This window comes from Furipterus horrens, unplaced genomic scaffold (assembly GCF_987537825.1).
Source record: "Furipterus horrens unplaced genomic scaffold, mFurHor1.1.pri manual_scaffold_8, whole genome shotgun sequence".
Classification (NCBI taxonomy): Eukaryota; Metazoa; Chordata; class Mammalia; order Chiroptera; family Furipteridae; genus Furipterus; species Furipterus horrens.
Window position 1 is genome coordinate 45,391,842 of NW_028327178.1, and position 288,358 is coordinate 45,680,199.

A 288,358-nucleotide genomic window follows, 5' to 3' on the forward strand; every position below is an offset into this window, starting at 1 on the left:
GTAGTAATATTTATTATAAATCACTACTAAGTGGATTCATGTGTATGGCACTGTTCTAGGCATTATTATAGATTAATCGTCAGAAGAGTATACTCTTAGTCTAATTTTCAGATGAGCAAACTGAAGCACACAGAGTTAAAAAACTTGGCCAAGTTCACCTACGTAGTAAGAAATAGACCCAAAATTTGAACCTACATAGTCTAGCATCAACTTTTGTGGTTCTAATGATTATTATATACTCCCTCATTTCTATGCCCTATTACTGTGAAAGGCATCCTTTTAAATATCATCCTATATATTTTTCATAGAAAAGGTTTGAGAGATAAAGATACTGCAGCTAAGAGTATTAAATACCTTTCCCAAGGTTATAAATGATAGATATAGGTGTGTAACCTAAGTTTTCACTTTTGTTTCTGCTATAATCTAGAAACAACATATATTTAGATATACAATTTAATATGCTATTGACAAACAAAGCAAAACTATTTTAAATCCTTGGGTATTAACTTATGCTGGGGGATGGAAAGAAGAACCAAACTTTAGTGATTTTTATCAAAGTCACCTTCAAGTGGCAGTTTTAGACACCACAACCTTGGCTCCCTGGCCCTTCACTCAGGAGCCCTGACCACAGGCCCCCCGCTCTCTGCCTGCATGCCTGGCCTAGGTGCTTATACAGCTGCATTAATTAGATTAGTGAGAAAAAAAGAAAACCTGAAGAAATTAGCATCAATGTTGACTTTAAAACTCAAAAAGGAAACAATTAACAATGACCTTCACAGTGAAATGAAGAACGTTAACACAGGAGCCCTGAACCTATTTTCAGTTCCATAAGGATACTTACTCACTTGAGTCAGCAACATTTGTGAATGTTTCACTGCAGAAGGATTTATATTATCCTGAAGTAAACTTTCTTTTCTCTAATTAATTGTCTTTCATATCATTTTCTTATAGAGGCTGCTGAATGTTTAATTATTCAAGGGGAGAAAGGGGAGACATTTAGATACATTCCATGAATATAGAAAAAGGAGAGCTAGAAATATCAGTGGAGAGCTCTCCTGAACTCCAGACTCACACATACATCAAGCTGCCCCTCGTCCTCTCCACTTGGATATCCATTATACTGCTCAAGCTTACAAATGACCTCATTTCTCCCTTTTAGTGTATTCTCAACACAGCAGCCAGAGTCATCCGCTCAGAAAGCCAGTAAATTACACCTCAAACGAATATAATCATATATGCCAATTATATCTCAGAAAAAAGTCATCCTGTTACTCCTTGCTCAAGATCTATTAAGTGGCTTCCTTCCTCTTTCAGAGAAAGCTGAAGCCATCAGAGTGGACTCCTGGAGCTGCATGATATTTTCACCTGTCTGCCCTCACCTTCTCCATCACCCCTGCTGCATCCACTCAATGGTCTGTACATAGTTCATCAAATTTCCCAGACATTACCCTCCCCCAGAACCCTGTGCATGCAACCTGTCTGGACAACCCAGATGTCCACATTGCACTTGTCTACTTCCCACCTTTATGCAACTGTGACCTGCTCAGGGAGGCTTTCTTTCCTTCACTCCCCTATTTAAAATTGTAACTTTGTCCCCAGCCACTCCAGCCATCTCCGTCCTATATTATTCTACATTGTACCTAGCCCCCTGTCATATACTGTGTATATTACCGTACTTTATTCATTGCTGCACACTCCCTCTACAATGTGCACTGTGGGAGGACAAATATTGGACTATTTTGTTCCTGCTCTATTACCAATGCAAAGAACACTGCTTAGCACATAGTCAAATGCCCAATGCATATTTCTCGAAATAATGAGTAAAGGAATAAATGAATGACAAGTGGAAGTTTATTTTGTAAAATAAGGAAAAGAGACTAGATGCAAAAGGACCACCTGTGTACCTGGCTACTAGGGAGTACTAAAGAGCCTATTAAGTTAATGACCTGATGTGGTCAGATGTTGGGCAAAGGTAATAAATAACAGTGAATATTGGTTCTAGATATGCTCACCAGTGGAGTCAGGCAACACATTTACTCTGTAAGTACAGTAGCCATCCAGTATTTGTTTCTCAACTTGCAATCACCCCATAACCACAGGCCATTTTAAAACTTTCCTTATCCCTGTCCTTCTAGTCCACCGCCCAAAGGTACATCTCTAAACACATATCCTTCAGCCAGGGGCAGGTAACTTAACCTCCTGGTGCCTCTTTATAGAGAAAAGGCTTTAGGTTCCAGCAAGCATATGACACTTTCAAATCTAGCAGAGGTTTCTCTGGGACTTCGCTGGAGGCAGGGCAGTGTGCAGATGTATAGGGGAAAATGCTCTTCTCCCTTCTACTGCAAGTTGCGGATTTTTTTAGCTTTGGCCCACAGCAGTTGCAAAGAGAAGTTCCCCACAGAAGAAACAGAAGGCCTTATTATCTGAGAGGGCAAGTATTTAGGTGGGAAACGTTATCTGACATTTACCTTGGTGAGCTCACTTCTACCAGCAGATACAACACTCATAGCTGTCACCTCCCTGAGCAGTCAACAGAAACAAAAAATAAACTTGTCATCTGTGTTTTATCTGTTGCTCTGTACCTGAGAACAGATATTGATGCCAACAATTTTTAAGATTACCATTTAAAATAATTTTCCTTCTGTTATATATTTTATGTTTAATTAAGTTACTGAGATGCTAATTTATTTTTCAGCTCCAAGAATCTTGTTCTTGTAATTTTATGTTCATATTTAGTAGCATTTCACCTCCTCATGCTTGTCACCATCATTCTTAAGCAGGATTTCTACTGAAAAACTTCACTTTAAAGAAGGAGAAAAGCTGAGTCTTTGTACCTGCCAAGGTACCTTCCCACTATGAAATGGGGTGACAACATGTCACTTCCATCACATAGATTCTCCATGTGAAACTTGGTTTAAACATTTGATTTTAAGTTGAGTCAGCTACTGTATCCATTATATTCAATACTAAAAATAAACACACAAACACAGCCACAAACGGAAAGCAACGACAAAATAACCCCATCTCATATCTGGCTGAAAGAGACCACAAAAGTCCAGACAGAATTTCACAAGTAAAATCCATAATGACCCAGGAAACTGAGTTGAACTGGAATGTTGGAGCATTAAATACTGTCCAAGGCCTCTGGCCTCCAGGAAAATAGACTTGATGCATTGAGAGAGGGCCAAAGGGATGGGTGTTTATCTTTCTCTTTAAAATCCTCACATATATTGGGTTGGCCAGAAGACTTTTTTTCCTTTTTTTCCCATAAGATGTCTCTAGTAGTGCTTAGTTGTCTTTAACTTCATTCGAAATAATTTTATTAGATTGTATTTTGACAGCTGTCCTATCAACATGCATTAAAAAAAAATCAAAATTGGTGAAATTTTGTGTAGCCATTTTAATACTAAAGATGGAAAAATATGCAACATTTTTGGCATATTGCTTTATTTTTTCAAAAAGGTAAAAACACAACTTAAATACAAAAAAATGTATGCAGTTTATGGAGAAGGTGCTGTGATTGATTGAACATGTCAAAAGTGGTTTGCAAAATTTTGTGCTGGAGATTTGTTGCTGGACAGTTCTCCATGGTGAGGTAAACCAGCTGAAGTTGATAGTGATCAATCAGGATGTTAATCAAGAACAATCCATGTTATACCACACAGGAGATAGATGACATACTCAAAATATCCAACTCAATAAACTTATAGGTGAAAATGGAAAATGTGTCTTTCATGTAAAAAGCCATATGAACATTTTGGCCAACCCAATATAAAATCCTACAAATTGTTTATCTTTTAAGAAAGATTTTTTAAAAGATTTTATTTATTTATTTTTAGAGAGAAAGAAAGGGAGGAAGAGAGGGAGAGAAACACCAATGTGTGGTTGCCTCTCTCTCATCTCCAACTGGGGAGCTGGCCTGCAACCCAAGCATGTGCCCTGACTGGGAATCAAAACGGCTACCCTTTGGTTCTCAGGCCAGCGCTGAGTCCACTGAGCCACACCAGCCTGAGCTAAGAAAGTTATCTACACATGGGATTACACAACTTTTAAAATTGGAAGGTCTGTTAACGTAATTTACTCCCAGAACTTGACCTTATGGAACACTGAGCTCCAAGGGAGTGCAGTAAATTGTGGTCAAGCTGGACAACAGAGATCCTAAATTTGACCCCACTGTTTTCCTTAGTGACTAAGTAGGAGACAATCTACTATACTATAGCCTTTTTGGAGAATTACCGAATTTCCTTAGAGTTTAATAAAACGAAGAATTAAATGTCTCACTTGACAAATGAGCAAGCAGATGCCCATAAGTGCTTTGCCTCATTTAAAATCTAGTGAAAATAAAGTACGTTTTCTTGCCATATACTTTTTTCTTTATAAAATTAAAGAGAAATTAAAAGGATTTGGTATCCTTATAAATCCTGGTTCAAATAAAACCATTCACAGAAGTTAATATTAAAAATGATGGAAGCTGAGCTTTTCTAAAGAAAATATAAGTGGGGCTCTTTTGAACCCCACTTGATCTTGAGATTTAGGAGTATCTTGGACACACATTTGAAGCTACAGTTGTAGAAGAAAGAATATTGGTATAAGTTTCAGTTTCTTTGCCTCTGGGACAAAGAACTTGAACCTTTTCAGCTATTTCTAAACCATTCATGAGTTCCATGGCTCATCTTTTCAAGCCCTCATATTTGCTTTGGCAGCATTGACACAGGGGTGGGTAACACACAAGGACTGAGCATTTACTGCATCCCAGGCACCACTCTGATTCTCTGTGAGCTCTGGAGTGGAGCCAACAAAATTCTGGACTAACGCAGTTTAATAAGCATCCAGGCACCTGGGACCCAACAGAGTATGTCCCCATGTGGTGTTATACTGAGTTGTTGCAAGCCATGAGGGACCTTCAGGGAGTCTGCCCAGTGACTTGTGTCACTGGAGAGGCAGTGTCTTCATGGGAAACAGAGCAAGGCATTCTGTAAAATTCTGAGCTGCTCTTGTCTATTTTGCCTCATTTTGGTTATTCTGAGATTGTAAATGTGCAAATGATGTCTATATATTTATAACACTATAAGCTAAATAGGAACCTGACACAAGATCAGTTCAGGAAGAATATATTTTTTTGAAACTAAATAAAACCTCTTTTAGTATTGATAAAAATATTCAAGAAAACTATTTGAAGTTGGGGTTGACAATGGCTTCACTGAAAATAAATTTTGTATTCACTTATATTGAGGAGAGTCAGAAAAGAAAAAAAGGAAAATTTGGCAATATTCCCATGAAACATCATATTATAGACTTCTGTTTTGTACAAAAGAGCACTCATAACTCTTGTAGCAATGGGCTTTTAAAACATGTGTGCTTTCTCTTGAAACTAATATTTACAAAAGGGAAAGCTGAACATTCAAAAAGAAAAAAACAACAACAACAAAAAAAACCAAAGCAGTTAGATTTACCTTCAAATCCAAGAACAGCAGTTTTTGCACAATTCAAAGGCAGCCATTGAAGATAAAACATTTGCTGATGGTGAGACCAGAGAACGTTGCCTCAGATGTCGCTGTTAATTATCACCACAGAGCTGAACATCGGAAACCAATTCACATATCACAATGGCCATGCCAGTAATCATGAGCCACCTTTTTAAAATTTTTAAACAAAGTCACATTTTTCTTTTAAGAATCTTTAAAGCTGAATGCTTTCAAGACACTTTGTGATTATCTTCAGATTCAAAGTGCCATAGCAGTTAGGGATTTAAAAAGTGTTATCAACAAGCCTAGTGCTGGTAGCTTGCACTTGAAGTTCCTAGAGGAGGATAAATGCAGGTAATTGCTGCAGTATGAACTACACATAGTGCTATGTCAGCAGACACACCAACTTGCTCAGCTTCTGGGGAAGTTGCCAAGGACCATTCATGAACCCAGTACTAAGTCACATAAAAAAAATCCTAAGAAAAATATTAATGCAGTAGGATTTTGTGGCTAATCAACTCCATTCATCCAGCCCTAACTAAGCTTTGTCAGGATACTATGAGCAGTTTCAAAAGAATGAGCGATAGGATTATGATTCACCCAAAAGATATGTTTCAGTGAGAAAAGAAAAATGATATTCAGAAATACTTAAACATAACAAACAAAACAGATATTTCTTCGAACTATTATTACTTAAAGACATTATCCCCAATTCTAAGGTGATCACAATTTACGCTCTACACACTAATGACTTTAGACCAAAACAAGCATAAATACCTACCTAATTCTTGGCAAATTTTGCTAACGACAAAACTAAATTCCCATGGAATTCAGTGATTTCCTCCACTTATATTTGTACTTTGCATGTTGTTTCTACCTCCTTTGCTCTCGGGTTCGGCACCCTATCATCTCTGTGTCAGCATCCACTTCTTCCATTCCTTCTTAAAATGTTTATCCTTCAGAGAAGATGAAAATAAGTTTTATTAGATAAAATCTCATATTTTATCCCACCTGCTCTTCTCCTTCACCCTTTTACACACACCATGATGTGGAATAACTTTGAAGGACAACACATTTATTGTTCCCACATTGTAGGGACTGTTGACAGGAGAGAAAGAAGGTTTATTACTGGCTAACATTTCCCAGAAGGTTCCTTTTTCTCAAGATCTGGCATTTGGAATTCTAATTCCTAGAAACAATTGTTCTCTCCTAGTGCCAGGAGCTTTAGGTACCCTATCTTGTATAAAGAAGTGCTTTTATTGATGACCTAATTATCAACCATTAAGTAAAAACTGAAACTTTGAAGATGAAAGATTGATTAATAATAGATAAACTGGTCCAAAATGCCTGAAAATTGAAGATATTCATACCTAGAGGAGGTAAACACTATGTCCATGGTCACCAACTTGTTGTAGAAAATTGATAGGTCAAGATGTTATTTCTGAGCTATCCCACAGCTGGTAATTGAGTCAGGTCTAATATCTAGGTTTTATTAATCTCAATTATTCCTTATCCAAAATATCATTCTTGTCTTTAATGAACGTGTCTTTCACTTGGGAGCATGTCCAGAAGCTAAAATGATGCTTTTAATCACATTATTTCTATTTTTCAGAAGACAAACAATGAGATCATTTTTTGGAGGTCAATAATCAAGAAAATATGCAAATTTAAGCATATTTTTTTACATAATATGCACATCTTGGCCTGTCCCAGTTTATGAAAATTTTGGGAAGATTGAAGTGAAAACATTTCTTCCCATCTGACTTCATTTCCTAGTTCTCACAGAAACACACTGAATCAAGAAATGTTTTGCAGTGGCCTTTGGTGCTTTGACAGCTGCAGAAACACAAATGAGTAAGACATGACCAGAAGTAGCTATGGGCAGAAGAAACACGGGCAGAACAAAAGTGGATTTACAGTTGTAAGAACATGAAACAGAGTTTATTCTTTTATTATTATTTATTAAATACTGTAATTTTATTATACAAACAACTGCAAACCTATTTTTCTCCTCCCTGTTTTAGCATACAAAAGCATAGATAAAGACAGTCTCCAAATAGATGCTAAATTGTGAGAAACAGAATGGAATTCACTAAAACAAAATCTAGAAAGACACGCAGAGTCTTTAAAAGGTGGAAAGACAGAAACTATAATCAAGGTAGAGAATTAGCATGATAGACTCATGAAGAAATAAATCTGGACAAAGCAGAGAAGAGGTGATCCAGCACAGTGGGAAATAATGCAGAAATTAGTTCCAGGGATGCCAGATTAAAACTCCTGCACAAGGATTTAGACTTAATGCATTATGGAACAGTGTTCACATTCAATTTCATCTTTACTTTAGATTTGCCTTTCCTACAATTTACTAAACTTCTTTAAGAAGCAGAGGTGAGCACAAGAAAATTAATAAATGAATATGAAAATTCGTTTACATTAGTCCTAAACTGAAGATTCCCGAGATCTTAATTCATGCCTTTATTTGACAAAATATTGCCTCTCCATCATCTTGCAAAAGAAATTGCATTTCCCTCATCCTTTGCTATTTCTTTCAAACTGGCTTTACTTACTTATCTATATGTTTTTTCTTATTAAAGCTATACTTATCAGTGGTCCCATTGTTTTTCCTATTCAGTGAAGTGCCAATTGCAAGCATGGAAAAAGAATACCACCAGTAAAACTTGGCATCTTTCCACCACAGTGATCTATAGTGAAGTCTGGACCATTTTTCTAAACCATTTCCATATGCTCAGGTCTAAAACCAAGGCTTAGAAGTGTTACTACTACTTAAACCTCAAAGTTTATATAAATTTAGCTTTTCTTCAGGCAAACTAAATATAAATTTAAATTTCTCCACTTTTGAAAAATAAAAGGCAACCATGCTTAATATAAACTACTACAGACTTTTTAATCAAGAAAATGTCAATAAATTTTAACAAAATTTAATATGAGTAAGACTTATTTGGTTTCTTTAACAATAGAATTAAATATTAGATATTTAACTGCCCCACCCAAATATTTATTTTAATATTCATGTGTAAGAACAGGACTGGAGGAAAGCACAGAGTGCTCTGACAATTCAAGGCAACAAATAAGTAAGATGCTAATCCAATATGAACTACTGACTCTCTTCATTACAAGCAAATCATTTGATGTACAGCTCTTTTGTCCAGCTCTGTGGCACACCTAGTCAAAAACAATTAAGTAATGAAGTCATACTTCTGTACACAAGTTCTGCTACTTGAAAAAAAACTCATGTTACTCCAATGCGTTTTGTAAAATTTACTCAGACTTACTCAACTTAGAATACTTAGGGAAAAAAAATGTGTGTGTGTGTGTGTGTGTGTGTGTGTACATGCACAGTATCATGATTAACTAAGGTTTTCATTTTACAATTATATGACTATCTTTATGTTACAAGCTTTGAAAACATAATTTGGATTATACTAATATCCGAGCTTTTACTCACTCCTGAAAGAACTTTAAGTAGTGAAACTATACAAATCATTGAAAATGTAACCTCCTTGAAAAGTAAAAAGTGTTACGAAGGTAATTGGACTGTTCTTGTTCTTTAATGTAAGGCCTCCTCGATAGCCCAAGACACAGGAAATGTGACACGACCAAGTGCAAGGATGAAAGGGAGTAGGAATACAATGCCTGGGTCCTTTCCTTATCAAAGGGCAAATGTGAAGAGCACAAAGCTCCGATAATGTAATACTGGCATTGATTCTGGCTGAGAGAAAGAGCAGACATACACACTGCCAAGGACTTTAATGGTGTATGCATTTATTTCCACTTTCTGTGGGGGAAGGGAAGCCTGCAGAAAACAAAGAGAGAAGGCTTAGTTATGTTTACACTTTGAAAACCTTGAAAGTGCAGAATACTGAACTGTCAGGGTAAGCAGAAAGATGTTATGATTCATGATAAAAAAAAAAATGAAAGAAACATTGACTTGTCAAAACATTATGTAGGTTGCCTAAAGCATCAACATGGCAAGACGGGCCATTATCTGAATCACAAGCTGGAGGAGGGCACTCACATGAAGTCCACTTTAGCTGGGAAAATAGAGCTTAATGTCAACTTGCTAGATTATTAAATCTACAATTTGGGGTTTATAATATACATTAATATGTCTATAATATATATCTTATCTGGCTAAATAGTTGAGGTTTAACATGGAAATTGTTAATTTTAGAATTGTTAACAAGAACTTGTTTTAGAGCCGTATCCATCAAGGAAATTTAATAAATCGTTAACTTCTCTCAATAAACTGTCTCCCAGAATATTTATTAACTGGTTTAAGACCCAAAACTCTGTTATTCTCCCCTAAATAATTGACTTCCAGAACTTTGTGGTACTTGGATACCTGCTGGATTCTGACCCTCCAAAAAATAAAGTAATCCTTCAATGGGTAAACCTTTAAGAATTAATATCATCGGCAACATGAAAGCAAGTTATAGCAAATTATGTACTGGCCACTTCATTTTCTATTTTCTATTTCTTTACTAAGCAGTTGGTATGGATTGTGACAGGAGTTACACATATGTTATTTAAAAAGAAAAAAACACTATGTCAAAATCTGTTAACCAAAAGCAAGTTTTTGAGGGGGACAGGGAAGCTTGAGGAAGCACAAAACTCCATGTTATCACCCAAAATTCAGGGGTAAGGAATAGCCTTGAGAATATTTCCTGGAAGTGCCAAGTATGCATTTATACAAAACAAAAGCCTCTGCTTTCAAGACGATGTTTTGATAAATTACTTTTTCTAAAGTTTCCATTTTTGAACGACAGGCAATATGAGTTGGATTCATATTGTATTTTATATTCCATTTCCCCTTCAGCCAGTAAAACATATCAAGCATCACTTTTAACTTATTCTCTCCAAAGAAAGATATAAATATCAAGGTTAAGTGGAAAACTGAAAATATATGTATTATTAAAATATTATATACATTGCAACAAAATTTAATGACTTGAAAAATAATAAAATTTAATTGATTTTATTACAATAATTTCCCAACTGATAATTCATTATAAACAATACCTCCTCATATATTGAAATAAAAATGATCCCAAAAATGTTTGGAGAATGCAATGATTTCCTGGGCATTTTCTTTTCCCTTGTCTTTGGAACCCTGTGCTATCTTACATCTCATAGTATTAAGAATAATTTCAAGAAATATTGATCTTATAGCTGTCTTTAAAGTTAGGAATACTGCCAAGCAAACTCAGCAATGCCTTTACATGATTTTGTATTTTATTAGTCACTAAAGCAACTACATACATCTGAATACATCACTAGTACACAAGTGGAAGACATCAGTGATTTTCATTTCAGACAATCTTGGCACACAGCTGGATCCAAGGACTCCCAGGAGTCATAATTCTCCTGAAGTTTAGGAGTAAACAACTGCAGTAGGGGTGAGATGGCATTGGAGAGAAGAAAGGGAAACACTAGAGGCATTAGTGAGAGAAGGCTAGGGGACACAGATGTATAATGTGGAACCCAAAAGAAATAATCCTTTACCATTTTCACTTGCAATATCTGTTTTAAAACTCATTTAGGGCAGTAGATCTCAAAAGTCCTCATTAAAAGAATAATTTAGGCCTTCTGTCAAGATGGCAGTGTAGGTAAATGTGATACTTGCAGCTTTCCACAACCACATCAAAAATATAAATGAACTACAGAAAAATCATCATTTGGAATTGCTAGAAATCTACCTGAACAGAAGTTCTACATCTAAGAACATAAAGAAAGAGCCACATCAAGACTGGTAGGAGGGGTAAAGACGAGAAACAGGCTGGTTCCGCACCCATGTGTGGCACATAAAAATTAGGAAGGATAACTCCGCTGCAGAGGTTGCACCTGAGGAGCAAGTGGCCCAAGCTTCATACCAGGCCACCCAGCCCAGGTTTCCCATAAGTGAGACTCTCAAGGGGTATACTCAGCAGGTACTGAACTCCACTGAAGTTAAGTCCTGCTCTGGGGTGGGTCCCTGTATAGCTGATACTCCATGGTGGTTGGCCAACTAGCTCTTGCAGCTGATTGGCCTGGGAGTAAACCTTGCCCACTGACATCCCAATGGCAATCTAGCCCCAATTACAAAACAGTAGGATAGACACAGCCTTTCTGGGGTAAAGGGTGGCATACCTTGAGTTCCCAGCTTGTGTGATTGGGGAAGCCATGCCATTGGGTTCTACAGAACACCTACCAAGACAGAGATACATAGCCGCTCTACCTAATATATAGGAAAAAACACAGGGAGAATACCAAAATAAGGAGATAAAGCTCCAGAAAAAAACTAAACAAAATGGAAACAAGCAATCTACTAAATGCAGAGTTCAAAACATTGGTTGTAAATAAGGATGCTCAGTGAACTTAGGGGAAGTGTAGGTGAACTTAGAACTCCTACAAAGAGATAGGAAACATAAAAATGGAACGAAGAAAAATAAAAATAGTCAGAAATGAAGAATACATTAACTGAAATAAAGGATACATTAAAGGGAATTAGCAGTGGTGTAGATGAGGCAGAGGATCAAATCAGAGATTTGGAAGATAAGGAAGCAGAAAACACCTGATCAGAACAGGAAAAAAAAATCCCCCAAAGAGGATAGTATAAGGAGCCTCTGGAACACCTTCAAGTATACCAACATTTGCATCATGGGAGCGCCAGAAGGAGAAGAGAGAGCAAGAATTGAAAACCTATATGAAAAAACAATGATGAAAAACTTCCCAGGAAGCACAGAGTCCCAAACAAGATAAGCCCAAAGAGGCTCAAATGCAAAAGGTTAAAAACAAAGAGATTCAAAAGCAGGAAGAGAAAAGCAATCACCCGGTAATTATCACAGTGGAGCTTCCATAAGACTGTCAGCTGATTTCTCAAGAGAAACTTTGCAGGCCAGAGGGATTGGCAAGATATATTCAAAGTGATGAAAAACAAGGACCTACAACCAAGATTACTCTATCCAGGAAAGCTATCATTTAGAACCCATGGACATATAAAGAGCTTCCCAGACAAGAAAAGCTAAAGGAGTTCATCAGTACCAAACCAGTATTACATAAATGTTAAAGCATCTTCTTTAAAAAGAAGAAATAAAGATTTTTAAAAATTAACAATAAAATGGCAATAATACATATCTCCCAACAACTGAATCTAAAGAGCAAAATAAAAGATCAGAGCAGAAACAATCTCATAGATACAGAAAACATTTTGATGGTTTCCAGAGGGGACAGGTGTTGGGGAGATGTGTAAAAAAGGTGAAGGAATTAAAAAGCACAATTTTTTTTATTACAGAAAAGTCATGGCGATGTAAAGTACAGCACAGGGAATATAGTCAATGATAATGTAATAACTATGTAGAGTGTCAAATGGGTACTAGATTTATCAGGATGATCACTTAGTAAGTTATATAATGTATAATAATTCAGTAGTATGTACACCTGAAACTAATATAATATTGTATGTCAACTGTAATGAAAAAATTAAAATTATATTTAAAAAAGTAATTTAGAAGACACTAAATTAGACTTGTTCCTAAATTGGATGCACATTGGATACTTTGAGTTACAGAAGAAAGAAACAGAAAAATTATTCATTAATTAGGTCTGTCAACTTTTTCCTTATAAATTCTGGAAAGGAGGTTTTGGTCTGAACATTTTTAATAAAATTACACATTCAGTGGTGGCATAAAGAGATTCAGTTTCTGGACCTACATTACTCTGGAAGAGAAAGAAAGTGATTTCTAGAAAAAAATTAAATTCCAAAGAAACCTAAATATCCCTTGAGATTTACTGGGTTGGGTATGTGACCTATGTGGCATTATATAGTGTAATGCCCAATATCTAGCAGTAAGTTTAATATGCTTTGATATATAATATAAATGACAGTAATAATAATATGAAAAAATTATAGAAACAGTCAACTTTTATTAATGGGCTTATTGTGCCCTTAGAGAGAAAACAGGGGATTAGTGAAAAAGACAATCCCAAATACAAAAATTCTACTGCTCATCAGAACAATCTTTCAATATTACGTCTCTTGGTATCTTTTATTGTTGTATTTTATGGCTTAAATTCTATGTTACTTTCTTTTTTAATTTATTTATGTTTTATTGTTTATGCTATTACAGTTGTTCCCTCTGTTACCTTCTGTTGGTGCCAGACTACAATATTGGTACATATTTTATATGCAACAATTTTATAAAAACAATTTTATATAATAGAGAAGACGTGATCTTGAAAATCAAGGAACTAGTATGTATACACAATTTTAGGATTATTTAGGTTGTAAACGAGGAACATATTTTTGTGGTTAAATATTTAATAATGTCTCTACTTTTGTCTAATATGGAGAAGAAAATAAATTAACACCATCTTCTTTAGGGGCATGTGTTTCCATTTATTTTGTCATCTGTAGACATTTTAAATATAAATGAAGCTCTCCTATGGTTAAATTGCTTTTGTTATTTAATACTCATTCTTCTAGCCAAAGACCAGAAGTGACAATCTTCCTCATGACTACAAAGAATTAGATTCTACGCTGCTTTGCCCCAAGATGTGAAAGCATGCTTATCAGATAAACAGAAAAAAGTTAAATTTGTGATTATACTACAAAGTTTGGATTACCATTATCTCACCAAAAGTAGTGGTAAGGCATGGGGAATTTGGTGAAATTTAATAATGCAAAGAAATGTACATAGGTTAAGTAAAATAAAGACACCAAAAGAGAATTGGAAAGTCCTGGCTACAAAGTAGACCACCTAAAATACACCTAGCAATTTAATTGGCTTCACACTAATACATCAACAGTATGACATGGCTTGCCAAACAGTAACACAAATAGATAGTGTTAATGAAATTAAAACAAACAAGCAAACTAACAAACAAACAAACCACAAATGTCTTTATACCATGATTCTGTCAGGAAACATCTAGAATATTCAGTTCAGGTTTTGAACCCCCATTACAGATTGCACATTGATGTCTAGAAGATATTCAGAGGATGTGCATGATGAAATAAGGACTGAAAATATGTTATCAGTGGTGAGGAATAAAGGGAGTAGCTGCTTGACCTCAAAATAAAACAAATTCAGGAGTACAAGATAACCAACCAACTATGGTTTATCTCAACACAGACTGTCTCAAAAGGAAATTGCTATCAAATTTGATGTTCGTTGTCCATTGTCTTTCATATTCTTTAGAGTTTTAAAAATTATTCTATAGTTAGTGCAGAACATTAAATTATATTTAAAAGACATGACTTATTAAAATTTTCTCTCAAAATGAATACACTACTCATTAAAAATTTTGGTTAATAATAATTGAACTTATCCTGCTATAGATTGAATATTTGTGCCCTCACCCCAAATTCCTGTATTGAAACCTAATCCTCAATATGATGACATTTGGAGTTGGAGCATCTGGGAAGTAATTAGGTCATAAGAGTGGGGCCATCATGCATGGGGTCAGTCTCTCATAAATGAGACCCCACAGAGCTCCCTTACCCCTTACATGGTGTGGTGACACAGAAGATGGCCAACTGTGAACTTGAATGATGACTCACTACAGGGAATCTGCCAGCCCCTTGGTCTTGGACTTCTCAGCTTCCAGAACTGTAATAAATTGGTGTTGTTTATAAATCGTTCTGCCGATGGAAATCTGTTATAGCAGAACTTCCTAGGGCATATTATATGATAATGAAAGCAACTAGTCATTTTATAATCAAAGTTTTTAGCACATACATATATTTTTTCACAATTTCTAATAAATACAAATAGGTCATGTGTGCTTTGTTACATTATATTCTGAGGGTAAGAGGTATGTTAGGCAAAGTCAATTATAAAGTAAAAAATCTATAAAGCCTGTCCAGTAAATTCTGGTCGTTTACTTTTTATTTTTTATTTTTATTTTTTAGTGAAAACGTATTAAGAGTTCCTGGAGCCAGGGAAATCCTACTACATTGAAGTAAAAAATAAAGAAGGAAAAGAAGGGGTTGGGAGTATATACATATGCTATAGTTATTCCAGGGCAATAGTTTGTTTCCTCATCCCCACACTGAGATTCATTCCCCTCAAAGCCATTTAATGTCTGTGCTAGGTTCAGCTCCCACAGTGAGACCCAATCCTTGCTGATCTCCCTATCAGCGGATAGGGTACTCCCCTTGTATCCCCACTGTTTCATAAAATACATCCTCCACCTCCATTTACACTTTAATTGTGCACTCTACCTGAGTCTTGCTCCTGCCTTGATCCCCCAAGTCTAAATTCAGCCCAGGCTGTCTGCCACCGCTTCTCATAATCCCTCTCTGCCTTGAGACAAATCCCCATGCGACTTATTCTTTTTGCTTGCTCTTTTTTTCCTTCAACGTTTAGCAGTGAAGGATGGAAATTATACAAAGACATGCAAGCTAATCTGCTAAATTTAGATGAAAAATATGTTAGTCCTTGGGGACCTTGAACTGAATAGATAGAAACTGAGGTTCTTAGTCTTTCCAACTGGTTCTGGAAGGTCACCTATAGTGGAGGTGAACTTTAAGCTGTGTGGGAAGGGAGCACATGGCAGGGTTTTCTCCATGTGTACCAGTTGCCATCATGCCCTAGGCAAAACCATGAAGAAGGCAGAATTTGCCTGTGGAATCTTTCAGCATCACCTTTGAATTTCCTTTTGTGCTTTTCACTTGCTTGCCAGTGTTCTTCTGGCAATACAATAAATACCCACCTAGAACTTCTCACATTTCCCTTCATTTTCTTTGTGCTTCAGTTAAAACTCTCTCAAAGAATAACAGATTTCTGATAGGTTTCAGTCTGGTTAATACAATTAACACTAACTTGTTCACTATGCAGAACTCTCCTGTGAGATTTTGCTTTTTGAAATGTGATTATTAAACTCAATGATGAATAGAATCAGAAACTTGTAGAATACATGAGAGATCATTCTGACCAGTGAGCCATTTTGATTTTAGCTGATTTTCCAAAATAAATCATATTGAATAAAACTGTCACATTATCACCAACCTCCATCACTTCACCTCTGTAAGTAACTCTATATTCCACTTAACTATAAAACAAAAAAAATTTGGACAAAATGTGAAATTGAGTTTTCCACAGGTAAAGCATAAATAGATTCTACTATTTGTTGCTTGTATGATAAAGGAAACAAGAAAATGGAAGCACAGAAAAGTCAGTGTAATAGCAATTAGGGTACAATGGAAGGACTCTTAGTTGGCTAAACAATTTCTACATGTCTAAGTAGTTAAATGGTCACCACAGAACTCTTTAGGGCTGACTATCACAGGTCCTTGGCTTCTTAATTTGTTTCCTCATTTTATGCTTTATTTCACTGCTCACTGGCATTTACATTAAAGGGATAGGGGAATGGGAGAACAATATGCAAGGATAAGTATCTCAGCTGCTTTTACATTCCTCTGGCAAACTGTGAGGAGAAGGTTAAAACTGAAAACTAAATGATTCGGGTGAATTTCAGGAGATTACATTTACCCATGTCTTATGACAGCAATGATCAAAAATCAACTGCATTCTGTACAACTGCATTCTGTGATGCTTTCAGATGAAGGCTTCTGAAATCAGCATGTGGGTTACATGTACAACTTTTAGTTTATTAGGTAATAAACAAACAGTAGTAATCTTAATATAATTTTGACATTCCAGGCAAGTCTGATATCCATACATTCATCTCAAGCATGTGTTTAATATATGTTCCTCATTCACTGATATCTGAATAAGTTGAATAATCTTTATTTTATTCTATTTCTTCTATTCTCCTTTTCCTTTTGCCTTTTTCTTATGTTTGTATATTGGTTTGGGATATTATATAGATTTTTATAAACACAATTATCCTAATGAGATGGGAGATCAATATTTGTTTCTATCACTATAATGTAAAGTGTGTATATGTATATGTATGTATCTTATGAATCTAATATTTCAGTCAACTGCCATCTTAATACTAATGATTAATGCTACTTACCTGCACATTAGCTCTCCTAATCTTTAGTTCTAATTTGTAGCAGAGATGGATAGGCTACGAGTGGAAAACTATAGAGATTACTTGTTATTTAACTGTCCTTCAGGGAATATTTTATTGCCTATATAATTACTTTGGCCAAACTCTACATTTACCTTGCATGCTTACAATGTTTAAGTATAAACTTCTCCCCAACTACATTTTTTTAATAGACTCTAGCATTGGAGGGCACGTGGGTAAGCATAAAATCTAATATTGCACACAAAGGAAGTATTTCTGTCAGATGGTGAATTATTTATCTATAGCTGCATAACAAATTACTCCAACACTTAGCAACTGAAAAAAAATATTTATTATATCACACAGTTTCTGATGTTCAGAAATCTGGTAGCATCTTAGCTTAGTATTTCCCATGCAGTTGCAATCAAACTGTCATCTGGGGTTGCAGTGATGTGATGGCTACACTAAGGCATGAGGATCCATCTCTATGCTCTCTCAGATGGCTGTGGGCAGGAGACTTCAGTTCCTCACCACACAGGTCTCATTACACTGCTCAATATATGGAAGCTGGCTTCCCTGTAGGCAGTGATCCAAGAGGACAAGAGGGACTGACCAAAGTAGATGATGCAGTGTCTTTTACAGTCTAATTTTGAAGGTGACAAATAATGCTAAGTGAAATAAGCCAGTCAGAGAAATACAAATACCATATAATTTCACTTATATGTGAAATACAATGAGCAAAGTAAACTAACAAACAAAGTAGAGACAGACTCATGCATATAGAGAACAGACCAACAGCTGTGAGAGGGGAGGTGGTTAGGGACTGGGTGAGAAGGGTGAAGGAATTAAACAAACAAAAAAGACTCATGGACACAGGCAACAGTATGGTGATTGCCAGAGGGAAGTGGGGAGATAGAAGAGAGTAAAGGGGGGGATAAATGGTCATGGAAGGAGACTTGACTTGGGATGGTGAATACAAAATACAATATACAGATGATAAATGATAGAATTGTACACCTGAAACGTATGTGCTTTATTGACCAATGTCATCTCAATAAATTCGATAAAATAAAGTGACAAACTATCACTTTTGTCATATTCCATTGGTCACATACAATTACTAAAACTTGGGACAGGAATACACAAAGGTTTTAATACCGAAATGGGAATAGAATGAGGCCATCTTGGAGACTGGCTTCCATAGATGTTTGTTTCACTTCTGACAAGATGATTGCTGCCTCAGATGGTAGTGCACTCTATTTCTGTACAATCAAAACTGTTAGAGTAGCTTTTCAGAGACAAGCCAAAATTTACTTTCATTAGAGTTGAAGGGAAAGAAAAATATAATTCATTTGATTTTGATAGCATGTATATTTTTTAAATTATTGGAATATGAATGTTTCAATTTAATTGTTATTTTTGAAACCCTTAAAAGGAATAAACAATAGCATTTTTAAATAATTTTATTTATAGTATGCCTAAATAGAAAAGACACTAGGGAAAAAAATAGAGAATGAAGGATAAGGAGAGCTATGAATGCAGACAGACAGTAGTAAATGCTTATGCTAGGATAATTGAGCCCACTACTCTTGCCATAGTTCATCTTTCCTGTCTTTTGTCTAGGTACAGGATTAGCATCTTATTTTCTAGTTTTACAAGTAAGGGTTGTGGGTTAGATGTGTTCTAATGTCCTGTGACTACAATTACATTTAGGCCATTGTATCAAAATTACAGCAGTATTGGTAGGTGTCTGTAAGAATTTTTGAGATATTAAACACATAGAGAAGAAATAACTGCTGAGGTTGAAATACCACATAAATATATATTCTAATTTAAAGATAATATGTTTCATATGTCTACTTCTTGCCTGAAAACATATGAAAATTAATGGATGAAAATCAATGTATTTAATACATTTTTAGGTTGTGCCAATGTTAATTTTAAGAAATTATACAATAGAGAGATCAGTGAAAAATGAGATAAATAATACAGATAATAATGACTTTTAAAGAATTCTTTCATCCAGTGACACATTATATATATTTTTTCTCAGTGACTGGCAGTTATTTGAAGATAATTTGAACAAGGTTTTTAGTCATGCTAAAACATATATGTTCGATTGATGAATTATTATAAGTTGACAGATCAGAGTAGTCACAGTAAATATTAATTATATTATACTTTTATAAATGTATAACTATTTATTATATTTCTGTCAAATAGTAGTAATATATCATAGTAACTATATCCAAAAAAATTCAAGCTTGACCTTTTCATATGTCTATTTAATATTCACATAATATTGTATATAAAGTTGACTCTGAAAGTAGAAATAATTTCCCTTTGGGAAACAAAATAACAGATCCATTCATATTTTAATATTATTTTATTTTCACCCAGGAATAAAATACATTGGAAGGGAGCATTGCTCCTTTGTTACAACTGTGAAGGAAAAAATGGCAAATAAGCCTAGTTGTTGAATATCATAATCATTCCACAAATGTTTACATTTATCTAGAAAATTCTTGATCTAACCATGAGGACTAGTTGAAAAACTTAACTTCTGAAATAACTTTATACTGTATTTCTATTTTAAGTTCTGTTTCTAATGTCCTCCTTCTACCTCTTTAGAAATGGCTTCCCTATAGCAGCTGGTTTCATTTAGCAAGCTAATGATTAAATACAAACTCATGATATTCATGATAGAATCTTTCACATTTTGTAGTCATACAATTTTAATTGTTTAGAAGCTCTCTGTTAAAATTTACTTTTAGACAAAATGGTCAAAATTTCGTAGATCTCACTCACTGAGAAAATCAATTCTGCAGGTGGGATACGCTGCTGCATTGTTCAAAGTATTACTGAGTGACTAACAGGAAAAATTCATTTACACATGGCACCTCTCAGGTAGATGCTTTGCAATGTCGTTATTTCATTTTGTCCTCTGCACAGCTGAGGTTTATTTAAAGTAAAATACAAAGCAAAGCCTTATTTTGCTAGTATTCTAGAGGCATCCTACTCTCGGGCAGTGAGCTTTCCCCTTTGAGCTCCTGTGTCAGGGTGTATCCCAGTATCTCACATGACACCATTTTGCAGAATGGAGATGTACAAAATATTTAGTGAGGACAATTGATCTGTTAATTTAAAACGTCAGGAAATCTAGCTTCATGATAATAATTAATTTCACGATAAATTAACAATCCACCCAAATGGAATATTTTGGTAGTTTCATCACACAAAGATAAAACTTTTAAATATTTGAAATATGTTTTTCTTAAGAGGAGCTCTTAATGGAAAATGAAGGACATTAAATATCTATATCTATCTACTTATCTATCTACATACTACAGAAAGGAAATCACTATCTTTCTCTATAATAAAAAATATCTTTTAGATTATTTATTATATTTGGAAAATGAAAACTCCTAATTCTTCCCCGCACCCCCAATGAAGCTCCTAAAACCTCTCACAAGCATTCCATGGCTATTCCTAGAATATGTGGATTTTTAATTCAGTAATTGGATGATTTTTTTTTGTAAGCTTACTTTCCAAAAGTAAAATTCCGAAAACAATTTTCTCTGTAGAACTATAGTCATGCATTCTGTGTGGCCATGTATCAGTTGCTGTTCTCAGATGTTGACTTATACCTTAAACTGTTTTCATGGTGAATAATATTTCTTGTTCACCATGTCCTTGTGATGTTTGATCCAATCACTCTAACTTTTATGAAGTAACAATATCATAAGGAAACTTTCCTTTCCCTGTTACTTTCTAAAGCACAGACACAGGATTTCATAGGCGGCCCTCATTCTGATTTTCCAGAAGGTACGAAGACCAACTCACTCAAAATTCTATCTAGAAACTGGGATATTCCTTATTTAAAAAGTGGCCTGAGATTCTTGGGGTACAGGAACGTTTTTATCTACTTGGAACCAAGTTTTTCCAAACTGGCTGAACATTATAATCATTTGAAAATGTTTTATTGTACAAAAAGCTTGAGCCCAGACTAATGTCTAGAGGTCTGATTTAATTGGTCTAGGGTTCTGCCCAGGGGCCAATATCTCAAAGATTTCCAGGTGTTTCAAATATTCAACTATGGTTGCAAACCTCTACTTAGAACAACATTTGTAAAGACTTTACCAGGGTGATCTTGCCTTTTATAGTACAACACAATTTTACATATATGAATTGACAGGAAATAAGGAAATGTTAGAGAAACACGTTTGCTATCCTTTGGGAGCAATTGCTATGAATAAAATAATTCTCCAGAGAATAGAAGTGTAGCCTATCAATGCTGAAATAGTAAATATTTAGCAATTTTTGTTGAAAATCTGTCCAATATTACATAATCTCCTGCCCTGAAGAATATATACTAAATATACTTTAATCTTTTCTTGACACTTTAATGTCATCATTGTAGACATCTGTGATTGTATTATCTTGTCTTTGTGATATATTAGGCACCTTCAGTAAATGAAATCAAAGTTTTGAAAGTTTTGGGTGTAATGATTCTTAACATCTCTCAGTCACAGTTACTGGGGCTGAGCTGCCTCCAATGCCCCGACTCAATTGGAAACTACTCTTTCCAGCAGAGGTTTCACAATCACAGCAGAACATATTTATCCAGGACACTGTATTTTGTCTGGGGAGAAAAGGAGGTGGCTGTTCCCTCTAGTGGAGAAAAGCGCAAAACCTCCATCCCTCGTGCTTTTTGTTGAGAAGGGTATGCATGGGAGATACAAGGTCAAAATTCATAAATCATCAGTAACTTTTAGGCTCCTGGATTACAATTGAGAGTTAGAGATTATAGATATCAATATAGAGGGCACAATGACCAGTCTGTATTAGGGTCTATTAAACATCTTGATACCACACTGGCATTAGGTGCAAGGTTTCATACATTTCTTGCTAGAGATTGTTTATAGTTAACTAAGAGATAAGAAAAGCAGAGCAAGTTATAAAGCATAATAAGCATTCTTTAAATCCAATTCCCATGGAAACACTCTGAATGGTTTTCTGTTATGTCTCCCATGCAGCCTTCTAGTGTCCTGTTGAGACTGAAAGACAAGCGGGGAGTTGGGGAGCAAGTCAGGCTCATGGCCAGGGTTACAATTCCTGAAACCATAAGGAGCAGTTCCCCACAAGTTACTACTTAGTATTTTTAACTGTCCGATCTAACTCACCCATTTCCTTGGATTTTGCCCTTCTTGCTTCTACTCAGTGGTCCCAAACCTTCTCGGCACTAGGGACTAGTTTTGTGGAAGATAGTTTTTCCATGGACTAGGGGCGGGGGGTGGTTTCGGGATGATTCAAGTGCATTTCATTCAAGCTCACCTCCTACTGTGTAGCCCAGTTCCTAACAGGCCCAGACCAGTACTGGTCCGTGCCACCCCCCTCACCTCTCAGAGGCTGGGTACCCCTGTTCTAATATAATGATGCCAATATTGTTTATGCTAAAATGACAATTAACTTGAGAAGACCTTAAAGCCTGAGAGATCAGGCAATAGTGGTTATTAAACCAAGTCCTTTTGATGGTGCATAAAACTCATGGCCGGTAGGCTCTGTTTTGAGAACATAGGGATATCTGTTCTACAAAGGCAAGTGTGTGAAGACTGTGACTGATGTTCTCCTTGTAATTCTTCAACAGTATTTTTCTTTTCATGACTGTATTCAGGACCATTTATGTTGGCAGAAACTTGACTGCTAGATAAATGGGATATTCTTATATAAAACACGTAGATTATTTAGAAAAAGAGCCTTGATCTGAATGAAAGATGGCTGGATGTTTTTATAGAGTGAAGAGATGTCCTTGACCATGAGCTGAAGCACCACGGTCCTCCCAGAATGCACCCAAATCCTAGCTAAGAATCACTCTGCCTGATGAAGGGGCCAGGAGATTGCCCACAATACAATCCAGCTGATTGCAAATGATTCAAATTAGAAAAATAGAAATGTAAAGACAAAGATTATATTGAGAGGTGGCATTTCATCAAATACAGTAACTCAACAACTCTTCCAAGTAGAGTTCCTATAATTAGTGAGAAAAAAAATACTAGATGCAATTACCAAATTTATAGTCCACATGTACTTCAGCATATTTCACTGATGTTTCCTGTGTTATAATTTCTAATTATGCTTACATAACAAATCAGAGCACCCTAAATTGTAATTTGGAAAAACCTAGAGATAATATATTGGATTGTACTAGCATGTGGTCTAATTCCCAAATACTGGGGTGAATGAGCAATAACTGTACTAGAAAATTTCAAATTGTCTAATGCTGAGAAAAACTATAGGAATTGCTTAAAAATACATGTAACTCATGGTTCCTTGATTTTTCATATGTGGAGTTCATGGTCTTGGCCAAGTGTATTCTAGCTTTATGAAGGTAGAATAATATTAAGATGAATAGTATTTATAGTGTTAAATGATATTGACAGTATTAAAATATTATATAAGAAATATATATTTATCTCATTTATTAGAATTGCATAATTCTTTGCCTACTTCTGTCACTGAAACTGCTTCTGAAAAGCTCTCACCTATAAACTTATATAAAATTTCCTCATCTGTAACCTTTTAGAAGAACCCATCAAAGGATCACAATGTAAAATATGGTGTGATTTCAGTTTATTTTACCTTTTTGTGTTACTTGGGTTAAAGCCAGTAGAGATTTTTACATATGAAAGATACTCATAATATGAGGTGAATATATATCCTCACAAACACTATCCCTGAGGCAAACTCCTTGGAAAACATATGGAGCTACATAGCACCCATGGGCTCTATGTCTCTATCTAGTATCACCATATGATCTGAGAAGTCATTTCAGCTACAAAACACCTAAAAATGTTAATGTTGGCAAATAACAATCCCACTTAGCCCCCAGTTGAGTAATTTAAGGCTAAATTTCTGCTATCAGCAGGCCAAAGTGGGATTACACTGTGTGATACAGTTGGTCCTCTTTGCAACACCAAATGAGATAAAGAGCAAAAGCAATAAAGATTCAATATATATTAAAGGACTCCCTACTTACACTAACTGTCCTCAGAAAAGAACCTTTGTAGTGGGTTGAATTATGTCTTATGTTCCCCTAAAAAGATATGCTCAAATCTTAACCCCTGGTGCCTGTGAATGTGACCTTATTTGCAAATAAGATTTTGTTGGTGTAATTAGTTATGATGAAATCACACTGGATTAGGGTAGTCCCTAAACCTAGTATCTGGTGTCCTTATAAGAAGAGAGGATACCCTGAGATACACACAGAGAAAGCCATGTGAAGACAGAGTCAGATATTGTAACTACAAGGCGGAAATGGTAAGCATTGTTGGGAGTCACCAGAAAGTAGGAAGAGTCAAGAAAGCCTCTAAAGAGACAGTGGTCCTGCCAACACCTTGATTATGGACTTCTAGCCTCCAAACTGTGCAGAAATAAATTTTTGTTGTTTTAAGCTCCCAGTTTGTTGTAAATTGTTATGGTAACCCTAAGAAGCTAATACATCATTGAAACAAAAATTTTCCTATCTACAAGTTTGGGAGCAGAAGGAAAGCAGTAACTTGTTAACCTCCCACCATATTGGGAAGTGACTGCATCTCTTAAATCACCCATCCCCCACTAGCTTTCCCTCTCTGCCTTCCCAGCACCCACAGGCTGTTCTTGATGTTCACTTTCACTTTCCTGGTCTTTGCTGAACCCAGAAATCTTTCCAACGCTTCATCCAGCACCACTAGTTACTACCTGACATATGTTCAAAAGCACAGCATTACAATCATGTTTGCATGTTGTTTTTACAGTTTATGGCATCTTTTTTGCAGAAAAATAAATTTTTTAGTGATAATAAAATTATATGTAAGTCTGACTGCAGCTATTTTAAATATATATAAATAAAGGTGCTTTCAATAACATTTTTTTCTTTTCATAGATTGGCCATCATGCAGAAAAAGATTATTTGCCAGAATTGGACTGACTTCTAATTTGGACAATTGAAATAATCTGAAAATATATAATAAACTTATCTTTATCTGGTATCAAATTATAATCAGTATTATAAATCATGGTTAATAATAATGACACAATATCAAAAATCAAACATATCCCTGGGTGAGAATTTTATGCATTTCAATACTTCCATCCATGTAACTGGTCCCCATTGTTTCTCTAATGTCTTTGACAACTACCATCCACTTTTTCACTCCAATTCAGCCACACAGGCCACTTTGCTACTCCAGGAGCTCTTCCAATTCTGCATTAGGTGTTCCCTCTCCCAGGAAAGCTCGAATACCCACATGGTGAATTTGTTCACGTTCTTCAAGCGTTTTCTCACTGTCACCTTCTCAAAGATGTATATATTATTAAAAAATCCTATTTAAAATTTCAACCATCCCCTATATGTCTCCTTACACCTGGCACTCTTGATCTCCTTACTCATATAAAATTTTCTGTATTGCATAGTATTTAGAATTTTCAAACAGACTGCATGAATGCTTGTTTATTAGGTGCACTTTTGGTCCTTCTCCCTTTGGTAGAATGTGCATTCTAAGGGAGCAGGGAATTTAGCTGTTGTTGTTTTTCTCTCTTGAATACCTTAAGTGCCCAGAATAAACTTTGTTCATTCTCATAAAAAATACATACTGAGTACTTACTATGTGCTAAACATTTTGCTAGCCATATTGTTACATTGTGTGTAAAAATTTAGGTGTTCTCTATTCTCCTGGAGTTTATTTTTGGGTGAGGGAGATGGACATTAACATTCATCCATAACAAAAAGTCAATTGAAGATACATATGCATTTCAAAAGACATAAACAGTCCTATGGAAATATAACAAAGGAACAAATTCTGTATTTGGAGGCAGAGTTCATTGATTCAGAACACTTTTGCTCAAATATCAGAAAATTATTCTTGAACTGAAATATCAAATATGAGTTAACTAGGGAAAGAAAGACTTTCCAAAGAAAGCATGCACAAATGTCCTGTGGCAACAAGAACAAAAAGGGAGAGAGAATGGACTATGTGATCACTTCAGTCATTATCCAAGATAAATGAAAAGTCACTGACATTTGGGTTTTTTTAGGTGGGAAAGTACGGTGTGGGAGGTGTGAGAAATATGATTGTAATTATGCTATGGTGAAGTTACTTAGGCTAGAGTCTGAGGAATTATGAGCTCTTTTGATTACTTAGGATCTTTTCAGAATTTCTGTTTATAGACAGAGGTTATTTTCCAATTTTTAGGAGTATTTCATAATACAATGTGTCTTACAGAATGATTCTACCAATAGGTAATTTTAAAAATCTATTTTTTATTTTATAAAGTCAGAAAAACTCAAGTAATGAATATTTGACACTAAATTCTAATGTCACTTTTCACCAATAAGTAAGGCTTAAAAAATAGCTTCTATGCACCATGGCCAGTTGGCTCAGTTGGTTGGAGTGTTGTCTCATACACCAAAATGTTGAGGGTTTGGTCCTTGGACAGGCCACAAACCTAGGTTGCAGGTTCAATCTCCAGATGGGGTGCATACAGGAGGCAACTGATTGATGTTTCTCTCTCACATCAATATCTGTCTGTCTGTCTGTCTTCCCCTTCCTCTCTCTCTAAAATCAATAAACATACTCCTGGGTGAGAATTTGAAAAATATAGTTTCTAAGTATCTGACTGTAGATATAGATATACATAAATATAAATATTTCTAATATAAAAAATGTATATCTTAAATTATTTATTCAATTACATAAATATTGTTTCTCAACTCATTACATATTTCAGTTCCTTGTTACGCTTTTATGAATATAGTTTCTAAACCATAAATAAATTTTCTTAGTAACTATAGTTCATGCTGATTTTTAAAAAGGAGAAAAAGTTGAAATAAAATGTCACAGAACAGTAGGAGGGTTTTATTTCCCATTCCCAGTATAATGATCTCTTGATTATCTTCCTGTGTATATAGGTCAGATACAGGACTGTGAAAAACAGGTTTGCTCTGACTGGGGATTATGTGCAATGGGGTTCTCATGATCCAATAATATCACAAGTTTCTTTCATCAGAAAGAATCTTAATAAGTTCACGGAATTACACAATTTAATTTAATTTAAAACTTTCTTACAGAATTCTTAAAATTTCATATACAACCCAACTTCACAAATGAGGAATATGTGTATGTCTGTGTGTGTATGCATATTGTGTGTGTGTGTAAGTCAGTCTGCACTGTTTAACTGTAATTCCAATTCTGATAATTTTAAAATGTCTTGAACACCCAAGGTGTGTTCATATTTGGAAAGGAAGAATAGTTTGTGTAGGTTGTATGTGGAAGAAGATATACGTCATACCTTCCATAAAGGATGTCTATTAGATTAGTATATGAACCACAGACTTTTTTGCATCTTAAAGAAAACTTTGGCAGAACCAGCTTTGTATAAAAAAATCAATTTGTTATAACTATCTTTTGAGGGTTATTCAGTGCTAATTATATTTTGTGGATTTTTATCACATATAACTAATTATAACCCAGTTTCCAGATACACTACTGTGATAGAACTCAGCAGAAATAGCACAAAGTTATCCTCTACTCTCACTTTATACATTTTGGTTGTCTGAATATTTATTTGCCCAAATAGCAATAATATTGGCATTAAATTAAATTCTTTATGAAATTTCAGTTGGAAATAGAATGCCTCCTTTCACTCTGTGTCTCCTCCTCTAAAGCATTCCCCCCACCTTCTTTATCTTATAAACTTACTGTTGATTGTCCTTTAGTTAGGGGATCTGATTAATGGGTGAAAGGTTTTGATTTTTTGGACTCCAGGACATATTCAGATTGACTGAGGGGAGAAAAAAGGCCCTCCTTACTTTTGGTTCTTTACTCTTTAGTTGTTGTTTAGTATGTTGTAATAGCATTCTCATTGCAAATTGATAGTTTTTAAAATGTCATGTTATATAGGTTAAATATGTACATGAGAGGGTTATTTGTGCATTGATATAGTGCTTCTATTATCACAATGTCAATCTGAAAGAGTGCTATAGTCCTCTTAAGCAAAGACAACAAGAAAAAGCTTTAATTATTCCAAGCACTGAAGTAGGATATAGCAGACCTGGATTTAAGTACTTAATGGTTTTAGCTGTGTAACTATACTTAGCTCACTTAAATGTTCCACTTTTTTCTTCCATGAAATAGCAATAGTAATGCTTCACAGAGTGACCCTAGGCACATTCAAGAAAATATATTATAAAATGAAAAACCTTAAACACCCATAATATTTTTTTTTAACAGTAGGTTAAGAACAAAAGTAGCACTAGCATTTACTAATTTTTGTTTAGCCCTCATGCCTTGTCTTGGGCATTTTAGACACACCATGTAATATATTTAACAGTGATTCAAGAGCCTGTGAGTACTTGTGTATTTAGTCTTTCTCAGCTTCATTGAGATTTAATTGACATATAACATTAAGAAAATTCCATTCACAATTACTTAAAAATTAATAAAATACCTAGGAATAAATCTAACCCTTGATGTAAAAGACCTGTACTCAGAAAATTATAAGACACTGAAGAAAGAAATTGAAGAAGATAAAAATAAGTGAAAGCACATACCGTGTTCATGGATAAAAACAATTAAAGTCATTAAACTATCCATGCTACCCAAAGCAATCTATAGACTCAGTGCAATTCCTATCAAGATTCCAAAGACATACTTCACAGAATGAGAACAAATATTTTAAAAATGTATAGGGAACCATGAAAGTCCCCACATACCAATAGTGATCCTGAAAAAGAGGAACAAAGTTTGAGGAATCAAACTACCTAATATAATAACAAATTATACTATAAGGTCATAGTAATCAAAACAGCACGGAACTGGCATAAAAACATATATAGAGATCAATGGAATAGAATAGAGAGCCCTGAAATAAACCCACATCTTTATATTCAATTAATAATATTTGACAGAGGAAGCAAGCATGTACAATGGGCTAAAGATAATTTATTCAAAAAGTGGTGTTGGGAAAATTGGACAGGTACATGCAGAAAAATGAAACTAGACCACCTTCTTACACCATACACAAGAATAAATTCAAAATCTTAAACCCCAAATCATAAAAATACTAGAAAACATAGGCAGTAAAATCTCATACATTTCTCCTACGAATATTTTTTCTGATATCTCTCCCCAGGCAAAGGGAACAAAATAAATAAATAATAAATAAATAAATAAATAAACGAATGGAACTACATCAAACTAAAAAGATTTTGTACAAAAGAGACCATCATTAAAATAAAAGACAACCTGGCTGGTGTGGCTCAGTGGATTGAGCGTTGGCCTGCAAACCAAGTGTTGCTGGTTCGATTCCCAGTCAGGGCACATAACTAGGTTGCACATCAGGTCTCCAGTTGGGGGCACATGAGAGGCAACCACACAGTGAAGTTTCTCTCCCTCTCTTTCTCCTTTCCCCTCTCTCTATAAATAAATAATAAATAAATAAATAAAAATTAAAAAATAAAAATAAAAATAAAAAATAAAATAAAAGACAAGCCATGGAATGGGAGAACATGTTCACCATTACATCTCATAAGGGGTTAATATCCAAAATTTATAAAGAACATATACAACTTAACACTGAAAAAACAAACAACACAATTAAAAAATGAGCAAAGGACCTGAATAGACACTTATCCAAAGAAGACATGTAGCTGGCCAATAGACATATGAAAAAATTCTCAATTTCACTGATCATCAAGAAAACACAAATTAAAACCACAATGAGATATCATCTGACACCTGTCAGAATGGCTATTATCAGTAAATCAACAAACAAGTGCTGGAGAGGATGTGGAGAAAAGTGAACCCTTTTACACTGTTGGTGAGAATGCAGACTGCTGCAGTGGCTGTGGAAAGCGGTATGAAGATACCTCAAAAAATTAAAAATGGATTTGCCTTTTGACCCAGTGTTCTGACTTTTGGGAATATATCCAAAGGAAATCAAAACACTAATTCGAAAGAACATAAACACCCTATGCTTATTGTGGCATTATTTACAATCACCAAGATATAGAAGCGGCCCAGGTGTCCATCAGTAGATGAGTGGATAAAACAACTATGCGACATTTACACAATGGAATACTACTTGGCCAATAAAAAGAAGAAAATTTTACCATTTGCAACAGCATGGATGGACCTGGAGAACATTATGCTAAGTGAAATTTGCCACTTGGAGAAAGACAAATGCCATATGATTTCACTTACATGTGGAGTGTAAAAAACAAACTGAACTAACAAACAAAACGTAGACAGACTCATAGATAGAGAACAGGATGATAGCTATTGGTGGGGGGAGGTTAAGGGGTGGAGGGATTGAGCAAAAAAGAAAAAGGGCTCATGGACATGGACAACAGTGTGGTGATTGCAAGGCGAAGGGTAGTATAAAGGGGTTAAATGGTAATGAAAAAATACGAAAATTTAAAAAAAACTCAAAAACATATTTTAAAATATGTGTAAGTCTTGCTATGCCTTCAGAGTAAAAATCAATTAAAGTATAATGATAATCAGTCTTGCTATTCTGACAATTATTCATTCATTCATTCATCTATCCAACAAATGTTTGAGAAAACAATCTTACCAGGAATTGTTTTTAGTTCTTGGAATACATCAATGAATAAAACAGGTACTATCTTTGACTTCATGACTTCACTTAAATGAGGAAACTAAGGCCCAAAATAAATAAATTCCTTTTCAAAATCATATGATTAGTATATTTTTCAGTATTTACTTCCCACCTTTAAATTATCATTTACCTAGTTAATGGTAGTGCTGGGATTAAAATTCTTCCCTCCCCACCCTCAGACTACAGATACTTACACAGTTCCACACCACACCTCCTCTGTTCCCATCCCACCAACACCTCATTCATTTGTAATACATTTAAAAAGTAATCTATCAAATTTTGGCATTAGACTCTTCTACAGTATGATAGAAACAAGACAATTTTTATCATCTACAGTAACACATTCCCTTTTAAATATCTTTCTATGGAAGAGGATCCATATGTCTTATCTTCCCAATTCTGAAGTAAGCAATCATCATACCTTACACTTGTGAGTCTGACAGTGTGAGGCAGAGAGAATTGGCATGAAGTAGTCAATGACTGATTACCTCTGATAAAGAACTATGAAAAAATTTAGGATATTGTTACCAATTCCATTTTCTTTATTCTTCCAAAATGAGCCTTTATTTTTATGTCTTTAGTAGAAATATATTAGGCTGACCAAAAGTCTGTGTAGTTTTTTTTTTCTGTAAAATAAGACACATTTTAAGTTTTCACCAATAACTTTATTGATTTGGATATTTTGAGTATGTTGGCTATCTCCCACTACTGGCTTCTAAAGGGTAGAGGGCTTCTGCTAAACATTTTCCAATGCATAAGACAGCCCCACAGCAAAGAATTAGTTAGCCAAAATGTCAATAGTACCAAGAAACTCTGCAATCCACTCTTGACATGTTCGATCAGTCACAGCACCTACTCCATATACTGCACAAATCTTTTTTTGTGTTTCAAGTTGCTTTTCTTCAGCTTTTCTTGAAATAATAAAGCATAATATGCTGAAAATGTTGCATATTTTCTTCCATCTTCAATATTAAGATGGCTATACAAAATTCACCAGTTTTGATGTTTTTATTTAATGCATGCTGATATGACAGGTATATATGCAATATAACAAAGTTGTTTTGAATGAAGTTAAAGATAACTAAGCACTAGCTACTAGAACCATCATATGGAAAAAAACAAATGAACATTTTGGCCAACCCAATAAATTCTCTTTAACCCTAAAATTGCCTTCGGTTAAAACTTGATATAATCTGCAAAAATATATGCATTTTTCCCACTAATTTTGGAATAAACAATTAACCTAACTTTATTCTAGTTTCATTTCTTACCATTTAAAATTTTTAAAGGTAATACATATTGAGTGCTAATATTATTATCTATATTATGTCAATAATCAGAAGGTCACAGTTTATAAGATAGGTAAATGCTGGAGAAGTGTTAGAGTCACACAGTAGTATTTTGCTTCTTTTCTTTCTAATTTTTTAAATGTGTTCCATCTATAGAGCTTGCATTAATACAGGTTATCTTTACCACAATTAGCTTTCACTCAGTCCTATGTAGCAGTTGCTGTTTTCAACTGTTTTCCATATCAATAAGAGAATATAGCTATTTTTTGTGCAAGGTAAGTATTCAGGGTTTCTTTGGAAAACACAACATTTTAAAAAATATGCTTTATTGTTTATGCTGTTACAGTTGTCCCAATCTCTTTTCCCTTTGTTCCCCTCCACCCAGTGACATCCCTCCCTCCAGTTGTCTCCCCCTTAGTCCATGCCCATTGGTTGTGCATATAATTCTTCTCAACATCTTCCTATCTACTCCACTCCCTATTACTATGCTTCTTAATTCCTGTACCATCTCTCTCCCTTTCCCCCGTCCCCCTCCCCGCTGATCTCACCCCAAAACATTCCCCATACCTATAATTCTCTTCCCACTTTGTTGCCTACTTAGTCTGCCTTTGTTTCAAGTCCCTAGCTTCTGTTGTTGGCTATTGTGATACAGTTTTCATTTTAATGTTCATAGTTTTGATCCTCCTTCTCCTAAACAAGTTCCTTTAACATTTCATATAATAGTGGTTTGGATCTGATGAACTCCTTCAGTTTTACTTTGTTCTGGAAGCACTTTCTCTGCCCTTCTATTCTGAATGACAGATTCGCTGGATAGAGTAATCATGGTTGTAGCTTTTTGCTTTTCATTACTTTGAATATTTCTTGCCAGTCCCTGCTTGCCTGCAGAGTTTCTTTTGAGAAATCAGATGATAGTCTTATTGGGACCCCTTTGTATGTAATTCTCTTCTTCTCTCTCACTGTTTTTAAGATTATCTCTTTATCCTTAATTTTTGACATTTTGATTATAATGTGTCTTGGTGTGGTTCTCCCTGGGTCCAGTTTTTTTGCAACTCTCTGTGCTTCCTGAACCTGCAAGTCTATTTCCTTCCCCAAGTTAGGGAAGTTCTGCTTCATTATTTTTTCACATAATTTTTCAATTTCTAGTTCTTTTTCATCTTCTGGCAGCCCTATGATTTGGATGTTAATCCACTTATAGCTGTCCAATAAGTTTCTGAGCTTCTCCTTATTTTCCTCACTTTTCATTTCTTCTTTCTGCACTGGTTGACTGTTCCTTCCCTATGTTCCATTTTGTTGATTGGATCCCTGGTTTTCTTGTCCTCACCACTAGTTTTGTATGTGTTTTTGTTCATTTCAGCAGGGCTAGCCCTCATTCCTTCCCCATCTTGTTTAAGATCTGCTGTTAGGTCTGTAAGCATTTTTATAACCAAAGCTCTGAACTGAGACTCAGAAAGATTTCCTATCTGCTGAGCCATTATATTAGACATTTACTGTCTGGTCAGCTGCGTCACCGGGATCTCTATCATGATCTGTGCCATCCTGACCATTTTGTGTTTACCTTTGCTTCCTGAGCAGGGCTGTCACACTTCCTATGCTATAGTGGGCAGAGCCCCGTGCACTCATCACAACCAGGCGTCCTGTCTCACCAAGCTGTGGCGTTTTCTGTGGGGGTGGGGGTTCAAGATAGATCCCTGGCATTCACTCTCTGCTGAGAGACCAGGAGCCTCCTCCTCTGTCCCCACCCCCTCCAGACCTCACAGTCCAAGGCAATGGATGTCTGCCTTCCCCAGCTTTGGAATTGCAAGCTGATGGGTGTGGTCTGCAGCTGTGGGTGCTCCCCAGGCAGTTCTCGCCTCTCCCTAAATACGGGTGTCTGTGCTTACCACTGTCCTGCCAGTGTTACTGCTGCTGCCACAAACAGCACAGCTTGAACTCTTCTCCCTAGCTTCGCCCCTCCTACCTGTCCGGACGAGCACCACTTCTTTATAACTTCATACATTGGACTTCCATTTATTTTTTGGAACTTCTGGTTATTTCTGGTTTTGTGGTAGTTGTATTCCTTCTTAGTCGTGAAGGGAGATGGAGTGTGTCAGTCTAGGCCTTCCTCTTGGCTGGAAGTCTCCTGTGTTTGTTTTTTGAAAACACAACATTGAGCTCATCTCTTCATTCCCTTAGGCTTACATATAGAAACACCCACATAACATATAAATATATGATACATATAAATATATATATACACAAATAAATAAATACAATATAAATGTAAATCAATATAATTCCTATTTTTTAATCTGTATATCATTGAGAAGATATTTTCTCAATAAAACTCCTATAAGGAAGGTAGTCTATTTAATAAACTCTAAAAATCATCCTCTTTTGTTATGAGAACTTGTGTCACTAAGAAATGTTGAAGACATTTTATTAATAGTCTACTTGATCAGTATTCTTGATTGCCAGAAATATTTTTGATAATGTTTTTGACAAAAGAGTAAATGTGATGGAATTTTCTAATGGTGGCACAAAATGATTTTGTGAATAGAGTTGATATAGATAAGGTACCTTATAATAACATATATTGTAATAAATTAGTCCTTTGTAAAAATAAAAACTGTGTACAATGCCATAAATTAATTTTAGCTAAACTCATCAATTTTTATTTCAACCTAAGCAAAATAATATGTCTGATGTATGTTCAGCATTGCCAGCATTTCAGAAAATAGTAAACTGCTTTACTCCTATAAAGAGGGGTTTGCCACAGTTAAAGCACTACCAAATCATTATATTTGTTAAGACAAGCCTTGCTGAATTTATGCACGTAAAAGGTAGAAGCAACATTTTTCATGATCATATAACTGGGCCCAGCACTAAAAGAATAGTACACTTTCCATTTATGCCATGGCAGCTTAAAGGTAAATTGTAAAGAATATAAATGTAATTATAGCAAACAACTCCAGGTAATAAATAGTGTCACAAATTATCATGCAGTATAATCAACTGTCTCAACTTTTTTGTCTCAGTCACATAATTTTATAGTACTCAGTTACAAAAACAATAATGAGTTTGTTCACAGTGTGAACCTTAGCCATATAGAATGTGGGAAACTTGTTTTGACATAAATAGGACAATTGATAGGAAGTGGCACTGCAGGCTCTATATCAGTCTATTGTATAAAAGGCTGTCAAAAGAAGTTAATAAAAATTAGGCTGCAGAATTAAAGTGGTAAACATGATGAAAAAAGTGATCATCTCACTGGTCTCCGCAAAAATCAGACCTCATCTGATATAAAATGCTGATTTATAAGAGTCACTTTTCCAAAGGAACTATGATGAGTTCAGGTATTTTCCAAATTAATTAAATGCTCCTGAAACCTTGTAATATGACTGTTAATCAAAGAGAGTGAGGAAGTCAATATGCAGACTGGGATAGTTAGGGAAATATTTGTGTTTTTAAATATTTTAAAAGAGATATTATGTAGCAGAAAGATTAGTTTTATTTTGGCTTCCAGAACCAGTACTACCACTTAAATATATTAGTGGTTAACCCATTAAAGGGCCCTGCAAAATAAATATTAAAATAAAAATAGCAGCTGACTGGGACTGCCAACTCTGGGGGAAATAATTTCATCATGTTTCACTCTGCACACCCTTTTATTCTATAACTTTATGTTCACCTTTAAGTAGCAGAATATGAAAGCATCATCATCAGTAGAGTCTGTAAACTAAGTTCTAAAACAATGAAGTTTGAGTTAAAGAACGTTTTAAAATATACTAAATGTGAGAAGAAATAATTAATAAAGAGTTTACCTATAAGTCTTGCATACTTGCACAAATTTTAGTTAATGATGTTAATGCTAAATAAAAAGTATACTTTTTAATCAAACTGTTTATGAGGTTAATTTTATTCTACCCAAAAGACAAGCTTTATAAATACTAAGACTTGAGTTGCTGTTAGATACCTACTTGCTCTGTTCTTGTAATCAGAACAATGAATGGTGAGCATTTTAAACATTACAAAAATATTTTTATTAGTTAAAAGTTATATACTAGGTCGTCGGCAGCCGTCCGTCTCGAGAGACGATGGTGTAGCTTCTTAAGAGTCTATCTGCACCGCCAAGAATGGCTGTGCAGTCCGACTCGGGAGTGACACGGTATCTGTCTCCTCCCGTGTTGAATCGACATCTTGCGATGTCGCTGGAGTGTCCTCTCCAGTAAAGCTGAAGCTACAGAGCCTGGGCAGGGTGATATGGAGGGTCTGCTGTTGCCCATGCAGCAGACCCCCCCTCTCTTCACAGCTGAAGGGTCCAAGGGAAAGACGGAGTCAATACAGCTTGGCTTCAGGTGCGCCGCAGGAGTTGCCGGTGTTGACTACAACGTCAAACCGCCTTAGGGACTCCGGCTCCGGATTTTCTGTCGGGGTTTACTCCCTTAGCCTTTCCCCTGAAGAGGTATGCTGCAAGGCAGCGGAGGTTTTTTGGAGTCAGAGTTTTCCTTCTCTGATATACTAGGTAGTATTTATATATTAGGTACACACACTTTTCAAAATCAGTAGAGAAATACAGCATTGAAGAAATACTTAAATTGTTAAAAACTAATGAAATAAAAAAGGTATTCTGTGGGTTAGATGTACCATTATATATAAAAAAAAATATTAGTTGATATAATTTAAAAAATCTAACCAATGGCCTTTCTTTCTTAGTCAACTAGAAACAAGAGCTAAGTATTATATTTGTGTAGAATAAAAGAGCATTGGTACCAAATGGCAAAGCCAGAGACTTCTTTAAATGAGGTCATAGAGAGAAGCTGCTAATCACCATTGGAGTGAAGTTCAATCTATCTGGAACCAACTCTTAGAATTCTAAGTTATATTTTTTGGGTTCCCAAAGGTGAAAATATGAAATGCAAATTAAAATACAAGAAAAGTAGAAGATGTGGAGAAAAGAAAGCTATCATGCACTGTTGGTGGGAATTTAAATTGTGTATTCACTATGGAAAACAGCATGGAGATTCCTTCCTCAAATTCCACTTCTGAGTATTTGTCCAAAGAATTTCAAAACACTAATTTGAAAATATGAATGTACCCCTATGTTCATTGCAACATTATTTTTTAATAAGCCAAGGTTTGGAAGCAATCTAAATGTTCTTCGATAGACAAATGGATAAAGAAGATGTGGTACATAAATACAATAAGATATTACTCAGCCATAAAAAGGAATGTCTTGCCATTTGAGACAATGTGGATGGACCTAGAAGATATTATGCTAAGTGAAGTAAGTCAGATGAAAGAAGATAAATATCATATGATTTCACATATAAGTGGAATCTAAAAAATGAAAATAAACAAGCAAACAAACAGAAATAAACTCATAGATACAGGGAACAAATTGATGGTCACCAGATGGGAGGGGAGTTATGAGTCTGTGTGAAAAAGTGAAAGAGATTAAGAAGTACAAATTGCCAGATATCAAAACAGTCTCAAGGATGTAAAGTACAGCAAATGGAATATAATCAATACTATAATAAGTATGTATGGTGCCAAATGGCTACTAGAGTTAGTAGGGAGATCTCTTAGTAAGTCTTATAAATGTCTAATTACTATGTTTTACACCAGAAACTAATATAATATTTAATGTAAACTGTAACTGAAAAATAAATTAAAAAAAAAAGAAAAAAAGAAAATCCAAGAAAAGTGAAACAAACAGAAAGTCAGTTACTTGAGTTGTCAATCAGTGATCACCCAGATTTTGATAGTTAACCTTTATAACCCTATAAACGTTTAACATCAAATAATAATTACTCTAATTTATCGGGGAAAAATATGAGAAGAATAAAAGAACCACATTAGTGGTTTACCTTATTAACTCTTAATGTACAGTGTACTTTTTACAATCTTAACACAAACTGCCCTACAGAGAGTGGTCAAAATGTTTTGACATTTCTTATTTCTTTTAATAACAAAATAAACATTTGAAAACAGAAATGGAAACACAGTTGTATATTATTAGTCTTTTTTAAAAATCAGCAGAGTAAATAGAGGACTAGGAAGACGCAGAAATCTAGGTTTCATTATATATATATATATATATATATATATCTTTGATTATTTTTATTTATTTACTTACTTTCTTTTTTATTGGATTTATAAGGGTAACACTGGCTAACAAAATTAATGTATATTTGAAGTGCACAATTCTACAACACACCATCTGTACACTGTATTGTGTGTTCAACACCCCAAGCCAAGTCTCCTTCCATCACCATTATCCACCATTCACCCTCTTCTACATCCCCCAACTCCTCTTTCACTCTGGCAATCACCATTCTCTTTGTTTGTTTAAAATTTTAATTATATAAGCAATACATAGTTGTTTTGGAAGAGAGAAATTAAAAAGCCTATATAATCATCAGTTGTGAAAATAAACAGTGATTGCCACTACCCTGAAAATTTCCCTGTTTGTATTTTATTTCAGATCACTGGACTTTATTCTATGTAGTAACATGAACATTTCACCTGTTATCAGGTAGTCTCTTATAACATTAGGTTTTCATGACTAATTTTTACCCATACTATCATCTTCATTTCTTATTATTTAAAGAGTTAATTTCTGCTTTTATGTTTATTAACATTTGCTTTATTTACTTTGATGTTCCCATGTGGGTTGTGTAGGTATTTACAGTTGTTATGTCCTCGGATTGACCCCCTTAAAATTAAGTAGTGTTCTTTTTTGTCTCCTTTTACATTCTTTGAGGGTACATAGGCTCTTTTAAATTGGTGTTTCAGGATTCTTAAGGTATAATCCAAGCATTGGAATCGCTGGATCAAAAGGCAATTCCATTTTTAGTTTTTTCAGGAAATTCCATACAGTTTTCCACAGTGTCTGTACCAGTTTGCATTCCCATCAACAGTGCACTAAGATTCCCTTTTCTCTACATCCTTGCCAGTGCTTGTTGTTTGTTAATTTGTTCATGATGGCCATTCTGACTAGTGTGAGGTGGTATCTCATTGTGGTTTTAATCTGCATCTCTCTGATGGTTAGTGATGTTGAGCATCCTTTCATATGTCTATGAGCCTTGTGTATGTCCTCCTTGGAGAAGTGTCTGTTCAGGTCCTTTGCCCATTTTTTAATCGGAGTGTTTGTCTTCCTGGTGTTGAATCATATGAGTTCTTTATATATCAAACCCTTGTCTAAAGTATCATTGGCAAATATATTTTTCCATATACTTGTTTCCCTTTTCATTTTCATGATGTTTTCTTTAGCCATGCAGAAGCTTTTTAATTTGATGTAGTCCCATTTGTTTATTCTTTCCTTTATTCTCTCCTTTAACTTTAAAGGATAAACTTTCTGGGTAAAGTATTTTAGGTTGTAGATTCCTTTCTTCTAGCAATTGAAATATTTCCTGACACTCCCTCTGGCCTGTACAGTTGCTTCTGAGTATGGGGTTTGCTTGATATGAGACTTGTTTTTTAAAATTCTTGCTGACTTCAAGATTGAGTCTTTATCTTTAACTTTTGCCAATTTAATTAGAATATGTCTTGGAAGTCCTAGCCACAGCAATCAGACAAGAAAAATAAGTAAATGAAAGCTATCCATTTGGAAAGGGAGAAGTAAAACTGTCACTCTTTGCAGGTGATATAATACTATATCTAGAAAATCTAAAAGAATCAATAAAAATTAATAGAGTTTATAAAATAATTCAGTGAAATAGCAGTACAGAATATAATCTACAAAAACCTGTCATTCCTATACACTAATAACAAACAATCAGAAGGAGAAATGAAGAAAAGAATCCCATGCGCAACTGCATCAAAAAGAGTAATATACCTGGGAATAAACTTAACCAAGGAGGTGAAAGACCTCGACTATGAAAACTATAAGACATTAAAGAAATAAATTCAAGAGGGCCCAAATAAATGGAAGAATTTACTGTGCTCATAGATAGGGAGAATTAATATTATTAAAATTGTCATAGTACCCAAAGCAATTTAGAGATTCAATAAAATTCCTATCAAAATACCAATGTCATTCTTCTCAGCACTAAAACAAATAATCCTAAAATTTGTATGGAACCACATGAAGCCCCAAATAGCCTAAGAAATCTTGAGGAAAAAAAAAAAGTTGGAGGTATCATGCTCCCTGATCTCAGACTATACTACAAAGCTATAATAATCAAAATAGCATGGCACTGGCACAAAAAGACACATAGATAAATGAAATAATAGAAAGCCCAGAAATAAACCCTAGTTTATAAGGTCAATTAATATATGACAGATGAGGTAGAAATATACATTGGAGTAATGACAGTCTCTTCAACAAGTGGTGTTGGGAAAAGTTAACAGATACATGCAAAAAATAAAAAATAAAACTGGACTATTCACTTATACCACGTATAAAAATAAGTTCAAAATGAACAAAGACTTAAATGTAAGGCCTGTAACTATAAAACTCATAGAAGAAAACATAGGAAGTAAACTATCTGGCATTGGTCTAAGTATTATCTTGAGCAAGCACCACCAAAAGAGAAAAAAAATGGTACTACATTAAACCAAAAAGCTTCTGCACAATGAAGAAAACCCTCAACAAAGTAAAAAGGCAATGTATTGACTGGAAGAATATACTCATAAATGATATATCTGGTAAGGAACTGATATCCAAACCATGTAAGAAACTCATATAACTCAACTGCATAAAAATAAACAATTCCATTGAAAACGGTCAAAGGACACAAAAGATATTTCTCCAAAGAGGACACACAGGTGACTAACAGACATGAAAAGATGCTCAACATTACTAACCACCAGGGAAATGTGAATCAAAACTATAATGAGATACCACCTCATACCAGTCAGAATGGCTATTATCAGAAATTCAACATAAATAGCGCATTGGCAATAATGTGGAGAAAAGGGAATCTTTGTGCACTGTTGGTGGGACTGCAAAGTGGTGCAGCTCCTATGGAAAACAGTATGGATATTCCTCAGAAAACTAAAAGCAGATATACCATACAATCCAGTAATTATAGTTCTGGGTATTTATCTAAAGATAACAAGAACACTAATTTGAAAAAAATATATGCACCCTTATTTCATTGAAGCATTGTTTACAGTAGCTGAGATATAAAAGCAACCTAGGTGGCCATTGACAGATGAATGGATAAAGAAGACGTGATATATATATATATTATGTAGCAATAAAAAATACAATGTTGTCACTTGCAACAACATGGATAGATCTCGAGTGTATTATGCTAACTAAAATAAGTCTAACAGAAAAAAAAATCACATGATTTCACTTATACGTAGAATATGAAAACAAAACAAACAAAAAAGACTCATGAAACAGAGACCAAAAGGATGGTTACAAGGTGGGGTGGTGGTGGTTGTGGAGGGCTGGGTGGAAAGAGGAAGGGGAGTATAGTCAACAGTGTTGTGATAAGTGTACACAGGGACAGATGATTACTAGAATTACTGGAGTAATTGTAAGGTATAAAAATTGTGAATCATTATATTGTACACCTGAAGTCATTATAACCAATATAAGACTGTATACCAACTATACTTAAATAAAAAATGAACTTAAAAAATTACAAGAAAATTATCTATTTTAAATACTGCTCTTTAATTTTGTCTTTAGGATAATTTTTCCCAACACATCTTTTAAATTAATATATTCCAGGATTGAGATCAAATGCACACACACAAACACACACAATTATACATTGCATCTTCTTGCAAGTAAAAATTAGGTCAGATAGAATTTCCAGGAAAATATTTGCCCCTCCTCTAGAAAATATAAGTCACAGAAGAGAGAAACAGGCTAGAAAGATGGTGAGGAATGGTGAGAGAAGGGCCCAAACATTTGTAAAAGAGGCACAGAGTTACTTTTAACACCGGCCAATCCTCATCTTCCTAGGAACTGCCAACAGCACGAGTGAACAGAGAAGATCAACTGTAGCTTACTTATGGGTTTCTATTGAAGGAATAGCTTTGAAAATTTGAATATCATTACTTAATTAAATAAAGCTGTGATTACAATACACACATTCCAAAGAACACAGAAAAAAAGGACAGAGAGTCAAAGTGCTAATTAAGAAGAAAAGTAATTATGATTCTAATGTTTGGAAGCTGCCACAGAAATTTCTTTCTCCTTTGCATAGAGCCAGATGATAAAAGCAAATGGGCAAAGGTAGGAACTGGCTGCAATAATGAAGCATGTGACTATTACACATATGCTATTTGGGAATAAAGAAAACAGTATCTGCAATAACACCTTTGAAATCTGTGATGGAGCCAACTTTAACTCTAAATGAACTCTTCTAATTTCTAGAAGAGACAGATAACATCTGGCCTGTAAGTTACATTCAATAATATTAATAGAGATCATAATTACAATGATTAAAATAAAAACACTGATTCTGGCTAAATAAGATTCAACTACACTCCAAAACTATACTGACTCATTGAAAAGCAGAGTGTCCTTTTGGAGGTTTTCATAAACAAAGACAATTAGGTCACAGAATATCAAATTCCTCAAGCTATATGTCATTACTAAGACTCATTTTTATTCAGATATATATATATATAAGACAATTTGAAATTTGTTAAAGAGGTTATATTTGTGTGTGTTTTCCTTAATACAGAATCAATATCTTTATGACAAAAAGCTTTTAGATCAAAGAAACCCTTGGAGGATTTAAAATCATTAACTATGATGCAGAATGCAGCATTTCAAGTGGTTTTCTGCAGCTCATTTCCTCCCCACTCCACCGCCGCCCCAAAACCTTACCAAAGAGAGTTTATTTATTTATTTATTTATTTATTTATTTATTCATTCATTCATTCATTTATTTTTTTTTTAATTTTATTTTTTGGTTTTTCAATTACAGTTGTCCCACTTTTTCCCCATTGCTCCCTCCCACCCAGCCCACCCCTTCAGAATTTAGACTGACAGTGACCAGGGAAGAGGGGAGAAGGAGGAATGGGGGGAAAGAAGGGGAAGGGTCTAGTCAAGAAACTAGTATAAATGACCCATGGTCATGGACAACAGGGTGGGGATTGGCTGTGGGGGGGGGGCAGGGGGGACAATGAGGGGAAAAGTGGGACAACTGTAATAGAAAAACAATAAATAAAGTTTAAAAAAGGAGAGAATTCAAGGTTCTAAGAATAAGGTGGAACACTTTAATTTGTTCCTAGTTAATTCCCTTAATTTAATCAATGTTTAGGAGACTTTTCTACATTTCCAGGAGAGAGCAGACAGACAGACAAATGGCTTTAAAGACCTCTTACTACCTATTTGACCTAATGCAACTTACATAAACTCTGTAATTTTCTATTTCATTATCTATAAACTCAGGATAAAAAAGGTACCTAGCTCTTAGGACTGTTCATAAAATCAAATAAAGGTATGTAAGATGCTTAGCAAGTACATGAAACTCGTTTATCCTTAAGAACTGTTCCTTATTACCGTCATATAGTTTTCTGAGAGGCCTCCTCCTGTACTCCTTAAGAAAAGCCTTATAAATTGTATTTAAAGGTACTAATGATTGAAGTAATAACAGAGTCAACTGAGACAGTATTTATTGAGTGCTCACTATGGGTCCGACATCTGTCATCGCATTTCATCTTTATTGCATTATATAATTTTAGCAATGAGGAAACAGGCTTACTCGAGTATAACAGGCCTAAGATTAATCGGAAAGAGATTCTTGCTTTGTAACTTAGGTTCTTAAGCCAACTTCTATGAAGATCGAAACACAGTATCTTCTTATCTTGATTTTGCTAGACTTTGCTTTATTATCACTTTATGCATTACCTTCCCACCTGTGAATTCACTGAGGACAGAGATTGTGTCACTCACCTTTATAGCTTTCATGGCTCAAAACTGAGCACACCCTCCACCACACACACAAACACACAAATGTAGAAAAGGAGGCAAGCTAGTTCCATGCTGGTAGAGAGAACATAACAGATGATAGGCCAGCCTCAGAAACATTCTCACCATGAGTAGATAAAAAGAGACCACCCAAATGGAATTCATTCTCATATTTTCAGTTATGTGTTCTCTGATACAACTTGTTGAATTTCTAATATCTGTAATTAAGTTAGTTCATCTCCCTTAAATCTTGAATCATTTTGACTCCAGTTTCCTTCTCTCCTAAATCTTGCAATTAATGCCACTTTTAGCGTGGCTGCATTAACATCTCTGTAATGTCTACATTCTTTGTTGGATGAAACATTTTGTGTTCCCACATAATTCTTTACCACTAGATGTGGGCTGTTTCAGCTACATGAGAATAAATAACTACCTGGCACTGCATTTCAGAGGCCAGGCTATCAACACTGGAAAACATATTTTCCTGTCTTCTCCTGTCACCTGTGAACTAATTGGTGGAATGAGTGGCATCTTCCCAAGCAGCTCTCCTAGGCCTGGTAAAGTAGCCACTTTCTGCTCAGACAATGGATGGAGTTAAACTTTCAATTAATCACCAAATAGCAACTCACCATAAGGTGAATTATCTGGAGTTATTTTCCTCATAATGACACTGGTATTTCACCTAAATTGGGTATGGAATAGGTGTGTGCATTAGTTTGGATTAACAGAGGACTTTGTCTGTGGCATACCTAATAATTATGATTACATTTTTTGAACACTTGTTATGATAGGTGCTATACAAAGCACTAGATCAATATTATTTTCCTCTTCTAAGAATAGAATAAGGAAAGCATGCCAATTTCACAAATGAGAAAATGGAATTAAAGAGGTTAAGTAAGATTTAGCAACAAGGTAGGATATTAACAAGTGGCAAAGGAGGATTCCCATGCAGGTGAATCTGACTGTGAAGATCCCCTCTCTACCTAATTAACCTTATGACCTAAAGGAAATACCCAATAGTGCCTAAGAAGCTCCATGACATGGACAAAAGAATTATTAGAATATAATATACATATGGAAAAATTAACAAATCTTTATTGCAATAATTTATTCATGAATTGAAAATGAAAATAGGTTAACATGTCCTTTGTACCCATTGCTGAAAAACAATGATGCCTGGTTACTTTATATTGGTGTTCTCCTGTGATGTAAACCTACTGTAAGCGCCTGATGATTTTACATAATATACCAATAGAAGACATGAAACCTTAGGTTAGAAACACAGATGGTTTATTACTCATAGCAAAAGAGTAGCCAGAGAGCTATCCTGCTCCAGTTGCAGCTACCCACATGATGGTTGCTATGGGTTAGGAGTACAGTGGAGTGGGAAGTTAGTGTTTAGTGGGTACAGAATTTCAGTTTGGGAAGATAGATGGTGATCATAGTTGCAGAACAATACAAATATACTTTACGCCACAGAACTGTATACTAAAAGAAATGGCAAAAATAGTACATCTTATGTTATACATATTTTACCACAATAGAAAATGCACACCTAGAGTCCTATCCATGAGAAAACAAAACAAAACAAAACAAAAAACAGTAACTAAGATTCATAGCTCAACCCTGGCCAGTGTGGCTCAGTTGTGTGGAGCATCGTCTCGTAAACTGAAAGGTTTGGGTTCAATTGCCTTGTACAGGTGCATATATGGAGGCAACCAATGGCTGTGTCTCTCTTACATTTATGTGTCTCTCTCTCTCTCTCCCTACTTCTCTCTCTCTCTCTAAATGCAATGAAAAAATGTCCTCGGGTGAGGATAAAAGAAAAAGAATCACAGCTCAAATCATTTCTCCAATTATTTATTTCTGATTTTTTATGTTGATGCTTCTGATTGTTATTATCTTACTTACCCATAATACAATTCCACTTGAAAAACAACTGTTGGCTGATTCTGGGGAAATATTTGAGAAAAATGTAATTAGGTAATGACTTCCTATCACTATTGCAGAATGTATAGACTATTAATACTGCAGAAACTTCTTCACGGAAACATATTTTAAAGTTACTATTTTAGTATTTCAAAAAGAACTTACTAAAGTATTAACTTGCTAACATAATTCATCCAAAGTTCTTCCTAACATCAGTACTCTCCTCACCCACTCTTGTCATCCTATTTCTATTAAATTAATGAATTCATTAAATTTATTCAGTAAGTATTTCTGCTCCTATCAGGCCTTGTAGTAAGGATACAGAAAAGGGACAGATCATGAATTCAAGAAGCTCATGATCTGGGTGTGCAAGCAGGGGGTGGGGAGAAGAGAGAAGGGAGACAAGCGAATGTATAACAACAAAAGAAACAATAACATGAAAAACCACAGGTCACACAGAAAGACTATATATATATATATACATATACACATATATATACATATATACAGTATATATATGTGTGTGTGTGTGTGTGTGTGTGTGTGTGTGTGTATATATATATATATATATACTGTCTCCACTGATCCTCCCAACAATTTTCTCAGTGAAGCACTTTTGTTATTCCATCTTTACAAATGATAAAATCATGCTCAGAGAGATTTAATAACATCCTCCATATCTAAGAGTCTGAAAAGTCTGTATTTGGAAGTTTGGAAGTATCCATCTCTAGTCTTTTTTACTCCAAAGCCCGTGTTTTTTTGTTTATTTTTATTTTTATTTTTAATATGCTTTATTGATTATGCTGTTACAGTTGTCCTAATTTCTTTTCCCTTTTTCCCCTCCACCCAGTGACATCCCTCCTTCCAGAAGTACCCCCCTTAATCAATGCCCATTGGTTGTGCATATAGTTCTTCTCAACATCTTCCTGTCTACTCCACACCCTCCTACTATGCTTAATTCTTGTATGATCTCCCTCCCATCACCCCCTTCCTCCTCCCTGCTGACCTCTCCTCCATAATGTTCCCCATACCTGTGATTCTCTTCCCACTTTGTTGTCTACTTAGTTTGCCTTTGTTTCAGTTCCCTAGCTTCTGTTGTTGGTTGTTGTGATACAGTTTTCATTTTAATGTTCATAGTTTTGATCCTCCTTCTCCAAATCAAGTCCCTTTAACATCTCATTTAACAGTGGTTTGGATCTGAAGAACTCCTTCAGTTTTACTTTGTCCTGGAAGCACTTTCTCTGCCCATCTATTCTGAATGACAGATTCGCTGGATAGAGTAATTGTGGTTGTAGCTTTTTGCTTTTCATTACTTTGAATATTTCTTGCCAGTCCCTGCTTGCCTGCAGTTTCTTTTGAGAAATCAGCTGACACTCTTATTGGGACCCCATTGTATGTAATTCTCTTCTTCTCTCTTGCTGCTTTTAAGATTCTCTCTTTATCCTTAATTTTTGACATTTTGATTATAATGTGTCTTGGTGTGGTTCTCCCTGGGTCCAGTTTTTTTGCAACTCTCTGTGCTTCCTAGACCTGTAAGTCTATTTCCTTCATTATTTTTTCACATAATTTTTCAATTTCTAGTTCTTCTTCTTCACCTTCTGGCAACCCTATGATCTGGATGTTGGCCTGCTTATAGCTGTCCAATAAGTTTCTGAGCCTCTCCTCATTTTCCTCAATTTCGTTTTGTCTTTCTGCATTGGTTGACTGTTTGTTCCTTCCCTATGTTCCGATTTGTTGATTGGATCCCTGGTTTTCTTGCCCTCACCACTAGTTTCGCATGTGTTTTTGTTCATTTCAGTAGGGCTAGCCCTCATTCCTTCCCCGTCTTGTTTAAGATCTGCTGTTAGGTCTGTAAGCATTTTTATAACCAAAGCTCTGAACTGAGACTCAGAAAGATTTCCTATCTGCTGAGCCATTATATTAGACATTTGCTGTCTGGTCAGCTGCGTCACCGGGATCTCTATCATGATCTGTGCCATCCTGACCATTTTGTGTTTATCCTTGCTTCCTGGGCAGGGCTGTCACACCTCCTATGCTATAGTGGGTGGAGCCCCATGCACTCATCACAAATGGGCGGCCCGTCTCACCACACTGTGGCATTTTCTGTGGGGATGGGGGTCCAAGATGGATTCCTGCTATTCACTCTCTGCTGAGACCAGGAGCTTCATCCTCCGTCCCCACCCTCTCCGAGTCTCGCAGTCCAAGGCAATGGATGTCTGCCTTCCCGGGCTTTGGAATTGCAAGCTGATGGGTCTGGTCTGCAGCCAGCGGTGCTCCCCAGGCGCTTCTTGCCTCCCCTTAAATACGGGTGTCTGTGCTTACCGCTGTCCTGCCACGGTCGCTGCTGCTGCCGCGGACAGCACAGCAGATTGAACTCTCATCCCCAGCTTCACCCCTCCTACCTGTCCAGACGAACACCACTTCTTTATAATTTCATATGTTGGACTTCCATTTATTTTCTGGAACTTCTGGTTATTTCTGGTTTTGCGGTAGTTGTATTCCTTCTTAGTTGTGGAGGGAGATGGAGTGTGTCCATCTAGGTCTCCATCTTGGCCGGAAGTCTCCTGTGTTTGTTTCCATGTCCCAGGAAGAGCTGTCACTTCTAATACATTGTAAGGGGGCGGAGCCTTAGGGATTCATCAGTAATGGGTGACCTGTTCCACCACGTTGTGTCGCTGTATGCAGGGGAGGGGTCTGAGAAGGAAAAATGCTGCTTGCCCAGCACTTGCCCCTTTTCCAGGCACTTTTCCCACTTCTGCACCTGACTGGTGCCCCTCTAGCTGCTGCCCTGGCCTTCGTTCCCAGAGTGGGCGGGTCTGCGGATGTTTTAGGTCCATGGGGGTCCTTTAAACAGGCTGATTCTGCTGAGAAACCAGCAGCTTCTGCCTCTGTCCCAACCCCCACTGGTCTGCACAGTAAAAAGCAATGAGGCTTGACTTTCCCCAGTGCTGGGACAGTGAGCTGTGCAATCCGGTGTGGAGTTGGGAACTCTCCCCAGGTGTCCCCCCTGACTTTTTAAAACATGTAATTGTGCTTTCCGTCAGCCTGCTGCTGTTGCCGATGCTGCCACCACCACACCGTGTCCTCTCCATCCCGGCTCTGCCCCTCCTACCTGTCCAGATGAGTATTTCTTCTTTATATCTTTCTTTGCTGGATTTTCATGCACTTGAATTTCTGGAACTTCTGGTTGTTTCTAGTTTTGAGGTAGTTGTATTCCTTCTTAGTTGTGAAGGGGGATGCAGCGTGTCTGTCTATGCTTCTATCTTGGCCAGAAGTCCCAAAGCCCATGTTTTTAATCACTTCACAGTTATTACCCATCAATACCATTGTTAAAACAAACAAACAAACAAAACCCTAAAATAGTAATAAGAGAGGGTATGGAAACTGGGAGAAGGGTATAGGGCAACTTGGCATGATTATTTATTTGTCAGACAAATTTTAGGTTTTGTTTTGGGGGAAGTTATTGAGCACAGTGATACGGTTTCATTAATGAGGCCACTTCTAAAACATCACACAGAGAGAATTACAGAAGAGCAATGATGACAACAAATTTTTGACTCTGGAAAATTGTTGATGACTGATAATGGCTTAATCAGAGTGGAGGAAGAGAAATGCCTAGATGTGAGTGAAGAAAGCTCTCTTGTCATATCCCCTGGGTTCCTAGGAGGGTGGGCTATGTAGGGTGGCTGGGAGAAAGAATATAGAAAAGCAGGGAGATCACGATTGGCTTTCTTTGTTAAACAATCAGGCTACTGTCCCTCCAAAATTTTTGATATAGTTTTATTAGAAGGGTATGAGAATTTAAAAAGAAAAGAAAAAATAAAAGGTTGTGTCTGGGTCCCTATGAGAGAGAAAGAGAGAGAGAGAGAGAAGGAAAGAGGAGGGGAGGAGAAAAAAACAGAATTCTTATAAAACTATTTAGCTTTAAATTATTCCTTATACAGCTTTGAAAAGGTAAATATTAAATGTAAAAAGTATTATAACTTATTATTTTTTTGTAATTTCCCAAATAATACAGGAGTTAGGAATTTTAGACTACTTACTTTTAATGGTTAACTTATATTTTCCTTTCAGACTCCTTAGGTATTTAGTATGTTTATTTCAAATTACTTTTCTTATTCTAAAATCTAGGATGTCAATTATTTACGCAAAGGCAATTTGAGTACTTTTCATAAGAATTTATTGTTTGTTAACCTTTAGTCTAAAGAAGTAGATTATTTATGTTCTTATGTTATAGGTAAATAATATAATAACTCTTTAGAAAATAAGTCAGCTTTTTGTGTTTGTTTTGCATTTGCCATAGCATGTTAATATGAACTTTAAAAGGCATGCAATTTGATTTTGTAAATAAATTACAAGAAATGAAAAAACTGAGTGAGCCCTCAGTAGTTTCATGCTAATAAACAAAACTGCCCAAATCAATGTGTTGGAAATTTTGTATTTTATGCAGTGAGCCCTTTTTTGAGCACAAAATACTTTTGGACTATGTTAACATGCTGAATTACAGACGCACTGTTTGTGTTCAGATCCTCCTTGAAAGAATGTACCCTTAAAGATGAACTTAACCATTAGAACTGAGTTTCCATGTTGTGAAGAGATGCATATGTTTGAAACATTCCAGAAAATTTTTTTCCTTCTGCTGGGATATCCATGGCCAGGTAGCAAACTTTTACTCCTCCTTCATGTCACTTCAACAAATGACTTTCCATTCTGTAAAAACTTCTCACATGCCATTTCTGATCTCCACCTTTGAAATGCACCAATGCATTCATTTGGCAAATATTCCTTCATATGCATGTGCACTCACAGAGCCACTATTTAGATCCTGACAAATACTACACAATATTCTAGTTACTTTACATAATTTTTAATTTATGTATAACAATCTTCCAGTAAATTATTATCATCTTGTTATGTAGCAGCTAGGAATGAGCAACCAGAGGGGAAATAAAGGCAGGACCCTTGCCATTACACTAACAAAGAACTTAATACAGAAAGCTAGAAGCAAAGGAAGACATGTATCACTAATTAATTCAGCATTCCTGAGCCCATTTTGATAAGATCGCCAGGTGGCCTGAGCATTAGAAGCAAAATAGTACAGGGGAAGTGGAGTCCTGGAGACTGTGCTGAGAAAGAGGGGCTTCTGTAACTATCTCACTAAGATTGTCAGGTGTCCTGAACATCACAAGCAGGGATAGCACAGGAGGTGGTGGTGGTGGTGGGGTCCTTGAGATTTGATGCTGGGAAAGGGAGCCTTTGTAACAACTTCACTAACTAGAAAGAAAGCATTTACTAACTAAAAAGAAAGCCTTTGCATTAAACCCAAGGTCCAGAAGGGGAAAAGGAGGCGTACTTCTTAAAGCTAGCTAAGGTATATAACCCTGGAATCCCAACGGTCGGCATACTTAGATTAGCTAAGTACCCACTTGTAGCCTTCGCTCAAGCGTCTAGAACAAATTTACCAACTTAATGAAAATCTTACTAACAACACTATTTCCTCTATATGTGGGACATTTAGATTAGCTGGGTGCCTGCTTGCAGCTTTGTGCTCACGTGTGTTTCATAAAAATCTTGCTCTCATTTCCACTATACATGTTTGTCTCTTGCTTAAATTCATGTCTTATGAGTGAGACAAGAACAGAGGGAGGTGGGGACTCCTGACTTGGGTCTCTCTCTTATTTAACAGAGAAGGAAACTGCAGCTTAGAGAAGTAAAGCACCCAATCACAAAAGTTAGGAATGGCAGAACTAGTCTCCCGAGCCCTCGCCCTGTGCACTCTGGCCCGCTGATTCTCTAGCAGTGAACTTGATAATCTACTTTATGCCAGTCCCTGTATTATACATTAAACATCTGTCATCCTGTTTGAACCTTAACCCAAATTGATGAGCAAGGCACTATTATTACTTTCATAAACATATGAAGAAACTGAGGCTTACTGAGACGAAGTGACTTGAGGAAGATTGTGTCTGACAAATGGCCAAGTGGACATGTGATCTCAAACTGCTCTGTCCTGAGTCTGAGTTCTTCCTTTCTGACCTCTTGTTTTCTTTGCTCCATGTGTAAACTGCTTGTTGACTAAAGATCAGCAGCCATAAAGAGGTAGCTTATAGCTGTGTGCTGATTTCTATCAAGTACTTAATAAATATAAATTTATTTGGAGCCACATAAAACCGAGCTAATATATACACCATGAACATGAAATCGTGATCAAAATTACTGTATCTAATAGCTGCTCTTTACAGTAATTCACATATGATAAACTGTCAGAGTTCCCTTCGGTGACTTTTCCAATTTTATGGAAGATAAATCAAACTAGAAAACCCTAAGTAAAGAGAGAATTCTCTATATTTGTAACATATGTATAATTTTAAACATCCTACTTTGGAGGGGTGTAGAAAAATCATAAAATCTATCAGATTAACAATAAAAATGGATAGACTGTCCTTGCACTGACTGACAAAGAATTACAAAAATAAGATCAGGCTGGGTACACAAACTAAAAGGTTTAAATTTGTACAATAGTAATAGAGCTATAATTGAACCTCAATTAAGAAAAGAAAAACACTGAGGGACAACTTCAATTTCTATGTGAAAAGCTGGCAGCCAACCTATTAACAAATCAAAAAGCCTCAGGCAAAAGAAGTGCTATCACACTCTCTGGAATAAAATGAACTTCACCTTTTAAAAGCTCCAACCAAACTAAACTAAGTTATTAAACAGTAAGACTTGAGAAAGCCAAGCCTTTTAATGATATAGAGGTCAGAAAAAAAGTATAATTGTTTGATTCATTAGAAAGTGATTTGAAAAATAAATATTTTCAGATCATTACAAGGACTTACTCATAGAAATTCACTTAATGCAATGTAAACTGAAATAATGCATATGGAAACATTCCATAAACTATATAGACCTACCTGTACAATGACCAGGTTCAATGCAGGTAGCCAAGATGTGACAACATACAGTACATGATTTCCGTTCCAATTTAAAACTAGATTAGCAGTATACTTTCTGACAGCAGTGATCCCTGAGAACAGTTTGCTCTCAGCATTGTCCTTTGGGGTCTGAAGGAAAAAGTTACATCATAATTCATGCAGTCTGGGCCTTTAAACCTCTTAGGGAAATGAAAATAGTGCACACATAAGTAACATTGAATATATGGGAGAATGTAAGCCAATGCTGATTTTTTTGTGGCTCAGGGGAGAAAAGTTTTAAAAGCTGAGGTAGATTTCAAAAGCAAGAGGGAGTGAAAAAACTTGCATTGAGTTGTGCAGTTTTGTTAAGAATTAAAAAGTTACAAGAGCACTTGTAGATGAGCAGGCCAAGTCTGAAAGGTTAAGAGTCAGAATGAACTCAGTGCATCATTCTCAAAGCTAGTCTCTGCCTTTTCCTAAACTTTACTGATAGAATTAAGACACAAAGATAAATAAAACAATTTCAGTTTGGTTCATTCTTTCTTCCTTAGCCCAATGTCTTCAAGATTAGTGGATAAGGGAAGATAAGTATTTTTTAAAAGATTTTATTTATTTATTTTTAAAGAGGGCAAGGGAGGGAGAAAGAGAAGAAAACATCGATGTGCGGATGTGTGAGAGAAACATCAACCGGTTGCCTCTCACTTGCACTCAAAAGGGGACCTGGTCCACAATCTAGACATATGCCCTGATGGGAATTGAACCAGTACTTTCAGTTTGAGGGATGGCATCTAACCCACTGATCCACACCAGACAGGGTGGGAAGATAAAGTATTAAAGCCAAAGGAGGCACATGATGTGTCAGAAAAATCAACAGCTTTGGTTCCCCAGGAATGATGGAAAATTCTCATTCCAGAACCTTCTTACTCTTGTGACCTAAGGCAAGTTATTTAGCATTTCTAAACCTTGGTTTTCTGATCTATAAGATGGGGCAATATAACAACATTCATGGGTTTTTTGAAAATGAAATTTTTATGATAACGTTTAGCTCCTTTTTCTTCACACCACTTCTCAAAGTCTAGGACCTGAGTATTTGCTCTGAGAAACTATGAGTGGTTTTTAGAATGTGAAATTGTTTTCTTTCCCTTCCAAGCTACACTTAGGGCTAAATATTTGGTGATCTCTGCATCTTTTTTGTAGTGAAGTGGTAGGAGAAATGAGAATGCCTCAGTCAAGGCATTTTGCCATCCTTGTTGGAATCACTAAGTTCTTTTCTCACTCATGAGACACTTTGCTAAAAAAGTATTATATGAGGTTGGTCTGCTGAGAATCATTCCTGTGGGAAATGACAGTGCTCATTCAAAATACCCTCCTCATTTTCTTGACTGCCAGTTTTTATTTTCATTGCTTTCAATCATACACTTTCTTTTCTTTTTTGTTTTCATTCTCTTTTTAACACCTTGTGTGTGTGTGTGTGTGTGTTTGTATGCACATATGAATAGTTAAAGAAGTTGTAATTGTCATCTTACATAGGAAGTTCCCCATCTCATTCTTTATGATTAGTTCATCTATTATTCCTTCAAGAAGGTTTATTAACCATCTCCTTCTTAACAAGATCAGATATCCCTTTTACATGATTTCCTAATACCTTCAACACATTTGTAGTATTGTGCTTCCCATAGCATATGTATTTTTATATTCTTTCCTATACTAGACTGTGAGTTCTTTGAGGGCAGGAATCATCTGATTCCTCTTTGTCTCCTGGGTCTAGTAGCCTGGCATGTAATGAGGCACTCAATAGAAAAAAAACGCAAGATGCTTACCTAGAAGCATCAGAAAGGTCACCCTTTCCTTTATCACTTAAATAGTAAATATTCCATACATCAAAAGGGAAAGGTTTCATTCATTATTTATCCAATGCTTCCCCTATTCTTTATTCATGTAAGCAGTTCTCCAATGCTATGCCTTATGGACCATCTTAGCGCAGTGATGTACCCTGTAATGATGGGAATATAGTCTGAGAAAGGCATTGTTAAATGCACTCACATAAATCTAGATGGTATATCTTACTACATACCCAGGCTATATGGTAGAGCCTACTGATCATACAACACAAGCTTGTACAGCACGTTACTTTACAAAACAACATTAGACTAAATCAAACACAAGAGAAAATTATGCAATCAAGAGAGGTGGTAAACATGAGATGAAGTTGCTACCAGTGTAAAATGGCATAATGATTTACAGCAAACATTTTTTTAAAAATAGAAAGAATACACTCTGAAATAACAATCAAACATATAGTGCAGTAAATGCATAAACAAGTAACATGGTCATCATTATTATTATCGTATGTACTATACATAACTATGTTCTATCCTTTTATACAACTGGCAGCACAGTATGTTTGTTTATATCTGCATCACCACAAACATCAGAGTACTGCATTGGGGCGCTATGATATAATGGCTATGGCATCACTAAGTTGATAAAAGTTTTTCAGCTCCATTATAATCTTTAGGGACCATCACTGTATATGCAGCATGTTGCTGTCCAAAAGATCGTTATGCAGTGCATGACTGTAATTCTCTACTGAGTTCAATTCTTTAAAGTTTTTCTTTACTTAGATCACTACATGCAATTTACTCAGTGCCTGAATGTACACAATGCTGATTTATTTTTCCCTTTTAATTCTAGGTCTAAAGAGAAAACAGCTCAAAAATTTCTGCAGCATTCAACAAAGAAAGCCTAGGTATTAGTCAAAGTACAATTCCAAAGCATTAGGCCCAAGCATCCTATTTGAAAAGGAAGCACTCTCCCTTTGGACAAAATTCATCTGTATTACTGATTCTGGGCACTAAATTTGAGCAAAACTATTAAACACTTGTTTTATTGCATACAGCTAAATTTGATAAAGGTAAAATCTTTTTACCCTATAATTCATAAAAACTCCTAATTTATACATCAGCCTTGCTTTTCTAGAGTGTCCACTGGGATAATTATGCTGGTTGTTTCACTTCTCTCTGCTTTATTTAGATAATAAGCCCAAAGCACTTTCTATCTATAGCACTAAATACAATACATGCATACATTTGTGAAATAATAATACTAGGTTCCTAATATCTTGTTGTAACAAACCTTTTTGAGTAGTTTAGAGGCTATATTAGAGTCTGTTTTCTTTCTTCTTGAGATTTCTATATTGATTCTAACATGAGAAATTATAGGCCATCAGTGTACCATTTTGAAATTTATCTTCTTGAACATTTTAAACAGTGCATTACTGGTGCTTAGTTCTACATGTGAAAACATATAGTTTCCTCTAGGCACAAAGTCAATAATTTCATTAATTTTTTTTCTAATGGATTGCTCAGTAATCAGAGTGTTCTTAGTGATTACACTTCGCCACATGGTGTTTTAAGTGACTTAAATACAAAAAAATTAAAATGTATTTTAAAACTTGTTCAGTGTCTCACAGATAAGAAGATAATTTTTGAACACACTGACTCTGAAATCCATGGTCTTAACTACTATATCCTACATAAAGTTTATACTATAGTGAGGATTTTTTAATTTTGCAAAACTGAGTTAACCATAAAAACTATTAAACTTTATTGCAGTACTTTTAGTCTTAATTTTAGCTCTCAGTTTTATTGGAACATCTTTTATTTCTAATCTCATACTTAATAATTTTTTGATATAATAAGCTCTATACCAAGACTGAATTTTGCCATTATTTCTAATTTTTATTAAAATATAAATGCATTAAGTATAATAATACCTTTGGAAAATTTGTGTAGGGAAAATAAAAATAACTTTTAATTAAATATTTATAGTAATACCTTGGTATTAACTACACAAACATGTATGCTCATTCATGCACACAAAAACTCAATGAAGCTTGACTTTTCCATATTACTTCTTCACTTTTCTTCCTAGATTTCTAAAGACTATTTAAAATGACCCACTTATTCGTCTACTAAATGATTGTAGTGTTTTCTATATATTATATTCAATCATCCAAAGAATATTTATTGATTGCAGTGCTCATGGTGCTTGGCATATACACATGAGTAACCAGAGAAATCATCTGCCACATGGAACATACACACTAGCATCAGAAGACAGACAATAAATAATAGATGTAATAAATAAGTAACTTTATAGGATGTTAAAAGGTGATATGTGCTATGGAAAAACAGAGAAAACAAAGCTGGGGAGGTTAGTGAAAAGTGCTGGGGAATGGGAGTTGAGGTAAGCTGGAATATTTGATAGGGTGGTCTGAGTATGCATTATTGAGAAAGTGCTAAGCAAAAATACCTGAAGGAAGAGAGAGGGCCATGTAGCTTTGTAAGAGAAGCATATCCTGGTCAGGTGAGGATATTTTTGGTACTTAAAACTAATTGTGAACTCTTATTCTTGTGAGTAGGAACACCCAAATATGGTGTTAGAGAAAACTTGAAGTATAAAATACTAGATTGATCATTCAAGAGCCCAGGATGGTTGTCATTTCTCTTCTACAACTGGAATTTGGCTTACAAGAATGTCTGAGATAAGAAATAAATTCACAAGTTATTCTCTGAACAAAAAGAGAACTGGGAACTGGGAATGCAAGAAGACAGCCAACAGGCTGGCTCCTCAAATGATGTTACAAGTATTTACCATTAAAATCAATTTAAAAGAACAGGTGTTAAGTTGAACTTCACCAAAGGTTAGGACCTTAAAAACAGCTAGGAAGCATGCTTCACGAACATTGAGTAATGAAATGGATGACAACAAAATGACTAGAACACTCTTTCAACAAGACTTCCATGATGGGTAAAGTGGGTCTGTTAGAGAAATACAGTTCAGGAGATGAATGTCTGGAGGCCAGATGGAGAACCATCCTCCTCTACCATGGGATCAAGGATAAGGATAATGATAGTAGTTTCAGAAGCCAGATTCAAAATTTGTAATCTCCATAAGAGTAGAGAGAAGAGAAATATTGGTGGGATAGAGAAAGATCTACTTTTTTCATGCAGGTGTAAATTGAGCAAAGCCAATAGTCATGCATATAGAAAATATTTGGGAACTGATATTTCAAATGCCTGAGCTTTACATTCTGAGAATGTTAGCATTAAACTGACTCAGAGTTGGGTAAGCAGATTCTGATGTCTAGAAATTGCATTGAAGACACTACGTACTATATAACAATACACTGGGATCTGAAAAATAACATCTTGGAATATAAACCAAACTCAAACTGCTCTGAGGACTTAAATAGTTTTCATAAAGCCCTGTAATTTCCCAAATTGTAAACTTCTAATTTTTATTATTCTATTTATTTCTCAAGTCAAATGTTACTTCCTCAAAGTTAGTTTCCCAAATCCCCCACTCTGTAACATTTCTTGGCTTTACAGTCTTATAGGGTTTCCATAATTGCAATTAAATTCTTAGTCATATGATAATTTACAGCATTTCTATTCCTCTAAAATATGTTTCATAAGAACAAGGATCAGGATTTTTGGTCTTACTGTCCATTGTTTCCCCAGTGCCTAGCCCAGTGTCTGGATAAAGGAAACCCAATAAATGTTTCTCAGATCAGGAAATGACATATCCAGAAAACAGAGCCTCAGGAGTGATTATGACATAAACTCTTGTCAGTTAATTTAGTGGGGTTGGATAGAAGTGTGGTGAAGAAAGAAAAAAAAAAAGAAGTTAAAATCCACATAAAAAGAATATAATGAAACATCCACAATCTACAGAAATAAATAAAATGTGCTGATTTCAATCATTTTAAACACTTTTATTTCTTTATGGTTTATAAATGGACAATATAAGAAACATTTATCTGAACAATAAATCATTTTTTTCCTATAAGTTAAATTTTGGGCATTAAATTAAAATTTATTCTGCACAATATAGAAACATTATCCATATGGACATTAACTTAATAATTTGAGGGAAGGTTTGAAAGCATAGATTCTGGAATCAAACCACAAGGGTTATCTCCCAGGGCTGACTTTACTGGATGGGCAATTTACTTAACTTCAATTTCCTCATCTGCAAAATTGGGACAGTAACTGTAAACTGAGCTTTAGAGTTGTAAAACAATAATTATATAGTACATGCAATGTGCTTATAATAGTACCTGGTACATGGTAAGTGGGCTACACATATATTATTGTCGTTGTTACAGTTGTCTATATACTTTCTACAAACAGTATGGACTATTCAGGCAACCACATTATTATCTAGATATTACCCAATGAATTAAATGCTTACTTGCAATAACAAACATTCCTAGTACCTAAACATTCTTTCTCCTGTTAATGAGTTTTTGATATGGCTTTTGAACACTCTCTAATTACATTGAGTTTCAGGAGTTTTAAAACAGTAAATGTCCTTAAGTTATAATCCTTTAGGAGTAATGCATTGGTTACTTATTATGCTTATAATAACCAAATTCATTGCAATTATACCAATTAAACTTTAAATTAGGTTGAAGTTCAATTTGCTTTAGAATTAAGTGTTTTTTGAATTTAAAATAATGAAAGTTAATTTGACCTAGGTACCAGAAAGTTAATAAAAATACAAAAACATTTTGAACACACTTCATAAATAGTCCTATTATGTCTCTAATATTTGCATGATGTATCATGATACCACAAGCTCTATTTACTATGCTCAAGTGTACAATAGAGAAAGGAAGTACCTCTTCTATTTACCCTCTTCTTATGATAAAATGCTATTACAGTGTAGATGGGGAAGATGGGAATCAGGTAAGACTAGGGTGGCAAAGTTGTAGGTAGGAACCCTGCTTCAACTGCCAATCTGACAGTCTTATTGAGAGATAACCCAGAAAACCATGCTTCTCTCCCCCTCCTACAATTGTGTCCTGGAGGATGGGGGATGATAGTGGGGTCTCCAAGCACAGAAGACAAGAACAGAGCCCACTGATGAGAAGTGTCAGCCCCACTCCTCTGGCACTGCACACTGTCTACACAGCTGTAGCCACATCCTGGCTATGTAAGGAAGGATTTAAGGCACTTGAGATGAACACTTATACTTTCTGTGACTTTCTGGCACTGTTCAGTGCTCTGGTTATTGAATGATCAGGATCAGCCTTTTCTAAAACCTGTTGTTTACCCTATGCCACAGTTTGGTCACTGGATCCATGACATTTCCCCATGCTCATATCCCTGCTGATGCTCTTTTTTATTTAGGACATGGACGTTGACTTATTGCCACCTCTCCTCCAGGGACTCAGTCAGTTTTGTGGTGGGTTTTTTGGGAGCATCTTTTACCAGCAATCCTTCTCCTACCCCAGCCACTCTCACCACATTGCCTGCATCCAGGCCTCCTGTCTAGGTCCACACTGAGATATATCCGGGGCATAAGATACCCTGAGTGAAGATGTCACTTGTCTATTCTGAAATCTGTCCAGGTTTTACTATTTTCTTACAACATGAGAAAGAGTGTAGGTGATAAAGATAAGTCTATATGCTTTCCTATTTCATACACATGGTCACAGTCTCACTATTGACTTTAGATTCCCTACTTCTCTGTTCTGTACTTGTTGTGGTCAACTCACTGGGTGAGACTTATTACCATGTTTGCTCTGCTCTAATAACATTTGACAGACCATGACAAATCATCACATGACATAGAAAAGAATACATACACAGTAATTGTTTTAAAGTATTTAAATTTAATTTAAAAATTAAAGTATTATAATTTTTAAGTTATCATGACATGGAGTTACCTTAATTTTTTTACCAGAATTTACTTAATGTAGTTTCCTGTATATTCTGACAGTAAAGGAGTATATTTATTGCTCTATTTTCTGCTCCTGGAGTTGGGAATAAAGAATTGAAGGTTAAATATAGTTTACAGGACTCAGAAGTCACTTTTTCATGACTAATTCTCCCCCTGAATTAACTGATATTTAAAAAGTCTGAACATTAACAAGCTTCCCAAAGTGAGTTGCATACTTCCTATTCACTTATGATTTTATTTCTATTTAAGTATCTCTCTTGATGTTCTTCAGAATCTCAAGTTCAAATATGGAATTAAGAAGAAAGGCAAAGAGCTGAGGAAATAATTAGAATTTCATCCCCCAAATGATAAAACAGAAACCTGTTAAGGTGTTACAGTTGCAAGCATGTAGAACCGTGACTAATATATGTAAAAAGAACTAAAATTTGCCTTTTTAAAAGAAATATTTTTCTGCTTATGAGGTGACACTAAAAAGGAAAGACCTAGTTGAAAAGAAAGACATATAGCACCAAGATATAGCAAATGACTCAAATATCTCCTAGGATTCTTTTTATTTCAAACGTTATTAAAAAAATAACACTTTTCCTCATGGTTTTATACTTTTTAATTTGAAGGAAAATTTAGTGCATTTCTACTGCTTGACATAGTATAACTTACAAAGTTTTAAAAATTACTAAGATGTAAACTGTTGAAGTATAAAACTGCACTGTGTGAAAGATAGTAGGAAATCTAAAAGTTGTAAGATAATATTAAAATCAAAGCCCAATTCAAGTGCAAGTGAAATCTAAAACAATGCATTAAGCCAATTCTCCGTTGTGAGTCTTTGCTTACACAATGTGGAATTGCTTTCGATGTTGCAGAGAACAGGTCAGGGGCAGAGTGACAGGAGGGTATGCTCACAAAGGCTTTCTGGGAGAAGACACTGGAGTTCCACCTTAAGGCAAGGAAAACTCTTAAGAGCCAGGTTTCTTAGTGTGATAAATGGTGATGGGAAAAAGATACAATAAAAAATAAACTATTAAAAATATTATTTTCTATTTGCAAGGTCATTAAGACTAGCCATCTTAAGCTACCATATATCAATAAAAAATAATCGGTGTATTTGCCTGTTTAAATAAGTACATTATACTGAAGACAATCTTTAAAAAAAATAATTTACTTATTTATTTGTTTGTTTATTTTATTTTTAGAGAGGGGAAAGGAGAAAGAGAGGGAGAGAAACATCACTGTGTGTTTGCCTCTCACTCGCGCCCCAAGTGGGAACCTGACATGCGACCTAGTCATGTGCTCTGACTGGGAATCAAACCAGTGACACGGCTCGCAGGCCAACCCTCAATCCATGGAGCCACAGCAGCCAAGTGAAGACAATCTTTTATATTTAGTTCATGAATTGTCTTATGTATACAGTAGTCCCTCCCTATATCACGGTTCACTTATCGTGGCCTCACTGTATTGCAGGATTTTAAAAAATATTATATTTAATTATTTATTGCGGGTTTTTCGCTATATCATGGGATTTTCAGGTACTGTATACGTATGTTGTTAAAGTTACATAGGTTTAAGAGTGTAGAATATGTTTAAGAACACAAGTAGTGTTTATAAAAGTGTGGAAAAGGTTAATAAGGGAGTGGGAAAGGTTGATAAGGGACTAAGAGTGGTTTATACATGTGAGGGAAGGGTTTATAAAGCCTTAAAATATATATAAATACTAAAATAAATGTAAGGTTCCTACTTCGCAGATTTTCACCTATCGCAGGGGGGTCTAGAATATAATACCCATGATAAGTGAGGAAACACTGTATTATTATTAATAAATATAAAGATAATAAAAATAATAAATGTAGAAGTTTTCATCTCAAGACATAGCTAATTTTTAAAATTTCTCGCATCTTTTTGTCTTACTAATAGTTACCTCTGTCCTTAAATTTTTTTAAGTTATAAATGCATCATCATTAGAACAGCAAAGAACAGTAAATGTACCTTATATTACATAGCCCTTAATGCTTTCTTTTTTACTTTTCTAAACATGATATAGTGTCCTACATTATTTTCTTCTTTATATTCAAAATTACACATGTAATTTAACATTTTCTTATGTATGTAATTATGCCACATGACAACAGGTCTAAGAAAGTGAGGACTAAAAAGGCAGAATCCAATTGGGGGGACCAAAACAGATAAAATTAGTACATGAGATAAGTTGTATATATTGTAGCTGCATTCATAACCAAGAAGAAAGGCCCCCGAAGGAGAAATTAATTTTATCTCCTATAGGTAGTAGTTATTAAAGAATACTATAGAAAGGTAGAAACATTTCAACTGAGTCTGAAGGTTTTGATAGAAATTAACAGGAATACAAGGTAGGAAAATATATTCTTGAAAAGGCTCAAATCTATGTGGGTACCCCAGTACGCAGCATTTCAAGGGACAGGGTTAAAGTGAGAACGAGGAAAAGTTGATAAGATATGAGACTGATCTGTCATTTATGTTCCTAAATCCCCATTTGGTTTACATATTGATACTTTAGAGAGTAGCTATTGAAAGTGCATGAGGAGGAAAATAATACTTGAACTTTAAAACTTGCAGGAACTTTTAACACCTCTCTCTTGACTTTCATTATGAAGGGCTAAATTCCAGAAAAATCACTTTCAGAAATATTATGAGAGTACAGTAGAAGGTGCTGGGGGAATGTTTTCCCCTTAAATACAGCATGCTTTGAAAGGAAGCAGTTCTAAGAAAGTGTGAGACACTGTAAACTGCTCACATTTCCACTGTTTATCCCTGTCACTTTTACAGCTACTTGCATCATTTTAGCTGGAGGCTGACCATAGGAAACTGACTATAACAACTCCAGATATGGAAGATGTAGATGAGCTCCGTTTTTCTTTGTAGATGTATTCAAGCCAAAACGCTTAATTAAAGTTACCCTTTAAAGGTCTGTTTGAATCAAATATATTTATTTTTCATTAAAGGTCATTAAATGATACATTCTGTTATGGTCTCCGGAGTTGTAGTTCTCTTGTTCTCTTGAACACACCCGCACAGTGCATTCTGAAACTCTTCTTAGCCAAAGAAGTAGCAAAACTGAGTAGGAGGCAAATACATTAAGCCAACAGATCTGTCAAAAGTGGGGCTGCATAATCAACATGCCTAAGAAGCCCCCCTTTCTTTCTCCTATAAGCACAATCACAAACTACGAATTTAATTCATTCTTGCCCTCATTTATAAATGAATTAAAGTTGCCCTTTCCAAGCTTTAAAAGAAAAAAAAATCTGTGGTGAAAACCCTAATTACAATTTTTCACACACACACACACACAAATAATGCCACAGGGGGTAAAAACTCATAAGATAGAAAAAGAGTAACTCATGATTCTCAGATGTTGTTTAGAGAAAGTGAAAAATTACCAAAGACCACTGCTCTCCTTTTATCTATTATGCACTGAAAACTTTAATGAAGCCCTTCTGATATTAACTTTCAAGTAACTTATATTTCAATTTTAATTCCTGAATTTAAGAATGGAAAAGTAGATATTTTTGAATAAATAGGACTAGGTACAATTAAAAAAAGGTTACTGACTTTGTCATCACTCATAAAATAAAAATATTTTTAAAAGCAATGTTATCAATGCCTTTTTCTCATATCTTAGCTTGAGGACTATTCACTCAGATAAACAAAAACATCATTTTCAATATGCAAAATCAAGATTCCTCAGTATTGGCAGCGTTTATATTCACTACAAATTTCTGAATATATGTAGTAATAGAAGGTGAGTTAGCAGAAATAATTTACATAAGATCAGTCTGCATTAGCCATAAGAAAAATTACATAATTATAAGTCGTAATCATTTTACCACTTACTGCGCTTCATGTTCATGCTCAAAATCACTCAATCACTGACCAGGAAAGACAACTACAGCAAAATATTCAGCAGTTCCAAGATGGGGGATGGGTACAGTTTGTCACTGACCCTTTAACTGTGGAGAAAAACAGCAGAGCTGCTTCTCTGTAGCAACTTCCAAGTTAAACTAGCCCTTACCCCACAGACCATATTTACTTTAAAATCAGACTCTAAAGACACTAGTGATTTTTAAATTTGACAGTATTCATGTACACACCAAAGATGGTTTTTGAGCCTCCAAGAAAAGCCAAAGCCTACCAATAGGTCATCTGTGGAAAAAATTAAACCAATTCATTCAAATGAAAATTTGAAAACTGTTAGACTAGTGTTTTATATCTGATTGCTTAAGGCATTCATTGATTCTTGGTATTATTTAATTAAATGAGGAGGTAGCAGGGGATGCAGTGTACACTTTGAAACAATTTTTCATATTTCCTTTTTGCATGAACACCAATGTTGTTTTAAACAATTCTATTTGCCCAATACTTTTTACTTTACAAAGCTTGAAGGAATCAAGAGCTTTTTAAATTCTGGAATTTTTTATTCAATCTAGAGATCTCATAATAGAATTAGAAATTACTCAAGATCATAAACATAATGAATTGTGGTTATGTCTCTGTAGAAGATCAAGCATTTATATAAAATTCGCTTTCTTGAACTTTAAGCTGCATACAATAAAATTCACCAATGCACACATACAACCTCATAACATTTGTAAAACATATGCTCTTGTATAAACACCTTTAAATCAGGATATAGAATATTTTTGCACTTCAGAAAGTTCCCTTGTGCCCATTGGTAGTCAATATTCTCACCCCGCTCCCAGCTCCTGAAAATCACTGCTTTGCTTTCTGTCACTGTGGTTTTGCCTTCTCCAAATCATATCATTGAAGTCCTATTATTTTCACTGTTTTGTGTTTAGCTTCTTTCACTTAGTAAAATGATTTTGAAATGCATCCATGTTCTGTGAACTAAAAGTCTGTTCCTTTTTTAAAAGCGGATAGCATCGCATTGTATCCATACTCCACAAATTGTTTACCTATGCACCAGTTCACAGCCACTTGGGCATATATCCAGTTTTTGACTATTATAAATAACGCTGCCAAGAACATTTGAATATAAGTCACTGTGTTAACTTATGTGTTCATTTATCTTGGAGAGACTCATATTCCTAAGATTTTTGGGCCACACAGAAAATTTTTTCTTTACTTGAACTGTGAAACTGTTTTCCAAAGAAATTCCACTATTGTACATTTCTATCAATAATGTATGATAATTCCAGTTGTTCTTCATCCTTTTCATGATTTGTTACTGTCAGTCTTCTTTTTTTTCATTTTAGCCCTCCCAGTGAGTCTAAAATGATTTCATTAGCATTTCTCTAATTATGAATGATGTTGGGCATCTAATCATGAGCTTATTTGCCATTCTTGCATCTTCAATAATAATATTAAAATAATGACATTTAAAAAAATCAGATTTGTCTTATTAAATTCTAGGAGTTCTTAAATATAATAGATACAAACTTTTTAATCAAATGTTTTACAAATATGTTCTCCCAGTCTGTGACTTGTTTTTAAATTTTCTAAGTAATGTATTGTGAAAAGCAACATATATTAATTTTTTCAAGTCCAATTTATCAAATATTTCATTTTATGACTTGTGCTTTTTGCCTCACAAAAAATTTACAAAAATATTCTCCTTTTTTGCCTACATGTTGTAGATTACAGGTCTATATATAGGTCTATAAGCCACATTGAATTAATTTCAGTGTAAGATATGAGATAATGGTTGATTTTTCATTTTTTATGTGAATATCCAATTGTTTTCAGTATCATTGGTTGAAAAAAAAAAAACAAAACAACATTTCCGTATTGAATTACTTTGGCTCCCCTGTCAAAAGTCAATTCACCATGTTGATGAACTTTCTTCTTTTTTTCTCATTGAGTTATATAAATATTTTTATTTAACACCACATTGCCTTGATTAATGTAATATATAATACACTAATTAGTTTAAGATTTATGGTAAGATGTGAAATCAAATACTATAAGTTTAACTTTGTTTCCTATTTAAAAATTTTTTTACTCTCCCACTTTTTTTTTTGTGATCTCATGTATGTTATAGAATCAAATACTTAATCTACTAAGATATTTTATGGAATTTTCAGATTACACCTAAACTACAGATCACTTTGGATATCATGAAATCTTAAATCTTAACAATATTGAGCTTCCTAATCTATGAACTTGGGATATCTCTAGATTTAGTTAGTTATTTTAAAATTTCTCCCAGTTATGTTTTGTAGTTTTTGGCCTTCAAATTCTGAATAAATTGTGTTAAATTTATTCCTAAGTATTTATTATTTATGATATAAATTCCACCACTTTTTAAATTTTAATTTTCAATTGTTTGTTGTTAGCATACAGAAATACAATTGGTTTTTGTGTTTCCTGAAAATTTGCTGAATTCCTTTATTAGTTCAGACTATCAAGTCTTTTCTGATCAAGGCAGCTTTACTTCTTCATTTTCAATCTGTATGCCTTTTATTTCGCTTCTTGTTTTATTGTACTGTCAAGGACCTCAAGTAAAATGTTAAATAAATCCAGGAGAGTAAACAACTATGCCTTAAGAAGAAAGTATTATTTTTCTTTGTTAAATCTAATGTGAACTACAAGCTTTCTGAAGATGTATGTCTTTATCAAGCTGAGGGTTTCCTTCTATTTGATAAGAGCTTATGTTTTTAATTTTTTTAATGAAATTTAGTGGGGTGATATTGTTTAATAGGATCATATAGATTTCAAGTGTACATCTCTATGATACATGATCTGCATATTGCATTGTGTTCCCACCACCCAAAGTCAAATCATCTCCTATCACCAAAACTAAACGAATGAGATTATATCAAACTAAAAAACTTCTGTACAGAAAAAGAAATCGACAACAAAACCAAAAGGCAACCAAGTGAATGGGAGATGATATTGGCAAACAACAGCTCTGACAAGGGCTTAATATACAAAATTTATAAAGAACTCATACAAACAATTCAATTAAAAAATGGGCAGAGGACCTGACATACAACTCTCTCATGAAGACATACAAATGGCCAACAGATATAAAAAGCTGTTCAACTTAGGGAAATGCAAATCAAAACTACAATGCAATATCCCCTCACACTTGTTGTAATGGCTACTATCAACAAGACAGGTAATAACAAGTGTTGGAGAGGTTGTGGAGAAAAAGGAACCCTCATTTACTGCTGGTGGAAATTTAAACTGTTTTGGATTTTGGTAAATACTTTATTGTATTTATTAATATACTTATCTGTTAATATGACCAATTACATTGACTTCTGAATATTGAATTAAACCTTGCATTCTTGGACTGAAACCCACATGGTCATCCTACATTACCTTTTATAGATGTTGCAGGATGGTACTGAATATTTGCTAAAATTTCATTAAGGTTTTTTGATAGATACTGGTCTGTAGTTTTCTAGTAATGTCTGTCTGGTTTTGATAGCACGATAATGCTGACCGAATAAAATAAGGTTGGGAGTATTACATTTTCTTTTTTTATGGAATAGTTTCCATAGTACCCAAAATATTTTTTCTTTAAATGTCTAGCAGAAACCAAAAGTGAGTCCATATGGGTTTGAAGTTTTACTTATAAGGAGATTTTTAACAATAAATTCAAGTCCTTAATAGATATTGGGCTTTTCCTTACTTATCAATTTCTACTTGAAAGAGCTTTGATATGTTTATGCTTTTCAAGGAAATTTTCTATTTCATTTTAGTTGTCAAATTTATTGGCTTAAAGATAATCACAGTATACTTTTACTATTATTTTGTCTGTAGAATCTGTAGTGAAATTCATCTCTCTTTCCTGATATTATTAATATGTTTTTTCTCTATTTTCTGATCAGCTGGGCTAAAGATTTGCCAATCTTATTAATCTTTTCAAAGAACTACTTTTGGTTTTATTTTTTTCTGTTTTCATTTCATCTAGTTCTTGATTTATGCTTATTATTTCCTTTCTTCTGCTTGCTTTGCATTTGGTTTTCTCAATTTGTGATATAGTTCCTTGGGTGGTAGCTTAGACCATCAGTTTAATATTGATTTGCTAACATAAGAATTTCATACAAAAAAATCCCTTTAGCTGTTGCTTAACTGCATGATATCATAAGTAGTGATTTCATTTTCAGTGACTTTAAAATATTTTCTAATTTCTCTGTGATTTCTTCTTTGAAATATGGATTATTTATAAGTGTCTTGTGTAATCTCCAAATAGTTGCCAAATGTCCAGACACTCTTCTGTTACTGAGTTCTGGTTTAATTTCTTTGTGTTCAGAGATCGCACTTTGGCATATTTTTAATCCTCTTTAACCTGTTGATACATTTCATGGCTGAGCATATGATTTCGTCTGGTGCATGTTCTGGGTGTATATTCTTTGCTGTTGTGTGAAATATTCAAGGGGGTCATATAAAATGATACTTTTGCTTGACTCTTCTACATCATTACTGATTTCCTCTATTAGCTTAATCAGTTAATGAGAGTTAGGAGAGTCTATTTATCCTTTCAGTTTTATTAAACTGTTTCTTGTGATGTGAAGCTCTGTTATTTGATCCAGACATATTTAGGATTATTATGTCTTCTTGATGAATTGACCTCTTTATCATCATAAAATCTCTCTTTTCTCCATGATAATGTTTTGTGTTTTAAAATCTACTTGTTTGACATTAATAAAGCCATTCTAACTTTCTTTTGATTACTGCTTCCATGCTATACCAATTTCCAGCTTTTCACTTTTAAAATATCACTTAAATGATTCACAGGATTGCGTTTTCTCCACCCTTCTATTGCCCTCCCCCGCCCTCCACAGGCTTTCTGCATGTCAGTAAATGGAACACCACACATTCAGTTGCTCAGAACAGAAACTTGGGGAATATCCTAATTTCTCTTTTATCTGTCAAGCACATCCTGATGGTTCTTCAGAAAATATCACCAATTCATCTACTTTTCTCCATATACACAGCATGAATGTAAAATAAGTTAAAGTCTTCACTACTTTAGAGCTCCTGACCTATCTCCTAGCTCCCACTCCTGCCTACCTCCACCGCATTTCCTCCATAGTAGCAAGGATGATCATAAGATATTGTATATTACATTATTAACCATCTTTAAACCTTGTCGCCTCTCCTAATGCACTAGAACAAAATTCCAGAATGACCTAGAAGGCCCCCTATGATTGGTATCCTAACTCCCTCACTCCTGTGGACATCGAAGCTTTGGTTACACCTGGTGGTTCTGCTTCTTGATTCTGCCAAACTTTTTTTTCTGTTTAGCATATCAGCTGTTGTCTTTGACTAAGATAAATTCACCTCAGCACTTTTACTGTTACCATTTAAATGGAGAAGAAAAATGTAGTGTGCACCATAAAATAGAAGAGCTAAGGAAAGAGTAATAGCAAGTTTTTAAATAAACTTAATAAAATAAAAACTTATTTATATGACTGTGAAGTTTAATTTTGTGAAAACAAGAAATACTTGAAGTTTCAAAAATACATCTAAATACATAAGCCCAATTCAGCTCTTCTTTTTATAGGAATTAATTAATTAATTAATTATTTTTATCCTTACCCAAGGAGGAGGAAGAAGAAGAACAGAAGAATGAGAAAGGGAGAGAGAGAGAAAGAGAGAGAGAGAGAGAGAGAGAGAGAGATCAATTTGAGAGAAGCATTGACTGACTGCCCCCTACATACTCCCAGACTGGGAATTGCAACCCAGGCATGTGCCCCATCGGAAATCGAACACTCAACCTTTCAGTTATGAGATAATGCTCCAACCATGTGAACCACAATAGCCAGGGCTTGATCGAACTTTAAACTAGAGGCACAGTGGGCCAATATAAAGGACAGGAATATTAGAGTTTTTCAGATTTATTTCTGGGCTGTCACTTCAAATAGCCTACATTGGAGAAAAAGCTAATAATCTAGTAGAAATCTGACATCATTTAAAGTTGAACTTAAATCTAAACTCTTCTTCCTCAGTTTCTTCCATCTGTATAAAGTTTCTCTATCAGGAAATTCTGGTAATTGGAGGTTGGTGATATTTAGCCATATCTGTTTTAAAGGTACATTACTTTCACATCCTGTATCAGTTAACCCTTGCTATTTAACAACTACCCCAAAATTCAAATCTGAGGTAAGATGGTGGAGGAGTGAGGAGAGGCTGCGGTTTCAGGTTCCCGAGACCCGTCTGTAGTTTGGACTAATTGCAGACAGAACATCTCAGTTAGCAGCTGGACACTGGCAGGAGTCGAGCCAAGGCACCGCTGGATTAGAGAAAATCCATCTGGGAACAACCTGTTTAGTGAGGATAGCAGAGGAAAAGGGGACGAAACAGGATTCCTGACTGGGGCGGCTGCCCAAGCTGTGGCGGGAAACACACAAAGGATTTTTGGCGAACACAGGCTGCCCCGGAGAGGAGTCAGGCAGAGAGTGGATCTCTGCCCGCTGGCAGAGACCGAACTCGACCAAGTGGTATTGGCGCTGAAGGACAGGAGACAGCATGCTGCCGGGCAAGTGAGAACATAATTCTCCTTTATATTTTTCTCTAGTGGACGGTGGAGAGGGGAGGACAGTTTGGGGGTGGTAGGCCATTCTTGAGGAGCCTAGGTGCAGAGGCACGCTCATCCACTCCCCAACCCTACCCTTGGGTCGCGGGGGCGCACATAGGGAAGTGCTCTCACTCACTGGCCCAGGTGCACGAGGCCGTGAGTCCAGGCATCCCTCGGACACTCCCCAACGGACATAAGATCAGTGCCCCAACGGGCACAGGGAGGGCCCACTGAACACGCAGAGGACCCTGCACAGATACCCTTAGACAGCTCCCGTGGGCGCAGGGCCCCAGGCCGGAAAGCAGACCACTAGCGCAGGCTCTGTTCGTGCGGCCCAGACGGTGAGGGAAGGCGGGCAGCTGCAGCACGGGAACAGCAGGAGGCGGCGACCCACGGACGCTCGCTTCCACTGAGCACAAGTGTCCCCGGCCCTGCCCTAAGAGGCGAGAGACCAACTCCCAGAGCTTGGCTCAGTGGGACTAAGGGCACGGGCTTCGCGCGAGTGTGAAAACACCTCAGCCCGGGGACAATAGACGCCAATCCCGGGGCAAGCTCTCGGGCCGCCCACGAGTGCAGGGACACGCGCAGGGACACCTCGGCCTGAACACGGAACCACCGCGGCCCATCAACAATAGGCGCCAATCCTGGTGCAAGCTCTCGGGCTGCCCGCGAGTGCAGGGACACGTGCAGGTCACCTCGGCGCAAACGCAGAACCACCGCGGACCGGCAACAATAGGCTCTAACCGCGGGGCAAACTCTTGGGCCACCCGAGCGCGCAGGGGCTCTCGTGCAAGGGCACCTCAACTGGCTCCAGCAGGCAGCAAGGAAGCGCGCCGTGCCGGCAACCGCGGGCGCGCGCCATTGCGGCAACCAAGAGCGCACACCAGTGCTGCAAGAAACAAGAACCTCTGACCTGCCACACTAGACCAGCAGCGGACGCAGAAAAAGAAGGCAACACACCAAGGCTAAAACGGAGTAAAAACATCGCTTTTTTTTTTCCAATTTTTTTTTCCAATTTTTTTCTCCCTTTTTCTTTCTTTCTTCTTAAGTCTTTCTTTTCTTTCTTCCTTTCTTTAGTCTTTTCTTGGGCTTTTTTGGGGGATTTTTTGAGGGGGTATAATTTTTTTTTTCCAATTTTATTTCTCCCTTTTTCTTTCTTTCTTCTTAATTCTTTCTTTTCTTTATTTCTTTCTATATTCTTTTCTTGGGCTTTTTTGGGGTTTTTTTGGGGGGGTATAATTTCTTTTTCTTTTTTTTCTCTCTTTCTTCTTTCTTTCTTTCCTCTTTATTCTTTCTTTTATATCTTTCTTTATTACTTTCTTTCTTCCCTTTTGGGTTTTTTGGAGGGGTTCTTTTGTGGTTATTTTTTCTCCCTCTCTCTTTCTTCTTTCTTCTATATTCTTTCTTCTCTTTCTTTCTTTCTTTCTTCTATTTTCTTGGGATTTTTTGGGGGGGTGTTTTTCTTTTTTTTCTTTTTTCTCCCCTTCCAAAAAGAATAACAAACTTTATCTCTAACGTGTTGCATATAACCTCTCTTTCTCATCCTTTCCCTTTAATCGTTGTTTATTCATTTGTGTGTCTAGTTTAGCCCCCCTATCACTCTAAATAATAGAATATAATTACTATATAAACCCAATACAATACAATCCACTTTCTTACTACATTATGCATTTTTCTATCTTTTTCTTCTATTTTTATTAACATACAATGTAAATATTACCTGCTGGCTTGCACAGTCCCAACTATTATTAATCTATCACTCCCTCTATCAAAAATTATATTTTTCATCCCCCAAAACAACTCTTATCTATTCTTCTTATAGTATAAAAGCTCTAATCTCTTTACATTTATATTAATACGGGCTCGTTGGCTGACAATAGCAGGATAGAGTGGGGGATACTTGTTGAGGGTGTGGGTCTCCTGCCTGGGCTGTGTGTTTATGTTTTTAACAGCATATCCACAAAAGAACTCAAGACAAAGCAGATAGAGTGACTCTCAACCAACTAGCCAGAAGGAAGATCCTATCAAAGAACATCTGAAATATAACCAAACAGCATAAACAAACGACATAAAGGGTAACTCAAGAACATCAGGCTCAGGATATCAAAGAGACTGCACCACTGAAACCGCCAGATCTCCCATAAAGAATCTCACACCACAAAGGAGGGAAGTCAAAGCAGACTACCCCACCCCACCCAAAAAAAAAAACAAATAAATAAAAACAAACAAAAAGAATCCAACATGGTAAGATGCAAAAATAACCCCTCAATGAAAGGAAAAGAGGAATCCTCAGAAAGAGAGATAGATGAAATAGACATAGCCCAAATGTCAGACATGGAATTCAAAACAATGGTGGTAAAGAAGCTCAATATACTCGACATCCTTAAAATCAACTATGACAACCTTCAAGAAAGTTACCAGAAGCTCCAAGAAAATTACAGGGAACTTGCAGAGAACTACACCACCATAAAAAAAGACATAGAAACTGTTAACAAGAACCAGGAAGAACTTAAGAATGCAATCTCTGAACTGAAAAACACAGTAGAATCAGTCAAAAGCAGACTAAACGAAGCAGAGGATCAGATTAGTGAGTTAGAAGACAATGTAGAGAAAAACTCCCAGACAATACAGCAAATGAAAAAAGATTGAAAAAATATGAACAAGATATAAGGGAATTACAGGATAGCATGATAAGAAATAATGTCAGGATCATAGGAATTAGAGAGGGAGAAGAAAAGGACCATGGAATAGAAAAAATGATAGGAGAAATAGTGACAGAAAATTTTCCGAACCTGATGAGAGAAAAAGTTATACAAGTTCAGGAAGCACAGAGAGTTCCAATGAAGAGGAACCCCCAAAAACCCTCTCTAAGGCACATCATAGTTAAAATGGCAACATTCCAAGACAAAGAGAGAATCCTAAAAGCAGCAAGAGAAAAACAGCAAATAACATACAAGGGAGCTCCGATAAGGCTATCAACTGATTTCTCAACAGAAACATTACAAGCCAGAAGGGAATGGTCAAAAATATTTCAAGCAATGAAAAACAAAGGCCTACAACCAAGAATACTCTACCCAGCAAGGCTCTCATTCAGAATAGAAGGTGAAATAAGGAGTTTCTCAGACAAAGGAAGACTGAAAGAATACATCTCCACCAAACCAGCATTGCAAGAGATGCTAAAGGGTGTGTTCTAAGAAAAAAGAAGAAAAGAACAAGAGAGGAGAGGAACAGAGGTACAAAGGGCAATGAATAAATACACGTCAATAATAACCTTAAATGTAAATGGATTAAATGCTCCCATTAAAAGACATAGGGTAATGGAATGGATAAGAAAACAGGACCCACGTATTTTCTGTCTACAAGAAACACACCTGAAAACAAAAGATTTACACAGACTGAAAGTAAAGGGATATAAAAAAATATTCCAAGCAAATGGACCGGAAAAAAAAAGCCGGGGTAGCAGTCCTCATATCAGACAAAACGGATTTCAAAGCAAGGACAATAAAAAGAGACAAAGAAGGACATTTCATAATACTTAAAGGAACAATCCATCAAGAAGATATGACTTTGATAAACATATATGCACCCAACATAGGAGCACCCAAATACATAAAGCAAATACTAGAAGACCACAAAAAGGATATCAACAACAACACACTCATAGTAGGGGACTTCAACACTCCATTATCAACAATAGACAGATCATCAAAGCAAAGAAACACCAAGGATATACAGGCACTAAACCACATGGATCTAACTGATATATATAGAACTTTTCACCCCAAAGAAGCAAAATATACATTCTTTTCAAGTGCACATGGGACATTTTCAAAGACAGACCACATGATAGGTCACAAAACAAGCCTCAACAAATTCAAGAAAATTGAAATCATATCAAGCATCTTTTCAGATCACAATGCCTTGAAACTAGAAATCAACCTCAGAGAAAAAAATCAAAGACACCCAAACTCATGGAGATTGAATAACATGCTATTAAATAATGAATGGGTTAACAATGACATCAAAGAAGAAATCAAGAAATTTCTAGAAACTAATGATAATGAGCATACAACAACCCAAAACCTGTGGGATACAGCAAAAGCAGTCCTGAGAGGGAAGTTCATAGCAATACAGGCATATCTGAAAAGGCTAGAAGAATCTCAAATAAAAAACCTAACCATAATGCTACAAGAATTAGAACAACAACAACAACAAACAAAGCCTAGGGCAAGAAGGAATGAAATCATCAAGATCAGAGCAGAATTAAATGACATAGAGACTAAACAAACAATCCAAAAGATCAACAAAACTAGGAGCTGGTTCTTCGAAAAAATAAACAAAATCGACAAGCCTCTAGCCAGTCTAATCAAGAAAAAAAGAGAAAAGACACAAATAAACAAAATCAGAAATGAAAGAGGAGAAATCACGACTGATACCTCAGAAATACAAATGATAGTTAGAAATTACTTCAGACAACTGTATGACAAGAAATTTGACAATCTAGAAGAAATGGACAAATTTCTAGAAACATACAACCTTCCAAAACTGAATCAAGAAGAAGTGGAAAGTCTCAACAAACCAATAACAAAAAAAGGAAATTGAAACAGTAATCCAAAATCTCCCTGCACACAAAAGCCCTGGACCGGATGGCTTCACAGGCGAATTCTACAAAACATTCAGGGAAGAACTAACTCCTATCCTCCTCAAACTGTTCCAAAAAATCCAAGAAGAGGGGAATATCCCAAACTTTCTATGAAGCCAGTATTATCCTAATCCCCAAACGAGGTCAAAACACAACAAAGAAAGAAAACTACAGGCCAATATCACTGATGAACATCGATGCTAAAATCCTCAATAAAATTTTGGCAAACAGGATCCAGCAAAACATCAAAAAGATCATACATCATGATCAAGTGGGCTTCATTCCAGTGATGCAAGGATGGTTTAATATTCGCAAATCAATAAATATAATACATCACCTAAACAGAATGAAAGACAAAAATCACATGGTCATATCAATAGATGCAGAAAAAGCATTTGATACAGTACAACACCCATTTATTATGAAAACACTCAGCAAAATGGGAATAAAGGGAGCATATCTTAACATAATTAAGGCTATATATGAGAAGCCTGAGGCCAACATCATACTCAATGGACAAAAACTGAAAGCATTCCCCCTGAACTCAGGAACTAGACAAGGTTGTCCACTCTCTCCACTCCTTTTCAACATAGTGTTGGAAGTCCTAGCCACAGCAATCAGACAAGAAAAAGAAATAAAAGGCATCCAAATTGGGAAAGAGGAAGTAAAACTTTCATTATATGCAGATGACATGATAGTATACCTAGAAAATCCTATAAACTCCACTAAAAGATTACTCAATATAATAAGTGAATTTGGCAAAATCGCAGGGTACAAAATAAATATACAGAAATCTAAGGCATTTCTGTACACCAACAATAAAATAGCAGAGACAGAGACAAAAAAGAAAATACCATTTACTATAGCAACAAGAAAAATAAAGTACCTAGGAGTAAACTTAACCAAAGAGATAAAAGACCTGTACTCTGAAAATTACATAACATTGAAGAAAGAAATTAAGGAAGAAACAAATAAATGGAAGCAAATACCATGTTCTTGGATGGGAAGAATCAACATCATCAAAATGGCCATACTACCCAAAGCAATTTACAGATTCAATGCAATCCCTATTAAAATACCAATGACATATTTCACAGACCTAGAACAAATACTCCATAAATTCATATGGAACCAAAAAAGACCCCGAATAGCAAAAGCAATCTTGAGACAGAAGAACACAGCAGGAGGAATCACAACACCAGATATCAAACAATACTACAAAGCCACTGTAATCAAAACAGTATGGTACTGGCATAAGAACAGACATATAGATCAGTGGAACAGAATAGTGAGTCCAGAAATAAACCCAGGCCTCTATGGTCAACTAATATTTGATAAAGGAGGAAGGAACATAAAATGGAGTGAGAAGAGCCTCTTTAACAAATGGTGCTGGGAGAGCTGGATAGGGACCTGCAAAAAAATGAAACTAGACCACCAACTTATACCACACACCAGAATAAACTCAAGATGGATCAAAGACTTAAATGTAAGCTGTGACACCATAAAAGTCCTAGAGGAAAACATAGGCAAGAAAATATCAGATATCTCACGTAACAATTTCTTCACAGATACATCTCCTAAAGCAAGAGAAATAAAGGAAAAAATAAATAAATGGGATTACATCAAACTAAAAAGTTTCTGCTCAGCAAAAGAAAACATCAGCAAGATGAAAAGGAAACCAACCATATGGGAAAACATATTAGCCAATGACATCACAGACAGGGGACTGATTTCCAAAATATATAAAGAGCTGATACGACTCAACATCAAGAAAACAAACAACCCAATTTAAAAATGGGCAAAGGACCTGAACAAACACTTCTCCAAAGAGGACATACAGAAGGTCCATAGACACATGAAAAAATGCTCAACATCATTAGCCATCAGGGAGATGCAAATAAAAACCACAATGAGATACCATTTTACACCAGTCAGAATGGCCATCATCAACAAATCAACAAGCAACAAGTGCTGGCGAGGATGTGGAGAAACGGGAACCCTACTGCACTGTTGGTGGGAATGCAGACTGGTGCAGCCACTATGGAGAACAGTATGGAATTACCTCAAAAGATTAAAAATGGAACTGCCTTTTGAACCAGCGATCCCACTACTAGGATTATACCCGAAGAATCTTGAAACACCAATTCAAGAGAACTTATGCACCCCTTTGTTCATTGCAGCACTGTTTACAATTGCTAAGTGCTGGAAACAGCCTAAGTGCCCATCTGTAGATGAGTGGATCAAAAAACTGTGGTACATTTACACAATGGAATACTATGTAGCAGAAAGAAAGAAGGAACTCCTGCCATTTGCCACAACATGGATGGAACTAGAGAGAATTATGCTTAGTGAAATAAGCCAGGCAAAGAAAGAAAAATACCATATGATATCACCTAATACAGGAAACTAAAGAACAACACAAACAAAGGAACTAAATAGAACAAAGAGCAGAACAGCAGTCAATAGCGGGGAGGGGAGAGGGAGAGAAGGGAGATAAGTAAGTGAAGGGTTTAGTCAAAGAACCTGCATAAAAGACTCATGGACATGGACAACGGGGAGGGCTATGATTGCGGGAGAGGGGGTGGGATGGGAGGGGGAGAGAAATTAGGGGAAAAGGGGACAACTGTAATTGAAAAACCAAAATTAAAAAAAAAATGTAAAAAAAAAAACAACTACCCCAAAATTCAATGACGGAATGCAATAACCATTTATCTAGCTCACAACAATCATTTACTTTCCTTTTATTTTTTTTATTGTTTTTTAATTACAGTTGTCCCATTTTTCCCCCATTGTTCTCTCCTGCTTCACCCAGCTCCCCCTGCTCCCACAGTCAATCCTCATTTAGTTTTCCATGTCCATGGGTCATTTATAATAGTTCTTTGACTAGACCCTTCCCCTTCTTTCCCATCTCTTCCCTCTCCCCTCTCCCCTCTTGTCACAACCATTTCATTAGCTCAATAATTGGTTTGTCTTGCTATTCTGCTGATTTGGGTCAGGTTCAGCATGCACTGAGGTCAGCTTAAGGGTCAGCTTAGGGCCACTAGCCTTAGATGGCCTCACTCATAGGTCTGGCAGTTGGCTGGTGATGGAACTATGTGTCTCTCACCATCTAGCAGGTGGCCTATGCTTCTTCCCATGGATACTAGTACTAAAAGAAGCAAGAGGGCAAACTCCACTGTGCAAGCAGTTTTCAAGAGTCTACTCAATCATTTTTGCTAATATCCCATTGGCCAAAGCAACCTACTTCAGATGGGAAGATCTATAACATTACCATTAATACAGAATCTGTGATAACTTACATAATTGACAATATTCTCAGATTAAAAGACAGTAATAAGAATTTCCTTTAAATCCTCACATCAGTGCCACCCACATATGAAAGGCACTCAAAATTCAGTTCTAACCAAATACATAAATGAATAAATAGCTAGATTCAAGATCCCTACTTCAACTCACATTCTTGGTCTCTGTGACAACTCAAGTATTAACTGGCACTTAATAACTGAAGTTCTTAATTAGGCAACATAAAATCTGTGAATTACCATTGATTTCCAGACCTGATTTGGTTGCTGCAGAAGCATCTTCCTACTACTATCTGTAGCAAATGACCCTTCTGGCTCTAATGATGGCTAGAAGCTTCTAGACCTCAGTTTGCAAAAGTTTATAAAAAGGTCCTAGTCTGAATTTTAGAGATGTTTCTACACTGCCTCGAGTCATGAAGGTAAACTTCAAACTGCGTTCCACAGAGGGTTCAATTCTACAGGAATCTACAATGTGAGCGAGAACAGAATTTTCCTATCTCCATAGGGCAGGGTCGGAACAAGTCTGGAACTACAGAAGCTACAACCACTAATACCTTCTCACTTTAAGAACTGTCCGAGTCTGGATTTTAACCTAAAATGCTTTTAAACAAAAGCAATATACTCCTTTGAGTTTTGAGTTTGTCTGAATTATAAGAAATATAATAGTTGCACTACATTCTAATGATACTCTTAAGTCTTTGGCAAAAGTCAAAGGAAAAATGAAAAAGACAGGAGGAATTTTTAAAAGTTCAGTAGTGTTTACACTCACCTTTGAACAATAATTAAAAATTGAACACAAACTTATATACCAGTTAATTCAATAGATGTATCAAGACACTATAGCATTAAAAACAAATTGGTTCAAGAATTTCTCCCTTAAAAATGTTCGTGGTTGCCACAAGAGAGTGATGAGAAGTAAGTGATGAGTGAAGGGGGTCAAAAGGTACATACTTCAGTTATAAGTGCTGCAATGTAATATACAGTGTGGTGACTATAATTAATGACACTGCATTGTATATTTTAAAGTTGCTAAGAAAGTATCTTAAAAGTTTTTACCGCAAGAAAAACTTATGTATGGTGTTGTGTTAACTAGACTTATTGTGATAATTTCACTATGTATACAAATATTGAATCATGTTGTACACCTGATAATGTTATATGTCAATTACACCTCAAAGGAAAAAAGAATCTATTTATTCACTGCAGACCAAATAGCTACAGGAATAAACAATAAAACATTGAATCGTTTATTCTTCAAAATCAAAAAAACAGTTACCGAGTGATAAACAGTTATCCTAATCAGGCAAATTTGTTATATGATAATGTCCAAAGTAGAAGCAGCAATTCAAAGGAAAAAAAACAGAAAAGTGGCACCACATCAAACTTAAAAGATTTTTCACAGCAAAAGAAACCATCAACAAAATCAAAAGGGAATCCACTGAATGGGAGAACATATTTGTCAATGATACATCTGATAAGGTGTTAATTTCCAAAATGATTATATATACAGAACTTTTACTCAACACCAAGAAGACAAATAACCCAAATAAAAAGTGGGCAAAGGACTAAATAGACACTTTTCCAAAGAGGACATACAGAGGGCCAACAGACATATGAGAAAATGCTCAACATCACTAATCATCAGAGAGATGCAAATTAAAACCACAATGAGATATCATCTCACTCTGGCCACAATAGTTATCAACAATAAATCAAAAAACAACAAGTGTTAGTGAGGATGTGGAGTAAAGGAAACCCTCATGCACTGTTGGTAGAAATGCAGACTGGTACAGTCACTGTGGAAAACAGTATTGAGTTACCTCAAAAACTTAAAAATGAAACTGCCTTTTTACTCAGTGATCCCACTTCTGGAAGTATATCCAAAAAAACCCAAAACACTAACTCAAAAGAATGTATGCACTTGTATGTTTATTGAAGAATTATTACCATAGTCAAGATCTGGTAACAACCCAATTGCTCATCAATAGATAAGTGGATAAAAAAAGCTATGGTACATTTACACAATGGAATACTACTTGGCCACAAAAAAGAAGAAACTCTTACCTTTTGCAACAGAATGAAAGGAACTGTAGATTATTATGCTAAGTGAAATAAGCCAGTAATAGAAAGACAAATGCCATGTGTTCTCATTTACATGTGGAATCTAAGAAACAAAATAAAATGATGAACAAAATAGAAACAGAGGCATGGATACATAGAACAGAAGGACAGCTGTCAGAGGAGAGGGGGTTGGGAGGGCTGGATGAAAGAAGATGAAAGGATTAAGAAAAAAAGCATATAAATAACACAAAGACACAGACAACCATGTGGCAATAGCCAGAGGAAAAGGAGGGTAGGGGTAGGTATAGGTGGGCAAAGTGGGAATAAATGGGGCTGGAAAGGGACTTTGCTTTGGGTGATAGGTGCATGATGCAGTGTGCTGATGATGTTTTGCTGAGTTGTACACTTGAAATCTGTATGGTTTTGTGAACAAATGTCACCCTAATAAATTCAGTTTAAAAACTATCATAAGACAATATACTATGTAAAAAAAAAGAATCAGCAATTTTGGACTAAATGACAAAAGTGTATCAAATGAAAAATATATTTTCTACCCCAAACCACGTCCCACAACACTGTCCAATTCATGAGGAAAAGAACAAGATCGCCGCTGGGTCTCCAGCAGTGAACTTAATGCTCTGCACTACGAAAGTAATAAAAATTGTTGAATACATAATCCAATAGTAAAAAAACTAAGATGCATCATTACATCATTTGTTTCATTGGACTTGGATTATTGCTTTTATATGTTAGTTAAAAATTCAGACTATTGGGACTGAAATAGGAAGTCCTATAGTCTTATACAACTCTGGTAAAGAAAACAAACATAAGAGACTATCTGAAGGAAATAAGCTTTCTTTTCTGAGTAATGTGGCTAACTCCAGGTCTGGACATCAAAGCTTACATATTAAACCTAAGAATGTAAGAAGAGAAAGGTAAAATTCCCTACACCCTACTTTAAGTCTTCAGGAACCAATTATTCTGAAATATGGTGGAAAATGTATTTTAAAGGAAGTGATCAGCAATCTTACAGAATTGAAATTCTATGATATTAGAAAAAGTGTGAACTACATCGCAATATTAAATTTAAAATTCTATCAGCAATTTATAACATTCAGGTATTTAAAGTGTGCATTGTAAATATATGCCACAAATCACTTGTGATGTTTGCATAAATTAGAAATATGAGGCTATTGTTTGGTTTCCATTGATACTTAGGGCACAAATTGGTATATCAAAATATTAACTTTCAATTTATCATATAAGAAGCACCAAAATAAACCATAAATCCCAATCTGCCTATAATCACTGTCAATACATTGTGATACACCTATTACAATACAGGTGCCAAAAGTGACTTCCTACCCCCACACCTCATTCTTGGGGTACTTTTTCTGCTCATTAGCACTGAAGAAGCTAATATATGTACCAGGAAACCATATTCTTCTAACTACCGCTTACTGGGCTGTGAATAAATAAGTGACTGAGGTGGAGTAACAGATCCTCAGCTGTGGACAGCTGGGATGGACAGTCTCTGTAAGCTAGTGTGAAAGGGGCAGTCTGAGGGTGCAAAGACAGCGATGAAGTAGATTCACAGAAAGAATAAAAAAGGAGAGGCCATGAGGCCCACAGATACTATCAGCTAAAGAGAACAATGTCTACCTGCAGGCTAGGCTGAACTCCTATAGCGCACCTACATAAATTTCCTCATGTGCCACCCCAATATGTTCCCCTTTATCTAAGCTTGCTAGACATGGATTCTGTTCCTTATAACAAAATGATCCTAAGATACCTAATTTTATCTTTGCTCATGTAACAGGCTGGGTCAGTGATTCAGTTTTATACTAATACTTGTGAGGTGTGTGTCAGGAGTTTATTGTCATTTGTGATTAATAAAGAGTTATGAACCACTCCAAACTAACTAAATAAATAAATACGTAAGTAAAGTGATAATTGTCCCATAAATATCAAGGAACCTTATTGACAGTACCAAAATATTTGAGTCACTTTGCTACTCTATTTTGCTATGAGAGCCATTTTAGTTTTTATAAAAAACTTATCTTTTCATAGCTAAACTGGCAATCTATTTAGATGCTAAATTTCAGTGTTCCTTTCGTAATATCCTTTGCCACTGGTCCTCTTTTTTTCTTCCTATTGTCTCAACATTTCCCTTTGCTTCTGTGTATGTGTTTAAGTTATTAGTGGTATTTGAAACACCACTATATTTTAAAAGATTTGAAAACTATGAAATAAAACAATGTTTTTATCTGTCTTTTAAATGTTTTAAGATAATAGATATTGAGTAGAGATCAGTATCTGTTTTTAGCATCTCTTTAAAAATCCAGTCTGAATTCATAGACCTTTGAATATTTTGTGAACTTTTATATTTATTTTCCATTATTAAGGCAATCCCTTTTTAAATCATGATAATTTCTTGAAAAAAGTTGTATTTTTCTTTTATAAAGGATTTAAAAGTTTGACCAGGTGAGGTTTTATTAGCAAGAATGTAAGGTCCATAAAAGTAAGAATGTTTTGTCAGCTTCACTTATTAATATATCTTCAGTATCCAGAAAAGTGCTGATCAGGTTGTGATATAAGGCCATTCAGTTTCTTGGACTCCTGAAATTTAGTTTATTTTTCCTGAAAACAAAAACAAAACAAAACAAAAAAGAACTTCATTCAGTTTTTGTGGAATTAAATGAGATAATGTTTTGCAAGTGTGTTTGTGAACTTCAAGGCTCTATAAAAATGGTATATGTGAATGTTGTTATTACCAGTGGAAATTTTTATTATAAGATTTTTAAGAATATAAATGTAAAAGTTTAAAAATCTTTAAGAATTCCAAAGTTAGGCATTTTCAGTAGACTTGACAAAGTATGCTTCCTTTCATTTAGCAGGAAATCATTCATGATTCTTTAATTGACAGAACATGTACATTTAGAGTAAATGGGAAAATACTGACATTCAATATTTTACTTTTATTAACTATTATCTCACATTGGATTATTGAGTCTTGAAGACCCAGTTTCCTGTCACTGTTGTCAGAGAAATTTTAAGCAATTATAAAACTATAATTTCCGTGGTTCTGGTGAGATCACTTAAAATCATATATATTTCATAATATAAATTGGACTCTGGAGTGAGCTCATTATTATAAGTAATCAGGAAAGATAATTTATAAAGGCATCAATTTGCCTGTGAATTGTATTTCTTGACACCAGCAGATAGTTTTCAGGTATAGATAAAAACTTAGACTTGTGCTGGCTGGTTGGAGCGTCATCCCCATACACCAAAGGTTGTGGGTTTAATCCCTGGTTAGGGAACATACCTACATTGCAGGTTTGATCCCCCATTAGGGCACATATGGGAGGCCGATGTTTCTCTCTCTCTCTCTCCCTTTCTCTCTCCCTAAAATTAATAAGCATATCCTTGGGTGACAGTTAAAAAAATTTGGCCCTGACTTAATAAAGTAAATGACTCAATAATTTATAGGAATAGAGTCAATACCCATTTTCTCTGAGTCCAAAGTCGAGGCTCTTTCATCACTTAACTATGCCCTATATTATAAAAGAAATCAGTAATGTGCAGAATGTTAAAAGACTATTTTGTCCCCATCACTTGAAGTTCTGACTTTTTGTTTGGATTCTAATGGTAGGCATAAGACTTTTTAGATTTCTTAATTACATTTTTAAACTATAAAAGATTATGCTTAAGGACAGATAGAAAAATACATTAAATGTTTAGATCAATTTCTCTCAAAAATCTTACATTTTAAAAATAGGAAAAAATACTTGATATTACTAAGGCAAAATTATTTTAAATTTTTTCTTTTATTCAAAAAAACAGTTACTAACTTTTATATATAATTGCATGATAAGTCTTTTTACTTACCCAGATACTATATGTGGCAGAAAAAAAAATAATTATAAAATTTGTCCAAATGGCTCAATGTTACCTTGTTGCCAACTCTGAGTGATTTCATGATACACTTGTAAATGCTTCAGTGAAATAATTTAATTACACTGTTCTTATAAAAAATATCTGACTTAGGCCCACATTACATAAAAAGGCAAATTGGCTCTATTGAAAGTTTACTTTATTGGTTAATTCTACATATATAATAAATCTTTAGATGCATATTGAAGTATTTGACACACTACTATTCCTGCTTGCTCATAATATTAACTTATTTAAAACCATTTTAAAAATAAACCAAAAAATTAAAAATATTCAAAGAGAAAATCTAAATTACAGTAACTCATAGAAAACATTTGTCATCAACTCTGGTATATAGCTTTGCATGGTCAATATTCAGATCTTATTATGAGAAACAGGGACAACATTATCAGTTCCCTAAAATTCACTGTTATTTCAAAGCCAGTTCTGTACTGCAACAGTGAATATAATCTGAAACAGAGTTGGGTATTAAGATTAAATTATGGAATCAAATTCTAAGCCTTCAGAACTATGGATATAAGATTGAGTGCAAAGTTAAAAAGATTAGATAAAGTAGGTAGTAGAGAGTGATGGCATCCTGATTACCTAGTATTTATTTTATGACTTTACAGACTCAATAGGTGGGGTCAACAAAAGGTGAAAAAGCCAAGCTTTGTTACTAATAATCATCAAAATGAGAAGTAATTTAAAATGGCAGTTAATAATGTCTTCTGGAAATAATTAAATTTAGGAAGTTTTAAAAGCAGTTACCCTTGGAGATAATTTAATAGAATTATGAAATTATATCTGTGTTTAAACTAAATATACTAAACTATGAAAGTGTAAAATGATGATGAGTCATGTTTTCAAAAGTTAAAAAGTGACCTGAGATTTTGTGTATGTTAATATATCCTATTTTTAAAAACTCTGTGGAACATCCTGCTTCAAGTTCTATAAAGACTGATAGCATCAGCAATAAATCCAGAGGTAGATAAGAATCTGTTTAACAAGAATATTTACAACAATAAAAGTAGTAATATTAGTAATAATTCACATATGTTAGGTACTTTTGTGTCATACACTGTACCTATTTAATCTTTATAAAAATTCTCATAGAGAGCTATTCTATTGTTCCTACTTCAAAGAAGAAAAAAATGTAAAAATTCAGATCATTTATCCAATATTAAGGTTCTGGAGAATGGCAGGTTTGAAATTATTAAATTTAAAATGTCAATGCCCTTCAGAAATTAATACATGCCAAATCTGAAAATAAAAAACTTAATCTTAAAAAATACAGTAAATGTCTTCCCATTACTTGGGTAGGTGAGATTAAAGAAAATTATATATAGTAAGACAGTTTATATATGAAAAATTAAAGTCCTCTTAGAGAAAATTATGTTAAAATCGAGGATTGGCAAAATTACAAAAACCCTTAAAATGTCTGTAAAATCATTTAACATAATAACATCCACTTATTGCATACTTATTGATCGTGTGCCAGGTCCAATACTAATTATTCTTCGTAAATTAGCTCATTTAATTTTCACAACTACCCCAGAAGTCATGGCCAAAATGTGGCAGAGTAAGGAGTCAAACCAGAGAAACTGATCTGTTCCCAAAGCTGATGTTCTCACCATCATGCTGTAACCAGGGGCATTCACAGACATTCAACCTTCCTGTTTCCATTTATCAGGCTTTGCTCACTAGAAACTCTGAGGATATCCTTTCCCTATATTGTGTATAAAATACTTGAAAAGTTGTTATACATTGTAGGTGAAAATGCATTCCAGGAGGTCTAGTCCAAAAATATCTTTCTATTTATGTCTAAGAAGTGACTTGCCTTCCATCTCATATATTGGAGATGCATAATAACTTGTATGCTTGAGAAAGAGAACCTTTGGATGACCTTTTTTTCTCAATATAGGTCCACCCAGGTATATTCATGTCATGGCCAAAGCACCTGTTTCATCCCTTAGCTTCTGTCCTCATAACAGCCACTCAAGTGCACGTCTAAGAGATGGAGACTCACCTTTGCTCATCCTCTTCATCACCCCCATGTTCTCCCTGCAGTTACTACTCCTATTCTTCCATGTGATTCAATGTTACCGTCTTTTCCCCAGTTCCAAGTCTCTGTTTTGTTAATTCACCTTGACTGGAGTGACTGGTAATTTAGTATATTGGAACAGAAAATATTGACATTGAGGAAAAAATATGCAAAAGTAAGATTATATGAGCTAGAAAGACAGGTAAGGAAAGCTCAAGGAAAGATTTCCATAAACATCATCATAAATAATTTCAAGAAAATGGTATTTCCATTTTACAATTATTGGTTTTATAGAGGTAGAAACAACATAGACTGTAGCAATTACAGTTTTCATAAAACTGTTTGCAGTTATATTTTAAAAGAAAAATGATTGTCATTAAATTCCCCTTGCACTAAAGGTCAACTCCTTATATTCTACATAAGTAATAAAAATATCTTTTAATACATTAGCATGTGCTTAGCTCATGATAAGTATTTTAATCAATGTTCCTTTTTATGGCAACCTACTTTTCCCTTCTACTATGTGTCTACTTAGTTAATAAAACTTTTCACTTTATAACAAAGCAGAAATATTTCAGAACAGTTCATGACATCAAATATCACTTGCAAAACAGTAAATGTATTTTTAAACTCTTACCCAGTCTTACTGAGTCAAGTGTTATCAGCTCTGCAACAACTCCATTAATCTGGGATTACATTGAGTAAATTGAATGTCTGCTGATTCTTTCAAGAAAGTGTCTCAGGAAAAGGTGTGAGTTGTAATCACAGAAGGCTCTCCAGAACACTATTCACCATGTGCTGAAATACAAAGGGGGCAAAAAAATAAGTGGGCATTTGTTAAAAGAGCTTCCTAGTTACCATTTCACTATTATTTATACATATTAAACCACACAAATAGCCGTCCTACTCTTATCCATTAACTCAAAGGCAAGCTAGTCAAGTCATCAAGAGCATGGGCTCTTGTCAGATGATCAAGCGTATTGTTACTGCTCAGCCAAGGAGCACAGCTTCCATTTTGGACAAGATGTGTAAGCCCTCTGCAGAGAACTGAAAAGAATAATGAAATTCATACAGGTTAAGCACTTTTAGCAGTGCTTACTAAACAGTAATTACTTCATTCCTTCCCCCATTTTTTTTCTGTTCTTGGTTAAAATTTAGGAAAGAAAGCATACAAAATGCCCATTTATTGAGCACGCAATATAAAGCATTGGGTTGGTGCTTCATAGACATTATCTCATTCCTCAAATGAGATGGTATTGTTTCTGTTTTACAAATTAAAAAACTGAGATTCAGGGAATTAGTAATTTGCCCCCGTCAGATAACAAGGAAGCAGTAGAGTTGGTATTTAAACTATGTCTATCTGCTTTCAAAGTCCTTGCTGCTTCTGAGCACTTTTGTATTGGAGGGGTGATTTGCTTACTTTGATACTGCCCATAGAAAAATAGCAATAGAGCAAATACAAGTTAAACTCTTAAATATGAATTAATATACATACTATTTTTATAAACTTGCCTTACATTTATTTACACTATATTTTAAGAGACAGATTGATTGAGACTGAAATTAGCTAGTAAAAGTCAGCACGTGAAACAAATTTAAATAGTATTCAAAGAAACTGCTCTATCTACTTCTCTATCAAAAAGTATTTATAGTGACATTTACCACCATAAAAATATAACTAAAATAAGATAACTTTTTCAAACTGCTTGTAGTCAAATTTGCAGATTAAGACTACTCTACCATCAATTTGATAAAAATTACTTTTTCATCATGAAAGTACTATCTTTATTAAAAATCTGTAACAGTATAAATAATAAAAATGTTTAATCATAATTCCACCATATCATCATAATAATTGCTAATAATACAGCATATTTTCTTTCTTTTTTTTTGATGCTCAGTAAATATTTATTGAATGGATTAGAATAAAAGGACTCTTCTCAAAAATATGGAACGCTTCACGAATTTGCATGTCATCCTTGCGCAGGGGCCATGCTAATTTTCTCTGTATCGTTCCAGTTTTAGTATATGTGCTGCCGAAGCGAGCATGCATATTTTCTTCTAGATTGTTTTTCTATGGTAAGTTATTTTTTTAGAGATATAACACAATATTGTGTATATTGTTTAATTCATGGTATAACATAAACATTTAAAGGTTTAATAGTTTGTAAATATTTTAATCATTAAATAATGCTATAATATACATTTTATATAAATTTTTCACTTTTAATTTTTTGTTATTATGAAAAGCAGATATATAATTTCTTTTCAGTGTACCAAACTCCTAAAAAAAGTTTCTTGAAGACTACTACTGTTTTTGTTTTAATTGGTAGGAAAATCTGAATCTGACCTGACCTGATGTGAGGTCACATATCATCATCATTTATGACACAATATGAAAACTCTTAAACTTCAAATTAGAAATATTAATGGGTTTGATTATGGAGTCCAGCTCCAGTTCCTAGTGGGGAACATTATATAGATTTCATATCCTCACTGTCATTTGATTCTAATATATTTAAATTTTTTGGTATTTGGCAGGCAAAGAAAATTAATTTGGGGGTTTGCTTTGATTTTAACTTGCTTTTTGTGATGATGATGATGAACATCTTTGCTTATTTTTGCTATCACATTTGCTTTTTCTTCCTTGGATCATTTTTTGGACCCTTTACCTAGTTAGAGTTATAATTATCTATTGGGATATTCCTGTTCCTCATGCTAACATGCCTGAACTCCTCCAGTCTTGTCACTATCATACCTGTCAGCCCCAGGCACTGCCATTTGCCCCCTCTGTGGTAATGTTCACCTAGAAGAAAGCTCCTTTCAAAGCCCGCTCAATCTAGAGAGGCCTGATTTTCTACCCTCTCTCTCTCCCTTTACTGGTCCTCTTCCTCTCCTTTCTTCCCCACCCCCACTATTCACCTGAGAACTGCTGGGAGCAGTTATTTGGAACCCCTTGAATGTTCTCTTGCAATGACTCTTCTTTCATTGTAGATTCTCATGACTCAGAAACATCCCATAATCTCCAACACTGGTGCCTTTCAAAAACTCCAGTCTCTCATAAGTTCATGCTTCGCAGCGCTATACTGTGTTCTACCCATTCTTATCATCTACCACCATCTTGGGCATTATGCATTGTTCCTTTAGTGAATACATTTTGTGCATCATGTGAATAATTCATCCAACACTCCCAACCTCTGATGCTTTTCTCAGAACCTCTGCCAACCTTTGGCTTTAGAGATAATGAAGAGCCAAAGCAATTTCTCTTTCTACAAATCATCTTCAAAACACTTTGAAATTTCTAGAGATCTAAGCTGAAGGTGACACCAATTTAAATATCTTCCAGCCAGTCATGCAAGCATGTTTATCTTTTATATACAGGACATTTATTATCCCTTGTTCTCATCTACAGATTTTAAGGCAAAATGTTAAGGCTAGAAGAACAGTCTCATTAAAAACCTATCACATTTCCCTTACAACAAAACCGCCACACGCTGCTCTCTCTGTCTGATATACTTCAGTCCTTCTGCAATTTTGATCAACCACCTGACTAGTTAACTGGTGTTCATTCTTCAGGAAACCTTGTAGAGGTCACTTGAGGAAGTTTTTGTGACTCTTCTTCCCTCTAAGACACCGTGCATGGACTGTTTCCCTTATTCACAGCTATGTTCCCTGCACGGGCGTATTGTCTGCCACTTAAGGAGCACTCCATAAATATTTATTGAATTGAATACAAAATGTTAAAATATTTTGAAGTCAAATGTATCACCCTTTGATAATTATATTATTAAGCATTATGGCCCTTCTGGAAAGTTAATAAATGTTTAATAGTCTTTTTCTCCTTATTTTAATAATTTGTGCCTCTTGTGGACTGAGTTGTGTCCCCCATTCATATGTTAAAACACTTTGGGAGGGAATTAGGTTTAAATGAAGTTATGAGAGTGGAGCACCCATGATGGGATTAGTGCCTTATAAGAGGAGGAGAGACCACTGATTCTCCTCAGGACACAGTAGGAAAGTATCTATCTGCAAACCAGGAAGAGCGCCTTCATCAAGAACTGAATCAGCTGGCACCTTGATATTGGACTTCCCAGGCTCCAGAACTCTAAGAAACAAATGTCCTATTGTTTAAGCCACCCATGCTATGGCATTTTGTTTAGAATACAGAGCTAAGAAAATACTTTTCAGTATAAAACTATTTAACCCATGTAAAATATATTAATGTACAGTGTGAAGCTAAGGATAAGTAACTTTTTCTTCCAAATCGGTAGTCTGTGACATAGTACCTTTTGTTATGTATTAAATCCTTAAATATATTTATCATATATCCATTTTTAATATATTTGTTGTATTGCAAGTTTCAAGTAATTATTTTGTTCTAATATTTCATTTATTCTTTTGCTGATGTAACACTTTAATTATTGCTGATTTAAATTATATCAAATATCTGATGGGGCATTTAACCTACAGATTACCTTCATTTTTTAAAAAATATTTTCATTATTATGCTCACACATTTTTCTGAATATATTTCATAACATTGTTGTCAATTTCTCAAAATATCCCAACAAAGTGCAACTGGAAGTTTCACAAACATGAATTTGAAAAGAAGATACAGCTTTATAAAATTAATTTTTCCTATCCAAGAACACAATATATCAATTTAATGTCTTAAGCCTATTTTATCCTCTCTCAATTAAAATGTTAGTTTTCACTTCTGGCCAAGATGGAGGCTTACACAAACATGCTCGGTCTCCCTCTACAGCTAGAAAGGAATACAACTACCTCAAAAAAAAAGATAACCAGAAATTCCAGAAAATAAAACTACATGGAAGCCCAACATATGAAGTTATAAACCAGCAGTGTGTGTCCGGACGGGTAGGAGGGGCGAAATCAGAACTGGAATGGAAAGGTCAGGCGGCGCTGTTTGTGGTAGCAGTGGGGATAGCAGCAGGGTGAGGAATCTCAGCTGCAGTTGAGTCCCGGCAGCTTGCGACCCCAACACTGGGAAAGGCAGCCCCCCCCATTGCCTCAGACGGAGAGTCCCAGAGGGCGGGAGGATGGATCCTGATCTCCCAGCAGAGAATAATGGCAGGAATCCATCTCGGATCCCCGCCCCCACACAAAGCACCGCAGTGCAGTGAAAAAGGTTTCAGACCACAGCCAGTTATCGGGTAGTAATGAGTACACGAGCCTCCGCCCCCTACAGCCTGCTCAGGAAGCAAAGCGAAACACAAATCTGTCAAAATGAAGCATACAGTGATTGAAATCCCAATGACACAGCTCACCAGGCAGCAGATAAGGAACCTGACAGATGAAAAAATAGGAAACCTTTCAGAGGTTCAGTTCAGAGCTATAGTCATAAGGTGGCTTACAGAATTAACAAAAGATTTGGAACAAGACAGGGAAGGAACGAAAGTCACTCATACTGAAACAAACGAAAACACATACAAGACAAGTGGTGAGGAAATAAAGTCCAGAGATCAAATCAACAAACCAGAACATAGGGAAGGAACAAACAGTCAACCAGTGCAGAAAGAGGAAACAAAAAGTAAGGAAAGTGAGGAGAGGCTCAGAAACCTCTGGGACAGTTATAAGAGAATAAACATTCAGATTATAGGATTACCAGAGGGTGAAGAAGAACTAGAAATTGAAAAATTATGTGAAAAAGTAATGAAGCAGAACTTCCCTGGAAGGAAATAGACTTACAGGTCCAGGAAGCACAGAGAGTTCCAGAAAAACTGGACCCAGGGAGAACCACTCCAAGACACATTATAATCAAAATATCAAAAATTAAACATAAAGAGAGAATCTTAAAAGCAGCAAAAGAGAAGAAAAGAATTATGTACAAAGGGGTCCCAATTAGACTATCAGCTGATTTCTCAAGAGAGACCCTGCAGGCAGGAAGGGACTGGAAAGAAATATTCAAAGTAATGAAAATAAAAAACCTACAGCCATGAATACTCTATCCAGCAAAGCTGTCATTCAGAATAGAAGAGCAGAGAAAGTGCTTCCAGGACAAAATAAAACTGAAGGAGTTCATTAGATCCAAACCACTATTATAGGAGATGTTAAAGGGACTGGTTTAGAAGAAGGAGGATCAAAACCATGAACATTAAAATAAAAACTGCATCACAAGAACCAACAACAGAAGCTAGGGGATTGAAACAAAGGCAAACTAAATAGGCAACGAGAATGGAAAAAGAACTATAAATATGGGGAACATATTGGGGAGGAGGTGAATGGGGAGGGGGAGAGGGAGGGAGATGGTACACGAATTAAGAAGCATAGTAGGAGGGAATGGAAGGGAAGAGGTTGAGAAGAACTATATGCACAACCAATGGACATGGACTAAAAGAAGGGGACAGCTGAAGGAAGGGGGGCCACTGGGTGGAAGGGAGCAGAGGGAAGGGGAATTGGGACAAGTGTACAGCAAAATCAATAAAACATATTTAAAAAATAAATAAAATAAAATGTTAGTTTTCTTCATAAGCTATATTCCTCTTCAAAGTAATTCAAAAATTATAAAAATTATTGTGTACAGAATTTCATTTTCCCATTATAGTTTCTTATTATTTCTATTTCTTTTCCTCCCTTCTATCCTTCTTTCCTTTCATTCCACCTCCCTCCCTCCCTCCCTGCTTCCATTCGTCTTCTTTTTTTTTCCTTATGCAAAGTTAATTGGAGTACAACAATCCAGAAAATCCAAAATCATAAATGCTCATTACACTAAATATTTTAAATTAAATACAGCCTTGAAACCAGTACCCAGATTAAAAAACAGAACATTACCAATTATGCCCCTTTCCAGTCTATACTCCCCACTCATTGGAGCAAACAATAGTTACTTATAACAATATAGATTAGTTTTGCCTATTTATTTTATATAAATAGAATCATATAGCATACAATTTAAACACATTTTGGTCTGTTCCTTGTCATACTGTGATATATCATATAATGTTAAAAAAGAGACAACGGGCTCAAAATGGAGTCACTTGTGCTAAGTCCAAGTCACTAAACTGAGACTTAATACATAACCTAATTGCAGTTTCAGTTTCTCCCAGCCATGTAATCTTAACCCAGCAGTTTGGAATATTCTGGTTAACACTATGAGGTCATCTGCCAGATGGACCCCCAGTCTTGCCCTAAAGGAAAATGGCCTTGCCTGAAATAATCTGCTCTTTGCTAGTTCCTCTTCCCTTCTGTCAATAAAAGTCTTCTATTTTGTAGAGCTCCTTTGTGTTTACCAGATGAGATGCTACTTGACTTATGAATCATTGAATAAAACCAATTATATCTTCATATTGACTCAGTTGAATTTTGTTTTTTAACAGTAACAAGAAATATGTATTTGGTTTTCTTTTTGTTCCTGCATAGTAAAATTCTTGTAATGTCCTAAGCAATAAGAGCAATGGTGTAATCTTTCGTTATAATATTTAGTCTTTTGTCCTCAGATAACTCCAATACTTGAAATAGCTCCAGAGTGATGAATGTGAAAGGAGTGACCTGTTATTCACAACCACCCTCTTTCAATCACATCTGAGCTTTTGGTAATGAGGCCACATTTTGACAGGTTAGGGGATAGAGGCTGGTTGCCAGGGGTACCATTCACATGTGTATTGTGTTGGAACTTTCAGTCCCATGTCTAGACCTTCGGGAGGGAAGAGGGAATGGAAGCGGAATCATCACCAATGACCAATGATTTAATCGATTATGTATATATCATGAAGCCTCAGTAAAATCCCAGAGTATGGGGCTAGGAGAGTTTCCAGGTTGGTAAATAAGAACCCATCCACAAGCTGAAAGGGTGATGCACCCTAAACTCCAGGAGGACAGAAGATTCTATGTTCAGGACCTTTCTCAACCTTGCCCTGTATACCTGTAATGTAGCTAGTCATTTGTATCTTTTAATATTATTTGTCAAAAACTGACAATCTAGTAATTAAACTGTTTTCCTAAATCCTGTGAACCACCCTATTAAATTAATCAAACCCAAGGAGAAGGTCATGGGAACCTCCAATTTATAGCCTGTTGGTTAGAAGCATAGGTGAAAACCTGAACTTGCAATTGGCATCTGAAGAAGAGGGGGCCAGTCTTGTGGGACTGAGCCCTTAACCTGTGGGGTCTAAAGCCACCTCCTGGTAGACAGTGTCCGAATTGAATTAAGTTGTAGGACACCCAACTGGAATCCGGAGAATCTAAGAAATGCTTAGTGTGGTAATATACCCACAAACCTGAAGTACTAAGAACGTTAGTGTTATAGTAAGCATTGAGAGTTAGTAAAAGGAACAATTTTTTTTTAAGTTCTTCATTCAGCAGTATGAGTACGAGGTCTGTCTGGAAAAAGTCCAGCTATTGTTAATAGAATGAGAACAGTTTGTGCGACATCGATGTAACCTGGCAGCCGAGGAGAGTGGACTGGAATGCACATGAATAAACCACAACAACTTCACTGTACTATTCACACCATGGAGTGAGCATGTGTACTGTGTGGCTGTCACATTCAAAATGACTGAGCAAGTAGAGTAACAGATCTGCATCAAATTTTGTATTATGTTTTAACATTCCTCTGCAGATGCTATTTGGATGACTCAGAAGGCCACAGCTATGGGCAACTGGTGACTGGCAGCTTCATTACAACAATGCACTCATGCATCATGTCTTGTGCAGAGTTTTTTGGCAAAACATCAAATCACCCAGGTGACTCAGTTTCCTAACAGCTCAGCTTTGGTGTCCTGAGACATCTGGCTTTCCCTAAAACTAAAATCACCTTTGAAAGGGAAGAGATTTCAGACCACTGATGAGATTCAGGAAAATATGACAGGGCAGCTGATGGCGATTGGGAGAAATATGTGAGGTTCAAAGGTGCCTACTTTGAAGGGGACTGAGGCATCTTTGTCCTATAAACAATGTTTCTTGTGTCTTCTTCAATAAGTGTCTCTATTTTTCATATTACATGGTTGGATACCTTCTGGAGAGATCTTGATATGTTAAATTTCTCCAGCTTGTCTGTTTTTCCTTATTGCTATATGGTATGACTGTACCATAATATATAAATAATGTACATAAATAAGTGTGATTTATTCTAGAAATGCAGGGTTGGTTTATATTAGGAAATTGATTAGCATCATATACTAACAAAATTTCAACATTCACTCATTATAAAAACACTCAAGAAAAGAACACGGGGGACACTTTCTTAGCTTGAAAAATACTTATATTTCTCAATCCTAAAACCAGTATTTAACTTAATGGAAAAACACTAGAAGTGTCTCTCCTTAAATCAGGAGCAGGGGAGGCTGCCCAGTATACCCACTACTGTTCACTACTGTACTGAAAGTATTAGCAAATGCAATTAGACAAAATAAATCAGTTAGAGGTATAAGAACTGGTAAAAAAAAAGAGGTAAGACTATTTCTACTTATAAATGACATGACATCTGTAAAATGCTAAAGAATCAGTAACAATATTACCTCAAGCAGTGATATACTTTAGTAAAGCAACATAATATGAACAAATATTCAAAAATTAATAGCTTTCATATACATTGAATTATAAATAAATGACCACACTGAAAGGGATGGAAAAGAATAGAACTAACCTAAGTAACTTTCACAACAATGTTTTCATTGCATATTCTAAGGCTAAGAACAAAAATAACTTCTTGCACACATATTGTACTCTAATTATAAAGATTTGTTTTTCACACAGGTATGAAGTTGCAATTCTGAAACTACTTAATGTGTATTTTTGGACCGAGTAAATAATTTAAAAGATTGATAATAATGGGAGTGGGACTTCTCAATGTTACTAATATTATTTATTAGTAGTAAATAATAAAAAGGAGCTGACTAGAATGAAACCTGTGGGATCGGACTAAAATATGATATATTAGTACAAACTCATGATTGTGTGTATGTGCATGGGTGCCTATCCACAATTAGTTATCCAACAGTTATGCATATGTGTATGTGTATTTGTGTATATACATATGTCCTACCTTTATTGAGTGAGAGGACCTAGAAGCAATGGTGAAGGTCAGTGAACACACATAACACCTGGATCTTGGTTGCCAAATACCCATCTTCAATACAATGGACCAAAATCTTTGGGGAGACGGCCAGTTTCAGGAATGAGGCAGAGATAAGCATGATGAGGGAATGGGGCAAGATAAGCCTGCAAGATCCTATTATGCCAGAAAGTGAGAAAGCCCTTAAAATTTTATGGTGCATCAAAAACAATGAGGAGCCAGCCTGAAGGAGCTCCCAAGAGCCAAACCTGCGATAAAGTTAACAACACTAAATAACAATAATTAATTTCATCTCATGGAATAAAATACATATCTTTGTTTCTTACTATGAATAAGTGAGTGAATAAATAAGGATTAAGCAGCTCATTTTTAGAGTAGAATTAAACTAATAAATACAAAAGGGATGTTGTAAATAAAAACCACCACCTTGTAAACACCATGTTAGTAACTCTTACAGAGGCAAGAGTCACTGATAGAGGCTAAAAATCAGTGGGCAAAGGGTATATGAGAAAACAGGATACTCACATAGTCTCAAACTCTCACCCTGCCCCCTCAAGTATTTATTATATACAAAGGAAAAATATAAATTTATAGTGGGGAAAACTGACAGACTTGACCTCAATCAAGTATTCAAACTTAACCGCACCAGGAATAAAACATGTCAACATCATTTATCTCCTAATGTGACATACTGATGTCACATCTTTGTTTCTGGTTTATTCTTGCCAAAAAGGAGCAATCTGAATTTAATTGTGAAGAGACATCAGACTGACCCAAATTAGAGGCATTCCGCAAATTAACTTCTGAGCAGTCTTCTAAAATGTCAAGGTCATGAAGAGAGACAAAGTTTAAGGAAGTTCCCCAAATCGAATGCAATGTATGATACCAGATTTGATCCTAAACTAGAAAAAGACATTTGTGGCATAATTTGCAACATGTAAAGAATGTTTATAGAATTTTGAATATTAATTTCATGATTTTATAATTGTACCACAGTTATATAAGATGTAGACATTTAGCAAAGCTGAGTGATTAATTTATGAGAATTCTGTAATATTTTCGTAAATGTTTTGTAACTCAACTTACTTCAAAATGAAAGTTTAAAACCCTTTTTAAAGACTCCTAGAAAAAGAAGAGCAAATTAAATTGAAAGCTAATAGATAAATGAATAATAATAAGTACAGAAATCAATTGAGTAAAAACAAGGTACATAACAGAAAAAAAACAACTATGTCAAAAGTTGTTTCTAGAAACTCTTAATAAGACTGATTAAAAAGAAAAATTAAATTTAGCAATACCACATGAAAATGTTAGTTATTGGATACTGCAGGTTTCAGCACTCTAGGATATCTTAGAGAAATATTTTTAACTTAAATGCACCAAAGTTGATAGTTTTTGAAAGCAAATTTAAAATAAGGCATTATGTTTTCTGAACTAACACAATACCTGTAAGCTATATAAAGGTGCTAATGCAAACCAATGTATTTCAATTTTCTTCAACATTAAAAGTAAATATAATCACATTTTTTTCTTGATAATTGTAATTTTTTTTAAAACTCCAGTCAACTCCAATGAACAAATCTTAATTAGCTTGAAAGCTCTTAAACCGGTCATCAAAATTTTTTTCTCTGAGAGAAAATTTTACTTTAAAAACAAAGTACCAATATAGTCTCTTTCCTTAAGGATTTTACATTCTGTTGTGGAAGACAGGGAATTACAATCAAGCTGAATCTATAGTCAGCATATGAAAGGTGACTACTAGTTGCACAAGTACTGATTTCTACCAATAGAATGAGATATTCAGGATCTCCATTAGCCCTTATACTACCCACAGGGCCTGATCATGGATGGATAGAAATATATTGCTTTCCTAAATTTCATAAGCTAATACCTGGGAAATATATATGCATTTTTTTGAAAAGCAAAATAATAAAAATAAAATAATGTGGCATTTAAGATACATTTCAATTATCTAGAAAATTTATTTGTCACCCTTCTGTTCAACAGCATCACCAGGTAAATGAGATATTATTGTGCATACACACAATGCCATTTTCAGATCCAGGGGTAAAAAATGAGAAGCTGCAGTTGGGTTATTTTGTAATCATATTTTCCCTAGAACTTAAGTCGAGTATCTTAATATATAAATTTTTTTTCCCATTATACTGTAGAGGTCGTCTTTTAATTTTGTTCTACTGTATTCGTAGAATAAATAAGGTTTCTTAGTTCCTCTGAATTTAAATCTTTCTACTGCTATTACCAATATTTCTTTCCATTCGTAGGTTGGCTCTAATTACTGAAATATTATAACCTAGGCAGGGACATTTAATTATCTTACTAATTAATGCTCTCCAGGGGACTTTGGAATCAATATAGGGCACTCAGCAGAAATAATGACCACTGAAATCACAGCCCTAACACATACTGAAGAGAGCAAACTCAAATATGGTCCATTTCTTTAAGAGTTTAGCAAAAGATGGAGAGGGTAAGCAAAATAACCTGCAGAAAAGCATAAAGATTATATGGGCTCATAGCTAATAAGGAAATGCTACCTTAGCAGATAGTCACCAGTTCTGTCTTTAGGATTCTCCCCAATAGTGACATGAACACCACAGAAAGAAATATTAAAGAATGACATAATCCTTTCTTCAACCAATTGTTAATTTTTTGGATATAGAGTTAAACACTGCCACAGGCTTCTCTAATGGTTGGCAGCTCACACTGTGGAAAATGTCACAGGGCTCTGCTAGCCTACTAGCTGTGCTCCACAGAGCAGAAAATTAATCCTGACATATTTGGGGAGGAGTTTTTTGGTTTGTAGAAATTTATAAAAATAGCCATACTTATTTATTTCAGGGTCACATTTATAAGTTCTTAGGAGCTCTGAAATAATTTAATTTTATTATGCATGCTAAAATCTTAGCTCATTCTAACTCAAAATCTATCTAATGTCCTCTTAGGTGAATAGATTTGTTTCTAACTTAAAAAGATAACATATACACACAGCATAAGATATTTTAAAATTTATAGCATTTGTAAAACACTGAGAATAACAAATACCTAAACCATGTATTTCTGCTTCAGTTTATTCTGATTCCTTTGAATTAGTCAGAATAACAAGTCATTATAAAAATATCAGTTTCATTACAAATAACCTATATTTGTTGTATACTGCAATCATTAATTTAAGTCATATTTGGCTATACTAGGCTCAAACTTATTTTACTTATTTTACACATTTTTGTTTGAACTGTACTATTATTTAAAACTAATATCCTTTGATAAGGAGTTTCTTTTGACATATTTGAAACATTTAAAGTGCATTTTTTCTCTCTTATTGTAAGCAATAAAAAAATTGTATCTCACAGATTTGCTGTGACACACTTTACAAATCTGGAATAAAACGCCAAGGTACTAAAATGTGCCAAACAATAAGATCATCATTGAAGAAAAATATTCATAGTACTTTTTCTTGAAGTGTTTTCACATACATAATAACATCAAACTCTTTATTTAATCACTCAGAAGCATTTGCCAACTTCATCAAAACAAGGATTTACTTCCCTATTTCCTTCCGGATTTCTTTCTTACCCAACTTTGACTGTACTCTTGTGCAACCTAAAAGAGAAAAATTGCAGCAGGCTTCTAGATTCTAACTGCAATATGACAAGCCCATTTTATTACACATGCCAAGAACCCCAGCCTTTCTGAGAAAAATGCTCCCAATTCTCTGTCTTTCCTCTGCATCTTACCCCTCGTGTTTGTGCAAAGTTAGCACTTTCATCAACACCACTTTCTTTTACCATGACTCATAAAGCCATTCTCTCAGCCTTTTAAAAGTCCCATTGATCAAGCTAATAACATTTACTTAGCACCTGCTAAGTGCAAGCCACTGTTCCACTTGCTGTGAGGGAAACATTTATACATAGGACACAAAGCAGCTTCCCTTAAACAAAGATAAATGTCCTGTGATTCCTGTTTGTTTTATAAAGTAGCCTGATGCCTTAAATTCCCATCATCTCCTAGGAGTCAAATAATCTCTCATCCACTCAGCCACACTGGTCATCTTCTCTTTTCCATAAGGTTTTTATCTGAATTAAGAAGAGCCAACGTTTCCCTCCCCAATAACTACCACCTAGAATTCTGTACACACACTTGCCTTTTGTCCTTAAAACATACCCCTCATAAGCAGTATTTTATGGGAATGGATAGGCTTTTATTCTTATTTGACTTAATGTTTCTTCATCCATGATCCTCTGTATGTGATAACATCAAACCTCTTATCTAATCACTCAGAGGCATTTGCCAACTTCATCAAAACAAGGATTCACCTTCCTATTTCTTGCAAGATTTCTTTCTCAGCCCTTTGTTCTCGCATGTGACTTTTCATTACTTTCATCTACATGGCTGCAAATTCCTAGAGCAGAGGGACTTGTGACCTTCTGAGCCTTCCGCTCAATTAAACACGAATGTCCTCTGTGATCATTACAACGATTATCAACTTTCACTCACTTTGAAAAGTCTTCTGGGCAAAATTGCAAGTCAAAGGGCCAAATATCAAGTACAGTGACCAAATACAAGAAAGCAAACATTTGGGCAACATTTCTGGCTCTCAGAAACTCTCCTGTTTTAAGTTATAAGTCAGAAGTTTATAGTATTTAAAATACAATTCACAACACACTGAAGCTTTCTGCTGTTTAACTTTTCACTCTCTGCCTCCAGAACCCAGGGCCACTTATCGCATGCTTTGTTTGGTCTTGTTTTTCCTTTCAAGGTTCCAGGGGACAGATTGGCTCAAAAAAGGCTACCCCTGAGCAAGGGGCAGCAAGTCAGGGCACCTTGTGGATCACCCCTTCTAGCCGACATGTTTCAAGTGACCTGAAGTGGTTACATTTCTTAAATCAAATTACAAGCAGCTTCAAGGGAGCCCCACACTGAGAAAAACAACTGGAGCACAGCCTCCTTCAGGTCCCCAACAGCCTGCAACCTCCTATGATTGGCACTTTTCAGGTCTCACCTTTTTCCATCACAAGATTACTTTCTCTTCATTATAAAAGGCTCTCTGCAGCCTTTTATTTTTTTGGTTATTTTTTTACAATGAGCAAGTCTGGATTAGAGAAAACATTCTTTCAGACTAAGAATGAGAAGTATTTTATATCCTGAAAATGGGGAAATCTTGAACCTCTCTCTTTCCAATATTTTAAATATATGTAATATATAAACAATATATAATACATATAAAATTTATTATTTGTATGTAAAGTTTATTTTATATACATATTTCCCAACTCTGTTTTTCAAGTTTTTCTGTCCTGTGGTTTAACATTGGGCTCATCGGTATTTAAGAAGCTTATGGGCACTTTGAAGTTAAATATTTTGTTCCTCTGACAAACTTGTAGATTAAAAAAATGCAGAAAATCAAATATATAATTCCTAGATTGTTGCTAACTGCCATTAACTTTACCCTAGAGGCTGAGTAGTGTTAGTGCCCAGATACGTATGACTTGGATGAACACGTTCAGGCTGAGGCATGAATATAAACACTCACTGGCTGCTGCTCCCACTGTTGACGGGAATGGGAGTGCCATGAAAAGCACAAGCTAGCTGCCCTTCACACCAGAAATCAGGCTGATCTCCACACCTCCATATCTACTAAGAACAACCTTCTCTTAAACACACATCACATCTACACGTGTGCATGTCACAGAAGGTGCTAAATATTTTAAAACATGGGCAGGTTTTTAACAGTCATCAAGCTACTTAAGAAGAAGCTAGAGGTACAGGTAGGCTCCAACTTTTCTGCAATTAATCCCTTCCTTTAAAAAAATCAGAATGGCTAAAAAAACAAACAAAAAAAAATTACAGCATAAAATTCTTGCCAGGATCTGGAGAATCCGGGTCACCCATACATTGCTGGTGGGAATTGTACAGCCACTGTGGAAAAGTTTGGCAGCATCTTCTAAAACAAAACAGGCACTTAATGATGTAGAACCCAACAACTGCACTCTTGGGCATTTGTCACAGAGAAATGAAAAGTTATGTTCATGTAAAAACTTGCACACAATTGTTCAGAGAAAGTTTCTTCATAAGAGCCCCAAAATGGACACTCTCCAGATGTCCCTCAATAGGTGCATATATACCATGGAATACTGTTCAGCAATTAAAAGGAACTATTTGATAGGTTCAAAGCTGGAATGAATCTTAAGAGAATTATACTGAATGCAGGAGTTAGTCTTCAAAGGCTATATGCTGTATGATTCCATTTATATAACATTCTTTAAATTACAAAATTATACAGGTAGAGAACATATTAGTTGCCAGGGTTAGAGATAAGGAATGTGTGGCTTTGAACGGGTAGCATAAGAGAGCCATATGGTTATAAAGAATGTCTGTGTGAAAGAAAACATCAGCAAGATAAAAAGGAAACCAAACATATAGAAAAACATATTAGCCAATGATATCACAGACAGGAGACTGATCTCCAAAATATATAAAGAGCTTATACAACTCAACATCAATAAAACAAACAACCCAATTAAAAAATGGGCAAACAACCTGAATAAACACTTCTCCAAAGAGGACATACAGAAGGTCCATAGACTCATGAAAAAAAATGCTCAACATCATTAGCCATCAGAGAGATGCAAATAAAAACCACAATAAGATACCACTTTACAGCAGTCAGAATGGCCATCATCAACAAATCAACAAACAACAAGTGCTGGCGAGGATGTGGAGAAACGGGAACCCTACTCACCTGTTAGTGGGAATGCAGACTGGTGCAGCCACTATGCAAAATACTATGGAATTACCTCAAAAAACCAAAAATGGAACTGCCTTTAGAACCAGCTATTCCAGTGCTAGGATTATACCTGAAAAATCCTAAAACCCTAATTCAAAACAACTTATGCACCCCTATGTTCATAGCAGCCCTGTTTACAATAGCTAAGTGCTGGAAACAGCCTAAGTGCCCATCTGTAGATGAGTGGATCAAAAAACGGTGGTACATTTACACAGTGGAATACTATGCAGCAGAGAGAAAGAAGGAACTCCTGCCATTTGCGACAACATGGATGGAACTAGAGAGAATTATACTTAGTGAAATAAACCAGGCAAAGAAAGAAAAATACCATATGATATCACCTAATACAGGAAACTAAAGAATAACATAAACAAACGAACTAAATAGGACAAGGAGCAGAATAACAGTCAATAGGGGGTAGGGGGAGGGAAAGAAGGGGGATAAGTAAGGGAAGGGTTTAGTCAAGGAACGTGTATAAATGACTCATGGATATGGACAATGGGGAGGAATATGATTGTGGGAGAAGGGGTGGGCTGGGTCGGGGGAAGCAATGGGGGAAAAATGGGACAACTGTAATTGAAAAACCAAAAAATAAAATAAAATAAAATGGATATTTTTTGTTTATGTTTTGTTATAATTTTTATTATAAGAATTATTGTTCATATTTTGGAATTTCATGTGTTAACATAACAATGGTGACTCCCTAGTATGTGTACTTAAACTTACATAAAACTTTCCCATAGAAATCTGTATCAAATTGTATCATTTCAATGCTACATAATTGTAATTGAACTACATGGTTCATTATTTAATGAGAAATCTTATTGAAATACCAAATATTTCATTTTCCCTCTCTGCTATTTGCTGGTAGTAGTAAATTGCCTGGCAGATTTTGAGCCTCTCTTGAGTAACATTTTTTTTTATTGACTCTGAGATGGAAATCTTTTCCTGCATATCAACACTGTGGAAGTTAAAATGCATCATATACAGTTGATGACTTGACATACTTAAATGGAGAACTTGGTACATAAAATAGTGGTGCTTCATACAACCAACGGTAACTTATCTTGGATGAAATACAGTAGAACTCATCATCTTTATAAAGAATTTGTTTCTTCTAAATCAGACATATGTTTATGATTTTAATATGATGACCATTCTCAGATTGTATACCCATTTGAACTCTGAATAGTTCGAGAGAAAGTCCCCAATATCAAAAGATGATAATTAAATGTTAGCTTTAGTCCTGGTATTGTTTGATCAGATAATGTTGCTTGTTTTTATGATCAAATGAAGTAGGCTTTTTTTCCCATATTACACAAGTCATGCTTCCCTTTGAAAGAGTATCAGCCAAATTTTACAGATGGCTTTATTAATCCCTCTCTAGAATGTAGCTGGGAAATTTCATAAATTATTTTCTTCAATGGGAGTTAAACTGTAAAATACAATGAGCTTGATTGTTCTGTTAATTATGCAATCTACACATGTGATAAAATTGTATAAAATATACATATACACACATGAGTGCATGTATAACTGGTAAAATCTTAATCTCTGTAGATTATACCAATACCTTTTTTCTACTCTTGATATTGTATCATAGTTATGCAAGTTGTCACCAGTGAGAGAAACCAGTCTAAGGGCAGACTTTCTGCAATTTCCTGTGAATCTATAATTTCAAAGTAAAAAGTTACAAAATGAAAGACAAATCTTCTCTTCGGTCCTCCATACTCTTCCAGCTACTGCTCTCTGCTTCCCCTTCCGTTCCCTTTATAGCAATCTTCCCAAAGGTTGTCTGCATTTCTGTCTCTAATATTTCTTTTATGCTGCTATTTTGAATCTTCCTTCCACCAGCTTCTCCAAAAGTGCTCCTTTCAAGATCACCAATGACATTTATGCTCCTCATTCTAGAGGTCAGTTGTTAATCATGAATCTATCATTCCTGACCCAATGATCACACTTGATAGAAGTGATCACACTTATCCTTAGTACTCTCTTTACTTCATGGACCCTCCTGGTTTTACTTTCTTCTCATGAATGGCTCCTTCTCAGTCTCATTTGGAGGTTCCTCTTCATTTCCCAAAGACTTCTCTTCTCTGTCTATCCATTTCCATGGTAAACTTACCCATTCTCCTAGGTTTAAAAATGATCTATCCACTGGCAACTCCTAAATTAATATCCGTAGTCCAGAACTCTTTCCTGAATGTTAGATTTGTATCCAGCAGCCTCTGTAAAACCTACATTGCAAATGTAGACAATTAATAGGCATATTAAATTTTACTTGCCCTATGCTAAACACCAGATGGCACAACAAATATGCCAATTCCATTCTTTTCCTATGTCTAAAATTGACAACTCTATATTTCTTGTAACACAAACCAAAACTACTGATGTCATGATTTTCCCCTCTCAGTCTTTCATATATCAGGTGAGAAAATCCTGTTGGCTCCGTTTTCAAAATATATCCTGAACCTAGGCACTTCCCACCACCTTCACTGTTATCCTATTCTAGTCCACTATTATCTTTGGCTCAGATTCTTGAAATAGTTTCCTCACTCTCTACTCTGACCTTGCTCTCTATAGTAGAGGCCCAGTGCAGTGACCCAAGTGATCCTTCTAACTCCTATTAGATTTAGACATTCTTCAAAAACCCTCTACTTTCTGACTTAATAGCTTACTATTATCTCATTTGTTTAGTCTGGTCTAATCCTCTGGTCCTTTACTCTTTCTAGAATGTACCAAGTACATGCAGCAGAGCCTTTGCATTTGTTGTTCCCCCAGCATTTGTAGTCATTCACACAGATGAATCTTAGCTCTTCCCAATTCAGATACTCAAATGTCACCTTTTAAAATGGATTATTATTATCTTATACCTTACTGGTCTCCATAGGAATCACAACCCATCATAAATGGTATATATGTGTGTGTGCGTGTGTGTGTGTGTATCATATATATGGTGAATGGTATAGAATCCATTCTTTATTATCTGTGGATTCTCATTAGAAAGCAAACTTCACAGGATATGTTTTGTTTTGTTTTGTTTTCCTTCTGAATTGCCAGTGTTTTAATCATCCCTGGAACATATAAGGCTCTTGATACATAACTATGATACAGATGAATTATTTATTTAAGCAATTATGCAAGTAATTCTCGACTTCCAAGTAAGATGAGAGCTGGAGTTTTGGGGTAGCATGCACTCTAAGAATTCTGTGAGACCTATAAAACCACAAAGAAGCCAATCTACTCTATGACTGGTGTGTCTGGCGAATATCACCTCATTCCTGAAAGGTCTGACAGTCCAATGGCCAAGTACTTCAGAGTCACAGCACCTCCTTACTGAACAAAAAAACAAAAAACAAAAACAAACAAACAAACAAACAAACAAACAAACAAAAAAACAGAGCCCCCTGGAGAGCAAAGCCTATCTGCTTCCTTACTTCAGGATTCCACAAGAAAGAGGGCAGTAAGAAATGCAGCTTGTTGAGGCATTTATTCTTGCCTCTAGCTTCCTCTCATCCCAGATCATCTGAACCATGAACTCCAATAAATATCTATATAAGTCCTTGCCCATGACTGGAACTTTTAATTGAAAGTTTGTCTTTCATAAACATCCAATAGAATAACAGGAAATATAATATATTCATTCACTCAGAAAATCTTTACAAAGGGCCTATTAGAGTCAAGCTGTTTTAGATATTCAGGATAAAGTAAAAAAAAAAAAAAACAAAAAAAAAAAAAAAAAAACAGAAAATCACCAGGCAATATTCCTATTCCATAAAGTTGGTATTCTATAGTTGGAGGGAAACAAACAATATACAGGCAAACAAATAAATTAACAATATAATTTCAGATGATTGGTTGTGTGAACACAATAAAATAGGATAATAAATGACTGAAGGACTTCTTTAAAACTGGGTGATCATGTTATTACTTTAAGGTGACATTTGAACACAAATGTGAATAATAAAATTAACTAGTCATTCAAAACCTGAGGGCAGAAGGATTCAGGAAGAAGGAAAAGAAACTCAAAATGCCCTCAGAGACTAGTGTGGCATGTTTGAGAAATAAGTAATAAAGCAGGTATGTTTGCAGCACAGGGAATGGGAGGGAGAGTCAGAGGAGGTGAAAATGAGAATTAAGCACCCAGTCAATCCTAGCGACATCAAGTACGGAGTTTGGGTTTTTTTTTTTTTTTTTCAGCTTTACTGAGGTATTATATAATTGACCAATAAAATTTGTACTTCTAAGGCATACAGTATGGGGATATAATATACAAAGACACTGTGGAGTGATTAATTACCACAATCAAGCTCATTAGCACATGCGTCATGTCACATATTCACCACTTTTGTTGTGGTGATGAAAACACTTAGAATCTACTCTCTCAACAATTTTCAAATATACAATACAATATTAACTATAGTCACCATGCTGTTCATTTGATTCCCAGAATTTATTAATCTTATTAATGCAGGTTTATACCCTTTGACCAACATCTCCCAATTTCTTCCACCCCCGAGTCCTTAGAAACCACCTTTCTATTCTGCTTCTATGAATTGAGCATTTTTAGATTCCACATGTGAGATTATATGATATTTGTCCTTCTGTGTGTGGCTTATTTCACTCAGTATAATGTCCTCCATGTCCATCCATATTTTCACAAATAGCAGGATTTTCTTTTTTTTTTTTTAAGGGAGAATAATATTCAGCCATTGTATAATGTAATGATATTCATTGTGTAACTATATATTAATATTAATTATTACACATTGCTGACAGGCACACTTGTTGATTTTTGTAACTAACAGAACCTTTAATCAGGATCCAGAACTTTCCATACCACATGGCTCCTCTGTACTACCCTTCAAAGCCGCACATCCCTCATCCCTATCCCTTGGCAAACATTAATCTGTTCTCCACCTCTATACTTCTGTAATTTCAGGAATGATAAATACATGAAATCCTAAGGTATATAACATTTGGGTATTAACTTTTGCCCTCAGCATAATTCTCTTAAGATATAACTAAGCTGCTGTCCCTGTCAGTTTTTAGTTCTTTTTTATTGTACCTATATTGCAACAAGTTTCTAACCATTTATTACTAAAATTAAATTAATATTAACCTGATGTAGACTGTGGTAAATCAAGGTGCATGTTGTAATTTCTAGAATAACCACTAAGAAAAATAATATAAAAATGTAGTTAAGAAACCAACAAAGGAATTAATGTCATACTAGTAAACATCCACTTAATACCCCCAAAAGCAGCATAAGAGAGGAACAAAAAAGATAGGAGACATAGAGAAAAAGAAATAGAAGAACTATAAATACAACCCTGTTAATAATTATATTTAATGTCACTGAATTACATACTGTGATCAAAAGATAAAGAGTGTAAAGCAGAATTTAAAAAAAACACAAAGTAGAAGGATGGCAATAGATATAATATGCACATAGTCACCATAAAACAGCTGAAGTGGCTATACTGCTATCAGACCAAGTACAATAGATTTTAAAGTAAATAGTTTTACTAGAGATAAAGTGGGACAAAAGAGTAAATTCAAAGGCATACATAACAATTATAAATGTACACATACTTAATGACAGAGCTTCAAAGCACACAAACATCTGACAGAATAAAAATGAGATACCAATACTTTGCAATAATATTTGGAAACCTTAATACCCTATTCTCAACAATTGCTAGAACAACTAGATAGAAAAATCAAGCTTTAGAAGACTTGAGCAATACTATCAACTAACTTGAAGTAATTGGTATTTATAGAATACTTCCCCTAATAATAGCAACGCACACGTAATTTTCAAGTTCACATGGAACACATTCCAAAGTGGACTATATGTTAGATCATAAAGTAATATTGATACATTGATAAAGCAATAACAATTATGCAGTGTGTTTTATAATCACAACAGAAAGAAATCATCAACAGAAAGAAATTTGAGAAATCCACAAATACTTGTAAGTTAAACAAAACACTTCTAAATAACCCATGGATAAAAGAAGAAAAAGGAAAATTAGAACTGAGTGAAAACCAATGTATAACATACCAACATTTATGGCATACAGATAAATGAGAGCTAAAAAAGAAATTTTAACTTTGTTCACCAATATTAAAAGCCTAGAAACAGAATTGCAAGCTAACCCCAAAGGAGCAGATTCCATCACTATGAAAAACTCAGAAAAGGCAAATCTATAGAGACCTAAAGCAGAATAGTGGTTGCCTAGGGCTTGGAACTGGGAATAAGAATTGACTGCAAACAGCCTGAACAGGTCTTTTTGAGGTAATGGAAAATGTCCTAAAACTGGCCTGGAATGATGATTGTGTAACTCTAGAAATATATTTTAGATCGTTAAATTATACAACTAAAATGAATTAATTTAATTGTGTGTAATTTATACCCCAATAAAGTTATTAAAATACAAATCACTTGACTTGCAGTGGAAAAAATATGCATATGTGTATGTGTAACTTCCATAAATAAATTAAAATTCATGTTAATAAATTGAGCTATCCAGTGCTAAGCACAAATTTGAAAATTAAAAAGAAATTATTTAATCTTGCTCTCTATCATTTCATAGTCCATAAAATTCTTCTCTAGCTTTACCCATTAAAATGAAATATTTAAACAACTTTGGCTGTTGTTTTATTTTTTTAATTTAAAATTTATATTTAATATTATGTAAAAACTACATCTCTATTCTGACAATAATGCAGATAACTTGGCAGTTAGTCACAGTTTAATCATATCAGTCTCTCTCTCTATATATATCTTATCTCTCCTTTTTTGCAAGAATCTCTTATTTTTCAGGTGAAATTACCTTGATCGCAACAAATCGTGATAATTTGGGGCAAGGACCTAGAAACATATAGATAGTGTAAAAATGATTGAGATATATACTCATCTGATATAGTCAGGGCCACATTCAGCGATAAAACTCTTCTAGATCTGGATTCCATTGACCAGAGCTCCAATATAAAATGGATTTATATCATACTGAAACCTTGAAAACAGTCTATCTGGGTCCTAAATATGCAATAATCTTATAAAATGTTTTTAGTTGTAAATAAATCTCTGTTAAATCAAACTATTAAATAAAAAAACTAAACCATTTTAAGGGAGGCTGAGGAGTGCATTTTCATGAAAAATTAGGTTTCTGAGAAAAAAATGTGAATCCCTTTAGTGTAAAGGTCTGTTTATTTCTAAATCTAATGGATAAAAGCTGAAAAGAGGAAGTCATGCATTCTTAGCATGAGGATTATTTCTTGCAGGAAGGGAAAAATCTTAGTACCATAGTTTGTGTTCCAAGAGACAGAGTACATAAATAGAACACAGTATATCCATGGTATTAAAGTTTCATGCAGGAGCAAAGAGAAAAAGTTGTGCATATAGGACTGTTAGTGGGGCAACGTTCAAAAACTGAAAAACACTAGTGTATATCTTCTACAGGTAATTTCAAAATAATTTTCTTGATTCTGTCCTCCACTCTTTTTTCTTTTTAAATTTTATTTATGTATTTATTTTTAGAGAGAGAAGAAGGGAGGGAGAAAGAGAGGGAGAGAAACATTGATCATTTGCCTCTTGCACACACCCTAACTAAGGACCAGCCTTGCAACCCAGGCATGTGCCCTGGTTGGGAATTGAACCAGTGACTGTTAGCTTTCTGGGACTGTGCCCAACCAACTGAGCCACACTGATCATGGCCACTCTTTATTTTAAAAAACATTCTCAGAATAGGTAAGAACCTGTCAGTTTACCTTTACAAAAGTGAACTCTTTCTACGTCATAACAGGAGATAACATTAAGACTCCCAAAATACTTTCCATGCATATATCTAGAGGTTATTTCTGAAAAGTCAATAGTGTTTCTGATCTTTTATGCCTCAAATAAAACATAATATAAAAGTAATCTCATAGAAAGTTAGATTTTTGCTCTTTACTTTCATAATATGTAAATTCTATGTAATAATTTAGTATACTGCTCTTGTCATCAGAGTTCTTAGCCTGCAGCTGCTGAACAAGCACAGTGAGAACAGTGCTAATCTAGTACACTGGCATTTCCTTTGTTGACCTAAATTATAAAGGACTTGCCTCAAGACCATAAGGCAAACTAATCTTAAACACCAATTATGTCTAAAATATATTTAGTTATTCAGAAGTAGCAATGTAGATAGATTAGAAGAATTGGCATAGTGTAATTTCAGTAAAAATTAGATGGCATATTGATTTTAGAACTATTTAAAAATAAACTAGTTAATGATTTGGTTCAATAGTTTTAGATTTAACAATATATCCCTTATTATCACTTTCCTAATTTTATCATCTTTAAATTGCTTCTGCTTCATTTTACCAAGTAAGCCTGATTTTATAATAAAAAACAAGAAAGCTTCCTAATTACATGTATTTACTTTTTTCACAAGTAATAAGAACAATCACATATTTCTTAAGAAATTTAGCAATTTTACCAAGTGTTATACAAAAAATGATTTATAGGAATAAAAGGGACACTCAGAAATAGTAAATTAGCTTCTTCAGAAAACTTAAGTGGTTTATCAAAAAGGTACTTCTTTAGTGTTTAGTTGGTTACATATTTTACTCAAAATACTAAAAAAAAAGAATCATTTTATCAACATATATTTGTATAAAGAATATAAACAATGTTCTCATTTTAGTAATTTTTTTAAACAAAGAATAATATGCATATGATATTACTACACTAAATTTGTAATCCTCAAAAGAAAAACAATTTAAATACAACACTCAAGACAGGTTAAATGATTGTAAATCAGAGGCAGCAACTTTAAATTTTTGTTTTCTGGGAGTTTTTTTTTTTTTCCCCTGCCTCAATTTCATTACTTGTAATCAATTTATTCATATTTTCTGATTCATCCTGATTCAGTTTGGAAGATTATACATTTCTAGGAATTTATCCATTTTGTAAGATTGTCCAATTTATGGGCATACAGTTGTTTATAAATTTTCATACGATTTGTGGTGTTAGTTGTTTACTTCTCCTCTTCATTTCTAATTTTATTTTTTTAGGTTGCTGCCCTTTTTTTTTTTTTTTGATGAAACTGCATAAAGGTCTGTCAATCTTATCTTTTCAAAAACCAGGTCTTGGTTTCGTTGATCTTTTGTTTTGTATTTAGACTCTATTTTGTTTATTTCTGCTCTGATTCTTATTATTTCCTTCCTTCTACTTTGGGCTTTGTTCGTTGTTCTTTTTTCCAGTCTTTTTAAGTGTAAAGTTAGATTGTTTGAGATTTTTCTTATTTCTTCATGTAGGCCAGTAATGCTATGAATTTCTTCCTTAGGCCTGATTTTGCTGTATTGCATACGTTTTGGATTGTTGTGTTCTCATTTTCATTTGTTTCAAGGTAGTATTCGATTTCTTCCTTGAGCTCATTGTTAACCCATTCATTGTTTAGTAACATTATTTAGTCTCCATATCTTTGGGGTTTTTTATTCAGGGTTTTTTTTGTGTGTGTGTGTGTGTGTGTGTGTATGTGTGTGACTGACATTTAGTTTCATATCATTATGGCCAGAAATAATGCTTGATATAAGTATTTTTACATTTATGGAGACTAGTTTTGTATCCTAACATGTGGTCTGTCCTAGAAAATGTTATATGTGTGCTTGAAAAAATGTATATTCTGTTGCTTTGTGGTGAAATGCTGTGAAAATATATCAATTAAATCCATCTGGTCTAGTGTGTCATTTAAGGCTGCTATTTCCTTGTAGATTTTCTGTCTGGAAGATCTATCCATTGATGTCAATGGGACATTAAAATCCCCTACTATGACTGTATTACTCTCAATTTCTCTCTTTACATCCATCAAGATTTACTTTTAAAATTATGTGTTCCTATATTGGGTGCATAATGTTTACAAGAGTTATATCCTCTTGTTGAATTGCTCCTTTTATCATTACATAATGTCCTCCTTTTTCTCTTAAAATAGTCTGTTTTAAAGTCTATTGCGTCAGATGTAAATAATGCTACTCCAGCTTTTTTTTTTTTTGTTTAATTACTTTTTGCATGAAATATATTTTCCCATCCTTTTTAGTTTGTTTATATCTTTGATTCTTTTGTGGTTCTCTTACAGAAAGGATATATATGGGGGTCTTGTTTTCTTATCCATTCAGCTACCCTATGTCTTTTTGTTGGATCACTTAAGGCATTTACATTCAAAGTGATTATTAGTAGGTAAATGGGTATTTACTGCTATTTTATTCTTTTAACTATGTTTCTCAGGTTTTTTTTTCTTTTTCCTTCTTGTTCATAAAGAAGACTAAACTTTTTGTTGTTGTTGTCTGGGAAGCGGTTTAGCTGTCCTTCAATTTTAAGTGATAGAGTTATTGGATAAAGTAGTATTGGTTGTAGGTCCTTGCTTTTCATCATTTTGAATATTTCATGCCGGTCTCTTCAGGCCTGAAATATTTCTGTTGAGAAATCAGCTGACAGGTAACTGTCTCTCTTTTGCTGGTTTTAAGATTCTCTCTTTGCCATTTTAATTATGATGTGGGCTTCTTTGGCTTAATCATGTTAGGGACTCTCTGTGCTTCCTGGACTTGTGTGTCTTTTTCCTTCAGTTATTATTTTTTCAAATATTTTCTTGATTATCTGCTCTCTCTTTTTTCCTTTTGGTACCCCTATGATGGAAATATTATGCTTCATGTTTTCTCAAAGGTCCCTTACACTATCTTAATTCTTTTTAATTCTTTTTAACTTTTACTGCTCTGATTGGTTGTTTTCTGCTACCTTGTCTTCCATGTTGCTGATTTAATCCCCTGATTCATCCAACCTACTGTTTATTCCTTCTAGTATATTCTTCATTTCAGATATTGTATTCTTCATTTCTGACTGGTTCTTTTTTATGGATTCTATGTCCTTTTTTTGTGCTGTTGTAGTTCTCACTAAGTTACTTGGGTGTCCTTAAAACCATTATTTTAAACTCTATATTGGATAACATGGCTGCCTCCATTTCATGTAGCTCCTTTTCTAGAGATTTTTTCAGTTCTTGCATTTGGGCCTCTTTCTGGTTCTGATGCTCTGGGCTGACAAGCCTTGTTTGGAGCTGAGACCCACTCTTCTCAGGGGCAACATATTCCTCCAGAATCGCAGCTGTCCTGCATGGGATCAGAGCCAGCCCGTATCATGTCTCTACCCATCCTTCCAGTCTTGATGTGCCTTTTGTAAATCTTTGGTTATAAGACTTCTCTTCTGCTAGTCTTCAGTTGGTTATTCAGGTTTATTGCTCTATATTTTTAGTTATAATTTCATTTGGGTCCTGGGAGGAGGTAAGTGCAGTTTCTACCTACTCCATACCATCTTGGATCCTGCTGTGAAAGTATTTTAGATGAGATTAACATAAAAGCAGATTCTCCTCCATCATGTAGATGGGCCTCATCCAATCAGTTGATGGCCTTAAGGAAGAAAGAAAAAAAAAAATCTTTCTCCAGGAAAAGGGAATTCCACCCACAGACTGCCTTAGAACACAAACTGCAACATTAAGTCTTACCCCCATCTCCAGACTGCTGTCCTGCCCTGCAGATTTTAGACTTGCCTACCCCACAATCCTGAATCAAAGCCTAAACATAAATAAAGATAGATAGATAAATGATAGGTAATATTTATATATATATATATATATATATATATTTTATATCATATGGGTTCTGCTTCTCTAGAGAACCCTGACTAGTACAGATTTATAATGGTTTTTTTAATTTTAAAGGTGAAATAATAAAGGTATTTGTAAATATTATAAAATGTTTTACATAAAAAATATTACTACCTTACTCATGGTAGATAAGGGAGGGAAAGAGAAAAGCAAGAAGGTAAGGAGGAAAGGAGAGAAAAAGAGAGCAATGAGAGAGAGAAAAAAGGGAAGAAACAAGTGGTATTTCCCCTATTTCTTCTATTTATTGCAAACACCAATGAAGCACTGTAGAATAAAGTAAGTTAAAGTCTACGACAAAGTTTTAAACAATACAGCTGACCAGCATTCTACACTACACCAGAGATATGTAGCTATTTTTTCAAGGGAAGGAAACAGTTTCAAATAAAGGAAGACAGACCTCTAAGGTCACAAAATCATATCATGGGAGAGCCAGAAATAAAACTGCTTCTTCCTGTATCTGAGATGTATTCTTCTGTTGGAATAACTCTTCTTAATGTGTGTGTGTGTGTGTGTGTGTGTGTGTGTGTACATATGGGCATATGTGGTGTGTTTCATAGAAAAGTCAAATAATATGTTTGTTCTTCCACCTTGTCTCTAGCTGACCAGAACACCCCAGTCTTCTGATTAGAATTACCATCAAGTACTAGAATCATTAACCAATTCCTTAGTTACCCACAACTTTTACTTCTTCACATTCAATTAATTTAATATTATCTGTTTGCCTTAGAATTATGATATCCATCTAAGGACCCTGTTTAATTCTTTCCATGGTAAAATTAAAATACTGAACAACCAAGCACAATGTTGAGAACAGAAACCAATCCTTTGCCTTAATCCCATAGGGAGTGTTTAATAGAGACAGGTCCAGGCTTTTGAGGAATAAAAATGACTGGCATTTTGGCCAGAATAAAAGGGAGTAAGGTGTGTGGATGGAGTTGGGAGTTTGGCAAATGGGATAAATGAAGAATTCTCAGAAGATATAAAAACTGCTGTCTTAGTGAAAAAGGGAGAGAATGGTGCTCTAGGTGACAGACTAAAGCAACTCAGTGGTACAGACACACAAAGGATCAGGCAGCTGATTGAGCTGGAGTAGCCTTGAATAGGGGAGTGATAGAGTTATGAATGTATTGTTTTGGCAATTGTTTTTATAGAAATGGACTCAGGCAAGCAGCATGTGTGAAGGCCCAGAAACAAATTAGGAGGCCAGCACTCTAGTCCAGATGAGAAAGAACTTAAGTCTTAGCACTGGTAAAGCTAGACGGAGGGGCAGGTGTGAAAAACTAGGAGGTTAAATCAGCAGGACCTAATTACTGTCTAGAATGTGGAAGGAGGAAGAAGTGAGATTGAAGAATGGTCTAAGTGTTTTAGCTAAACTGAAGAAGATCAAAAGAAAAAGAGATCTGGGGTAGAGAAAAAAGGAGGAGAGAGACAATAACATCATGAACACTACAGAGTTTCTGTGGAATATTCAAGGGGAGATGTTCACTCATCTATTGCATATGGAGGTCTGGAGCTCATGAAAAAGGTCAGGGTAGAAATAGAGACTTGAGAATCAACAGTACACAAGTAGTTAATTAGTGTGGTGGAACACACAAAGCACCATTTTTTAAATGGAATTACTTCTCATTGAGTTTTCCACTTTTTTAAAATATATTTTTATCCATATCACCTACCTAATCTGACTTTAGGATGTAATGGCACCAACAACTAATTCCAGTCTCATGTCTCCAGAGAGAAAAATGAAGCAGAGCTTGGATTCTGGTCTTCCCTAGAGGAACATGCAGGGCAGAGTTGCTAGTGATCTTCAAGAAGAAAGGTGAAGGGGTGGCTCTGAATACAAGATTTTTATTTCCTATCCTCATACTCTGCTTTCCTATTTCCTAATTTCTACTGTATGATACGTGTATTATGCATGTGTATTTTTGATGTTTTGAAAAAATAAGACATGCTTCCGATATCAACATAAAACAATACAAAAATATATAAAGGAAATTTTAATCACTCCCCCTCCCTTCTCCATTTGAGGTAATCAACTAATTCTATTTAATAACATGTGTCCCCAATAGTTAGCTTAGTGTGCTTTTTTAGCCAAAATAACACAACAAAAGCAATATAATGTGTGTATGCATAAACACACATATAATCACACTCAACAACAATGAAATAAAGATTCAAAAAACTTCAGAGGTGGCATAAACAATAGAGAAGAGCGGTAGATCCATTAATCTATTCAAAACCAATTTATTGCATTAGATACATTGCTAGGTAGCAGAAATACAACCGTGTGTAAAGACTGTCAATATTCACAAGGAGTTTATAATGTGACCAGGAGTTTGGACAAGTAAATAGGCAACTGCAATACACTTTGTTAAGTACAATGTATGTGGCTAAGTGCAGGGCTCAGGGAGGGAGGCAGCTGAAGAGAGAAGTGTAATAAAATTCCATTACTTCTACTGTTCAAAAGCATGATAGTAAGAAATCCTATGTTTAAAAGCATTTTGGTTTTAAAACTTGCATTCTGTTCATTTATCCATATAATTTTTTTTAGGGCAGATCATATGACACTCATTTGTGATTTACACAGACAACCCTCTTAACCCACAGAGACTTGGGTGACTCAAACCCTACAAAAGTCATTATGCTCTCCTGATCTGTTTCATCACTGCTCTAAGCTTTTAAATCGCCCTTATAACTTCTAGTTTTAATTATTTAATCCTTAATCACTGTCTAATAAAATTGGGCTTTTGGCATCTATGTCCGTTAGGAACGAAAAAAGCAGGAAGATGACAAATGTATAAGGCTTTCACACAGAGTAAATATTTTGCATTAGCCTGAGGCAAAGTGACAATGCAGGGAAAGTCTGATTTCTGAATATATCATCCATTTTCTGTCCTCCTTTCAGCCCTCTCCATGTTATACTTAATACTGTGCCATGACACTGATGGTTTAATTCTAGTCACAGAGCTGCTGTTTTCATTTCTTATCATGAAGAAGAACACAAGAACAGGTGTCAATTTTTAACCTGAAATAATGCATCTCTTTGAAAATGAAATATGAAGACCAGATTGCTGTTCTCAAGTAATGTGATTTTAATGTACTTAATAAACAGATAATGCTATGAGATGGGTGTGGGTGTAGTTCAAGAGAAATATAACTTATGGTTTATTTCCTGAGAAGTTTAGATTTTCTAGGCCACAAGGCATATATAATCAGACATGAAATGGCTAGTGAGTCATATTAATATTGACATATTACACATATCATGTAAATAGACACACATATTTATTAATTACTACTTCATTCATTCAACAACCATGTACCCCTTGTTTACCACTATGTAAGATTCTGGCCATAAAGAGCCAGGATATGACCTTGTAAGGGGCTCTGTTGAGTGATTCCATAATACTTAAAATAAATATTTGCATAAGTAAGGAGTTCAAAATAATATGTGCTGAGAAACACATAGAGTATAAATAGGACCAGAAGAGCATAATATACCCCAGATTGGATGTACTTGGTAGTGGAGGGAGAGGGATGGGTATGTGTGCCAACATAAAGAAGAGCCTCCCAGTGCTGCTAGAGCTGAGTCTTGAAGAAACGGGAACTGAAGCTATGGTGAAGGGGATCCCAAGAGAAACCTCATTTGAAGAGGTATAGATCAAAGAAAAAATATAAGAAATATGAAAATAACACATGTAATTCTACATGGCAGAAGCATAGGGAGTGAGAGGGAGATGGTTGAAAAAGAACCCAGAGTCTGGTCATAAACCATGCTAAGGAGTTTGGGCTTTATCCTAAACAGTAGGGAGCCACTGAGTAAACTTAATTTGAAGAAAGGTGCATTTAAATTTCAGCAAGATCACTCTAATAATAGTCTTAAAATTGATTATAGGGGAAGAGGAAATCAAATGGCTATAGTAATACTCCAAGGGGAAATGATAAAGGCATGCCCAAAGAAGGAACTGAAGACAAGCAGCAGTAATGAACAGGAAAGGCCATATGAGAAGCAGAACCAACAGAAAGCAGAGGTTAAAGTTCATGGGGCAATGAAGGTGAGAAAATAAGGAGGTAAGGAAGTGGGGAAAGTTGAGGATGATGACTTGAGTCAGAAAAGAAAGCCAAGATTGACTGAAATGTAACCAGGCCACCGCATGACTCCCCTGCTTGCACACATTGCCCACCACTAGGCCAGGCTTGCCCAACATGGCATTGGCATCAACACACACACATGCATGTACATGTACAGTCATACACATGCACATGCATACACAGACAGGATTATTGGTCTCTCTCCCTTCTCATTTTTATCTTCTCTTTTTCTTCTTTTCACCCCTCCAAAATACACACTCAGAAATTTCTATTTACATTTTTCTTATGTAGAATGATTTATTAGCTTTCTTTTTATTTTTTATTTTTCAATTTGTCTTCTTTCATCCCTCTCATCCAAAGAAAAATCCTCCCTAGATCTTATAAGTTTGGGGAGTAGAGAAGTTAGTGAAAATACTTAATCTAACATATTTATCTTGTGAAATACAGAATGGGGCCAAAGTAGGTTCACAGTCATTCCTATGGAATAATAGAATAACTAACAAGTAATAATACAAGAATAAATTCAGTGTTTGCCTTACTTTGTAAGTTTAGGTAGAAAGAGCAAGTTTGTAAGAAACGATAAGTATTTATGTTTGAGATATATTGTTACACGTAGGCAATAACTGGGCTTCCCAAAAACAATAATAAAAATGATAAAATACTTCACAATGTTAATTCAAAAAAATTTAAAGAAAATGAATATTTGACTCTATAGGTTCAAAGGGCATGCTGTTATATTAAAAAACTACTGACAGACATGTTCAACCCTGAGACACAACCCAATAAAGTTACTTAACTGCCTATAAAAATAAAGAAAAGAGTGCTTAAGAAGTTAAGAAAAAGACTTAGTTATAAAGGAAAACAGGATGAGGTGGGTCACTGACTACTTCAGATCACTGTATAGAAGACAATGTAACAATGTCTGCGAAATTCATTAAACAAACACATGCACAAACAAACAGAAATAAAATATGAGTTCAGAAATTTATACTCAGCAAAGACGACATGTGGGTAAAAAGCAACACACCAATATGCTCTACTTGCAAAACATGTAGTAATGTTTTTCCCATGAGCACTTATTATGGAAACTACTAGAGCCATCCAAGAGATGAATGGAAAAGGTATGGAAAAAGACTGGTGGTGGGCATTAAATCTATTCAACAGGAGAACTGAGGCTAAAACAAAATCAGGATTCCAGTTATAAAAGTAAATGCAAATACTATCACAAAAGTTTAAAGAATAGGAGATAAAACATGGAATGATGTCTAAAGTTTCTCATTTCCTTTCCTTTAAAGTTTAGAGATACAATAAACCAAACAATGGTAGCTTTAAGTGTATTTACTAGTAAAAAGATAAATGTTAATATAAACAGATGGTGGGAAAAGGGTTAAAAAAGAGAAACAGAAAAATACCGATTGATTATATTAGGCAATTAAAAATATTATCTGAACTTCTGGCCAAGATGGAGGCCTAGACAGACATGCTGCATCACCCTCCACAAGTAAGAAGGAATACAACTACCTCAAAACTAGAGACAACCGGAAGTTCCAGAAAATCGAGCTGCACACAAATCCAACAAACAAAGATATAAAGAAGAAATACTCATTCAGACAGGTAGGAGGGGCGGAGCCAGGGAGGAGAGGATGTGGTGTGGTGGCAGCAGCAGGAGCAGGCTGGCAGAGAGCACAATAAAATGTTTTTAAAAGCAGAGGGGGACACTTGGGGAGCATTCCCAGCACCAGACCAGACTGCACAACTCATGGTTTCAGTGCCAGAGAAAATAAAGCCTCATTGCTTCTGACAGTGCAGACCAGTAGGGGTTGAAGCAGAATAAGAAACTGCTGGTCAATCAGCAGAGTTCATTTGTTTAGAGGGCCCCCACAGACCTAGAACATCTGCAGACCCACCCACTCTGGGAACAATGACCAGGGCAACACCTAGAGAGGCACCAGTGCCATATGGAAGTGGGAGAAGTGCCTGGAAAAGGAGCGAGTGTTGAGCAAGTGGCATTGTTCCCTCTCAGACCCCTCCCCCATGTACAACGCTACAACCTGGTGAAACAGGTCGCCCCTACTGATGAAACCCTAATGCTCCACCCCTTACAACAGGTGTGACAGCTCTACCTAAGACACAGAGGAAAACAAACACAGGAGCCTGTCGAGATGAGGAGACAGAGAAGTATGCCCAAAAGAGGGAACAGATCAAGGTTCCACTGTGAGAACTAAGTGATGAGGAGATAGGCAACCTAACATATGGAGAGTTTAAAAAACGGGTGACAAAGATGCTCACAGGCTTGACAGATATGCTTAAGTATGGCAAAAGCATAAGGGAAGAAATGAAGGCTATGCTAAATGAAAAAAAGGAAAATCCACACAAAGACAATGGTGAAGGGAAGGAAACTGGGGTTCAAATCAATGACTGGGGACTAGAGGGAAGATGGCGGAGGAGTGAGGGGAGGCTGCGCTCTCAGGCTACCGAGACCCGTCTGTAGTATGGACTAATTGCAGACAGAAAATCTCAGCAGCTGGACACTGGCAGGAGTCAAGCCTTGGCACTGCTGGATTAGAGAAAAAGCCATCTGGGAACAACCTGTTTAGTGAGGATAGAGGAAGAAAAAGGGACGAAATGGGATTCCTGACTGGGGTGGCTGCCCGAGCTGTGGCAGGAAGGACACAAAGGCTTTTTGGCAGCCACAGGCTTCCCCAGAGGGGAGTCAGGAGGAAAGCGGATCTCTGTCCACTGGCAGAGATGAGACTCAACCAGGTGGCATTGGCGCTGGAAGACAGGAGACAGCGTGCTGCTGAGCAAGTGAAATCATAATTTTTCCTTTATATTTTTCTCTTGTGAACTGCGGAGAGGGGGGGAAAGCTTTGGGGGTGATAGGACATTCTTGAGGAGCGCAGGTGCAGAAGTGTGCTCGCCCACTCCCCAACCCTCACCTTGGGTCCCAGGCATGCATAGAGAAATGCCCTCATTCACTGGCCCAGGTGTACAGGGCCGCGCCTCCAGGTGCCCCTTGGACACACCCCAACAGACATAAGATCAGTGCCCCAACGGGTGCAGGGAGGGCCCACTGGACACGCAGAGGACTGTGCACAGTCGCCCCTGGCCAGCTCCAGTGGGAGCCAGGCCAGGGCGCCTGGCCGGAGCGCAAAGCACTTGCTCAGGCTCTGTTCATGCCCACCCAGGCAGGTGCGGGAAAGGTGGGTGGCTGCAGCATGGGAACAGCAAGCAGCAGCTACTCACAGACACTCACTTCTACTGAGCACAAGAGTCCTGGGCCCTGCCCTAAGAGGTGAGAGACCAACTCCCAGAGCGCTGTGTGGCAGGCCTGAGGCTAGCTCCCTGGCCGCCTTGGGCGCGCACCAGCGCCTGAGCACAAAAGCACCTACCCAGCTTTCCTGGAGCGTGGAGCAGCAGGCCTCAGGCAAGCTCTTGGGAAGCCTTAAGCGCTCACAGGCGTGCATGCAAGGGCACCTTGGCTAGCTCCAACAGGCACCAAAGGAATGTGGAGTGAGGGGGCACACCACTGCTGCAAGGAACAGGAACCTCTGGCCCGCCTCGATAGACCAGCTGTGGACACAGAAAAACAAGACAACACACAAAGGCTGAACTGACATCTCCGTGAAAGAATTCAAGACAAAGTAGATAGGGTGACTCTCAATCAAGTAGCCAGAAGGAAGATCCTATCAAAGAGCACCTGAAATATAACCAGAGAGCATAAACAAACGACATAAAGGGTACCCCAAGAACATCAGGCTCAGGAGATCAAAGAGACTGCATCACTGAAAACCCCACATCTCCCATAAAGAATCTCATACCACAAAGGTGGAAAGGCAAAGCAGACAAATGCAAATAACAAAAACAAACAAGAAGAATCCAACATGGTAAGACGCAGAAATAATCTCTCAATGAAAAGAAAAGAGGAATCCCCAGAAAGAGAGGTAGATGGAATAGACATAGCCCAAATGTCAGACATGGAATTCAAAACATTGGTGGTGAAGAAGCTCAATATACTCGACAACCCTAAAAATAACTATGACAACCTCCAAGGAAGTTACCAACAGCTCCAAGAAAATTACAGGGAACTTGCAGAGAACTACACCAACATAAAAAAAGACATAGAAACTATCAACAAGAACCAGGAAGAAATGAAGAATGCAATCTATGAACTGAAAAACACAGTAGAATCAGTCAAAAGCAGACTAAATGAAGCAGAGGATCGAATTAGTGAGTTAGAAGATAACATAGAAAAAAATTCTCAGACGATACAGCAAAATGAAAAAAGATTGAAAAAGTATGAAGAAGAGGTAAGGGAATTACAGGATAACATAAGGAAGAACAATATAAGAGTAATTGAAATCAAAGACGGATCAGAAAAACAAGGAATAGATAAACTGGTAGGAGAAATAGTGACAGAAAAGTTTCCGAACCTGATGAGAGAAAAAGTTATGCAAGTCCAGGAAGCACAGAGAGTTTCAATAAAGAGGAACCCCCCCAAAAAACCACTCCAAGGCACATCATAGTTAAAAAGGCAACATTCCAAGACAAAGAGAGAATCCTAAAAGCAGCAAGAGAAAAACAGCAAATAACTTACAAGGGAGCTCCAATAAGGCTATCGACCGATTTCTCAACAGAAACACTACAAGCCAGAATGGAATGGTCAAATATATTTCAAGCAATGAAAAACAAAGGCCTACAACCAAGAATACTCTACCCAGCAAGGCTCTCATTCAAAACAGAAGGTGAAATAAGGAGTTTCTCAGACAAAGGAAGACTGAAAGAATACATCTCCACCAAACCAGCATTGCAAGAGATGCTAAAGGGAGTGTTCTAAGAAAAAAGAAGAAAAAAACAAGAGAGGAGAGGAACAGAGGTACAAAGGGAAATGATTAAATACACATCAATAATAACCTTAAATGTAAATGGATTAAATGCTCAAATTAAAAGGCATAGGGTAACGGAATGGATAAGAAAACAGAACCCACATATTTGCTGTCTACAAGAAACACACCTCAAAACAAAAGACTTACATAGACTAAAAGTAAAGAGATATAAAAAAATATTCCAAGCAAACGGACCTGAAAAAAAAAGCCGGGGTCGCAGTCCTCATATCTGACAAAACTGATTTCAGAGCAAGGGCAATAAAAAGAGACAAAGAAGGACATTTCATAATATTTAAAGGAACAATCCATCAAGAAGATATAACACTGATAAACATATATGCACCCAATGTATGAGCACCCAAATACATAAAGCAAATACTAGAAGACCACAAGAAGGATATTAACAATAACACACTCATAGTAGGGGACTTCAACACTCCATTATCAACAAAAGATACATCTTCAAAGCAAAGAAACACCAAGGATATACAGGCATTGAACAACACACTAAACCACATGGACTTAACTGATATATATATAGAACTTTTCACCCCAAAGAAGCAAAATATATATTCTTTTCAAAGGCACATGGGACATTTTCAAAGACAGACCACATAATAGGATACAAAACAAGCCTCAACAAATTCAAGAAAATTGAAATCATATCAAGCATCTTTTCAGACCACAATGTCTTGAAACTAAAAATCAAACTCAGAGAAAAAAATCAAAGACACCCAAACTAATGGAGAATGAATAACACACTATTAAATAATGAATGGGTTAACAATGACATCAAAGAGGAAATCAAGAAATTTCTAGAAACTAATGACAATGAACACACAACAGCCCAAAACCTATGGGACACAGCAAAAACAGTCCTAAGAGGGAAGTTCATAGCAGTACAGGCATATCTGATAAGGATAGAAGAATCTCAAATAAAAATTCCAATACTAAAGCTACAAGAACTAGAACAACAACAAAAAACAAAGCCTAGGACAAGAAGAAGGAAGGAAATCATCAAGATCAGAGCAGAATTAAATGACATAGAGACTAAACAAACAATCCAAAAAATCAACAAAACTAAGAGCTGGTTCTTTGAAAAAATAAACAAAATCGACAAGCCTCTAGCCAGGCACATTAAGAAAAAAAGAGAGAAGACCCAAATAAATAAAATCAGAAATTAAAGAGGAGAAATCATGACTGATACCAAAGAAATACAAAGAATTGTAAGAAATTACTACAAACAACTGTATGGCAAGAAATTTGACAACCTAGAAGAAATGGACAAATTTCTAGAAACATATAACCTTCCAAAACTGAATCAAAAAGAAGTAGAAAGTCTCAACAGACCAATAACAAAGGAGGAAATTGAAACAGTAATCAAAAATCTTCCTGCACACAAAAGCCCTGGACCGGATGGCTTCACAGGCAAATTTTACAAAACATTTAGGGAAGAACTAACTCCTACCCTCCTCAAACTATTCCAAAAAATCCAAGAAGAGGGAAAAATCCCAAACTCTTTCTATGAAGCCAGTATTACCCTAATCCGAAAAACCAGATGAAGACACAACAAAGAAAGAAAGCTACAGGCCAATATCACTGATGAACATAGATGCTAAAATCCTCAATAAAATACTGGCAAACAGGATCCAGCAATACATCAAAAAGATCATACACCACAATCAAGTGGGATTCATCCCAGAAATGCAAGGATGGTTTAATACTCACAAATCAATAGATATAATACATCACCTAAACAAAATGAAAGACAAAAATCACATGATCATATCAATAGATACAGAAAAAACATTTGATAAAGTACAACACCAATTTATGTTGAAAACACTCAGCAAAATGGGAATAGAGGTAGCATACCTTAACATAATTAAGGCTACATATGAAAAGCCTGAAGCCAACACCATACCAATTTATGTTGAAAACACTCAGCAAAATGGGAATAGAGGTAGCATACCTTAACATAATTAAGGCTACATATGAAAAGCCTGAAGCCAACACCATACTCAATGGGCAAAAACTGAGAGCATTCCCCTGAAATCAGGAACTAGGCAAGGCTGTCTACTCTTTGCTCTTCTATTCAACATAGTTTTGGAAGTCCTAGTCACAGCAATTAGACAAGAAAAAGAAATAAAAAGCATCCAAATTGGGAAAGAAGTAAAACTATCATTATTTGCAGATAACATGATAGTGTACCTAGAAAACCCTATAAACTCCACTAAAAGACTACTCGATATAATAAGTGAATTTGACAAAACAGCAGGGTACAAAATAAATATACAGAAATCTAAGGCATTTCTGTACACCAACAATAAAATATCGGAGACAGAGACAAAGAAGAAAATACCATTTACTATAGCAACAAGAAAAATAAAGTACCTAGGAGTAAACTTAACCAAAGAGATAAAAGACCTGTACACTGAAAATTACTTAATATTGAAGAAAGAAATTAAGGAAGATACAAATAAATGGAAGCAAATACCATGTTCTTGGATGAGAAGAATCAACATCATCAAAATGGCCATACTACCCAAAGCAATTTACAGATTCAATGCAATCCCTATTAAAATACCAATGACATATTTCACTGACCTAGAACAATACTCCAAAAATTCATATGGAACCAAAAAAGACACCGTATAGCAAAAGCAATCTTGAAACAGAAGAACACAGCAGGAGGAATCAAGATACCAGACATCAAACAATACTACAAAGCCACTGTGATCAAAACGGTCTAGTACTGGCATAAGAACAGACATATAGATCAGTGGAACAGAATAGAGAGTCCAGAAATAAACCCAGGCCTCTATGGTCAACTAATATTTGATAAAGGAGGAAGGAACATAAAATGGAGTGAGAAGAGCTTCTTTAACAAATGGTGCTGGGAGAACTGGATAGGGACCTGCAAAAAAATGAAACTAGACCACCAACTTACACCACAAACAAGAATAAACTCAAGATGGATTAAAGACTTAAATGTAAGCCATGACACCATAAAATTCCTAGAGAAAAACATAGGCAAGAAAATTTCAGATATCCCACGTAACAATATCTTCACGGATACATCTCCTAAGGCAAGAGAAATAAAGGAAAAAATAAACAAATGGGAGTACATCAAACTAAAGAGTTTCTGCTCAGCAAAAGAAAACATCAGCAAGATGAAAAGGAAACCAACCATATGGGAAAACATATTTGACAATGATATCACAGACAGGGGACTGATCTCCAAAATATATGAAGAGCTTATACGACTCAACATCAAGAAAACAAACAACCCAATTAAAAAATGGGCAAAGGAATTGAACAAACACTTCTCCAAAGAGGACATACAGAAGGTCCATAGGCACATGAAAAAATGCTCAACATCATTAGCCATCAGAGAGATGCAAATAAAAACCACAATGAGATACCACCTCACACCAGTCAGAATGGCCATCATCAACAAATCAACAAACAACAAATGCTGGCGAGGATGTGGAGAAACGGGAACCCTACTGCACTGTTGGTGGGAATGCAGGCTGGTGCAGCCACTATGAAAAACAGTATGGAATTACCTCAAAAAACAAAAACTGGAACTGCCTTTTGAACCAGCTATTCCAATGTTAGGATTATACCCGAAAAATCCTAAAACATTAATTCAAAAGAACTTATGCACCCCCATGTTCATCGCAGTCCTGTTTACAATAGCTAAGTACTGGAAACAGCCTACATGCCCATCTGTAGATGAGTGGATCAAAAAACTATGGTACATTTACACAATGGAATACTATGTAGCAGAAAGAAAGAAGGAACTCCTGTCATTTGCGACAACATGGATGGAACTAGAGAGAATTATGCTTAGTGAAATAAGCCAGGCAAAAAAAGAAAAATGCCATATGATATCACCTAATACAGGAAACTAAAAAAACAACACAAACAAAAGAACTAAATAGAACAAAGAGCAGAATAGCAGTCGATGGGGGGGAGGGAGAGAAGGGGGATAAGTAAGGGAAGGGTTTAGTCAAAGAACATGTATAAATGACTCATGGACATGGACAATGGGGAGGGATATGATTTGGGGAGAAGGGATGGGCTGGGTGGGGGAGAGCAATGGGGGGAAAATGGGACAACTGTAATTGAAAAACCAAAAAATAAAATAAAATAAAATCAATGACTGGGAAAATAAGGAAGAAAAAAGCAGTCAACCAGTACAGAAGAAGGAAACAATAATTGACAAAAACTAGGAGAGGCTTAGGAACCTCTGGGACAACTTTAAATGTGCCAACATCCAAACCATAGGGTGCAAGAAGGAGAAGAGGAAGAGCAAGAAATTGAAAGCTTATGTGAAAAAATAATGAAGGAAAATGTCCCAAATTTGGTGAAGGAAATAGACACACAAGTCCAGGAAGCACAGAGAGTCCCAAATAAGTTGGATCTAAAGAGGACCACATAAGACACATCATAATTAAAATACCAAAGGTTCAAAGAGAGAATCTTAAAAGCAGCAAGAGAAAAGCTGAGAGTTACCTAAAAGGGGTGCCTATAAGACTATCAGCTGATTTCTCAAAAGAAAATTTACAGGCAAGAAGGAACTGGCAAGAAGTATTCAATGTGATGAAAAGCAAGGAACTATAACCGAGATTACTCTATTCAGCAAAGGTATCACTTAGAATGGAAAGGCAGATAAAGTACTTCCCTAAGTAAAACTAAAGGAGTTCATCATCACCAAGCCATTATTATATAAAATGTTAAAGGGACTTACTTAAGAAAAATAAGATCAAAACTATGAACATTAAAATGACAACAAACTCACAACTATCAACAACTGGATCTAAAACATAAGAAAAAAAAAATCCAACTAAGCAAACCAGAATAAGAATGGAATCATAGGTATGGGGATCATTCAGAGGGTTATCAGCTGGATGGTTGAAGGGGGAGAAATGGGGAAATGGGGCAGGGATTAAGAAGCATAAGTGGTTGATACAAAATAAACAGGGGGAAATTAATAATAATATAAGAAAGGGTGAAGCCAAAGAACGTCTATGCACAATCCATGGACGTGAACTAAGGGGGTTCAGTTTGCTGGAGGGAATGGGGTTACTGGGTGAAGAGGAGCCAAGGAAAAAAAAAAGAATTGGGACTACTGTAACAACATAATCAATAAAATATACTTAAAAACAATAACAAAAAGAAACTAAGCAAACAACTAGAATGGGAACAGAATCATAGGTTTGGGCATCATTTGGAGGGTTATCAGCTGGGAGGGGGAAGGGAAAGGATTGAGAAAATGGTGCAGGGATTAGGAAGCATATTGGTAGGTAAAAAATAGGGGGATGTTAAAAACAGTATAGGAAGGGTGAAACCAAAGAACTTACATGTACATGAACTAAGGGGGGTGGGATTGCTCAAGGGAAGTGGGGTACTGGGCAGAGGGGAAAAAAGGGAAAAATATAGGGACAAGTGTAACAGCATAATCAATAAAATATAATTCAAAAATATTATCTAATGAGAAATAATTATGAATAATAAGTAAACTTGTAGTTTAACTATGACTATTGAATTGGAAATTTAAAAAGAAAATGGATGACTTTTTTACTATAGTCATGTGCTGCATAACAACATTTCAGTCAATGATGAATCACTTATACAGTGGTGGTTCCATAAGATTATAATGGAGCTGAAAAATTCCTATTGCCCTAGTGACACAATATCCATTATAATATCACAGCACAATGCATTGTTCATGTTTGTGGTGATGTAGGTATAAACAAACCTACTGCACTGTCCGCCATATAAATGTATAGCACATACAATTATGTACAGTACATAATACTTGATAATAATAAATAACTGTTACTTGTTTATATATTTACTACACTGTGCATTTTGTTGTTATTTTAGAGTGTACCCTTTCTACTTATAAAAAAAATTGCTGTAAAACAGAATGCTGAGTTTGCCCAGCAGCAGCCTCATACACCTCGTGTTTACCACATCTCTTGATTGCATCATTTTCTCTTCTGCTTGATTAAAGCTTGTTTTTTGGTACAGTAACATGTTGTGCTGTATAGTCTAGATGTGTAGTATGCTTCGCCATCTAGGTTGGTATAAGTGCACATTATAATGTTTGCACAAATACGAAATTGCCTCACTATGCATTTCTCAGAATATATCCTCTTTGTTAAGCAGCACATGGTTGTACTGTTAATAGAAAATTGATCAGAAAAAATAAAAATACCACTCTATGAACTCTTCTTTCCTTTAACTTTTATCAGACATAATCTTACCTCCCACTATCCAAGAGTCCCAAACATATTTTTTTCTTAATGTTAATAAGTGGATACTGATAAGGAACCAAAAGTAGTTGCAGAAGGGCATTCTAAAATCATACAGCAGCATTCGGATTAAGTGGATTAAATCGGTCCAAAAATTTAAAACTTGTTGATACTTTGAGCTTCAATGGGAAAAGAAGTTTAGTCAGATGTTAACCAGTCAAACATATACATTCTTTATTTGCTCAGCACCCTTCCACAACATACAGTTCCAGAAGTCAGTTATCTCTTTTGTGATAGATTTAGGTATTCAAACTAAGACCAACTAATCTGAGACCAAGGCTGCATTCTTCTTTCTAAAGTAATTGTTTTTCTAAGCATTGTTTTATCTGTTAGAATCACCAAGATCAATTTAATTTAACATTACAATAAAAAGGCAGTGGGACAATGTTATTCTATTCTCTTTACTACATGCCTTAGGCATCATATTAGTCTCATAACACTTCATGTTCAGCCTAGCACCAAGCACAATACCTAGTACATAATGGGATCTCAATATGTATCTGTGCAAAGGTCTAGACTGAATAAGAAACAATAGAATAAATTTTTTAGATTTAATAACGAATCAGAAGTTAAATTTATTATATTAAGTTCTTTCTTCAAACACAGCAGATTCTTATTTCCAGTAATATTTAAACTATCTGATATATATGAGGTCCAATGCTTATAATTACAATTTTTTTCTCATCAGTTTAAACTCATATTTAATAAAAGTTGATATAGGGAAGATGGCAGAGTATGTAAACATGGTACTTGGATTCTCCAATAACCAACTGAAAATTACATCTGAACTACAGAACAACCATCATTGAAAACCACCTAAAGTCTAGCTGAACAGAAGTCCTATAACTAAGCATATACAGAAGAAACCACATGAAAACTGATAGGAGGGGCAGAGACAGTGAAGGGAATGTTTCCATAGCCATATCACATATTTAAAATTCAAGAGGATTATCTTGGCTGCAGAAGCTCCCCATGAGGAATGAGTGGTCCCAGCCCCCAACCAGGTCCCCCAGCCCAGCGTTCCAGTGCTGGGAAGTCTCCATAACTTCTGACTGTGAAAACGAGAAGAGGTTTTGAATGAGGGAGATGAAGGCCCTGTAGAGTCCTAGGCTTTCCTCTTAAAGGGCCCACACAGACTTACTCAGACTTGCTCCTTCTGAGCTCCAGCACTAGGGCAGCAGTTTGAAAACCATCAGGAACATATGGGGAGGAACTGAATTGTCTGGCATCAGAGAGAAAGCTAGAGGAGCAGCTTTCTCCCAGAAAGAAGTGCTGAAAGAGGACATTATTTTATTGCTGAGCTCTCTCCTTACAGAGCACCATATCTGTGTCTCCATCAATGTGGCTAACACTGTTTGCACCAACATGGTGATCCCTGAGACCCTACTCCACCCAACTTGGGGGGCCACCTAAACTGCTTCTTGTGGCTTTTCCATACAAATGGCTTGTCTTGACTCATGCTGTGGACTCTCCTAACATCTCTTAAAGGTCCACAAACCCCAAACAAGAAGCATCTAGCCTTGGTATGCCCAATACCTATTGCTAAGCAGCCTCAAGCCGAGCACTAGTGGCAATGAGCCTGTGTTTATGCCTTGGCCTCTCCTGAGGACCTTAAAGCAGAGAACAAGTGGCAATCATCTGAAGATTGCTTTGTAGCTTGTGGACAGCTTCAGACCATGCCAGAGCACTACCTAATTACCTCCAAAGGGACACACTCAAGGGGTGGGCTTGATGAACACCAAAGCCCCCTTGAAGTGAGTCCTGCTCCATGGCTGGATCCCTACACAGCAGCTCCTCCAATATAATTGCACCCTGTCCTTGCAGCCAATCAGCTTTAGGTCAATCCCTTCCAATGGCATGCCAACAAGAATCAAGGCTCAACTACAACAGGAGGGTATACATCTGGTGCCCCATTCAGGTGCCAGGAGGGGCTGTGCAACTGCATCCTATAGGACACATATTACATAAGGCCACTCTACCAACACTGGAGACACTAGACCCTATAGAACAACTACTACATTAGGCCACTCTACCAAGATCAGGAGATGCAGCATCTCTATCTAATACGAAACAAACATAGGGAGGCAGCAAAATGAGGAGACAAGGGAACATGTCCTAAGTTAAAGAACAGGACAAAACTCCATAAAAAGAACTAAATGAAATAGAGACAAGCAATCTACCAGATACATAGTTCAAAATACAAATGAAAAGGATGCTCAATGACTTACAGAAAAAGTGAAAGCTTCAACAAAGAGATAGGAAACATAAAAACAGGGATAGAAAACATAAGAAAAGAATAGTCAGAAATGAAGAATACAATATCTAAAATGAAGGTTACACTACAAGGAATGAAGAGTAGATTAGAAAAAAACAGAAGACCGAGTCAGCAATTTGAAACATAATGTAGTAGAAAATACCCAATCAGAACAGGGAAAGGATAGAAGAATAATTTTTTTAAAAAAAGAGGATAGTTTAAGGGGCCTCTGGGACATCAATCATATCAATATTTATTTGCACGATGGGGTGATGAAAACAACATTTGAAAAAACATATTTGAAAAAATAATGACTGAAAACTTCCCTAATTTCGTGAAGGAAATAGACACACAAGTCCATGAAGTGCAAAGTTCAAAACAAGGTAAACCCAAAGAAGCCCACACTAAAACACATCATAATTAAAGTGCCAAAGATTAAAGATAAAGAGACAACCATAAAAACAGCAAGAAAAAAGCGGTTAGTTACCTACAAAGGAGTTCCCATAAAATTGTCAGCTGCTTTCTCAACTTTGCAGGCCAGGAGAGATTAATACAAAATATTCCAAGTAATGAAAAGCAATGACCTACAACCAAGATTACTCTACCCAGCAAAGATTTCCTTTAGAATCAAAAGACAAGTAAAGAGCTTCCCAGACAAGAAAAAGCTAAAAGGCTTCATCACCATCAAACCAATATTGTAAGAAATGTTAAGGCGTCTTCTTTAAAAAAAAAGGGGGATTAAAAATATGAATTAACACGTGTCAATAAATACATATCTATCAACAATTACTTGAAATGCAAATGGATTAAATGTTCCAATCAAAAGACACAGGTGGCTAAATGGAGAAGAAAATAAGACCCTTACATATGCTGTCCACAAGTGACTCTATTCAGATAAAAACACACACAGACTAAAAGTAAAGGAATGGAAAAGGATATTTCATAAATATAAAAATGAAAAGAAAAAAAAAAGCTGGGCAGCAATACTTATACCAGACAAATCAGACTTTGAAACAAAGGCTATAACAAGAGACAAAGAAGGACCCAGAAATACCACTTCTGGGTCTTTATCAGAAGAAACCCAAAACACTAATTAGAGAGGAAATATGCATCCAAAAGTTCATTGCAGAACTGTTTACAGTGGCCAGAGTATGGAGGCCAACTAAGTGTTCATAAAGAGATGAATAGATAAAAATGATGTTGTACATATAAACAATGGAAGATTACTTGGACATAAAAAGAATGAGACCTTGCCATATGTAACAACATGGATGGACCTAGGATATTATTTTGCATGAAATAAGTCAGACAGAAAAGACAAATGCCATATGGTTTCACTTCTATGTGAAACCTAAAGAACAAAATAAATGAACAAACATAGCAGAAACAGACTCATAGTTACAGTGAACAATTTGACAGTTGCCAGGGGGCTGAGTGAAAAAGGCGGAGGGGTTAAGTACAAATTGACAGTTATAAAATAGTCATGAGAATGTAAAGTATAGCATAGGAATATTGTCAATATTAAAATAACTATATATGGTAACAAATGGGTACAAATTTATTGGGGTGATCACTTACAAGAAATATATGTATGTTTAATCACTGGATTGTACACCTAAAACTACATAATATCACTCAATTGTACATCAAGTGTAATTTTTAAAAATTAAAAATTATTTTTAAAACTTAAAAGAAATAAATTAATATAAGGAAATTTGGCAAACATGATTGGTTTTAATTTATAATACACTTATATTTGATATATTGATATTAAAAGAAAAATCTGTAGATTCTAAAATAAATAAATAAAAACCAACTGAAACACTGAATCCTACCTGACCACAGAAAATATCAAAATCTGCCTAAAAACCAATACAAGCATAAATAACACTTGGCATATGTAATGTCATTATTTTAAATACTGTATGTAGGTCAAGGCAATAACCAGCTGTTAGTGTTATTGTTCTCTCCTATGCAAGTTACTAAAATTATTTTTCAGTACATTCAGTAATTATTTTTGGCACACACTCCAGTTCCATAACTTGTTCTCTTCTATCTCAAGAGCTTTCAATCTGATTACATTTTTCATGATGTAAACCACAACTCCCTTCCTGGAATATAGATAGAAAGAGCTGAATCCTGTGTCCTTCCTCCCTCTGCTTTATCTCATATCACCTTACACTATTACAAATGGCTATTTTAATTTGAATGGAAAACAAAGTGATGTATCATTACCACAGTCTCAGTTGATAGGAAGATAGGAACTCCACTGCTCCTGCCTGAGGACTGTGAGCTTTGTCATTTCTTGTAAAGGAATACCCATCAATTTAGGAAATAATTTTTTTAGCCAAGATATAACTAGTGTCAGAAGAATAAATTGTCCTTAGTCTTAAAAGGTAGCTTTATTAAAAAGTTAGGCTTATTTGAAGAATGATTCTGAGCAAATGGTCAGTGATTTTTTTAATTTTATTTAATTTTTTAAATATCCTTTATTGTTCATGCTATTAAAGTTGCCCCAATTTCTTTTCCCTTTGTTCCCCTCCACCCAGTGACACCACTCCCTTCAGTTGCCCCCACCCCTTAGTCGATGCCCATTGGTTGTGCAAATAGTTCTTCACTACATCTTCCTATCTACTCCACTCCCTCCTACTATGCTTCTTAATTCCTGTACCATTTCCCTCCTTCCCCCCCTTCCTCCTCCCCGCTGACTTCCCCACAAACTGTTCCCCATACCTATAATTCTTTTCCCATTCTCATTGCCTACTTAGTCTGCCTTTGTTTCAATTCTCTAGCTTCTGTTGTTGGTTGTTGTAATACAGTTTTCATTTTAATGTTCATAGTTTTGATCTTCCTTCTCCTAAACAAGTCCTTTTAACATTTCATATAACAGTGGTTTGGATATGATGAACTCCTTCAGTTTTACTTTGTCCTGGAAGCACTTTCTCTGCCCATCTATTCTGAATGACAGCTTCACTGGATAGAGTAATCGTGGTTGTAGGTTTTTGCTTTTCATTACTTTGAATATTTCTTGCCAGTCTCTTCTTGCCTGCAGAGTTTCTTTTGAGAAATCAGATGATAGTCTTATTGGGACCCTTTTGTATGTAATTCTATTCTTCTCCCTTGCTGCTTTTAAGATTCTCTGTTTATCCTTAAGTTTTGACATTTTCACTATACTGTGTCTTGGTGTGGTTCTCTCTGGGTCTAGCTTTTTTGAACTCTCTGTGCTTCCTGAACCTGTAAGTCTATTTCCTTCCCCAAGTTAGGGATTTCTGATTCATTAATTTTTCACATAATTTTTCCATTTCTAGTTCTTCTTCTTCACCTTTGGGCAACCCTGATTTGGATGTTGGACCGCTTATAGCTGTCCCATAGGTTTTTGAGCCTTTCCTCATTTTCCTCACTTCTTGTTTCCTCTTTCCGCACTGGTTGACTATTCCTTTCCTATGTTCCGATTTGCTAATTTAATCTCTGGTTTTCTTGCCCTCACCACTAGTTTTGTATGTGTTTTCATTTCAGCAGGACTAGCCTTCATTCCTTCCCCATCTTGTTTAAGATCTGCTGTTAGGTCTGTAAGCATTTTTATAACCAAAGCTCTGAACTGAGACTCAGAAAGATTTCCTATCTGCTGAGCCATTAGGTTAGATATTTGTTGTCTGCTCAGCTGTGTCACTGGGGTCTCTCTCATGATCTGTGCCATCCTGACCATTTTGTGTTTACCTTTGCTTCCTGGGCAGGGCTGTCACACCTCCTATGCTGTAGGGGGCAGAGCCCTGGGCACTCATCATAACTGGGCAACACGTCTCACAGCGCTGTGGTGTTTTCTGTGGGGTGGGGGTCCAAGATGGATTCCTGCCATTCACTCTTTGCAGAGAGACCAGGAACCTCATCCTCCACTTGCTCCAGGCCTCACAGTCCAAGGCAATGGGGATCTGCCTTCCCTGACTTTGGAATTGCAAGCTGACGGGTCTGGTCTGCAGCCAGGGGTGCTCTCCAGGCGCTTCTCACCTCCCCCTAAATACAGGTGTCTATGCTTACCACTGTCCTGCCTCCATCACTGCTGCTGCTGTGGACAGCACAGCTTGAACTCTCCTCCCCAGCTTCACCCCTCCTATGTGTCTGGATGAGCACCACTTCTTTATAACTTCATATGTTGGACTTCCATTTATTTTCTGGAACTTCCGGTTATTTCTAGTTTCGTGATAGTTGTATTCCTTCTTATTTGTGGAGGGAGATGCAGTGTGTCAGTCTTAGCCGGAAGTCTCCTGTGTTTGTTTGCTTCCATGTCCCAGGGAGAGTTGTTGCTCTTACTACGTTTAAAGGGTGGAGCCTTAGGGATTCATCAGTAATGGGTGACGTGTTTCACCACGTTGTGGCGCTGTATACGGGGAAGGGGGTCTGAGAAAGAACAATGCCACTTTCCCAGCACTCGCCCCTTCTCTAGGTACTTCTCCCACTTCCGCACTGGACTGGCACCCTTCCAACTGCTGCCCTGGCTGTTGTTCTCAGAATGGGTGGTTCTGTGGATGTTCTAGGTCTGTTGGGGTTCTGTCCTTTAAACAAGCGGACTCTGCTGAGAGACTGGCATTTTCCGCCTCTATCTCAACCCCTACTGGTTTGAACCATCAAAAGCAGTGAGGCTTTATTTTCCCCAGTGCTGGGACAGTGAGCTGCTCTGGTGAGGAGCTGGGAACACTCCCCAGGCACCACCACACCGTGTCCTCTCTGCCCTGGCTCCGCCCCTCCTACCTGTCTCAATAAGTATTTTTCTTCTTTATATCTTTGTTTGCTGGACTTCCATGTAGTTTGATTTTCTAGAACTTCTGGTTGTTTCTAGTTTTGAGGTAGTTGTATTCCTTCTTAGTTGTGGAGGGAGAAGCAGAATGTCTGTCTATGCCTCTATCTTGGCCAGAAGTCTTGGTCAGTGATTCTTAATTGGCTATATGTCTCTCCATTAATACCAAGCAGAGGTGAAACAAATTTTATTAACAGATTAATTATATACTTACTGGACATAAAGCAGTGCCCTGGGATTTTCGGTGTTTGAAACTTGTCATTATGAATCAAGAACTACAAGATTAACCCACAACCATTCAGAGCTTATTTAAAATACAATTTTCTTGACATTGGTTATCTAAATTACTTATAGGTTAAGTCTGTTGGAGTAAGGGTCTTCTGACTCCATTAATTCTGACTTTATTTAGTGACTCAACTGGAGGCACTGTTCCTTTCCCAACATAATGAACCTTTAAAGGTCTGGGTTCTACTATGGAACAGATGCATTTTCAGGATTTCAGAGGGCTATTCCTGATATTTGTTACTTATTACACATCACACACACACACACACACACACACACACACGCATAGGGTTCACAAGTGATGGCTGCATTTGTGGATGCAGATCTGAACAAAGAAGAGGATAAGGAAAGGTTAATAATGTGTTCTGCCTTTTGCAACTGGAGAGAGCATTTACTACCACTTTAATCTTCTCAAGAAGATAATCAAGTTCTGAATAGAAAAGAAATGGCATATTCCTTTAAGTTAATTACTCCTAGACTCCAAGATAATTTTTCTCATGGCAAATACATTTTTTGAAAAATGTCAAGTATTTATAAAAGCCCTAAAACCTTTAGACATTTGCCATGTTTTCCTTATTGAAGAAAACATGAAGTATATTTTGATCTCAATGAGTTGGGTATAATAAACATTTCCCTTTAAAGGATAATTAAGTTATGATGAGGAATAGTACTTTCCTCAGGATTTTAAAATTAACTTCATTCTTCAATTGCTCATAAAAATTCTTTTACATTGCCCCTGTGTTGTGACATGTACATTATTACTTTCTTATAAAACACATAATCCACACCACTGAGGTAATATAAACACAATCATGATTCACTTTGAAAGGAGGTGAAAAAAATTCTTTATAAAACTGGTGAAGATGAAGAAAATAGGTAATCTCATACACTGTTGGTGGGAATGTAAATTAGTACAACCTTTATGAAAGGCAACTTGGCTGAATCAAATCTTTGATTCAAAAATCTATAAATTGATCTCCACCATATGTAAATATAATTGCACATGCACAAAATATGTATAAAAGTTTATTAATGCATTGATACTAATATTGTAATTCCTTAACTTTTATTGGAGGAGTTTAAATTAAATCCACATTCTGGTGTAATATGCAGCAGTTAAATATAATGAGAGCTCCATGTACTGACTTGAAAGCATGCATTGTTAAGTGGAACATGTAAAGCTAAATTACAGGAAAATGTATCTAGTATTACCTCATTTATGTAAAAACTAAAACTAAAAAGTATCCTTTTATCTATTTTTTTATATCTATGTATATATTATTTTAAAAGTCTGAAAGGATACTACAAACTGTGGTTACCTATATGAAAGAGAGTAGAATTGGGAAAAGTGTGGAATTGGGAAGCCAGGGAAGAGGGAAGTATAGTGAATTTCACATTTTGTATTTTATATTTCACATTTAGTTTTGCATTATTTGAATGTTTTACAATGAACTTGTATTCTATATGAGATACAATATAAAGCTGAAAGGGAAGTACAACGTTTAAAAGGCAAGTTAATAGGAGCAATGAAATACACAATAACTTTTTAATCACAAAATCATGCTGTGTAACCTCTAAAGTGTATGTTCAGGAAATGGAATCAACACTCAAATTTAGGAAAGAGGTAGTCACATAGTATTGATAAAGTAGTCTGATACCTTGAGACAAAACCAAGGATTACTTTCTATGAATCTATGAACTGAATTATAATTAAAAACAAAAACCAACTCCCCACATGCTTGTGAACTGCGTAGGAGGTAAGGCAGCACCCTACACAATATGGAAGCACCTAAGATTCTTGATACATAAAATACATTCCATAAGTGTTAGTATTCTGTCTTCTTATAAACTTGAACTTGCTGCTTATCTGAACACATACTTTCCATTTTTATTTTATATTCCTCCCTAACATCCATTCTCTTTCCTAACAGCTTGGATGTCTCACAATTCCATAGACACCATACCATTCTATGTACTTCTGTATATGATGCACTTGGATGCTTCCTCTGGCAACATCCCCTTTTCTGAGAGTTCTCTGACAATGACACATCCACAATTTCCCTCCAGAGTGAGTGGATCCCTGCTTCCATGTTCATATCATGTGATCTCCTGTCACATGCCTTCACAGTTTATTGTACTGAATGTCCAACCATATGCATCATCTAATCAGTGAGATACTCTCTTAGGAATTTCACCATGATAGCCATAATTGCTAAGACTGAATCAATTACCAGTTGTTCTTGGAGCTGGACAATCATGCAGACTCAGGAGACATGGAAACCCCTGGAGTTGCTTGTGCTAATTATTAGAAAGAATAAGATTGCAGGCACTTAGAAGTAGAATAAGAAATGAATCATGTCAGTGAGAACAAGAGTGGAGAGAAGGAGAAGAGCAGAGGAGAAGAAAGAGACATAACTGCTTTCTTTCACAAACCTTTTTAGTCCTATCCACGAGAAAACCCAGTGGATCTTTATCTCCTTTGGTCCTACTGAATACAATGTAATTTTTAATAAATATTTTCTTAGTGGAGCCAATTTCACTGGGTCTAGTCTTAGATATCAGATAAAGAATGTGCCTTGGACTGCCCCTATATCAATTCCAAATCTATCCATCTTTCAAGCCCCAACAAATTCTCTTTTCTTGAATTCCAATTTACAGCAATTATTTCTTCCCTGAATACATCACACACAGTCTGTGCCACACAATTTCAGCTTAGATTGAAGTAGCTTTCATTTGTGATGTCACGACTTTGATAAAACATGAGTAATGAAACTGAGACTTTCTTTAGGGCAGAGGTAGTGTTCCATTTCTTTAATAGTTTCCTCGTATTGAGTATTTTAAGCACTCAAGAAGTATGCTAAGTTGCTAAGTTCCAAAATTACAACTAAATCTCACTCAACTGAAGTAATTAAGGCATATATTTTACCGTTGAGATCTAATAAAAATTTTAAATGAAAGAAAAAATATCTAAAGAGATGTTTTATACAAGAAAATGGGAGCCAATTTAAAAAAATGAATAAACCAATATATACTCTTTAAACGTTTAGAATTAGTTTATGTACATATGGTAAGCATCAATCTATGTCAAAACCCAGATGCAATCTTATGGAAATAGTGCAAGTAAAATATTATTATTGATATGTTATATCCCTTATACACAAATTTTCTTCCAGGAATAGAATAAACAAGAGATGAAAATCTTAAGTAAAATTATACTCCTGACTACTAAAAGTTGTAATCTAATACAACCCTTGATGATTTCCCAAATATTATTCATTAGAAAATAAAAAGAACACAAATTTTGATAATTATTCTTGTTCTAATTTCCACTAAAACATAATAAAATATACTTTCAAAATTACAATAACCTTTACAAAGTTGCCAGTTCAATAGGCACAGTAGGAGCACAAGCATTTGCTCTTGACTACAGAAAAATAAGTCTACCAATAGAATAAAAAGAGAAAGTAAAGAGTCATAGGAAAATGAAAAATCATATATATATATTAACATATCTTCTTCTCCATCTTTCACTCTTTCCCTTCCTTCTCCCAAACCACTCCCTCTTCCCATTTACTAAAGATGTATGTACAGGTTGGTCATTTTTAGACCTGACCTCCATCCTAAGTAGCACACTAAGTTGAGAGTTAAGGGATATCATTGACAGTATAATCTAATATAACAGATATTCACCATAAACTTTCTCTTAATCTTTACCAAGCTCTGACTTCCTATATGTCTACCCAAATTTAAGCTTTGTTATAACATTAATATGTTTCCCAGGATTTCCACTCATTGCTTGTGTCCTAGCTTGCCAATGTCATCTCCTCTGCTTGGACACAACACTGGTGCGATGTCTCTCTTTAATCCACTGTTCTAACATCAAAACTCAGTCTCTCCTGAGATACATGCCAGAGGGCAACTTAATGATGTAGTTATCAGTTCAGTTCTACTCTGTTACATAACATACAACTTTCCTCACCACTGACTTAATTAAAACAGATGTATTAAGGCATAAGGCACGCCCTAATTTAACATTTAAGGAGCCTTAACCAACAAACAATACTATTTCTTTAATTAATTTCCACAAGTAATCATTAATATACAACCAGTCTATCATGTAGCATTTCTCAGGTAATAAATACTACTCAGAAATATGTATGTACACACATAGTCTATAAGTACATATAGAACGTGGGTGTGTGTATATATCCATTTTAAGTGACTGGCATATGAAGTAAGTCCAGAAAGTATCCTGCCATGTAATATGAAAAAGAGACATTTATTGAAGATACAAAATTCAAGAAAGACTACATAGAACAAGGACACCTCATTCCCCTTCAACGTAGGCATCTTGAGACATCACACGGTTCTCCCAATCACCATCAGCTGCCCTGTTGTATTTTCCTGAATCTCATTAAGGGTCTGAAATCTCTTCCCTTTCAAAGGTGATTTTAATTTTGGGACAGAGGCACACCGGGTGTGCACTCTGGGCCCAGACTTCTGAAGGACTCCACAAAACCATGTATTTTTATTTTCCTTGTCTCTCTTTTTCTTAAGGGGCCCAATATTTTCTTCTGCCCGGGGCCTCAACCGACCTTAATCTGCCTCTGTTTCAGGAAAGCCAAAAGTGGCAGAGAGCCAAATCTGAGCTGGAAGGGCCTGAGCCACCTGGGTGATTTGATGTTTTGCCAAAAACTCTGCAAGAGATGTGATGCATGAGCGGGCACTTTGTCATGATGAAACTGCCAATCACCAGGTGCCTATAGTTGTGGCCTTCTGAATCATCTGAATAGTTTCTGTGGAGGAATGTTTAAGCTTAATGCAAAATTTGATGCAGATTCATTGCTCTTCTCTCTCAGTCATTGTGAATACGATGATTACAGGGTACACAGGTTCACTCAATGGCATCTACCACCCCACTGACTCATGCAGTGAAGTCATTATTGTTCATACATGTGCATTCCAATCCACTCTCCTTGTCTACCAGGTTACATCAATGATGCACAAGCCATTCATGTTACATGAACAATGTTTTCCCAAATTACAATTATTATGTTTATGTTTTCTAAGACAGAAGCTTGAGACCTTGTTCAGCCATTCTTGCATATATCGGACTGGGTGAACAATTGTTTTCAAAGAGATAGATGATAGATAGATAGATAGATAGATAGATAGATAGATAGATAGATAGATAAAAGATAGCTAGATGATAGACAGGTAGATATAGATAGATACAAAAACTGAAAGACCAATCTGATAAATATTCAGAGGTTCATTTATACCATAAAATATGATCATAGTGCTATCTTATTGCTGGAAGCTACAGGGAGCATATTTTGAAAGTCAGTCCATATGCATTTTTGATTAATCTGATTTTTCTCTCCAAATCTTCAGAAGTAATCTTTAATGGAGTAAAGTGAAAGTATCTATATTAGTGGATTATTAATGCCTTCTTATTATTTCAGAATTAAATCTTCCACAATGTATTTCTAACCTCCTTTCTAATATTACGTCTTGCTTTTCATTTCATGTTCCAACAGAAAAGAACTAATTAAATAGGAGTCCCCATTTCCTATTCCTTTGGCAAAGTGTAACCTTCTTCACTCACTAATTTAAAACAAAATAAAAGGGAAAACTAGTTTGAGAATTTCTCACACAGACAAAACCAGTTAAGCCACGTAAGCAAAACATAAACCAGTTTATGAGAATAGGCAAAAGTTAATTTAGGTTATTTCTTATAAGTGCTTCTAATAATGATGAAAGAAACTTAAATTCTTTTCCTAGATTGATATAACATAATCTCTTTTAACTAATCTCTGCCATCTGAGATAACCTATAACTGTAAAGGTTAAACAGCCTCTGCATTTTTGCTTTGTAAGCTGTCCTATGACAATGCACCTTTCAGCTTCATTCCACTCTCAATTTGAAAACTCCCAGATCATGAACTGTTCTGTTATACACAATAAACTTTTGATTAAAATTTTAATTGGTGTGGTGTTATTTTTAACATTAGCATGTGCATATTCAAATCCTATTCATTATCTAAAATTCCACTAAAGCACCACAATTTTATGAAGTGTTTCTATTTCTTCATAGCCAAGGGATCTCTTCCTACTTTAAATTTCCAGTGGAAATTTCTCACTCGGTGGAATGTAGTGACTTGGATTCCGTTTCACAGTCCAACTCACTAAACTTTGTATTTCTTCGTTGTATGTGTGTATAGACATATATATATATTACCCTGGCTGGTTTGGCTCAGTGGATTGAGCGTCGGCCTGCAAGCTAAGTGTCGCTGGTTCGATCTTCCAGTCAGGGCACATCAGAGAAGGAAAACTCTGATTCCAAAAAACCTCCACTGCCTTGCGGCATACCTCTTCAGGGGAAAGGCTAAGGGAGTAAACCCCGACAGAAAATCCGGAGCCGGAGTCCCTAAGGCGGTTTGACGTTGTAGTCAACACCGGCAACTCCTGCGGCGCACCTGAAGCCAAGCTGTATTGACTCCGTCTTTCCCTTGGACCCTTCAGCTGCGAAGAGAGGGGGGGTCTGCTGCATGGGCAACAGCAGACCCTCCATATCACCCTGCCCAGGCTCTGTAGCTTCAGCTTCACTGGAGAGGACACTCCAGCGACATCGCAAGATGTCGATTCAACACGGGAGGAGACAGATACCGTGTCACTCCCGAGTCGGACTGCACAACCATTCTCGGCGGTGCAGATAGACTCTTAAGAAGCTACACCATCGTCTCTCGAGACGGACGGCTGCCGACGATATATATATATTATAAATACTAGCCTGGCTGGTTTGGCTCAGTGGATTGAGCGTCGGCCTGCAAGCTAAGTGTCGCTGGTTCGATCTTCCAGTCAGGGCACATCAGAGAAGGAAAACTCTGACTCCAAAAAACCTCTGCTGCCTTGCGGCATACCTCTTCAGGGGAAAGGCTAAGGAAGTAAACCCCGACAGAAAATCCGGAGCCGGAGTCCCTAAGGCGGTTTGACGTTGTAGTCAACACCGGCAACTCCTGCGGCGCACCTGAAGCCAAGCTGTATTGACTCCGTCTTTCCCTTGGATCCTTCAGCTGCGAAGAGAGGGAGGGTCTGCTGCATGGGCAACAGCAGACCCTCCATATCACCCTGCCCAGGCTCTGTAGCTTCAGCTTCACTGGAGAGGACACTCCAGCGTCATCGCAAGATGTCGATTCAACACAGGAGGAGACAGATACCGTGTCACTCCCGAGTCGGACTGCACAGCCATTCTCGGCGGTGCAGATAGACTCTAAAGAAGCTACACCATCGTCTCTCGAGACGGACGGCTGCCGACGATTATAAATACTATAATATAAATATATGTAAAGTGCATAAGTGTAATGTATATTGTTATAAATATATGTGTATTTACCAGATAACTCTCAAAAATAGGAAAGTTAATCCATTTTTTTGAAAAGGCTATCTAAAATATGAAACATTTTCTCTATCCTTTGTTTTATATTTTATGCTGTCTCACATGTATACAATTTTCTCTTCAGTATAGTACTTAAAACAGTAGAATTGAATGGAGATCTTTAAATTAAACATAAATTTGATACTACATATCAGCAATATAGGTTAAATAGCAATTCAATGAATTTCAAGGCTAAAGTAATTAAATACTTTTGGAAACCAAGTAACATGCATAAAGCAAGTTGTATTTCAATAATAGCATTTAGAATTAACAGAAGATTCCTGGCTCTGTCTTTCCACCACATTTTACCTAATAAAAGTCAAATGACGGATCTGCCCACTAACAGAGTTTAGAAAAGAAATCAGAGGCTAATTAGGTTCACTCCCTCTCCTTACAAAGACAAAATATCTTAAGAATTACTGCATTATCGTCCAGATATTACGAAAGTGTATGCTTGTGCGTGCACACACACACACACACACACACACACACACACACCCATTAAAATATTACCTGGGGGATAATGTTTTAAAATTCCTCTAATTGCAAGGTCATTATCTTTTGGAATTTTAACATTTAAAATTCAGCTACGGTGGAAGCATACATATTAACGAGTAAAATATTATGAACTTATATTCAAAATATTCAGTATATTAATGAGATTTTCATGGTTTCCATTAGCATTCATTTTCTTTATATAATTAAATTTTGAAAATATAATCCTAATAAAATTAAGATGTGAGATATCTCTCTGGTTTAATGGCAGGAGGCCATGCTAGAAATTACAGTAGATTGGGAGGTAAGAGACTTGGATTCTAAACTGATTAGTCTCTTAAATAAGCTATGTATAAATTTGTACAAAGTAAATCAACCATACTCATAAAACAAAGAAAATATAAACTTCAAAGAAATGTTTAATCAAAAGATCAAATATAATTGTTTTGGGACTATGCCATGTATAATATAAAGCATTCAGATCTAATGGATTATCATACCCCCTTTTTTAAAATCCACGTAATGGTGACCACATGGCCTTCATCAGTTACCAAATGGAGAAAACCTATATATCCTAATACTGAAGGGAAAAAGATAAATTCTTCCATTTCCATTACCTATGCATCTAATCCGCACATTTGAGAATAAAGTTAGTTGAGATTATTTCAATGGCTCCTATTTAATAAGTAAAATAACTCTAGATCAGTTCTCTAGAACTCATTGAATAGGAAAAGATTAGTGCAAAATGCACTTTCACTATGTTAGTAAGATATTTAAAAGTCAGAAAAGCTTCCAAACATTATGGTAATGCCATAAATCGGTGAATTACTTTTTGAAGCAACAAGCAACTTTTGTACCACAAAATGGCTTTGGTCAGCAGAAATGGGGCTCCCTAGTAAGGTGACTACTCATGACAAAATCAAATACATCATTCAATATTCTATCTGATAAATAATGAAAAGTATTTAACATTCCTAATATCAGCTTTATTTGGGTTTTGGGGGATCCACAGAGTACATTTTAAGCACCAAGTTTTCATTATGAAAGTCACTGCACAAAGTATGATTTCTAAAAATCTTCATCTTATCAGAGGAGTTAGTAAGCTAATATATTGAAATTAATTAGAGCAGTGCATGAATCTTATAAGTGAAGTTGAAATCTTTATGATGATGATGATGATGACTAACCTGTTAACTAATTTTATTTTCCTATGGGACCACTGATGACAGAATGGAATAGAGGGATTAATATATTTTTATTTACCATGTCTTGTTCATCAAAAGAACTTTATTTTTATTCCTTCATTTCTGGGAAACAAGTTGAACCTTAACAGCAACCACGAGAGTACTTTTTTTCTTAATGTCAGGACTGCTTCAAGATCAAGTCCTCTCTCTCTATTCCTATACTGACAGTTAAAAATTATCCTATTACAGATGACCACTTGGACACCCATAAAAAGACAAGCATGATGGCCAGATCAAGAAAGACTACCTATTGATATTTGGAGGTTAGACATTATTTCTTTTTTTTTTAAGTATATTTTATTGGTTATGTTGTTAAAGTAGTTTCAACTTTTTTCCCCTTTGCTCACCTTCACCCAGTATCCCCCTTCCATCCACCAATCCCAACCCCCTTAGTTCATGTCCATGGGTCATGCATAGAAGTTCTTTGGCTTGATCTTTCCTATATTATTCTTAACTTAACCCGTCTATTTTGTATTTACCAATTATGCTGCTTAATCCCTGCACCATTTCCCTATTTCTTCCCCTTCACCTTCCCAGCTGATCATCCTCTAAATGATCCCCATACCTATGATTCTGTTCCTATTCTGGTTTGCTTAGTTGGATTTTGTCTATATTTTTTAGATTCCGTTGTTGATAGTTGTGAGTTTGTAGTCATTTTAATGCTCATAATTTTGATCTTCTTTTTCTTAAGTACCTTTAACATTTCATATAATAATAGCTTGGTGATGAAGAGCTCCTTTAGTTTTACCTTGTCTGGGAAGCACTTCATTTGCCCTTCCATTCTAAATGATAGCTTTGCTGGATAGAGTAATCTTGGTTTTAAGTCCTTGTTTTTCATCACCTTGAATACTTCTTGCCAGTCCCTTCTTGCCTGCAAAGTTTCTTTTGAGAAATCAGCTGATAGTATTATAGGCACCCCCTTGTAGGTAACTCTCTACTTTTCTCTTACTGCTTTTAAGACTCTCTCTTTGTCTTCAACCTTTGACATTTCATTATGATGGGTTTTGGTGTGGTCCTTTTTGGATCTAGCTTGTTTGGGACTCTCTGTGCTTGCTGGACTTGTATGTCTATTTCTTTTGCCAGATTTGGGGAGTTTTTCTTCATTATTTTCTCACATCAGTTTTCAATTTCTTGCTCTTCCTCTTCTCCTGGCACCCCTATGGTTTGGATGTTGGCACATTTAAAGTTGTACCAGAGGTTCCTAAGCTTCTCCTCCTTCTTTTCAATTCTTGTTCCCTCATTCTGTACTGGTTGACTGTTTTTTTCTTCTTTAAGTTCAAAATCATTGATTTGAACCCGTTTCCTTTCCTTCACCATTGGTTTTGTGTGGATTTTCCTTTATTTCATTTAGCATAGCCTTCACTTCTTCCCTTAGGCATTTGCCATATTTAAGCATATCTGTCAAGCCTGTGATCATCTTTATCACCAGTATTTTAAACTCTGCATCTGTTAGGTTTCTGTGTCTGTTAGGTTGGCCATCTTCTCATTCGTTAGGTTGGTTATCTCCTCATCACTTAGTTCTCCCACTGGAACCTTCATCTGTTCCCCCTTTTGGGCCATACTTCTCTGTCTCCTCATCTTGACAGGCTCCTGTGTTTGTTTGCCTCTTTGTCTTAGGTAGGGCTGTTGCACCTGTTATGTTTTAAAGGGAGAAGCCTTAATTTTTCTCATCAATAGAGGGTGACTTGTTTCACCACGTTGTGGTACTGTTTGTGGGGGAGGGGTCTGAGAGGGAATAATGTCGCTTGCTCAGCACTCGCCCCTTTTCCAGGTACTTCTCCCACTTGGTATGGGACTCGTGCATCTATAGGTGTTGCTCTGGCCATTGTTTCCAGAATGGGTGGGTAAGTGGATGTTCTAGGACTGTAGGGGTCCTTTAAACAAGCGGACCCTGCTGAGAGACCAACAGTTTCTTCCTCCACCCCAACCCGCACTGGTTTGCAGAGTCAGAAGCAATGCAGCTTAATTTTCCCTGGAGCTGGGACTGTGAGCTGCGCGGTCTGGTCAGGAGCTGGGAACGCTCCCCAGGTGTCCCACCCCACTTCTTTAAACGTGTGACTGTGCTTTCTGCTGGTTTGCCGCTGCCACCACCACCACCACCACCACCACACTGCGTCCTCTCCACCCTGGCTCCGCCTCTCCTACCTCTCTGGATGAGTATTTCTTCTTTATATCTTTGCTTGTTGGACTTCCATGCAGCTCAGTTTCCTGGAACTTCTGGTTGTCTCTAGTTTTGATGTAATCGTAGTCCTTTTTAGTTGTGGAGGGAGATGCAATGTGTCTGTCTAGGCTTCCATCTTGGCCAGATGTCTGGAGGTTAGACATTATTTCACCAGCAGTATCATCTCTATTTTTTTCTATTGTTAGGAAAATAAAAACAGCTACCTTATTTGCTTGACTTAGTAAACAAAGACAAATAAAAATCTTCCATTAACTGATATTTGAAATGAAAATATCTTTGGGGCCTTGCCATGTCCATCCCACATCTTTGCCCTCAAAATTCATCATACCCCCACTCCTCTTTTCTCATTTCCATTTATCTTTGCTCATTCCCTACTCCACGATGACTGTCATGCCTCCCTGATGCCTGGAACAGTGTCTCGTTGCCATGGAAATAATCACTTTAAAAAACAATCCAATACAATAAAATAAGTAATAATGAAAGCTTAGGCAGCCTTTATCCTAGCCAGAAAGGGAAGGAAGAGCCAGAAAGGGAAGGAAGAGCCAGAAATAGAACTCAGCTTTACTGACACTAACAACTACTCCTTTGATCAAGCCACTAGACTTCTCTTTTCTTTTATCACTTTCACTTTCATATTCATACTTCAGGATAATATTAGCAGCATGAAGATTTTGAATGAAAAATGCTAAAGTAATGGTGAGACAATGAAACTTATTCTTTGATTATTTGAGATCATTAACTGGTTTACAACTTCCATATTTAGGATAACTTAGTTCTTAAAAGGCCTTCCTCAGACCTTAAAAAATCTAGCTCAAAATGTATTAAGAAAATTGGAAATTTATTTTTCATTCTTTTTCATTTACATTATTGAAATACATTCATTTTTTCATTGGTTCATAACATAGCAGAAAGCCTCTCTGTTGCTGATCACATCTGTTTTGAGAGATGCAGACCGCTTGTTGCTGCAAAGAATAATGTGTTATATTATATGAATAAATAAAATAAGGGTCATGGGAATTAGAATATGGACCTTTAAAAAACCACAGCATATCATTATACAATTGACAGGTTGTTCCTGTAAAATATATCTACATATTCAGGACTTTTGTCATCCAAACACTTCTAAAACAAGATATACAATAAAAATATACAAATATACATACATATAGTATAATGGTAAATTAGTTTATTTTCTACATTTTACTTTCATCACTTGAGTTATGAATGACCTTATATTAATTGCAGAGCAATGTGGAATAGAGTTAGGATAAACATGACCCTACATTGACAATATGCTGTACTGCTGTTCAAATCACATCTGTAGAGAATACGCCATTTTGTAGGTCTTTAGAAATCATATGAAAGCTTTCCAGGCATAGTAAAAGATAAAGAAATATATAGAATACAAGTTATGAGCTTAAAAACTGCCCCAAGGATTTAGAAAAAGTAATGATGTGGGCTGATGTAGTGTCTTAAAGCTAAGGGTCATTTACTCTAAAAATTTTAAGTGCATTTGTGACCAGGGATGGGCTGTGGGGTGATTATAATGATAGCTATGACCTCCTCAGGAAATAAAACATCCCTTTAGAAACTTATAGCCCATGGCTATGGCAAATTACCAAGTATAACTACAGTTAATTATGGATAATGCTACATTAACAACATGTAGAAGAAAGAGTTACAGTTATCACACATTTTTAGGTGAGCCATGCCTAGACATGCCAACAGACCTACCTGAGGCAAAGAGCTGGTTAAAAGTCAACACAGGTGGTAATAAGAAAATATGGGCAGAAGTCTTCCGAGGTCCTTGTATTAATGAGAAGCATCATATACGTATAGCATTTGTGAGGAAATGGAGTAGCAGGCAGTAAGTAACTATTTCAGAGACCATTAGAATATGACTAATCAGGAGACCAACACTGTAAGACCTAGAAATGCAAGAGTGAAAGTAAAAATGCAGAAAGTAGGGCTATGTTTAGAATAGGGGAGATGCCAGTAAAAACAAAGGAAATGAGGTCAAGAAAGAAACAGTGAAGCAACACAATTGCATAATAGGTATAATTAGGGTATAAAATCTGTGGGGTGAAGGAGAAGTATTGCCTCTATAATACTTAGAGATAAGTAAGAATAAAATTATCTAATTAAGTGTTCTGTGAATAAAACAAGATTTAGGTTAGAAAGGGAAGTGTGCTGTTATTCTTGAATATGTATTGAACACTCACAGTGTTCTAACTGCTCAAATCCTCATTGGAATGGTAATAAAAACCATGGAAATGGATAAAAGGGTAGAAAAAAGAAATGATGGGGCAAGGTTGAGTGGAAAGATAGGTAATATCAATCAATTAAAATACATTTATTGAGCCTCTATTACAAACATGTCTATAAGGCATTTTGTTAAGACTCTAAGGAGTAAAAAAGAATTTAATAGACTAATAAGATATACATGAATGAAAATAACATAAAGGCATATTTTTAAAAATTATTTATTAGGTTAAAGCAGGGCCATATTATTAGCAAGGTGGTGACTGAAAAATGTTATTGAAACAAATTGTGGCCCTAGCTGGTGTGGCTCAGTTCATTGGAACATTGTCCATTAAACTGAAAGGTCCAAGATTCAATTCCTGGTCAGGGCATATGCCTAGGTTGCAGGTTTGGTCCCCATTCAGGATGCATACAAAAAGCAACCCAAAGAACTTCCGACCAAGATGGAGGCGTAGACAGACATGCTGCATCACCCTCCACAACTAAGGAGAAATACAACTACCTCAAAATTAGAAACAACCAGCAGTTCCAGAAAATCAAAGTGCATGGAATTCAAGCAAACAAAGATATAAAGAAGAAATACTCATCCAGACAGGTAGGAGGGGTGCAGCCTGGGCAGAGAGGAGACCTCATGGGCGTGGTGGTGGCAGCAGTGGCAACAGCAGCAGGCCAGCAGAAAGAGCAATTACACTTTTTGAAAAGTCAGGAGGGACACCTGGGGAGTGTTCCCAGCTCCTCACCAGAGCAGCTCACTGTCCCAGCTCTGGGGAAAATCAAGCTTCATGCTTTTGACTGTGCAAAGCAGTGGGGGTTGAGACGGAGGCAGAAACTGCCAGTCTCTCAGCAGAGTCCACTTGTTTAAAGGGCCCCAACAGACCTAGAACATCCACAGACCCACCCACTCTGGGAACAAAGGCCAGAGCAGCAGCTAGAGGGGTGTCAGTCCAGTGCGGAAGTGGGAGAAGCGCCTGGAAAAGGGGCGAGTGCTGGGCAAGTGGCATTGTTCCTTCTCAGACCCCTCCCCCGCATACAGCGCCACAACGTGGTGAAACAGGTCGCCTGTTACTGCGGAATACATAAGGCTCCGTCCTTTAAATGTAGTAGGAGGGACAGCTCTTCCTGGAACACGGAAGCAAACACAGGAGACTTCCGGCCAAGATGGAGGCCTAGACTGACATGCTCCATCTCCCTCCACAACTAAGAAGGAATATAACTACCACAAAACCAGCAATAACCAGAAGTTCCAGAAAATAAATGGAAGTTCAACGTATGAAGTTATAAAGAAGTGGTGCTCATTCGGACACGTAGGAGGGGTGAAGCCAGGGTGGAGAGGTTAAGCTGTGCAGTCAGCAGCAGCAGCAGCAGTGATGGCGGCAGGACAGTGGTAAGCACAGACACCCATATTTAAAGGGAGGTGAGAAGCGCCTGGGGAGCACCCTCAGCTGCAGACCAGACCCATCAGCTTGTGATTCCAAAGTCAGGGAAGGCAGACCCCCATTGCCTTGGACTATGAGGCCCAGAGCAGGTGGGGATGGAGGATGAGGCTCCTGGTCTCTCAGCAGAGATCGAACGGCAGGAATCCATCTTGGACCCCCAACCCCACAGAAAATGCCTGGTTGTGATGAATGCACAGGGCTCTGCCCCCTATAGGGTAGGAGGTGTGACAGCCCTGCCCAGGAAGCAAAGGTAAACACAAAACTATTCAGGATGGCACAGATCATGATAGAGATCCCAGTGACACATCTGACTAGACAGCAAATTTCTAATCTAATGAAGCAGAAGATAGGAAATCTTTCTGAGGCATAGTTCAGAGCTTTGCTTATAAAAGTGCTTACAGACCTAACAGCAGATCTTAAACAAGAGGGAAGGAATGAAGGCTAGTCCTGCTGAAATAAACAAAAACATGTATGAAACTAGTGGTGAGGGCAAGAAAACCAGGGATCAAACTAACAAATCAGAACATAGGGAAGGAATAGTCAACCAGTGCAGAAAGAGGAAACAAGAAGTGAGGAAAATGGGGAGAGGCTCAGAAACTTATCAGACAGCTATAAGTGGGCCAACATCTGAATCATACGGTTGCCAGAAGGTAAAGAAGAAGAACTAGAAATGGATAAATTATGTGAAAAAATAATAAAGCAGAACTTTCCTAACTTGGGGAAGGAAATAGACTTACAGGTTCAGGAAGCACAGAGAGTTCCAGATAAACTGGACCAAGGAAGAACCACACCAAGACACATTATAATGAAAATGTCAAAAACTAAGGATAAATAGAGAATCTTAAAAGCAGCAAGAGAGAAGAAGAGAATTACATACAAAGGGGTCCCAATAAGACTATCAGCTGATGTCTCAAAAGAGACTCTGCAGGCAAGAAGGGACTGGCAAGAAAGATGCAAAGTAATGAAAAGCAAAAACCTACAGCCACGATTACTCTATCCAGTGAAGCTGTCATTGAGAATAGAAGGGCAGAGAAAGTGCTTCCAGGACAAAGTAAAACTGAAGGAGTTCATCAGATCCAAACCACTATTATCTGAAATGTTAAAGGGACTTGTTTAGGAGAAAGAGGATCAAAACTATGAACATTAAAATGAAAACTGTATCACAACAACCAACAACAGAAGCCAGGAAACTGAAACAAGGGCAAACTTAGTAGGCAACGAGAGGGTGAAAAGAATTATAGGTATGGGGAACATTATGGGGGGAGATCAGCAGGGAGGAGGAAGTGGGGAAAGGGAGGGAGATGGTACAGGAATTAAGAAACATAGTAGGAAGAAGTGGAGTAGATAGGAAGATGTTTAGAACTATATGCACACCAATGGGCATGGACTAAGGGTAGGGGGCAACTGGAGGGAGGGACGTCACTGGGTGGAGGGGAACAAGGGGAAAGGAAATTTGGAGAACTATAACAGCATAATCAATAAAGCATATATTTTTTAAAAACAACCAAATGATATTTCTCTCTCACATTAATGTTTCCCTCCATCTCCCTCTCCCACCCTTTCCTCTCTCTAAAATCAATAGGCACGTCCTCAGGAGAGGATAAAAAATAAAAGAAAATAAAAAGAAAGTAAATGTGATGGAAATTTATTTTATAAATGGAAATAAACATTTTATTTTAAATTAACTTAATATTATACAATTTATTTTAAGGCACACTTCTCTGACCTTGAGTAAGGATACATTTTGCTTTAAAAGTAATAAAATTTAGAGCAGGAAGAAGCTGCAGAGTACATCTAATTCTCAGATGATAAAACTGAGTCCCTGGTAGGTTAAATTAGAAGAAGTTCAAGATCAACAACTATTCAGTGGCAAAAGTCTGAACTAGCACCCAGGTCTTCAGTTTTCTTAAGCTCTTTCATTCATGGATCACTGTCACTCTTCTGGGTCAATTTTTGTGAGGTCTGTTTCTTGCATTGAGATTGTTGATTTAAGTTAGATTATAAATACCTCTTATCACAAGTACCGAATTTATGCAAGTGTTGAGTTATCACCTAATATCACCTAAAGAAGGCTGGGAAAAGTAACTTTTTCATTGTGAATGTGATATCTGAAGTCTACTAAAGACCCTGCTTAAAATTTTTTTTTGCATCTTGCCTGGAATTGTTTCATTATTTCTTCTTACTTTTCTTTACTGTCTTCTCTGCCTTACTTACCCCTTGAATGCTATTGACCATAAATGGTTCTGTTACTGAACTACATGTGCTCACTAGGTAACCTTACCATTTTCCATGACTCCAATCACCGTCTTTTCATGGAAGACTCCTAGTTATGTGTCCCCAGGTCAATGACTCCCTCCTGCGTTCCAAAACTGCATACCTATCTACCCACAATACATCTCCAAATGGATGTTCCATAGATGTATGTCCAAAATGGAAGCCATTTTCTGTCCCTCAAAACCCTCTCCTTCTTCTTACTTATTAGCTTCACTGGCTCCTAATTGGAAACTTCAGTCACTCTAGAATTCTCTTCTCTATATCATACTTTGTCCTGTCTATTCCATTTCTTTTTTTAACTTTATTTTTATTGTTGATGTTATTACAGATGCACCCCTTTGCCCTCCTCCACCAATCTCCTGATCTTCTTCCCTCTGGCCATTACCACTCTGTTGTCTCTGTCCATGGTGACTCTTTAGTACTCCTATTACCCTAACACAGAACCTCATTTCTCTCTTGGACCATTGCAAAGATCTCTGAACTCATTTTGATGTTTATAACTAGTCCTCATTCTGTCCTCCATATAGTTTACCCTATACTTACCACTTAGGTACTCAATCCCTATAGAAAAAGGTCCAATCTCCTGAGATTGGCATAAAAGATACCTCATTTTTTGGCTCTTTCCTCACTTAACCTCTCCAACTTCATCTCTTCTTCATTCTCATCCATCTATGACAACAACATTGTAGACAGCATTCTAGAGAGTCCCCTACCCCCCCCAAAATCATGTTTTTTTCATGAGAAAAGATGACATATTTGGAAACAGAACAAAGACAACTCATTCCTTTGAGCAACAGACAATTCAGAGATGATTGCAACATTAGACACTTGTAAGAAGACAACAGGATATTTCAGAGGAGAGCAGAGAATGACAGCTAGCAAATATCATAGGAATGATTCTTGAATCAGAACCCAGGCATGGAAATATTAATCTGGGAATGACTGATGTTAGTTAAAATCATTGGATAATACTTTGGATAAGTGTAAATTGCTTATTACAGAATAACAATATTTTGTGATCTAATGAAGTCAGTGAATTTATTTGTGGGCCATTCAGTTTATAAAAGAGAAAACTGAGATTTGAATCTTGATGCTCTTAACTCTTAACTACTCTCTCAGTGAATTTGATTACAAGTTATATGTTCCTTGCAGTCAAAGGCATCTTGACCACTAAAGTATTTGACATATTTTTTTTTAATTACTACCTATACAACATCTCAAAAACATATCAAGAAAATAACTGAGCCTCAGGAGATATCACTTCACATCCATCAAGATGGCTACTACCAAAGAAAAAAGAAAAGAAGCCTTGGTGAGGATGTAGAGAAATTGGAACCCTTAGGCACTATTGGTTGGAATCTAAAATTGTATAGCCCCTATGGGAAACAGTATGTCAGTTCCTCAAAAAATTAAAAATAGAACCACCTTGCCTTAGACCTGCAGCTCATTCAGTTGGGGCATTGTTCAGTAGAACAAAGGGTCATGGGTTTGATTCCAGTTAGAGCATATGCCTGGGTTGCAGATTCAGTCCCCATTTGGGATGCGAACAAGAGGCCCCAATTGGGGTATGTAGGAAAGGCAACCAATCAATGTTTCTTTTTCACATTGATGTTTCTCTCCTTCTCATTCCCTCCCTTCCCCTCTCTTTAAGATCAATAAGCATGTCCTTGGATAAGATAAATGAATAATAGAATACCAATATGATACAGTAATTCAAATAAATAAAACATAGAATTACCATATGATACAGTAATTTGACTTCTGATTAGATACTCCCCCAAAAAATTGAAAACAAGGTCTCAAGATATTTGTTTATGTATGTTCACAGCTGCATTATTCACAATAGCCAGAAGGTAGAAGCAACCAAATTGTCCATTTGTGAATGAATGGATAAACAGAATGTGGTGTACACATACAGTGGAATGTTATTCATCCTTAAAAAGCAGGGAAATTTTGACACATTCTACAACATAAATGACCTTTAAAGACATTATGTTAAATGAAATAAGTCAATCATAAAGGACAAATAGTCAATTCAGTGAAACATAAAAGAATAGTGGTTACCGGAAGTTTGGGGAGGGAGAAATAAGAAGGAGTTGTTTAATGGGTACAGGTAAAATGGTTAATATGGTAAATCTTATGTTATACATAACTTATCATCATTAAAAATTTTCAAAGTTCAACTGAATGGTGATAGCAAAAACATAGTAACAGTGTTTTTCTGGGGTTGGTTGAATTAAATGATTGTTATTTTCTTATTTTTATGTATTGTCTAAAATTATTATTATAATTGGATGTTTATATTTTATAATCAAAAGTTATTAAAATTACTAAGTTAGGACCATCTAATAAATGCAAGTTGAATATATATTTCCAACTTGGCTTCAGATCAACTAAATTATTACATAATATTCTATATGTATGAGTGCTGGAGGCACACAATGAATATCTATTAAGATGCATATCAATTACTGTAACTTGCTATTAATGATAATTTAAATACTACTGATGAATGGTCTTAATTATTAAATCTAGAAGCCAATTTTTTCATGTTTGTAAGATACTTCTTCAAAATTAATAAATTAATTTTACTGAACTATTTGAATACCCTTTACAGAAACATAAGACACTGTGTTAGTTATTGTCATGGTTAAAGGAAAAAATCAGGTCAAGTTTCAGATCTAAAGGAATATGTTGATATAGTGGCTTATACTATTCTCTTTTTAACTTTTATTGTTTACATCATTAAAGATGTCCCCATTTCCCTCCCTTTGCCACCCTCATCTCCCCTTTCCTTTGGCCATCACCACATTGTTGTTTTTGTCTATGGGTTATGCAGATATGTTCTTTGGCTAATCCCTTCATCTTCTTTCATCCATCTTTAAAGTATATTCTGCCCTGGCTGATTTGGCTCAGTGGATTAAGTACTGGCCTCTGAAACAAAAGGTCACCTGATTTGATTCCCCACCAGGGCACATGCCTAGGTTGTGGGCTAGGTCCCTAGTTGAGTGTGTGCGAGAGGCAACAACACATTGAAAAAGTATCACCCACTTTCTATGCCTCTCTTTCCCTCTCTTTAAAAATTAATAAATAAAATCTTTAAAAAAATAACTAAAGTACCATAGTCCCTCCCTATATCACGGTTCACTTATCACGGCCTCAGTGTATCATGGGATTTTAAAAAATAGTATATTTAATCATTTATTGTGGATTTTTCACTATATCGCAGGATTTTGCGGTACTGTATACATATGTTGTTAAAGTTACATAGGTTTAAGAGTGTAGAATATTTTTAAGAACACAAGTACTGTTTATAAAAGTATGGAAAAGGTTAATAAGGGAATTGGAAAGGTTAATAAGGGACTGGGAATGGTTTATATGTGTGTGGGAAGGGTTTATAAAGCCTTAAAATATATATAAATACTAAAATAAATATAAAGTTCCTACTTCACGGATTTTCTTTTTTTTATTTTATTTTTTGATCTTTCAATTACAGTTGTCCCATTTTCCCCCCATTGCTCCCCCCACCCAGCCCACCCCTTCTCCCACAATCATATCCCTCCCTGTTGTCCATGTCCATGAGTCATTTATACACGTTGCTTGACTAAACCCTTCCCTCACTTATCCCCCTTCTCTCCCTCCCCCCTCCCCCCTACTGATTGTTATTCTGCTCCTTGTCCTATTTAGTTCATTTGTTTTACTTCGCGGATTTTCACCTATCGTGGTGTGGGGGGCGGGGGGGGGATCTAGAATGTAATACCCGCAATAAGTGAGGGAACACTGTACTCCATTCTTATAGATGAAATATATTTCCCCATACCACATTGCCCAATGAATTGTGAGAACAAGTGGTGTAAGCCCACATTTTATTTTTTATATAATTAGTAAACATTATATTTGGAGCAATTGTGGTTTCACAGAAAAATGGAAGGGCAGGTCAGAGATTTCCCATTGACTTCCTACCCCCACACATGCATAGCCTTCCCTATTATAAACATGACCCACCAGAGTGATACATTTTTTATAATTGATGGACCTACACAGACACATCATTAGCACCCAAAGTCCATAATTTATATTAGAGTTTACTCTTTGAGTTGTACATTCCATTGGGTTTTGACAGATATATTATGATATGTTTCCACTCTTATGGTATCACACAGAATAGTTTCACTGACCTAAAAATCCCCCACACTCCACCATCTATTCGCCTCGCCCTGCCTTCTCACCCCTGGCAACCAATAATCTTTTTTTCCATCTCCATACTTTTGTCTTCTACAGGATGTTATATAATTAGAATCACACAGTTTATAGCCTTTTCATATTAGCTTCTTTCACTTAGTGATATACACAAGTATTTCTGATGTCTTTTCATGACCTGATAGCTCATTTGTTTTTAGCACTAAATAATATTAAATTGCTTGGATGTACCACCGTTTATTTATCCATTCACCTACTGAAGGATATATTGGTTGCTTTCAAGTTTTAGTAATCACGGATAAAGCTGCTATAAACATCCATGTGCAGATGTGAATGCCCCTTTTAACAAATCTTTAAGACCTTTCATGGTTCCTTCATGTATTTAAAATATATATTTTACTGATTATGCTGTTACAGGAGTCCCAAATTTTTCCCCCTTTGCTTCCCTCAACCCAGTACCCCCTTCCATCCACCAATCCCAACCTCCTTAGTTCATGTCCATGGGTTGTTCATATAAGTTCTTTGGCTTCACCCTTTCCTACATTTTTCTTAACTTACTCCTGTCTATGTTGTACCAACCAATTATGCTTCTTAATCCCTGCACCATTTCCCCATTTCTCCCCCTTCCCCCTCCTAGCTGATAACCCTCCCAAATGATCCCCATACCTATGATTCTGTTCTTCTTCTGGTTTGCTTAGTTGGATTTTGTTTGTATTTTTTAGATTCAGTTGTTGATAGTTGTGAGTTTGTTGTCATTTTAATGTTCATAATTTTGATCTTCTTTTTCTTAAGTAATCCTTTTGACATTTCATATAATAATAGCTTGGTAATGATGAACTCCTTTAGCTTTACCTTGTCTGGGAAGCACTTTATCTGCCCTTCCATTCTAAATGATAGCTTTGCTGGATAGAGTAATCTTGGTTGCAAGTCCTTGGTTTTCATCACCTTGAATAGTTCTTGACAGTCTCTTCTTGCCTGCAAAGTTTTTTTTTTTTTTTTTTTTTGAGAAATCAGCTGATAGTCTTCTATGCACCCCTTTGTAGGTAACTCTTTGCTTTTCTCTTGCTGCTTTTAAGATTCTCTATCTTTCACCTTTGACATTTTACTGATGATGTGTCTTGGTGAGGTCTTCTTTGAGTCTAGCTTGTTTGGGATTCTCTTTGTTTCCTGGACTTGTATGTCTATTTCTTTTGCCAAATTTGGGAAGTTTTCCTTCTTTATTTTCTCACAAAAGTTTTCAATTTGTTGCTCTTTATCTTCTTCTTCTGGCACCCCCGTGGTTCAGACATTGGCATGTTTAAAGTTGTCCCAGGGGTTCCTAACCTCTCCTCATTTTTTTCAATTCCTGTTTCCTCATTCTGTACTGGTTGGCTGTTTATTTCTTCTTTATATTCCAAATCATTGATTTTTACCCTGGTTTCCTTCCCTTCACCACTGGTTTTGTGTGGATTATCATTAGTTTCATTTAGCATAGCCTTCACTTCTTCCCTTATGCTTTTGCCATACTTAAGCATATCTGTCAAGCCTGTGAGCATCTTAATCACCAGTGTTTTGATCTCTGCGTGTTAGGTTGGCTATCTCCTCGTTTGTTAAGTTGGCTATCTCCTTGTTGTTTAGTTCTCCCACTGGAACCTTGATCCATTCTGAACTCTTTTGGGCCATACTTTTCTGTCTGCTCATCTTGATAGGCTCCTGTGTTTGTTTGCCTCCGTGTCTTAGGTAGAGCTGTCACACTTGTTATGTTTAAGGGGCAGAGCCTTAGATATCCACACGGGAGACCTGTTTCACCACGTTGTAACACTGTTTGTGGGGGAGGGGTCTGAGAGGAAACAATGCCACTTGCTCAGCACTCACCCTTTTTCCAGGCACTTCTCCCACTTTGTTTGGGACTGGTGCCTCTCTAGGTGTTGCCCTGGCTGTCGTTCCCAGAGTGGATAGGTCTGAGGATGTTCTAGGACCATAGGGGCCCTTTAAATAAATGGACTCTGATGAGAGACCAGCAGTTTCTTCCTCTGCTCCAACCCCCACTGGTTTGCACAGTGAGAAGCAATGAGGCTTGATTTTCCCCAGTGCTGGGATTGTGAGATGCATGGTCTGGTCTGGTGCTGGGAGCACTCCCCAGGTGTCCCTCCCTTTAAAAGGTGTTACTGTGCTTCCTGCCAGCCTGCCACTGCTCTGCCACCACACCGATCTGGCTCCACTCCTCCTACCTGTCTGGATGAGTACAGTATTCCCTCACTTATCAGAGTGGTTACATTCTAGACCACCCCCCATGACAGGTGAAAATCCACGAAGTAGGAACTTCACATTTATTTTAAGGCTTTATAAACCCTTTCCACACACTTATAAGCCATTCCCAGTCCCTTATTAACATTTCCCACTCTCTTATTAATCTTTCCTACCCTTTTATAAACACTACTTATGTTCTTAAACATATTCTACACTCTTAAACCTATGTAACTTTAACAACATACATATACAGTATGGCAAAATCCCGCTATTTAGTGGAAAATGTGCGATAAATAATTAAATACAATATTTTAAAAATTCCACAATAGAGTGAGACTGCAATAAGTGAACCATGATATATAGAGAGACTACTGCATTTCTTCTTTATGTCTTTGTTTGTTGGATTTCTGTGTAGCTCCATTTCCTGGAACTTCTGGTTTTCTCTAGTTTTGAGGTAGTTGTATTCCTTCTTAGTTGTGGAGGGAGATGCAGCATGTCTGTCTAGGCCTCCATCTTGGCCAAAAGTCTTGTTCCTCCATGTTTTTTTTTCTTTGACCTACAGGTGGCACTATTTTACATTGGGTCAGCTCCATTAGCCTGCACACATCCTGGAGGATAGAAGCTGCATGCAGAACTATCATTAATCCAAAATGGACTTTTATCATATGCAACATCCTTTATAACAGCAATTTAATATAGCCTATCTTGATAAGCAGACAGCTTATATGTCTACACCACAAAACAAAGTACTCCCTAGGGAAGAGTGCTCCTCCTGTGATAATTTTCTGAAATACAGGCACCTGTTTTTCAATAGCACTTAATAGAAAATTTCTGTTCCTAGAGAAATTTAACTGGGTAGCTTTACCCATCCATCCTTCTTTAATTCAAGAAAAATGAGGGTCCAGTTGCTGAGCATGTGCTCAGAAAATTTGAGTTCTTCATTATTACTTTGCCTTTGGCCAATCTGAACCACAGTTGCCTTTCTTACATGTCCTGGGTCTCAATTTGTTGCTCAGTTAGTATCCTTATTAATCTATTATATCATCCTCTAGAGTTGAGTCATTGGTTCATTTTTGCAACTTTGAATGCTGAGTGATGCTAGCTCCATCCAATAGCAGGCTTTCACTTATTTTCAATGATTTCAGTGACATTAATTAATGAAGAGCCCTTAACTTGGAGGCAGTTGAAGAAGCAACCACAAGACCCATAGAATGCCTTTGAATTATGGCTTGCAAAATAAATGAACTTGTCCTTCTCAGCAGCAGCAACCTTCAGAATTGCTCACTAGAAATACTGGCTCTTATGTTATCTCATGGTTAAGCACACCTATACCCTCTGTTAAGGTACACTACAGAAAAAGATGTTCTCAGGCTGAACAATCATCTCCTTCGGGTCCAAGATATTTCTGAATATCCCTAGACAGTAACTCACTAAAATAGAGAAGCAGCCTGGCCTTCATTCTACCACATCTATGTATTGCTTAGATACCAGGTCCTCTTTATCTAATCTAAAAATAAATGTTAAAGAATTTTGTATGACAAAAGGTGCTGATGTAATTGGTTTATTGTTGTTACTGATCTGTTGTTATCTGTGTGTTTGGGGTTAGAAACTCTCAAGGGAGCAAATTGAACTACTGGTTCAGGAGGAGAGATTTATTCTTTTAATAAACTTGGAAATGGAGCCTCTTCTCTCTCAAATCATATGTCATACAAACCTGGTACCAGCAATTACCATTAGTAATCCAGATGGGCAGCTCCAAAGCCATTTACAGACAATTGATATGAAGCACAATTTGAGATCCATTTATAAAACCTCCATCTTCACATCATTATAGTATGTTAGTGCAAGAGCTGGTTACTCCCAGGCAGGGTTTACCCAACTTCACTTGGGAAACTTTATAATTCCTCAACTTATTGCTTGACTGGATCCTTAAAATCAGAGAGTGAAAATATAACAATTTTCTCAAAAAAGGTTAGCAAGGATCTAAGGTTCCTCAATATAGACTACTTATTAGAGTATTGGTTATTCTGAGAATATAGCCAAGCTTCAAATGCTCTAGGAAAAGCAAAGAAATTTGTATTCAGATCATATTACACTTAAAAATGACTACTTGAGGACAACTAATAAGAGAGAATGCTGGTAGATGTCTTGGTTAATTAGCCTGCTTAAATTTTAAAGGCTAATAATAGATAAAAAATTTATAACCTACTGATGTCTCTATAATATCTGTATAGTCTAAAATGATCTTATTTATGCCCATGGCTTTAAATATCATCTTTATGTTTTGTGATTTCCATATTTATGTTCCCAGACCAAATCTCTTTTCTGAGATCCAGCCTCTCATTTCAAACTACGTATCTGGCACCTTTACTTAGGTGTTTTTAAGGATATTTTGATCTTAGGATAACTAAGATAAAACACTGGAGTTCTGACCTTTATCTGGTCCCAATCCCAAGCTTCTTCCTCTCAGAATATGGCACCAGCGTGATCTACATATGGGGAATATCTTCAGTAGGCCTATCTGTGCTTAAATACACTAGGAACTTGCCATAGAAATAAAATCTTCCTTAAAATAGTCAGAGACTAGTATTCAATAATGTCAAAGAAGGGTCTTCTTTTCTTTTTAAAAATATTTTATTATTTTTAATTAATGTTTTATTGCTTACACTATTACAGTTGTTGAAATTTTTTCCCTTCACCCCTCTCCACCCAGCCCAAGCTCCAGTTCTGTAGTCAATCCGCACACCATTGTCTGTGTCCATGGGTTCATCATACATGTTTCTTGACTAATCCATTCATCTTCTTTCAAACATTCCCTCTCTCCCTCCTCCCCTCTTACCACTGGTAGTTTTTTTCCATTTTGCTCATTATTTTGTTCATTAGATTCCTCTTATAAGTGAGACCATATGATAATTTTTAATTGTATTTTTCCACCTTTACCATTTACCCCCTTTACCCTCTTCACCTCCGCCCTCCAATCACCACACTATTGTTCATGTCCATGAGTTTCCTTTTTTGCTGGATCCCTGACCTAACCACCCCCAACCCAGAGCTCTCAGCCTGCTCTCTCTGAGTCTGTCTCTGTTTTGCTTGTTAGTTCAGTTGATCAGATTACACATACGAGTGAAATCATATGTATTGGCTTTCTCTGATTGTCTTATTTCACTTAGCGTAATGTTATCCAGTCTTATTTTCTTACTGAGAAATGCCAACGTTAATTTTCCAATTCCTGATTTTCAGTCTTCCGAGTTTTACGTATAACTTTAAAGTGTTCCAAAAAAAAAAAAAAAAAACATGTAAAAGAAATAGAATTTGGACTTCTGGCCAAGATGGAGGCCTAGACTGACATGCTCTGTCTCCCTCCACAACTAAGAAGGACTACAACTACCGCAAAACCAGAAATAACCAGAAGTTCCAGAAAATAAAGCTACATGGAAGTCCAACATATGAAGTTATAAACAAGTGGTGCTCATCTGGTTGGGTAGGAGGGGCGAAGCCGGGGCAGAGAGATGATGGTGCTGGCGGTAGCTGCATTGATGAGTGGTGGGACTGTGATAAGCACAGACACCTGTATTTAAGGGGAGGCAAGAAGCGCCAGGAGCAACCCCAGCTGCAGTCCAGACCCGTCAGCTCATGATTCCAATGCCAGGGAAGGCAGACCCCCATTGCCTCAGACTGTGAGTCCCAGAGTGTGGGGACCAAGAAGGAGGCTCCCAGTCTCTCAGCGGAGAGTGAACAACAGGAATCCATTTTGGACTCCCGCCCCCACAGAAAGTGCCACAGTGTGGTGAGAAGGGTCGCTCAGTGGTGATGAGTACACAGGGCCCCGCCCCCTATAGCGTAGGAGGTGTGACAGCCCCGCCCAAGAAGAAAAGGTAAACAAACCTGTCAGGATTGCAGGGATGATGATAGAGATACCAATCACGCAGCTGACCAGAAAGCAAATACGCCAATTAACAGACGAACAGCTAGATAATCTTTCTCAGGCTCAGTTCGGAACTATAGTTATAAAACAGCTTACGGAAATAACAGGGGACTTAATCAAGACAGGGAAGGAATGAAGGCTAGTCCTGCTGAAATGAATGAAACCACATATGAAACAAGTGGTAAGAAAAGGAAAACTAGGGATCAAACCAACAAATCAGAACATAGAAAGGAAGAGTCAACCAGTGCAGAAAGAGGAAACAAAAAGTGAGGAAAATGAGGAGAAGCTCAGAAACCTCTGGGACAACTATAAGAGAGTGAATATTTGAATCATAGGGTTGCCAGAAGGTGAAGAAGAACAAGAAATTGAAAAATTATGTGAAAAAATAATGAAGCAGTACTTTCCTAACTCGGGGAAGGAAATAGACTTACAGGTCCAGGAAGCACAGAGTTCCAGATAAATTGGACCCAGGGAGAACCACACCAAGACACATTATAATCAAAATGTCAAAAATTAAAGATAAAGAGAGAATCTTAAAAGCAGCAAGAGAGAAGAGAAGAATTATGTACAAAGGGGTCCCAATTAAATTTCTCAAAGGAGACTCTGCAGGCAAGAAGGGACTGGCAAGAAATATTCAAAGTAATGAAAATCAAAAACCTACAGCCACGATTACTTTATCCAGCAAAGCTATCATTCAGAATAGAAGGGCAGAGAAAGTGCTTCCAGGACAAAGTAAAACTGAAGGAGTTCATTAGATCCAAACCACTGTTACATGAGATGTCAAAGGGACTTGTTTAGAAGAAGGAGGGTCAAAACCATGCACATTGAAATGAAAACTGTATTACAGCAACCAACAACAGAAGCTACGGAATCAAAACAAAGGCAAATAAGTAGGCAATGAGAGTGGAAAAAGAATTATAGGTTGGGGAACATATTGGGGGGAGGTCAGTGGGGAGGGGGAAGGGGGAAAGGGAGGGTGATGATGCAGGGATTAAGAAGCATAGTAGGAGGGAGTGGAGTAGACAGGAAGATGCTGAGAAGAACTATATGCACAACCAATGGGTATGGACTAACGGGGGGGGAGGCAACTGGAGGATGTGTGTCACTGAGTTCAGGGGAGAAGAGGGAAAAGAAGTTGGGACAACTGTAACAGCATAATCAATAAAAAATATTTTTAAAAAAAGTTAAAATAATCTAAAAAAATAAAAAAGAAATAGGATTTACCTTTGGAATTCCTTATATAAGCTCACATTTTTCCCTATTGACATATAAAATAAAAAAGAACAATAAAATTTTATATGAGCACTAACTTTTATTTAATCTTATCTTTTTCCTTTTTTATATTGCTGTTGCTGTCTCTAAAAAATTAGGAAGGCAAGTATTAGTCTCCTGGGTCAAAAGAAAAAAAAGATAAACTTACTTAAATAAAGTAGCAAAATAAAATAAAATTAAGATTTTTGTCTCATTTTTTATATTATTATTTCTAAGTTGTCTATCTCAGCGTGAGAAATCAGCGCATTACCTCCAGCCGGATACTGATTATTTCTTAGCCTAATACATCTACTGGGCAAAGAGTGGGTGCCCTATAAATATCTGCGATTAATTAAACTGTAGGGGTGGAGACAGATGCAGAAAAGATGAAGAGATGATTTATTCTGTTAAATTAATAAATAATTACAATGAATACCTGTAAGGCCACATGGCATTTTTTACCATCTAATAATTTTCTAATGTTACAAGAGTTTATAAAAGAAACTGTTTAACTCAATACCCATTGAGAAAACTCTAAAGTTGCAGGAGAGAGGACCTTCTATAGCCTCCCCTTAATACTAAAAAGGTACATAAAAACACTTGTAGCCAATAGCCCAACTATTACTCAATGTGTGAGGTGGAATTAACATAATGTTTCTAAATCCCAGTATAAAAGCAAATCCAAGATCACTTGTATTCTGACCCTAAACCATTGGATAAAAATAAAAGAGACTCTGAGGATGACTCATGATCCATTCTACCCAAAAATATGCATCCTGCAAAACAGACATATGGAGGAGACATCCTGAGTTTAACTTAGATATATTAACAGAAATTCCCACTCCATAAATTTTGGGAAAAAAGAGCAGGTGTGTAATTGGTTGTCAACATGTAAAAGATGCTGAGTTATTCTCACCTCAATAATTTTTGCCTCTATTACTTAGTAAGAAGAAATAAAAATTTAACAATTGGTTCCAAATATGAGAAAAAATTTTAAAGAAAGAAAGTGAGCAAACTGATAAAGCTTCCATATCCAAAGTCTGCTCTTCAAAGAAACAAAGACAATGCATCTAAAGATCCATCATCCTCCCTTGATGAAGAAGGAAGTCCACCATGAAACAAAACACAGAATTCCATCACCACCCCCAAGGGCAGGGACAGGCAGGAGAAGTCTATAGAGTAACTGTCCTTCATGATTGAGGAAAGAGTTTCTCCAAAGCAGCAAAATTAAATGAAATTGGGCTATTCTTGGTAATTATATTTTTCTGCTACTCTGAGATCTGAGAGATAGTATGAAAAAACCTTTATCAGGAATGAAATAACAAGGTTATTTTCCATACAGCAAACCACATGGACAGTGGCATTGGTATTGGTTTCCCAGAGAAAGCTAATCATTTTTGCCTTCCAGAACTATCTGGCTGGTTCATTTAGGAAAGTAGGAATGCATGCTGGGGCTTGGGTGGCTAAAAGAGGCCCACTGGGAAAAGCAACAACAAAAAAATAACCTACTGTGTTTTTCTTCCCACATCAATCAGGCAGAGGAGTAAGTCTCCTTAGAGAGCTGAAGAGGCCAGTGGGCTGGGGGGCAGGGTTTGTGCTTCACTGAATGAAGGAATCCTGGCTATGTTTTGGTCACTGTTTCCGAAACCTATACTGTATAATTTCTTTCTTGAGCTATTTAGAATATCATTTGTCCAATACTTCAAAAAGGGGAAATAACTGAATTAAGGGGTGAAAGCTGCCATGGAATTTAGAGCTCAATGATTACAACATGAGTTTTGGAGCCAGAAACACCTGAGTTTGGATCCCATTGCTACGTATTAGCTCTATGATCAAGTGAGGTCACTTGAATTCTCCCAGTCTCTGTGTCATTGCCTGTCAAATGGATATGGTAAAGTCATCTACAGTAGTGTAACCACAAGAAGGAAATAAATCACTTAAAGTGCTTAGCACAATACATAGCAGATAACAAATATAACGAGCAGTTGTAATCATTACAATTAATAGTAATTTACTCAATAACCATAACTTATAAGTCATTAAAAGACTATATTTCTTTAGTTTTGTTTCAGAAGGCTGATTTTAGTTCATGGCAATTATTGATGTCAAGGCACAGTAAGTATTAATTCTTAAAGAAAATTTTTTATTCTATTTTTTATTCCCATCCCCCAATACCCTCACCTTTGGCAACCAGCAGCTTCTTCTCTATGGGTCTGTTCCTGTTTATTCGTTTATTTTATTTTTTAGATTCTACATATAAGAGAGAACATATGGTATTTGTCCTTCTCTGTTCCCCAACCTGGAAGTTCTTTTAACCCTATCCTTTTGAGTTTTTATGGAGGTTTCATCACATAGGTGTGGTTGAAAAAAATCATTGGCCATTGGAAACTGATTCAGTCCCCAATTCCATTCTTTTCCTGAGGTCAGAGGATGGGATTGAAATTTTCAATCCTTCAATCACATGGTTGGCTCCCCTGGCAACCAACCCCCATCCTTTGGTGGTTTCTGAAAAACATCTCATTAATATCTCATTATTGCTCTCCTTACTTAGGAAATTGCAAGAGCTTTAGAAGCTTCATGACTGAAACAGGATAAAGACCAAATACATATTTCTTATTATTTCACAGTCTCCTCTGATTTTCTTCAGGAATACATGAAAATAGTTAATAAAGTTATTTTTTTCAGTATTAGAAATATTACCTTTTCCTTTTCCCAATAAAATTAGAGGCTGAAGTCAAATATAGTGAAAAGGAAACTGCATTTAAGTTCAGTGGATATACTAACCTGGAATTACACATGACTGGCCTTATCTAACCTGGGCAAATTGTTTACCAACTCCGAGTCTAACAGGTCTGAATTGTCTATTAACTTAATAGCTAATATAAAAAATGTTTTGAAACTGATGGAAGATGATTATGGAAATGGAACTTGAAAGCGTTATTGCTACCACTAAAACGTAAATATGGAAACCACTTCACAAACACTGGAAATTGGTAAATGGAGAGCCACTGTTATCCTTTCGTTTTCATCTATGTCACTTAACTCAATTTTCTATGTGTCTGTTAGGCCAGAGATAAGTCACTAAATTTCAAAATAGGAAATATTTTTAGAGTTTAGTCATCTAAAACAAGCCAAACTATTCCAGATCAAATGTGACCTATTTTACAGACCTTTAGGAAAGGTAATTTCAAAACATCTTTTGATAACTCATTTCAATGTCAAATTGTTAAAAAGGATATATTTCTATTTTTAAAAATACTTGTCTTTTCTACTTACAAATAAATTTAATCTACTACCAACAGGAAATTCTAAAAATAACCAATGTAACAAATGACAACTGACAGTTTTTAAGCATCTACTTGTTGTGTATTCACCTTCTGTTAATTATATCCAGCACACAAACCCTTGTAAAAATTAGTATTACGATCCCATTTTACAGATGATGACACTGAGGTTCAAAAAGCTATTTGTCCAAAGTTAAACAGCAAATGAGTAGCAAAACAAAAATGGAACCATAATAATAATAATTAATGTTGAGTGTTTTAGGTTTTTTTCTCTATGCTGTGATGTTCAAGAAAGCCTTTTCCCCATCTTGTTTCAGAATCCTTTGTTGAGATTATTGAAAGTAAAGCCTGCACAGCAGCCCCGGGCCAGTGGCTCAGTTGGTTAGAGCATTGTCCCTTAAAGCAAAAGGTTGTGGTCCAAACTTGACCCTCATTCAGGGCACATATCCAGGTTGTGGGTTAGATCCCTGGTCAAGGTACCTACAAGAGAAAACCAATCTGTTTCTCTCTCACATCGATGTTTTTCTCTGTCTCTTTCTCTCCCTTCCATTCTCTCTAAAATCAGTAAACATATCCTTGAGTGAGAATTTTTTTAAAATTTTTTTAAAGAAAAGCTAGCATTTTGACTCAGCACAGTTAATTAATCCCAAAGTATGTGATGCTTAATTTTTCTATTTCAAATTACAGGTGTAGAAGCAGCCTTTATAAGAAAAGCAGCTAGAGAAGCAGGTACTATAGAAAAAGCCATCTATTGGAAAGGGACAAAAAAAGGAAAGAAATCCTCAAGTTGTGTGTAGCTAAAGTACCTAATCTGCAAGTGCCCTGTGTTTCCCAAGAACTGCCATCTCTCCTTCCTTGCATAATTGTGTAAGTAAAGCCTAATTACCCATGTATACAAAGTAGCAACTTGATTGGGCAAAAATCTAGGTATGTTGCCTCAGAATGGTCTCAGAGCATCATCACCAAAACCCTGACTAAGGAAAGACATTGGGATGCCCACACACGCGGATCTGCCCCCATACACAGGCAGCAAAAAAGGATGCAGGTGTGGGGTTTAGGAATAGAGGAGACTGGTAAAGATTTTGACAAGATATTAATAGGTGGCTGACCAGGTTGATTTCAGCTAGAGACAAGCTGACCTGGATTGGTCTGTAAAAACATGCAAGTTTTGCCCTATGTGTATGATAAGGGACAGTTCTCCTGCTGTTTTTCTGAACAAAGAAAGGACAGGCAGAGCTTTCTAACCTGCTGCTACAGCATCTGCTCGTGGCGGATGATGGCCGGCAGTGCTTCTAAGCAGGCAGGACGAGAGAGGCGCAGATCTAGAATCAACAGAAGGAAATCGTTGGGTTGGCTCTTCCTGCGTCTGTGCATACTTTCACGTGAGCTGCTTCATGCAGGACTAGCAGAAGCTGTTTGGGGTTAGGAATGCTGAAAGAGCACCCAGCTAAACTGCATGTCAGTGCTCACAAACTATGCTTTAGAGCAGTGGTTCTCAAACATGAACATGCATGAGAGCCACCTGGACTGCTTGTTTATGCACAGATTGCTGGGCCCACTCCCAGAGTTTCTGATTCCATCAATCCGTGGTGGAGACTGAAAATTTGCATTTTTGACAAGATCCAATGTGTCCTGATCCTGCTGCGAGTGAAAACACTGCAAGAACTACTGCTGTAGAATAACAACAACAACAAAAACAACTCTGGCTTCAGTTTTGGAAATTTCCTTTCCCTTATACCTCCGTCTGCCTCCGCCTCCCAAAGTTTCCCATTTGTGAAGGCCCTGGATGTCCTCTTTTCCATCATCTATCACAAGATGACCCCTCATGGGTAGTTAAAAAATGGCAAATATCTTCTAAATTACTTTTAAGTCTAGACATTAATAGGATATCTAGAATAATATCAATTTGGGTATATCAAATAATAAGGAGGAAATCAACTTATATCCTATTACCATTTTAACCACATGGTCAGAGTAAAAGTTTCAACCATTTATTTAGCTGTAGATTAAGCCAAACAAATACCTATCACAGCTGGCAATAAAAAACTCTTCTGCATAAATGGGTAGCATAATTTATCAATTAACATTCACAGGGTCTAGTTGAATGAAAGGTGTGAAAGAAATTTGAATCCTTAAACCTCATTGTTACATTTTTTTAATTTTTTGCAAACAATAATGCTGCTTATCCTGGATACAATAAAAAAGTAGTCACACTGTTGGTAAAAAGATCTAAAACAGAAATACATGTGATAGTCTCTTTCCCCTTGCACTTTCCTTGTACAAAATTTGTAAGAATTACACTCCTGATTTACCAGACACTGAATTTACAGACATACCTTGGAAATATTGCATGTTGCATTTCAGGCCACAGTAATAAAGTGAGCATCTCAATAAAGCAAGTCATTACTTTTTTTTTTTTTTTTTTTTTTTTTTTTTTTGCTGGTGGAGGGCCTTGCCTTCAATTTGTAAAAAACACAACACCTATGAAGCACATTAAAGTGAAGTGCAATAAAATGAGGTATGCCTGTAGTGACCAAGAAATAGTGCCACTTAATCATTAGTGTGTATCAGTAGCTCCTCAAAGTCTTAGTCAAAAAGCATAATCCCAAAACCACTCTGGTGAAAGGGCCCAGGAATCTGTTTTAACAAGCATCCAGGTGACATTAAGCCCCATGCTGATGAGCACAGACAAGGGTGAGTGATGCTTCCAGGGCTCCTTGAAAGAAAAAATCCAACATCTTACACAGCCTAATAGCAAAGGCTATTGATGGCAGCTTTTAGAGAACAGTGAAATTCATTGTCCCATGTTAATGATAACTGAGGTTGGCTATCCTTTGACCAATAAGTATGTAAAGAGAGGTCAATCACTTCATGTTATCTAGCTGCAATAATAGATATGAAGTTTAATATTCCTTTAGGACACTAACATATGAGGGATAGTAGTTGAACTCACAACTATATTATTACAATGTTTTAGTAAATCCGATAAATTTGAGGAAGTTATTTTTACATTGATTATTTTTACAAAGGTTAATAAAAAAGAGGTAGTTCCATTTATATTATTATTGAGAACTAAAATAATAATAATCCCATATATTCATTTAAAAGTCATTTTCAAAATAACATAATATTTATTACCTGATTTGCTTTTCTAGAAAACTATGAGAAGCAATAAGGGCAAGCATGTTAATTCTATTTTACAAATGACGAAGATTCAGATGGATTAAAATGACATTGCCAAGGTCATCTGCCCATGAATATCAGAATCATATCTCAAAGCCAAGGTTTCTGACATTAAGACTTTACTATTGTAGAGTATTACTTTGTTATTACTAAAAAGCACTGAATTGTTAAAAAGTTGCTTTTTAAAAGAATTAACCTTTCTAAACAAATAACAATAATTATAATTATTTTCAGTTGTATACTTGCTCCAGCAAAATTTATCTTTAAATACCTAAGTCCTTTTGTGTGTATGCCTGTCAGGTAGGTCTTTTATGTGTTGTAAATTATACTCACTTTTCACTTTACTCCTACTCACATTTTCTATGTAATACTTCTGTTTTAGGAGGTTTCCCATAGGCAAACCACCAGCAGAATTCCACAAGTAATATTTGAGAAAGGACTAAAGAAGAAAGTCAAAAGGACTGCCCATCCCTTAATGAAAAGACAATAGCCTGTAACAAATGGGGTCTGGCTAGTCTTCACCACAACTCTCATAAAAATCTCTCATTTCCATTCTCATTTATCCTCCCCCCCACCTCTCTTCCTCTCTCTCTCTCTCTCTCTCTCTCTCTCTCTCCCCCTCATTCCCTCTCTACCTTTCTTTCTCTCTTTGTCCTCCCCTCCCCACAAAGTAATTATTTGGAAAGTTTACAGGTCAATACAACTTTGATGAAAATTGTATGGATTTATACATGATCTTATCTCCAACAATACTGAATACTTTGAAATTCTCACTTAACATCATATTACATAAGGTAATGGCTCAATATATCAGTTATGGAACAGCTTGACCTTGGTTAATATCAGATTAAAAGATATTTTTACCATTTGTTTTTTTTTCTTAATAATATCATAAATCAATGGCTTATTTCCTAAATAAATTAACATTAGGTCTCTTAGTCCTGATTTGGAAATGTCAACTATTTTAAAGTTGATACATTGCAATTTACTTTTTAATTATAAATCCTATTGCTATTTAAAAGGTTCCCTTGTAATGTGTGAGTAGTTAGTCACTAAAGAGGACTAAGAGCATGTACTGTTTACCAGTCTGTAAACAAAGTACTGAAGTTCAACTAAAAGGCCACTTCTCTATGAGCAACTACAATATACCTGGAATATATAAGGCAAATTTTTAAAATTCAGAAAATATGATGTCATTTTACCAAGATAATAATTCTAATTATTTAATTTTTTCCATTTTTAAACTCAGTATTAAAATGATGCTTGTAATAATAGTAGTAGTAGTAATAATAATAACAATAATAAAAAATAGACCTCCACTAAAAATAGAATCCGGATGGCCTGTAGGGGGAGCTTTCATGACCTACCTTAATCTCAGGGCCCTAGAGAACTCGTTCTTTGTAACAGTCCCCTGAACTTCCTTTTCCTCTCTGTAAAAGAATTTGCTCTCCTTTGTTCTAGCAAAATTGCACATGGCTCACCAAGGCTGCATGTTTCAGATTGCAGTCGTCTCCAGCGTCCACCCCAGCCCCCATAATAAACCTTTTTGTTGGAGAAATACCTGGCTTTTTGTTTATAATCAACATGTTTAATGCTGTCCATGTTATAGAAGAAAAAACTAATAGATGTCTTTAGCTGAAATTCTTCATAAGAAAAAATTTAAATGATAATAACATTTCACCACGCATGCTTTAAGATATAAAAATCCTAATGATAAAGTTGCCCCCTTTTTAAGTCTATGTCCCTGCTAAATTCTAAATTATCTTTTAAGAAATGTTTCAATTATGCAAATCATTGTTTTGTTAGATTTTAAAATGAGGAACCTTGTTCTCATGTTCATGCAAATTAAAAGAAATTTATTAAAAAGGCCAAGATTATCTCTTGTGATGGAAATAACCACCCTTCCCAACCCCCTTCTTTTTTCCCCCTTCCTTCTTTCCTCCTTCCCTACCTTTCTTTCTATCTTTCTTTCTTCCTTTCTTCTTGTCAAATTCTAGTTGAGAGCCCATGTACTATTTGCAGGATTGATTTTATATTCTGGGGAAACTTTTGTGTGTATATTAGCTTATGCAATATTAAAGAGAACTGAATCTCACTTTTATTTTTCACTCTCTGACTCGCTTCAGCAGCCTATTTTTCCCACTTGCTTAATTGTGGCTGCTCCTTCTTACACTATTCAGTCACCAATCTTTAAGGGCCCCAAACCCAGTCAACACTGCTAAATGCTCTCAGACTCAGGGCCTGTAGAGACACTACAGATGGCCAGTGCTGGATAAGCAAGGCTTAATGCCAGACACCAAAGTCAGAACTCAACAGGGAAGAAAGGGGAAAAGGAGTGGATAGTGATAACAATGTTCTTCATCCAACAGTTCTGTCTTTCTACAAGCATATGAGTATTTCACCTCTTTTTATTTGAAAAGAATAGATGACTTTTAAGGTTATGCATTAAGAAATATGAGCAGGACTTCCGGCCAAGATAGAGGCCTAGACTGACATGCTCCATCTCCCTCCACAACTAAGAAGGACTACAACTATCACAAAACCAAAAATAATCAGAAGTTCCAGAAAATAAAGCTACACGGAAGTCCAATGAATGAAATTACAAACAAGTGGTGCTCGTCCGGACGGGTAGGTGGGGTGAAGCTGGGGCAGAGAGATCAAGCTGGGCTAGCAATGACGAGCGGTGGGACCTGGTAAGCACAGACACCCATATTTAAGGGGAAGCGAGAAGCACCCAGGGACCACACCTGGCTGCAGACTAAATCCATAACCTCGAAATTCCAACGCTGGGAAAGGCAGACACACATTACCTCAGACTGTGAGGTCCAGATGGCATGAGAATGGAGGACGAGGCTCCCAGTCTCTCAGTGGAGAGTGAACAGCAGGAATCCATCTTGGATCCCCGCCGCCACACAAAGCGCCACAGTGTGGTGAGAAGGGTCGCCCTGTAGTGATGAGTGCACAGGGCTCCACCTCCTATAGCATAGGTGTGACAGCCCCGCCCAAGAAGGAAAGGTAAACAAACCTGTCAGGATGGCAGGAATAATGATTGAGATCCCAATCATGCAGCTGACCAGAAAGGAAATACGCAAATTAACCAACGAACTAATAGATAATCTTTCTGAGGCTCAGTTCAGAGCTATAGTCATAAGGCAGTTTATAGAACTAACAAAAGATCTTGAACAAGATGGGGAAGGAATGAAGGCTAGTCCTGCCGAAATGAATAAAAACACATACAAGACAAGTAGTAAGGAAAGGAAAACCAGGGATCAAATCAACAAATCGGAACATAGGGAAGGAACAAACAGTCAACCAGTGCGGAAAGAGGAAACAAAAAGTGAGGAATTTGAGGAGAGGCTCAGAAACCTCTGGGACAGCTATAAGCGAATGAACATTCAAATTATAGGGTTGCCAGAAGGTGAAGAAGAACAAGAAATTGAAAAATTACGTGAAAAAATAATGAAGCAGAACTTCCCTAACTTGGGGAAGGAAATAGACTTACAGGTCCAGGAAGCACAGAGAGTTCCAAAAAAACTGGACCCAGGGAGAACCACACCAAGGCACATTATAATCAAAATGTCAAAAATTAAAGAAAGAATCATAAAAGCAGCAAGAGAGAAGAAGAGAATTGTGTACAAAGGGGTACCAAATAGAGTATCAGCTGATTTATCAAAGAAGACTCTGCAGGGAAGAAGGGACTGGCAAGAAATATTCAAAGTAATGAAAATCAAAAACCTATAGTGAAGCTACCATTCAGAATAGAAGGGCAGAGAAAGTGCTTCCAGGATAAAGTAAAACTGAAGGAGTTCATTAGATCCAAACCACTGTTATATGAGGTGTTAAAGAGACTTCTTTAGAAGAAGGAGGATCAAAACCATGAACATTAAATTAAAAACTGTATCACAACAACCAACAACAGAAGCTAGGGAATCAAAACAAAGGCAGACTAAGTAGGCAACAAGAGTGGAAAAATAATTATAGGTATGGGGAACATATTGGGGGGAGGTCAGTGGGGAGGAGGAAGGGGGAAAGGGAGAGAGATGATGCAGGGATTAAGAAGCATAGTAGGAGGAAATGGAGTAGATATGAAGATGTTGAGAAGAACTATATGCACAACCAATGGGTATGGACTAAGGGGGGGACAACTGAAGGGAGGGGGGTCACTGGGTGGAGGGGAGCAGAGGGAAAAGAAATTAGGACAACTGGAACAGCATAATCAATAAAACATATTTAAAAAATAATAAAGAAATATGAGCAGATGGACTCTCATTTAAGACCATTAGAACTCAAAATTTAGTTCTAGTATAGTTTGAAACATATTTTGATTTTTTTTCTATGAAGCCAGTCTTCCTTCCTAACTTATTTAAATGACTTTGCATTTATTGAGCACACACCAACTGCTCTGTGATTCTGTAAGAAAATGTGACAAGTAGGTGGATAAAGTTAAAATACAACTTATACAATGAAAATGTATATACTCGTCACAGGCAATACTCAATGTTTAATGTATAATCTAAGTATAGATACCATAAGTTATATTACATATAACACAGATTAGTAGTAATATACTCTCACATATACTGTTGAGAAATAGTTTTTAGGGTTAAAATAAATCTAATGACTTGGAATGGGATCTATATTTTCTTATTCTACATAATTTTGTCATATATCCCTCTTCAAATACTTTAAAGGAAAAATAGCAATATAAACATCAAGTTCTATTAAATCAGAGGATGTAATAACACATAGAAACATAAAAGGGAATGACAAACATAGCAAATTCACAGAAAACTCAGCAGAGGAATGAAACATCCCCCCACCCAATGTTTACAGGGGTATGTATATATGGGGTATCTATAGTACACCTGAAAAAAAAATTCCTCCTATGCCTCCCAAAGATCATGAGATAAAAGTTAAAAATATAAACAACTATACCTTTACAGTTCTTTGAGCAAATCCCTGAGCTAGAGAATAACTGTGCTGAAAAATGGGACCTTCACTGTAAAGAAAAAGAGCAATACTAACAGATCTATTTAAGATTAAGTACATTCAGTTACACACAGCTGGATAAAAGTTCACAGTCACAAATCAAGTTCTGGTGCTTGGTGGAGTTAGTGGTTGAAAAAGAAAGGGAGTTTCCACTCAATTACTAATTAAACCTGAAATTGGATTTACATCAGCACCAAGAACAGAGCTATAGCAAAGCAGGAGTGTTAATGCCATCTCTCTTTCTTGATGGGGTCCAAATCACAGGACAATGTCCTGTCTCATTCTCACTGGTGGACAATAAACATGATAGACTTAGCAGTACATCTTAGATTATTTTCCCTTGATGTTTTTGGTAATCTTGACACCACATAGAAACATTCATCTTAACTGTGAGGGTAAGACAAAGCGAAAAACCCATTTTCTGAAGTCCTGCACTGTGTCAGGCACCATTCAAAAGACAAATACTTTTCAAAGTGAAAATCTCTTTTTCTTTCTCAGAAAATCAGTTGCAATCTGAGAATTTAAAAATATAACAATAAAAATATATATTAGGAGGGGGCATACTAGCTGCCCATTGTCCTCATAGTTGACCTTTCCCACTCTCACATTTAATACAAAGTGGATTTCTCTGATTCTCACCTAATTGGTTTATCTTGTGTGTTCAGAAGACTGTCTCGGGATAGAGACTGGGTCCAGTGAATTCACTTACAGCACCAGGATCAATGGTGACACTGGGAACAAAAATGAACTTTAAAGAATAGACTGGCATCAAGGGAAGATGCCATGGTGTTGAGGAAATGAAAACAATTGCCTCCTGAGGTTTCCCCTATCAAAGACACTGTCCTGATTTGGAAAAAATAGAAAATTGAACAGAAATGTGCTGCTCTCAAGGAGCAGAAACAAGAACTATAGTATAAATTACTAGCAAATCACTAGGAGCAGTGAACAGGCTGCAGAGGTTTAGTTTAGAGAGAGAGAGAGAGAGTTGAAAGGGAGATAATGTAGACACGCAGTGGGACTTTAAATTCAGAACCTTGTGTTGGATAGGATTAGACAGTTCCTGTGGTAGTTCCACAGAAGAAATATAGAGCTTGGGGACATCATCCCACTTAGCATGAAATCTTGTGTAATTGTAACAGTGGCTTTTATGCATACATTTTAACCCACAAAACCACACTGAGAGGTGGGAGAGGTATTATCATTTTTTTTCTTTTTTTTTTTCTTTTGGTTTTTAAATTACAGTTGTCCCCTTTTCCCCTAATTTCTCTCCCCCACCCAACCCACCCCCTCTCCCGCAATCATATCCCTCCCCGTTGTCCATGTCCATGAGTCTTTTATACAGGCTCTTTAATTAAACCCTTCCCTTACTTATCCCCCTTCTCTCCCTCTCCCCTCCCCCCTATTGACTGCTATTCTGCTCTTTGTTCTATTTAGTTCCTTTGTTTGTGTTGTTCTTTAGTTTCCTGTATTAGGTGATATCATATGGTATTTTTCTTTCTTTGCCTGGCTTATTTCACTAAGCATAATTCTCTCTAGTTCCATCCATGTAGTTGCAAATGGCAGGAGTTCCTTCTTTCTTTCTGCTACATAGTATTCCATTGTGCAAATGTACCACAGTTTTTTGATCCACTCATCTACAGATGGGCATGTAGGCTGTTTCCAGCACTTAGCTATTGTAAACAGTGCTGCAATGAACATAGGAGTGCATAAGTTCTTTTGAATTGGTGTTTCAAGATTCTTCGGGTATAATCCTAGTAGTGGGATCGCTGGTTCAAAAGGCAGTTCCATTTTTAATCTTTTGAGGTAATTCCATACTGTTCTCCATAGTGGCTGCACCAGTCTGCATTCCCACCAACAGTGCAGTAGGGTTCCCGTTTCTCCACATCCTCGCCAGCACTTGTTGCTTGTTGATTTGTTGATGATGGCCATTCTGACTGGTGTAAAATGGTATCTCATTGTGGTTTTTATTTGCATCTCCCTGATGGCTAATGATGTTGAGCATTTTTTCATGTGTCTATGGACCTTCTGTATGTCCTCTTTGGAGAAGTGTTTGTTCAGGTCCCTTGCCCATTTTTTAATTGGGTTGTTTGTTTTCTTGATGTTGAGTCATATCAGCTCTTTATATATTTTGGAAATCAGTCCCCTGTCTGTGATGTCATTGGCAAATATGTTTTCCCATATGGTTGGTTTCCTTTTCATCTTGCTGATGTTTTCTTTTGTTGAGCAGAAACTCTTCAGTTTGATGTAATCCCATTTATTTATTTTTTCCTTTATTTCTCTTGCTTTAGGAGATGTATCCGTGAAGAGATTGTTACGTGAGATATCTGATATTTTCTTGCCTATGTTTTCCTCTGGGACTTTTATGGTGTCACGGCTTACGTTTAAGTCTTTGATCCATCTTGAGTTTATTCTGGTGTGTGGTGTAAGTTGGTGGTCTAGTTTCATTTTTTTGCAGGTCCCTATCCAGTTCTCCCAGCACCATTTGTTAAAGAGGCTCTTCTCACTCCATTTTATGTTCCTTCCTCCTTTATCAAAGATTAGTTGACCATAGAGGCCTGGGTTTATTTCTGGACTCTCTATTCTGTTCCACTGATCTATATGTCTGTTCCTATGCCAGTACCAGACTGTTTTGATTACAGTGGCTTTGTAGTATCGTTTGATATCTGGTGTTGTGATTCCTCCTGCTGTGTTCTTCTGTCTCAAGATTGCTTTTGCTATTCGGGCTCTTTTTTGGTTCCATATGAATTTATGGAGTATTTGTTCTAGGTCTGTGAAATATGTCATTGGTATTTTAATAGGGATTGCATTGAATCTGTAAATTGCTTTGGGTAGAATGGCCATTGTCCCTGGCTGGTTTGGCTCAGTGGATTGAGCGTCCGCCTGCGAGCTAAGTGTCACTGGTTCGATCTTCCAGTCAGGGCACATCAGAGAAGGAAAACTCTGACTCCAAAAAACCTCCGCTGCCTTGCGGCATACCTCTTTAGGGGAAAGGCTAAGGGAGTAAACCCCGACAGAAAATCCGGAGCCAGAGTCCCTAAGGCGGTTTGACGTTGTAGTCAACACCGGCAACTCCTGCGGCGCACCTGAAGCCAAGCTGTATTGACTCCGTCTTTCCCTTGGACCGTTCAGCTGCGAAGAGAGGGGGGGGTCTGCTGCATGGGCAACAGCAGACCCTCCATATCACCCTGCCCAGGCTCTGTAGCTTCAGCTTCACTGGAGAGGACACTCCAGCGTCATCGCAAGATGTCGATTCAACACGGGAGGAGACAGATACCATGTCACTCCCGAGTCGGACTGCACAACCATTCTCGGCGGTGCAGATAGACTCTTAAGAAGCTACACCATCGTCTCTCGAGACGGACGGCTGCCGCCGCCGCCGCCGACGACGACGAGTATGGCCATTTTGATGATGTTGATTCTTCCCATCCAAGAACATGGTATTTGCTTCCATTTATTTGTTTCTCCCTTAATTTCTTTCTTCAATGTTATGTAATTTTCAGAGTACAGGTCTTTTATCTCTTTGGTTAAGTTTACTCCTAGGTACTTTATTTTTCTTGTTGCTATAGTAAATGGTATTTTCTTTTTTTCTCTGTCTCTGCTATTTTATTGTTGGTGTACAGAAATGCCTTAGATTTCTGTATATTTATTTTGTACCCTGAGATTTTGCCAAATTCACTTATTATATCGAGTAGTCTTTTAGTGGAGTTTATAGGATTTTCCAGGTATACTATCATGTCATCTGCATATAATGAAAGTTTTACTTCCTCTTTCCCAATTTGGATGCCTTTTATTTCTTTTTCTTGTCTGATTGCTGTGGCTAGGACTTCCAACACTATGTTGAAAAGGAGTGGAGAGAGTGGACAACCTTGTCTAGTTCCTGAGTTCAGGGGGAATGCTTTCAGTTTTTGTCCATTGAGTATGATGTTGGCCTCAGGCTTCTCATATATAGCCTTAATTATGTTAAGATATGCTCCCTTTATTCCCATTTTGTTGAGTGTTTTCATCATAAATGGGTGTTGTACTTTATCAAATGCTTTTTCTGCATCTAATGAAATGATCATGTGATTTTTGTCTTTCATTCTCTTTAGGTGATGTATTATATTTATTGATTTGTGAATATTAAACCATCCTTGCATCCCTGGAATGAAGCCCACCTGATCGTGATGTATGATCTTTTTGATGTATTGCTGGATCCTGTTTGCCAATATATTATTGAGGATTTTAGCATCGATGTTCATCAGTGATATTGGCCTGTAGTTTTCTTTCTTTGTTGTGTCTTGACCTGGTTTGGGGATTAGGATAATACTGGCTTCATAGAAAGAGTTTGGGATTTTCCCCTCTTCTTGGATTTTTTGGAACAGTTTGAGGAGGATAGGAGTTAGTTCTTCTCTGAATGTTTTGTAGAATTCACCTGTGAAGCTATTCGGTCCAGGGCTTTTGTGTGCCGGGAGATTTTGGATTACTGTTTCAATTTCCTTTTTTGTTATTGGTTTGTTGAGACTTTCCACTTCTTGATTCAGTTTTGGAAGGTTGTATGTTTCTAGAAATTTGTCCATTTCTTCTAGATTGTCAAATTTCTTGTCATACAGTTGTCTGAAGTAATTTCTAACTATCATTTGTATTTCTGAGGTATCAGTCGTGATTTCTCCTCTTTCATTTCTGATTTTGTTTATTTGTGTCTTCTCTCTCTTTTTCTTGATTAGACTGGCTAGAGGCTTGTCGATTTTGTTTATTTTTTCAAAGAACCAGCTCTTAGTTTTGTTGATTTTTTGGATTGTTTGTTTAGTCTCTATGTCATTTAATTCTGCTCTGATCTTGATGATTTCCTTCCTTCTTCTTGTCCTAGGCTTTGTTTTTTGTTGTTGTTCTAGTTCTTGTAGCTTTAGTATTAGATTTTTTATTTGAGATTCTTCTATCCTTTTCAGATATGCCTGTACTGCTATGAACTTCCCTCTTAGGACTGTTTTTGCTGTGTCCCATAGGTTTTGGGCTGTTGTGTGTTCATTGTCATTAGTTTCTAGAAATTTCTTGATTTCCTCTTTGACGTCATTGTTAACCCATTCATTATTTAATAGTGTGTTATTCATTCTCCATTAGTTTGGGTGTCTTTGATTTTTTTCTCTGAGTTTGATTTTTAGTTTCAAGGCATTGTGGTCTGAAAAGATGCTTGATATGATTTCAATTTTCTTGAATTTGTTGAGGCTTGTTTTGTATCCTATTATGTGGTCTGTCTTTGAAAATGTCCCATGTGCCTTTGAAAAGAATATATATTTTGCTTCTTTGGGGTGAAAAGTTCTATATATATATCAGTTAAGTCCATGTGGTTTAGTGTGTTGTTCAATGCCTGTATATCCTTGGTGTTTCTTTGCTTTGAAGATGTATCTTTTGTTGATAATGGAGTGTTGAAGTCCCCTACTATGAGTGTGTTGTTGTTAATATCCTTCTTGTGGTCTTCTAGTATTTGCTTTATGTATTTGGGTGCTCATACATTGGGTGCTCATACATTGGGTGCATATATGTTTATCAGTGTTATATATTCTTGATGGATTGTTCCTTTAAGTATTATGAAATGTCCTTCTTTGTCTCTTTTTATTGCCCTTGCTCTGAAATCAGTTTTGTCAGATATGAGGACTGCGACCCCGGCTTTTTTTTCCAAGTCCGTTTGCTTGGAATATTTTTTTATATCTCTTTACTTTTAGTCTATGTAAGTCTTTTGTTTTGAGGTGTGTTTCTTGTAGACAGCAAATATGTGGGTTCTGTTTTCTTATCCATTCTGTTACCCTATGCCTTTTAATTTGAGCATTTAATCCATTTACATTTAAGGTTATTATTGATGTGTATTTATTCATTTCCCTTTGTACCTCTGTTCCTCTCCTCTCTTGTTTTTTTCTTCTTTTTTCTTAGAACACTCCCTTTAGCATCTCTTGCAATGCTGGTTTGGTGGAGATGTATTCTTTCAGTCTTCCTTTGTCTGAGAAACTCCTTATTTCACCTTCTGTTTTGAATGAGAGCCTTGCTGGGTAGAGTATTCTTGGTTGTAGGACTTTGTTTTTCATTGCTTGAAATATTTTTGACCATTCCCTTCTGGCTTGTAATGTTTCTGTTGAGAAATCAGTTGATAGCCTTATCGGAGCTCCCTTGTATATTATTTGCTGCTTTTCTCTTGCTGCTTTTAGGATTCTCTCTTTGTCTTGGAATGTTGCCATTTTAACTATGATGTGCCTTGGAGTGGGTTTTTTGGGGTTCCTCCTGATTGGAACTCTCAGTGCTTCTTGGACTTGCATAGCTTTTTCTCTCATCAGGTTCGGAAAATTTTCTGTCACTATTTCTCCTATCAGATTTTCAATTCCATGTTCCTTTTCTTCTTCCTCTCGTATTCCGATGATCCTTAAATTATTTTTCCTAATGCTATCCTGTAATTCCCTTACATCTTGTTCATATTTTTTCAATCGTTTTTCATTTTGCTGTATTGCCTGGGAGTTTTTCTCTACATTATCTTCTAACTCACTAATCCGATCCTCTGCTTCGTTTAGTCTGCTTTTGACTGATTCTACTGTGTTTTTCAGTTCAGAGATTGTATTCTTAAGTTCTCCCTGGTTCTTGTTAACAATTTCTATGTCTTTTTTTATGCTGGTGTAGTTCTCTGCAAGTTCTCTGTAATTTTCTTGGAGCTGCTGGTAACTTTCTTGAAGGTTGTCATAGTTGATTTTAAGGATGTCGAGTATATTGAGCTTCTTTACCACCATTGTTTTGAATTCCATGTCTGACATTTGGGCTATGTCTATTTCATCTATCTCTCTTTCTGAGGATTCCTCTTTTCTTTTCATTGAGGGGTTATTTTTGCGTCTTACCATGTTGGATTCTTTTTGTTTGTTTTTATTTTTTTATTTATTTGTTTTTTTGGGGGGGTAGTCTGCTTTGACTTCCCTCCTTTGTGGTGTAATATTCTTTATCGAAGGTCTGGGAGTTTCAGTGGTGCAGTCTCTTTGATATCCTGAGCCTGATGTTCTTGAGTTACCCTTTATGTCGTTTGTTTATGCTGTTCGGTTATATTTCAGATGTTCTTTGATAGGATCTTCCTTCTGGCTAGTTGGTTGAGAGTCACTCTATCCGCTTTGTCTTGAGTTCTTTTGTGGATATGCTGTTAAAGACATAAACACACAGCCCAGGCAGGAGACCCACACCCTCAAAAAGTATCCCCCACTCTATCCTGCTATCGTTAGCCAACTAGCCCGTATTAATATAAATGTAAAGAGATTTGAGCTTTTATACTATAAGAAGAATAGATAAGAGTTGTTTCGGGGGATGAAAAATATAATTTTTGATAGAGGGGGTGATAGATTAATAATATTTGAGACTGTGCAAGCCAGTTAGTAATATTTACATTGTATGTTAATAAAAATAGAAGAAAAGGATAGAAAAATACATAATATAGTAAGAAAGTGGGATTGTATTGTATTTGGGTTTATATAGTAATTATATTATATTATTTAGAGTGATAAGGGGGCTAAGCTAGACACACAAACGAATAAACAATGATTAAAGAGAGAGGATGAGAAGGAGAGGTTATATGCAACACGTTAGAGATAAAGTTTGTTATTTTTGGAAGAGGAGAAAGAAAAACACCCCCCTCCCAAAAAATCCCCAAGAAAATAGAAGAAAGGGAGAAAGAGAAGAAAATAAAAAATTTACCACAAAACCTCCCCCCCAAAAAACCCAAAAGGTAAGAAAGAAAGGAACAAAGAAAGATAGAAAAGAAAGAATAAAGAAGAAAGAAAGAAAGAAAAAAGAGAGAAAAAAATTGAAAAAATATATATATATCCCCCCAAAACCCCCCCCAAAAAACCCCAGGAAAAGAATAAAGAAAGAAGGAAAGAAAAGAAATAATTAAGAAGAAAGAACAAGGGAGAAAAAATTTGGGGAAAAAAAAAAAGCGATGTTTTTACTTCGTTTTAGCCTTGGTGTGTTGCCTTCTTTTTCTGGGTCTGCAGCTGGTCTAGCGTGGCAGGTCAGAGGTTCTTGTTTTTTGCAGGACTGGTGTGCGCCCCCGGTTGCCGCTATGGTGCGCGCCCGCGGTTGCCGGCACGGCGCGCTCCCTTGCTGCCCGCTGGAGCCAGTTGAGGTGCCCTTGCGTGCGAGCCCCTGTGCGCTCGGGCGGCCCGAGAGTTTGCCCCGCGGTTGGAACCCACTGCTGCCGGGCCGAGGTGGTTCCCCGTTTACGCCGAGGTGTCGCTGCGCACGTCCCTGCACTCGTGGGTGGCCCGAGAGCTTTCCCCGGGATTGGCGCCCACTGACCCCGGGCTGAGGTGCTTTCGTGCTCGTGCTGAGCCGAGCTCCAGGAGTTGGTCTCTGGCCTCTTAGGGCAGGGCCAGGGACACTTGTGCTCAGTGGAAGCGAGCGTTCGTGGGTCGCCGCCTCCCGCTGTTCCTGTGCCGCAGCCGCCCGCCTTCCCTCACCCGTCTGGGCGGGCACGAACAGAGCCAGCGCTAGTGGTCTGCTTTCCGGCCTGGGGCCCGGCGCCCACGGGAGCTGTCTAGGGGTGTCTGTGCACAGTTCTCTGCCTGTTCGGTGGGCCCTCCCTGTGCCCGTAGGGGCACTGATCTTATGTCCGTTGGGGAGTGTCTGAGGGACGCCTGGACTCACGGCCCCGCGCACCTGGGCTAGTGAGTGAGAGCACTTCCCTATGTGCGCCCCCGCAACCCAAGGGTAGGGTTGGGGAGTGGATGAGCGCGCCTCTGCGCCTGGGCTCCTCCAGAATGGCCTACCACCCCAAACTTTCCTCCACTCTCCACCATCCACTAGAGAAAAATATAAAGGAGAATCATGTTCTCACTTGCCCGGCAGCACGCTGTCTCCTGTCCTTCAGCGTCAATGCCACTTGGTCGAGTCCTGTCTCTGCCAGAGGGCAGAGGTCCGCACTCCGCCTGACTCCTCTCCGGGGCAGCCTGTGGTCGCCAAAAATCCTTTGTGTGCTTCTCGCCGCAGCCCGGGCAGCCGCCCCAGTCAGGAATCCTGTTTCGTCCCCTTTTTCTCCGCTATCCTCACTAAACAGGTTGTTCCCAGATGGATTTTCTCTAATCCAGCAGTGCCTTGGCTCAACTCCCGCCAATGTCCAGCTGCTCACTGAGATGTTCTGTCTGCAATTAGTCCAAACTGCAGACGGGTCTCCGGAGCCTAAAACCGCAACCTCTCCTCACTCCTCCGCCATCTTACCTCCTGTATTATCATCTTTTATCACAAAAAATACTGAGGTTAACAGAGCTTCAGTAAATATCTAAGGTCACATTGCCAGGGAGTGGCAGGTATTTCTCACGAAGTGGGATAAGAGGCAATGATAAGCAGATATCCTTTTGCAATCCCAAGCACATCAGAATTAGTGTGGAATATGGATTGGGAGTGGTTGTGGAACAGGGTGAATTAGATGGGAGTGAGCATAAAAGTTGGAAGAGTACTCGCAACAGTGCAAGTGAGAGAAAGGTTAGTAGATGCCCCCAAAATAAACAAATTAGTAGCTGCCCAATAAATAGACATTAAACTGAGAGAAAGGAGGCCAATAGAACTTGAAATAGAAAGCGCATTACTGGTCTCATGAGAAAATGCAAATGGAGACAATTTAGTCAAAAATTGCATAAACATATTACTACTATGTAGAGTTTGGTGAATTGAAGACAGTACTTTCTGCGTCTCTTCCAACTCAAAAAAGCTGATGATTTTATAATCAGCTGGATCTTTACTTTTAAACTTGTGCTCTCCTGTCACATTAAATTAGTTTCGTGTTAGTTGCTGAACCATGAAATCCATTTACTTTATGTATGAAGGTGGCTTATTCCATGCAATTCTAGCCACAAAACAATAACCGTTAAGTTGAATCCCACTTGAGCAATACAAATTTTACCAACCAGAAAAAATAATGGGCAAAACACAATTTAGTTAAAAGGGGAAAAAAGTAACACTTGCAGTAAGAAACAAGAAAATTAAGGGTAGGAGGACTTTCATCCTAAAGAAAATGAAAAATATTCTATAAAACCACCACAAAACATTATTTGGTTTCTCAAGTTTTTTCCTTTAGTGAAGAAAGATTTCATATTTACATAGTAAATTGAATAAGTTCTAGCTGGATGAAAACTAGGTAAGAAAAAGAGGCTACTTGGATCTGAACTTGCTGGATTATCTGCACAGAAGATATTCTTTATTGGTCCTTCTTCCCTCACAAATAACAGAGTGAAGTTGAAAGAACAGTATTGTTATTAAGCTTGGCTGTGCTTCTTAGTGGCTCCTTGAGGCTGGGCAAACCATTTCACTCAATTGTGTATCTGAAAATACCCAGTAAGTACTCAACAGACATCTCATGTGTAACTATCTTACACTTCTGGGATTATGTGGATAAACATAATATGAATTTTGTCCAATGAACTTACAGTTCAGTAGGAGCTTATAAACCTATAATCAAGTTACAGCCTTAAAATGTTGGAGGTATTACGATAGCTACTCTGGGGTTCTAGAGGGAATGATGAGAAACGAGCAGTCAACTTTAAAGAGGGGTGGAAGGGAGGAGACTCAGGAAACCTCCAAAGAAATGGTTATCCTTGACATAAGTCTTGACTAAATGGTGATATTTTATCAGGTGCCTATTTCTGGTAATAGTTATTGTAGTACATGTATTTGTATATGCAGTGGGGAAGTGCTATGTCAGGCATATAAAATGCCAGAAAACTAGAAAAATATGAAACTAGAACACTAACTTACACCATATACTAGAATAAACTCAAAATGGATAAAAGAATTAAATGTAAGTTGTGACACCATAAAAGTTCTAGAGGAAAACACAGGCAATAGAATTTCAGGTGTCCTATGCAGCAATAGTTTTGCTGATATATCTCCTAGGGTAAGGGATATAAAGGAAAGAATAAACAAATGGGACTACATCAAATTAAAAAGCTTCTGCATGGCTAAAGAAAACAATTAGGAAAAGGAAAAGTAAACAAACCATATGGGAAAACATATTTGTCAATGATACCTCAGACAAGGGTTTGATCTCCAAATATATAAAGAACTCATAAGACTCAACACCAGGAAGACAAACAATCCAATTAAAAAATGGGCAAAGGACTTGAGGAGACACTTCTCCGAGGAGGACATACAGAGGGTCTGTAGGCATATGAAAGAATCCTTGACATCAATAGCCATCAGAGAGATGCAAATTAAAACCACAGTGAGATACCACTTACACAGTTCAGAATGGCCATCATTAAAAAATCAACAAACAAGTGCTGATGAGGATGTGGAGAAAAGAGAAACCTAGTGCACTGTTGGTGGGAATGCAGACTGGTGCAGCCACTGTGGAAAACAGTATGGAATTTCCTCAAAAACTAAAACCGAAATTGCCTTTTGAGCTAGCAATTCCATTGCTAGGATTATACCCAAAGAAATCTGAAACATCAATTCAAAAGAACTTATGCACCCCTATGTTCATAGAAGCGCTATTTACAATAGCCAAGTGCTGTAAACAGCCTAAGTGCCCATCTGTAAATGAGTGGATCAAAAAACTGTGGTACATTTACACAATGGAATACTATGCAGCAAAAGAAAAAAGGAACTCCTGTCATTTGTGATAACATGAATGAAACTAGAGAGAACTATGCTTAGTAAAATAATCCAGGCAACAAAAGAAAAATACCATATGATATCACCTAATACAGAAAACTAATGAACACAAACAAATGAGCAAAATTGAACCAGAAGCATGTAAACAAGGAACAGACTAACAGTTATCGGGTGGGGGGGATGTTGGGGGGGAGAGAAGGGGGTAAGTAAGGGAAGGGTTTAGTAAAGGAAATAGTATAAATAACCCATGGACATATACAAGAAGGTGGGGATTGACTCTGGGAGAAGGGGTGGGCTGGGTGGGGTGCAGCAATGGGGGGAAAAGTGGGACAACTGCAATAGAACAATAAAAATAAAAAAATTAAAAATATAAAAATAAAAAGATTTTAGCTTCAGCCTTCACACACACACAAAAAGAATCCTGAAACACTAATTTAAAAGAATCTATGCACCCCCTATGTTCATAGCAGCACTATTTACAATAGCCAAGTGTTGGAAACAGCCTAAGTGCCAATCAATAAATGAGTGGATCAAAAAGCTGTGGTACATCTACACAGTGGAATACTACACAGCAGAGAGAAGGAAGGAATTCCTATCCTTCGTGACAGCATGAATGGAAATGGACAGTATTATGCTTAGTGAAATAAACCAGGTGGTGAAAGACAAATACCATATGATCTCACCTATAAGTGGAACCTAATGAACAAAACAAACAAATGAGCCAAATAGAACCAGAGACATGGAAACAAGGAACAAACTGACAATGGTCAGAGGACAGAGAGAAGGGGGATCAGGGGGGAAAGAAGCGGAAGGGTCTAGTCAAGGAACAAGTATAAAGGACCCATGGACATAGACAACAGGGTGGGGATTGACTGTGAGAGTGGGATGTGGGGCCGGGGAGAAGCAATAGGGGAAAAACGGAGGCAACTGTAATTTTACAATAAAATTTTAAAAAGATAATACCATGAAACTAGAAGAGTGAGCTGTCCACTATGGCTGATATATCCAACTTGATCTGTAAATCAGAGGGAAAACAAGGGATTGGAAAGGTCTTTATAAGCATGAGGCCAGATCATAAACCATAAAGAAAATAATTTGTCAAAATTAAAATAAGATTTGAAAAGCAATGGCAAGATAGAATCATAACATTGACTTACAGATTATGGCGTATAGGATGTACTGACATATGAAATTGCAAAGGGATTACAGCTGGTAGTAACTAATAAAAAATTTAAAAAAATTAAAAATGGGTAAAAGACAATTTTCAAAAGAAATAATAAAAATATATGTCCAATAAAGAGCAATAAAAATATCTCTTGAGGTAATCTGACAATACCTAACAAAACTCTTAAATATGAACTAGCAATTACTTCTAGAATTTAAGCTTAATAAACAAATCAAACTAGTATGAAATGCCATATTTATTATATATATTTAGCAGCATTTGTAGGAGCCAAAAAATCTAAATGTCCAATAGCAAGTTATTTAATACATTATGATATATCTACAGCATATATAAAATATATAATTAAAGCAAATACTTAAAATAACTAAAATAATGATGTAAGTTGTTTTTAATGACAAAGGAAAATAAACATAATAAAATATTAGGCAAGAGAAGGCAGTTGTTGACAGTGTTCATTAAAATAATGATGCTGAAAAAAAGATGACACTTTAGACTATGGTTAAATTTTTTATTTGTTTTTTGCCTTTCGGCCTCCGTAGTTTTTGCTTTCCAAATAACTTAAAATCTTTAGAAAACTTCATATGTGGAAGGTAGTCAAACACAGTATAATATCTAAGAATTTGGTCACATGACAGATGCAGATCATATTGACAAAGAATAAGTTTTTGGTCTTCCTATATCTATCAAGGAATATACAGATGCAGAAAATATAACTAGAAATTTATCTCCTTTTGAATGGATCACAAAACATTAAATTAACATGTTGAAAGGGAATAAATCCTCCAATTATTTAAGATAAAGCTTTAAGCAGGTAAAAACTAAATGGATAGAAAAACCAAATAATCTATCTATATTTTCAATGCTAATAGAGTTAGAACAACCAAATAAAATTAACTTCTAATTTTTAAAGTTAGTGAATTCTAAATAATGTAGCATTCTAATTGAGAATTATCATAAATACACATACATGTATATGCATAAATAAAATAGCACATTTCCAAAAATTAAAATGAAATATGAAACTATAATGGAACTCTCATACATTACTGATGGAAGTATAAATGGGTTAAAACACTTTGGAAAGCTTTATTCATTGAAGCTGGAACTATGTATATGCTCTTATCCAGCAATTTTTCTCTCGGTATATACATATACATATATATATATACATTCAGCAAAAGGTGTGATCAAGAATGTTCATGGCAATAGAGTCCATGAATACATTTCAGTATAATCACATGATGAGAACAAATTATTATTAGTTATACTCAACAACATGGGTGGATCTCACAATCACAATCAACAAAAGAAATTGTAGTGGATAAGATGGTGTGCCACAAAGAATCCCCCTTAATCTATGGTGTTCATTTTCCTGGCTGTCAGGAATATCACCCACTGTAGATTCACACCTGAGTTCCTCTGCCAAATTGAGCAACCCCAGTGAATGGGTGGTGTGGGCCTGGCACCACTGCTTCAGTGTAGGACATCTCTGAAGTGCTGTTATTGCTCTAGAGCCCCCCCATGGGTTTGAGGCCACTGAAGCAACTCCACCTTAATTCAAATTCTGCCTCTGCCTAATCTGACTCTCTCGTTCCCTTACAGACTTTTGTTGCCAAGATGGTTTCCCAACAAACTTTCTTTATACAAATCTCTTAGTTTCAGAGTGTTTCCTGGTGGATTCAATCTAAGAAGTTTGGTACTGGAAATAGTACAAAAACACCCACCATACAACTAACAATGAGTATCCATCACCAGTAGAGATCCGATAGCCCCTGTGATGTGATAATGGTGTAATTATTAAAACTTTTAATGGTGAAAGGAAATACACCGAAGAGTACAATATCCTGGCAGTTTGAAAGGTTTGGGTGAAGTAATAATCATAAGGGCAATGGGACCAGATGGGTCTTGTTGAGGGTACACTAGAAAAAGACGATGAAAAGACTAAGACCACAAATTTATGACAAAGTGTGAAGATCAGGGTACTATTTCATTTCTCCATTGCTGCATAATAAACCACTCCAAACTCAGTGGCTCAAAATAATGACAATTTTATTATCTCATGATATATAAGTTAACTAGGCTTAGCTGGACAGTTTTCTTCTCTATGTGATGTTGCCTAAAGTTGTCTGAAGCATGAACTATGTTCTGAAGCATGAACTATGGTTCATTCATATGATTTTCACTGGATTCTGGCTCTTCTGCAGAAAGTCAACTTAGGATTTCAACTGGAGCCCTTTACTTACCCTTCATATGACCTCTCTATGTGGCTTGGGCTCCCTGTAGCATGATGGCTGAGTTCCAAAAGAAGAAAGAGGAAGTTGCCAATCTTCTAATGGACTCAGAAGTCCAAGAACATAATCATCACTCCTGCCACATTCTATTAGTCATAGCCAGTCGCAAGTCTATCCCAGGTACAATGAGAGAAGAAATAAGCTCCATGTGCTAAAATGGCATGTTATACTTGGAAAATGGCAGCCTCCTTGGTAATATATAAAGAGATTCTCAGTTTCTGCAGTCAGGGAACAGAAAAGGCTGATGATGAAGCTCTGGACTTTAAAAAATACGGAAATTTGACTTATCAGCCAGCCCCAGCAAGTCTGCTGTGCCAAGGTCAGGTTCCTTGTTGGGAGGGAGAGGGACCCTGAGATCAGACATACAAACGTTTTGGTTAATGCACTTGAAAAGTATTTTATTACTAGATTGTCCTCACCCTCTTTGGCCGAACCAACTGGCCCACTCCATTCTTTAAGGCTGGTACCAGTTCCTGTATAAAGACATACCAAGGCTCTGCCTTGCAAGACAAGTGTCAGCTTTGAGACAGAGCTCACTTCCCCTCCAGGCTGCCAGAAAAATTATTAGATCAAGTCACAACATAACCTGGCTGGGTAAGTACTGGGTCTACTAAGGGAGCATAGAATCTATATACTGAAGGAGCTGTAAGATCTAACTGATATGCATGGTCATAGCTGAAAGAATGGGTTCAGATTGGATACTAAGACATCTAAATCAAGTGGGAAGAAATGTAGTCTAAAAAGGGGACAGTTTACTTATGTGGAAACCATCACCTACTATAATAGGATGTTACTCCCTGAACATGACCCAAGAAGATAGTGCTAACACATTGTTAAAACAACTCATGAAAATTAAGAGGAATCAATGATTCACACCATGGCAGACAATTAAAAACAAAACAAAACAAAAAAACGACCAAAGGTCAGGGAAGTAGGCATGGTGAGTGTATATTCAAGGATTTACTAGGCCAGAAGACATACCAGGTGCCATGCTCCATGGGAGATTTTGAAGGACACACAGTTTACCAAAGGCATTAGAAATGCACTAGTTAGATAGGCTTAAGCAACATTGACATGCTCGATAATGCTGTCCTTCTAGGTCAGGAATGATAAGAGATGCTGTTACGGGAAAATGCTCCTGAGAGCAATATGGAGCACAATTTAGAATGGCAGTCAGAATGACAACCAGGGATTATTGACCCATACAGGGTGATGGAGATGGTTAATGAAGCTCATTCTTTGAGCATTCTTGGTGGAAAGATAGATGAGCATCCAACAAGGGAATTACTCAATTACATGATCAAAACAAATCAAAGGTGGATAATCATGAAGTTAAGAGGAGCTGCCACATTAAAAATTGATGTTGTCTTTCCTAATTTCTGGACCTGAGCCACATTTTAACCACCAAGCCCATTAACTAAATGAAGAAATGTTCCCTTGATGAAGGGCCCAGGACCCATGGCAAGTATGTACGTTAATGATTCTCACAGTCCTTCCCCAAAAGGGGCATACAGACATTCACTCAGGTACCCAAAACTAGGGAAAGGGGAAGAATACTTAGACATATCAAGGAATGTTGAATACAGTATACAAAATTACAAGCAGTGGTACATGACTTGCTTGGTTGGTGGGAGGCCGGGCAGGAAAATGATTGAAGACTGGGAGAAAGTAGGTCTGTGGAAGAGATGCCTGGAAATACCAAAGCTCTTAACAAAGTGATCCCATATTAGAGCCTACCAGAGAGCAGTCACCATAGAAAAGGCTGACACAATCAGGCAGACAAATGATTTGGTCTGCTGACTTCAGCCAGATCCCCCTTGACCACTTCACTGGTAGCACAGTGGTGTTTGAACAGAGTAGCCAATGTAGTAGAGATGGACCTTATGCATAGCCCTACATCATGGGCTCTAACTCATCAAGACTGATCTAACTATTGCCTCCAGCCACATGGCAAATTTCCAAGCAATAGGATCTAACATTGATACCTTGGTATGGCACCATTCCTCCAGGAGAACAACCAGATACTTGGCAAGTTTAAGTACACTGGAAACCTTCCACTCTGGAAGAGGCAGCGATTCATCTTAACTGAAACTGATAGATACATATTCCAAGTGTGAGTTTGTTCTCCCTGCCCGAAGAATCTCAGCCAGCACCACTATCAACAGGCTTACAAAGTATTTCATTCACTTCTACAGTATGCTACATAGCAATGGAATGGACAAGAGCACCACCTTTATAAAATGAGATATGGAAGTGAACATATAACTATGAGGACCCACCAGTCCTATCACATGTCACACCACCCAAAAGCTGCTAGGTTGACAGAAGATGAAATGGCCTTTTGAATTAGCAACTGATGTTTTGGCATGGGGGAACAAGTTTCTAATAGGCTCCCTAAATCATGATGATTGTTTAGGAACCAAGGAGCATATTTAAGAGTGGCTCATTTACTATTTCTTCCAATGACCCATTTGGGAAATTTGTGCTTTCCATATGCAAAACTCTAGATTCTGAAGGTGTAAAGAAAGGTCTGGTTCCCATAGGGAAAACACTTCTAAAGGGCCACTTTGAAGGGAAAATAAAACTTTAAGCTATGGCTATCACCCAGTCACTCCAAGTATTTTTATCAAGAGACCAGCAGGCAAGGAATATTTGATTCAGATCATCAAGAGGAGATAAGACTGATGTTTCACAATAGGGTAGTGAGGACATGTTTGACTCAGGTAATTCACCAAGCCACTTTCCATATCCTCCTGACCAAGTGCAATGGTAAATAAACAAGTGCAACAGCCTGAGAAGGGCATGGTGTTCAGGAACTCAGACCCTTTTGGGATGATAATCTGGATAACTCTACCTGGTAATCGATCTAGACAAGCAGAGGTGTTAACCAAGAGTAGGGAGCCCTAGAATTAGTAGAAAGGAAGGAGATGATGAGTATCACCTATGGCCCTAGGACCAGATGTTGAAGTGTGGCCAACCAAAATCTTGGATGAGCTTTTCCCCATGAGGCTAAATGATTCAGGTGAAATCTCAGTGGCCCAGTGGTTGGAGTACATAATAAGTGCACCTCCCAATCCTGCCTTCAAGACTAAGATGGTCAAGATGAAGGCACAAGGACTGGCTCCTTTGCCCAACTGGGCAGCCCAGCCCTAGATTTCCATGTGGAACTGACTGAGGCCTTTGGTGCAACTGCATCTCAGTTCATCTTCCTCATCCACTGAAACCTTCTTTGTCCATTCTTTCAAACATAATGTTGACAAGAGGACTCCCCAATAAACTTCCTGCACACCAATCTCCATCTCAGAGTCAGTTTCTAGGGAAGCTAATGTAAGAAGTCAAATACAGAAGAACATACACAGTATAGTAGATATTTATGTAAAGCTCAAGCACAGGCAGAAGTAAATTATGCTGTTAGCTATCAGAAAGTGATTTCCTTTGAAGGGAGGTGATGGCTCAAAGAGGGACAAGGAGCTTCTGGAGAACTGATAATGTTCTGTTTCTTATCTGGTGGCTACTGACATGGATGTAATCACTGAAAATTCATCAAGCTAAAAATTATGTCTACTGCATTCTATATATATATTCTTTATTTCAAAAAACATGTTTTATTAGAAACTCACATTTCATAATCCTTTTTGACAATTTGGAAATGATTTCATCCTTCATTCTTAGGCTCTTAATCCCAGTCTGTGTTCAAAGCCAGACTTAGATACTTACTAACCATGTGAAGATGGTCAAATTTTCATCTCTGTTAACGTAAATTCTTTAATCTCCAATACGAGTGAAATTAGCACCAAATAGAAAGTTGTGATTACTAAATAAGATAATCCATTTAAGGAACATAGGACAATACTATCAGTAGATGAGTGGATAAAAAAGCTGTAGTACATTTACACAATGGAATACTACTCAGCCACAAAAAAGAAGGAAATCTTACCCTTTGTGATAGCACTGATGCATATAGAGAGCATTATGCTAAGTGAAATGTCAGTCAGAGAAAGACAAATACCATATGATTTCACCCATATGTGGAATCTAATGAACAAAATGAACTAACAGGTAAAATAGAGACAGACTCAGACAGAGAGCAGGCTAACAGCTATGGGCGAGGAATTGGAGAAAAGGGCATTGGAGAGACTGAGTGAAAAAGAAAATTGAAAAATACCACAGACATGAACAACAATGTGGTGATTGCTGAGGGGACAGCGGGTGGGGACAGGTGGAGGAGGTTACAGGGGATAAATGGTAATGGAACGAGACTTGACTTGGGATGGTAAACCTGAAACCTGTATAATTTTGTTAATCAGTGTCACTACAATAAATTCAATAAAAAAGATAAGAAGAGGACCTTTAAGATTACTTGTATAGAAGGTATAGAATAATGCACATTACATGTTAAAACTTTTATAATAAAATATATACACCCCCAAAAAATAAAGAACATAGGACAATACTAAGGTAGAATATAGAAAATATTCAGTAACATGTTACCTATTATAGTTCCTTTTTATGAAGAGATTAAATTTAAACTACTAGGACATGTCCTGAAAATTGCCTTTCAAAATAAAGATGAGATAGTTTGTTTTGTTTTACTCATAAAAAGTAAATAAAAGTTACTTGACTGATAAAAGTTATATATACAAGATGTTTAGTATGTAAATAGTCATTGTTATTATGGCATATATTTACTCTGTTACAATAATAGTAGTGAGTAAGGTAAAGACAACATTCTCTCTCGGCAATGTGAGAGTCGGTGGCATCTTCATATTGTTAAATAAACACAGGATAGAAAATTGTATATTCACATATACGAATTCTGACTTTGCCAATTACTAGCTATGTCAATTTGCATAAGTTGTTTTTCTTCTGACTGTATAGTTCATCTCTAATATAAAAAAGGTGAGCCTCACTCTACAGGATTTTGTGTGATATTATATAAAACAGCATTGTTCTTAGAATATTGGGTCAATTGAAATATATATACCCCATTGTTCATTCTGCTTATGGCCCAAAACATTATATTTTCATAATGGTTGCTAATATTAGAGGAACAATCTTTAGTCAATAAATAATTTTTTAAAGATTTTAAAACAAGTATCATGTCTCATACTCAAACTTTAGTACATAGGACAGAGAGTTGTAATAATATATTATCAAATGTTTACAACAGATCTTATGAAAATTGAATGGTTACAGAATCCATAATTTAGACCACAGTATCATGTTCAGGACTACCTTCCCAATTGGTTTGTTACATTGTGACTCATGGAATTGACTTCAAATATATGATAATATAAAAATGTTTTATGATACATAAGCTACAAAAATATTAGTGTTTGTAATATTAAAGTTTATTACTTGCATTATAAAATAAGATATAAAAATTAAAACTTTTTAAATCAGAAAACTTGTATGCAATGAATCAAGTTACAGATTTGTGAAGTTTATTACATCATAATGCTCACACTAAACTGCCTTTTAACAAAGGATTAATAATTCATTTCTAAGAACAATGTTAATATTTGGTTTACCTTTTTTCTACTTTTGCAAAAATAAGCTTGGAGGAATCTCAATTATATTATAGACTTTGCACTTTACCTGATATAGGCTCAAATATAAGCTTTGTCACTTACTAACTTTGAGTCTTGGCCTAAGTTTCTTACCTCTCTGAACCTCAGTCTTTTCAACTGTAAATTGGGAATATTATCTGCCTCAGAGGATAATTGTAAAAACTAGAAACAAGGTCGGGAAAGGGCCTAACACACTGAATACAGAAGGAGTTCAACAAAGCAGGTTATTTATATCATGAGGATCTGTATCATGAAATATATTGGTGAGTGCCTGAGAATCGATTTCATTTTAGTTTTTATAGAATTTCCCAGTTTTCTTTCTCTCTCTCCCTCTCTTTTAATTGCTATGAAGTTTCACAGTAAAATATAAACCTGAAACCCTATTTATGATGTTTATGTTGTTCAGTAAACACGTTACAGTATTCCAGTTCTGGCACTAGTATGTTGGCAAGCATTCTGGCTTGAATATATTTTGTTCTTTGGGATATAAATGTGTAGTGACATAGTACTACATTATGAAATTCTACAAAGATGCAATGGCCTTTAAAAAAGAACAAGGCATATGTTCACAGTTCATTATATAATATTGTCTATCTTGTCATTATTTATCAGGTGTTCTGGCAATTGTGTCTTTTCTGGATAACTTACAACAATTTCAAATTCAATATATAAACTCTGCCAAGGTCACACTGCCAAGACACTACTAATTTGAGTTATGCTACATTAGAAGGAAATATCAACATAGACACATTTTATTAATAGTAAATTCTAACTTGTAATTCCTTTCATGCATGAAAAATAGAAGAATCACATGTAGATATCAACCATTTTCTAATTAAAGTAAGAACTTCACTATAAGACCTTTACAGAACAACATACAATGTGAATTTTTAAAAGTATTAAGCATGTTTGGCTAATGCCAGAAAGAGTAACAAATCTATCAACTGCCTGCATACATACAGACATACATAATTATACATACCCAAAGATAAAGTTTATTGCTTAACTTTCTCTAAAATCCAATAATCTTCAAAACATTTATTTCTAGCTATAGAGGGTAAGAGATGCTGTTATCAGGGTTTAGAAAGCCAAGATGCTATAGAAAATATGTGCAATATCACATAGAATGGCATGGGAGAAATCCTCATCTTACTCAGAGGGTCTGAAATAACTATTTTCATAACAATAATAAAATGTCATTTTACATTTTCACTCTCTTTCCCTCATGAGTTTACAGTAAAGTTTTCTAGAGGTTCTATGATGTGACATTCATTGCAACTTAATGAATGCAGCAAGGAGATATGTGAGGCTATAGCTACATTGTCCATTAAACCAGAGAGTAAACAGATTTTAAGAATGACAAAACAATTAATAAAATATGTCACTAAATACATTTTTTCCTGTAAGATGTTTAATTTACCATAGAAAATATGTTAATGTTAATAATTACTTTCTTATTTTTTAATAAATTAATGAACTACTTAAAATATCTCAATACAGTAAACACCAATACATATAATACATACAAACAAAAGCCCCTTGGTGTATTCAATGAAGTTTGTGTAATGGGGTCCTGAAACTAAAAGATTTGGTAAATGACACCTCAGTGTAAATATTTAGTTAAAAATAAGAGCTCCGGGCATTTCTGATTGCACTCAGGGATATGGAAAACTAAGAAGAGATTGTTCCCACCCTTAACAGTGACAAACTGGACAAACTGAAAATTCATGAATTGCTTTGCACTCACTGGACAGCTGAGTTTGTGGGGGCAAACAACTGGCCCACATCTAAGGAGAGACAGCTGAGTGTGGTCAGAGATAATGTGAGTGTTGGCTTACTTGTGATAGACACAACCAGAAACCAGTAAGAACAGTTCAGTTATGGTCATGACGATCTGGTGGATGCCAAGAGCAAAATGGCAAGAGCTTTAGAAGCCCCTGGCAGATACATAAATTGGAGGAGTTCACATCATCTTCAGGTTGGTTTCTCCACAAATCCTACCAGGTGCTTACAGAAAAGTCTGGAAGTACTTAAGTGAAGTGTGCTTTGTGATGCATACCTGGGGAAAGGGGATAGCAACCTCAGATGGAGGACACAGAACACCTGGATCCTCCTCCCATCTCCCTTACAGAATGGAAGCTTTAGTCTGTAAGGTTGAGGGAAACTAACACCATCACCCCTGGGCACTGGAGAGAATCCATTGCATCTACGGAAAGAAAACAAAAATAAAACAAAACAACTGATAACCTATCCCTGAGGGAGTGGATAGAATACATGTTGGGCTCAGAATTACTGATGGGGAATGGGCAGGAAAACTAAGGGGACCACAGTGAGGCTAAATGGGAACAACAGAGAACACACCACCACTGCAGTGTCTTGCTGCCACATAGCACAGTTCATGAAACAAGTAACAGAAAACACTGCTCAGAGAGGAACAAAAGTGTGAAGGAATCCTGATCAGAGTACAAAGAAAGTATCAGCAGACAAACTGGAAGCTTATCATTATTACCACTGATAATGCTGCCATGATAGTGACAACAAATTTCAAGCCTAACCCAATTCCTAACTAGATTTACTCAAATCCTTGAATGAAAAGACTAAAAAAATGAAAAGCATACCTATTTCTAAAAATAAAAACTGTTTACTTCAGTCTCTATTGAACTGCACAAGGTATGCAATTTTCAACAACATAAAAATAACAGGGCATATGAAAAGGGAAGAAAAAAAATACACTCCTATGGACAAAGCAATCAGCAGAGCCAGACTCAGTGATAACACAGATGATGAAACTCTCTGATAAGAAAAATTTATAAACCATGACTAATGCATTAAAGGACCTAATGGAAAAGGATAATATGTAAGATCAGACTGAAAAGTACAGTAGAAAGATGGACATTATAAGAAAAATTAAATAAAAACACTAGAATTTCTTTAAATTCACAGAAAGATAGATGAAGAATACCCGCAACAGGTTCGTTAGTAGACTCAACACAGCCAAAGAAATAATTAAGGAACTTGAAAATACATCAGTAGAAACTAGTCAGGCTGAAACTCAGAAAGTAAAGTGAGTTAAAAAAAACAAACCCATAACAGGACATCCAAAAGTGATACAATATCAAATGGTCTAACATATGTATAATTGGAATCCCAGAAGAAGAGAGAGAACAACAGCACAGAAAAAATATTTAAAAAATAATAGTAAACAATCTTCTGAAATTACAGACAGACCCAAGCTATAGATCCAAGAAACTCAGAGAACACTGGGCAGGCTAAAAAGCAAACAAAATCCTCCTAGCTATATCATATGAAACTGCTGAGAAAAAAAAAGACAAAGAAAAAACCTTGTAAGCAGCTATAGAAAAAGACATATTATATAGAGAAACAAAATATAGAGTACCTATATTACATAGGTACTTTTTGTACCTAGAAGACAATGGAATGCTGAAAGAAAAGAAAAGAAACCCAGAATTTCATACCCAGTGAAAATACCTTTCAAAAATGAAGAAAACTTTCTCAAAGAAAAACTTAACTAATTCATTGTCAGCAGACCTATCACACATAAAATGGTAAAGAAAGTTCTTCAGGCAGAAGCAATATAGGAGCAGAGAGAAATTGGGTTCTACACAAATAAATGAAGAGTGCTGAAAATGGAATCAATGAATGTAAAATAAAATTATTTTCTATTTTTAATTGATCTAAAATATAACTGACCATCTAAAAGAAAAATAGTAACATACTATGTATATTACATTGTAAAAATAAAATTTATAACAAAAAATGTCACAAAAGATGGGAGAGAGGAATTGATAATATATTATTTTAAGGTCTTTATACTACCTTATATGACATTCAGGAAATGATATAGTGGCATTGAAGGTAGGCTCTAATGAATTAAAATGTATATTGCAAATCATTGGTAAAACACTAAAAAGTAACCCAAATGAATAAATAAGTTTATAAAAAGATAAAATGGAATTACAACAAATGCTCAGTTTATATGAGGAGACAATAAAAGAAAAAGAAACAAACAGATGGAAAAAACAGAAAACAACTGACACAGATGGTAAAAAAAAAAAAAAATTGAGACCCAAATACATGCTATCTACAAAACACACTTTGGATATAAAGATAAAGGTAGGTTAAAATTAAAAGATTATAGAAAGATAAACTATGTAAACACTAACCAAAACAAAGCTGAAGTAGCTATATTAACAGCAGATAAAGTAGACTTCAGAAAAAGAAATATTATTAGTGATAAAAAGCAACATTATGTCAATGATAAAGGAGTCAATTCTCCCAAAACACATAACAATCCTAAATGTATAAAACACTTAACAACAGAACTTCAAAATAGATGAAGTAAAAAGTAATAGCACTGAATAAGTGAAACACACAGGTCCACAATTATAGTCTGAATCTTCACCATTCCTTTCTAAGTGACAGAACAAGCACACAGTAAATCAGAAGATCTCAATAATGCTATCAACCTATCTGACATAATTCATATTTACCTTTATAGAACACTCTGCCAACAACAGCAGAAAACACAATCTTTCCAATTTCTCATGAAATATTCCACAACAGAAACTATATTCTGGCTTATAAAAAAATCAAATTTTAAAATAATAAAAGTAATAAAAAGTATATTCTCAAAGTAACCTATGAGCTAAACAGGAAATGTCAGGTGATATTAAAAATATTCTGAACTGAAAGAAAATAAAAATACAACATAAAAACATTTGTGAGATATACTTGTATATATATTGGATTCATACAATGACATGTATAGCAACCAAAACTGATAATATAATTCCATTTTTAGACATGTAAAAGGATTCACAATAATTCATTAATAAAAAGGTTACTACTGAATGATATGAAAAAGAATCTGAATAACTTGATTATACAAATATTATTATAAGTAAGATCACTGGAATTTTATTAATTAATTTTTATCTATAATTTAACATTTTTCTTTAGGGAGCTTACTTATAATAATTTTAAATTACTAAAAAGTGAATTAATATGTCAGACACATATTAACTTTTCTTCAAAATATATTTATAACCCTAAAATTTCAGACATTTTAATGTAATTAGCCATAAATTACCTTCTAATAAAACAAAACAACTATATAGACATATAAACAAGTGAATTTGGGGTTTAAAAATATATATATATATATTTGTTACCTAAAAATTACAAAGTTCAGCCCTAGCCACGTTGCTCAGTTGGTTGGAGCATGGTCCTCTGCACCAAAACTTTGCCAGTTTGATTACCAGTCAGAGCACATACCTGGTTGCAAGTTTAGTCCCCATTGGTTAGAAGCAATCAATTATGTTTCTTTCTCACATCAATGTGTCTCTCCCCCAACTCCCTTCTTCTCTTTCTAAAAAATCAATAAACATATCCTCAGGTGAGGATTAAAAAATAATAATAATAATTACAAAGTTCATAGGTGAAAGAAATTTGAACCACCAAAGAAAAAATATTAATACTTAGCACTATCTATTTATATAATAAATGAGTAAAACTACTATTTCTGAATGTAATAAACATTCACTATAAGGGAAAGTTACCCTGTAGCTTTAGATATACTCCATGAGTCATTTAAAAGCCAGTTATGTGTATGTGTGCCTGGTAAATGAGTCTGAAATGAATTACAGCTACAAACTTAAATTATACACATAAATCATGAACTTGAATTAGTTCTGAAAGATGCTCTAATCTTATTAAGTGTCATGATTAGTGATATTATTGCCCACAAAATGCATCTTTTAAGATTCATTTTGATTTATATTTAACTTGTAAAATAATATTTTATAACTACCAGTACAGAATATATTTTATAGCTCAAACCTAAAAAAAAGAAAAGAAAATACTCTTTTGCTATCATTAAAAGTGATTCACCAATACTTCCAAAACCAATAAATATTCACTCCCATAGGTATTTGCTTTCTTTTCTGGAAAATGGATTAATCAAAAAATGTCCTCTTAGAGCTTTATGGGGTTCTTCATAAAATAAGTAATGGAAATTGTGCAGTGTTCACTGGCAGAACATTTGCATTAATATTAAGGTGAGAAGTAGTTCACAATTCATTTAACAACTATGAAAGTGATTTTTTAAAAATTCACTATGCATGGGCAACAGCAGACCCTCCATATCACCCTGCCCAGGCTCTGTAGCTTCAGCTTCACTGGAGAGGACACTCCAGCGTCATCGCAAGATGTCGATTCAACGCGGGAGGAGACAGATACCGTGTCACTCCCGAGTCGGACTGCACAGTCGGCGGTGCAGATACTCTTAAGAAGCTACACCATCGTCTCTCGAGACGGACGGCTGCCGACGACGACTGGTTTGCCTACTAAGCACAAGGCATTTCACATCAAGCTACAGAAATGGAGTTTCTAATTGTTATTGTAGGTTGGAATTGGCAACCTTTCTACAACAAAGCATAGTAAATGACTCAACTTTTTTAACATCATAAATAATCTAAGAGAAAATTTTCAAAATTAATATTGTATCAACAGAATTTGCTAGATTATTCTGATGCCTGATAGAAAGCTAGGGTAGACATGCCATTCCCATCTCTGCCAGTGAGAAATCTCAGTACTACCTAAATAATCCTCTTTTAAATACAGAAGTGAATCATGAAAAAACTGCTTCAATTCTGTCAGTTCATAGGGTTCTTAGAAGGTTGGAATTATCTACTTCAGAAAACATTGACAGGTGTCCTTGAAAGAGTGACATATCCTTGGGACTCTGAGGGTCTGAGATAATAGGTAAAGGGGAGGTGGCCAGAAAAAGTCTTATTGTTGACTGAGGGAGAAAAGGGCAGGGAATTTGAAGCCACATGAATTTTCTAGGCATTTGGCAAAGGTTGGTGGAGGATTTTAAAAGAATGCACTAAGATCCTTGCATATCAGAAGGGTATCTTGCAAACTCCTCCTTTCTAATCTTACTTGACTCCAGATACATAACTGCATTGATACCATGCTGGGTCCCTTAACTCAGGACCTAAATTTCTCATTCCAGTTTAGACAAAGCATAAAAGAATAACAAATATTTTCTAAAATTCACTTCACTTGTTTCTGGTTATTATGGCATCTTCTCGGTTTCATTATTATCCAATATTTTCATATAAATTTAAATTCACATACACTTGATGTAAAGATAATACAAGGTGAGCACACTCATTGAGATAAGGACCCTTTAATAATTTCAAGAATAAAATTAGTCATTCATACTGCATTCTCTTAAAATTAATTTTTCTTTAAAACCATCTGGGATTGCCTTCAAACTGTGACCAAATATTGAGTATACTGTTCTCTGTGGGATTCTGATTTAATTCTTGGCATATCTGAACATGTGGAGTTATTAATCACGAATTGGAAAAAAAGAAGAAAGTAGTAGTTTTGCTTAAGTACTTATTTCTTAAAACACTTCTTTTTATTTCTTTTTTCTTTTTTTCTTTTTGAAGGGAAGTGTAAATAAAGGAGATAATAAAGCTAACTACTAAATTTGCACCTTATTCTTCACTCAGTTTTCTCAAACCAATTTATTGTTAGCTAAATTAATTGCTAGATTTCTCTAGCAGCATGAATCTAACATATACTGCCATTGTTTATTCTACTGGAAAAAAATTTTAATCTTAAACTATTATTATGTCTCTATTTTATCTACCCATTCACTCCAACACATGCGTAGTGCCCAGTATACAGCAAACTCTCTTCGTGTCTGTGGAGATAAAACAGAACTACATATTCTTCAGTGGGCTAAGTTTGGTTTGCTTATTTTTAATTTTTTGTAATTTCTTCAAGCTCAAAACTAGAAAACTATTTCAAAGTTAGCAAAGTTAAGTTAAAAAATAAATTGTTCCACACATTATCACTACAAGAGTTAACAAAAGAGCGAATTCATATTTGAGCAAAATAATATATTGTGTATTATTTTTGAAGTCCAATTGTAAAACTAACTGCTTAATATCTGGCCATCAGTACTAAAGTTGGGCATGAATGACTAACCATGTTCATGCTCTTACCTGAGCCATATTTAAGCTCAGACTCCCACTGTCTCACTGCTGATGCTAAGGTGAAGGAAGGTACCAACTTCAATTCCCAGAAACCAGCTCAGTGGCACAACCACTACCACAGGCCACACTACACAGCAGTGCAGATGAACTGAATCAGTGCCAAGGACACTTACTTTTCTGTCTAAATACACAATATTTAGTCAGTTTTCTAGACACTGCTTTGGGGTATACAAAAAAATGTTTCCCTAAACTTTTCAGCCCAAAGTATTTTGTCATCCAGATATTTATTGAACATCTGCTACAGGTCAGGCAGTATGGTGAGGACATTGTGGTGATCAAGACAGACGTGACCACTACCTTCGTGTAAACTAAACAACAGGATATACACTGAGGGGACAACCCTACTCCTTACCTCTCTCCATCTGCAAACCCCCTAATACTACCATATATAATGGTTTTTTATGGTTGCTTCCATAAAACCTAGCATTAGGTTTTTGTTTTTTTCTTCTCTAATGTATTTGGTTGCACCTGTCTTTCCTCTAACATGATAGGAAACTCCTTGAAGGCAGGAACTCTAGATCCTAAAAGATTTTATGACCTCCTCTAACATCCAATTGCCTAATAGTTCACACTGCCTCAGCATTTTGCTTGCTAAGTGGGTAATACCACATTCAGCTCCAGATGAAAGCAATACCAAAAGGAACACTGCAGAGCATAAGCATAGGTTCTCAATAAAACATGGTGCTTGTGTGATGGTTGTATTCATCGGTGTGCACACACTGCTGATCCTTTCAGGTTCCACCACTGTCCTATCTCCTACTGCACACTCCTAAGCCATGCTGGAAGTCTGTATGGCTTGATTTGAGGCTGTTATAGAAGTAATGTCCTCATGGTCCTGATAAGGCATTTGGAAGTCCTGTCCTATTCTGCCTTAAACTCATAAAAGCCTCTTTTTAAATATAAATACTGGCTGTGATTGCTTCTGCTTTTGAATTCTTGTACTATATTCTGCCCATACTCTTGGATCAAGAAACAGATTTTTTTTTTATTTAAAAGACTTGTCTTGTTCAGAAAGGATTTACAGAGGGTGAAATATGTATTATATTGATGAAGAAGTAGAGAGTAGTGAGGAAGAATGCTGGAACTGAAGCCAGGCTCCTTGTGTTTGCTTTGTCTTCCTGCTGGTTCAGCAAGTTATTTCCTGTGTAACTATGGACAATTCTGTATTTTGGTTTCCATATTTATGCAATAGGGAATACTACTACTACTACTACATTATAGAGTTATTGTAAGAATTAAATGATTATACACGTAACAAAAGTAGCAAAGTATTACATGCCTAACATACAATAAGATCTCAGGAAATTTTAGATATTATTAATTGTTATGTTTTCATCTTACATATGCATTATCTTCTCAATAAGATTTGAAATCATATAAAACCAATAAGATGTGATTAGGTATCTTCAAGAATGCTCAGTAGTGATAATCAAAGAAAACACATTATAATGAAAGGAAAAAGGTTAAATTAGAAGTATATGAAATGCATTTGGTTAAGAAGATTTATTATGAGTGATTATGAGATTATTAATGTTGGAGGTATTATAGATTTTGAGTTAGTAGAAATGGAGTGCCTTAATGTAGTAAATTCCTGAAATTAGAGTTTGGTGCTATATGTGAAGATGCAGGAAAACTAAGAAGTTTCAGAGATTTTATAATCTTGTAAACATAAGAACAAGGTGAGCCACTGACAGAGTTGGAGGTTAATTAACCAAATGGAGCAGAGAAACTGCTTTCCCATGTTAGTGATATCATATTGAGCAAATCCATATGCAGAGTGAGTGAAGAATAAACGAGAACAGAGCAACAAACAGATGGATTAGGTCCACCTTGTGTAAAGGTTGGAGATGGAGTTGGGAAGGAAGTTATGCAATACAAAAAGGATGGAACCTCAAAGGACACCTATGACTACTATGGTTATACTGAACCTGTCAGTTCCAAATCTTTTTTTACTTTATTTAAAATTTTTTTTCCATCTCCATTTTCCACCTCCATTCTCCCTCTCCCCCGCCCACCAACAATTCCCACTGTTGTCTCTGTCCATGAGTATGAGTTCTCTCCCCTGACCTCCCTTCTCTCTTTTTTTCTCTCTCTTCTTCTCTCTCTTTTTTTTTTCTCAGTGAAGGGATAGAAGAAATCTTCTTGAATCATGCAAATCTGCCAGTGTAAGTAAGACATGTTTGTGGGAAGCCACATTGTCTCCATTTTCCTACTGGGTCTTATAATGAAATGAAGGAACCTAGGATTAGTAGGGCTTATTCTTTGAGAACTTTTGTTCAATTGGCATGGCTTCTGGCAATTTTCACAGTTTGAAATTTAGATTGTGTCCCTTGCTGTCATCAAAGGGTGGAACCCACCTAAAGAAAGTGGGAGGAATGGATAGGAATCAGGAGTGCCTAGGCCTGTTCAATCCAATTTCAGATAAAAAAAAACTATTTGCTTCTGTCATACATTGTTTTAGAAACTCTGAGATGGTCACAGATTTGGATTCTAAGTTATGGAGGAAATGCTGAGCTCTGAATAGATCCTAAAATAAACTTGTTCTCCTCACTCTATCCCTTCTGATTATTTATATATGACTTTCCAAAGTCCTTATGATAACTGTAATGCATGAAATGACCTCATTGTGTCAATGTTCCATATCTCATTACAAAATAACTTCATAATAAAAACGTGATCTTTTCTGTAAAACTTAAATTTTGCATATTTGTGGTCACAGAGGAAGATATTTATTAAATCTCATTTAACTTTGGGCACCTACTGGGTCTTTACCAACAGATGTTCCACTTCTCTGAATCTATTCATCTATTTTTGGTACCAAGTTATTATAGCAAAAGTGCTCTTCTGATTCAGTAGAGTGTGAAAGTGGGTACTAGGGGTCCCAATATTTTACCACCACATTAAAATAAGAAGTAGTTGCTGCCATATCAGATCCAACTGGAGCAGACACGAACCTATATTATGAGTCAGAAGTGCCTGTGTCACATACATAGTCATTAAATATCATATAATAAGTATAGCCAGGGCACCTTTCAACCAACAATCTAAAAGGGTTTTAAAAGGATTAAATTTTGAAAATCTCAAAACACCCTCCAAGTTACAGTGTTATTATTTTTATAAACTTTACAACACAATCTATTTAGGTCAATATATGATTTTATATTGAATTACCTACACACACAGGTAATGTGTATATATATATATGTGTGTGCATACATATATATATATATATACACATATATATATAGTGTCTATTTAATATATATAGTTCCCATCTTACTATATTCTAGTTTAGAATGAGTTAAAACAGCATGATAAAATGAATAACTACTAATAAATTCAACTTTTTCATTTAATTAATTCAAGATTATCATTAAATATTAACGAGCATGAAGTGTTGTTGCTGAATATGTCAACAACCATCACTCTGAATGTGTGAAAATATCTATCCTCTACCAAAAACAGACATTCTTTATGAAAATGTGTTATATATGTCTTACCCATTTTGTATAAAGTGAATATTTTACTACAATGTCTTAATTTTGCATATTCTTGTAATATTGTGTATGTACTTCTTACAGAAAAATACTGGACCTCAAATCACAATGAAAGTAGCCTTCGAGTGCTAATATCCACCCACCAAATTGGCAAAAACTAAGAAGACTGGTGACACATATTGGCAAGGATTTAGAACATTGGGGGCTCTTGTTTATCACTTGTGGGAGTCCAAATTGGCACAGCCACCTTGCAAAACAGCTGGGCATCATCTTGAAAAGCTAGCACTCTGCACAGCCCAGCCTCTTACACACACTTATCATGAAATGTGCATAAGAACATATGTGGCAGCCTGGTGGGTAATAGCAAAAAGAAATAAACAAAAGTGACCATCAAACATACAAATATACAAAAATTAGAGAATGGATAAACAAATAGGGAATAATTATAAACTGGAATTTTCACAACACTAAAATATATATTAACCATCTACATCAGCATGGCTGGATCTTCAAAGCATACTGTTAAATGAAAAAAGCAAGTTGCAGAAGAATATAAACATTTTGCTGTCATTTTCGTAAAGTTTAAAAACAAGCAAATTTTTTTAAAAAAGACTTTTAGGTATAATGCACATAATGGTAAAAGAATAAAGAACAGAGAGAGAAAGACACCAAAGTAAAGATTAGGATAGATGTTCATTGTGGAAGAAGAAAGGGGACTGAATTTAGGAAGCTGAGAGCTTTAGGAATTTTTACCGCTGATTATGACCTTCTATCTGAAAATGGATGGCATGTTTATAGTACTTGTTGAATTGTTGTTTCATATTATAAAGGAACATCAAATAGTTAAAATAAGTATTTTTAAAATGCATCATCTTAAACCCAAAAATTTCCTTTAAGGATGTGCATTTTATACCTGAAAAGCAATATTCACTTCTACCAAATTAAGAGTTCTGGTTTCTAGTTCTGATAATCATTAATAGTTCTGTAACATTGGACATGTTACTTAATCTCTCTGAGATCCTCTTTTTCCAACCTGAAAATACAGGTCTTAGATAGCAATCCTTTAGTCTCTTCTAGAGGATATTCTTATAATTCTGTAAAGCTCTGGGTTTTCTACCTTAGACAAAGTCCAGTCTACCTCAATTGAATTCTTGAAAACAAGCCTGCAAGAAGTTAACCAAATGTACAAGTGTCTACTTGTGTCTTTTTAATCACTTACGTCATTTAACTATAAAACAGTTAATTTTCTCTCCTTTCCTGAGTTCTGGCACCCTGGGATTTAAATTTTTCAGCAGCCACAGGAGGTGGCTTCTTCCTCTGGGAATTTTGCAGAGCCAGATGGAGATTTTTTTTCTCATACAGTTCAAACTAAGATTTGACAAAAGTGGCATGCAGCACTATACAACGGAAATAATACTGGACCATATATTAGAAACCTACTCTTGATCATGGCTTCATACATTTACTACTTGGATAATTCTGCCTAAGTCATTTACGTTCCCTGGACCTCAATATAGTCATCTGTAATAGGACCAGAAATGGATGAAAGTTTTCTGGAAACCAGCATAGTATAATTTCTGTTACAGTATAGTATAATTGTACCTAATTTGTTTGCTTTTGAGAACTATTTTTTAACCTAATAATCAACTGTTAACACAAAGGTTTCAAATAGATTATTGAAATCAGTGGCCAAAACCAAACTTTTAAAAACCACTTAGTTACTCCAGGAATACATTTTTTTTGAAGAGGTCAAATGGAAATGGTATGATACATACAGTGCTGGGGACACATATAAAAATTCCTGATTCATTGGTTAATCTAATATTTATAAATACACTATACACTGGTTTGGCTCAGTGGATTGAGCGTCGGCCTGCGAGCTAAGTGTCGCTGGTTCAATCTTCCAGTCAGGGCACATCAGAGAAGGAAAACTCTGATTCCAAAAAACCTCCGCTGCCTTGCGGCATACCTCTTCAGGGGAAAGGCTAAGGGAGTAAACCCCGACAGAAAATCCGGAGCCGGAGTCCCTAAGGCAGTTTGACGTTGTAGTCAACACCGGCAACTCCTGTGGCGCACCTGAAACCAAGCTGTATTGACTCCGTCTTTCCCTTGGACCCTTCAGCTGAGAAGAGAGGGGGGGTCTGCTGCATGGGCAACAGCAGACCCTCCATATCACCCTGCCCAGGCTCTGTAGCTTCAGCTTCACTGGAGAGGACACTCCAGCGTCATCGCAAGATGTCGATTCAACACGGGAGAAGACAGATACCGTGTCACTCCCGAGTCGGACTGCACAGCCATTCTCGGCGGTGCAGATAGACTCTTAAGAAGCTACACCATCGTCTCTCGAGACGGACGGCTGCCGACGACGATACACTGTTCTAGCCACTATAAAGATAGAAAGCAGTCCTTATGGAGCTTACATTCCTGTCACAATCAAGTAAGTGCCTATTCTGAAAGATGAGTAAAGGTGGAGAGCAAAGAAACTCTTCATTACTTTCACCATTTATTCCATAATCTTATCACTAGAATCGTAAAGCATTTTACCTATTAGAGATGTGGGGACAAAAAACCCTATACACATCTACTTGACTCTTATATATTTCTCAGTTATTTCCAGAATAAGCTAGTATTAAAATCTGATAATTCTGCTTTTTAAAAATATCAATGATTCTTTGCTGCATAATGAATAAAATTAAACTCTGTAGTTTATATCCCAAAGCTTCTCTAAGATCTGTATCTTGACACACACTGTATTTCCAGCCATTACAAATTAATGACTGCTATCTAAACATGTTTAGTCCTTTCACTTACTCACTCAGCCCTTGAACTTGATCCTGGCTATGAAATTCCTCTTTAAAGCCCAACCCAAAATATATGTCTTCCATAAAGTCTTCTCCACTTTATTCTCTATTTTATGAACTGAAACTTGTTCTTCACTTTGAAAGCATTATGCTCCTATACAACAGCGTCTTCCTCTGCTGCTTTATATCATAAACACCCATTTACATGTCTCTCAAATGTGAATGTTAAGCCTTATCTGAATTTTTGACCCACAGAATCCTCAAGCATAATACAAAGGTTGTGATATATCACTAAGTTTTATAGTGATTGGTTAAGAAACAAAAGATAACTGATACCCTTTTCCTTTCTCTTGCTTTGTTTTTTAAGCTATACTCTCTATTTTCTGAACTTGTTTCCTTGAACCCTATTTCTCCTGAATCAGTCAAGATAACACAAATAGTTTGCATATCATCCTCTTTCTTTCTCTGGGCCTTCATCACCCAGTTCACCCACCCTGAGTCCCATATACCACCTATTTGTTCCAACAATATCTTCTCATATTCCCAACTCTCATCTTTTCTGGGGAATGAATGCTTCTTTTGTTGGTCCTGTAGGAATCTAGTTCTTCTCAACCAGATCATGGAGAGGCCATCATGGTAGCAGAAGCTTTCAATATGTTGCAATAAGAACATATGAGATACTGCTGGAACCCAGAGAACGAGGTATACAAATTTTCCAACACAAGTTGTTGTCAGCTTGAGCTATTCTGAACAATGCTTAAAAGTCTGCCATGCAGGAGAGAAAAAAAAGCAATGACATCCCAAAGAGAGGAAACAACGGATGGAAGTCATAGAGAGACACATAAGAAAACATGATGTTATTTAGGAAATGACAAATAAGGCAGCCTGAAGCATCAAATTCCTTGATGTAGAGGCATGCTAAGAGTTAAGGCTGACACAGCATGCTTGATCAGGTCCTAGGGGATCTTAAATGCCACACTACAAAGCTCAATTCTTTTTTTTAGGTCATGAAGTACTAAACATAAAATGATTTAATTTGCAAACTTCAGAGGATAGTTTGGAGTGGAATTAAAGAGAACGTGGAATGGGCACAAAAGGAGGCTCTTAGATGGACACAGAAAAGACATGGTGAAGATACTAGGTAGGCTGGAGGTTCCTGAGTTGTGAAAGAGAAGTTTATTTGAGAGCATAGTAAATAGGCAGTTAGAGAATAATAGAGAATAAAGGTAGGTAGTAAAATGTACAAGTGTATATGAGAAAGTAAAAAGGTAGGCTACCTTGCCTTTAATTTGTTTTTAATCCTCACCAAAGCACTTTTTTTTTTCATTCCTTTTTAAAAAGAAAGGAAGAGAGAAAAACATTGATGCAAGAGAGGAGTATTTATTGGTTGCCTCTGTACCCACCCAGATCAGGGATTTGTGCTCAGACTGGGGATCATAGGCATACAGACCACTCCCACAACCCTGCGTATGTTCCCTGACTGGGAATAGAACCGGCAACCTTTCAGTTATAGGACAGCACTCCAACCAACTGAGCCACACTGGCCAGGGATACTACCTTGCTTTTTACTTGTGTGAAAGCTAACCTCAGTAATTGTCTCAGGTTTTGGGCTTGAGCAAGTAGGAAGATAATCCATATGAAATGGAATATATACTCACAGAAAACTACTGGCATAAATTCTGAATAATGAATATGTATTATGGTAAAATAAAAAGAGACAGAGTAGGAGTCAGGAAAGACAACTTCCACAATCCCAAAATACAATGTACAAGGTAAAAGAGATGGGAAGTTGAAGTAGATAAGTTAAAATGGTAACAAAAGAGATAGCAGCATTCAACCACCATGATTTAGCTGCATCCATAAATTTAACTTCAGAAAGTTTTTGTATATTTAAATGTAATTGCTCCAGATGTTCTACAAACTCATAACTCTTTAATCATAGTAATAAAACCATTCTAAACAAAAATGTAATTCTAGAGAGATGAAAGCTGCCTAATTTCTAAATTCTTTCTTTCACTCCCCTATCCCAGCATATGCATAGCATCCAAAGCAGGGAGTAGCAGGTCACAAGAGGTGGGACCAGGCAAGCTGAGGAAAGCCTACAAATGCATGAAGAGCTGAGAGCTCAGGGGCTCAAAAAAAACATACGCACATAGTCAGATATAAATTAGATGAGTCAGGTGGTTAGAAACCAGTAGACTGCAAAAAAGGTGGCCAGAACAATCAGCAAAGAAGCTCAAAATATGCAAGATTATTTGGGTAACAAGGGAAAGGTCAGAAGCTCAGAGAAACATCCCTGGAAGTAGGTGGGGTAAAAGTTTGAGAGTAGTAGTCTGGAAAATAAACAAGCATGGCCATGTGAGGAAGACTCTAATCATAATCTAATGTTTCAAGCAGTGATCTTTGATGTTCTTTCCTCTATTAAAAAAAAGAAAAGCCAATTCCCAAGCACCTGCAGGCAGAGACATAAGTACCTGACTGGAGGTAGGAACCTAAAGGCAATGATTCTGAATCTTTAGCGTGCATCACTATCACCTGGAGAGCTTGTTAAAACAGTGATTTCTAGATGCCACTACCTGAGTTTCTGATCCAGTAAGTCTGAATTGGACCCAAGCATTTTCACTTCTGACAAGTTCCCAGATGTGCCCTAGAATCCTGTGCCATAGAATTAGGTGACATGCTTTGTAAATGCTCATACCTGAACTCGTGCTAGAGATGGAGCCTAGAATGGGGTCTGAGCTCATATATTTTTAAAGTTCCCCAGATGATTCCAATGTCTAGACATGGTTGAGAGTTGCTATACATATAGATGTAAAGTTAAATGATGGCAAATTAGTTCATTTTTGGATTCAGCAAGGTATCTTTCTGAAGACAAGCTGGCTTCTCTCTTTAAACTTATGGGTTTAAATTCTTCATGCATCTAATAGTAGTTATGTTTAATTAAATCACTTTACCTACAGTTGCTGCTCAATAAAAGTCCTATTTATGCCAATAAAGGATTTAGGTAACACCATCAATAATTCATAATTCATAAACTATCATAGAAGTTTCACTTTATCTTTAGGACGCAAAGGACAGATCTAACAATGGAAGACTTGGTTGTCTTTATCTATGCTGCCAGGACTTAGGAAAAAAACAATATTTCCAAAACAACATAAAGCAGCCAAGAGGAAAAGTCAATAAAGTTCTTGAGGAATGACAGAAAAAATGTCTGGTTCATTTCTGAAATTTTATGAAAAATATCGACTGAAATATGGGCAATAATTTTTTAAATATTTACTTATTTAGTTTAGAGAGAGTGGAAGGGAGGGAGAAAGAGATGGAGAGAAACATCATTGTAAGGGAAAAACATCAATCAGTTTCCTCTAGTGCACACCCACCCAAACTGGGGACAAACCTGCAATGTAAGCACGTGACTTTTCACTTTGCTGATGATGCCCAACCAACTGAGCCACACCAGGGAAGGGTGGCAACGATTTTTAATGCAACTTTAGAGATAGGTAAAATCATCAAGTTCCTTGCAACCTACTAGCTGAGTGAGACACTTTAATGTAGGAATAATGTTTCTTGACTTCTTTTGTATTTTTCAGAATTAGTAAATGATTGGTCAGTTAACAGTAACTATGCTGGTATGATTTTGATTTTATTTACCAGTTCTATTCATTGTCTAGTAAATATGCTTTAAACGATTTATTTCTTTTTAGTAAGGCTAATTTTTGTCTCAAAAATTATGGGCTGCCCCCTTTAGAAAACCAGCTCAAGAGCTTACACAACTTCTTTTGGAAGATTTACATACCAATTCCTCCAGGTTCTGGCAGTATCTCATGTGCGATCTCTACAACATACTGCCAAATTTTATTTGCTGGTTCCCCCATAACCTGGTCTTTGTGTCTCAGTATTAAACACAGTAGTACATGGCAAAGAAAGTATCAATAAATGTTATTAAAATAGTAGACTGATGTTATTGTCTAATAGGTTCTACATTTTTTGAACTCTTTACAAAATCATTTTTGGCTATCATATTTTAGCAATGATACTTGAAAATGCTTATAACATTTATTTATCCATTATTATTAGTATTGTAGTGACTTGAAGCCTGACTCTGTCTGCCGATGGATTAAAACATTTTTTTGATTCCAAGATTTTCAACTCATCTCTCATGTTTCCTCTCAATAATCAATCACTTACCCACTAACCCCACCTCATTATCTCCATTCTACCCATTCATTTTTACCTTCATCACTTTCTCCACCATCTCTAAGAATGTATCCAATAGTCTTCCCCCAAAATGCAGTTTATCTTCAGTTTCCTTTGTTATACTTACTACTTACATAGTTTACATAAAATATACCCAATGTTCCTTCACTGACATCCCAGCACTTCAAAATTTATTTGCTGATCCCTAGCTTATCATTACAATCATACAGTTTAGAAAGGCATTCAACTCCAGTGGGTATTTCATATTTCACTTAAACTTCCGTGTAACACAACTCTCATCTGAAATTATAGCTCACAGAGTATTATATTTTAAGTGAATCTCAAAATCACATGGCCAACCCTGTCCATTAACACTTGGATAAACTGAGATCCTGAGAGAGGTGTATATTACATGCTGCAGAGCCCCATTGCTGGCAACATAAAGAGGAGGAGATTCTTATAAATGGACTTAAAAGGATCAGGAAAGAACCACTGCACACTTCCTTCCCATCTCCAACATTTCTGTGACATCTCTGGTGTGATCCTTTGAGAAGTCCTCCCTAACACTCATCTGCTAAGTTGAGTACCCTGTAATAGCCTATCACTCTGCTCACCCCCAATGTTTTGAATCCTATTCTGTTCCTTCTTTCTCACTAGCCTGTGAGTCTACCAAAATAAGAATGATGCCATTTCTATTGATGAGGTCCTAGGCACTTATTAGGAGTTCACAAATTCATAGAACTGAGACTTAGAACCAAAGCTTTAAACACAATTTCTTCAACTACAAATCATTTAAATTTTATGTTCAAATATGCCTTGATATTATAAGCAAGAATTTTAAATTATTGAGTACTTTGTTGCCTCACTTTCATTCTTTGGCCAGACATTAAGAACCAATATTTGACAAATATTTTTAAGATGCTCTATGTTAAACAGGGCCCTGAGAAATAAAACAATGGGGACAGGATGAACTACTTTATTAATGGTAGTCAAGAGTTGCCTTATTGCAAAAAAAATAACAGTCATGTTTAAAGGAGTTGAGAATAGGGAGGGGGCAGATTTCCAGACAGAACATAATAGCTTATAAAATATTAGTTATCTTTACATCTTATACCTAAACATACATGACTGTGTGATGTGAAGTACTCAATTTCAGTTATTGAATTTATAATAAAATGTTTGACTAATATATATTCCATAACGTTTATGTAACTTAATTTTACATAATATTTCCTGTTCTCAATAGACTAATCCATTACTATTAGTATATTACTTTTTATTATTAGGACCTGTCTAGAACTTTTACGAAGTTTATGACCTAGGTCAATTAAACAATCAAATTTATTTTGGGCCAGGAATGTTAAGCAAATCTGAACAGAACAAAAGCCTTAAAAATAATCTTTAGGGAAACACAGGAAGAAAGAGTTAAGATTCATCTGTGACACAACAAGGACAGCAAGGACTTTCCAAGAGGCACTCACTATTCTTTCAGTTTTATCTGTATCCACCTTCATTTCTGCTTCTTTTTATTTATATGAGCCAATCATCTTGTACTAATGTATACTTATCTAAGGAAGGGATGCTTAGAGTGTCAACCTACCTTTCTCATAAAAATTAAAGTTAAAAAATATATAGTGGCATTCTTGTATTTTACAGGCCAGTTGAATCACCTTGCTCTTGAATTAAGGATACAGCATGTTGATTTATCAATGTCTATTTAAACTGATTGAAGTTTTTGTTTTGTTCATTTTTTAAAATTCTCTCCAGCTGCATTGCAAAGAATCCTGAGGCAATGAACACATTCTTTCAGGGATATCTTAGGAAGACGATCTAACATCTTTCTCTCTTCCCATTAAAGTCCTAATCTGAACCTTGCAAAAGGTGTGCCAGGTTTGCTAATTGTGTTCCCTGACTTGTGTTCTTATTGCAGACTTCATTCATGTTTGTGTTTCTTTGTCTTTGAGGGATGTGCTCATTTATCCTTTCAAACAGTTTGCTCAATGGGAAGCAATGAGCTGCCGGTCCTCTTGCAGCCAACAACTCCTTTCCTGGGAAGAAGGGACTGACTTTCATCAGAGCAAGCAGATGGTCACACCTCCAGAAGCTTCCACAGAGATTCACCTCTGTCATACAAAACTTCTCTGACAAGTAGGCAGGGGCAAGTGGGAAGCAGAAGGTAAGCCAAACATAACATATTTATGCTCTTGATTCTTGGTGCCGTTAAAATGCTTACATCCTTAAAGGAGCCACTGAAGCAGGCACTAGTAAAAATCAAGAAAATACGTGGAGATTCCTTAATATAACAAGCATTATAGAACAAAGTAGCTTCACCTTCAAACTAGAGGGTTGTGATTTTAATAGAAGTAATTCTGTTTCTATTACGTTCTCCACTTATGAGATGTATGAAAATGGGAGGAAGAAATTAAAGAAAAATAAGGAAATTGTCACTCAAGAATTTCCAACTAACCACCTCCTGGGCCAGCCAGGCTGTGAAGTGAAACAATTTAAAACTAGAGGAGGGTATATCTTGGAGGCAACCAGAGACACATTTCTGAGAGTAATCAGTTTTGCAATACTATAGCTTATTTGATTTCCAGTTCACTCTGCATTTGATTGGATGCCAGGCATTGGTTTAGATCCCCAGGCAGTATAGAGCCTAGTGATAACAAACCTCTATTCAATTACCAGCTCCACACATGGTACTTCTGTGGTCTGAGAATATCTTCTGTAACATATGATATCACTTTCTACATAGGGCTTAGTACATAGAAAGCATTCGATATAAAGTCACTATTATTACTAAAATTATTATTATAGGGATTTAAATTTGTAAGAAACATGCCATACAGTTCATAAGCTAGTGGCAAATTTAAAAAGCTCAATAACTACAATGCAATATGGTACATACTGTATCAGAGGAATGTATTAGACAGCTGTTAAAATAGAACTGATAAAGGAATAACACAGCAGTGAAAATAATCCCACACCTCTCCTAGAGTTTCTCAAATCCTAATGCTATAACATTTGGAGGGAAGGTCTAAGTTTTTAAAAATAAAATTAAAAAAAGCTTATTTCTTTCTAAGCCAGAACAATATTTCAACAATCCCTCTCACCTGGTTCTTTGTTTTTTCTGTTATTCTTTTCTAACAGTCTAAAAAAAGTATTATGTTTATTGGTAGTTGTTTTCTGTCACTTGAATGTGAACTCCACAAGGGCATGCCTTTTGTCTTTTATGTTGTTCAGGATTAAATTCAAAGCACCTTGAATAGTACTTGGCATAAGAGGGCTGTCCAGAAAGTATCTAGCCACATGCTATGAAAAATAAGACACTTATTGAAGAAGATACAAGAAACACTGTACATAGAACACTGACACCTCAGTCCCCTTCAGAGTAGGCACCTTGGGACCTCACACAGTTCTTCCAATCATCATTGGCTGCCCCATCGTATTTTCCTGAATCTCACTGACAGTCTGAAATCTCTTCCATTTCAAAGGTTATTTTACTTTTAGGAAAAGCCAGAAGTTGCAGGGCACCAAATCTGGGCTGTGGGGTGTCTGAGTCAATGGAGTAATTTGATGTTTTGCAAAAAAACTCTCCACGAGACATGATGCATGAGTGGGTACATTGTGGTGATGAATCTGCCAATCACCAGTTGCCCATAGCTGCAGCCTTCTGAATCACCCAAATAGTTTCTGTGGAGGAATGTTCAAGCTTAATGCAAGATTTGATGCAGATATGTTGTTCTGCTTGCTCAATCATTTTGAATGGGACAGCCACACAGTACACAAGCTCACTCAACAGCATCTACATCCCCTCCTGTCTAGTACAGAAGTCATCATTGTTCAGACATGCACATTCTAGTCCACTCTCCTTGGCTGCCAGGTTACATTGATGTTGCACAAACTGTTCTCATCATATTAAGAATGGTTGGACTTTTTCTGGACAGACCTCATATACTAATTATTCAATACATTATTGTTTGTTCATGAATGCATGCATAAATAAATGAATGAATTGGTAATTCCCATCACCTAATAGTGGGCATCTTCAGAATCTAAAATGCACAGAAAAAAATATCTGGCAAAAATGACCTCAGTACAAAGGAATACATCTCTGTCTATCACTTCTAACTTACTGACATCGGACTTATAAACAATATGCACACCTTGATTCTCAATGCAGGGAACAATATAGACAATTGAGCGATATTAGATTTTTTTTCCTTCATTCAAATTTAAACAAAGAGAAGTAGTTTATATAAATGAAGGTATTTAACAATTATTGGTGCTTGTAAGTAAGATCTTTTGGATCTCTCATCAGTCTCTGGTCCTCTATCATAGGGAAACCAGACCTCTGGGATGGTACCTGCTATTGCCTGAGTAGCATCCAGGGGATTCCCAATTCTCTGGCAAAAATGGTGAGGTATATTCCTAGTCACAATTTATAATTTCTTTTTTTCATAGATATAGAGTACTGAATTTTAGATAGATATGGTTTTCACTAGAGTAGTACTATCTTGTTTGTATAAAATGGGTCAAAAAGACTTTAGAAATTTAAATGTAGAAGCCAGCCAGCATGAGATAAAACAGTTTCTCTATGATAATTATGTTTCATGTCCAAAAATATTCAGTTTATAAGCACACCTTTGGAATACAACTTATTTTTAAATTAGTTTTGCCAATAGTAAAATCACATTTAATCTGAGTTTATTAGCTCTCTTTGGAGCATCTCAACCCACTTTATGTGTGCCAACATTTCTACCCAAAAGGAGTTCCTAAAAAAATAAAGACATAAGAAAAAGTATTTTGCATTTGGTACTATTGGGTTTTAAACCCAAATCACAAGATATGAAATACTGTGTTACTATAACAGATAAAAAACCTATAAAATGCAATTATTCTAGATATAACTGCCTAGAAATATTTCCCTTAATGAAAAACCAATGGAATTTTCCCACCTATCAGTTAGTAAAGTTTTCCTCTGGTTGATATTCATTTTCATCTGCTGAGCCCTTTCTAAGAAAGAAACTGTGAGCTAAGTGAAGACACATGACTCAAAGGCAGAGATAGAAGGTGGATGCAATCATAAGTCATGTGTGCTCCACATGCCAGTGTAAAACTAACTCTGGGCTCACCTTGACCGTTAGGAGATGCTCCTCTGTAAGGACCAAGCACAACTGTCTCTTTCTGGTTAGACTCTAAATTTTTTCCATATCTTATTTTGCCTTATCAAATATGCATTCTGACCAGATTAAATTAAATTTACATTTTTAATGTTGCTTTAGAGGCATTCATTGTTTCACAATTAAATCTTTGGGGAGAGATGGTGACTTTGATTTCTTTTGTAGTCTCCTCACAGCATATGATACAATGCCAGAACTGGGCTATTGGGCCTCTTTTCCTGTAAATGCAGTCAATAGAGGCTACAGGAAATACTTAAAAGTTATATCCTTCAAGAACCCAAAGACCAGGGTTCTAAATAAATACAATGAACTTGGTGAACTGCTGTCACTCTTATCACATAATAAATAAAAATAAGATCTAGAAATCTTCAGTAGGAGAAAAAATAGTTCTTGACTGGACAAGAAAAATTTTAAATTCTTTCATTGGTTCTAATCTGATGTAAAAACATAGTTGGAAGATTAGTTCTTGCAGATAAAATATATTGTAATAACAGCATTTATTAATTTCCCACCATGAGCCCACCTTTGATCTAGATACTTCACATAGTTTGACTAAGCTAATCCTTTCAAAAACTCTGATATGTAAGTTTAATTATCCTCTTTTTTTAGATTGAAAAACAACTGGGCTCAAAAATTTAATTATTTTGCCTAAAATCATCTAACTAGTTAGATGACTGAATAGTAGAATCAAAATTGGGGTCCAGGGGATACATTCCTATCTGGAACATACTGCTCCTGTCATGAATCTAATGATCACCTTTCAGCATATAATGCCCTAATCAACACCTCAAAGTTTATCATTTCATAAAACTCAAATTTATTCTTTCCCAAGTTGTTAAATGGACATGTCCAATGTTGTCTCAAAAATCAACACGAATAAACTAGAGCTCAATTTTTCTCACTGCAAATTAGCTCTTTATTTCAAACTCATATGTTCCAGCAGTGTCACTATTCCCAATGTCCTTACACTCCAAATCTCCACTCAGCCTATGCTATATCCAATAACTAATTACCAATCACCAAAAAAAGCAGCTGCTACACACTGAAAACCACTGTTGCTGGCTACTGAATTTTGGGCCTAGGAGAGCTACAAAAGCACACGTGACAATTTATCTCCTGAAAGAATCTAAAGTCTAGGAGCATCGACATAAAATGTTAAAAATGTAAACCATAAAGTAAATGATCCAGAACAATGCAACTGGAATTCAGAGGAAAGTTTATCCTGAGCTAGAGTAGTCATATGTTTCATGTGAGAAATGAGATTTGATGAGGCCTTGAAAGACAGAGGGCTTCTTTCTTAGCTAGTACACACTAAGGTATTTGGTGGTAAAGTATATGATATCTGCAACTTACTCTCAAATGGTTCAGAAAAAAACAGTACATATGTTTGCATTTATGTGTGTATATACACATGAGAATGAAGGAGAAAGAAGAGAGAGAAGATGACAAAGTAAATGTCAATAACTGGGATATCTGTGCTGAGAGATATATGAGTGTTTTGTACTATGTTTGCAATTTTTCTATAAGTTTGAAATTATTTCAAAATAAAAAGTTAAAAAAAAAAAAAAGAAATCCTTGCTCACCATAAAATTCTCAAACTGTATAGAAGATAATGAAGGGGGGGGAAAACTCCTGGCTCCTCTTGTCCTAGCACTTCAATACACAAGAATTTAAACACATGAAGTGCAAAGAAACGAAAGAGGAAAGAAGGGCCATAATAGCACAGCCCTGACAAGCAGGCGTGGTCATGGTTTAAAAAGGTTTGATGTAAGGGACTAATTACAAAGGGAACTGAGAGACAAAAGGAACCAGAGGTGCCTTCATTCACATGTCCCAATCACACATCTGAAGGCCAACATAATCCAGGTATATGCTTAGATCTGGGGGACACAGGGAAGTAAAAATGAATGTGATTGCTATCCTTGTAGTTTCAAGGACAAAATCTGAGGTGTCTCACAATGACTTTGGTAATCCTTTAGAAAGTAAATCTGGATGTAAGTTTAATCAAACAAACAAGACACTGGAAGCAAGAAGTCCCATTAAGAGCCTTATGTGTATTCCAGGCATAAAATGATTGTCTTGAAGCAGAGCTGCTGCAGCAGAATTCTTAGAGTACAACTCCTTCAAACCCTAACATACTGTGAAAGAAATTAAGACCAAGAGAAGTTAGGTGTTTTGCTCAAATTTGCAATGTAATTAAAGGCTTAATAAAATAACCATTGATAGGAAAGTCTTAAAGAATTAAATGTAAAAATAAAACTGTGATAGTTTATGAGATGTGAAAGTATGATGCCTTTATTACTTCAGAATAGGAAAATTTCTTAAACAAGATACCTTATCTACAGCATAGAGAGGAGTCAAAAATGCATTTTATAACATATGTCAATTATACCATATAATAAATATGAAAAATGTATCAATTTTATATTTTAAAAATAATCTTTTCACCTTGAAAAGACAAGTAACCAGTTCAGAGAATATCACTGAAATACATATTACAGAAAAACTCTGGTATCCAGAATATATATCTTCCGGCAGCCGTCCGTCTCGAGAGACGATGGTGTAGCTTCTTAAGAGTCTATCTGCACCGCCGAGAATGGTTGTGCAGTCCGACTCGGGAGTGACACGGTATCTGTCTTCTCCCGTGTTGAATCGACATCTTGCGATGACGCTGGAGTGTCCTCTCCAGTGAAGCTGAAGCTACAGAGCCTCGAGAGGCGATGGTGTAGCTTCTTAAGAGTCTATCTGCACCGCCGAGAATGGCTGTGCAGTCCGACTCGGGAGTGACACGGTATCTGTCTCCTCCCGTGTTGAATCGACATCTTGCGATGACGCTGGAGTGTCCTCTCCAGTGGAGCTGAAGCTACAGAGCCTGGGCAGGGTGATATGGAGGGTCTGCTGTTGCCCATGCAGCAGACCCCCCCTCTCTTCGCAGCTGAAGGATCCAAGGGAAAGACGGAGTCAATACAGCTTGGCTTCAGGTGCGCCGCAGGAGTTGCCAGTATTGACTACAACGTCAAACCGCCTTAGGGACTCCAGTTCCGGATTTTCTGTCAGGGTTTACTCCCTTAGCCTTTCCCCTGAAGAGGTATGCCGCAAGGCAGCGGAGGATTTTTGGAATCAGAGTTTTCCTTCTCTGATATGCCCTGACTGGAAGATCGAACCAGCGACACTTAGCTCGCAGGCCGACGCTCAATCCACTGAGCCAAACCAGCCAGGGTAACCAGAATATATATATAGCACTAAGAAATCAATGAGTGCTTTTTAAAAAGAAGTATAAAAATGGATAGCATACATAATTAAGCATTCCACAGAAATCTGAATATCAATCAAGATAGGAAAAACTGGTCAACATTACTAGCAGTCTGGCAACAACTTATTAAAACTATAAGGAGATATCATTTCACATCCATAAAATTAGCAAAAAAATGAAATGTATCATCAATTGTTGGCATGGATATGGAACAAAAGGAGCTTTCATAGATTGCTGGTGGGAGTATAAAGAGGCACAACCCTTTTTGGTAATTTGGCATTATCTGCTAAATGTTAACATATAAATCCCACCCTCTTACAATTCCACTCCGAAGGAGATACTCTAAGGAAAGGATCCTCTTTGTTAGCACAAGGAAGTATACATTAAAATGTTCATAGCAGCCTTGCTGGAAAATACCTTGAATGTCCATCAACAGAAGATAGACATTAAGAATGATATGTTATTCAATAGAGTACAATAGAACAGTAAAAATGAGTAAATAAAATCTACATGAATGAACAAAAGAAATACTAATCAATTAAAGTAAGGTAAAAAAGCATGTTACTATTTATACAGACTTTAAAAATGGCAAAAAGCAAAATGAAGCTCTATTGCTTAGGTACATATACATACATAGCAAAGTATAGGAAAGGCATGGAAACGATACAGACATATTTAGTGTGTACAGCATAAGTACTACTGAGAGGAGATACGCTTGGAGAGAGAGGACACTGGGAATATTAACAGTATACACACCTAGTTCATACTTATGTCATCACCTGGGGGTGGCTAAAAGTGTGTTTATTATATTATTTAATTTTTTGCTGTTACTGAAATATTTCACAATAATTTTTAATTAACAATGAAGAATTAAAAAGTAGCTTGTGATACAGATATAGGACAAAATTTTTCAAAATATTTCATATCTTCTTTTTTCCCATTCCTACTTCCCTAGACCTGGTTCTCATCATTTGGTGCAATGGCCTCCTAATGCTTCTCTCTGTCCCATTCTAGTAGTAGATGGATCTACTTCCATCAATTCAAGAGGCCACTTCTTCATGTACTATCTCTTCAAAATCCTCTAATGTTTCTATCCACTGTGAACATTCTTCTATAGTCATTAAAACCCTCCATAGTATATCTTCATCCTTTTCAAACAAATTCATCTTCAGGCCTAATTAAAATGCACTAGAGGAGTTAGAGAAGAACACCATTTCCCAGAACCAGGAATATGTCAAAATGGTTTGCATCTCCACATCTTTGTAAGCAATGTTTTGCCTTATCTGAAAAGCCAACCTTTCTTCCCTTTAACTCTTACCCACTCACAATAGTCCAGCTAAAGACCTTCCTCTTTAAGAAGAATTCCACAATGACTCCATTCTTTGTTGAGCTCTATCCCTACAAAAATCCTAAGAAAAGTATGATTGGTCTCAGATATTTGAACACTTAGTTTTACTTTGTAACACATTCTTACAAATTACTTCTTAAAATTTTACCTTAATCTTATCCTTTGCATTAAATTTTAAGCTTCCCAAGAATTTGAATTGTTTTGCACATCTATGTTCACATTAAGGACTCACTAGACACAATATAATTGTTTTTTGTTTGCTGATACTTGGAAAAGCTACATACAGGCTAAATATTTAACATCTGTCATCTAGATCCCTTAGGATACTTAAAGTAGATATATAATGTTCACAGCAGCCTTTATTTATTTTATTTATTTTTAACATGTTTTATTGTTCTTACAGTTCTCCCATTTTCCCCCTTTGCCCTCCTCTGCCCAGTCTATCACCCACTCGGTCTACCACCCCCAGCTCCCACAGTCAATACCCACACTGTTGTCCATGGGTCATTCATACATTTTCTTTGACTAGTCCGTTCCCTTTCTTTCCATCATTATCCCCCTTCTCCCTCCATTCTGGTCACTGTCAGACTGTTTCATGTTTCCATGCCTCTGGTTCTATTATGCGCATTCATTTGTTTTTGTTCATTAGGTTTCCTTTATAGGTGAGATCATATGGTATTTGTTTTTCATCAACTGGCTTATTTCACTTAGCATAATATTCTCCAGTTCCGTCCACGCTGTCCTGTACCACAGCTTTTTGATCCACTCATCTACTGATGGGCACTTAGGCTGTTTCCAGCACTTGGCTACTGTAAATAATGCTTCTGTGAACATAGTGGTGCACAGGTTCTTTTGAATTGTTGTTTCAGGATTCTTTGGGTATATCTTTTGAATTGTTGTTTCAGGATTCTTTGGGTATATCCCAGTGGTGGAATCACTGGGTCAAAGAGCAGTTCCATTTTTAGTTTTTTGAGGAAACTCCATACTGTTCTCCACAGTGGCTGCACCAGTCTGCATTCCCACCAACAGTACACTGGGGTTCCCTTTTCTCCACATTCTTGCAAGCACTTGTTCATTACTTTGTTGATGATGGCCTTTTTGACCGGTGTGAGGTGGTATCTCATTGTGGTTTTAATTTGCCTCTCTCTGATGGCTAGTGATGTTGAGCATTCTTTCATATGTCTCTGGGCCCTCTGTATGTCCTCCCTGGAGAAGTGTCTGTTCAGGTCCTTTGCCCGTTTCTTAATTGGATTGTTTGTCTTCCTGGTGTTGAATTGTATGAACTTTTTAATATTTTGAAGCTCAAACCCTTGTCTGAGGTGTCATTGGCAAAAATGGTTTTCTACATGGTTGGATCCCTTTTCATTTTGATGATATTTTCTTTAACAGTGCAGAAGCTTTTTACTTTGATGTAGTGCCATTTGTTTATTTTTTCTTTTATCTCCCTTGCCCTAGGAGGTATGTCGGTGAAAATATTGCTACATAGAATATCTGAAATTTTAATGCCTATGTTTTCCTTTAGGACTTCTATGGTACACACATCTTGAGTTTATTCTGGTGTATGGTGTAAGTTGGTGGTCTAGTTTATTATTTTTACATGTACCGGTCCAGAGCTCCCACACCAATTACTGAAGAGGCTATTTTTACTTCATTTTATGCTCCTGCCCCCTTTGTCAAATATTAATTGACCATAGAGACATGGGTTTATTTATGGGCTCTCTAGTCCATTCTATTGATCTGTGTGTCTGTTCTTGTGCCAGTAACAGACTGTTTTGATTACAGTGGCCTTGTAATATAGTTTAATATCAGGTATTGCGATTCCTCCTACTTTGTTCTTCTCTCTCAAGATTGCTGAGGTTATTTGGGGTCATTTTTTGTTCCATATAAAATTTTGAAATATTTGTTCTAGGTCTCTGAAATATACCATTGGTATTTTAATAGGGATTGTATTGAATCTATAGATTGCTTTGGGTAGTGTGGGCATTTTAATGATGTTAGTTCTTCTAATCCATGAACATGGTATATGCTTCCATTTATTTGTATCTTCCTTAATTTCTTTCTTCAGGGTTATGTAGTTTTCTGAGTACAGGTCTTTTACCTCCTTGGTTAATTTATTCCTAGGTACTTTATCTTTTTCCTTTTATTATAGTAAATGGGATTTTTTTCCAGTTTTTCTTTCTGATATTTCATTGTTGGTATACAAAAATGCCTTTGATTTCTGAATATTGACTTTGTATCCCACTATTTTGCCAAATTCACTTATGAGGTCAAGTAGTTTTTTGGTGGAGCCTATAGGGTTTTCTATATACACAATCATGTCAAAAGCAGATTCGTCGTCGTCGTCGTCGGCAGCCGTCCGTCTCGAGAGACGATGGTGTAGCTTCTTAAGAGTCTATCTGCACGGCCGAGAATGGCTGTGCAGTCCGACTCGGGAGTGACATGGTATCTGTCTCCTCCCGTGTTGAATCGACATCTTGCGATGATGCTGAAGCTACAGAGCCTGGGCAGGGTGATATGGAGGGCCAGCTGTTGCCCATGCAGCAGACCCCCCCTCTCTTCGCAGCTGAAGGATCCAAGGGAAAGACGGAGTCAATACAGCTTGGGTTCAGGTGCGCCGCAGGAGTTGCCGGTGTTGACTACAACGTCGAACCGCCTTAGGGACTCTGGCTCCGGATTTTCTGTCGGGGTTTACTCCCTTAGCCTTTCCCCTGAAGAGGTATGCCGCAAGGCAGCGGAGGTTTTTTGGAGTCAGAGTTTTCCTTCTCTGATGTACCCTGACTGGAAGATCGAACCAGCGACACTTAGCTCGCAGGCCGACGCTCAATCCACTGAGCTAAATCAGCCAGGGCAAATATATATATATATATATATATATATATATATATATATATATATATATATATGTGTGTGTGTGTGTGTGTGTGTGTGTGTATGTATATGTATATATATACACACATATATATATGTATAGATTCAATGCAGGCACAGGAAGAAATGCTCAGTCATATGGGGTGAAAGTCAGAAGTGGGGTCGTTAAACTATTAGTATGTTTGAATAATAAGGACAAGAAAAAGGAAGGAATAAGAGTCTTTTCATGTTTTTTTAAATCTTTATTTTATTTCAGCCCTGTGTCTACCAGGTATTATCAGGGTATGCTTAAGACCAAAGAATACAGAGTTAGAGACTGCAAGGAGAGCCATAAAAAACCAGGTAACACTACACTTGGAGTTATGGTTCTTTGTTTGCTTAAGTGCCAGGTACTGTGCTAGGCATTGGTGATATTTGGTGAACATGCTATATTTAGTTTTTGATTTCGTGGAATGCACAGTTTAGTGGGGAAGGCAGTCAACTGGATGATCATGAAAGTAAATTCATTGTTTACTATAAAATAAGCACAAAAAAAGTACAAAGCACTAAACCTACATTCAATTGGGGAGCTTTACTGACTGAATGACTTTTCAGCTGAGGTTTAGGAAAGTAGAAACAATATGAGAAACAATGTTGCAGGGAGGGTGGGAGAAAGACATCTTATCCAGCTGCATAGAAGCTATAGAGTCCAGTAAGTCTCACCTGAATTGACTATGCCAGAGTTCACACAGTAAACTTCTAAATGTGTTTTGGCTCCAAGGTTCCTCTGCTGCCTGTTCCAAGCTCTAAGTGGAAAAGTGCCTCCCTTTTTGAAAGAAAGAATTAAAACAATTCCTTTGCTTTCTGGGTTCATGTCTTGGAAAAGAACTCTGAAGGCAGTAACTGTGCCTTGTCTTTTTGCTTGAGTAGTATGATGAATCATATCAAAAAACAGTGTTTGCAAAGTCTGAGATAAGATCAAAATGCCATTTTCTTCTGAAACTGCAGCATGTGTTTTGTAAAGAAATCTCAATGATATCTAGCAGGGAAATTTCTAGTCCAGAAATATACGTCACACTGCATTTCCATTGAAATAGAAATCAAGAAAGAAAAGGTCCCCTAGGAAAGGTTATAATCATGAGGTTAGAGTGGGGGTTAATGCCTGTCCTCCTATCATATACAGTACTCACAGCCCTTCTCCTGTAGTAGAATTGAAATGGAAGTTACTCTAGCAGATGTTTTCAAATTAACCAAAATCGTGTCAGCTGGAAATGTGCCCAGAGAGCGAGACCTTCCCACAAGCCTGAGGGAGCCATTCAAATGTCTCTGAGTCCTCCTGGTGCAGATTGGGATGCACAAGCTAGGGAAAAAAGCAAGTCCCAGCACAAACCCTACTCTCCCAAATGCTTATCCATGGCTTCATCAAGACCCCCTATCTGTTGAATACTAAAAAAAAACTGGCAGGGTTAGGCATTTATCACACTGCCAATTCACTCTCTTCATGCTTGCTTTTGTGTTTTTACTTACAAATCTGATAAGAAAGCACTGAGAGAAGATATAGAAATTGCAAATGACAGCAGATGAGCAAATTATGATACGTGAATATGAAAATGAACAGTTTAGTCTCAGGCAATTACCAGGACTGTGAGTTTGTGTCTTCAAGCAGTCCCAGAGCATTGCTATCTAGTTAAGAACAACCCCAAGTGGGGCAATCATAGCTAGTTATGTTGGTTCTCATCTACCCAAGAAAAGGTCCAAGATTCTGGGCCAAAGATCTATGGCTATATATCCAGGGGGCTTCCTGTGAATGATGTGGTTGTCTGAGGTGAGATGTCACTTTTTACCCAATAATCACAAACTCTTACAGGAAGGAGAAAACAATAAACACCAACCAGGAGAAACTTTAAGCCAATAAAGGCATAGAACATCTCTAGTTTCTCACTCATACACCAGTTATCTGGCTCCTACCATTTCCTATTGTGAAGGATGTAAAATTGACGAGTCAGCATATCTCACAGGCAATACCAACCTCTGTGCAATCAGAGTAAGGAAGAAAAGACCTCAAAACAAAGTAATTCATCTTTTTAGCTTTTATAGCCACATCTCATTTTTCCTCCTCTCAACCTTACGTCTTGCTCTGTAGGTTTGTGTGTTGTAGGGTTACAAAGTAAAAGCCATACACACACATGCACATGTGTGCGTGCACACACACACACACACACACACAGAGCATAAGCCAAATAGGTATGTGTTAGAAGAAAAAGAACTAGTCACCTGGTATCTCACACAATGAGTTGTCTGTGAATGTTTTAATAAGTTAAAGCAAATGACTGAAGATTAGTTCTAAATCCTCCTCTGTGGTAGAAGGATATTTTAGACCTTCCTAGGGACAACATCTTTGGCAATTACAGACATACCACACATATAGAGAAAATTATCTTCATTGGAGAGTAACACACTACAAATGCCCCATGATAAAAGAAAGGAAAGAAGGGAGGGAGAAATAAAAGAAAGGAAAGGAAAGGAGAGGAAATTAAAGGAAAGGAAAGGAAAGGAGAGGAAATGAAAGGAAAGGAGAGGAAACGAAAGGAAATGAAAGGAGAGGAAACGAAAGGAAAGGAGAGGAAATGAAAGGAAAGGAAAGGAAATAAATTCAGGAGACCACTAAAATCCTTCTTTTTTTTTTTTTTTTTTTTTTTTTTTTTGAAAACGGAGAATTACAAGCCTTTAGATCTTCTGGAACTAAAAGAGATAGCCAAAGATGTCGGGTGTTTTTGTACCTCCATGTGTTTTAGCAGCACAAAGACTTTTAGAATGCTAACAAAGGGCCTTCTTGTGGCTATGTTTTAAAATAAAAACATGCAAAGAGAACAACATACCATAGACATAAGGCATAAGATTTACATGTGGGAGGTGAGGACTTGAAAAAAGTGTTTAGATTTTTCAAAAGTCCTTTCAGCCTTCCTGTATAATGGTGCTCCTTTAGCAGGGAAAAATAATTACCAAAGCAAAAGGAGAAAAAGAAAATTCCAAAAGAACTTACAAGTACACCATTTTCTTAAATTAAGCAAGGAGAAGCAAATGTGGTTTTAATAGAAATGAAATCTTCATAAAGTCTCCCAATTGAATGTTTCCTGTGAGAAAATAGATCCTTCAGCATGAAGCAGAGTTGCTCTGATGAAGAATGGAACAGTTTGTGGGAATGACCAAAAAGGGACCATAATGTGAATTTGAGTCTGTCCTAGAAATGTCACTTAAAAACACACACTTAGCATTTTACTATTTTTTTCTATATTTGAAATGCAAAATTAAAATCAGAATGCTGAATTTGTTTCCAGAGAAGTTACTAACCAAAGAATATAGTACATGTCTCAATCAAGTTGTAGCTGAGCTATTACTATGCTACTAAATAATCTGAATGAACAGACAGTAAAACTTCAGTTCTCCTCTTCTCAGTTTTAATTTTTACATTTAAGAAATAATCAATCTCGATGGCTATTTGTATTCCCAAGTGTAATTCAACAGGGTACTGAAGCTTAGCAGGAATTAGAAAGAACAGCACTTAGTTTTAGGCTATGTCTCTATATGGACTCCATAATATTTTGAGTTTTGAGAAAAACGTCTTGATTTCAATAATCACTGATATGGTTTATCAAGATTTTCATCCTGGCAGAGCAAAGTTATAATGAAGAAGAAATTAAAGATGCTAAACCATACAAATATCTCATAAAAACAACTCATATATATTATTCCCCTTAGGAAACAGTTGTTCTTGTGTGATATAGAGATGTAACTTAAAAAATCCCACATTAGCAAATGCATTCAAGGTTTTTTTCTCATATGAAATAACAAATACTTTCTCCTCAACAAGGCGATTTTTTAAAAATTATCAGGGAATTTTAGATCTGGAACTAGGAATATTTCAAGGCAGTAACTTCCCTACAGCAACTTTAAACTGAACTAATAAATCCTAACCAAATCAATAACAAGACTATTGACACCAGATTTCTATGAACTTCCCTATTTCATGGCAGAATATGAATTTTCTAAATTAAGGGTAGTTTTTACAAACTAAACATGAAATTTCATACATTTTGCATAAATATACTCAATATCTCCTTAGGGTTTTGAATTTCCTTTTTAAAAATTTAAGCAAAGAAAATTTTGTCCTTTTGACATTACATAAATTAGGGTACTTGTAACATCTCTTGCCTTCAAGACATTTTTTTTTAAATTGGGATTAAGACTATTGGTATATATGCAAAATTAGGCCAGTATAAAGCTGTTTTCTGCAACTGAAATTCTCCTATAAATAACAATCAAAAGGCATTTAGCACCTTCCTGGTAAAAATAATTTACAAGATGTTCCCATTCAGTCCTCAAATCACTTTCCTAGTTCTAAACATTCCTCATCCTAGGGCCTGACTACAACTCAGATTATTCCATCAACATTTCACAAAGTCACTTGTAAGGACTACGAAAGCTAATGATCTGTCTTTAATTGATACTTTTATTATATGTCTTTCATCTTGTAATTCCATAACTTCACGTACTATTGACGGATGAGACTGGGAGCATCCATCTTTCCCGCACCGGAGCCAGGCTCACTGTGTCAGAGTGTACAGTCTCGCCTAAGTCCATAAAAGAAATAACATCTCACCCAATGGCATTACTGTCCCGAGGGTCTCTACCTCAAGCCCCTACCCCTCCGAAAGCCTTCTTTTACGCAAACAGAAAATTTTGCAGCGCTACTGGCCAAGAGGGTGGCGAGCCCGGGAGCCAGGAGCCGGGGGACGGGAGCTCAGGCACAGGCATTCAGTGTCTTGAGCGCCTCAGGAGTAGGCCGCCCCTTCCCACGGCCCCCTGGGGCTACTCGACGAAGCAGGGGCAGCTCACTGTGCCCGAAGAGCAAACTAGCCCGAGTCCTGAATGCAGGGTCTTCATCCCCCCCGCGGCCAAAGAAAGGTCCCTCCCGCAGCTGCAGCCGCCCCTCAATGAAAGTGCAATCTGTTATCTCTCCCTGGCCCAAGGAGAGGTCCCCGCTCATTCAAGTCGCTGAATACTGGGTCTTATCCCTCGCCCCCCACGCGATTCGCCCGGAACTGGGCTGGGCTGCGGGCGGGGGCGACTCTCCAGTAGACTCCCGCTTAGACCCCGGGTTGGGTGGTGATGGTGATGGTGATGGTGATGGTGTGTGTGTGTGTGTGTGTGTTGCCGTATCTTGGTCTCACCCTGAGCCTCTGTCTCTTTGTGCCTCTGTTGCTCTGGCTTTCTGTCTCACGAGCGCGCGCACATTCGCGCACAGAGGAGGCTCTTTCTGCAACCAATGCCAAAATGTCACCTAAAAAGCAAGTGCAACAACTTGCTTTGGAAACAACCCAGGAGTCATGAAATCCCCTGCATTAAGCAGCCCCCTCCTCTCCTGCAAGGTGCACTAGGGTTGGGGACCAGGGGAGGTGTGAATTTGGCTTGTGAAGATCACCAGGAATGGTGCTCTCCACCCCTCCCCCCACTTCAGGACCCTGTCGCAATTAGAAATCCGCCCCTCCCGGGCTCCGGTGAGAGCAGCAAGGACCGCACGCCAGGAGAGGGGCGCGCCTGTGGGTCCTCCGGGGGCCGCGCCCGGCAGTGCGCCCCAGACGAAAGAGAAGTGGTCGCGCGGGTGGGCGGCCAGTAGCCCAGCGCATTGTACCTCCTCTGGCAAGAGAGGCAGCAACCTCGCGGCGAGCAAGGGACACCTTGCGCGCCGCAACCGCGGCGGTGGCGGCGTCCCAGGTTCCGGTGGCCGATGCCAGGCGTACAAGCCCCAGCCCCCGCGGCGCAGCCCGTAGTTACCTTGCCGCTGCCCGCAGTCCGGCTCTCGGACCTCCCTTCGTTTGCCCGTCGGTCCCAGGAGCCTCGGAGGGAGCACGAAAGATGTGTCCCCGTGGTTGGGACAGGTTCTCAGCGGGGTGAGGGGAAGTACTCGGGAGAACAGCCGAGGCGGCTGCGGCCGCTCCCGCTGCTGAGGCTGCCGATTCCCAGGGGCTGGATGTTTTGAAGAGGCCGTGTCCTCGGGATCGTGGCGCCTGGAGCGCAGCACTCGCCTCTGGCGCAGAGACTGAGCGCCGGGACGCAGCGGTTTGGGGCAGGAAAGCTGGGCCGGTCACCCGCCTCTGGGTGCAAGTTAATACGGTGGGGAGGAGGAGTCCCGCACTTCCTCCGCCCAACCACCGGAGCCGGCAGGCGGGCGGCGGCGGCCGCTCCGGGAGCCAGTCTTTTCCACCCTCCCCAACTACTACCGCGCGGTCACTAGCTCGGGCCCCAAACCAGGCACGTGCGCGGAGACCACCGGGAGGCGCGGGCCTCATCCAGACTGTGCTCCTGGCCTCTGGATTGTGTCCCCTCAGCCTTCACGGTGGCAAGTGCGCTCACATCGGAGTGAGAGGAAAGCCCCATACTCCTGGGATGGAACCAAGAGGCAGCCACCCATTAGTGGGCGTGTCCCATACTTTCCCTGGAGCAGCTTCTCCGGAAAATTAAACCTTCCCCTCCTTTCTTGACAGCCCTTGTTCCTAACCTTGCCCCTTAAAGGGAGGGAATTGGGAGGTCCTAACACTTTCTATCACAGGAGATCATGTTGGCGGGCAGAGGGTTTGCTGTCCTCTCCTCATCCTCAGGGTCCCTAGTAGAATTTTTGAAGAAGTAATCGCCAGAGAAGAGATGGGGTGGTGGAAAGAATCTATAGACTCACAAGGACCGACGTTAAAACCCAGTGCCACTACTTTAAGATATTCCTCAGAGCCTCAGTTTCTCCACCTATACAACGGCAGTTCTTAGAAGGATGTGCAGCTTAGATTACACAATATATATTCCACCTGTTCCTCTTGGTATTATCCTAAAGGTAACCAGAAAAACAAATCCCTTTTTCTCCTGTTTCTGACCTCAGTAAACTTCCCACTATCCATCCCAAGTGCATTTGAAAGCCAGGTTCATTCACATAGTCTGAAAATAAGAAGAATCCATGTGGCTTCAAATTAAGAATAGAGATAAATGGTGTGACTGGGTGAACTGAGATGTGGGTCAAAGAGAAAAAAGTTGATCAAGTATTCATTGAGTTCCTATTCTATCCATTTATAAGTATTAGTGTTCCAGATGATAATAGTTAAAAATATTCATGGTTAATCACTGCCTTCCTGTTTCCATCTCAAAAAAAGAATGGGCATCCTCATGGAAGAATGTCCTTTGTGCTACAGCTCCCAGAGAGAACATTATGCCAAAGAGTATATAATCTTTATGTAATTGTTCCCACAAATTTATAGCATAAGATTTAGCATCTGCTTTGTGTGATATCTAATTATAAATATTAATAGAATATTCTTTTTCAAGAAAACGGTTCTAAAAATGCAGGGAAGTGAAAAACAGTTTTCATAAAAATATGACTCGGATAAATAATCGCTTTTCTGCAATTTTACTGAGTGATTTTCCATTGAAGAGGGAAAAAAAATCTTTAAACCACTAAACACTCAAAGAAATGGAAGTAAATCCTCAGCATTGTAATACCATGATCACCAATACGTTAACAAAATTTATTTTTAATATATCCCCAACCAATGCAAGAATGTCTGTATAGGGGAACTTATGCTTCTAATAATAGTCCATGGAAAGGCAAAGTACTGACATAGGAAAAAAATAACTTCTCATAATCTAGAAAAAAACAACTACCTTGCATTTCCAAATCTGTAAATAAGTTTAATTCATAGAATTTTTAATGAGGTCACATAAATAACAAGGCCAATATAACTGTCGGGGTTTAACTCAAAGTATGAGGTGAACTTTAGTGAATAAAATTACCTGAAATAGAAAATAAGTTTTCTTACAAAATTATTGTGTTAGATTTAACCCAGAAACAATAATATCTATATAACACTTAGTATCATTAGGATTTTCTGACTGTAAGTGACAGAAACCAAATTCGGCTACTTTAAGAGAAAGTGATATATTGGGAAGATATTGAAAGCTTCCATAATTGAAGGGAGGGTTGGAAAGCAGTGTTGGAAACAAGCGGGATTTGAGATAGAACCAGAGGGATAGGAAGCGGGAAGGAGAGAAACAGTTTGGTTTGGTGCTGCTCAGTTAACATGAGTAAATGCCAACTGTTATTTCTAACCTCACATTACTGGATCAAGATTCAAGTCACAGCGTAGAGCATTTGACTAGCCAAACTTCACTCAGGCACTAACCTCCTGGTTATACCAGCATAGGAAGAGGATTGGTTGGTTGTTTGACATCCAAAATGGAAGGCAATCACCTGCATTTATCACTCTTCTAAAAGTACACATGATGAGAGATAAGTAATTTCTTAAAACAAGTTCATGGGGGCTATTAAAAAGGATAATTGGATACTCAGGTCAAAAAAGGAAAATGATAAATGTTACATTGATTAGTTATGAAATTTACATTATAATTCTTAAAGTTATTTGGAAATGAATGTGATATTGTACAAGTAAAACTAATATGCACATTTTGTAGTTATTATACATATGTTTATTTTTAGTTAAAGAATGCTACTTAAATATCATATATATGCCCAGCTAGCTTATTTATATAAGCATAGTGCCTATAAACACTACTGCAAGCCAGGGCTATCAACTATGTTCATTTCTAGTCATAGACAGTGTGGGAGCTGAATAATAACCCTGGAAAGATGTCCGAATCCCTTGAAATAATGAATGTTATTTTACATGAAAATTTGGAGATGTAATTAAGTGAAGAATCTTGAAATGGGAAGGTTATCCAGAATTATCCCATGGGCCTGACATAATCTCCAGGGCTCTTTTAAGAGGGGAATAAAAGGAAAGTTAAAGGCAGAAGAAAAAGATGGGATGATGAAAGCAAAGGTTGAAGTGATACACTTTGAGGATGGAGGAAGGTGACCATGAACAAAGTAATACATACAGTCTCTAGAAATTGGAAAAGAGAAAAGATTCTCCCCTGGAGCCTTCAGAAAGAACATGAATCTGCTAACATCTTGATATTAACTCAGTTAAACTGATTCCAGACTTCTGATCTCCAGAATGGCAAGATAATAAATTGTTGCTTTAAGCCACCAAGTTTCTAGTAATTAGTAACAGCAACTATATGAAACAAACATAGCATAGCTCACCTTGGGAGCATGCTATTGGTAGTAGGTGTCATGAGAGCCCTCACTATAGGAGAAACACAGAAAGGTATATCTACTTCTGGAGAGGATAACTCAAAGCAGGCTTAATCAACAATGTGTTGGTAAGAACAGGAAATTGGAAGCCATGGATAAATAGGGTTCCTATCCATTTCTCTGGTTAAATCAAAATGGTGGCATTTCTCTTAAAATGAAGTATAGTTGTGAAAGAAGAAATTTCTCAAGGGGCAATGTGAATGGTAAATGTGAAAGGCATGCAAGTTTCTTCTGCATTAACAAAGCATTATCATTGTCATGGTTTTAAGTGACATTTCAATGTGATCCCAGATTTATGTCTTCAGCTTTGACCTCTTGGCTAGTTTTGATATTTGCATATCCAAAAACCTGATAGACAAATCCACTTGACATTTCCACTAGTACCCCAGACTTAACAGCTCCAAATTAAACTCATCACTTTCTGCCCTTTCCTTCCATTCAAATGTATTACTTTTTCTGTTATAGTATATGAATTCATGGCAACATCATCCACCAAATCACCAATCCCAGAATCCTATGAGTCATCCTAGACTTCTGTGCTCACCAATAAGGTCTGATTCATCACCAAACATTGTTGACTTCTCCTATCATGTGAATTGATCTTGGATCCTTCCTATATTTCCATTTCTATTATATGTCCCCAACTAGCTTTGTAATCTCTTGCCTAGGTTATTATCCTGCTAACTCCTTTCCTCTAGTCTTTCCTCCTCTTCATTGCAGCAAGACTGGTCTAAAAATACAACCTTATGTTGTTAATCCAGTGCTTTAGCTCCTATAAAGTTATAAAGTTTAGGTCCTTATAATGACAAGCAAGGCTCTCAAAAACTTACTTTTATCTCTTTCTTCAATCTTTGCTCCTATTTTATACAGTGTGCTCCAGTACATCAGGCTGCTGCTTATATTGCCATTCATGTAACCTGCTCTGGAATATAGCTGTAACTTTCTCATACTATTCTCTCTGTCTTGAGTACCCTCATTCTGCTTTAACTGACTAATATCATAGTTACTTCTCCTTCTAAGTTTGCTTCAGTATACCTCATGCCTGAATTAATCAGTTGAATTGAGTGTTTCCAGTGCTCACCTCACCTAATATTTAGTTCTTAACACATTATATTAAAATTTTCATGTTATCTGGGTTGTATTTTTGAGACTGTAGCTAGTCATATTTGGAACCCAGATACCTAGCACAATAATTGTTTTTCAATAGAAAATCATTACATATTTGTGAGACTGGATTAACATAAACTTCTTAGAAAATATTTTTAATGTCAGTGTATATTTTAATATAATTTAGTAGAAACCTATGTGTGATATAATATAACCTGAAACCATATTTTAAAACCCATTGCTTCATCAGGTTTAATAAATGGGAAGCCTTCTTTTTCATGTTAAACAAATACCAAAAATTATTGAGGAGACACTTGAAGATATTGTGTCTAATTTTTCTTTTTAATAGCCAATCCAGTGAAATGAAATGGTCTTGTTCTCCTCAAATGCTTTTCAAATAACATTTTTGCTTTTTACTTTATTTAACATTTTGTATTAGAGATATAAGTGCTAAAATCCAATTGATTTAGCTTCTGTCTCAACCCTTCTTTTATACCCTGTCATTTAGTTTACACATTAATCTCTATACACTGTCTCCTCTTCTTGTCACCTCCACCACACACCCCATCTAGTTTATTACCCACTGCAATATGGTATGAGCCCTGTACATTGCAATCTGGCTTTTTTCTGATAAAGGTGGCCTAATTTCCCCAACAGAAAGATCTTTTAAGTTCCTATTTCCTTGATATCTAATCAGAATTTTATGCTGCAAATAACTGATTTATCAAATTTTCCACTGTAAACTTCAATTACTTTATTGTCTCTTAGTACTCCATCCAGTTCTCTGTTCCTACTACCTCTACAAGCTGCAATTATCATGCCCCCAAGATGGTGGCTGAGGAGATTGATGAGAGTGAGATGTCTGAAGACAAAGGACCCTTGGTCAGGGCCCTGGGGAGTCTCTGCAGTACCCAGTGGTGAAGGAGAAAGAGTCCAACATCAGAGGTGGAAGGAAACCCAGGGGCAAATCCATGAAAAGAGCAGCTGCATGGAAACCAACGACTGAGAAAATTTTAGGAGATCAGGCTGTTCAATGCTGAATTTCAAACCATCATTTCTACTCATTGTAACATCTTCACCTGCAAGAAATATATAGATTTCACAAACTCATTGTGTACAAACCAAATGAGGCATCTTCCATTTAATATTAGTACTTTTTCACAGTCTTTCCACTACTGATCCATTCCACATATATTCAGATACTAAATCCAAAATTGTAGAAGTCATTCTGAGACTCATCCTTCCACCTTATTCACTACATCTAGTTGGTCACCAAGTTTTGTCAAATTCATAAAATAATAATCTATCTATTTCACTCTACTGCTTAAATTTTTTCAGTACATCCTCGTCTCAAAGATAAAATCAAAGTGTAGGTATGACATGCAAAGCCCTTCATAATCTTATTTTTCTTCATTAAATTATCAAAACAACTTATTTGAGTGGGATGACTTTTAACATACTGGATTAAAAACTTTATTAAAATGACTTTTAACAGGATGGAAATAATAATTTAAAGTTTAAAAGAAATATGAATAAATCTATGAATAAAAATGTAAAAAATATATATATGCATATCGTCGGCAGCCGTCCGTCTCGAGAGACGATGGTGTAGCTTCTTAAGAGTCTACCTGCACCGCCGAGAATGGCTGTGCAGTCCGACTCGGGAGTGACACGGTATCTGTCTCCTCCCGTGTTAAATCGACATCTTGCGATGATGCTGGAGTGTCCTCTTCAGGGAAGCTGAAGCTACAGAGCCTGGGCAGGGTGATATGGAGGGTCTGCTGTTGCCCATGCCCGTCCATCTCGAGAGACGATGGTGTAGCTTCTTAAAGTCTATCTGCACCGCCGAGAATGGCTGTGCAGTCCGACTCGGGAGTGACACGGTATCTGTCTCCTCCCGTGTTGAATCGACATCTTGCGATGACGCTGGAGTGTCCTCTCCAGTGAAGCTGAAGCTACAGAGCATATGTATATACATATTCATCCATATATATTAAGGACTGCTGATAATACATGGCCCTGAGGCACCTATACATCAGCATAACAGTAGAAGCAGGAGAAAAAATCAGAATATCTTGATAACTAGAAAATATTAATTAACATATTACTATATACATTTTGAGAAAAGATATACTCCATATTTTTTGTATAGAAATATTGCATTTAAGAACTTGCTTTAAAACAATCCCATTTACAATAGTATCAAAGGGAATAAAATACTCAGGAATAAGTTTAACCAAAGAGGTAAAAGATCTGTATAACAAAAACTATAAGACATTGATGAAAGAAGTTGAAGAAGGCACATAACAAAAAATGGAAAGATATTTCATGCTCATGGATTAGAATAATTAATATTGTCAAAATATCTGTACTACCTAAAGCAATCTACAGATTCAGTGTAATCCCGGTCAAAACTCCAATGGTATTTTCCCTAGAAATAAAAAATATATATATTAAAATTTGTATGGAACCACAAAAGACCTTGAATAGCCAAAGCAATATTGAGAAAGAAGAACAGGCCTGGAAGCACCACACTTCCTGATTTCACACTATAGTACAAAGCTATATTAATCAAAATGGTATGGTACTGGCATAAAAGCAGATATATATACCAATGGGGGATAAATTCAGAAGCCCAGAAATAAACATACATACATACATCATCAATTAATTTAAAACAAAGAAACCAAGAATACTCAATGGGGAAGGATAATTTCATCAATAAGTGATGCTGGGGAAAGCTGAACATCCACAGGCAAAACAATGAAACTGAGCCATTATCTTATACCACACACAAAAATCAACTGAAAATGAGTCGAATACTTGAAACCATAAAACTGTTGGGGTGGGGGGTAAAAAGCATAGGAGGTAAGTTCCTTGACAATGTTCTTAGAAATATTTTTTGGATAAGACACCAAAAGTAAAGGCAACAAAAGCAAAAATAAACAAGTGACACTGCATCAAACTAAAAACTTCTACACAGAAAAGGAAACCATCAACAAATTAAAAGATGACCTGTGGGATGAGAGAAAATATTTGCAAACTGCACATTTGATAAGAGGTTAATATACAAAATATATAAGGAACTCATACAATTCAGTAGCCAAAAAACAAATAACCCAATATAAAAATGTGCAAAGGACATGTTAGGATATCTATTATCATAAAAGCAAGAGGTAACTGCTGGTGAGAATGTGAAGAAAAGAGAGCCCTTTTGGTGGAAATGTAAACTGGTACAACCACCATGGAAAACAGTATGGAGGATCCTCAACAAGATAAAAATAGAGAATAAGTAACAAATTGGAAGAGCCAACTTAGATGGTGATTTAGGAGGTTCCTGAACCTTGTTCCTGTCGTAGATGCACTGAATGTACAGTTGTGCAAGGAGCAATTCAGTCTGAAAGAGATTCAGAAACCAGCTCTGTGATTCCTACACACTGGATGAATAAGAAATTACTTACATTAAAATGGTTAGGAAAGACGAAGATACACTTTAATAATAAATCCCATCCCAGCATAGTATCATATAATTCAGAAGGAATCCACAATTTCCAGTTTCTGCCTGAGGAGTGACTTGTTTATACCTCACATCTAGCACCTCAACTTTTAAGACACCCACTGGAGGGAGGGCTCCCAAAACACCTACCTCTGAAAGCCAATGGGATAGTTAGTGTCTGTGTGATCCACAAGACTCTAACAGACAAAGAAATAATTCTTGATGGAAGAGAGCATTCATCTGGCCTATCCCCACACCGCCCCGCCCCCCAGGATCTTTCTCTAAAAGCTGTTCATATGCAGACTTTAAAAGCTGCTGCCTGAGAGTCAAACTTCTAATTTAACAGGCAATAGGGGCTAGCTATGATCTTCCCCAGGATCAGAGAGGCCCATGAACAGTTTTCCCACCTCCTCCCTCAGCCCAATTCAAGAATAACACCAAGATGCCTGTATTTCCCTGGAAGAAATTTGTATACTTATCTGTAGCTCCAACTTTTGATGTTGCCATAGGTGGAGGAGCCCCAGATACCCTGGCCCTAATAGGCACTGGGGCTTGCATTCATAAGTCTCATGGGGCTTTAGAAAATAAAGAAATTCTTATTAACAAGTGCAGGAGCCCTGCCCCCACCAAGCTATACACCTGGATCAAGAACAGAGAGAACAGGCAAAAATACCCATCTCTCAGTTACTCTCTGGTAGCTGCTTAACTACATAATTTCGCCACCTAAGGATCTAGCTTCCAATATGCTTGCATTTAGGGGCTGATTGTGATTATTCCCTTTGGCACACTGACAGGCTTTGGAATAACTTCAACTATTGGGACCCACAAGAACAAAGAAGGAGGCTTTGACAATTACAAAAGTTTGAAAGCTGGAGGGATCATAATACCAGATATCAAAATATACTACAAAGTCATTGTAATCAGAACAGCCTTGTACTGGCACAAGAACAGGCATATAGATCATGAAATAGAACAGAGAGCCCAGAAATAAACCCTTTATAGTCAACTAATAGTTGAAATAGGAGGCAAGAACATACATACACTTGAATAAAAACAGTGTCTTCAATAAATTGTGTTGGGAAAATTAGACTGGTACACACACAAAATTGAAAATAGACCACCAACTTACACCATATACAAGAATAAGCTCAAAGTGGATAAAAGACTTACACATAAGCATAATACTCTCCAGTTCCATCTATGTTATCACAAATGGTAGGAGTTCCTTCTTTCTTTCTGCTGCATAGTATTCCATTGTGTAAATGTACCACAGTTTTTTGATCCACTCATCTACAGATAGGCACTTAAGCTGTTTACAGCACTTGGCTATTGTAAATAGTACTGCTATGCCAGGTAACAAAAGAAAAATACCATAATATATCAACTAATACAGGAAACTAATGAACAACACAAACAAATCAGCAAAATTGAACCAGAAGCATGTAAACAAGGAACAGGCTAACAGTTACCAGGGGGCGGGTGGAGGGAGAGATGGGGGGTAAGTAGTGGAAGCGTTTAGTAAAGCAACTGGTATAAATAACTCATGGACATGTACAAGGAGGTGTGGATTGACTATGGGAGAAGGAGTGGGCTGGGTCAGGGGGAACAATGGGGGGAAAAGTGGGACAACTGTAATAGAAAGAAAGAAAGAAAGAAAGAAAGAAAGAAAGACTTACACATAAGTCATGAAACCATATGAATACTAGAAGAAAACAAAGGGAGCTCTCCCTGGGACATGGAAGCAAAAAAAAAAAAAAAAAAAAAAGGAGACTTCCAGCCAAGGAGACTTAGACTGATAGGCTCTGTCTCCCTCTACAACTAAGAAGGAATACAGCTACCACAAATGAGAAGTTCCAGAAAATAAATGGAAGTCCAACATATGAAGTTATAAAGAAGTGTTGCTCATCCAGACAGGTAGGAGGGGTGAAGCCAGGGAGGAGAATTCAAGCTGTGCTGTCCATAGCAGCAGCAGTGACGGAGGAAGGACAGTGGTAAGCACAGAGACCTGTATTTAGGGGGAGGCAAGAAGCTCCTGGGGAGCAACCCCGGCTGCAGACCAGACCCATCAGCTTGCAATTCCAAAGCTGGAAAAGGGAGACCTCCATTGCCTTGAACTGTGAAGCCAAGAGGGGGTGGGGATGGAGGAGGAGGCTCCCGGTCTCTCAGCAGAGAATGAACAGCAGGAATCCATCTTGGAACCCCACTCCCGCAGAAAACGCCCCAACGTGGTGAGACTGGTCACCCGGTTGTGACGAGTGCACAGGACTATACTCCCTATAGTGTGGGAGGTGTGACAGCCCTGCCCAGAAAGAAAAGGGAAACACTAAATGGTCAGGATGGCACAGATTATGATGGAGATCCCAGTGATGCAGATGACCAGACAGCAAATATCTAATCTAATGGGTCAGCAGATAGGAAATCTTTCTGAGTCTCAGTTCAGAGCTTTGGTTATAAAAATGCTTACAGACCTAACAGCAGATCTTAAACAAGACAGGGAAGGAATGAAGACTAGTCCTGCTGAAATGAACAAAAACACATATGAAACTAGTGGTGAGGGCAAGAAAACCAGGGATCAAATCAAAAATCAGAACATAGGGAAGAAACAAACAGTCAACCAGTGAAGAAAGAGGAAACAAGAAGTGAGGAAAATGAGGAGAAGCTCAGAAACTTATCAGACAGCTATAAGCGGGCCAACATCCAAATAATAGGGTTGCCAGAAGGTGAAGAAGAAGAACTAGAAATTGAAAAATTATGTGAAAAAATAATGAAGCAGAACTTTCCTAACTTGGGGAAGGAAATAGACTTACAGGTCCAGGAAGCACAGAGAGTTCCAGATAAACTGGACCCAGGGAGAACCACACCAAGACACATTATAATCAAAATGTCAAAAATTAAGGATAAAGAGAGAATCTTAAAAGCAGCAAGAGAGAAAAGAATTACATACAAAGGGGTCCCAATTAGACTGTAAGCTGATTTCTCAAAAGAAACTCTGCAGGCAAGAAAGGACTGGCAAGAAATATTCAAAGTAATGAAAATCAAAAACCTACAGCCATGATTACTCTATCCAGTGAAGTAGAGAAAGTGCTTCCAGGACAAAGTAAAACTGAAGGAGTTCATTAGATCTAAACCACTGTTATATGAGATGTTAAAGGGACTTGTTTAGGGAGAAGGAGGATCAAAACTATGAACATTAAAATGAAAACTGTATCACAACAACCAACAACAGAAGCTAGGGAATTGAAACAAAGGCAGACTAAGTAGGCAATGGGAGTGGGACAAGAATTATAGGTATGGGGAACATTTTGGGGGGAGGTTAGCAGTGAGGGGGAAGGGGGTAAAGGGAGGGAGATGGTACAGAAATTAAGAAGCATAGTAGGAGGGAGTGGAGTAGACAGGAAGATGTTGAGAAGAGCTATATGCACAACCAATGGGCATGGACTAAAGGGGGGGACATCTGGAGGGAGGGGGTCATTGAGTGGAGGGGAACAAAGGGAAAAGAAATTGGGACAACTGTAATAGCATAAACAATAAAGCATATTAAAAAAAGAAAACATAGGCAGTAAAATCTGAAATATCTGATGTAGTAAGGGAAACAAATGTAAAATAAACAAATGGAACTATGTCAAACTAAAAAGTTTCTTCATAGCAAAAGAAACCATTAACAAAATAAAAAAGAGAACCCACTGTATGGGAGAACATATTTGCCAATGATACATATGATAAGGGTTTAATTTCCAAAATATATAAAGGGCTTATACAACTCAACATCAGGAAGAGAAACAAACCAATGAAAAATAAATGAGCAAAGGACATGAATAGATACTTCTCCAAAGAGGACATACAAATAGCCAATAGGCATACAAAAAGATGTTCAATTTCACTAATCTTCAAGAAATGCAAATTAAAACCACAATGGGTTGTCACCTCGTACCTGCCAGAATAACTACCAAAAATAATTCAACAAACAACAAGTGCTGGTGAGGATATGGAGAAAAGGGAACCCTGGTGTGCTTCTGATGGGAATGCAGAGTGGTGTAGCCACTGTGGAAAACAACATGAAGTTTCCTCAGAAAACTAAAACTGGAACTTGCCTTTTGACCAAGCAATTCCACTTCTGGGAATACATCCTAAGACTTCTGAAGCACCAGTCAGAAATAATATATGTATCCCTATGTTCCCTATATTCATACCGCACTATTTACAGTAGCCAAGATCTGGAAATAGCACAAGTGCCCATCAGTAGACTAGTGGATAAAAAAGCGGTGGTACATTTACACAATGGAAATCTATGCAACTATAAGAAAGAACTCTTACCCTTTACAACAGCATGGATAGATCTGGAGATTATTATGCTAAGTGAAATACACCAGTAGAGAAAGACAAATACCATATGATCTCACTCATATGTGGAATCTAATGAAAAAAATAAACTGACAAAAGCAGAGGCATGGATACAAGGAACAGACTAACAGATCTCAGAGAGGAGTGGGTGGGGGACTGGAAGAGATTAGCCAAAGAGAGTATAGGCATACATGCACAGCCCATGGTAAAGGCCAGGGTGTGGGGGGCAGGGTGAAGTGGGACAGGGTGGAAGGGGATGAAGTTGGGCAAAAATAAGGGACATATGTAATAGTGTCAACAACAACAAAAATAAAAAGTTTGCGAGATAGCTAGGATATTGGGCTAAGCTGACTGCAACATTATTTCCAATAGGCAAGGTATAGAAGCAACTTAAGTGTTCACTTATGCATGATTCAATCAAAGATATACAAATATTATTCAGCTTTATGAAAGGAAGTCCTGCAATTTGCAACAATGTGGATGAACCTGGAGGGCATTATATTAAGTAAAATAAACCAGACAAAGGGAAAAAACTGCTTACTATCACTATTTTGTAGAATCTAAAAGAAAAAGTCAAAATCATAAGAGCAGAGAGAATAGAAAAATGGTTGCTAGGGGCTGTGGAAAATGGAAAATATGGAGAGGATGCTACAGGAGCTGTCAAAAAGAAGAAAGACTGCCCTGGCCAAATGATTCAGTTCGTTGGAACATCATCCTATGCACCAAAAGGTTTGGTTCCCACTCAGGGTACATGCCTAGATTGAGGATTTTATTCCTGCTGGTTGGAGTGCGTATGGGAGGCAACTGATTGTTATTTCTCCTACATTGATTTTTTTTCTCTCTCTTCTTCTCCCTTCCTCTCTAAAATTAATAAAACAAAGGTTAAAAAGAAAAAGAAAAAAGACCACATCCGCTGGATTTATAGCTTAAATCCAGCAGAGACCAGCTGCATCTAATGTAACTCCAAGTCTCATAATATGCTTATTGTAATACTTTACATTCTGAACCATACACCTGAGCCACCATAATCTGAAATGGAAAGCCCATGTAAGAACATGAAATGGCTAAGGAAGCTCCTCTGAGAAATCTGAATTTCTTTCCCAAGAAGATCTTGAATGTTCCTCTCCCTTATTGAATACTCTACCCCCATTAAATGAACCTCAATAAAGGAAGTAAATTCTTCTAAAGAAAGGCTGCTCTGTGGAGTAGTCTATTCTCTGTCTCACTGCTTCACTAATAAACTCACTTTCTTTTCTATCCTGGCTTGTTTTTGAATTCTTTCCTGCATGAAACCTAGAACTCACAGTGGGTCATGAACCCTCAGGTCCCTGAAACCCCAGAATGACTGCATCAGTAAGAAGGTACAAACTTTCAAATGCAAGAGGAAGATCTGAGGATCTAATGTAAAACATAGTTACAACACTGTAGTGCATAATTGATGTTTGATAAGAGATTAGAATTTACTTGTTCTCACCAAAATAAAAAGAAAAATATATAAATATTGAGGTGATGGATGTGTTAATTAATTAACTTGATGGCAGGGATCCTTTCACAATGTATACATATATCAAATTAATATGCTTTACACTTTAAATATATTAAAATTTTACTTGTCCATTATACTTCAATTAAACTGAAAAAGGGAGTACTCCTTTAAGTATTCAATTGAGCAAAACATTTTACCCTTTCAAGAAATTGCTTACAATTATGTAGTATGCTAATTAATCCAGGGACATAAATATTCTTGACAAAATACATTAAGTAAAATTATTTAAAAACAAATAATAGGATTAGAATTTGACCTTTAATTTTACATGCACTCTATTCAACTGAAAGAATAATTATGTTATTAATCTTAATAATTGTTTGCATTACATTTAATTTGACTGTTGTTTCAACTCCAATTTATATTTCAGATTTTCATAGAAAGGTCGATATGTTCTAAATACATTTGGAGGAAAATGCTATTTGTAAACATGATGCTTGTTAAAGATGATATAGATTAAAGAATAACTCATAAAACTGGAATTACCTGAAATGAGCATAAACCAGCCACTAAACCAGCAATTCGTATACATAACTGTGTAAAATTTTATTTTGTTTTTGTTGTGTTCAGCAGGTTTAAAAGAAAAACATTTTCCTTTGTTAGTGAAAGAATGTGTAATTTAGGGAAAATCAGCACTGAATTTCCAGTGATTGGTGAATAGCTAAATAAATTACACACAAGGAATTCTGTGAATAAGCCATATTCTCTAAGAATCAGTTTCTTTAGGTACAAATTTGTTATAAGATACAATTTATTGAATCCTCAGAAGCATAGCTCTCTGACATGCATTATTAATATTGATACATACATTCTAAAATATTTTAAGATACATTTTTTAAAAAGGATGAGTATAGATTTATGTCTGGGAAGCTAGAATGACTGATATATTTTCTAGCTGTTAAGATTCAGTTTCTAATATTCATTCTTTCAAAAAACACTATAGTCTGTTCTTATTGTAGTCAATATCAGGAGACTTGCAGGAAACAAAATAAAACACCAGAATATGCCTTTGTCCTTAAGAATTCTCCACTGAAAGCAAAAATTAATAAAATAACATGTATAAAATGCATAGTGCAATGCTTGTTAGAAAGTTGGCGTTCAAGAAATGGTAGCTATCCAATTTTATTAGCCAATGTCACCCCAATAAACTTAATATCAAAATAATGTAATTATTGATAGGTAAAAAAAGAAATGATAGTTGATGATGTCCAGAATGATTGTTATCATTACAGTTTTGTAAGAATTAGTATTTAGAGTGATAACATATTGCATAAAAATTCACATACCAGCAACCTGAACTGTCTGAAATAGAGTTCTACAATAGCTCTACAAAATAACTGGATATTACCAAGACTATATCCTAAAGTTTATTTTACTGATCCTCAGAACTTCATTCTTAATTATGCAAGGAGTGTAGTAAAAATATATAGGCTGTTCACTAAAACTTGATTATCACTTCTTCCTGGCCACAGAGCTAATCTGCCTTTTCCAGACTACCTTACAGTTATTAAGGTGTTCTGGTGAAGTGAATATAGGAAGAAATGATATATGCTATGTTCAAGCCTGCTCTGCCTTATCTTCCACCATTTCTCCCTGAAAGGCTGCCTGGATATTGACACCTGGAGTGTGGCTTGTACTAAAAATAGCAGAGAACCCCCCACCCCCTCCAAAAAATTCCTGCTAGCAATTGGATATTATATGAGACATAAATTATTATTAAACTTAGCCACTGAAATTTGGGGGTTTATTAGGTACTGAGCTAGTGTTAATTCATTTAATACAGTGATGAAAAGAATTAACAATTTTTGGAGTATCTACTGTGTATTGGATCTTCAATACATAATTTTATTTATTTATTTCTCCCAACCAAGCCTATGAATTAGTCAAAAGCAGTCCACTTGAGTTATAAAATTTTCCTGGGATCCATAGTCAGTAAGTGGAAGAGTCAGAATTGAACCTGAGTTTATTGATCTCAAAGATTTTATTTTCACAACACATCTTATAATCTTTGGTTAACTTTTAACAACTAAATTGTGTGTTGAATTTCTATAATAGATTCAGAGCAATAATTCAAAAGATATAAATTTTTATATTTAAAATCATCGACAAAAAGCAAACTGAATAAGCCAGTCGGTACAGGACAAATACTATATAATCTCACCTATAAGAGGAATCTAATGAACAAAATAAACTAATGAGAAAATAGAACCAGAGTCATGGAAGCATGGAACAGACTGACAGTCACCAGAGAGGAAGGGGAGGGGGATTATGATAGAAAGAATGGGAATGGAGTAGTCAAAGAACATGTATGAATAACCCATGGACATGGACAACAGTGTGAAGACTGACTTTGGAAGCTGGAGGATAGACTGGGTGGGGGTGAGCCAAGGGGGGAAATTGGAACAACTATAATAGAATAACAATAAAAAATAAAATAAAATAAAATAAAATTTAAATTAGAAAAATAAAAAACTGAAACAAAATATCACAAACCATAGAAAACCAGGGTATACTATTGCCCTAAGACATGGTTAATATACCAAATAATTACCTAAGTTAGGAAGAAAAAGGAAATCTTATTTATAGGCGCTGTTTAAGATGGCAGAGAGTATGCAGTTGTATTAAACAGTTTTGTTGAAATATAACCAATATGCAATAAAACACACATGTTAAATATCACAATTTGATACATTTTGATGTGAGTGTGGTGTGTATTTGTAGTATGTGTGTGAAACCATCACGAAGCCATCACAACAATCAAGATAACAAACATATTTATACCCTCCAAAAATTTTCTTTCTTTCTTTATCTTCCTCCCACCCTTTACCAAAAACCTGCTCCTTCCCTGCAATCTCCATTCTGCCTTTTATTACCGCACGTTACTTTCTTAAATTTTGTGGAAGTGGAATCACATAGTGTGTACGTTTTTATTTCTGGTTTATTTCACTCAACATAATATCTAAGAGTCATCTATGTCATCATGTGTTCTGATAGAGATAATTCACTCCTTTTTATTGCTGAGTAGTTTTCCCTTGCATGCATATATCACATATTGATGAAATTTCCCTCAGTGTTTAGCTATTACAAAACTATAATTTATGAACATTTATGTGCAAGTGTTTGTATGTACATATGCTTTCATTTCTGTTGAATAAATATTGAGAAGAATAAAATCTTATTATATGTATGCAGTTGTTTTTGGCACTATTTGTTGAAAAGATAATCAATCCTCTTTCCACCAAATTACCTTTGCAATCTTTTCAAAAATGAATTGGCCATAGGTGTTGATCTTTTTTGGACTCCGTATCCTCTTACATTACTTTTTATGCTAATACCACACTGTCTTCACTGTCTTGATTACTATGGATTTATAATAAATTATAAAGTCAGGTTGTATAAAGCATTCAATTGGAATTTCTTCATCTTTTTCAAAGATATTTTGTTACTTTTGGTCTTTTGCATTTCTATATGAATTTTAGAGCCAGAGTATCAGTTACTTTTTAAAAAAGACTCTTGGGATTTCAATTGGGATTCTTTGAATGTAAAGATCAACTTGGGGAGAAATCACATCCTAACATAAAGAACGCATATTTTTCTATTCACTTAGGTCTTTATTTCTCTCAGCACACAAACTTTGGCAACTATTGAATGTTTTATCTGCAGAATTTCATATTTAGATGCTATTATAAATGAAAATTTTGATTTTAACTTCTAATTGTTTACTGAAAGTATATAGAAATACAATTGATATTGATATATTAATTTTCTATTCTGAAAAGCTGTTAAATTCACTTATTAGTTTTAGTAGTTTTTGGTCGTTCCATAGGATTTTCTAAATATACAATGATGTCATTTGTGAATGAATGTACTTTTACTTCTTCTACAATCCTGATGACTTTATTTTTATTTTAAAAAATTTTCCTCATATCCCTAGCTAGAAATTCCAGTGCAATAATGAATAGAAGTTGTAATAGTAGACATATTTTATGCATTCCTGAACGTAGCATGAACATATTCAACCTTTTGTTGGTAAACTACTTTCATAGACGTCTTCTAGCATATTGGGGAATATTTCTTCAACTGCTAGCTTACTCAGAGCTGTTATCAGTAATGATTGTATTTGTCAGATGATTTTTCTATTGAGATGGCCACATTTTTTTAAGTCTCTTTATGGTAAATTACATAAGTTGATTTTGCAATGTTAAACCAACTCTGATTTCCAATGATAAATTTCACTTGTTCAGGATTAATGATCCTTTCACAACATTACTGGATTCAATTTGCTAAAATATTGTTAAATATTTTTTCAGTTATATGCATGAGGCATGTAGGTCTGTCATTTTTTTTAAATGCCTTTTTTGGTTATACTATCAGTAATACCAACCCTGTAAAATAAGTTGTTTCCATTTTCTGAAATTTCCTGCTGATTTTGTCTAATTTCCTCTGTAAGTGTATGGTAAAATTCATCAGTAAAGTCTTCTAGGCCTAATATATATATAAAATGTCCCAAAAAACTTCAATCATTGTTAATATATTGAGAATGGTTTGCGCTACATGGATGTAACCTGGCAGCCAAGGAGAGTGGGCTGGAATGAGCATGAGTGAACATTGATGACTTCACCGTACTAGTCAGTGGGGGCAGTAGATGTTGATTGAGCAAGTGCGCTGTGTGGCTATTGCATTAAAAATACCTGAGCAAGGAGAAACAAGATGGCGGAAGAGTAAGTGGAAGCTACACTAACTTCCTCCCAGAACTAGTCTGGATTTACAACTTTATTTTGGAGAAATGATCTGGAATAACCAACCAAAAACTAGCTGGAGAGAAGTCTTATAACCACGGAGAGACAGAAAAGGCCGCTACATCACAACTTGACTGGTAGGGAGTGCGGAGACGCGGAAGGGCTGGCTGGGCTCACGTGGGTGGCAGCTGAAGGGACTGAGAAACAGCTCAGCAGTCAGGGGTTCCCCTTGAGAAGGGCAGGGTCTAAACCCCCAGCTGGGCTTCCGAGCCTACAGCAACAGAGTGGAAAGTAAAATAGTATTCAGCTGTGAAAAGCGAAAAGCCACAGGGTTTCTTGCTAGCCGGAGAGAAATAGCTGGAGGAAAAAAGCTCTTAAGCAGATCACATACAAAAATATTTTGCACCCCTACCCCCAAATACCGTGCGTTCAAGCAGAGGGAAGGCAAAGAGGAATGGAGATGCTTGGGGAGAGTTTGGTGTGGTGGCTTAGAGGGGAGAACTGGGGAAGTGGCTGCCTGGGTCCCAGTGCTGACTCATCCCCAGTACTGCAGGCAGACCATTCCTCCCCCACACACACTCCAAATGGCGTCAGCCTGAGGGGAAACAAAAGCCCTGCCTACAGGAATTAAGCTACCACACTCACGGTTCTTAAGCCTGATGGCTAATCACAGATTGAATAGATTAACAACTAAAGAAGCCAGACAAAGGCAGTAGATCCCTGGAAGTCTCCAACAGGCTGCCTAGGCCCAGACTGGTACAGGATCTGATGCCACCAGGGGCAGATCCAGGAAGTGCAGATCATTCTAAGAAGCACCAACAAACAATAGGAGTCACAAAAATGGGGAGACAGAGAAACAACCCCCCATTGAAAGGAAAGGTAGAATGCCCAGAAAGAGTGTTAAATGAAATAGAGGGGAGTGAACTATCAGATATGGAATTCAAAACATGGATTATGGAGAAGCTCAATGAGCTCAGCAGAAACTATAAGAAACTCCAGAAAAACTACAAGGAACTTACTGAGAATTACACCAGCATGAAAAAGGACATTGAAGCTATCAACAAGAGCCAGGAAGAAATGAAGAATATGATCTCTGAATTGAAGAACACAGTAGAAGGAATTAAAAGCAGACTAGAGGAAGCAGAAGATCGGATCAGCGAGCTGGAAGACAATGTAGACAAAAACTCCCAGACAGTGCAACGAAATGAAAAAAGACTAAACAAGAATGAAGAGGCTCTAAGACAGCTGCAGGACAACATGAAACATAATAATATCCATATCATAGGAATTCCAGAAGGAGAAGGAGAAGAGCAAGGGATAGAAAACCTCTTTGAAAAAATAATGACAGAAAACTTCCCTAACATGAAGAGAGAAAGAGTCACGCAAGTCCAGGAAGCACACAGGGTCCCAATGAAGAGGAACCCCAACAGGTCCACTTCAGGACACATCATAATTAAGATGGCAACATTCAAAGACAAAGAGAGGATCCTAAAAGCAGCAAGAGAGAAACAACTAATAACATACAAGGGAGCTCCAATAAGGCTATCATCAGATTTCTCAGCAGAAACACTACAAGCCAGAAGGGAATGGCAAAATATATTCCAAGTAATTAAAAACAAAGGCCTACAACCAAGAATACTCTACCCAGCAAGGCTCTCATTCAAAATGGAAGGTGAAATAAGGAGTTTCCAAGACAAAAGAAGGCTAAAAGAATACATCTCCACCAAACCAGCATTGCAAGAAATTCTAAAGGGTCTGCTTTAAGAAGATGAAGAAACAGAAAGAGACAGAGAGGAACGAGTACGAAGGGGGGAAATGACAATCGATAAGTACTGAAAGAAAGATGAAACTTCTACCATTTGCAACAACATGGATGAAACTAGAGAGAATTATGCTTAGTGAAATAAGCCAGGCAACGAAAGAAAAATACCTTATGCTATCACCTATTACAGGAAACTAACGAACAGCATGAACAAATGAGCAAAACTGAACCAGAGGTATGTAAACAAGGAATAAAATAACAGTAACAAAGGAGTAGATGGGAGGGAGAGAAGCGGGTAAGAAGGGAAAGGGTCTAGTCAAAGAACATGTATAAATGACCCACAGACATGGAGAACTGTGTGGGGACTGAATGTGGGAGAAGGGGGGTCAGGATGCAGGGAAGCAAGAGGGGAAAAAAAGTGGAACTACTATAATGGAAAAAAAATTTTTTAGTGGGGGAAAGAAATGAAAATATAAAAAATTAAAATGTAAGTTCAGTGAATATTAGAAGGACAAGAATTTTCCTTCACACTGTATATTTTTCTCCCTATCTGATCCCTCCAGAGTTTGGCATTCTAAAGAAGTAATAACATAAGTTTCTTTGCATAAAACTAATAAGACCAGTTGTTAATAGATTTTTTTGACTAAGACTTTGACTGGAAAGTCATGCCTAAAGGAGACATGCTTGAGCTCTGGTTTTTACCAAAAAGCCCTGAGAAACTGGGATTGACTTTCAAAGGTAATAAAAGCCCACGAGATAAAAGGTCTGGTACCTTGGTTGGATGTGTGGTCCATGGCAATCTTTCCAGGGAAGGAAGGAAGGTTGTTTTCCTGAAAGATGGCTAGAAGGAACCTTAAGGCACAATGGAAAACCAGAAGGACTTGGAAAAGACAGGTGTTTACAGGCAAGGCTGAATGCCAGGTATGTGGTTCTGCTTCTGTGCCCTGAAAGGCAGACTGGAGGCCACTCTAAATGTTCCTTGTGTAAGTTCCAGCAAAGCAGAACTAAAAATCATAAGTGATCATTTGCTGCTCTTGTTGTGGTTATGCAAATGAACAGGATAAATTAAAAATGGACTTAATGCAGTCCCTTTAATGACAAGGAGGGTAATCTTAGGGAGAAAAATCGTGATATCAGGAAAATCACAATGATCAGTGGTAGACTATAAAGTAGTGCAGCTAGCCGTCTTTAAAGTTTCTTTTCATTTAAAATATGTTTTCATTTGAAAGTTAAACTATGTCTGTGATATTATCAAAGATGTTTAATTTACAGGCAAGAAGAATGTCAAATGCCTTGCAACTGGATGCCTTTCCAATAAGACAGTCCTACAGATTTAGAGACTTGTATGTGGGTTATGTTGCAAAAATTAACGTGTGTTTTCTGTTTTCAAAAGATATAAGCCTGTGATCTCATTACCTGAGTGATTGTCTGTATGTATAGGGCTCACTTAATCCTGTCTGCATTGCTGCCTCCTGAGACTCAGTGGTTTGGCTGAACTAAGTGGTTGGGTTGGTGAAGAATGGGGTGGTCTGTAGGCTTCACTTTAAAACTGGTTTCTCTTTTCTGTCTTAATGGCTTGGACAGAAAGAGCACAGAGGTCTGAATGGGAGGAAACCTAAAATATTTCCCTCAGCCCAAAGTAAGTATAATGAGCAAAAGGGTTTTGGACAGGTGAGATGTGCCTGGCACACCTTCCTCCAAAGAAACCCTTCTTTTCCCTAATGTGGGACATTGAAAAATTAATACCTGTCTTTTGACATCTAGTGGTTATAGATTGAATGATGTGTTTTAACCCCTTTGCCAAACATGTTGCCTCCAGAATACAACAAGGATGCCAGCCTGGTAAATCAAGCATGCCGTTGTCGGGTGACAGTCAACCGACCTGGAGTCTGCATGATCCTACCCCATGTGGGAAGGCCACCCTCCCCTCCACACCCCCACTCTTATTAGGGATTTCTGGACCCAAGGGTAGGTAGGACGACGACCATGTCCAGCTTAAAGCAGCTAGAAGAGCTCGAGACCTTCGCCCATTTCCTTTATAAGATTATAAAGGGTCTTAAGTCTGAGAAGGAGGGATTGTTATTTTTTATTGTTAAAATAATTAATTAATTATTAAAAAAGAAGAAGAAGAAGAATATATAACAGGGTGAGGCAGGAGAGCTTGTATGTATGACCCATGGGCATGGACTTGGGGGGGGATTGTTGGGAGAGAGAGGGTGCTAGGCGGAGGGGAGCAAAGGAAAAAAATTGGAACTATTGTAACAATATAATCAATAAAATATACTTTAAAAAAATAACTGAGCAGGACTTCCGGCCAAGATGGAAACCTAGACTGACATGCTCCATCTCCCTCCACAACTAAGAAGAACTACAACTACCATAAAACCAGAAATAACAAGAAGTTCCAGAAAATAAAGCTACATGGAAGTCCAATGTATGAAGTTATAAACAAGTGGTGCTCGTCTGGATGGGTAGGTGGGGCAAAGCTGGGATAGAGAGACGAAGCTGTGCTGGTGACTTGCAGCGACAGGCGGTGGGACCTGGTAAGCATAGACACCCGTATTTAAGGAGAGATGAGAAGCGCCCAGGAACCATACCTGGCTGCAGACTAAACCCATCAGCTCGCAATTCCAACGCCGGGGAAAGCAGACCCCCATTGCCTCACACTGTGAGGCCTAGAGGGCATGGGGATGGAGAAGGAGGCTCCCAGTCTCTCAGCAGAGAGTGAATGGCAGGAATCCATCTTTGACCCCCGCCCCCACATAAAGTGCCACTGTGTGGTGAGAAGGGTGAAACGGTAGTGATGAGTGCACGGGGCTCCACCCCCTATAGCATAGGAGGTGTGACAGCCCCGCCCAAGAAGGAAAGGTAAACCTGTCAGGATGGTAGGAACAATGATTGAGATCTCAATTATGCAGCTGACCAGAAAGCAAATACGTGAATTAACTGATGAACAAATAGATAACCTTTCTGAGGCTCAGTTCAGAGCTACAGTCATAAGGCAGCTACACAACTAACAAGAGATCTTGTATGAGACGGGGAAGAAATAAAGGCTATTCCTGCTGAAATGAACAAAAACACTTACGGGACAAGTGGTGAGGAAAAGAAAACCAGCGATCATATCAACAAATCAGAACACAGGAAAGGAACAAACAGTCAACCAGTGAAGAAAAAGGAAACAAAAAGTGAGGAATTTGAGGAGAGGCTCAGAAACCTCTGGGACAGCTATAAGTGAATGAACATACTAATTATAGGGTTGCCAGAAGGTGAAGAAGAAGAACTAGAAGCTGAAAAATTGTGTGAAAAAATAATGAAGCAGAACTTTCTTAACTTTGGAAAGGAAATAGACTTACAGGTCCAGGAAGCACAGAGAGTTCCAGATAAACTGGACCCAGGGAGAACCACACCAAGACACATTATAATCAAAATGTCAAAAATTAAAGATAAAGAGAGAATCTTAAAAGCAGCAAGAGAGAAGAAGAGAATTATGTACAACGGGGTCCCAATTAGACTATCAGCTGATTTCTCAAAGGAGACTCTGCAGGCAAGAAAGGACTGGCAAGAAATATTCAAAGTGATGAAAAGCAAAAACCTACAGCCACGATTACTCTATCTAGTGAAGATGTCATTCAAAACAGAGGGGCAGAGGAAGTGCTTCCAGGACAAAGTAAAACTGAAGGAGTTCATCAGTTCTAAACCACTGTTATATGAGATGTTAAAGGGACTTGTTTAGAAGCAGGAGGATCAAAACTATAAACATGAAAATGAAAACTGTATCACAACAACCAACAACAGAAGCTAGGGAATTGAAACAAAGGCAGACTAAGTAGGCAACGGGAGTGGGAAAAGAATTATAGGTTGGGGAACATATAAGGGGTAGGTCACCAAGGAGGGGGAAGCGGGAAAAGGGAGGGAGATGATGCAGGAATTAAGAAGCATAGTCGGAGGGAGTGGAATAGACAGGAAGATATTGAGAAGAACTATATGCACAACAAATGGCATGGACTAAGGGGGGGGAGGCAACTGGATGAAGGGGGGGTCACTTGGTGGAGGGGAACAAAGGGAAAAGAAATTGGAACAACTGTAACAACATAATCAATAAAATATATTAAAAAAATAACTGAGCAATTAGAGCAATGCACCTGCATCAAATTTTGCATTGAGCTTGAACTTCCTCCATGGAAACTATTCAGATAATTCAGAAGACTGCCTCTATGGGCAACTGGTGATTAGCAGTTTCATCACAAAAAATGTGCCCCCTTATGTATAATGGCTCCAGAATTTTTTGGTGAAAATCAAATCACCCAGGCAACTCAGCCCTGTACAACCCAGATTTGGTGCCCTGCAACTTCTGACTTTTCCCAAAACTAAAATCACCTTTGAAGGGGAAGATATTTCAGACCATGGGTGAGATTTGGGAAAATATGATGGGGCAGCTGATGGCGAGTGGTAGGACTGTGTAAGGTTCTACTTTGGTGCCTGCTTTGAAGGGGACAGAAGTGTTGTTGTCCTATGTATAATGTTTCTTGTACCTTCTATCTTCTTTAATAAATATCTCTATTTTTCATATTACATGGCTGGATACCTTCTGGACAGACCTTTTGTGTGTGTGTGTGTGTGTGTGTGTGTGTGTGTGTGTGTGTGTGTGTATTTTTAGTTTCAGGAAAAAGAAATATGTAAACACAAATAATATGATCAGCAAATTTATTTGGATTTTTATGTGTAATGAAAGGCCTTAAAACTTCCAAGGAGGCAGGTATGTATTCTGTATTCTTATGTGCTAGATTTTTTCTCACAGTTAAGGTTTTCATTTTCTCCTAGAAATGTTTGTTCTATTCTAATCTTATAGAAATGCATCCAGTACCCAACCAGGATTTGAACCCAGATTCTTAGGCTCTAAAGCCCTCTCAAAATGTTCTAAAGTTTTTTTTTCTAGACTGTACTGCCTTTACTAAATGGTCAAGTCTTCCTACATGGCTTCAGGCTCTAAGTAAATTTTAGAGGAAACTTGACACCAGAAAGAGTGAAGTAATTTTGAAAATTTCTGGGTCTTTGTTTTATTTGGGTGTAGAGAGAATATGAATGGCAATCAGATACTCTTACTTTTGTATCTGTCATCCACGAAATATGAATCGTGGGAATCTTGGGCACTGGTGTGTAACAGTCAGGACTCCAGGGTGGGATGAGGAGGAAAATAACTGCCAGTGGCAGTGTCCCATTGAGGACAGTGCCACAAGTAAGACAATTCAGGCCTGAATCAAGTGTAAACCCGCATGAGAGCATTGAGTACATGAGCTATATATGTTTTGTAGATATATCCCTAGCACCTTAAAGAGCACTGACACAAAATAGGAAGAAAATAAATATTTTTAGAATTACCAAATTAATTAATTAACTACTAGCCCTGTCTCACAACTTTGGCTATGACCCCTATCTGAACCCTGCATGTGGGACCAGTCTGTTATTCCTTCAATATTTCATTTTATCAAGCATTCTTTGAGAATCTTGTGTGTAGAAAGCATTGTCATAGTTGCCAAGGGGGTAATGTAGAAATGTAAAACTTAATGTTTGCCTTCAAGAAATTTGTAGTCTAGTGAGAGAATGAGAAATAAGAGCAGGTAATATGATACAACATATAAGTATTCAAGGCGGGGCAAACAGCAGTTTACAGTTGTGGGAATGTAAAACAGAGCGTTTACTCTTGTATTATTTATTAATTATTGTCAATTTTCCATACAAACATTACTGTAATCATACTTTTGTCCCCCACACTGTATATATGCTAAATTTATAAAGTGTTGCTTTGATGAGAAGGAGTAATTAAATTTAATAGCAAAGTCTCCTTCTGAGTACTACTAGGATGATAATCTATATGAAGTTGACTCTAGATACATGTTGCTAGTTTACAGAAAATTTTATAGCTTTAGCTTAATTAGTCTTGTGATAAATGGAGGAATTTTTCTCCATAGAAAAAAAATTCTACTTAGAAAGACTAATGCAATAAAGTGCATTACACTTTTAAAGAATATCCATCCCTATAAGCTGCTTTCCTGACTCCTGGACTAATGTGGAATCTCAAGCACCTGTTTCAATCAAGTCTGAAACCAGTGGCATATATTTAGGCCCTTTGCAAGTCTTAAATTAAGATAAAGCCTTCTGACATTTTATGCAATTCTTTTTATTTTTTTTTCTTTTTCTTTTTTCCTGATTGATAACATCCAAGTTAATAATAATGAGGTGGTTAAAGAAACTACCTCAGGGAATGTAGACTGTGCTACTGTTCTTCTGTCAGCATTCTAATACCATGCAGGCATTCAAGAAGAGAGTTTAGGGAGAAATGTGAATATTTCGTTCAAATTTTACTTTACAATATAACACCTTTGAATTTGCTTAGAAGAAGTGCAGTGCTCAACTCTTTTCACAGCCTCTGGGAAACAAAAAGGTCAAGTTTTAAAGGTGTAAAAGTGCTGTCTCTGTTCTACACAGACACAGACTCAATGCAGTGTACAGAAAGCCACAAGATCAGTCTCACTGAGCAAGGTGCATTTAGCAAAAATGTAACTAACAATGGGGAGCACTGACCTGTTTTAGTCCATAATGAGGGACAGTAAAAATCATTCAAATATCACTGAAGGCAGGAACAAAAGAAGTGAGAAATCAAATTTTTTAAATGGAGCATTCTTTATGGTTTGCTTTCATTCAGATAAAGTCCTGCAAGAATTCAGACCAACACTGAGGCATAGATAGACATGCTGCATCACCCTCCACAACTCCGAAGGAATACGACTACCTCAAAACCAGAAGTTCAAGAAAATTGAGCTCCATAAAAGTCCAACAAACAAAGATATAAAGAAGAAATGCTCATTCAGATAGGTAGGAGGGGCAGAGCTGGGGCAGAGAGAATACAGTGTGGCAGGGGCAGTGGTGGGGGCGACATTGGCTGTGGACAGCCATGGAAAGCACAGTCACATATTTTAAAAAGTCAGAGGGATACCTGGGGAGCACTCCCAGCACCAAACCAGACCACTGCACAGCTCACGGTTCCAGCTCTGGGGAAAATGAAGCCTCATTTCTTCTGACTGTGAAAACCAGTGGGTGTTCGGGTGGAGGAAGAAACTGTTGGTCTCTCAGTAGACTCTGTTTGCTTAAATGGTCCACATGGTCCTAGAACATCTGCAGGCCCACCCACTCTGGGAGCCATGGCCAGAGCACCAGCTAGAAAGATGCCTGTCCCATACGAAGTGGGAGAAGTGCCTGAAAAAGGGATGAGTGCCGAGAAAGCAGCATTGTTCCCTCTCCGACACCTCTCCCACACACAGCACCACAACGTGGTGAAACAGGTCACCCCACACTGATGAATACCTATGGCTCTGCCACTTACAATGTAACAGGTGTGACAGCTCTACCTAAGACACAGAGGCAAACACAGAAGCCTGTCATGTTGAGGAGACAGATAAGTATGTGCCAAAAAAGGAAGCAGATCAAGGTTTCAGTGGGAAAACTAAGCGACAATGAGATAGCCAACCAAATAGATGCAGAGTTCAAAACATTGGTGATAAAGATACTCACAGGCTTGACAGATATGTTTAAGTATGGCAGATACATAAGTAAAGAAGTGCAGGCTATGCTAAATGAAATGAAGAAAAATCAATAGGAAATCAATGGTGAACAGAATGAAACTGGGGTTCAAATAAATTATTTAGAATATAAAGCAGAAATAAACTGTCAACCAGTAGAGAAGGAGGAAACAAGAATTGTAAAAATCAAGGAGAGGCTTAGGAAGTTCTGGGACAACTTTAAATGTGTCAACATCCAAATCATAGGGGTGCCAGATGGAGAAGAAGAAAAGCAAGAGATTGAAAAATTATTTGAAAAAATAATGAAAGAAAACTTCCCTAATTTGACAAAGGAAATAGACATACACATCCAGAAAGCAAAGAATCCCAAACAAGCTAGACCCCAAGAGAACCACCACACCAAGACACATCATAATTAAAACACCAAAGGTTAAAGGTAAAGAGAGAATCTTAAAAGCAGCAAGAGAAAAGAGTTACAAAGGGGTTCCTATAAGACTATCAGCTGATTTCTCAAAAGAAAATTTGCCGGGAAGAAAGGACTGGCAAGAAGTATTTAAGGTGATGAAAAGCAAGGACATACAACCAAGATTACTCTATCCAGCAAAGCCATCATTTAGAATAAAAGGGCAGAGAAAGTGCTTCCCAGACAAGGTAAAGCTAAAAGAGTTCATCATCACCAAGCCCTTATTATACGAAATGTTAAAGAGACTTATTTAAGAAAAAGAGGATCAAAATTATGAATATTAAACTGACAATAAACTCACAACTATCATCAACAAAACTGAAAAAATAAAAACAAAAACAAACTAAGCAAACAACCAGAATAGGAACAGAATCATAGGTATGGGGATCATATGAAGGGTTATCAGCTGGAAAGGGGAAGGAGGATAAATGGGGAAATGATGCAGGGATTAAGAAGCATAATTGGTAGGTACAAAATAGACAAGAGGAAGCCAAAGAAATTATATGCATAACCCATGGACATGAACTAAGGGGGTGAAATTGCTAGGGGGAAGGAGGGTACCAGGCAGAGGGAAGCAAAGAGAAAAAAAATTGGGACAGCTGTAATAGCAAAGTCAATAAAATATACTTTAAAAAGGTCCAGCAAAATAGTCAATTTGTTTGCTCTTTAAATCAATAGCAAAAAAAAAATGCAGGAAATAGAAAATGGAGAGTTAGAAGAATACAATCAAGGAAAAGGGGAACTTTTGAGAAACTTTTCACTTCTGACATGATCTGGGTAGGACTAAAATCACACCTGGGCTGGCCTTATCTCAAAGAAAATTGAGTGGATTTGCTTATTATAACAATGCATCATAAGTCATTTTGGTACAATTTTTTTCTTTCTGGAGAGAGGTGAGGACTGGGAATTAAAAGTAAAACTTATCCTCTTAGAAAGTATAATAGAACATCATTTGACATTTTAAAATAGGCTCAGAAATGCACTACTTTTTAAATAAATAATATTTTATTAAGCAGAGGTTGCCAAGAGTTGAGGATAGGTAGAGAATATGAAGGCAAAGTTGTCTCATAGGAAATGTTTGGGAACAATGGAACAATTTTGTATCTTGTCTGTCTTGTTTTCACTTTTGTCAAAACTTGTACACCAAAGTAAATTCTATACTATGTAAATTAAAAGGACAACACCAAAAATAGTGAAGAGAGAAATTAAAAACACCATTAACTTTTTGGTTTGGTTTTAAAAATCCAACAAAATAAAAAGGATCAATAGAATAGAATGTATAAGAATATGGGTCCTAAAAAATTAAATATATTTATTTAAAGAGTGTTTAACGCAATGTGTCAGTTATTTAGAATAATTATTGGAAAAATCAGGGCTCTCCAGTGTTTATTTTATAATTTTGTCTTTGGATTGAATAAAGATGCTAAGCTGATTAAATTGGCCAATGCCATGGTACTCCTAGAAAAGGCATTATATCAAAGGACCAAATAACTGCTCGTAAAGATCCTGGCATGCTCAGAAAAAGCTAAAACAACATGAAACAACAGCAGTAATATTATGGTCTCTTGTTAGAACTTTTTCCCATAAATTTTTAGAAGGCCACCTGATCAAGTAGATAGAAAATCTAATGGCAACTTATGTAAAAAAAAAAAAAAAAAAAAAGCTTAGTATAACCTCAATGTGAATCAAAAGTAGGTAGGCCTACCTAAAAATATAATGTAAGATATAGTTTCCTAAACAGACATGATAGCTCTCCAATCTAAGAAATTAAGCCTTATCATTTTTACAGCTTGTCTCAGCCAGTGGATGAGGGTTAAAATTCAATCTGCTAGTTATATTTGAAGTTGATTGTCAAGAAACTGGAGTATCCCCAGAGAAGGAGAAGCAGAGTGTTGCAGGAACTGAAATTCATATTATATGAGAAAATATTGAAAGTTCAGGACCATTTAGTCCAGAAGATAGAGAACTTGTTCCTGTTGCATATTCAGTGCCTAATAGAGTGGTCAGTAAATGCTGACCTTTCATAAAAGCTAAACGTGTTGTGTATAAAACAAAGTTATACTCAGGACCTATTACAGTCACATGTTAATCGTGTTTTACTTTTTGTCTTGCACTGAGATATAGCCTTTTGTGATGGCTCAAGCATTAGTGCCTTTGGCTCAGAATGCTTGAAAGTGAGTTAAAACTTACCAAAAAGCATGGGTTTTAAATGCTTTCAATGAGGAAACTTTCTGGAAAAGTGACAACGTGAAGAAACAGTTGTGCCTTTGTCCACATAATATTATTCAGAATTAACTTATCAGATTGGCCTTTAACTTACATAAAGGCACTTATTTGGTACTTGGATTTTCATGATCTTACTTGGTGATATAACCTTTAGATAACTATTTAGTAACAATGAGTCTCTTTTCCAGATGCATTCACAAAAGCATGTTAATTCCATTATTTCTCTTATTTAGCACAAACTTTGGCTCAACAGTAAAGTACTCACTGTTTTCCAGGTGCTCTGAGAATATACAGATTAAGGCAATATTTCTAGCTGCCTTTGAGATCATATTTTGTTTGTTTACTTTGACATTTTTCAACAAGGCAGAGATTAGTGATATTAGGGCAGAAGTGGCCATATGTTACTACTCTTCAAAATTACTTCTGATATAAAGAGAATTTTACCCCAATCCTAAACTGAAATTACCTCAGTGATGGTAAGGTCCAACATACTCAACCTTCATCTGTATGCAAATAATAGCCATGTTCTCTATCCTTCCAATATCTGAAATCCCCTATCTGGAAAAACAATGTCTCCTAATTTTTGGTCATCCTCCTGTATACTTTATCTCAAATAATGATGCCATAATTGACCTAGTTTCTTTAGCTGAAACTGAAGAGGAATCTTCTACTATTCTCCCTCCTTTAATCCATACACCTAATGTAAGCACAATTTTTGTCCTCAGATATGTTTATAAAATCCCCTCCAATTTGCCATTGTTAAGGTCAGGCTCTCATTTTTCTAGGTTATTTTAAGAGCTTCTGTATTTGTCATATACTATTTTATAATCTGAACCCAACAAATAACACCAGTGTTCATTACATATGACCATATTTTCCAGTTACACAAAACTTACCACCATTTTCTAGGAAACACTATCTCCTTTTATAATTTCCTGCATTTTATCTGTCTTGTGATATCCAAAGACAATTTTTCATTCCATGAACATATATTGAGAAATTGAAATAGAAAGCTTTACATTTTGCAAGTATAAATATTAAATATAATGTTTCACACTGTAGTAGAAAGAAGCAATTGTGAGAAAACAATTTAAAATAGTATGCTTTGTGATATAACAAAGGTATGATAAGGCAGAGAAGTAACACAAGGAAGAAAATGAACATTTTTCTTGTAAAGCAGGGAAAGTCCCACAGTGAAAGACACATTTAAATAGAGAATTGAAGGATTGTAGGGTGAATAAGACTTAAAAAAAAAAGATACGAAGAACAAGAGAAGTCCTAGTAGAAAAAGCCACAATAGTGTACAAACTAATATGTTTGGGAAAGGGTAAGCCATTCGATATTGTTGGAGCATAAGAAAGGAGTTAGAAATATGATTGCAGAAATAAGAATTCTAATTAAAAAGACTCTAAGTGTTTGCTAAGGGGTTAAGACATTGATGTTTTACTCCATGCACATTGAGGAACTATGGAGCCTCTTGAGCAAGAGAGTACTAAAAGGGTTTGTAATTTCAGAAGATTAGTTTCGTAATCTTTGAAACTCAGATACATTGGAGGTGATCAAACCTGGATTTGGAATGTAAGTTAGGAAACTATGATTTTGGTCCAGATTGAGAATATAAGGGTGGCCATACTGGAAGGTCAAGCAAAGGGGATGGATGATTGAGGTTTTAGAGTTCTATTCGACCATTTGTACATGTTTAATACAATGGGAATTGGAAGAATAAGGACAGTCTGTACTAAGTTCTGAGTTTTTGGATTCCCTGACAAGGTGGACAGTGTTATCATAATCAAGACTGGAAATGCAGGGAGGACACCTGCCATGGTAGGATAAAATAAGCTCACTTTTGACTATCCTCTATTTTAATGTAGTTTAGGCCACCAGTGCCACAGCCTTGAGGAATATTGTCCCCAGTGGAGTTGCTCTGCAAAGTGAGCCAGGAAAGCTGAACAGTGCTTGTCATTACTAGTTAAATAGGTAATTGTAGGCAAATTTCTTCATCTTTACCCATCCCTTCACATTAAATATTTCCTGTGATTCTGTACCTTTCAAAATCTTTGCTTTGGTCTGAGATTTTGTAGGTAGGTCAGGCTCTACATACAAATTTTCTTCAAAATGCATGTGAATAAATACTTATAAGAAACTAAACCGGTAAACTGTTTTTTTTTAAACAAGCTCTTATCTCAAGTCCTGCTACAGTTGACACTTATAGCATAACATGACAGAATTGCACTTGACATAGAATTTGCACTCCATACACAATTAAGTAAATATTTCACTGAAAAACACTGTATTACTTTAACATTGCATTAACAAACTCTTGAATAAGACAGATATTAAATTTTTGTTCCCTAACAGAAAAAAGGAAATTGATAGATGAATCTGTTTCATTCTTTCCTCCCCTCATTAGTGAACATGTAGCTTTTTCTACCAGCAGCAGCACAGCTGGTCTAGCAATCCTTACTACATTTGAATGTGTGTTGTTAATAATTATTTTAGAAACTGAAATTACCCAAAGGCTTACATTTCTTAATATGAATATGCTATTTGCTCTTAGCTTTATAATCCCTTGGGACACACAATGCCTATATGGAAGTATTCATCTAAGTTTATTTAAGTTTGGATAGTCAAATTGTTAGGATTACCACATGTAATTGATAAAACCATTAAAGTAAGTGTTGTATCCTACATTTGTTCATGAGTTATTTTGCATTGCAAATAATTGTATTAATTCTTTTTTATTTCATAAAAGTGTCTTTACTAATTTAAAAGCACCAGTTACTATTATTTCTACTTTTTAATCTATAAATACCTTAATATGCCCCATCAAAACAAGCATTCAAAACAGTAACAACAACAACAAAAAACAACTCAAAACGTAATGTACAAATTAGATATACAAAGTACTCCATTTTCTACAAGTTTATTTTTATATATTTCTTCTTAGGTTCTTTCTTATATGTGCTCAATCCAAGGCCCTTTTTACAACACCTGACCTTCTTATACCAGGCTGCCATTGAAAGCATTGGTTGACTCTAAGCAGGTCTTGTTCTTTCCTCTACTCTAGGTTGTTACTTGGGTCACTATCAAGAGAGCTTCACTCTTTCTTTTTCTTATTGTCTTCCTACTGGAAGGTCTCTTCTTTTACATGGGGAAAATCATATGTGTCTCCATTGTAGTTTTCTCTCTCTCCATCAGACCTCTTTATATTCCAGAACCACATCTTGGGGTAGTATATTACAATTGAGTTTTCTTTCTAGTGAAAGGAGTGGATGACAAGTTAGTAATTTATTTGATTTTTCTGATACCCAACAACTGAAATTACATGAAATAATGGGAACTGTTATTATCAAATTTTTATAACTGTAATTTATATATGTATACATTTATATATATATATATATATATATATATATATATAATTTAATTATCACCATGAATGTGAAGCTAATATTTGGTAAATGCATCTGACAAGGTTCCTTCTCTGACATCAAACCCTCGGCACTTTCAAAGTCTTTCTTCTGATTGCATATAAAGATGGAGAGAAGTTTCATATTCTATTCTGTGGCTTCCACCCATACTTTCTAGTTTTCCAGCAGTTGTTTCATCATTATGGAAGCTCAAGTAAAATTAACAGATTTGGGGTGATACATCAATGCTATCATTTGACGTGTTAAATTTGATTCAATTTTCAAAAAATAATAATTTTTTAGACTTATTACTACTAGTTACTGTGTGCAGTATTCTAGGAGATGAAAATATAAAGGAAGAAAGTAAAGAATAAATTCAATGAAGAGTGATACAGTATAAAGTATAATTAGTCTGTATAAAGTCCTCTCTATGCCATTCACAAGATCAACACAAAATGAATAATAAAGCTATATGTAAGAGCTAAAATTATAAATTCTTAGAGGCAAACACAGGTGTGGATCTTTGTGCACTTGGATCAGGTAATGGTTTCTTAGATATGACATAAAATGCAAAGCAACTGAAGAAAAAGTAGATAAATTGGACTTTATCAAAACTAAAAATGTGCTTCATAAGGCACTATCAAGAAAGTGAAAAGAACCCACAGGACTGGAGAAAACATTTGCAAATAATATAACTTATCAACATCTAGTATTCAGCATGTATAAAAAACTCTTACAACTTAATAGATGAAAAAAACTAAAAACGAGCAAAGGATTTGAATAGACATTTCTCCAAAGAAGGTAAACAAATGGCCAATAAGCACATTAAAAAAATACTCAACATCATTAGTCATTAGAAAATGCAAATCAAAACCACCATGAGGTACCATTTCATACCTACTAGGATGGCTGTAATTGAAATGACAAATAATAACTATTGTTAACAAGGATGCAGAGAAATTAAAAGCATTGTGCATTATTGGTGGGAACATAAAACAGTACAGCTACTTTGGAAAACTAGCAGTTCTTAAGAAAGTTAAACATAGAGTTGCGATCGACCCAGAAAAACTAATTTTAGGTATATATACAAGATAATGGAAAATATCTGTTCACACAAAAACTTGTACATGCATGTACACAGCAGCATTGTTCAGAATAGTCAGAAAAGTGGAAACAACCAAATGTTCCCTGACTGATGAAACAATAAATATGTGGTATACCCATATAATGGAATGGTACACAAAAAGGAATGAAGTAGTAATTGATGCTATAACAGAGGTAGATATTGATAACATACTAAGTAAAAGAAACTGAACACAAAGGCCACAAATTATATGATTTCATTTATATGAATTGTCTAAAATAGGAAAATCCATAGAGAGAAAGTAGATGATTGCCAGGGTCTGGGAAAGTGAAGAATGAAATGTGATTGCTAACAGGCACAAGATTTCTTTTTAAGGTGATGAAAATATTCTGGAATTAAGATAGTGGTGATGGTCGCACAGCTTTCTGAATATGGTAAAAACTAATGAAGTACTTTATTAAAGAATATAAAAAATATACGGACTTGTATACTTTAATGGGATCAATTTTATTTTTATAAATTATGTCTCGATTTTTAAAAAATTTCCTAAGTGAATACAATTTTATGAGCAATGAACTCTGTCTGGCTATATTAAGAAAAGCAACAAAAAGAAGATATATTTGATATAACTTTGGCATTATCAGAAAATGAGCCAGATTATGATGTAGTAAGAGAATTACATCAAAGAGGTAATTGTAAATCCTTTACTACCTGTGAAGTCATGTATTCAGATGTGAAAATATATTTTATTTTTTAACATTCTAAAATAAAAAAACACTGCGTTAAATATTTTTTATCATAAAAGGGAAATGTATACAATGTAAAAATAAAACAAAATTTAAAAATTATTTTGTATAATCTGTCTTATTAATGCTTTATAAATTTTTTGTTTTTAATTATCTTTTCTGTTTAATTATTTGAAATAATTTGGTATATACTATTTTATATTCTGAGTTTTCAATAAGTATTTTCACAAGCATTTTCCCAACTGAATTCTTAAGTAATTTAATTTTCCTCAAATATATAATTACTATTTGCTACAATCATCAGAATTCTCCCTTGCTTTAGATATTTAAATTTTTTCTAATATTTCAAAAACATAAATAATATTTCATGACTATACATATTTGCCCAAAGTTTGAATTTTTAGAATAGATTTCTTCTGTGTAATGGTGATAAAACTATATTTACTTATAACTAGTGCCATGTAACTTTGCTCAGTAATAGTGAAATATTTCAGCGATAATTCTATACTTCATCTCTTCCATCTCAGTCAGTAGTTTATCAAATGCAGCTTGTCTGCCAAACAGTTAGGCAAAATTTAACTGAGCACTATTTGTATGGGTGACTGGAACAGTGTTATTTTACCCTGTGACTTTTTTTATAGTTAAAAAAGAAAACAAATATGTTTCTTGTTATATAAGTCACTTTTTGTGGTTACAGTTTATCAAAATAAATAGTCAACAACAATAAACCTATTCCTCAGATAAGGGCTGGTTTCTATCCCATGGGAATTAAAAAGTAATAACAATTTAATAGAATACTCAAAAGATAACAATGATTTGTAATTTTTGAGGCTCAATTCTGATATATAACTCATAACTTCCTTGAATAGAGCAGGGTGAGAGCCATGTTATGTGACTTCAGAAGCTACATCATAAAAAATGTTGGACACTGTGCCTTTTTTGATGGATGCTCATATTTGGAGCACTGAGACACAATGTGAAAATTCTGACTGTTCTGTGACTACCATGCTGGAAAGACGAAATCTGTGCTTCAGTCGACAACCCAGCAGAGCTCCCAGCCAATGGCCAGTATCCACTGTCAGTCATGCGAGTGAGACAAGTAGGGTGTCCACTCAAGTCAACCTTCCAGTGACTGCAGCCATTATCTTGCTGCATGGGAAACCACACAGGAAGAAGTTACCACCTGAGTCCTTCCTGAATTCCTAACCAAAAATTCATAACAAAATAAAATACTTGTTTTAAGGCTCTAAATTTGGTCATCATTTTAGTGCATCTATAATAATCAGAGCAATCATATAGTTCTCTGTACAAATATTTATATATATAATTTTAGTCTACATATAAATTACAAAAATACACTAAGATATTATATTATTACTCCTCCCCTTTTTTACTTTATTGATTTTTAGAGAGAGGAAAGGAGAGAGAAAAAACATCAATTTATTATTCCACTTATTTATGTATTCATTGTTTCTTTTTTAAAAATTATTTATTTATTTGAGAGAGAGAAACATTAATTCATAATTTGTTGTCCCACTTACTTATTCACTCATTGGCAGAATTTTGTATGTATATTTACCAAAGGTCAAACCCAGTCCGCAACCTTGGTGTATCAGGATGATGTTCCAAACAACTGAGCTCCTTGGCCTACCCCCTTTTTAAATTCAGGTGGCTTGACACAGAAAACAGAACTCTAGCTAGACTAGATGTTAGAACACTTATTTCAGTCACTGTCTCTCAATTGCACCAAATAATTTTTAACTTCCGATAATGTTTTCAGGGATAAGCATTGTCCCTTTCTGAGATAGTTTTGCCATCTTTGGATGGTTCTCAGTTTCTTTTAAGATTTTTATTATCTTGTGTCCTATGCAGCTCTTCCCCCATTAGACTTGTTTTGCTTTTCATTTAACATCAAAAATGAACCTTTTCATTTCTGTTTAAAATCTAAATTGTGGTTGTGGTATTTTATAGAAACATAATATATGAGAAATAGAAAGCCTTGTGTATAATAACAAACTCACACTCCATAATTATTGCTGCTTGCTAACCTCTAGGTATTTTTATTATTGCCCTTACACCCCAATATAAAAAAAGAAATCGCTGATTTCATTGTGATATTGTTTCCAAAGAAAATGAATCATTTGCCATTCTTGGACATTATAAGACATGCTTAGATTTGTAATTTAAAATGCATTACATAGCTGAATTGCTGAAAATTTAGTTGGAGAAAAATAACCAGAGATAGCTAAAAAATCAAAAAAAATATATAAAATAAAAAATAAACCAACAACTCAGCTTAGGACTTTTAAGACTCCACTAGACTGTCCATAGAAAAATGGAATACCACTCAACCAAGGAAATACCAAATGGAAACATTTCTAAATTAAAAAGAAACATGCACATGCATGTACAAAAAAAAAAAAAAAAAAGATCCACCAGCTGGTATTAAAATGAGTTCACTAATAATTAATTGTTTGATAGAGTAATGTATGCTTTCTTTGTTAGAATTTATCTAAAATTGCTATTTAAAAATCTTCCTGAATAAACAATGATGTATATAAATGAATGAAGTTGACAAAACCATAAAAAATGGTTCTAATATAAAGAACTCCTAAGAAACAACATTAGTAACTTTTCAAAAAACAAATTATAAAAACAAGAGCAATTAATTTTCATAATTTACCAAATAAAGAGTGTGCTAGCAGGACCATAAAAGTTCATCCAAATTCACAGGTATATATGCAACTACAGTCTTTGTACTAATTATTTGATGTGTAAAGGGGGAAAAAAAGATGGACAATTTAACCTATAATTATTATGTATAAAATGTGATTTTTATTATTCTAAGATTTTCAAAATTTCCTCTATAGTAAATGTTTAACCATGTAAATTATGATAATTGGCTAAATTGAAAGTCTTGTTAAAGATTTATATTTTTGGTCTCCAGTTTCCTGCTACTCACCACTCCTCTATCCTAAGATTCTATTCCACAGTTCTGGAGTTGGCATCAGAAATCAATATTTCTAGTCAACACCATCTGTGATTTTTTTTGCCAGAGGTACTCTGATCATAATTTGAGAAAAGGCCACTGTATGCATGGGAAGAAAATTGTCCTTGGTCACTTGCAAATTTTCTTATTCTTTGATAAAATTTCTAATTTCTAAAACCAAAGTCATTATATTTCATCTTTTTAAAACTAAAAATGATGAACATTACAAATTCTGTAACCTACTGAATCATAAAATATTGAGAGAAATTTCAGATGTGCAGATGTAGGAACTTGGGGCTTGGCTTCATATGCTTATCCAATTTTTAAAAATTCTTTTAAGCTTGGTTTTTAAATACATTTTTAATTTTGAAGTGTGTTTAGATTTACAGAAAAATAGTAAAATTTTTACAGAACATTCTAATTTGCTCAAACTAAGTTTTTTTCTAAAACATATTACATTAGCATGGTATATTTGTGGCAACTAATGAATCTATTTTGATACATTAATATTAACTAGTGTATCCTACTTTATTCTTATTTCCTTAGTTTTAAGTGATTAAAGCTGTGACTTTATAGGGTTAAGTAACTGCTTTTAAATAAAAACTCTTCCTTTACCACCAAATCTTTGCCTCTGGAATTTTACCTAGAGGGTAGCAGCAGGCAGCAGGAACCCAACTTACTGTTCAATAACACAGACATAGTTTTAAAATTAATTGTTTAAATACCACAGAGCATGGTTACAGGCTTGTATGGTAAAGTTGTTTATTGGTTTTATATGAAATTGCTAAGTTGTCTTCTGCTAAAGTGGTTGTAGTACTTTGCATTCATCCCAGCTATAAATGAGTTCCTCTTGCTCCACATCCTTAACAACAATTACTATTGTCAGTTTATTTGATTTTTCTTTTTTAAGCCATTTTTATAAAGTACATTGTGATAGCTCACTGTTGTTGTAATTAACATTTTCTTAATGACAAATTATTTTGAGTATCTTTTCATGTGCTTATTTGACATCTGTATGTCTCTTCTGGAAAAGTGTCTTTTCAGTTCTTTTGCCCAAACATTTTTATATTTTGTTTTCTTGTTGTTGACTTTTAAGTGTTCTTTGTCTATTTTGGATACAAGTGTTTTATCAGATATGTATTTTGCAAATATTTTCTCTCAGTTGGTGACTTGTCTTTTGATTTTAATAACTTTCACAGAAGTTCTAATTTTACTAAGATCCAATTTATCATTTTTTTCTTGTATTATGCTTCTCATGTTGACTTACTTAGGTTATAAATGATTAAAAATAACTTTACTCTCCATTTAGCATAACAGCGATTATGGAATAAGTTATACTTCTAATTTATAAAATAACAGGACTGGATAAGTATATCTTTAAGATACATTCCAGTTCCACAAGTATCAAATATGCATACCTCTAAACAGTAATTATTATTTCCATAATTTTTTGCATTGTGTGTATACAAATTTTGTATTTTCTATTCTTCAGGCTTCCATTTGAATTCATTCTATCTTAGAATGTCCAAATGCTCTTCTATCTTCCTTGTAGTTTTCATTTTTTAATTTGGACCTTAAGAATATTATGCTAAGTGAAATAAGTCAGTCAGAAAAAGCTAAGAACCATGTGATTTCACATATATATGTGATATAAAATTGAACTCATGGATATAGACAGCAATATGACGGTTGCCAGAGGAAAGGAAGTTGGTAGGTGGAGAGTCAAGGATACCTAATATATGGTGATGGATGATGGTTTGACTTTAGGTGGTGGGCACTGTGCAATATACAGATCTAGTATAGAAATGTACACTTGAAACCAATGTGATCTAATTAACCAGTGTCACCCAAATAAATTTAACTTTAAAAATAAATTAAAAAATAAAGAAAAACATGTTTGTACCTACTAGATATATATTTTTTTGCCCTCCTAGCTTAAATCTTCTCTGAGACCATAGACCAGTGGTTATAATGGCAAGGTTGCAAAACTTTACTTCAATTCAGCAAATACTTTACTTCCATTGAATAAGTGGTTCTTAAGATTTTTGCATTTGCTAAGATTTTCCAACTATACATACAGATTAATGGTCAATAGCATGCTGACATATCTATGAACATACTGAACCCACTCCCATGTGCTCCCCAAGCAGTGCTCAGGAATGCTTGATTTAATACAGGAAGCAGAGGCACAGGATATGAGACACTCACTTGGTAAAGTACTTTAACACAGGACACCCTTGTTGGCACAGGCAGATGAGAATGTTCTCACGGTCTCATGACTCTTAACACTATAAACACAACTTTGGAAATCCTTTGTACTGGCTATGTTAGTTTCTAGGCTCTGGATTTGAATCCTCAGGCATCTGCAAGGGATTAATGGATATCACTAGTAAGTGACTTTACATTAACTGTTAGGTACAGCCCGTGAACAAACTTGTAAAATTTTTGATATTTGTTTTTGACCCATGTTCTTTCCCATTCTCCCATTCTCCACTCTTAAATATTCTGTTAAAATATTAGGCCTTACACCTTTCTAAACAAAGTTTACTTTCAGAGACTTGATTCATACTAACTTAAAAAAATAATTAAGAGATGAGAATATTATGTTCTTTTTAGGATTATTTAGGTTTAATAAGGATTCATACCATAAACCCAAAAAAGCAAAGCTTTTGCTCTAGTTCATGGGAGCTAAAGGGCTTTTTAACATCTCTAAAATTGCCTCACACAGGCAGTTCCTTGCCCCATCTTAGGCCAGATGTGACTAAGGGTAAACTTGCATGGCAGTAAATTATTTGGTAAGAAATACTTATACTTCTTGTATATCTCAAAAGAGCAATTTAGAGAGGGAAAAGCTGTCACAATTTAAATTTTCACCTATAGATCTGAAATGCATTACTTTTTATATAATTATAAATATTTCATAGTAAAAAAGCAGCATTGATATGTATATATTCAAATATTTTTATGTAAGGTATTTTCAGAATACATATCTATTCTGATTTTTAAAGTTCTTTGCTAATAAGGAGGCTTAGAGAATCAGTTTCTTTTAACTTAGAAGCAGTTCTTTAAACTCTTCAGCATTTCCAAAATCTATTCATGATTAAAAGTCCCAATAAAAGTATTATGACTTTGAACTGAGAACAAAATTAGGCTGATTAGTTTTCTGTTTTAATTCAAATAATCATTTGTAATTTATTCATTAGGTTACTGCTTTCTAAACATCAGTATTCCCATTACCCTTACACAACTTTTAGCTGTGTGTCCCACCTATACATTTGCTTACTCTGTATTGTTATTTTTTATTAAAATGGATGTATTTAAATTAATTTTGTATCACTGTTGTGCATTTAAAATGATCTTACTTGCCCTAAACAAAGTAATTATAAAAGTAATATGATTAAAATCAAGTTTTTATGTTAAATAACATATACGTAATGTTAAATCCACTCAATTTTCAAAATTGCATACCTAAAATTACATTACTTGATGAGAAAAATAATAATGTTTTTGGATTAGTCATTGATGAGGGCATATTTGGCTTAGCATAACATTAAGATGTTGCTGCTGAGTTTTACTTTTTAATGTTTTATGTTAACTAAAAAAGCAAAATTTTCCATATGATAAAAAAATAAACAATTACTTATTTTTCCAGTATAGCTAGGTACTGAGAATTAATTCCTAGAAAGATATGTGACCTTTGTTAGACTTTTATTTCAAATGGCCATGTGACGTAAACAATAGAATGAATTAATCTAGTGATATTAATGCTTTGCCCAAATATGGTGAGAAAAGGATTCATTTTTCAACTCACCAGGCCTTTCTGGAGGGGTGATATTTATTAAGAAGTTTTTTCAAATATTTCAAATGCCTTTTTATACTAATCCAAATGATTTTTTAGCAAACTCTTCTAAAAGTGCATAAGCAGTTTAGACAATAAGAACACATTAATCTGATTGAGGATCTATGTATGTTTCTAATTATGTGATGTTTAGGATTTTTTTTTTTTTTTTTTTTGCCTAATACGCAAAATTAGCTTGTAAGGAAACCGGGTTCATTAGGGAGCTCACAATATTCTTGGCTTGCACTTCACTGCTCTCCTGAAATTCAGCCATGTGACTTGTTTTGGTGACAACTGGAATTATGTGGGCCACTTTATGGTGGAAACCTTTAAAAGCCACTGTATCATACATGGATATTACAATATTAGTGACTATATTCTCTATCACTTCATAAGGTATATAAGTGTCCAATCACTCTGTTGATCACCTGAAACTATTGTAACATTGTATGTCTACTATAATTGAAAATATTTTTTTAAAAAATGAAAAAAGAAAGAGTGCACAAGCCTTATAGTTCCTTGCCACAGCCATGGTAATTGGCAAAGTTTCATTGGTGGCAATCTGTCACAACAGGGTCTAACATGGTCACCATTGTGGGGCAGAGCTCTAGACAAACTGAGGACACATCATCATGTTTTGTGAGTCAAAGAATATGTAGTATTATTTATTGCCACAGCTTAATCTAGCCAGTCCTGATTAGTACACACACATTTAGATTTTTCAAATGAACAGATATGTGTAGAAAATTAAATTAATTTGTAAATTCCTGCATATAACCTAACTGATTTAATAGTTCTCCTGGAGGAAGTTGAAGCCTTAATCGCCTCACAAAACACTGAAGAATTTTTAAGTGAAAATCAATATGCTTCAGTCTAAAATAGCAGTTATTTGTAAACATTTCCCATCTCCTCAAAAACAGTCAAGAAATTGGAGGTTTTTCTTTAATATAAATGACAATTTTAACAGTTTTAAAATACTTTTCTAAATAATTTTGTATACTCAATGTAACAAATATATATATGTCCTTATCAGTCAACACAGAATATAATATGCTTCTGTTGTAACAGCTTAAATGCTGAAAACATCTTTAATGTTAGGGCTTAACCCAATACATCATGTTAGCCTGTGTTACTATTTGGAATGCCCATTTGTTTACAAATCTCGAACCATAGTTATTTTAAATGTTTGGTGAAAAAAGTTTCCATGGGCTTATTTATTCATTCATATTTATTCATTTTTCAGTTGTTAATGAGTTGTATGTTGCCACATTTAACATATCATTACTATTATATGTCAGCAATTTTCAACTAGTGTGCCACAAAAATTTTTAAGCATGCAATACCTGACTATTTAGTCAGGGGCACTGATTTTTTTTCCCTTAGGTTGTCAAGTAAAAAAATGACAACAGTCAACACAACAATAGCCATCCAGTGGAAATGAATAAAAATTATAACTATTTTTTGTCATTGGCAAAAAATAGATTTTTTGGTGTGCCACAGAATTTTAGTAATTAGTTTATGTGTGCTGTGAAATGAAAATTGTTGAAAATCATTGTCATATGGTATATTTCTTTCTCTACTTACTTCTCTTAGCAGAATGCCCATCAGGTTTATCCATGGTCTCACAAGTGCCAATGTCTTTGGTTTCTGCCATATCTAGAACACTAAAATAGACTTTGCTTTTTGACAAAAACACTCTATCAATAATTTTATTTGTTCTGTGCCAAAAGATCATTTTCATCATTTTTCATAGCAAATTTGCTTAAGATCCTGCCAATATTTCAATATCTCCAGCCCTCGTGTTTAAATGCGACACTATATGCAAGTATTCCAAAGCTTTTGCATTTGTTCCCTGTCACAATATGTGTTAATTATTGAGGCACACTTGAAGATCCTTTTGCTTAATTTAAAATATTTTGATAGATTCTTCTTGGTATTCTTTGGGCACTTCAAGATTATGTTTGAGGTTGATTAGTTTAATTTGCATCTTTAAATATATGGATCAAGATGGGATAGAATTACATTGTCAATTCATAAAAATAAGAACTATCAAATATTTCTATATAGTTTTTATTTTTTTAATTTGAGGTACAATTGACATACAGAGTTAAAAATTTTTTTCTTGTGATGAGGATTTTCAAGAGTTATTCCTTTAGTGACTTTCAAATATGCAATACAGTATTATTAACTATAGTTAGCATGCTCTATATTACATCCCTATGATGTTTATATTCTAACTGAGAGTTGGAAGCTTTGACCCTCTTTACCCACATCACCTACACCCTATGCCCTGCTCTGGCAACCACCATTCTGTTCAATGTATTTATGAGCTTTTGTTTTGCTATTATTTGATTATTTTATAAATTCCATGCATCAGTGATATTATATAGTACTGTACACATCTTTTTCTGTCTGACTTATTTCACTTAGCATAATGTCTTTAAGGTCTATCCATGTTGTCACAAATGGCATAATTTATTCTTTTTTATGACTGAATAGTATTTATATATATATATATAATATATATATATCACAATTTTATATATATAAATAAACATGAGGGTACTGTATTTTTTCAAACTAGTGTTTTCAGTTTTCCTTGAATAAATACGCAGAAGTGAAATTGTTGGATCATAAATTTTTGAGAAACCTCCATAATGTTTTTTATAGTGGCTGCAACAATTTACATTCTCACCAACAGAACATAAAGGTTCCCTTTTCCCACATCCTCATCAAGACATGTTATTTCTTGTATTTTTGATAATACCCATTTTAATAGCTGTGAAGTGATATTGTGGTTTTGATTTGCATTTCCCTGGTGATTAGTAATGTTGAGCATCTTTTCGTGCTACTGTTGGCCATTTTTATGTATTTTTAGTAAAATGTATATTCAGATTCTCTGCCTATTTTTAGTCAACTATTTCTACATATTTTAAAGACATTTTAGGTTTTTAAAGAAAATGTTTATAAAATACTAATAATTTTATTATTTAATCCTCATAACTCTTTGAAGACATGACTGTAAGAAACAGTACTAATATTCTATTACTTTCTTCGTGTTTATGCTTTAAAAGTTATCTTCTAAATCATTCATAATAGGATTAACTAACAACCTAATAAAAAACAAAAACCATCAAAAATACCAATGGTGGGTTTGATTTCAGTTAAAATTACCAGTATGAATAATTAGAACTTTTTAATAATCAATTACTGTCAATTCCCAGAAATCACAATTTACATTACCGTTGAAAATATATAGTGATATGTTTATAAATATTTAACCATCTACAGTAGAAAACAACATTTTTAATACTTTACCTCCTTTTAGAAAGTTCTGTAGCATTAAGGCAATTAGTGGGCAGGCCTGAAATTTTAGGGAAAATTGATTAGCTCATTGGATCTACTATGAACACTTCCTCCAGAGCACCAATACTTTGGAGATCACAGATGTGTCATCTAGTAGTTACACTGGTTTGTTTATTTATTTATTATTTATTAAATTATATTTTATTGGTTATATTGTTACAATAATTCCAATATTTCCCCTTAGCTTCCCTCAACCCAGCACCCCCTCTCCCCCAGCAATTCCCCACCAAATCCATGCCATGGTTCATACATACAAGCTCTCCCACTTCACCCTTTCATATATTCTTGTTCTTTTTTAAAAAAAATAAATAAGTGATTAACTAATTATTTTAACAATAAAAAATAACAATCCCTCCCTCTCAGATATTAAGACCATTTATAATCTTATAAAGGACAATAGATGAAGGTCTCAAGCTCCTCTAACAGCTTCAAGCTGGACATGATCATCATCCTACCTACCCTTGGGTCCAGAAATCCCTAATAAGAGTGGGTGTGTGGAGGGGAGGGTGGCCTTCCCACATGGGGAAGAATCGTGCAGACTCCAGGTCAGTTGGATGTCCCCAGATAACGGCGTGCTTGGTTTAACAGGCTGGCATCCTTGTTGTATTCTGGGGGCAAAAGATTTGGCAAAGGGGTTAAAAAACATCATTAAATCCATAACTACTAGATGACAAAAGTCAGGGATTAATTTTTCAATGTCCCATATTAGGGGAGAAAAAAGGGGGGGCTTCTTTGGAGGAAGGTGTGTCTGGCACATCTCACCTGTCCAAAACCCTTTAGCCCATTATACTTAGTTTGGGCTAAGGGAAATATTTTAGGTTTCCCCCCTTTCAGACTTCTGTGCCCTTTTGGTCCAAGCCATTAGGATAGAGAAGAGAAACCAGACTTAAAGTGAAGTCCACAGACCACCCCATTCTTCACCCACCCAGCCACTTAGTTCAGCCAAACCATTGAGTCTCAGGAGGCAGCGATGCAGACAGGATTAAGTGAGCCCTATACATACAGACAATCACTCAGGTAATGAGATCACAGGCTTATATCTTTTGAAAACAGAAAACACATGTTAATTTTTGCAACATAACCCACAAACCAGTCTCTAAAGCTATAAGACTGTCTTATTGGAAAGGCATCCAGTTGCAAGGCATTTGATATTCTTCTTACCTGTAAATTAAACATCTTTGATAATACCACAGACATAGTTTAACTTTCAAATGAAAACATATTTTAAATGAAAAGAAATTTTAAAGATGGTTAGCTGCACTACTTTATAGTCTACCACTGAGCATTGTGATTTTCCTTGAATCACGATTTTTCTCCCTAAGATTACCCTCCTTGTCATTAAAGGGACTGCATTAAGTCCATTTTTAATTTATCCTGTTCATTTGCATAAACACAACAAGAGCAGCAAATTATCACTTATGATCTTTAGTTCTGCTTTGCTGGAACTTATGCAAGGAACATTTAGGGTGACCTTCAGTCTGCCCTTCAGGGCACAGAAGCTGAGCCACATACCTGGCATTCAGCCTTGCCTGTAAACACCTGTCTTTTCCAAGTCCTTCTGGTTTTCCATTGTGCCTTAAGGTTCCTTCTAGCCATCTTTCAAGAAAACAACCTTCATTCCTTTCCTGGAAAGATTGCTGTGGACCGCACAACCAACCATAGTACCAGTCTTTTATCTCGTGGGCTTATATTACTTTTGAAAGTCATTCCCAGTTCCTCGGGTCTTTTTGTAAACAACCAGAGCCCAAGCATGTCTCCTTTAGGCATGACATTCCAGTCAGTCTTGGTCAGGAAAAAAAAACCCCTATTAATAACTGGTCTTATTAGTTTTATGCAAAGAAACTTATGTCATTACTTACTTCTTTTGAATGCCAAACTCTGGAGGGATCAGATAGGAAGAAAAATATACAGTGTGAAGGAAAATCCTTGTCCTTCTAGTATTCGCTGAACTGACATTCCATTCTTAATATTTTCATTTTTCCCCTACTAAAATTTTTTTGGTTTTCCATTACAGTTATCCCACTTTTTTTCCCCCTCTTGCTTCCTTGCACCCTGTCCTCTCCTTCTCCAATATTTAGTCCCCACTCAGTTGTTCATGTTCGTGGGTCATTTATACATGTTCTTTGACTAGACTCTTCCCCTTCTTACCCCCTTCTCTACCTCCCCCCTCCCACCTTGTTACTGTTAGTCTACTCCTTGTTTACATACCACCGATTCAATTTTGCTAATTTGTTTGTGATGTTCAATAGTTTCCGGTAATAGGTGACAGCATAAGGTATTTTTTTTTTCGTTCCCTGGCTTATTTCACTAAGCATAATTCTATCTAGCTTCATCTATGTTGTTGCAAATGGTAGAAGTTCCTTCTTTCTTTGTGCTACATACTACTGCATTGTGTAAATGTACCACAGTTTTTTGATCCACTCATGTACAGATGGGCACTTAGGTTGTTTACAGCACTTGGCTATTGTAAATAGTGCTGCTATGAACATAGTGGTGCATAGGTTCTTCTGAATGGGTGTTTCAGAATTCATAAGGTATAATTTTAGCAATAGAATTGCAGAATCAAAAGGCAGTTTCATTTTTGGTTTTTTGAGGAATTCCAAACATGTTTGCATAGTGGCTGCACCAGTCTGTATTACCACCAAAAGTGCACCAGGGTTCCCATTTCTCCGCATCCTCTCCAGCACAAGTTGTCTGTTGATTTGTTGATGATAGCCATTCTGACTGGTGTGAGGTGGTATCTCATTGTGGTCTTTATTTGCATCTCTCTAATGGCTAGTGATGTTGAGCATTCTTTCATATGTCTATGGACCTTCTGTATGTCCTCTTTGGAGAAGTGTTTGTTCAGGTCCTTTACCCATTTTTTAATTGGGTTGTCTGTCTTCTTGGTGTTGAGTCGTATGAGTTCTTTATATATTTTGGAGATCAATCCCTTCTCTGAGATGTCATTGGCGAATATATTTTCCCACATCGTTGGTTTCCTTTTCATCTTGCTGATGTTTTCTTTAGCTGAGCAGAAACTTTTTAGTTTAATGTAGTCCCATTTGTTTATTCTTTCCTTTATTTCCCTTGCCTTAGGAAATATATCAGTGAATATGTTGCTAAGTAGGATATCTGAAATTTTCCTACCTATTTTTTCCTCTAGAACATTTATGGTATCACGGCTTACATTTAAGTCTTTGATCCATTTTGAGTTTATTCTGGTGTATGGTGTAAGTTGGTGGTCTAGTTTTATTTTTTTGCATGTCTGTGTCCAGTTCTCAAAACACCATTTGTTGAAGAGGCTCTTTTCACTCCTATTTATATTCCTACCCCCTTTGTCGAATATTAGTTGACCATATAGACCTGGGTTTATTTCTGGGCTCTCTATTCTGTTCCATTGATCTATATCTTTATTCTTATGCCAGTACCAGACTGTTTTGATTACCATGGCCTTTTAGTATAGTTTGATATTAGGTATTGTGATTCCTCCTAATGTGTTCTTCTTCCTCAAAATTGCTGTAGCTATTCAGGCTCTTTTTTGGTCCCATATAAATTTTGAAAGTATTTGTTCCAGGTCTGTGAAAATGTCATTGGTATTTTAACAGGGATTGCATTGAATCTATAAATTGCTTTGGGTAGTATGAACATTTTAATCATGTTGATTCTTCCCATCCATGAGCATGGTATATGCTTCCATTTATTTGTTTCTTTCTTAATTTCTTTTTTCAGTGTTATGTAATTTTCTGAGTACATGTCTTTTACCTCCTTGGTTAAGTTTATTCCTAGGTACTTTATTTTTCTTGTTGCTATGGTAAATGGGATCTTCCTTTCAGTTTCTATCTCGGAGATTTTATTGTTGGTGTACAGAAATGCCTTCAATTTCTGAATATTGACTTTGTACCCTGCTATTTTGCCAAATTCACTTATTAGTTCGAGTAGTTTTTTTGTGGAGTCTATAGGGTTTTCTATGTACACTATCATGTCATCTGCAAATAATGACAGTTTTAATTCCTCTTTTCCAATTTGGATGTCTTTTATTTCTCTTTCTTGTCTGATTGCTGAGGCTAGAACTTCCAAGACTATGTTGAATAGGAGTGGAGAGAGTGGACATCCTTGTCTTGTTCCTGACCTCAGCGGGAATGCTCTTAGTTTTTGCCCATTGAGTAGGATGTTGGCTTCAGGTTTCTCGTATATGGCCTTTATTATATTGAGGTATGATCCCTCTATTCCCAGTTGGCTGAGAGTTTTCATCATAAATGGGTGTTTTACTTTATCCAATGCTTTTTCTGCATCTATTGATATGACCATGTGTTTTTTTCTTTCATTTTGTTTATGTGGTGTATTACACTTATTGATTTGCGAGTATTAAACCATCCTTGCATCCCTGGGATGAACCCCACTTGATCGTGGTGTAAGATCTTTCTAATGTGTTGCTGGATCCAGTTTGTCAATATTTTGTTGAGGATTTTAGCTTCTATGTTCATCAGCGATATTGGTCTGTAGTTTTCTTTCTTTGTTGTGTCTTGACCTGGTTTTGGAATTAGAATAATACTGGCTTCTTGGAATGAGTTTGAATGTTTTTTCTCTTCTTGTATCTTTTGGAATAGTCTGAGGAGGATAGGAGTTAGTTCTTTTCTAAATGTTTTGTAGAATTCACCTGTGAAGCCATCCAGTCCAGGGCTTTTGTGTGCCGGGAGTTTTTTGATTACTGCTTCAATTTTGCTAGTTGTTATTGGTCTCTTCAGGCTTTCTGCTTCTTCTTGATTCAGTTTTGGAAGACCGTATGTTTCTAGGAATTTGTCCATTTCTCTAGGTTGTCAAATTTCTTGCAATACAGTTGTTCATAATAATTTTTTACAATTCTTTGTATTTTGGGGGTATTGGTTGTGATTTCTCCTCTTTCATTTCTGATTTTATTTATTTGGGTCCTTTCTGTTTTTTTCTTGATGAGCCCGGTTAAAGGCTTGCCAATTTTGTTTATCTTTTCAAAGAAAGAGCTCCTACTTACGTTGATCTTTAGAATTGTTAATTTAGTCTCTATGTTATTTAATTGTGCTCTGATCTTGTTGATTTTCTTCCTTCTACTTGATCTGGGCTTTGCTTGTTGCTCTTCCTCTAGTTCTTGTAGTGTAGGGTTAAATTTTTTATTAGGGAATCTTCAAACTTTTTTAGGTAGGCCTGTATTGCTATGAACTTTCATTTCAGGACTGCTTTTGCTGTATCCCATAGGTTTGGGGTTGCTGTGTGTTCATTATCATTAGTTTCTAGAAACTTTCTGATTTCTTCCTTGATGTCATTGTTAACCAATTTATTATTTAATAGCATGTTATTCATTCTCCATGAGTTTGAATATTTTTGATATTTTTTCTTGAGGTTGATTTCCAATTTTAAGCCATTGTGATCTGAGAAGATGCTTGATATAATTCCAATTTTTTTGAATTTGTTGAGGCTTGTTTTGTGTCCTACCATGTGGTCTATCTTTGAAAATGTTCCATGTGCACTTGAGAAGAATGTATATTTTGCTTCTTTGGGGTGAAAATATCTATATATATTGACTAAGTCCATTTGATCTAGAGTTCTGTTCAGTGCCTCAATATCTTTGGTGTTTCTTTCCCTCGAACATCTGTCCATTGTTGACAATGGGGTGTTAAATTCCCCTACTATGAGTGTATTGCTGTCTATATCTTTCTTGGAGTCTTTCAAAATTTTCCTTAC

The 288,358-nt window shown here is 36.2% G+C and overlaps 1 long non-coding RNA gene and 1 other non-coding gene across 2 annotated transcripts; both read right to left on the bottom strand.

The window, feature by feature from the left end:
* Window positions 1-83,855: 83,855 nt before the first annotated feature.
* Window positions 83,856-237,036, bottom strand: LOC150002843 (uncharacterized). The gene is made up of 3 exons (XR_016512643.1): window positions 236,611-237,036; window positions 87,986-88,146; window positions 83,856-84,008 (listed from the first exon to the last, which is right to left on the bottom strand). It is a non-coding gene; the product is annotated as an uncharacterized LOC150002843 (long non-coding RNA).
* Window positions 89,291-89,397, bottom strand: LOC150002844 (U6 spliceosomal RNA). Its single transcript, XR_016512926.1, has one exon. It is a non-coding gene; the product is annotated as a U6 spliceosomal RNA (small nuclear RNA).
* Window positions 237,037-288,358: the final 51,322 nt, after the last annotated feature.